This window comes from Mustela lutreola, chromosome 16 (genome assembly GCF_030435805.1).
Source record: "Mustela lutreola isolate mMusLut2 chromosome 16, mMusLut2.pri, whole genome shotgun sequence".
Lineage (NCBI taxonomy): Eukaryota > Metazoa > Chordata > Mammalia > Carnivora > Mustelidae > Mustela > Mustela lutreola.
Window position 1 is genome coordinate 54534360 of NC_081305.1, and position 263154 is coordinate 54797513.

Sequence of the window (263154 nt, forward strand, 5' to 3'; positions counted from 1 at the left end):
CCAGTAAAACCCTCTCCCTCCATTCTCCTCCGGTCCATGCAGATCCTAGGACTGGCCCGGTCAGTTCTGGCCTCTCCCTTGCCTGGGACAGGAACAGGCAAGGGAGATGCTCCCATGAGCCTTTGTGAGGTTTTCCCTACTGAATCCCCCATTGCTTCTCATTTTGGTTTTTGTTTTGTTTTGTTTTGTTTTTAAGATTTTATTTATTTACTTGACAGAGAGAGAGAGTGGGAGAGCACAAGTTGGGGGAGCGGCAGGCAGAGAGAGAGAGAGAGAGGGAGAAGCAGACACACACACACATACACACACACCTCCCCCACTGAGCAAGGATGCATGGCTTTGGATCCTAGGATCAAGACCTGAGCCGAAGGCAGACACTTAACCAATGGAGCCACCCAGGTACTCCTCCCTGTGTGCTCTTTTTTTTTTTAATTAATTTATCTGACAGACAGAGATCACAAGTAGGCAGAGAGGCAGGCAGAGAGAGAGGAGGAAGCAGGCTCCCCTCTGAGCAGAGAGCCCAATGTGGGGCTCAATCCCAGGACCCTGGGATTGATGACCTGAGCCGAAGGCAGAGGCTTTAACCCACTGAGCCACTCAGGTGCCCCTTCTTGTGCTCTTAACAAAGGAGGAAAACACTTCACTTCTCTTCAGGTAATATAATCTGCCCCAATGTAGATTTAGTTATTAATTGAGACAGGGCTTGGGGCCACGTCCCTCTGGGAATAGACAGAAGCAGGCACGAGTAGGAGTGAAGAGGGTCTGGAGAGGGAGAGGGGAGGCGAAACAGGTGACCTGCTAGACCTGAATTATGTTTCTGAGAAGGTGCTGCCTGGGGGGCCTGCAGGTGAGCAGAGAACCAGAGGGGACTCGTGAATGGGGTGCCGCTTATGCAGAATGGGTTCTGGGCCTAGGATGGATCACGCTGGGGGAAATTCACACTCCTTTTTGTCTACTTTTTTTTTTTTAAGGTTTAATTAATTAATTAATTAATTTGTCAGAGAGAGAGAGAGCATAAGCAGGTAGCGTGGCAGGCAGAGGCAGAGAGAGCAGCAGGCTCCCCGCTGAGCAGAGAGTCCGATGCAGAGCTCAATCCCAGGACCCTGGGATCATGACCTGAGCTGAAGGCAGACGCTTAACCGACTGAGTCACCCAGGTATCCCTTGTCTACATTTTTAAAATGACTTCCAGGGGTGCCTGGGTGGCTCAGTGGGTTAAACCTCTGCCTTCAGCTCCGGTCATGATCCCAGAGTCCTGGGATCGAGCCCCACATGGGGCTCTCTGCTCAGCAGGAAGCCTGCTTCCCCCCACCCTCTGCCTGCCTCTCTGCCTACTTGTGATCTCTGTCTGTTAAATAAATAAAATCTTAAAAAAAAAAATGACTTCCAGAATGCGAGATAATTTCTCTGTCTGTGTCCCAATCTGTCTGTCTGTCTCATTTTCGGTCTCCGGCTCTCTTGTCTCTGTCCCTCTCTGCCTTTATCTCTTCGCCCTGATCTCTCTCCTTGTCTCTGTTCCTCTCTCTCTCATCAGCTCTGTGACCATTTCTCTCTCTGTTCATCTCTGTCTCCCCTTGTCTCTATGTCCACCCTCCCCCAACTCCAGCCTGAGTTCTGAGCCAGGGAGCCCGGTTCCCTGGCCCACACTCCAAACCATTCCCACCTGCCAGGCCAGAAGCATCTCCACGGCGTAACTCTCCCACAGCTCTGTCCTGGACCCATAATCTAATAAGAGGATCACTTCTGTTTTACCTCGGACAGTACAGGGCATAGGAGAGACCATGAAACAGGGACAGAGAGGCGTGACGTCTACTTTCTTCTCTTTTCTTTCAGCTGCCCAGCCCTGGGCCCCAGCACTGGCCCCAACCTGCCTCCTGCCGCTGTCCAGACTTAGTCACGTCTGGGCGGCTGGGAGACCTGAGCCCACCCTGAACCCCCGCCCCTCCTCCATGCCTCATCTGTCCTTGTGATTAGAGCTGCTGGTCCCAGGACCAGGGCAGGGTTGGGGGGCGGGTGTCCATGTGTCACCAGGAGACTGAACGCAGGCAGATAAACGGAGACAGAGCTAGAGAACCAGACAGCCACTAAGAGAGCTACAAAGAGAGACAGGGTCAGAAAGAGACGAGGCCAGAGAGAGGCAGAGAGAAGCACAGACATTCATGCTTCATCATCACAGTCATCTGTCGCCCAACCCCTCATCAAGCCATCCACACCTGCTCCTTAGGTGATCTCACCCAACCCCATGGCTCTAAACACCACCTCTCCTCTATGACTCCCCACCACTTCTCAGCAGCACTGACCTCTGTCTGCACCTCTGCTTGCCCATGCGTCCAACCACTTGGCTCCCAACAGGCATCCCCAACTCAGCCCTTGCCCCCACATCTCCTTGCCTGCCTCCACAAAGGGTGCCACAAATGGTCAGGCCAAGCCTTGCCTCCCCCCCCCCCAACTTGCCACCCCTTGGTGAGTATGTTGGCTCTTCTCCCTGGACCACAGCATTGTCTACCTGGGCTGCTCTCCCTCCCACCTCTGTGTTAGTCTCTGCTCCCTTCTCCCCCTCCAGTCATTCTCCACACAAGATTCTCTTAAAAGTAAATAAGATCATATTACTCCCTCTACCCCTATGCTTAAAATCTATTGCACTTAAATAAACCCAAACTTCTTCCCCAGCACAAAACCCTGCACAGTCTGTTTTGTTCCTTCTCCTTATTCTGCCTTGCACTCACCAAGTTCTCGCTTTTTCCTGCAAGGCTCATGGGGCATGGTGGCTGTCAGCCTAAATGTCTCCTCCTCTGACTCCCCAGCCACCACCTTGTCTGCAGAAACCCCACTGTTCCAGTCAATCTACCATCACCTGTGTTCTCTTCACACAGGTGACTATCAGATATTTCCTTTCAGTTTTTCTTTTTTTTAATATTTTATTTGACAGAGGCAGTGACATCACAAGTAGGCAGAGAGGCAGGCAGGGCGGGGTGGGGGACAGGAAGCAGGCTCCCCGCTGAGCAGAGAGCCCCGTGCTATGAAGGGCTCCATCCCTGGACTCTGAGATCATGACCTGAGCAGAAGGCAGAGGTTTAACCCTCTGAGCCACCCAGGCACCCCCTTTCAGTTTTTCTGTTTGTCTGTCTCCCCTACTGGGATGTGAGCTCCATGAGCCCTGGAATTTGCTGGTTTCTTCCTGCATCTCAAGTGCAGACAGCAGAGCTCGGAGCATGGCAGGTGCGTACTTGCTTTTTTCTGAGCAAGGGTTTCATCGTGCTCCCACTTACTGGGCTCCTACTACATGCCTGACACTGCGCCAAGGCTCTTTCCCTGCATTCTCTTTTTGGATAGGTATTTTTGGAGTGAGGAACAATAGTTCCCTGGTTTTACGGATGGGAAAAGGTAGGCTCAGAGAGAGGCAGTCACCCCAAGTTTCCAAAGGTAGGAAACTTGAGAGAGCAGGTACCCCAAAGGTACCCCACTAGGGTAGACCCCTAGTCTCTCTGTTTCTCTGAACGTCTCTGTCCATGACTCTGGCTTTCAGTTTGTCTCTGAACCCAGGAAGGTTTGCTGGGGAAGCATAGTAGGGAGACAGAGGGCAAGAGGGAGAATGAGAAAGATTTAATAGAGAGAAAATAAGAGAACACAAGAGAGAGAAAATGAAAGACAACAAGAGAGAATAAGAACACAAGATGATGAGAGAGGGAGAACCAAAAAACAAGGGGGACCCTGAGTCCAGGATGTCCCCGCTGGGTCACTGCTCCCAGCACCTCTGCGCGCACCCCCCCCCCCCACCGCCAGCTAGTAGCCTGGCACTAGGGCTGAGCTGGAACTGTGCAGCACCTGACCCCAGGAATGTGTCCCCGGGGGTAGGCCGGCCCAGCTGCGAATGCTTATAAGTCCCACAGGGACCCCTGCAGGAAGCATCCAGTAGGAGTGCAGCCCAGCGCAGGATCCCGGAGCCCAGAGGCAGCCAGGTGAGCATCCCTGTGGTCTCCGCACCCCCCCACCCGCCCCTAAGAGCACAGTCTCCCCACAACTCCATACCACTGTGAATTTCAGCCTCAGGACCCTGTGCCTCCCAGTCTCCTCTCCAAGAGGTCTCTATTTAGTTAGGAGTTTCTACCTTTCTCTCTCTGGCTCCCCTGGTCTCTCTGTTTCTCTGAACGTCTCTGTCCATGACTCTGGCTCTCAGTCTGTCTCTGATTATCTCTTGAAAGTGCTGTCTCTGTCCTTTCCATGCTCCTAGAAACAGAAAGACACTTCCTCCTTCCCTTCCTCTCCACCTAATTCTCTCTCCTTCTACTTCTCTCTCCCTCTCCTTTTATCTCTCACTCTCTAAGTCTCTCTAGGTTCTGGGGCTCTGAGCCAAGATCTCAGACCTACCATGTGTGTGTTGGGAGGCAGGGGTGGTGTAGGGGTCCTAGTCTGACCATAATATTCTAGGGGGCAGAAAAAGAGGGAGACAGAGACAGAGGGAGAGATTTGAGCTGTAGGTCTCCCCAGACTCATCAGAAACTGACCGTCTTGTGCAGGTGCCGAAGTCATGACCACAGCAGGAAACCCCTGGGGCTGTTTCCTGGGGTACCTCATCCTTGGTGTCACAGGTATCTGAGTGTGTATGTGTGTGTCTGTCAGTGCCTAGGGGCACAGGGTTTGTCCCTGTGCAGGTATGACTCACTGTCCTCCTCTGTGTGACTAAAGCTGCCTGTGTGACTGCCGCGTGACCATACTCTCTGGTTAAACACGTGTGATTCCTTGTATCATAGGGAGTTTGTGTGTGTGCTGCTGGTGCACTGTGTGTGTGTGGCTTTGCACACCTCTTTGTGCGACACAGAGTGCTGAGCTCTGTGGTCGAACCAGTGAAAGGCGGTACATTAGGGACGGAGGATTCGGAGTGTCTGTGCCTGAGAAGATCCCGTGGAGTAACAAAGGCGGCAGACGATGCCGTGAGGACAGGGGAAGCCCAGGGGGCCGCGAACAGGGAGGTTGTGCTTCTGGATGTGTCACCCATTGCGGGGAATCCGTGCCTACTTTTTTGAGCCTCTGTTCCAGGGATCTCCGGGGACCCACGTCAAGGACGGCGTGATGGGGTTTCTTTGGGAACTGGCTTGTTGCTGGTGCGACTGCGGGGTGGGATTCAGGGTCACAGAGAGCGACACTGCTTGCTTGAGCGTCTGGCTGCGTAGCCTGGCGTGTTTCGTGGGGGGGGGGGGGTGGCGCGCGCGCGGGAAGGGAGGGAGAGAAAGACGGACAAAGGTAGCAAATGGGTCTCGGAGGTGGGCGTGACTCGCTCAAAGCTGCAACACCCCTCTCGACGAGAGACCTCTCTCCTCTGCTCTGATGTCTTCCGGACTCCCAGCCCACCACAAGAAACGTCATCTGGTCCATAAAAGCCCTGCGCCAGGACCCCACCCCCAGGAGGCCTGGTCCCACCTCCTGCTCTTACCCTAGCATTCCTGACTCCGCCCCTAGGAGCCAGACTCTGCCCTCAGGGTCCCTGACTGCACTCATGAGACCCTGATCACGCCTTGGCACCATAGCAGCCCCCGAAGTACTGGTCACGCCCCCTCACCGAGACCTCCCCCACCCCCGCCCTCAGGACCCTAGTCCTGTTTTTTGAGCCTGTCCCTCCCTCCCCAACCTGGCCCACGCCCCTGCAGCGATCCCTGCCCTTAGGAGCCCTGGTTCCATCCTGAGACCTTCCCCAGTCCTGCCCACACCCTCGAAGCCCTAACCACGTCCCTAGCCCATGGTCACGCCCCCAGGAGCCTTGGTCCCACCCTGAGCCCGCCCCTAGCCCTCGTCCGCCCTCAGGATCCTTGGCCTCGGGTGGCGGCGGCCACATCATCAACGGCGAAGACTGCAGCCCACACTCGCAGCCCTGGCAGGCGGCACTGTTCACGGAAGACGAATTCTTCTGCGGGGGTGTTCTGGTGCATCCGCAATGGGTGCTGTCGGCGGCACACTGTTTCCAGGAGTGAGTGCGGGGCGGGGTGGGGGTGGGGGGCGGACCGGACCGGGCCGTACTGTCGCTGAGGGGAGGGTCCTAATATCAGGCTCGGCCTCGGTGCTAAGAGCCGAAACGTCTTCGAAGCGAGGCTCTGCTCGGGAAGTGGGGGAAAGAGTCAACCCAGGGTCGAAATCCCATCTCAGCTGCTGAGTCACTAGTGAATTAAGACAAGTTCTTTTTTTTTTTTTTTTTAAGATTTTATTTATTTATTTGACAGAGAGAGATCACAAGTAGATGGAGAGAGAGGCAGGCAGAGAGAGAGAGAGAGAGGGAAGCAGGCTCCCTGCTGAGCAGAGAGCCTGATGTGGGACTCGATCCCAGGACCCTGAGATCATGACCTGAGCCGAAGGCAGCGGCTTAACCCACTGAGCCCCCCAGGCGCCCTAAGACAAATTCTTATGGCTGGATTATTGATTGTATGAATGAAGGTTTGAGACCATGGCTGGCTATCTCTTAGCATCGTGCTTAACAAGGAGGATGAGGTTGGGGTCGGTGGGTGGAGATCAGGCTGTGCTTGAGCATGGCCATGGAGATAACGGTGTAGTTGCCACAAAACTAACCGGTCGCCCGTGTCCCTCAGCTCCTACACAATCGGGCTGGGACTGCACAGTCTCGAGGCCAACGAAGAGCCAGGCAGCCGGATGGTGGAGGCCAACTTCTCCATACAGCACCCAGAGTACAACAAACCCTTTATCGCCAACGACCTCATGCTCATCAAGTTGAAAGAGTCGGTGTCCGGGTCTGACACCATCCAGAACATCAGCATCGCCTCCCAGTGCCCGACTGCTGGGGATTCTTGCCTCGTTTCTGGCTGGGGTCAGCTGGTGAATGGTGAGCTCCTGAGCGTGTGTTTGCCGCCCTCCCTGAAGGGTTCTTGTCCCAGCCAGAGGGGGCTAACCCAGAGCTCTGCATCGCAGGCAGGCAGCCCCAAGTGCTCCAGTGCGTGAATATCTCGGTGGTGCCCGAGGAGATCTGCAGTGCCTTCTACGCCCCCGTCTACCACCATAGCATGTTCTGCGCTGGCGGAGGACAGGACCGAAAGGACTCCTGCAACGTGAGAGATGGGGGAGGGGAGGAGAGGGAAGGGGGCAATGGAGAAGGGAGGGAGGGGCACGCAGGGAGAAACCCACCCCGGGAGACAGAGGGATGGAGAACAGAGTAATAGACATGAGCTCAGGCGCACACAGAGCTACACTTCAGGGAGAAACAGAGATAGATTCAGAAATGAAATGCAAAGAGAAGTAGGGGGAGGGAAACAGAGTATACCAGAGATGCAGAGAGGCACAGAGACTTTGGGAGTCAGAGACCGAGAAACAAGCCATAGGGGGAGATAAAACAAACAAACAAAAAAGAGTGAGAGACAGAATAACAACAAATGCAGGAGAATCAAGCAGCCGTTGAACCTCAGGGAGCAGAATTCCATGTAGTCAGGGCACTGGAAGGGGCCTTGAAGGTGTACATCACTGTCTTTTATTTCCCTCTTTGTCTCTTCGTGTCTTTGGGTTCCTTTCTGGTTTCAATCTGTCTCCACGTCTCTGTGTTTTGGATTCTCTCTTTCTTCCTCTCTCCAAAACCAGGGTGACTCTGGGGGCCCCTTGGTCTGCAACGGGTCCCTGCAGGGCCTCGTGTCCTTTGGACAAGCCCAGTGTGGCCTACCCTACGTGCCAGGCGTCTACACCAACCTCTGCAAGTTCACTGACTGGATACAGAAAACCATCCAGGACAGTTAACTCCTGGGACTTGGACCCAAGAAACCGAGCCCCCAGTATATGTTGCAGAAGGGATTCAGAACCCTGGGTGTCCAGTGCTTTCCTGCCTGAGACCCAGGAGTCTACACTCCCAACTCCCTACTCCCTTAGCCCCAAGAATCCAGTCCCACCAAGAATCTTTTCCTGTACACAGTGCCCCCTAGTGGCACAATGTTGACCCAGCCTTACCAGTGGCAGAGGGGATTGGTTTTTCATCTTTTTTGTCCTCTTCTCTTAAGCCCAGAAATAAAAATTTAAAAGAATCTCAGGCTCTGTTTGAACTGTACTCCTTGCTTCCAATCCTATTCAAAGGATTCCAACAAATAACTTTTCCTTCTTGGGAACCAGGAGAGCCACTGGATTCCCAAGGGAGGAGATATGCTTGAGAGGTTAAGAGATTCTGTGGATGTCCAATTTCAAAAAAGCCAAGTCAGCAAATGGCCAGTTAATGAGATTTTCTTGCTTAGTTGTTGTTGTTGTTTTTAACTTTGGTTAATCTATTTTGTTTTTGTCTTCTTAAACGCATTCGAAGAACTTTTCATTTGAATCTGCCTCAGAATCCTCCTGCTGTAACTGGGGCATGATGGGAAGGATCACCGAGAGATATAGAAACTGAGGGCAGAGATGGTGGGAGACTGAGGGCCCAGGAATATTTGGAATTAAAAAAAAAAAGAATATTTGGAATTGTTATCATACTCTTCGTTGATATATCCATAAGAATACACTGCTAAGAATGTCTATTCAAGAACGAGTTAATAAATATATTATTTGGGAATCTATTCATCTGGAGATATTCCTCAAAATACATAAAGTAAGGAGTGAAATAACTAAAAGTGAAGTAAACAAATTCCCACTCGTAAAAGAGGATTTAAAGATGGCTCTTAGAAAATAATAGAAGAGGAGCCCCTGGCTGGTGCAGTTGGTAGAACATGTGACTCTTGATCTCAGGGTTGTAAGTTCGAGCCCTGAGTTGGGCATGGAGCCTACAAGGAAGAAAGAAAGAAAGAAAGAAAGAAAGAAAGAAAGAAACAAAGAAAGAAAGAAACAAAGAAAGAAAGAAAGGGAATGAAAAAGATAAAGATGTGTAAGGACATAGATGATCAATAGGATTAATAAACTCTATTTAGGGGCACCTGGGTGGCTCAGTGGGTTAAGCCTCTGCCTTCAGCTCAGGTCATGATCTCAGTGTCCTGGGATTGAGACCCATATCAGCTCCCTGCTTGTGGGGAGCCTGCTCCCCCAACCCTCTCTCTCTGCCTGCCTGCTTGTGATCTCTCTCTCTCTGTCAACTAAATAAATAAAATCTTTTTTAAAAACCCTCTATTTAATGGCTAAACAAGATGGAATCAGGAGGGAGACAATCCATAAGAGAATCTTAATCTCGGGATGACAGATGCTGGTGAAGATGCGGAGAAAGGGGAACCCTCCTACACTGTTGGTGGGAATGCAAGCTGGTGCAACCACTCTGGAAAACAGCATGGAGGTTCCTCAAAATGTTGAAAATAGAACTGCCCTATGACCCAGCAATTGCACTACTGGGTATTTGCCCTAAAGATAACAAATGTAGTGATTCAAAGGGGCACATGCACCCGAATGTTTATAGCAGCAATGTCCACAATAGCCAAACTATGGAAAGAACCTAGATGTCCATCAACAGATGAATGGATCAAGAAGATGTGGTATATAAACACAATGGAATACTATGCAGCCATCAAAAGAAATGAAATCTTGCCATTTGCGACAACATGGATGGAACTAGAGCGTATCATGCTTAGCGAAATAAGTCAAGCAGAGAAAGACAACTATCATATGATCTCCCTGATATGAGGAAGTGGTGATGCAACATGGGAGCTTAAGTGGGTAGAAGAATCAATGAAACAAGATGGGATTGGGAGGGAGACAAACCATAAGTGACTCTTAATCTCACGAAACAAATTGAGGGTTGCTGGGGGGAGGGGGGTTGGGAGAAGGGGGGTGGGGTTATGGGGAGGATATGTGCTTCAGTGAGTGCTGTGAAGTGTGTAAACCTGGCGATTCACAGACCTGTACCCCTGCGGATAAAAATATATGTTTATAAAAAATAAAAAATTTTTTTAAAAATCTGGGGAGAAAAAAAAAAGAGAATCTTAATCTCAGGAAACAAGCTGGGGGGGGAGGGGGGAGGGACAGGATGGCTGGGTTATGGACACTGGGGAGGGTATGGGCTATGGTGAGTGCTGTGAACTGTGTAAGACTGATGATTCACAGACCTGAGCCCCTGAAGCAAATAATATGTTATATGTTAATTTTAAAAACCTCTATTTAATGGTTATATATAGAACCTGTACCCAGTATCTGAAGAATATACCATCCTTCCAAAAGATACATCTACCAGAATGTCTGGAATTAAAAAAGAATCACAACACCAAGTGTTGGTTAACATGTAGAGCGGCTGTAACTCTCATACTTCGCTGAGGGGGCACAAATGGTACAACTGCTTTGGAAAACTGTTTGGCCATGTCTGAAAAAGATGAGCATACCTATACCCCATGACCAGCAGGTTGGCTTCTAGGTATTTATGTAAGAGCAATGAAAAAAAAAAAAACAATAGACTAGTCAAGAATGCTCAGAGAAACATCAAGTTCCTCATAGAAGAATAGAAGTTCCTCATAATAGCCAAATTGGAAACAACCCAAATGTCCATAAAAGGCTGAACGGACAAACTAGGACATAGTCATTCAATGGTATGCTACTCTGTAATGAAAAGAAATGAACTGTTGATAGACCCACCAATGGAGGTGCAGCTCAAAACTCATTATGCTGAGTGAAAGAAGCCAGACACAAAATATGACATCCTGTATGGTTCCTTTTATATATTAAATTCTAGAACAGACAAAACTAATCATGGGGTGGAAAGGAGTAGGTGTAGAAACAATGGGAAGTGATGCAAGAGAACTTTTCTGAAGTGACAGAAATTTTCTAGCCCAGAGATCTCCTGGAAAACAGTGAAAGAATGGGGGGGGGGGGGGTGGACAGGCCTGAGCTAAAGGCCCCGCACTCACCTGAAGACTCGGTGGAGCCTGAGACTCCCCCGTGACTCTTGTATGGTCAGAGAGGACCCGTGTTGCCGAGGGAAAGGGATTGAATGTGAGATGCCATGTGCACCCAGGCAGGTTTTGCAACTGCTGTGTCTGAGGGTGGGGATAGGCGAGGAGTGGGGGGAGAGAGGTGCAGAAGAGGTGTCCTAACGTATGGCTTTCTTGACTGGTGACTGTGTCCAGGCCTCACCTTCCTGAACCTTCCTTGGTCCTGACCCCGCCCGCTGAGCTCTGGCCCCGCCCTGAACCCTGACTCCCACACTTTGTGCTCTGACCCAGCCTCTAGGCGTCCAGGCCAGGGCCCGGCCAAAGCCCCATCACTAACAGCAGCGGCTGCAGACCACACCCAAACATGGCCATGTTGCAAGGAGAGGGACTCCACTGCCCGCCCCGTGTGCGCTCTTGAAGCGGAACGTAGACTTTGGGGGCGGGGCCTGAGTTGGGGGCGGGGCTTCATCTATGGGGTGGTGCCTGAGAAGGGGAGTGCCTTTCTCCGTAAAGGTTTCCAACGGAAGTTGAAGAGGGGGTGAGACTGGATGGATTTGCCGTGGAAATGAGATGCGGCTGACATTCGGGTGGGAGCTCAGATGAGGGGAGCCTTCCGCCGCATGGGCGTACTGAGGCAGGGAGAGATGTGCTCATCTGTGGCAACTCCAACATCCAGCTGGGGACCGAGATTCTCATAGCCAGGACCTCACGCTCACCAAACCGAACTCAGCAACCACGGAGCCGGACTGGGTCGGCACCAGCAGCATCACCACTGGTGTCTGGCTGGCACTTACATCCCACAGTGAGCTCTTCAGTCACTGTTGCTGCCCTTGCGCCCGTGGGGGTGGGGGTCTCTCCCTAACAGCTCTGTCCCTAGTCCACATCTCCGAGTGTGGATCCTGTCCCTAGGCGACGGCCCAAGCTTCCTGCAGTGGTGTCTGAGAAGGATGGCCATGGAGTTCCCTCTTGATTCACTCTCTTTTGAGGGCCTCGTGGGCAGGAGGCGGAGGTAACTGTATTCCTTGGCTCATGCACCGTTGATCCAGCATCCATGACCCATCCTCCCACTGTGTTTATATTCAACTCATTGACTCAGACTCTCAACTATTAACTAATGATTCCTTCTCATCCCCATAACCCACTCCCCTTCCCACAGGCACCCCTTCTGGTGTCTTCCCCTGGCGTCATGACTTGACTGTGCTCTACAGAATGAGTACTGTGGGCGCATAGTGTAATTTACGTAAGGCTGTTAGGCTCCGTGACTTATTGTATGTTCACACGTTTTCACTCATGGCTGTGCTTTCATCCCTGGCATGCATGCATCAGCTTTGTACTTCGGACTCTGCTCAGTGCCGTGTGGCAAGCACCTACCACATGTCACTGTCCACCTACCCAGGGTGGACACCCATCCCTCCTACAAGAGCCTGGCCACCCCCACCTTCAGTGTGTCTGTACAACCTGGGTGAGAAAGTGTTTCCAGACACTGCCTAATGTCTCCTGGAGGTTGGGGGGTCGCCCCCATTTGAAAGACACTGGTCTTCCCCGTCTCTACCCCTGACTCCACACTTTTTTAAGACACAGGCCAGGTGGGTCCCTGACTTCCACATCTAGAAAGGACAAACGATGCCAGAATTTGCTGCGTATTCTATTTGACTAAGGGGAGGGGAAGGTCAGAGGCATTCAGCTGTTGTCCAACATGGTCTCTTTGATCCATTGCAGATAGGGCATTACTTTGATATAGACGGAGGGCATACTGGGGCTGTCACATGGGACATGGCCCCCGGCTGGGATTCCCTGAAGCATACCATCGCAGATCAGAGGGCCCTCCAAGTCACCCTGCAGCACAAAGGGGAGAGGAAAAGGAACATTAACAAGGTCTTCAGTTCTGCATGCAGAGTACCAGCTCCTGGGCCCACAGAGCACAGACAGTGACACCCCAGCTCCAGGGGAAATCAGAGTTGTCTCCAGAGTCCACTGCCAGAGGGCTGGTGGGATTCCAACAGAGAGGACAATAGCTTGAGTCCTGGCCAATGGGGAGAAGACTTCAGGGTCTAGTTTCTGCACAGTGGGGAGGGTCCAGGAGAATAGTCCCAGCAGACAGATCAACGGCAAAAAGAAGTGGGATCCATCTACTGGGCCCTCCGACCTGAGGGCCCATCTCTGATGTCACCTCTCCCCTATAGCTTCCCCAGGTCCCTCAGAGGAGTGGCAGTCACCTCCCTGAGGCCCCAGGTGTGGTCCCACAGGAGGGACCCCTTCCCTCTGGTGTCACCTCCCACCCTCTCCCCTTGCTCACTGGGCTCCATCCACACTGGCCTCGCTGACACCCTCACATACACCAGGCCCACTTGCCCTAGGACCTCTGCACCTGCTCTATCCCCCCCCCCCCCCGTTCCACTGGGCTCACCCTCACCTGCTACAGGTGTCCACTCAATCCCACCACCTCCTTGCCTTCCCCTCAGCTCACTGGCCATCTCCCCCGGCTCCATGATGTCTCCTTCTACCCCATGGCACCAGCATCTCCTGACATGAAAGCAGTGCCTCTCATGAAGCCCCCCACCACCACGTGAGGGACACAGACAGAAACAGTGAACGCGACATAGACAGCAGTGACTGCTGTCTTCCCATGGGCTAGGTTGGTGTCGGGCACGCAGTAGATGCTCAGTAAGTACGTGCTGCCTGGAGGAAGGGATGGACTGTGATGTAGAAGACTGAGGTGCGGGGGTGGTGCCTAGAAGGGGGTGTGGGATAGGGCAGGGGGCATGCAGGCACTGGGGGCGGGGCTACAGCTGGACAGCAGTGGGACCGATGCCTGATTAACCCTTGCACCCCGGTCCTGAATCTGGGCCTCGTGTCCGAGCCCAGGTGGTCGAGGGGGGGAGAGGCTGGCTCACCGGGCAGGTGTCACTGTTGCCCTCCAAAGGGCCAGCGCACAACATGTGATCTGTCACCTTCTGGATATGGGCCTTGGCACACACATCATTGGGCAGGAGTTTGAGGTCCATACACTGGAGATCGCCAGTGTCTGAGACTAGGACCAAGAGAAAAAAGAGCTGTGGCCAGACCCCAAGTGGCTCCTCAGTCCTCCTCCTCCCTCAGATCTTGAGTCCAGGCCCCAGCCCCTCCTCCCTACACCCAGGTGTCTGGGCTCCAGGCTGCCTGGTCCGGCTCTGGTGTACACTTACCTGGTTCAATGCTGCCCCAGCCAGAGGTGTAGCAGGTGCTCCCCGGTTTGGGTTCCTGGGTGGGCAGGTCCAGGACCCTCACTGCATCTGTAATCTGGGCGGGCTCTGCCAGGCGGAGCAGCATGAGGTCATGGCTGTAGTCCTCTCCAGGGAGGCAGGTGTGTTTCTTCAAGAGACTCAGGTTGAATTTAGGGTGTGGGAAGTTTCTAATATCCTCGAATAATTGGGCTGTGTCTTCATGCTGGAACAGGCTGTGGCGACCCAGCCAGAGGTGGTAATTTCTGGGGAGAGAGGGGGCCCCAGGGAATGAGAAGAGAGAAGGGGGAGGGGAGGTGGGGCCAGGGAGGGTCCTGCAGACAGAGAGAGACAAGAGGCAACCATGGAGAAAGAGAGAGAGCCTGCGGTAAAGAATTAGTCACGGAAAAATAGAGACCTGAGGAAAACAAAAGAGGGTGACAGCATGAAAGGCAGATCCAGAGATAAAGAGAAGCAGTGAAAGAGAGAGCTTGAAACTGGAGAAGGAACGAGGCAGAGGGTAGAACAGGGAGCCCGTAGGAGCACAAAGGCAACAGGAGAGGAAGCAAAAAGGTGGCAACCCTGAGGAAAGGTCCCTGGAAAGAAGCAAGACTGAAAGAACAGACAGGAAGGGGCAGCAGGTCCAGTGCAACAGGGACAGGAGCAAGAGGAGAGAGGGAGGAACGCAAGCAGGTGGCGGGTACAACCTGAGAGAGAGCAGGGAGACAGGGAGGCAGAACAGGAGGGGCTGGAAGGGGGCCTGGGACTGGCTCAGCTGCAGCAGGGGCTGGGGGCTGGCTCCCCAGCAGCGGGTGGCCTGGCCCCCAGCCCAAGGTCGGCAGCCACCTCCCTCCCAGGACCTCCTCCATCTTCTACCTCTACATCCCTTCATCACCCCCTCCCACCTGGGACTATCTCCGCTTCTCCTCCCCCCCAACCAGCTCCTCTCACTAACCTTCCTCCCCCTCTTCTTCTCCACCCTCTCCCCCTCTTTGGCCTCCTCTTTCTCCTCCTTCTCCTCCTTCTTCCAGGGCCCCCACCAGACTCCAGCTGAAACCAGCCCTTCCCTGTGTCCCCTGGAGTGCATCATTGTCCTGGAGGGAGGGGCTGGGCACATGAGAAGCCCCCCCAACACACACACACACATCAGGAGAATCCCTTCCTTTTCTCTGGATGTCTCCCTCAGTCCCATCCTGGGGGTGCTCAGCAGCAATCGGGGGAAGGGAGTGAGGCAGAGACCCAGAGAGACAGATGGGGCAGAGGCATGGAGGGTGAGACCTATAGTGACAGGGATGTAGCTGAGGGACCCAGAGGTGGACAGACACAGGGGGACACACAGAGACCCTGAGACAGGAGAGAGAGGGAGACGGATAAATCATAGACAGACAGACACACGACAGAGCAAGTGACTGAGAGACGGAGACACAGGACAGGGAGACAGGAAGATAGTTACAGGGAGAGACAGAGAGACACGGGCTGCCATGGGAGGGCTTCCCTGGGGTGGTCCCTGCCACTCTCCATGGGCCCCAGACCAGTACCATCTTTGTTTCCCTCAGCCCCCCAGCCTCTCCCACCCCAAGAGAGATTTCACAACCAAAGCCCATTGGACCCTCAAATACGTGCACTATGTCCTTGAAAATCTCTGATATCCCCCTGAGCTAAGATGCCTGTCCCCCAACTTCCCACATCCCTGTGGGGTGAACCCAAGGTCTGTGCCCCATTGCTTATTCCTGTGGGAGTACAGACACCCCCTCCCAGACCCCATGCTCAGACTCACTTGTACATGCACTGGGCAGCTGTGAGCACCCACTGTGGGTGCACCAGGGCACCCCCGCACCTGACACTGCTGAAATTGTACACAAGCGACAGCCAGGGTTGGAAATTATTACACTCCGAGCCTCCGCTCATCTGGGACTGGATGGGAGCCACAGCACCTGCAGAAGGATGCTGAGTCAGGGCAGGTGGGAGGAGATGATGGGGCTGGGAGGGTCTAGGTTAGGAGAGGGACACAGCCGCAGAAGAGCAGAGCTGAGGTTCTGGTAAGTGGTGCGGTAAGGGTCTGTGATTTTCCTGCAGTCCCTAAATTGGGTGGGTGACAGATCCTGCCTGAGAAGACATTCTGCTGAGACAGACTGCACCCCAGGAATCAGAAGAAAACAGGAAGCATCTGGAGCAACTTGTGGTGTGCAGGCCAGCTGTTTTGTAGTGATCTGGAGTTCCTGGACTGGGGGACAGCTGGCTTTGGTGGAGGTGTTGGCTCAGAGAAGAGGAAGGGGATTTAGAAGCCAGTGTTAAGCAGGCACCTGGGTGGCTCAGTGGGTTAAAGCCTCTACCTTTGGCTCAGGTCATGATCCCAGGGTCCTGGGATGGAGGCCTGTGTGAGCTCTCTGCTCAGCAGGGAGCCTGCTACCCTTCCTCTCTCTCTGCCTGCCTCTCTGCCTTCTTGTGCTCTCTGTCTGTCAAATAAATAAATAAATAAAATCTTTTAAAAAAAGAAAGAAAAAGAAAATCAGTGTTAAGGACTCCAAAGGAGAGGGTCATGGATCATGGACTGGGAGAGAAGAATTTGAGTGATGCTAAGGGGTCTCAGTCTTAAATATCTTGTATGCCTGTGGTGGGAATTTTGGGTTCTGAGAAGGTTTCAATATTTAGGGGATGAGAACTGAGAGGAAAGGTCACCTGGGGGCTCAGGAGCCAGAGCACCGGACCTTGGAGAACTAGGAAGTAGGACAGGAGGATCAGGGTCCCTGGGTCCAATAAGGAGGAGGTGCTGCTTGGAAGAGTTGGGGAGCACTGAAGAGAAGAGACAGAGATGGCTCCAGACTGCACGTGTCCAGAAGCTGTCTGGGGGTCACTGGGAGGAAGCAGGCACCCAGTGTGGCAGTGAGGACTGTGAAGAAGATGGCTGGCAGGGTGGAGAGCTAAGGAAGGTTCTGGGGTGGGGGTGGGAGAGGCAGGAAGAGACTGGTACCCAGCCTGGGCTGGACTGTGGGTGGGAGAAACAGGCTGCACGGATGGGGAGAGTGCTGGCCTTGTGGGGGTGGCAGGGTGAGAGCACCATGAGAGTCAGGGCCCCTCTCCCTCTTTCAGATCCATTCTACTCACCAGTCCACCCCAGGGACATTGCCAGGCACAGGACCAGGAGCCACATGGTGACAGAGTGTCCAGGAGCTGGCAGACGGTGAGCTAGGAGCTGGGGAGGCTTTAAAGTCTACAACCCCATGGCCACACCCCTGATCTGCTGCCACCAAGAAGCTGGCCAAAGCCTGGCCCTGCTTCTGGGTGTGGACAGCCCCCACCCCCAGGGCTATGGGAGGGATGAAAGAGCAAGCACCTGTTGTTCTTAGGTCCTTAATCACGCTGGATATATGCCGGGCTCTGAGTCCAAATGGGCCAGGGCCTACAGCCCTGTTGCCTTGCTCTTTTCGACACAGGCAGTGAGAGGAAGCCTGAGAAAACAGAATCAGCAGCACTGGAGAATCAGGATTTCTATTACAAAGCCTCCAATGGCTACACTCCAAGAGAGATTTCACAACCCAAAGCCCATTGGACCCTCAAATACATGCACTATGTCCCTGAAGCTCTCTGATATCCCCCTGAGCCAAGATGCCTGTCCCCCAACTTCCCACATTCCTGAAATACGAGCTTGGCTTTCAGAACCCCTGTACTTCCAGATGCAGGAATGAGTTGCCCGACAAATGTTCCCCACAAAATCAATTCTTGGAATGCCAGAGATCCACAATTCCAACACTATTGGACCCAGAGATATGAAATTCCAAAGGTATCCTGGAGCGAATCTCCTAGCATCCCAAAATCCAACGTTCCCGAACAATTCAGAGGTACCAACATAGACCCCCTCCCAACTCCTCATTCCTTAACCTGGACATCTGATGACCCAGGACACCCGGATGAGCTGCATATTCAGGTCAAGAGAACCCTCGAAGAATCCAGTGGCGCTGCTCCAGTGAACATTTAGATTAGAGGGGCCTCGTTAATGCACCTCAGGATGAAGTGGCATTGAACATCGCATTTTGGAGTCTCAGAAGAGACTCAAGAACTAGAGCCTTTCGGGCCTCCAGTGTTATCCTACGTGCTATGGACAGAATGTCTGCATTCCTCCCAAATTCTTACATTGAACTGCTACTCCCCAGTGTGATGGTTTGAGGATATGGGGCCTTTGGGAAGTGATTATGTCACAAAGGTGAAGTCCTCATGAATGGAATGAATACACTTAAAAGGGATCCCTTTCCCCTTCTGCCATGCCAAGACACAGAGAGAAGAAAGTCATCTGTGAGCCAGGAAGGGGGCTCTCACCTACGGAAGACAGGCGGATCCAGCCCCTCCCATGTCAAGCACTTGATCCAATCTTTCCCCCTCTTCTCTGAGCCGCATGAGAAGCTCCCAAGACAGGAAGTGAGAGAAGTGGTCAACGACAGTCACAAGTAAAGACCATAAAGACTGGGGTACAGGAACACATTCAGTCCGTGATCTGACCTCCCCCACACACAGATCAGTGTCACCCTGTGGGAGAAATGGAGACAGTGCCCAATCCCCATCCTAATCCCCATACATGACCTCAACCAAAACCCAGTACAACCCAACGCAACCAACCCCAATCCCACACGTGTCCAACCCAAGGCAAATGAACCCACCCAACTCAACCCAACAGAACACAGCCACCACCTTCTCCACATTCAAAAATCAAACCAAACCCATACCTTCCATCCAACACAACCAATCTTAACCCCCAGGTCTTCTACATCCACAAATATATTGCCCACCATCCCCCTAGAGCCCCCACATCATTCCCATCCAAATCAAACCAAAACCATTCCAAATCCCAACTTTACCCATGCCTTCCTTTCAATTTCTCCAGGTGCTCCTGATGTGTTTTTTCAACATTGTCCCCCTTCTAGCTTTTCAAACTACGGTCTCTTTCCTCTGGAACTCCATTCCTTTTGCCCCCCCCCCCTCTCATTTGCTAGTACCTGAAGGAGGGAGGAGAGGAAAAGGACAGGAGGGCAGGGGTTTCCATGGTTTAGGATGGAGGCAAAGCCAGTGGACACAGATTCAGACATGTGGTCACTTGGACTGAGTCACTCAATGTCACCCATGTACCATACCGCTTAAGTGGATGTAGCCACTGAGAATGGATGACAAAAAGATGTCTCTGTATCACAGATGACTCCAACATCTCAGCCAAACTCAGTGTCACACAAGGTTATGAATGTGGTCATCCTATTTCATGGATGTACACACATGCAAATCACACTTTCAAACTTGGGCACTAAGTGGACAGCACCTCATGCTGAAACTCACTTGACATATGCACATTATTCAAGAACCACAGTAGATGTTCATATGTGCATATGGATGTAGGCAGATAAGTCATGAGTGCCTGTACACACACACACACACACACACACACACACACACTGACACCAAGCTTTGGATGTACCAACTCAGACCTAAATTCACAGTGTCCAATGGAGGTCTGAACACATCCAATATCAGAGATGCACACACTTGTACACGGGGTCTAGACATAGAAGCCGGGTCCTGAATAAGGATACACAGGGGAGACACGTCAGTATGGACTCAGGCCCCTGAAGACATGTTCAGAAACATAGCTCTATAAAATGGTATTATAGCCAGCATTTGACCTCTGTGTGTTTCCATTTCCTCATCTGTTAAATGGAGGTTGTTTTAAGGTTAAAGAGGGGTCTGTGTGTGAGAGAATGCCTCGGACAAGTTGCTGCTTAATAACAGTTATTTTCATCAAGGGCTAAATGTGGATATTAAATGTTGTGGACACAGATATGGTCATGCTCACAGATGCACATAGATGCATGCTCACATAGATGCAGACCCAGGTAAGATAGTCAAGGTCAAAACTGGATTATTCCACAAGCCACTTAGTGGTGGTGATTCAAAGTGGCAGGCACAAACCCAGAGGCTGAGCATTCAGGTGTGGACCCAGTGGATCCGACCCCAGTGCAACACCTAGACACAGGCTGGACATTGAAGATGACAGAGACAGCTGGAGATACAGGCTTCAGGACAGGACACATCGCTACATCAGCCCCCAAGTCAGATGCTTGATGTTCAAGATCTCTCACTGTGTTTCACGTATGATGACAAAGTTCACAAGAGGAAGCAAGTAGGAGACAGGTAAGGCCTTGCACACTTGTCCCCCCACACACACACACAGCTGCGCTGTGCACAAGTACCAGACAGGCAGTTTACGAGCTCAAAGGACTATGAACCTCTATGAACTCCTTGTCTACGATAGAACTCTCTATCTAAGGGAAACATAGAGACATCCCCTCAAGATCAAAGCCACACACACACACACACACACACACACACACACACACACAGAAACAGAAGCCAACACTAGGGCAGGACTGGACATCAATCCCACAGATCAAATGACCACACTCTTCCCCCTGCTGTTGGAAACTAGGGCTGGAACTCCGGTGAGCAGAGGCCATGTAGATGTGGTGGAGAAAGAGCATGAGGAAAGCAGAGTGATACTACCTTCCCCTTCCTTGGAGGAAAGGGAAGGGGTGAGACTGGACTCATGTTCTCAGAAATTCTCCATGGACATGTCACATCTTCATAACAAAGGAATCAATATGTATTTTACTCTGGACTGTCTTCCAAGATTGTTTGTCTATCATGCAGCCTTTCAAGATGGTATCTCCCTCAGAGAAGGTTTGTTTACTGTCCACGATTTAATAAAAGATAATGTCTGTTTATGGCCAAGGACAATAAAAATTATATGTCCCTCCAGAGAAATTTTATTTGCAATCCAGAATTATAAAGATAATATCTCAACAACATTCTGACTTTGGAAAGTTTGCCAGCAGCCCCCTTATAAGATTAAGGATTCCCAAACTCAAATCCTCAGCTATGACACAAATCACTGTGTGCACAGAATCCACCTATGTTCCTTGATCACCCCCATGGGCGTTGGAGAGCCAGGTGAATGGGTGAAAATATAAAGCCCATGTTGCCTCCTGGGCCATGAGTCGTAAAATCCTGCCTCTGACCCAGGATCTGCTGTGTTCTGCCAGTACTCACAAAACTGGCCAGCTAACATTTGCTTGCAAGGCAGTAAAATCTTGGACTTTTCAGAATTCGTGACAAACAGCTAGGCCCTGAGGCAGCAACTGGCCAGATGGAGGTAGAGGTAGGCAGGGGACCTGCTGGGCAGCCACATGGTGGAGGACAGACCAGGACTGAGCTGAACTTTGGGGGAGAGGTGTAAGCAGTGGAGATGCTGGACTCGCCTGCCCCAAGGATGCATCCAAACACAAAGTCATCCCACCAGATTTTTCAGAAACTTCCTTTCATCACTAATGCCCCTCCCCCTGCCCAACACGCTCGTCCTCTTGGCTCTCCCTCTGGGGAAAGTACACTGTTCCCTCAGGCACCAGGACAGACCCCAGGTGCCTCACAGACCTTCAGACACGAACACTCGCTCCCTGGATCTTCTCTATCCCCTACACCCTGGCTGAAACACATCTCTATTTGGACCCTACCCACAGTGTCCTCCCTTTCATCAGGATCTTCCCATATATCTCCTTTTGAACTTCTGAATGCTCTTCTTTCCCATCATGCCTTCATTTGAACAGAAGATACCGGGATGGCTGGCAACTCATTTTACATTGTAATTCAGCCACTCAGAGGGTAAGACTCCAGGTTTGGATTTCAGAAACCTCAGCTCTGCAGCAATAAAAAAATAAATGGTTCTTTCCGGGCAGACATAGAATGGTGAAGACCACCAGAAGCAGTTTGCTTGCAGTTTCCTAAAGCCTGAACTACACCATACACCAGAAATACATCTTATCTCAGGGATATATCAACTCTCCACTTAAAAAAAATTTTTTTTCTTAAGAGAGAGTACACATAAGCAGCGGGGCTTAGAGGGCTTGGGCTAAGAGTTGGAACTGTGCTGTGGAGGTGGAGGGACATGGGGACAGGAACACTGCTCAGGGTCCGGATAGAGAGACAAGGGGAGTGGGAAGGGTGGGAAGGTTCTGAAATTCTGGAGCCATTCCTGGGGTTGTGGGTTGGTGGCAGGGCCTGGGTGGGGAGACTATAGTGAGTGTAGAGCCAACTACAAGAATCAAGCAGGAGACAGAGGGCAGCATCTAGAGTAGCACGTGGTGTGGGGGTCTGGTGATTTGAGGAATCACATGGTGGGGGGCGGGGGAAATGGTTGTGTGGTCTGGGATATTAAGAGTTTCCAGAAACTCCACATAAGGGTCCCAGAGGGGCAGAGGCTGAGAGAGGAAAGTTTTAGTGAGTTCCATGCTGAAAAAACTTTTGAGGCCTGTGGTGAGCTTTTGAGGTTGTAAAACATCACTGATTTAGGTGTTAGTTCTGGTGGGTTGAGAAAAGCATCTTGGATGGATTTAGGGTGTTTGAGAATGGGGGTTCCCAGAACTGTGGCTGGAGGCTTTCAGCTGGGCTGAGAGTTGAGAGAATTGGGTATCTCCCTATCACAGGGTGACTGAAAGGGTGAGGGTCAATGCTAGGAGCTGTTGGCATTCTAAGAGGGAGTGGGAGGTTCAGGAACAATGCTGTGGTCATGGTGGGAATGCAGTCAGGAGGAGAGGGGTGAGTGATAGTCATCCTGGGAGGGGGTGAGAGGTGGCCCTTTCTGTCTGAAGGACATGGAAATCATGGTCTCAAGTACCAAAGGGACTTGGGTTTCTCCTAGCAGTGGTCTCAGAACCAGAATGGAAAAGTAGCAAAGCACTTGATAGCCTAGGGATCCTGGTTCATCTGACAACCCAAGTCAAGAGTATCCTCATGCAAAATCCAGTACTTTGTGCAATGGACTATGTAGTTCTCAGGAGCTAGATTCATGCATCTCAAGGTTCATCTTTGGGGGTCTCAAAGGAGAGACAGAATGGTTTACTAGGCTTCCACCATTTTGATTTCCAAGGCTCTTTGGAAAAATCAGAGCTACTCTTGATGGGTCAGCCTAAGGTATGTGTTTAAAACTTGATAGAAAATCCCCCTCCTCTCCTATTTAAGTACACAAATAAGCTCTTGGGGGCATTGAGGGGCACATGGCTGGGACAGTTGGTAGAGCACTGAACTCTTGATCTCAAGGAGATGGGGTAAGTGAGTTCAAGCCCCAAATTGGAGATAGAGTTTACTTTTTAAAAGTAATGAAATATCCTCCTTTCAAAAATAAAATAAATAAGTGGCCATTGTATAAACTGAAACTAAAATAACACAGCATGCTAACTATACTGGATTTTTTTTTTTTAAATGGGCAGACACAAACCCATTTTAAGATCATAAGAACTGGAGTAGAGGAATATAGTCAATTCAGGGGCCAGAGAACCCACATGCAGATCGGGGTCCCCCGAGTCACCCTGTGGAGAGACCTTATGGGTCCAGCACCCTATCTCCATCCTGACCCTCATCTACAACCCCAACCAAAATAGCACCTGACACACCTAACTGAATCCTGACCCAACCCCATACAACCCCAACTCACTCATTTCAAACCAAACCAATTTCTGGACAATGGCCATTCCACAATGCAGCCTTGGAGCCTATGATTCCTGGAGAGATGATGTCCAGCCTTGATCATCCATCTTCCCAACATGACTCCCTGTGTGGTCTTGGGCTCCTTGTCAGACACGAGGGCTCAGCCAGTTGCCATGCAGGCTCTGGACACAAGGGGGCAGGTGTGGGCAGCACTCTGGGCAGTGCAAGTGGTAGGAGTCACACTGGTTGGGCTAGTTTCAACAACTTGACCTCATGGTGATGACCTTGTGTCTCACAGCACTGCTGGATGAAGCCTGAAACAGCCCACGGTTGCCCTTGAGCATTGCGTTTATGCAAACTGTACGCACCACGAACACCCACGTGCAACTGTGTAGGCAGATGGCTATGCACAGGTTGAGTGTGGGGCAGACAAAAGACCAAAGTGTAAGCAACCTGGGCTCTCTCAACCCTATGGGACATTGGAGTTCCACTCACCTGCTCTTAACATCTTAGAGCCACAGTCTTGCCCTGCCTCTCAGATTCCTTGCAGTCCGGAGGCACACGCACATGCACTCCAGCCCCATGACTCCAGTACCTCTTCCACATAGTATGCGAGCTGGGAAATGCCCCTTCGTGGGAGGCATATTTATTTTCTAAAGAGCAAATAAATCTTTATGAGAGCAGGATGTTGTCTTTATTCGCTAGGATAAGACACGGACTTTTTCTGGAGAGAGATCTCTATTGTCCCGGACTGTAAACCAACTGCTCGGACCGGAATAACCGTCTTGCAAGACGGCTTGGTAGACCAAACTCCAAAAACACGCAGAAACATGGGAGTCCATGGAGAATTCTATCCCAACCACCTTTGTCTTTTGTCCTGCTCTGTCTCTCTCCTCCTCTTCTCCGAGTCACCCTCTCTTTCCTCACCCCACCGGCTTTGATGTTCTGCCTGACTTGGATCTTGCTCGCTTTCCCTCTGTCCCGGAAGCGCGGCGGGAGCCCTCTGGTCTGAGGTGGACGGATACTTGCAGACTTTGTGTCCACGGGAGCACAGGGCTGCGGAAAACCCCAACACCAACCTAATTCCTGCACAAACCTGTGCCCGTTCGCCGAATGGACCCAAGAATTCCTGCAGAACAGCTAAGAACAAATTCCAGGACGAGTCTCCAACCTACCCTCTCGGCCGCCGCCGAGATCCACCTCCTTCAGCGTTCCCGAATTCTGCGTGATTCCCCCAAACCCTCCTCCCTCAAACCCGGGAGCAAACCTCCGTGGACAAGCACACTTGGCGCCACCTAGCGGCGGGAGCCTGCCAGGCCAAGAAGAAAAGACGCCATGTTTTCAGTCTCGGTCCCCCACCCCCAGCCCCGCCCGCGGCTCCTCCCAGCACAGAAAGTGAGACAAAATCTCAGAGATAAACTAGAAATCCTAGTCCGTACCGGAGTACTTCTCCCTGCTGGAGAGAACACTCTCACGCTGGGGCCCCAAACATCTGTTTTTTACCCCCTGGGACTCAGTGTTCCCGTGTGTAAAACGGGAGTCTCTATAAAGGAATTTCAGAGAAAGGTGCCATATCTGAGAGGTGGACAGTCGGATTTCGGATTCTTCAAGTCCTGGAACTGCCGCTGCCCAACTGTGTTATCTAAGACAGACCATACGACCACTCCTCCCCAGGATAAACAGGACTAATCATCATCTGGGATTACTAGGCCCTAAATGCCAGGCATGGCAGCATTTATGGCCCTAAATGCCAAGCAAGCACTCTTGCCTCAAAACATTCCTATGAGGCAGAAGCAATTATTTGCATCTTACAGATGCGGAAACTGAGGCATAGGGAGGCCAAGTGACTTGCCCAAGGTGCACAGTATTATGGGCTGCAGGCAAGATGCCAACCCAGGCCCCTGGCTCTAGAGTTCACATCTGAATCACATCCTGTGTTAACCGGTCTTTTTAAGTGCGAACCTAATGTTATGATTTACACACCTGCTCCATGCATATTACCTCATCCAACCAGAGACCATCCCCACCCTTTTTCCACTCCTATCCCACAACGAGACCCTGATAACCAAAGAAGTGATGCTTTGCACCCAAGGATCCCTTGGATCATTCTCTTGCCCCCTCCCCTCTGCAGCCTAGATGACCTTGAACAACTGGGGCCTTCCCCTCCCCACTGTTTGTTAGTGTGTGAAATGGAGTGAAATTAATAGTGCCCTTAGCTCCTTATAGGTAGTGGCTCTTAGACACTCCTTGGTAAACTCTACAAGGAGACCCTCTGTTTATCTGATTCTAAAGATGAGAATCAGAAGCAGAGAAAGGAAGACACACCAGAATCTCCCAAACTAGCAAGCAGTGAGGTGGAGCTCTCTGACTCCAGAGCCCGTACTCTGAAACACCACCTTCCACTGTCCCACACTGAAGGTGGAGGGGAGGGGTGAAGGGAAGCCTCAGGCACCAGGAGTCCAGTCCCATTCCAGGGCGGGAGGGACACGATGATTGTCTCCATGGGGAAGGGGGTTCAAGATGAGACTCGTTCGGACAAGGGGATCCTAGCCTCAAATGACTCACTGAAGGCAAGTACCTTGTCCAGGGGTGATGCAGTCACCACTGAAGGGCTATGAGAAGGGGAGGAAAGGGGTCAACTCTGAGTGTAGAGAGACCTTCTGAGATCACCTGGTAATGGGTGGGAGGAGACAAAATAGAGGACGGGAGGCTGGAGGTGAGGGTCTAGGAGTAGAGGAGGATGCCTGACTTGCAGCCAGGCCAAGGGAATGGAGAGAAGGGATGGGGCTGGAGACCATTGAGCTGTAGGGGATAAGGAAAAGGAAGGTGTGGGGACAGTGCCTGCGGGACAGGCCGTAGGACAGGGTGAACAGTGGAGCTGTCCCTGAGATGGAAAACATGGGAAAACGAGTTTGGTGAGAGAGAGAAATGATTTAGGACACTGTGAGTGAGAAGGGCCTGAGGACATTGCGGGTGGGAGGATGCCCAGAAGCAGGTGGCTGCCAGAGGCTGGAGTTCGAGGTCAGATGAAGGAGACCTGTGTGGTTGGTGGTTGAACCACATGAGTTGAGACAAGAGAGGTTCAGGCTTCAGGGAGTGTTCTCAGGAGGAGGAGGAGGAGCAAGGCAGACGGCAGGACTCAGGCCGCCTGTGGAGGTGAAGGACAACTGGAAAGAGGCCCAGAAGGACATGGATCGATAGCCCAGGTCTGTCTAGGTCAAAGTGGGTGGGAGGAGGGGCGCTGACGTCACCGTGTCAGGGCGGGGCGGGGTGCCCTCCCCATGAGCCTGTGAGCCTGGGTTGAGCTAGGTCTGAGATCTGTCCGTGTCCCCATCTGTGTCATGGGGATGCTTACAACACCTGCCTGAGTGAAAGGAACACATGCAATCATGATGGAAAGTGCTTGGCCTGACACCAGGGAAGTTCTCATGGTGATTACCCCAGGGGTTCACCTCATTCCCCTCTTCACCACCCAGATCCAACAGAGGGAGGTGGCTCCTGGGATTGAGGCAATGGGCCAACCAGGTGTTCGAAGAGTCAGAATGCTGGATTCCTCTGCATCCTCTGCATGACCATTGCCTATGACACCCCTCTCTGAGCTTCAGTTTTCTCCACATTAAGAAGGAAGCCATGATAACCACCCCCACAGGGCTGTCAGGAGGATAAATGAGATAAGGTACACAGGAACTGCCTAACGGAAGCTGTAGCCCACTGAGTCCTAGAGATCGTCAGCAAGAATTTTTTTGCCAGATGAAGGGACAAAGGAGTTCTAGAATAGCTTCTCAACTGGGAATCCAGAATGTCTAATGTCTGGGGGGATTCCAGAACATCTGAAGATCTAGGGTTCTAGAATATGTGGAGGTTCGTGGTTCTAGACTATTTTAACCTCAGGTTCTAAAGTGTTCGAGGTCCTAGACTTCTAGCTATCTTTAGTTCTAGATACTAGATTCTAGAATCTGGAGATGTAGTAGGCTAGAAATTTTGAGGGTCAATCATTCTAGAATAACTGAGACCCTAAGATTCTGGAATAACTGGGGGTCAGTTGTTCAGGAATATCCCAAAGACATCTGGTGGCTTAGATGCCATCATTCTCACATATTATCTGTAGGGAAATCAAGGGCCAAGGACCCGGAGGCATTGGCCACTGATCCCCTAAACAGTCAGCCCTGTTCATGCAGCCTCTTCCCATATAGGTAATGGCTTTCCAGACACTAAGAGGGACCATGTTTGTAGTAGGTCCCATCCTTCACTGGGTGATCTGTGGTCAGACCCTCCTGCTCTCTGTGCCTTCTCATTAGTTATACAAGCCAGCACAGACTCTAGAAAATTGCTAAGGGCCCTCCTATGGTCCTGAGACATTGGAAGACAACTTGGAATTCCCAAAGCTTTGAGTCATTTTAATAATGATCTCCAGAAAGCAGAATCCAGATTTCAAAATGCAGAATCTCTTGATCCAAATTAAAGGATCCAAATTAAAGACTCCAATCTACCAGTGTCTAAATTCATATTACAGAGAAGATTCTAGGAACTCAGGCCCATATCTCCCAGTTCAGCCCTTTAAATGAACGGTGTAGATTTGAAACTCCAGAATTTACATTCCAAAACTAATCCATGAAATCTTAAAGGTCTAGATCCAGACTCTAGAATCCAGGCCTTAAAACTCAAAATTTAAAATCTACCATTCATGCCCCAGGCTTCACACAGCAGATGTGAGGGATCCTAGGACCTCAAGTCCTAGGTGCTAAACACCAAATTCCAGACTCCTAGTCTGGATTCTAGATTCAAAGGCCCTGGATCTAGAATCCAAGACTAAGACCTATCACTCAAAGACCAGACTGTAGGATCCAGATTCCAGACCCAAACTCCAGAATACAGACTCCAAAATCCATACTCTATACTTCAGATCATAAATGCCTGACTCTAGACCACCAAATTCGGAGTCCAGAGTTGGAGATCCACAACAAAACGTACAAAACCCAAGATCCAGAATACAATGCCCAGGATCCAGAGTTAGGAACCAAAGGCACCCAGATCCAGAATCAGAGATCTGAATCCAAAACCCCAAATCAGGAAGTGGGGATCCAGATCCAAACTCCACTGTTCAAAATCAGAGATCCAAGGTTCAGAATCCCAGAATTGAGGGGTCCAGATCCAGGTCCAGAATCTGAGATTCAGAACCTTACCCCAGGCATAAGAAACATGGCGCTAGAATACAGTTTCTATACTCCAGACCTCAATTCCAGGTTCCAGGTTCCAGATTGCTGGTCCTATCTGTTGATTTCTTCTGATTTGGGGCTCTTGCCCTCCTGCCTCCTCTCCCTTTAGGAACTGTCCCTGGCAGGGAATTCTTCCTTATAGACTCAGACAAAAGCTTCAACCTAATAAATGCTCATTAAGCCTTGTCCCCCACCCCACTAGCCACCTAGGTGTCCCCACCTGTAAACCTGACTCTCAGCCACCTTCCACCCCACCCCACCCCACCCCCTAGAGACTCTAGGTGGGGCCAGAGCCTACAAATTCAGGTATTCAGGTGCCTGCTCCCCTTCTTCTGGCATCCAAGCTGCCCCAGATGAAGCTGGAGGATCTTTGGGGTGAGATCTTTGAGACAAGAGCTAGGGATGGGGGGAATGGGAGATAGCCAGGAAGACACAGGTCTGCCCTGGTCTAGGGGAGACACTGGATGCCCTGGTCCCAGGAAGCAGACATACACTGCCCTGAGGGACTTGAATTTCAAGGGTACCTGTTTAGGTCCATGTGCCCTTTACTGAAGCCTCAAGTTGGACCTGAACAAAGAAACTGTCCTGGAGATGCAAGAAGGAGCTGCAGAGGGGCCAGGGAGGAGGGGGATAGAGTGAATCAGGAGGATGTCCCCCAAAGCTCTTGTATCAGAGCTAAGAAAAGGTCAGGAGTTATCAAGGGTTCAGGTCAGCTCAGCTCAATCTCCCCAGGTGCCAGGCCCCAGGCTGGGGACACTGAGATGACCTTATATGAGCATTCCTGGGGATTTGTGGTGTGATAGAGGTACACCAGGGGCTGTAAGGCCCAGAAAAGACATCTGCTAGGTCTCAGGGCTTCCTGGAAGAGGTGGGAGCTGAGCCTTGGAGGGAAAATATGAAGTTGGAAGATAAGAGGAAGGCTTTAATTCATTCCCAAAGCTTGTTAGGGCCTCCCATGGACTGGACCCTTCACCAGGAATCCAGTGTTCAGTCAGGTCAGGCCTGCCTACAGCAAGTTCTCAGTCTGATGGAGGAGGCAGACACCACTCATTAGAGATGGTCAGAAAATCCCTCAAAGTCAAGTGGATCCTGAAAGGAATGGCATACCTGGGAGGAGGAGGCATGGAGACATGACATCAAGGAAGGAAAATGGGAGAATCAGCTGCATCTAGAAGGGCAAGCTTATGAGAGACCCCCTCAGAGGGCCTGGTAGAAAGAGAGAAACCACTCATATCCTCGAAAGTAAGGCTGGGGAGCTAGGACTTTTTACTGGGTGTGCTGGCAATATCCTGAGGGCTATCAGCAGGAGTGCAACATGGTCAGCTCTGGGTCTAGAAAGACCCTGCAAGGCCATGTAGGCTGGGGAGTGTGAACTTGATTGGAGAGACAGACAGGAGGGGTGGGGGGCAATGGGCACCCAGGAGGCCAGGTAGGAGGCTGGGTTAGGGTCTGGGAGGAGAACGTATTCTGAACCAGAGCCTTAAGCATGGAGAGAGATCCAGGAGCAAGTGGGATGGTGCTGGGGCCTGATAGGCTCTGGGGGCACCTGAGGGTCTGTTTTGGTGCCTGGAGGAACAACACAACCCTCAGAGATGGAGAACCGGGCTAGGCTGGGGTGGGTAGGAACCTGGGAAGGCCGGGGTGGGGGGGGAGAGCAGTCTGGGGTGAGGGGGTGGGCAAAGATGGTAGAAGAAGTTTATCAAGCAGCAGGTGGGATGAGTTTGTGTCTGGAGGGATCCAGGTGAGGGCCCAAGTGTCCAGCCTCAACCGGGTTTACTCTCTCCTCTCCGCAGACTTCAACAGAACCCTTGTCCCTGCTCCACAATGTGGCTTCTCCTCACCTTCTCCTTCCTGCTGATATCTGCAGATGAGGTGGGCCCAGGTCAGGTCTGGGTCTATGGGAATGTCGTCCCCCTCCCCAACATCAAGAACAAATCCAGGCCCTACAGTCGTCTACTTTCCCCCTCCCCACCTCCCAGAGTCCTCACCCTACCTTAAGACTGTCAGAGGCCTGGGGCTGCCCTGGAGTCCCCATGTCAACTGGGGCCTCTTGCGCTTCTGACAACAAGAACAGTCCTTGGGGTGACACAGACCTGAATTCGAGTTCTGGGGCTGCCCTTTCCTTGCTGTGTCACCTTGAGGAAATTACCTCTCTCTACCTAGAGTGCCTTCTCTAGAAGACAGCAGCTACCTAAGACAGTAATGGTGAGGTTTCAGTAGCATAATGTAGATAAAGCTCACCATAAGCCAAAAAAAAAAAAAAAAAAAAAAGCTCACCATAAGACTTAAACAAGTGTTAAGAGGCCACGAACACAGACTTCTGGGCTGGAATTCCAACTCGCTGTGTTCTGGTAACTTAACATCTCTGTGATATGGAGATAACAGCAGACGCCCCCAGAGTTGTAAGGGTTAAATCTGGTCCTGTGGGTGAGGCATGAGAAGATACTTAGTCCAGGGTAGTGTCCTGTAAGTGGGCTGAGTGCTGGGTAGATGCCAGGCAGCCACAAGGATAATATGCCAGAGCTTCCCTAATTCTCAAAACATCTCTGTGGGGTGGTCTCTACTAGCCTCATTTGACAGGGAAAGGGGCTGAGGCTGGGGAGGGGTGACCACTATGTCAAGGTGACCCTGGGTGGCAGGAAAACTCCAGCCCATGTTCAACTACCACCCATGGAGAATTTAACTGTAACCTGATGCCTTTACTCTGGAGAAGTGGAGGGTGGACTTTCACATGACCCTCGCCTCTGGGCTCCCCTTGAAGCTCCCCCCTGCTGCCAGCCTCCCCTCAGGCTTTCTCTGTGCTTTCTCCTCCCTGCCTCCTGCCTGCCTGCTGCACCCAGCTGGGGCCTGCACCCCCCTCCAGCTTGTACTGGCCAGGAGCAGCCTTGACACCCGGCGGTTCAGCCTGCACCCTCTGTCCTTCCTCACAGGACAACAACCCCGCCCTTCCCTTGTTAAGCCCCCTGTCCACCACATCCGCATTCCCCCAACCTTGCCAGGGCCCTTGGCCCAGTTCCTGACCCTGGCAGGCAGAGGATGGGTTTTTGGTCTGGCTCTGCAAATTCCTGCCCCAGGATGGGTGTCTGCGTGAACTTCAGAGGTCATATCCCCATTGCCCAGCAGCATATTATAATCTTGTAACCTTGATATATCCCTGTTTATGTCCTTGTGCATGGTGTAGTGTGTGTGTGTGGGGGGGGGGGTTTCAAAGCTCTGTGTGTCCACACCCTACCCACATGTGTGAACCAGTTTCCCTATGTGAAAACCAGTGACCTTGAACACCAGTGACTTAGTGGGGGGCTCATCTGGAGATGGTAAATTATGTCCTGCCCTGCGTCTCCGGCTACGTCTTTGACCTTAGATATCTAGCCCTGTGTGCACTGTTTCCCTGGGGTCTGATCTAATGGGTCCACATCTGAGTATTGGCCCTCTGGATTCATGTCTCTTACTCTGAATCCCCACACTTGAAGAAGAATCACAATTTTGACCTGACTTTTCATCTGAGCCTGGTCATATGTCTGACTTACTTTGGCTAAATTTCTGTCCAGAACCTAATTATCCACATGTACACCTACATAAGTAAATCTATGTCATTTATTTAAAATAACTAGTCTTTATTAAGCAACTATAATAAGCCAGACATCATAGACACACACATATTTAATCCTTACAATAATCCCATTTTACAGAGGAGGAAACATAGGCCCAGAGAGGTCAAATAATTTGCTCAGAGGCTCACAGATAACACGTTTGGATCTAGGGCCTTTATTCTAACATTCTAGATTTAACCCCTATACGTAGACTCATGTCTGTGAACAAGTCTTTGAGGGTCTGAGTTCATATGTATGTCTCTCCCCATGTACCCTTATTAAGAACCCCACCGTGTTGTCCAGTCCCTGTGCACTAGTGTGCAAGTCTGTGACTGGTATATTCAGATCCACACTGGAAACGGTAAATTTATTTTTTTTAAAGATTTCATTTATTTATTTGTCAGAGAGAGAGAGAATGCCCAAGCCCAGGGGGAGCAGCAAGTAGAGGGAGAGGAAGAAGCAGGTTCCTCGCTGACCAATGAGCCCGATGCCGGGCTTGATCCCAGGACCCTGGGATCACAACCCACACTGAAGGCAGACGCTTAACCAATGAGCCACCCAGCCACCCCTAGAGACTGTAAATTTAGGTGTGAACTTCTACGTGCAAATCAGGGTCTGTGGTGTGTGGGTGTGTGTGCCCACACACGCACATGCACACACGCCACTGCTGTAGCTGTTCATATTCAGCTATGTCTATTAATATGCTGTGATTCTTAAAACTTCAACCCATGGGGGCGCCTGGGTGGCTCAGTGGGTTAAGCCGCTGCCTTCGGCTCAGGTCATGATCTCAGGATCCTGGGATCGAGTCCCGCATCGGGCTCTCTGCTCGGCAGGGAGCCTGCTTCCTCCTCTCTCTCTCTCTGCCTGCCTCTCCATCTACTTGTGATTTCTCTCTGTCAAATAAATAAATAAAATCTTAAAAAAAAAAAAAAAAAACTCTTTGTCCTTTTCCTTTAAAAAAAAAAAAAAAAACTTCAACCCATGTATATGCAAGTGAATTTAAGCTTAAAATGCTCTCTTCCTCAGTTCCTAAGTTTGGGAGACTGGTTGTTCCCAAGTTTGCCCATGACCTTGTGTGGCCATATCTGCATTTGGCTGAGATGTTCAGACTCTGAAGCCAAGACTGCGTGTCATACGTATTGAGTGGCCACATCCATTTGATGTCTGTGACAGCTTGGTGACCTTGAGTGGCTGGTTCCAAGTGGTCATCTTTTGGAACCTGTATCCAATGTTGCTGTCTCTACTAATCTCAGAGGACTTCTTGACTTCTAGTCCTTTCCCACCTCCCTGCTCTCCCAGAATCCTGTAGTAAACAGGTGAGGGCCAAGGGCAGGGGGACAGTTCTGGAGAAAACAAGCAGCAGTGGTAAAAGCCAGAGAGAAGGCAGTGCTGAAAATTCAAGGACAGGGACACCTTAAGAGATTGGGGGAAAGCACAAATGAAAAATGCATGGTATGAATAGGGTCCAGGCAAGGTGTAGGACCCAAGGAAAAGGACTCTGTCCTCAGGGACCCTCCTCTGCCCCCTCTCCCAGCAGCCCAGGATGACACTGACTAGATACTGGGAAGTGAGGAGTGTGAGCCCCACTCCCAGCCATGCCAAGTGGCCCTCTCTGAGCGTGGGCATTTCAGCTATGGCGCTTCCCTCATTTCCGCACTCTGGGCGTGGTCTACAAACCACTACCAAACCTGGTACGAAGGCAGGGCTCCAAGTCCTGAGGGGCATGCAGCAAGGGTCTAGGGATCTGAGCATCTTGGATTCTGCGGAGGAAGGAGCTGAAACCTGGGTTGAGTTCCGGGGCGGGAGCAGGGGAGTAGGGGGGGTACATCTCCTTGGTCTCTGAGTGGCAGGGCCTAAAACTATTGGCTGCAGTGCCTTGGACAGTGTATGGCATCTCCAGATTCTCGGAAGGTGGGGGGACCCCAGCTCGCTCGCTCTTTGATCTTTCTGTGCACTCCTCACTCCTCTTGCGGGTAATCACCTGCCCTCACCCGCCCTCACAGCCTCACGAGAGTGCACTTGGGCAAACACAATCTGCGCAAGCGCGGTGGTCCCAAGCGGCTGTGCACTGTGGCCTGAGTCATCCCACACCCACACTACGAAGCCCGCAGCCATCGCTGTGACATGTTGCTGTTGCTATGTCTGACACGGCCCGCGTCCCTCTCCCTGCACGTATGCCCAGTGGCACTCGCTGCCCACACGTTGCCCCCAACGGGGTGAGGCCTGCCTGGTGTCCGGCAAGGGCCTGGTGTCTGATGACAAGCCTGGGACCAAAGGGAGCACAGAGTCACAAGGTGAGTGAAAGGATGGCCTGAGCCTCCAGGGATCCTATTCTCCAGGGCTCTTGGGTGAAGGAGACTAGGGCCTGAAAATACGGATTCACTCCAAGTCCACTGTCTCCCCCATGAGGGATACCCAGATACCCTGCATTGTGCCAACATCAGTGTTACCCCAGCCACATCTTGTAACAAGGACTACCCAGGGCGCCTGATGGCCTCTATGGTGTGTGTGTGGGGCGGGGGGGGGGGGGGGGGGGGAGTAGGCGGAGGCCCGGACTCTTGTGAGGTCAGAGCCATGGGGTAGAGGGACAGGTTTGGGAGTTGGGATGGGGTCAGGTTGTGCTTGCTTTGGGCCAGAGAAGATGCCAGGGAGAGGTTTGGGGATGGAGAAGGAAGAGCAGTTAGAATGGGGGTGAGGTTGGAGATGGATTAGGTTGTGTTTGGGGTGGATGATGTGGTGATTGGTTTGGAGTGGCCTGGGTTTGAGTTAAGAATAGGAATGGGTTTGGGACACCTGGGTGGCTCAGCCGGTTAAGCGTGGCTCAGGTCATGATCTCAGGGTCCTGGGATCGAGCCCCGCATCCAGCTCCCTTTTCAGCGGGAAGTCTGCTTCTCCTCCCTCTGCCCCTCTGCTCATGCTCTGTCTAAAAGACAAATAAAATCTTTAAAAAAGGAATATGAATGGGCTTGATTTTATTTTTTTTTTCAGAAATATTTATTTATTTTAGGGAGTGAGAGAGAGCACAAGGTGGGGAGGGGCCAGAGGGACAATCTCAAGCAGAATCCCTACTGAGCATGGAGACTGCAGCCTGGCGCCCTGTGCTGGGCTCCATCTCAGGACCCTGAGCTGAAAGCAAGAGTAAGATGCTTAACCGACCAAGCCACCCCAGTGCCCCTGGTTTGATTTAGATGGAAAATATTTAAGGTTGAACTGGGGGATAGGGAAAACTTTGTCTAGGGTGTGAAAGACATGATGATGACCAGGATTGGTTGTGTTGGCAAAGAAGATGGGCGTAGGTCTGGTTTGATTCTGAATGGGGAAGATGTAGGGGTTTAATTGGGTTGGGTGGGGTTACATGAAAAGGATAGAACATGGGTTGGTTGAGTTGTATTGACTTGTGTTAGGCTGCAGTTGGGTTGGACTGGTTTGGGCTAAATTGGGTTATATTGAGTTGAGGTGGGGTGGGATTGCATGGGGTGGGGTTGGATTAGATTTTGATTGAGATTGTGAAGGGTGATTGGGATAGGAATGGGGGCCCTGGATCCAGAAGTTTCCCATTCACACTTTCCCTTATCCCCACAGGGTGACTCTGGGGGACCCCTGGTCTGTGGCAGAGTCTTGCAGGGCATTGTGTCCTGGGGTGATGTCCCCTGTGACACTACTACCAAGCCTGGTGTCTATTCCAAAGTCTGTAGCTACTTGGAGTGGATTAAGGAAAACATGAAGAGGAACTGACAGTTTTGGTCTCCTATCTCGTGTCTCTGAGAAGAAGCTCCCAGAGCTGACCAGCAGCCCCATCCTGACTGGGGACAGAACTGAGCCAACCCTCAAGACCTCATTTGTCCAAGGGACAGATGTTATCCAAGGACTTGTCCCTTGCCAGGGCCGGTGCTCAAGTTCACCCATTTTTTTTTTAAGATTTTATTTATTTATTTGACAGAGAGAGATCACAAATAGGCAGAGAGGCAGGCAGAGAGAGAGAGAGGAGGAAGCAGGCTCCCTGCTGAGCAGAGAGCCCGACGCGGGACTCGATCCCAGGACCCTGAGATCATGACCTGAGCCGAAGGCAGCGGCTTAACCCACTGAGCCACCCAGGCATCCAAGTTCACCCATTTTAAACACCGAGATAACAAGAGTGCTGATGCAAGTTTCTGTGACTTTTTCCTGGGGATGAAAGGAAGTGGGAGCCAGAGACTGTAAGGAGACCCAGAGCCACTGTGCACTGTTCCTTTTCACCCACACCCCAATGCCTAGGTGAAGAGAAACTGCATGAGGTAGGGCTCTCTTCATTTCCATACACATAGGATCACCTGTGTATTCTTTTTTTTTTTTAAGATTTTATTTATTTACTTGACAGCCAGAGATCACAAGTAGGCAGAGAGGCAGGCAAAGAGAGAGAGGAAGAGAAGCAGGCTTCCCTGCTGAGCAGAAAGCCCAATGAAGGACTCGATCCCAGGACCCTGGGATCGTGACCTGAGCCGAAGGCAGAGGCTTTAACCCACTGAGCCACCCAGGCACCCCCACCTGTGTAATCTTGAGGTAAAGACCCAGTGCCCCTCAGCTTCGGTTTTCCCATCTGTAAAACAGAACTTACTGTATTGCTTCCCTCACAGGGCTGTAAGGATTAGATGAGGAAGCTCATATGAACTGATTCAAATAGTGCCTGGCACTGGGCAAATATATCTCCGGACCCCAGTGAGAGGACCCAGCACACTAGATGATCAAGAATGACCTCATTTTCTTCGAGACTTCATTGTGGACTTCTTGGTAGCCAGGCAAAATGGCAAACGCTCTCCTTTCCTTGGGCGGGCTTCCTGACACATAGTGGAGACTGGGTTACCCTGCGATGTACTTTGATTTTACTGAGGAGCCAAGGGAAGGTGTCAGGGGCCTATGAATTTAACACTGAGGCTGCAGGAATCTGGTTCCCAGTTCTCAACAGAGATCCCCCCGAAGTGTGATCTTCAAGGTCACCCGATGTTGAACTACATGAACCTGGCTCCTGAGACCTAAATATTTTACTGGGGGAAGGGGGGTTAGAATTTGTGAAGATGCACTTGACTGTGGAAGGCAGAGAGTTTGGAATTTGCGGGACTTTGGGGGACATAACCTTGAGCATCCAGGGGAACAAGGAGTAGGGGTGAGGTGTAATGGGATCCCAACATTGTTGAAGGGCAGGGGGACACTGGGTTTTGAAATGCTAGGGAACATAATCGGGAAGACCACTGAAACTTCATACTTCTCGATCTGGGGGTACTAGGGTGATGGTGGTAGATACCACCTTGGTGGTAGATCCAAGACTTTATTTGGAGAGAAACAGTAGGGTAGGGCCTAGATCCTAAGTCGGGGAGTGTAAGAATCAGGGTGTTCTTTTTTTTTTTTTTTTAAGATTTTATTTATTTATTTGACAGATAGAGCTCACAAGTAGGCAGAGGGGCACGCAGAGAGAGAGGGGGAAGCAGGCTCCCCGCTGAGCAGAGAGCCCCATGCGGGGCTCCATCCCAGAACCCTGGGATCATGACCTGGGCCAAAGGCGGAGGCTTAACCCACTGAGCCACGCAGGCACCCCAGAATCAGGGTGTTCTGAAAGCCAAAGCTTACGTTTCAGAGACAGCTGAAGCTGAGAAACTGGCATCTTGGCTTCAGGTGGTGCAGGAAGAAGGGAATCAGAGCCCCACCGCTGGTGTTTGAGGTTACACTGGTTCTTCAGGTGTGTGACTTTCCTTGGGGTTCCAATGTATGGGGCTTTGTATTGGTGGTCACTGATTCCTCCACTCTCCTCTTTCTTGTCCCAGTCACCCCCCACACCTCTCCTCACCGGCTCTTGTCTCCAAAAGCAGGGGCCCAGGAGCTCCAAGCCCTGCCCTCTCTGACCTCAGGCCCCAGGAACCATTCTAGCACAATCAGAGCCAGCGTGTAACAGGTGCTCGGTCTCCCGCCCCTTCCACAGCTCTGGGGTGGAAGGAGGTGTCCAGCCCCCAGGCAGCAGGGGCAGGGCCTTGGCCAGTATCTGTTGCCAGCAGGGCAGGGGTGGGGCTAGGGTGGGAGGGGGGACGAGGGCTTTAAAACACTCCTGGGGAGGCTTCCAAGCTCCAAGCTCACCACCAGCCTGCCCGTGGTCACCATGTGGTTCCTGGTTCTCTGCCTTGCCCTGTCCGTGGCGGGGACTGGTGAGACAGCGGGGAAGATGTGGGGTGGGGGAGTGGGTCCGACTTTCATGCTGCCCTCACCCCCCATAACTTCTTTCTCTCCCACACTCCACCCCAGACCCAGGCCCCTAAAGTTCCAGCCCCTCTTCCTGGTTGCAGTCCTCATTCTTGCAATAGGTCCCTGCCCCCTCCCAGGACCCCCAGAACTTTCTCCTCTTCCCGCTCAGACTCCTGCCCCTTACCAAAGGGGCAGAGCCTGGGCCATCTCTGTCTCTTTCTTTGGGGGACTCCAACTCTTCCAAGGAGGGCCCCCAATCCCAGCAGGCCCTGGGATCCTAATCACCCCCACCCACCCCCTAGTTCTCTATGGCTTTGGCTCCTGAGTCCCCAAATTCTTCTATACGCTGGTGATTTTTCCCATCTGGCTGTCCGCTCTCAACTACGTCCTCCTGTCCCTGGCATCTGGCTCCCTTTAAATCTTCCCAGGACCCTCAAATTCCATCAGACACCTATATTTCTCCCCAAACAGACTTTCTGGCTCGTGACTCTGGGGGGGGCCCATCATGGTATAAGAATTCTACAAATATCTCCTCCTTCCCCAATTCCTTGTCTGTGAACCCTGCTCCAGCACCACCCCCTCTTCTCCCTGAGGAAGAACACCCAGAACCCCCAGCTACAGGCTCCTTCCTTTCTGGAATGTCCTTCCTCCCCATGCTCCAGCCCTCCCCAAGTGAATCCCTCCTGTATGGCTCTGGTTTTCCCGACTTCCCTCCAGGATCCCCAAATACCTTCACAGGCCAGCTATCCTGCCCTACCACCCACCAAGTACTCCAGCTTATATTTCTAAAACGCCACATCGAGTGGGTCCTCCCTGCATTCCCATAGCTGTTTGGCCCTAGTAAGTCTCCATCTTCATTCCTATCTGGCACCACCCCCGAGAGACCCCCAGATCCCTCCTGTACCTGCAGACGATGAACCCCATCTCCATGAGAATCACCCAATCCCAGAGGAAATCTCATGGAGCTCTGTATCCCCTAAGCCCCCTCCCAGTCCTGACCCCAACCCCAGTTCCACGGCTTCACCCCTTTTACAAAACCATTTACAAAAACATTAGACGCCCAGGGGACCCTCTCCCAGCCCCAATCAAGGGACCTCAAATCACACCAAGACTCCTCAGCCCAGGTGCTATATACTTGGCCTCTCAGACCTAGTTTCCCTGAAAGTTCCCCTGAATCTTTCCAGACCCCCAAAAGCCCAACCTGGGCCCTAACCAATTGCTCAGCCTGGGATCTCTGTAACCCCCCAAATCCTTCCTCCCCAGCTTTTGAACCACACTCTTGAGGCATATATCCTCTATTTCTAGAATCTTTTTTTTTTTTCCCCTCTCGGAACTTACAATTTTCTGTTCCCCAGGCCAAGATCCCAAATCACCCACATATCACCCGGTCCCCACACATGCTACTCTACACACTGCCTTCTTATCTCCTGCCTGATCCCTGTGGTTGGCTCTGTTCTCAGCATAGTCTCTCCACACAGGACCCATCACCAATCCATAATCCCAGGGATGGCTCTAGAATTCCAGAAATCCCCCACACCCCTTGCTAATCTCCCCAGGCCTCCAGCCCTGCTCCTCTGCCCTCATGTCCCTCCAACCCCACATCACAGCTCCCTCTCCTAGCCCAGTATCCCCAGCCCGAGGGCCACCTCCCACCTGCCCTGACCCAGCACCCCTTCCACAGGTGCCGCGCCCCCAGTCCAGTCCCGGATCATAGGAGGCTGGGACTGTGAGCTGAACTCCCAACCCTGGCAGGCAGCTCTGTACCATTTCAGCAAGTTCCAGTGCGGGGGTGTCCTGGTGCACCCACAGTGGGTGCTCACAGCTGCCCACTGCATAAACGAGTGAGTGGAGACAGGGCATGTGGGGAGGGTGGATGTCTGTGCTCCCACAGGAATAAGCAACTGGGCACAGACCCCGGGTTCACCTAAGGGGAAGCTGGGGGGCTAAGGGAAACAAAGATGGTACTGGTCTGGGGCCCATGGAGAGTGGCAGGGACCACCCAGGAAGCCCTCCCATGGCAGCCTATGTCTCTGTGCTCTCCCTATAACTGTCTTCCTGTGTTTCCCTGCCCTGTGTCTTTGTGTCTCTTAGTAACTGGCTTTGTCCTGTGTCTGTCTGTCTGTGTCTCCCTGCATCTGTCCACCTCTGGGTCCCTCTGCTGCAGACCTCACTCCCTCTCCTGCATCGCTGCTGAGCACCCCCAGAATGGGAATGAGGGGGATCCCCAGAGAAAAGGAAGGGATTCTCTTGACGTGTGCATGGGGTTGGGGGTGGGGGGGAGCGCTTCTCATGTACCCAGACCCTCCCTCCAGGACAGTGATGTCCTCCAGGGGACACAGGGAAGGGCTGGTTTCAGCTGGAGCCCGGTGGGGGCCCTGTAAGGTTGGAGGAGGAGAAAAAAGAGGAGGAGAAAGGGGGAGAAAGTCTGGGGAGGGAGGTGGAGCAGACCTTGGGCTGGCGGCCAGCCCACCCGCTGCTGGGGAGCCAGCCCCACAGTCCCTGCTGCAGCTGAGCCTGTCCCAGGCCCCCTCCCTGCCCCTCCTGTTCTGCCTCCCTGACCTCCCTCCCTGTCTCTCTCAGCCTGCCCTCCACCCCCACCACCTGTGTTCCTCACTCTCTCCCTTTGCTTCCTGTCCCTGTGGCACTGAGCCTGCTGCTCCTTCTCCTCCCTGTGTGGTCCTTCACCCCTGCTCCTTCCCTCCTGCTCCTTCCCTCCTTCTACTGTCTCTGCCTCCTTTGTGCTCTGTCTCTCACTGTTCCCCCTCTGCCTCTCATCCCCTCTCTCCCTTTGTGCTCTCTCTTTTTCACTCTTCCTGTCTTTGTCTCTGGCTTTGACCTTGTCACATCCTTCTGTCTCTCACTCACTGTCTTTTCTTCATAGCCCTTTATCTTCCCAACTGTCTCTCTCTCTCTCCAAGGTTACTCCTTGTTTCTCTGTCTTCAGGACCTTCCCTGGCCCCATCTCCCTTTCTCCCTCCTCTCTCCTCATTCCCTGGGGCCCCCTCTCTCCCCAGCAATTACCAGCTCTGGCTGGGTCGCCACAATCTGTTTGAGCATGAAGACACAGCCCAGTTTGTCCAGGTCAGTGAGAGCTTTCCACACCCTGAATTCAACCTGAGTCTCCTCAAGAACCACACCCGCCTCCCGGGAGAGGACTACAGCCATGACCTCATGCTGCTCCGCCTGGCAGCGCCTGTCCAGATTACAGACGCCGTGAGGGTCCTGGACCTGCCCACTCAGGAACCCAAACTGGGGAGCACCTGCTATGCCTCTGGCTGGGGTAGCACTGAACCAGATGAGTGTACGCTAGAGCCGGGCCAGGCACTTGGGTGTAGGGAGGAGGGAGCTGGGGACTAGACTCAGGGTCTGAGGAGCCACCTGGGGTCTGGTCACAGCCCTTTTTCTGTCTGGTCTGTAGTCACATACCCAGACTATCTCCAGTGTGTGGACCTCAAACTCCTGTCCAATGATGTATGTGCCAAGGCCCACACCCAGAAGGTGACAGAGTTCATGCTGTGCGCTGGACAGCTGGAGGGCGGCAAGGACACCTGTGCGGTGAGTCAGCCTGCCCCACCCCCTGCCCCCAGGCCTCTTGGTGCTGGGGGAGGGGACTCAGGTTCTGGACTTGAGAGCTAATCAGGCATCAACTCCAGCTTCCCCAACCAGCCTCTGTGCCCTCCCCACTGCCCCCCTTCCTTCCCACACCCTCATCCTGGTGTCCCATGGATCTCCCTCCTCCATATCAGAGTTCACCTCTGTTAGCATCCCACCGGCCCTCTGGCAGTGGACTCTGGAGAGAACTGGGTCTTTCCCGGAGCTGGGGAGTCGCTGTCTGCACTCTGTGAGCCCGGGTGTTAGAACTGGTGGTTCACACACAGATCCCGGGGCCTTGCTGACCTTCCTCTTCCTCTCCGCCTTGTGCTGCAGGGTGACTCAGGGGGCCCACTGATCTGCGATGGTGTGCTTCAAGGTATCACATCCTGGGGCCACGTTCCATGTGGCAGCCCCAGTATGCCCGCCATCTACACCAAAGTGATCTTGCACCTGGACTGGATCAAGGAGACCATGACAGCCAATTCCTGAATGCCCCCATATGTTCTCTACCCCAGTAAAATCGCATAAGCATCAAATTCGCATCACGTTTGCTGTCCTCTGGCCTCCCAGACGCTGGGAACCTGGAAATTGGGGATCCCAGCAGCCCAGTCTCAAGCCCTCCCAGGCTCTCGGCAGGAGGTGTGCACGAATGAGCCAAGACAGGTGTAGACAAACCCGCAGAGAGAGGCTCAGACCCCAAAGGGCAAGCAAGGGCAAGGGACTCGATACAGGTTCACACACGTTGAACCCTGGACCCTGCCCTGGGGGAGAGAACGCAATAGAGGGTCGGACTTAAAGGTTATGAGGCTTCCGTTTTATCGTGTCGGAAAAGTCAGTAAGGGGGGGGGGGGGCGGTGTAGGAAGTGTTATCACAAGCCATGCCGTTCTGGGGGAGAAGCTGGTTCCCCAGAAGGGTGCAGCTACATCAAATGGGGGGCAGTGTAGTGTTCCCACTGGGAATGTGACTCGCCCTGGAAGGGGAGGAGTTCCCACGTTGTAGTGCAGCTTCGGGGCGTGGCCTGAGGGGGCTTGTCACCCAGGGGCCGGCCCTAGCTAGGTTGGGGGTGGGGGGCACACCTGGAAGTTGCGCAGAAGACAATTTAGGAATCGAAGGGGGCCGTGTCGCATTGTAGGGGTAGGAGCAGAGATTCAGTGGGCGGGAAAAGAGCTGGAAAGGGTAGCTCAAGGAATGGGGGCACATTCTTCGGGCACGTGGCCACGATTAAGGGGATGGGCCCGGTATCTGACCGTGGTCATCGGTCAGTATCCTGAGAAGCTCCGTGCGACTGATTCGGGAGGCTTGAGGGGGTGAGTGCCTCGGGCAGGTCCACGGTGTGCTTGTGGTCCGAGTCAGGCTGCTGTTGGGACACGCTTCTCAGGGTGTTCTTCAAAGCCCACCGACGATAACTCACCTGCGGCTCCTTAGAGGACGTCCTTTTGCTCCACATGCCCACATGGTTTAAGTAGCTCAGAGTTCCTGCGGGCCGGGGAAGGGGGTGGGGGAGGAGCGGTGCGGGGAGGCCGAGTGAGCGGTTGTACTCCGAGTCCCGCCCTAGGGCCTGTCCAATGCCTCGGGGCCGTCTCCCCTCGGGTCCACCCCTATCCAGCCCCGGGCCCTGCCTCCAGTTCTCCCCCGGGCTCCGGCCCCTGCCCTCCCGAGGCACCGCCCCTTCCTCCCGAGGCACCGCCCTCACCGGCCCACAGCATCAAGGCGCCTGCAGTCCAGCACAGGTAAGTGGTTACCAGGTAGGATATCTGTGGCCTCGGGTGCAACGTCTCGCAGCTGACTACAAAGAGTGTCAGACTGAGAACAATCAGGAACCCTGCACTGGGGTGAGGCCAGAGATGGACACATAGCTGGGCAGGGACCCCAGGACCCCCCCAGAAAGAGAAAAGAGACAGCCTCTCCTCTCCCCCGCCACTTTGTGACCAGCCATTGTGCGTACACGCGCACGCACGCGCGCACACATATGCACACACACTCCCGCGACAGACAGAAAGATACCCAGACAGAAGTGGAAAGAAAGAGGGGAAATAGGAAGGGGAGAGAGACATAACCCCCAACACTCACCCCAACTGCAAAAGGTAAAGTGGAACTGAGATGCACACAGAAAGAGTGTGGCAGAGAACCCTAAATGACATTCAAAGACAGACCGAGAAGGTAGCAGGACAGAACTTTAGAGGTACACCTTCCCAAAGCCAAAAAGAGAGTTGTGGGGAGAAATACTGGTGGTGGGAAAGGCACCTCTTTCCCCAAGCCGGCACTTACCAATGCTGAAGCTGAGAAAACTGAAGACAAGGTCGACCTTAGTAAGGCGTCGGAACACTGGCCGGAAGGAGAGGCCCATGGTGGGGAGGAGGATGAGGCACAGGGTCAGGGCCAGCATCATGAAGCCCATGCTCATATGGATGAGAACTAGAGAGAGAAGAGGAAATGCTCCAGAGTCATCCCCAGACACTCTTCGAGGTCACCTTCCAATCTCATCCCACTGCCATCCCCAGCAGCGGCCCAATGAACACCCCCAAAGTTTGGCAACAGACCTCCTCAGCTTCACCCACAATCCCATCACCTGTGTACCTTCCTAGAAACCCCAAAATGACTCTCATAAAGTCACCCTAGGCACCTGTGTAGTCAAAATCAGCCCCAATTACACCCTCAAAATTGTCACAAATCACCCCCCACCAACCCCAAAGTCAACCCCAGAACCTTCATAATCAACTCCACCAATACTTCCAAGGTGACCCCACAGATGACTCCTAAGTCACTCCCACTCACAGCCTCAAAGTCACCCCACAGAATCATCTCAGTCATTTCTAGAGTCATCCCCACAGACACCCCCAAAGGCATCCCACAGCAACTCACATTAATACCCTCAGTATTGTACCCTGACATCCCCAGTAGCACCCTCAAAATTATTCAAAACACTTTAGTCATCCCTAGTCTCCAAAGTCCCCCTACTACTGCTATAGTCTCTCCCACTTACATCCCCTAGGGATCCTACTACTGCTATAGTCTCTCCCACTTACATCCCCTAGGGATCCCATTTACACTCCCAGAACCTCCCAAATATTATCCCCATTCACATCCCAGAGTCCCCCACAGATATTCTCCAAATCACCTACCTTGACCATTAGAGCATACACAGATATGTACACACAAGAAAAACTTCCAAATACCCTAAAACATAATCTCACTCAGTTTAAGTTGCTATTTATCCAATATACGTTTCAGAACAAAAATTTTGCCCCTTCTGAGAATTGCATCTCCTTTTCACTCTTCCCTACTTTGCCTACTTATGAACAGTGCAAGACTCTTACAGCCAAATAAGCTAAGACTCCATCTGCTTTGCTTCTGGCAAACTGAATATCACATAACCAGAAACCTAACCAGAAAGTAAAAGCTTGGTCATATATACAGAATAGCAAGAGTGCTCTGGGGGTCAATCACAAAATCCTGGTTGAGGACTTCTCATGACATACCTTGCCTTCCCCAGGCCACAGAGATACTCATGACCCTGGCCGAGCCAATCACAGTGCCCTATACCTCAGGCCATGGTGATTGGCCTAAAGATGGGCACATGACCAAAGCCAACCAACCAAGCTCTGCTCTGGGTTGTTTTTTTTTTTTTTTTCTTTGTTTTTTTTAAAGATCTTGTTTATTTATTTGAGAAAGAGAGAGAGAAAGAGCACAACCAGGGGGAATGGCAGGCAGAGGGAGAAGCAGACTCCCCACTGAGCAAGGAGCTCAATGCTGGGCTTGATCCCAGGACCTTAGGATCATGACCTGAGCCAAAGGCAGACCCTTAACCGACTGAGCCACACAGTTATCCCCTGGCACTTTTTCTAATTGAAGCTGTCAAAAACTCTTTCTTTTAGTCAAGAGGATTATAAGCCTGGGGCTGCCTGAGCCTTAGACCCAGTCTCCTGGGTGCTTGAGATATGATAGAGTAAAACTAAGAAAGGGAACCAGACAGGAGGACAGGAGAAAGAGAGTTGAGATGACATTCAAGTCCCTGGCTCTTGTCATCCCAGAGAATGGAGCACCTGTGTTTTGGTCAGAAGTAGACGTTTGTGGTGTAAGCTTCAAGGTCCATTCACCACTCTCAGCCCCACTTATAAGCTGATCAATGCATTGCATTGCTCTGGCTGCTGTATTTGATTTGGGGTGCTCATGTGACACATCACACAAGACTTTTGCAGAAACTTTTTGTGGGTTTTTTTTTTTTCCTGCCAGACTTGAGGCCACATTGTTAGTAGTTCTGCCAGTTTGTCTGTCTGCTCTCAGATCCACTCCCCACCCTTACCTGTTCTTTACTGCAAGGAGTGCATTTCTGAGCTTCCTTTGCTCACTGGCTTAGTATGTTTGGCTAATGCGCAGCACAGTGGAAGACTGGCTCTGGAAGAAGAGGACAGGCCAGTGTATTTATTTCCCTCTCCCCACCTCACCCCCTCAGCTGGTGTCTTTAGCAGTAACTACATTTTCCCCCCTATGATTCTAGTCATCTCTAAGCAAATCCTACCATGAGTCTATGCCTTCCATATGGCTCCAGCTTCCAGGCTCTGGTAATACTACCACCTCCCTTTCTTCTGTCTCTATATTAACTACCCTCTGAAGCATCTAGAATTATCTATTTTTCTAACTAGATCCTGACTTACCACCATGTGGAGCCTTGAGAGTGAAGCCAATTCAAGTAGCCAAGGAACAGACAGGTAGTAATGTCTAATGCTATCACTTGGACACTTGAATTCAGCCATGCCCGAAAGCATTCCTACTCCCACTCTTTTTCATTTAAATGAGACCATAAATTCCTTCACTCAAGCTATTTCAAGTTAGAGTTTCTGTTACTTATGATCTCAAAGACTCCTGACTAATTCAGATTATTTCCATAGGTTGGCAAGGAGCACAGGATTCAATTCTCTCTGCAAACCCCATATTAAAATCACAGACACACACACACACACACACACACACACACACACACACACACACACAACCACTATTGAATTTTCGCCAAAAATCTAGAGGAAGAAGAACTCCCCAAAGCTGAGAAGCAATTGGTAAAATCTCAGAGGCAAAGGTAGGGAAATTAGAACATAAAAATTCTGAGTTTCTGGAGTGCCTGGGTGGCTCAGTGGGTTAAAGCCTCTGCCTTTGGGTCATGCAACTGCCCCTCAGAACAATGTATTACTTAAAATATAACCCATGGGAAATTTTACTAGTTACCAAGCACATTTTAGATATAGCCTTAAGAAAAACACATACTGGCAACAGGCCTCTGGGGGAGAGGACGATATACAGCCTTGAAGCTGAGCGGCTGGGGATGCCCTGGCTCGCTCAGGGTGGAACGCCACCTGCTTCATTTTTCCGTTATCTCCCCTTTCCTCCCGGAGAGCACCTGTGGCTACTTAGATAAGTCCTTTGAATGTGCTTGTTCAACTATAAACTTTATACTGCTTGTACAAACCTATTTTGCCCTCCTTCTTGTTTATCTACAAGGCATATGATTAACGTTTGGCCTTCTTCGGCCCTTCTGTTGGTTACTGTTTCTATCTAATAAAAGCGAGACTGAGGAATTGTTCGGGGCAACAGTCTTTTCTACTGTTGCCCCCTGCTCCCTTTCTCTTGCAGCTGACTTGTTTGTGCCTCATTCTTCTTCCATTCGCCAACAGGAAGCGACAGGGTCAGGTCATGATCCAAGCGTTCTGGAATCAAGCCCCACATCAGGTTCTCTGCTCAGCAGGGAGCCTGCTTCCTCCTCTCTCTCTCTGCCTGCCTGTCTACCTACTTGTGATCTCTCTCTCTCTGTCAAATAAATAAATAATCTTTTAAAAAATTCCAAGTTTCTATACCTTTAAAAAGGCCCTCAGGGCGCCTAGGTGGCTCAGTGGGTTAAGCCGCTGCCTTCAGCTCAGGTCATGATCTCAGGGTCCTGGGATCAAGCCCTGCATCAGGCTCTCTGCTCTATGGAGAGCCTGCTTCCTCCTCTCTCTGCCTGCTTCCCTGCCTGCTTGTGATTTCTCTCTCTGTCAAATAAACAATAAAATCTTAAAAAAAAAAAAAAAGGCCCTCATAACCTATATGTTATGTCTTTATACCAACCATAAAGGATTATACATTCTTAGCATTCAATAAATGATGATTTACTTTTAAAAAGAGATCTGTAGAGGCACCTGGTTGGCTCAGTGGGGTAAAGCTTCTGCCTTAGGCTCAGGTCATGATCCCAGGGTCCTGGGATTGAGCCCCACATTGGGCTCTGTGCTCAGCAGGGAGCTCGCTTCCCCCTGCACCCGCCTCCTCTGCCTGCCTCTCTGCCTACTTGTGATCTCTATCTGATAAATAAATAAAATCTTTTTAAATTTTTTTTAAAAAATAAAAAGAGATCTGTAATACCACCTTGTGTGTTTTTAAGTGATAAATATATGCAATATATAGAGAGACATATGTGTGGGTGTTTATGTGTGTATGTGTAGATGTTTGTTTATACATACTGTATATAAACATAACTATATTCTCATGTGTGCAGAAAACAAGACTAGAAGAACACACAGGATCTTAAAAATGGCTTAGTAGCACAGGTTGCCCCCAGGAAGGGGAATGGGTGGAATGGGGGACAGAAATGTGAGGGAGACTCTTGAACTTGTTAAAATGTTAATCTATGTAAATATATTGCCTGTTCAAATAAAAGTAACTTAAATTTTAGGGAATGTGTATCAAAGTCTTACAAAGTCTTCTCAGCTCTTCTGAAGGACTGCTATTCCGCTCTTGGGAATTTACCCCCAAGGTAATTAAGTTCCAATAAAGTATTATTAATATGGGAGAAATTTGTGAACCTTTTTTTTTTTTTTGCTTGACCAGCATCCATTCCTATTCTTCTGGCAACAGCAACTTGACTTTGTTTTAAGGAACTCTATGTCCACCTTTGGCCCTTGTGCCTCTGACAGAAATGGCCCCTCTATTGACTCGTAAGAAAAGCATCTGATCTAGACCCAGCCATTCACAGCATGACTTCTTCCTGACCACAGCAACTGGTGCAGAGAGGAGTGAGAAATCCCAGAGAAGTAAATATGATCCCCTCAGTGCTAATCCTGAGATCTTTGCTTGAGGGATATGGAAGATAACTTATTCTCTTTCCCCCATGGTCGCTCACAGAAAGGAGAGAATCTGGGTGCTATTCATGGTCCCCACTGCCACTGTCCAGGCAGTGCTTGCCTGAGGCCCAACACAGAGGAAGCCTTCACAGAGGGGTGGCAAGAGATGGATTCCCTAATGACACCCGTTAAGCGCCTGGATCCAGCAGTACCTGAACCTGGGATAGATCTAGGCCTCTGTACTTTTCTATAACTTGAAACCATGTTTGTCTTACTTACACCAACTTGAGTTTGGGGGGTATACAAAAAATAGATATCCAAAATAAATAATATTAATATCGCACAATGTTCTGGAAGTTTCATAAACTTATTTGAGACCTGAAATGAAGGTAGGTGCATTGGCTGAAAAAAAAATCCCTTATAATAAAAATAGCTAATGCTGGTGTAGCACTTAATATGTACCAGGCACTGTTTTAACTTCCTAATTCTTCTAACAATGCATTAATAGGGACTACTACCACTACCATTTTAGAAATGAGGAAACTGAGCCACAGAGAGGCCAAAGAAGTTGCCGAAGATCACCCAGCCAACAAATGGTTGAGCCAGGATCCAAACCCAGGCACTCTGGCTCCAGGTTCTGGGCTGCCTCCTGTTGCAGTGCTCATAAGTGCCGGAAACACACAGAGACCTACAAGGAAGCAAGATGTTTCTGAAGGAGCTGGAAATCATCTTTCTTTAACCATCTTTTTTTTTTAAGATTTTATTTATTTATTTGACAGACAGAGATCACAAGCAGGCAGAGAGAGAGGAAGGGAAGTAGGCTCCCTACTGAGCAGAGAGCCTGATGTGGGGCTCGATCCCAGGTTCCCGGGATCACGACCTGAGCCGAAGGCAGAGGCTTTAACCCACTGAGTCACCCAGGCACCCCTCTTTAACCATCTTTAAAAAAAAAAAACTATTTTAGGGGCACCTGGGTGGCTCAGTGGGTTAAGCCGCTGCCTTCGGCTCAGGTCATGATCTCAGGGTCCTGGGATCGAGTCCCGCATTGGTCTCTCTGCTCTGCAGGGAGCCTGCTTCCTCCTCTCCCTCTCTCTGCCTGCCTGTCTGCCTGCTTGTGATCTCTGTCTGTCAAATAAATAAATAAAATCTTTTTAAAAAATAATAAATAAATAAATAAAAATTAAAAAACACTATTTTAAAAAATGAGGGAAGGGGGTAGCTATTGAACATCTGACTCTCGGTTTTGGCTCAGGTCAGTATCTCCAGGTCCTGAGATCAAGCCCTACCACAGGCTCAATGCAGAGTCTGCTTGGGACTCTCTCTCCTTCCCCATCTCCCTCTGCCCCTACCCCCTGCACTCTCTCTCTCTCAAATAAATAATTTTTTTTAAGTGAGGGAGAAAATGATGGTGTCTTTAGCCATCTAATCATGAGACAGATTGATTTTCTGTCAATTGTGATGCTCTTCCTATCCACTAGGACAGTCTTGTTTCCCTGTTTCCTCAAAAGTCATATACAACTCCAGAAGACTCCTTCACAATGCCTTTAGGGAATCTCCGGAGACCCTCCCAAGAATTCTAAACATTCCCAAGAACATCCAAAGAGATTCCTCAGAGATTCCTGCCCCAAAATAACGTCCTGATACACCCCCTCCCTCAAATATCCCATAGCCTGCCCAGGCGCCTACTGACCGGTGACTTGGCCCAGGTTGGCACACTTGTACCTCCTGCAGTCTGTCCAGATGCCCAGGTAGCCTGTAAAAGAGCCCTGCAAGTAGACCAGACGTCCATCCGCCACACTGAGCACCATCAGGGTTGCAAGGACACTGAAGACAAGAGACCAGCCCCGCAGGATGAATTTGCGGTCCTTGTCCCAGGAAGAGACCACGTCGGCTGGGAAAGAAGAGAGTTCTGGGGGCTAGGATCCACCTGCAAACCACTGCTGCATGCTAGTCTCCATTTCTGACCATGGCCACATCTCCACCCCCACCCAGACCTTGCTTTTTACCTCATTATCAATCCCCTTCCTCCCACAGCCATCTCCCCACCCCCACCCAAACCCCAATTCCCACCTCAGCCCGGTCTCTGATTCTAAATGCATCCTCATTCTCATCTCTAACCCTAATACCCAACTTGGCCCCCATCCACAACCCTGTTTGAAGCCCAAACATACTTGTTTTGTCTCCAACCCCCTCCTCCAGTTCCTGTTCCCCAAACCCCAGCTCCATCTCTGCTCTCAACCTCATCCCCTTATCTAGACCCTGTCACAGATCTCAATCCAGGACACACACAGCTACAACACAGGCTCCAAAGCATGTTCACAAGGCCGAGATCCATGGTGTCATCTATACCCTACATCCACCAAGCCCCTGTGATCCTGTCAACCTTCCCGACTGGCAGGGACTCCTGCCCCACCTCTCTTGCTCACTTATGTCCAGCCACACTAGATTTCACAGGGTCCCTTTCACACTGAGAGCTTCCCTACCTCAGCACCTCCACACACAGTTCAGGCTGCTCCTTCTGCCTGTTGTACTCTACTTCCACCTGTGCCCAAAATGCCCTAACCATGCCACTCCTTCCGCATCTCCTTTCCTGAGCTGTCCAGCCTAGCCAAGCCTCAATTCTTGGACAAAGCCACACACCAAATGCTCCCACCGTGCAACATGCAACTTTTCTTCACTGCTGTCACAGACTTGTGATTCCCCTTATCCCACTACTTTTTTTCCCTACCAGTCTTCTCCAATGGACCTCATTGAGGGTCAGCAACAAAGATCTTCTGTTTCCCACTGACCCCTCATCAGCTGGTATAGACCCTTTGCTATTTGTTTAATGAAAAAGGTAATGATGGAATGTGAGAATAAATGAGCTCGTGGGGACATTCATGGTATCTAGTTCTACTAATTCCTTCCTGTCCTTCTGTGGCACCTCTCAGTGTGGATTTCAGAGGAAGTTGGGTATACGGGTCTAGGACTTGGGAAGGAGCTTGGGGAATGGAGAACATAACTTGGTGAGTCGAAATCAGTATTTGCGAAGTGTAAAAAATCCAACAGGTTTTTATTACGATTGGTTCTAGGCACTTTTACATGTTCTTAATCCACTTCATCCTTTTCTTTTTAAAAATATTTTATTTATTTATGACAGAGAGATAGTGAGAGAGGGAACACAAGCATAGGGAAGCTGGAGAAGGAGAAGCAGGCTCCCTGGGGAGCCTAATATGGGGTTCAATCATCAGGACCTCAGTAGAAGGCAGACGCTTAACGACTGAGCCACCCAGGCGCTCCAACCCATTTTATCCTTAAGACAACTCTCTGAAATACCATTATCTCCTTGGACAAATGAGGAAAACAAGACACAGAGGAGTTTGATATTCATGTAATTAAAGACATAAAAGTCTGTGCATTTTTTTTTCCTTCCTTCCTTCCTCTTTCTTTTTTCCAAAAGGCTACCACAAAAGCCTAAAGGAAGGATAAGGGAAACGGAAGTTTGCAATATCACCACTCCTGACTGGAAAGGTTGCACATACTTGGAGTTCCTACATTTCCACTGTCCACTTTTGAGCCCTTCTCAAGCTGTGGCTGTTCTGCCTCCCCTCCCAAGCCTGGGCTGCAGGTCTCTGAGGGCAGGGAATGGGTCCAACCTTCTCTTGGTCCCCAAGGCCTCAGGAAAAGATGAAGAGAGACAGAGACAGAAGAGAAAGAGAGCTAGGAGGGACACTGAACTGGAAAAGGGAATACAAGGAGGAAATTGGTTCAGACCCCCTGGGAGTGGGGTGGAGTAGGGGCAGATAGGAAGGGGCTTACAAATTCAGATCTCACACCCTCCAGAAACTTAAGAACTGACCTCAGGGGCACCAGGGCTGGCTCAGCCCTGCCCAGCCCTAACCCTACTCTGGCCCCTCTCTGATTCTGCTCTGACTGGTCGCTCCCTCCCCACTGCCACTCCACCCCTGCCCAGTCCTGACATCTCTCAAACTCAGGCATGACCTCTTCTCGACCCAACCCTGACTCTGCCCATACCCCACATGGACCCCACCCTGACCCAGCCCCAGTCCAGTCCCCCTGTCACTCACACAGGTTAGAGTGTGAATCCATGGCCAACGTCCTAACTTCCTGGAATCTCTCCAACTGTCATGGAACCTCCCCCTCCCCCCAGCTGTAGGCCAGACTGAAGGCCTGAGGCCTAACCCCTAAATAGCAGGAGAGACCAGAGAACACAGAAGGAGGGTCAGAGAGATCCAAACCACAAAGGACAGAGCCTGAATCTAGAAAAGAGACCAAGAGACTCCTAGGTGGACATGAAGGTGCCTGGAAGGAGGGGCTGAAGCAGTTGGCAGGCTGTTTAATTCACCTGGGGGACTGGCTTTGCCTTCCATTTCCACATGTCCCAGAGGCCCCAACCTCACGACAAGAGCACGCATCCAGATGTCCTTCCAGCAGCTCCCAGTAATACCCAAAAGGAGACCCCAACCTCTCCATCCATTCTCCACAGTCGCCAGGCCAACACACAAGACTCTCGGCCCATTCCCTACAGGCATCAGGTCAGCATCCAAGAACCCTTGCCCATTATCCACAATCGCCGGGTCAGCACCCAAGAACCTCCATTAGTCAACAGTCTCTGGGCCGGTACCCAAGACACACCATCTGTCACCCACAGTCGTCGTGTCAGTACTGAGGACACACCAGCCACTCTTAGCAGTCACCGGGTCAGTGTCCAAGATGCACCATCAGTTAGCTACAGTCATCACTTCAGCACCCAAGATGTTCCACCCAATTTCCAAACTCACTACTTCAACGTTCAAAATTCTCTGTTAATGACTACCAACTCCCTGACTAATATAGAGTCAGATACCCACAGCAGAAGTCAAGCTAGTAGCAATAGCCACTGGCCAAGACACTGGAGTTCTCACTCAAGTATTCAAGGCCTCACACCGCCAGTCAGGGCTAAAGTCGATGTCCCCCCTTCAATTACTCACAGCCCCACAGTCAGTATCAAAAGCGTTGAATCAGTCATCTGGCCCTCCCAGGAGAGTTTCAAAGGCTCTGTGGACAATACCCAATCCAACCAGAGTACTCTAGAAAATAATATCCAGAGCACACAGGCAAGCAGATCCAAAGAGATCAATGCTGACAGGTGAGAGGCAGGGGTCCAGGCAGGGGGCCAGGTTCTGGGCTAGAATTCTGGGGAAGGGACAGCATGCAAAGGAGAGGAAGCAGAACTAAAACTAGTATACTGGAGGCTGGAGCATGGACCCAGGTGTGGCAGGAGGCTGAATCAGAAGGTTGGCTGTGGGTGGGGCTTGGCATAAAGGCTGGACCTGTGATTGATTCAACCTAGGAATGGAGTGTGGGGGTGGCACGGTTTGGAAGCTAGATCTGGAGGTAAGGAAGCCTAGAGGCTGAACGTGGGTGAGCAGGTTCTAAAGGCAGGACCTGGGGGATACAGGGCATGGAGGATGGACATAGAGAAAAGAAAGTCTGAAGGGTAGACTGGTTGGGACGGGGTCTGGCAGCTGGACCTGGGGTGGCTGGGCTGGGTGGCTGGACTCAGTGCTGACACTGGTGGTGGGCAATCTGCTACAGGTTTCAGAACAGGGGTAGACACAGCCATTCACAGCTGCCCATGGGCTGGCGGCTGCTGCACGGAGCCAAGAAGATCAGCCGTCAACTGAGTCTGGCACTAAGCCTGGTTGGCATGATGATCATCGGTCTCATCTCTCTGGGCCAGCCCTGGATCCACTTCCAGGTGCCACTCAGACCTCCTGAGCACCCTGATGGCTTCTTGACCATCCCCATCAACACTGTCCTCTTTGTGCAGTGCCCTGACATCTCCTGCCTACATGAGTACGACCAGAATGCTTGTAAGGCCTGTTCTATACTCACCATTCTTGGGACTTATCTCTCCTCTTTGTCCCAGGGATCCTTCTCTGCCTTCCCTGGGATGGTCCTCACTGCCCTGGGTTAGTCTTCCCTTCTCTTAATAGTTCTCATTACCCCTTGGATAGTCATCCCTTCTCCTCCCCCAATGGTCCCCACTGCCTCAGGACCATCCCCATTGCCCTGTGCTCATCTTCACCTCCATGATGCCCAACCTCACAGTCCTTATAACCCTAGGATCTTACACATTATCCTGAGGCTTTGCACCCCATGGAATCTGCCCTCATCACAGAGCTGGTTCCTCAATGTTCATCTCCCCTCTCCCTGCCCAAGAACCTATTCTCATTGACCCAGAGGTGTGCCCTCTGTGCTACAGGCATCTGCCTTAGTATCTTTTCTCTAGAGACCAATTTCAATTTTGTTAAAATGAAGATGAAGAATCTGCAAGGGAGAGGGTTCATGAATATTCCCAACTTCACTGGGGACCCTCTGCACCATGCTCAGGGACCGAGTGCCTCTTTCAGTGTTCCTGGTTTTCTTCCTTCCCCAGATTTGCTGGACTTTGCCTGGGCCTTTCTCCTCCTCGCCAGCATCGCCAGCTTCTGCCTCTGCATTTTACTCATAAACATCATCTTCTTCACCAGCTCCAACTTGCCCGTGCTGGACTTCTCCAACGTCATCATCAGCCTCCTGGCAGGCACGGCACTAAGATTTTTCCCTCAGGAACCAAGGCGAGAAGTACCTTGTCTGGTGCCCATCATGATATCCAATCCCCTCCCCACCACATTTCAATCCCATCCCCATCTTCCCTTTCATCACCAATCCCAGTCCTATGTGCCTCCAAATCTCCAATCCATGCCCATAAAAAAATATGAACTTCCAATACAACCCCATCTCTAGCCCCAATACCAGCTTCCACTTTGCCTCCCATCTCTATCACCAACAAATCTCAAACTCACCCATTTCCCCCTTGGGGGTACCGATCCCCATCCCAAACTGCATTCCAATCCTATCTACTTTTCAATCTCTAAACCATCCCCATTCCCATCCCCAATCCCTTTCCAAATCTCAACACCCAACTCAACCCCATACCTAACCCTCCTCGACACTCATTCCAAATTCAACCCAACCCAATCACCCGTGACCCTCACTTTCAAACTCAACCACAACCCATCCCCAACCTCATCCTCCATTCTTATCACGCAAACGTCAACCTCTACCCAATTAGCCATTTATAGTTCCAACTCGCATCCCAAATCCTATCTCCCCACCACCGCCTGCTCTGTAATTGTGTTCAAGCTACTTAATCTTTCTGAGCCACAATTTTCTCATCTGGGGATAAAATTTCCCACCACATGGAGGTATACTGAGGACTGAATTAGAATATGTTGCTACTTGATGGTAGATATTTAACTTTGCCCAAGTCCTTAACCATGACAATCCTCCCACCTGACACAAATAACTCAAAATTGATACTCTGATTAGAATAGTCTAGTTTAAAAAGAAGATAAAAGGAGGAGAAGGGTCTAGTTTCCCACTTTCATGCCAAATACACTTTTTAAAAGGAGGTGGGGCGGCACTTCAATTTGGAAATGAAGGATATTACGTTCCTGTTATTTGTAGTAATTGACCACAACTTTTATTTGTATCAGGAAAACATTCTTGGAGAGTGATAGCAAAGTCAAGAATAAGCAACACTCGAACTTCCTGTTGCCTTGTGTGCAAGAAGTATTTATCCAATTTGTTCAGCAGCTCTTCCCAATTGTTGAAATATGAGGTACAAAGGGTATAAAACACCTTAGTTTTGTGTCATTTATAGAAGACATTTTTCTACAAAAAAATTCTGCCCATTCCTTTTAATTAAATGGAAAACACCTCCTATATTATCTTTCAATAACATAAAGGAAAAAATTACCCAAGCCTTCACTACCCAAATTTTAAAAGTTGAAATATTCAGAATGAATGGGTTTCTTTTTTTTTTTTTTAAAGATTTTATTTATTTATTTGACAGAGAGAAATTACAAGTACACTGAGAGGCAGGCAGAGAGAGAGAGAAGGAAGCAGGCTCCCTGCTGAGCAGAGAGCCCGATGCGGGACTCGATCCCAGGACCCTGAGATCATGACCCGAGCCGAAGGCAGCGGCTTAACCCACTGAGCCACCCAGGCGCCCCAGAATGAATGGGTTTCTTGTCCCCTCCTTCAGAAGCCCAAAATTAAAGACACAATACAATGATAATAATTGAGCTCAATTCTGGGCTCACTGTGTATCAGGAAATGTGCCAATCTCAACAACTCATGATAGTCCAAGGAGATGAGTCCTATGATTATGCCTGCTTTACAGAGGAGGGAAATGAGGCTCAGAGAGATGAAGTGGTGGGAGAGATGAGGTGGGAGGGAGACGCAGGGCAAGAGCTCTGGTCTGTTGGCTCCAAAGTCTGTGGTTTTAGACACCACCATGGCCTGGTTGAAGACTTGCGCTTCCAATGTTCTCTACCATGACAAGGTCAGGAGCCTGGTTTCCCACCTGTGCACAGAGGTACAGGGAGGCAGCAGAAAGTGGGACAATACTGATCAAGTGCTAGGCAGCTGCACAACTATGGGCAGGGTTCTGCACACACCTGATGCCCAGCTTCCTAACACCTCTACTCATGCAGGGACCAGCATCATCTTGGGTGTCCTGTTCTACCTGCTGCAGGCCAGGGAATACTTGCAGGAAGGCATGACTTACAAGCTGGGGCTCAGCTTCTACCTGGCATGGATCGGCGTCTTTGTCTTCCTGATGACTGGTCTGGGTTCCAGTGGGGTTGGGTTTGGGCATGGGTTTTCAGGAAGACAGACAGGGGCTGAGTGGGATAGAGCTTGGGGTGAGGATGGATTGTGGATAGGGCTAGATAAGATGGGACTGTGGTGGGAGACAGGATTGGAGAGATGAGGGTGGGAATGTGTGGGCATAGGGCTGGATGTGGGGATGGGGTTGGGTTTGGATTTGGGAATGGATTTGGGACAGGGTAGGGGTATGACCTGGCTTGGGGAGGGAGTTGGGGTCAGGGGTGGGCTGTGAACTCTGCTTCTCACCCTCTCTGCTCTCTTCCTTCTCCAGGCTTCTTTTCCTATCTCAACTACATGAATTTCTGGTCCATCCTGGCGCTCCAGGCCATCTGGACTTAGGACGTGGGAATGACTCCACCTCTCCAGGCCTGTCTCCATGGCTCTCTGCCAAGTACCTGACAACCGGCTCTCAAGCCCTCCACCCCTCTGAGAGTTTTTGCCCTTTTCAGTCCTCTCTGAATCCCCCCACTCAGATTAATAATTAGTATATCTAAATAATCTGTATTCTTGCCCAGAATATTCTCCTAGCTCAGGAGAATATTGTTAAGTGTCCTGTAGAAATGTCCCTCTCCTTGGGCCCTCTGGGGTAGAGGGACAGGTAAGGGAAGGAACTCAGGAGAAAGAGATGCAAGGCACAAGGTCAACAAAGAGACTGAGCCAACAGTTCCTGGCATACATACAGATGATGCCGATCAATATTTGTTGGATAGCTGAGTCTCTACAGGCTCTCAAGGCTTTATCTTTTACTTTCATGAACGCCAGTAATGTGCCCCTTCTGAAGCCAATTCTCTCTGCACCCACACTTTGTCTCCTGCTTTTCCCAGCATCCCCCATTGCGACCTCCTCTTCTTCCTTAATCGTCCCCCAACACAGAGCTGTTTTTAAAAAAAAAAAAATTGTCTATTTACCTGTATACCTATCTTTAAGGTTGTTCGATGCGACATATTTTTGCTCTCAGAGTCATTTGCTGAGCAGGGGCAGGGTTGAAACTCAAGTACAGATTTTATTTCATTGCCTGGGTCCCTCTGCAGGGTCTCAACCAGGGGGACCCCTCTACTTCCCTTTCACACAGTGGTTAAGCTAGAAGGGTTGAGGGTAGGCTCTGCCACTTATTAGCTCTGTGACCTGTGCCCAGGTATTGAACCATCTGGGTCTGTTTCCTCATCTGTAAAATGGGGGTAATGATAGTACTTCAACTTAGATAGAATTTAACATAACACCTAGTCCATAGTTTGTGTTCTTTAAGGGTTACTAAAATAATCCTGCCACTTCTCTCCCACAAAAGGTTCTCAAATTATCTTCATCTTTAATGTAAATTGAGCTTCAACTATGTGGCAGACACTGGATCGATAGCAGTGATCAAACTAGCCACAAATCCTTATTTTTATGGCTTGACATTTTGGCAGAGAGGCAAAAATATATGCCCACAAAGAGATATGTTAGGGATAAGTGTTATGAGGAAAAATAAAAGAGGGGAAGAGAGACAGGTCTGGGAAGGGGTGGGGTCTCCTTGCCAAGGTGACATCTGAACAGACACATGACTGAAGAGAGGGGAGCCATAGGGATAGACTGAGGGAAATGATTCCCGACAGAGGGAACAACAAGTGCAAAGGTCCTGAGGTACAAATGTCCATCCTTGGCAGGCTCCAAGAAGACTAGGGAAGCCCTGAGCAAGGTAGGGGGGGCAGGGACAGAGGGGGAACAGGAGACAGTTCACTCTGGCCTTTGTGAGCCACAGTGAGGGCTTTGCTCTATTCTGAGTGAGGCAAAATCCAGTGAAGGGAATGTCTCATTTTCTTAACAGGAGGGTGTAAGTCTCTTTTACTTCAGACCATAAACTTCATGGGAAAAAAACAATCCAAATGACAAGGGAGACAATGTGTGTTCCACTCCAGAAGGGAATACTTTGCCTCTGTTTAAGGAATGAGGTCACTCTATATGTACTGATGGGCAGGAGGACTATTTATGGGACAGAGTGGAGGAGGGGCGGGAAACATCATTACCCACAATACTTGTATGCGTGTGTACAGCCATAATGTTAAAAGTCTACACCACATCGACAGTGGCGACTCTAGTGAGTGGGTTGGGTTTGAAGCGGAAAGTTTCATTTTTTATCTTTGAAAAGAAAATAATGTTTACAATCATTGTCAGTTGAAAGACACTCCCTAGAGCTCCAACCCTACGAAGAATCCAAGCCCCCAGGTCTTAGATCATCTAGACTGGGGGTGGGGGGTTGAGGGCAGGGAATCCGGACCTCAGCCCAGGATTCCAGGCCCCCAGCATCCTCCTCCCTCTGATCCAGACGTCCAGGCTTCCAGCCGGGCGTCCAGAGACCAACCCCTCCTTTCGCAGCTCAGGACCAGCCTCTCATTCTGCGCCACGAGAGCACCGCCCCAGAACGTCCTTGTCAATCTCCGCGCTGGCCCCGCCCCGGCCCTGCGCTCGGACTTCGTCGGGGTAGGCCCCGCCCCTTGCGCCCAGGGCTGGCGCCGGTGCCCCGCTGGCAATTCCAGTTGCCTCGCGGTCCTTCTCCGGCCGCATTCGGGGTCCTGCCCCTTTTCAGCCCGCCTTTGTTACTGTCTTCAGAATTGCCTGACTCTCCTGACAGGATAACGGGGCCCGATATCCCACTGCTCCTTTTCTCCGACTCCAGGGACAACATTCTGTTGTCTGTTCAGGAAGATTTTGCGAGAATAGGCATTATTCGCTTTCCCAAGCGCCAAAGTTGGTTTTCCGACACCGGTGCGTGTGCTGGACGCCTCGGGGCGGAGCCCGGGCTGGCGCGCGCGGTGGACCCGGCGAGCGGCGCGCACTATAAAGCGGGACGCGAGGCCACCGGCGCACGCTTTGGAGAGGCTGAGGGACGCGTAAGATGTTCTTGTTCTTATGGCTTCATTCCGTTCGCGCGTTTGGGCTTTGGGATCTGGGTAGCTTCTGTCAGGAGGTGCCCCAGGGCTGCGGCGAGGCGGCCAGGTCGTCGCGTGAAAGGGGTCTGGGCCCTTGTGAGACCCCGGCGCGCATTCCGAGGCGAGCCTAGAGTTCTTTGCGGGGGGTGCACCTTTGCCAAGGGCGGTCAGGGTGGGGAGGACTCTTGCCGCCGGAGCGAATGAAGACTCCCAGAGCTAGCGTGCCTTTGTACCGCAGTCTGGCTGCGCCATCTCTGTTTCCCACGTTGCAGGGCTCCGCCATCTTAACCACTAATCTTGGGCGGGCTAGGAGGGCTGGGGAGCGCGTGTGACTCTTGAGTTTTTCTTAGGTTTTCCACCCCTGTGTTAGCTACATTTGTTTTCCTTAGACAGTCGCTGTTTTTTCGATTGCACATGGCTGGCATTTTGTACAGCCTACCACAAAGTTTATTGGGGGAGGATTTCTAAGGAATGAGGCGGAGCAGAGTCTCGAAATGAATTACTGGTTTGTTTCTGAGAACCATGTAGGTGTGGTTTTAGGAGTAAGCAAGTGGGGCCTTTGTTTACCCTCACGAATCATTCTGACACGGCCCGTCCAGGTATCAGGAGTTTTGTGTTCACTCCAAGCATCATTCTCGTGAGGCGTAACTTTTGGGCTCATTGGTCCTTGGGGTCTTGGACATCCATTGGTTTCCTGATTCCGGAGAAGACCCAGCCCCGTGGCAGGTGGCTGATCATCTGTCTCCCCACCAGGATCCACCAAAAATCCTCTCTGAGTTTTTTCTCCCTTTGGGCAACCACCTGGAAAATCATTGACTTGATCCTAACAGTGGCCGCCCCACAAGTGAAAGGATTTTTCTCCTCACTCACTGGTGCGCCCTCTGTCGCTGTTGTCCGATGTATTTCTGCTTCACTTTTTATCATTAAAATCCTCAGGCTGGTGGGAATGCCACCAAAGTTTAAGTTGTAACGTTTTGCCATGTTTGCTTTCCTTGGGTTTTGAAGGCACGTTTTTAATTTTATCGAAAATAGTTAACACTTTATATTGTATTTGTGGTTTCAAAGTCGTCTCCAAAATGTCTTCCTCAGCGGATTTATTCCAGAATGGTTGCAGTAAAGGGTCTCTGGTCATTGCATATGCTGCTTATATCTTAGGGGTTTTTGGGTTTTTTTGTTTTTTGTTTTTTGTGTTTTTTTCCTAGAATAGCTCCCTCCTTTATCTCCCAATAGGTTCTTCCAAGGGATGGATGTGTACCCTAGCAGCTTTCATTGCTTCAGGTACTAGCAAGTAGAGCCAATGCTGAAAATCTGTAGAACGGGGCAAGGGCTGATAGACACTGGGGTTTCTCCATGTAGTGGGTTTGAGGACAGTCCCCTGTGGACCTATGACACTGGGGAAGTGGGGTATGGCGTGTCTCCATAGGGAGAGTTGAGGGCTTTCAAACCTTCCTGATGGGTTTTGTGTTTCCAGTCTCTTGAGTGCAATTAATCTGGCCTCTGTTCCTGAAGGTGAGTGGCCTTGGGATGTGGTTGCCTTGGGGACCAGGGCTCCCATGATGTCCAGCACTGGGCTCCTATCACCCGTGAGGATGCAGTGCCCCCCAGGACCTTTGACACCTGGGGATCTGAGAGGCCCTGGTTTGGATGTCTCTGGACCACCACCCCTGCCCCAAGACTGTTTCTTCCTCCACCCTCCCTATGTCCTTTCTGTGTTACAGGTGTATCTTCAAGCTGAAGGACCACCCACTACGACCTCATCTTGGTGAGAACCTTTGCTTCCACTCCCTGGCCCACCTGCTCCCCCCCAACCCCAAATCTAAAATACCTTCATTTGGAGTGACTTCACTTCACATCTCTCTGGTGTGTGGACATGTATTTATGGGCCAGCGTTTGTGCTGGGGATGCAAATCCCCATGCAAATCCCTGTTCATTTATAGCCTGGAAGTGTAGCCAGAATGGGCCTGGGTTCAAATCCCAGCTCTGCTGTTCATGAGCTTGGAGAGCTAGACAAGTGATTGGTCTCCTGAGCCTCAGTTTCTAAGTCTGTCAAGTAGGCACCACACTTGAGGAACATATGGGCTTGAGTCCTCTGTGCAGTTGGGGAGAGGGTAGCGGTGATGTTTCCCATCTTCAAAGGTAGGGGTTGAATTAGATGGAGAATACATGGATTATGGAAGAAAACATAAACCTATATATGGGTTTCAAAGAAAGGGGCTAACCAGAAATCTAATTTGCAAAGTCAGCAGAAAAAAAGAAACAAGCTGGCAACATTTATCACTGTTAATACTGAGGGTTTTGTAGATTGAATACCTCGTACTTTGAAGCAGAGCTTAGCTTCCCCAGAATCCTTTACCTATAAGCTGCTACAGTTATTAAAGTTACCCTTGATTTACACAGTAACCATTGTCTAAAGGGACCCTTTATCTGGAGAATGTTGCTCAAGTGTTTCAAGAAGCTAAATCCTAAAATGGGTGTAGAGACCTGTTATCAGAAAAGAAACAAGTGTTCTTGGCTCTAGGACGCTCTTTTCTGTTGGGAACAGAACTGCAAGTATGTTCTGGTGTCCTTGGAGGTTTCCACTCTTCTGACAGCACTTCAGGGAGAAGAAGCTACTTTTTGTGATAAGTGAGCTCAGATTGCAGATCACGAGTATCTGAGGACCAGGGCTCTTCGCCTAGGGTGTCCTTCTGCAGAGCATTCATTGCCGCTGAGAGGGAATTTCTGAGAAAGTGGAGTAGGGAGTTTCCATTTGTTCAGCAAGGACAGGTGAGGGGAGATGAGAGCAGAACTGGAGGCTTTGGAAGAGGTGCAGGGCAGGGTGGGAGGAACGTGAGGTACAGACAGAGCAGACATGGGGTGTTTCCAGTAGGGGCTCCTTGGAGTTGAACACAGGAGGGAGGCCCCCATCCCCCCATGGGTCTGTCAGGCAAATCTGTTTTCCAGGAGGAGAAGCATCCCTGGGTGGGGTGGGGTGGGGTGGGGCGGGGGTGGGGGCATGCTGTAGTCAGTTGAATTGGTGATTGGTGTGGGGGGAAATATGGCATCAAAAGGCATGTGATGGGGGCTTGCTCCTTGGTGCCTCAATGGCCACATATCAGTCATTTGTCCCACCTGGATGAGCTCTTGTCTGTCATCCCCCCTCCCCCCAACCTTAGGACTGGAGGGAGGTGGCTCTGCGACCTGAGTGAGGAGGTGACAAAGGGTACCAGGGCCCCCATGATGCCCAGCACTGGGCTCTGACCTCCCCTGAGGACAAGGTGCCCCCCTGGGACCTTTGACACCCGGCGGGATCTGAGGGGCCCCCACTCTGGAGAGGGAGGGATGGAGGCCCATGGCTGTCCTGTGCCCCACTGACCCGCTCTTCCCTCCCTGACCCCTTCCTGTCTGCAGGTGGTTCCTCCAGGAATCAAACAGCCACACCATCCCTGTGCTTGGTAAGAACAGAAGAGGGTCTCTCTTATTATTAATACCAGGATAACTTATTGTTGTAAGATCTGTAGATGATGCTCATCCTGCAAAAGCAAATGCTGAGTTCTGGAGTCACTTGATCCTCACAGTGTGCCGATGGGGGGAGGTGGCAGGAGGAGGTGGGTACAGGAGAGGTTGCAGTGATGCTGACTGCCAGGGCTTTTTGCAGGGATTGTGCTTGGACCCCCATGATGTTCAGCACTGGGCTCTGACCTCCCCTGAGGACACAGTGCCCCCCGGGACCTTTGACACCTGGGGATCTGAGGGGTCCCACTCCAGGGAGGTGCTGGAGGGTGTGACTAATTTCCCATTGATGACCTCTGTCCTTCCATAAAGGTCCTGCGGCGGCACCCCTCCGGGCTTCCTGCTGTTACCTGCAGGGGACAGCTGTGACCATGGCTGAGAGAGCACTGGCACTCACCCAGATAAGGCGGGGGGACCGTTACTACACGTACACCGAGCTCCTGGCCATCTCACGGCGCTTCAAGCAGAACCCTAATGAGCTCATGATCACCTGGATCCTGCGTGTGTATGACCAGGGGGGCCCGGCCCTGTCCCTGAATTCTGGAGAGCTGGCCCTGCTGGGCGACCTGACCAGCGATGCCATCTTCAACTATCGCTGTAAGACCCTGCGGGGTGGCTGCAAGTCACTGCTCACCTGGCTGCTGCTGGCCTGGCGCCAGCGCTGGGAATCCTTCTTGCACTTCGAGGCTACCGAGCTGCCCTTTAGACCCTGGACCACCATGGAGGAGGGCATCCAGCTGGTACGTGAGCTGGGCATGCTGGACTGGATCTACCGCGAGCCATCCTCACCTCCCGCAGGCGAGCAGGGGCTAAGGCCCGCACCTGAGGACGTGCCCTTCACGCAGGGCCTCCAGCGGCGCCTGCTAACGGCCGCACCGTCGGAGCTGCGGCTCTCGCTCGTCAGCCTGCTGGTCAAGGGCATGACGGTGCTGGAAGCGGTGATGGAGATCCAGACCATCGCCGACGTGGGCCTGCTCTGGCGTCAGAGCCAGCCAGGCCGTGCCAAGCTCATGTTGGGGCCCAACCCGACACGCAAAGACCTCATGGGCTGGCTGCTGAGCCATGGCGTGCCCAAGGAGAGGGTGGACAAGCAGCCCACCAAGGTGCTCCTGGAGCTGTACATCAAAGAGGCCAAGCGTAGCCGCAGCCACCCAGCCTATATGCTGGGGGACGAGCAGCCCCCACCTCCCCCCTATTCAGACCAGGCCTGTGGGGAGGAGCCGCCTGTGCCTGTGCACCATGACTAGGCCTCCCGGCCAGGTTTTCAATGGGACTCCGTGGCAGAGGGAGGCTGGATTCCAGGGGAAACACACTCTGGCTCCACCTACCCACCACAAGCCCGCCCCCCCGCCCCCAACGTCATAGACTGAGGGATGGCCCGTCTGCCTGTTCTCCAGCTTCCCCACAGCAGGCCGCACTGTTACTGTATTTGAGGTTCCCAGAAGAGGGGACTGCCCTTGCCCCCAGCCACCCCACAGGTGTCACCAGCCAGAGCAGTGGAGGCAGGTGAGCCAGCCAGTGGCCCTAGGTGCCTCTTTCCCCTGGGGCATGACCTGTTCCTTTTTATCCGTTACATTTCAGCCCGATTGGCACAGTGGGTGGGCAGGCACCCACCCCTTGGCCACATGGGCCCCCTAAGCACTACAGGCCAAGTGGGGAGACCCCACGGCCCATTGATGTGAAAGCACCTTGAAGTTTGTACCTTTTTTAAGGTATTTTTAAATGCAGTGTTTTTACCTAATGATTTAAAGCATGTACATTTTGATTTTAGGGATGCTCCTTTCTCTTGGAATGTTTTTTCCCCTTAAGACTTTTTTATTACTGTTTTGCAATTCCTTTCCCATTTAAAGTGGACCTCTGCTGTTTGCTCACCTGGAGAAGCAGCTGCCAGTCCCATTAGGCAGATGTATGACCTCTGGCCAGTGTTGGTCACATCTGGATTAAAGATGTTGGGGCCAAGAATCACAGCTTTGTGACGACAGCCAGCCACCCTGGCAGGCCACACTGGGCACATGGGACTCATTAAATAGCGTGAGCATTGCTGTGTGTGGACCTTGGTGTCTGAGCAGGGTTGTGGCATGGTCCTGGTGGGAATCTAGAACTCTCCTGGGGGAGGGTAAGGTCTTGCACTGTGGCCCTAGGAAAGCCCCCCCCCCCCCCATCTCCTTGGGCCATCCCAGTATGCTGAGAAGTCTGGGCCCCTACTGGAGTCACTTAGAACAGGGTAGGGGAACCTGCTAGAACTTTGGTCCAAATCTCTAAGCAAGAAGATGCTTCTCGCCGCCATCACCACCAGCTCTCCCCATAGAAGCTCATGAAGACACTCTGCAGCCCTGTGATGGCTCCATACCTCCAGGGCCAGTGATGGGCAGGGAGGTATGGACATCAGTAGAGCTGAGCCCACACCCAGGGATGGGTGTGAAAGAAGATCTCAAGCTTTCCTAAATTGTACAGACTCCGGGGCTGCTGGCCCCAGTCTGAGGGCCCTGGGCCTTATTCCCCCCCAGGTAGAAGTTTGGGGTCCTCATGGCTAGAAGTAGCTTCTGTCTGTAGGCACCCCATCTCTGACCACCTCTAGCTACCCTAACCGATGGGCACCTGTACACTGGGCTCCCCACGGACAACTCAGGCGTGACCATCGGTGCCACATGCTAGGGGTATGGCTGGGGGGACTGGTGCTGCACATTTGGGGCACTTGGCACGCGGTGGGAGTGTGCACCTCCCCTTGCAGGTTGAGCGGTTAGGTGTGGGAACACGTGAACGAGCCTGCTGTTCACTAGCAGGTGTGCAGGGCAGCTTGAGTCTTAATGCCGTCACAAGCTGTGCTTACAATGAGGGGAGCCCTACCTACTCTGACCAGCCAGGCCTGGCCAGAGACCCCAAGCTGCAGCCAATGCAGCCGGGGCTGGAACGTTACACTATTTCATTTAGCCACGTGGCAGCCAATGGATACTGCTGCAGACCCCCACTCCACACCCCCTGCCCCCCACCATTGCACAGCAGCCCTGAGTGATGTTCCCAGCCCCACCTGCTGTGCTGGTTCCCAGGAGGTTAATGGCCAGGGTTGTGGGGTCTGATGAATTGGGGTTCTGGGCTCTGCCAAGTGAGGTGGGAGCAGAGGCTGGTCACTCAGCTTGCCTCAAGCTTGCCCACGGCTCTGGACCTGGCACTGCCAGAAGGCTCTCCTGCTACACTGCAGGCCTGACCCACCCCGCCCAGAAGTTGGGGGAAAAGATGACCCCAGTCCCTACTGCCCCAAGAGCCTGCAAGGGTCACCAGAGCCAGATTGGGTCCCAGGAGCCCTGTCTCCACAAGGTGTGTGACCTGTGCAGGGGTGCCCAGAGCAGGTGCACACCTACAAACCTGTAGCCCCACGTGTACTGATGTAGCATATACTCCCCAGCTTGTATGGAGACAACAGGAACACACCCATACACAGCAGCCCCACATGCACCAGCACACACGTGTATGCATAGAAATGTGTCACAGGGACACATGCACATAGGCACCAATGTGAGTCTGCTCCTCTGTAGAAGTGCAGAAGCACACGTGAATGTGTAGACACAGGAGCCAAACACGTACACAAATCACCCCGGGCACACATCCATGACACACGCAGGATCACACGCACAACTGCCTGCAGCTTCCTGGCCAGAGAGCCCCGCCGCCCCCATCTCCTGCAGGAACAGGTGCGCACAGTAAGTCACAGAAGCCAAAGCAGTGGGTGAGCAGACATGTTGGGGTGCAATGCCAGCTGTGGAGGAGGGGGTGCCCGGGTTCCCAGGTCACACAGGGCGCCCCCAGGCCCGCAGGCAGCTGGGTCTCCAGGCCAGCAGGCCCAGCCCCACGCTGAGCGCTGCCAGCACTGCCACAGCCCCGGCCAGCAGGGGCACCACAGTGGCTGTGGGGAGAACATGGGAGTGTGAGTCTCGGGACCTGGGCCCCCCCACACTCCCGCCCCAACGCCAGTGGCCATCACCTGCAGGGGTGGCAGGCTCATGGGAGCCGTGACAGGGGACCCCGTGAGCTGGAGGCCGAGCCGGAGCAGTGAGCTGACGGAAGCGGGCTAGCGGGCAGGCGCCTGGGCACCCGGGGAGGCTAAGGGTCAGGGGCAGTCCAGTGGAGTCGTTGCGGTAGAAGAGGGAGATGGTGACATTCCTGGAGGAAGACAGGAGGTGATAGCACCCAGATCCCTCCTTTCCTCCCCCGTCACTGACTTAAATCTGGAGTGGAGACACTGGACTCCTGATTCCTACGTATCAACCTCCTTGAGCCATCCCACACAAATCCCCCTCTGCCTGGGACCCCATCTCTTCTTGAGACAGTCCTGTCCCGCCCATTCCCGGGCACTGCCCTCTCCTTACCCTGCATCTTCATCCGGGTCCCCGAGGCGCCTCCGGAATTCAAAGCCGAGGCAGGCAGCATACGGTGGGGTGTGCCCATCATAGAGACCCAGGGCTCCCTGGAGGGCCAGCAGGGTGCTGTCGTGCTGCAGGTGGATCCCAGGGCTGAGACACGCTCCTCTTTTGATGTCTCCCCTCTCCTGATCTCTAGACTTATGTATCCGGCTTCCTCCCAGATGCCCCCCAGATCTCTTAGAACCAACCCTGCCCCCCCAAATCAGCTCACCCTGGAGGCAGTCCCACCAGATACAGGAAATCATTTAATGAAAATTGGTCAAAAAGATGCAAAAATATGATTGGGCAGCTCAGTTAAACAGCTTGTCTTTGCAGAAGAGCCAGATTCTCTTATAACACCAACACCTCCCTCCTTCTAGACTGTATACCTCTAGTGATACAGTCTGAGAGTACGGTTTGAAGATATGAGTTACCCAAGGCAGTGGGCTGAAGTTCCATTGAGACCACCCCACCAGCTCTTCCTGACCATCCACATTGCCATCTGACATCCCCCATCCCTGTGCCCACGTGGCACTGCCTCCCTCCCCAAAGACTCACAGCTGAGTACATAACCATCTTGAGGGGCAGCCCGAGGTGCTGGGCCCGAGAGAAGTTGGCAAGGATGGCATCCAGCAGGATCCCTGTGAGGACAAGAACAGTGCTAAGAATCCCCCAAAGGAAGGCGCTTAGGCCTCCCAGCCTCCCAGCCCCACACCTCACCCCCTGTCAGCTGGGCCTTCTCCGCTGCCCGGGGTGGACCCACATGGGCCCCAATATCCAAAGCCGAGATCTGGGCTAGGGTCCGTAGGACTTTCGGGGAGGCCCAGGATGGGAGGGGAAGACCATGGGCTTGCTGGAGAGAGACATGGAGAGAAGACAAAGTGACTGGGACATTCTGAGCTTGTTATGCTCTCCTCAGGCCCTTCGAGTACTTGTGCTGTCCCCCTGAGCTGCAGTCCTCTCTCCCACCCCTCCGCCAAACCCCTCATGGGCTGGCTGGTCAGGAAATCATGGCCAATAGCCATCATTAATTAACAATAATAATGACCATCACCCCACAGCCCAGGAGCCCCCACGCAAGGAGCCAGGGGTGTTTCAAACATCAGACGTTTTGGAATCTAGAAGGTTCCCATGGTGGCAATACCATCTCCCTCAGAATACATCCAGTGGGGTCTAGGCAGCCCTCTTAATCACACACGTTGTTACTCCCACCGTGCAACTAGGGTAATTCTTACGGAATGGGCTAAGCAAAGACTATCTATCTAAAGAGCATCACACCGGCGCCAGTCGGTCCCTGCTGCCCAAGTTCTGGGTTTGGGAGCCTTTCCCACAAGAGATATAACAGAGGAGGAACAGCAAACATGTAGCCTCAACCATTCCTGCAGGCCTGCATGCCAGGCATTGTTCTAAGCATATTGCGTGGATTAACCCGTTTTGATCTTCCCAGAAACCCCAAGTGCTGTTGGTATCCCCACTGTGCAGAAGGGCAAACTGAGGCACCAAGAATTAAGTGACTTGCCTGAGAGAACGCAGATAGTGAGCAGCAAAACTGGGATTTGAATCCAGGTGCCCTTAATCACTCAGCTGGTTGGGTGGGGCAGGGGCTCACCTGGCATATCAGTGTGTCTAGAACCTTCCATGCCCTGCGGAGCGGCTCTCCAACCAACAACAGCCCGGTGACGTTCTCCAGGTGAGTCAGGAAGTCCTGGGTGCACGGAACCTGGGTGAGTCCAACCGGCCGCCCCCGGCCCCACCCCTGCCCCACACCCTTCCCAGCGTGCCCCGCCAGCCCAGCTCACTGTCCAGCCCTCCAGGGCAGTCTGGTACTCCGCCGCCTCTGTGGCCTCTCTTAGCAGCTCATGGTATCGGGGACAGCTGCGCATGGGGAACCTCAGCAGCTGGGGGAAACTGAGGCTCAGAGAGGACAGCATGACTGGGACCCCACAGTCGCAGTGCGGGATCTGGGGCTGTGGAGCCCTCGTCCAAATCTCTCTTTTCAAAATATGCGGTCTCTCCCAAATCTGGCCGCACATCATGGGGATGGCGGCTCACGACATCCATGAGCCACCTAGACAGCTCTGTCGCAGGGCGGGTCTCACTGCTCCCAGCCAGCACAGGCTGCCTCTCCCAATCACTGGCTCCCCCCACCTAGGGGTTGAGGTCTCACTCCATCCCTCCCACCCCCCTGCACCTGTCCAGCCCCCTGACCTTGTCCTCGGTGATGGGCACTGTGTGCACCGGGATGGGCCTCCAGGCAGCCTCTGGGCGACCCGGGGCAGCCTCAGGGAACAGCCCTGCGAGGTTGGCCTGAGCACTCTCCAGTGTGCGGTCAAAGTCAGTGCTGCGGACATACACCTGCGGTGGCGGGGAGAAGGCAGGCAAGGGGCTCAATGTCGGGTCAGAGGTTGGCTGCAGCATCAAACTAAAAGCTTCAGATTAAGTTCAGGGTCAAAGGTCAGGTGTTGGAAGTCAAAGCTGAGGGTGAGCGGGAGTGTCTGGTCTTCCATGTTGGAAGATGGGACCAACAGTCAGAGGTCAAGGTCAGGAGCAGTGGGGTTGGAGGTCAGAAGTTGGGCGAACATGTGGGATTAAAGGAGTCAGTTGCATCAGTGAAAGAAAGGAAGATCACAATTGCTGATGGCTGGAAGTTGGAGTTCAAGGTTTAAAGGGGAGGTGGAAGGACATGGGACCAGAATTCAGGACATGTCTCTCAGGGATCAGAGGTCAGAGGTCAGAAGGAATGATCCTAATTGAGAGATATCAAAAGACAAAGGACATAGGAAAGACAAATCAGATTTGACGAAGGGCAGAGATCAAACACTGAACTCTTGAGGGCACATTGAACCACTGAGGGTCAAAGTCAGAATCAGTCAAGTTTTGGAATCAGAAACCAGAGGTCAGAAGGTCTGGTTAGAGTTGGTGGGTGTCTGAAGACAGAGGGGAAGGCCAGGAAATAAAGTCAGTTGATGGAGCCCAGAGATCAGAGGTGAAGCATGGGACACGTGTCGAGATGGGGTCAGAGGTCAGAGGTCAGTGCAAGTTAGCTGATGGATTGGAGGTCAGGGATCAGATATGGGGTGCAGGTCAGGTTATTGGGGGTCAAAGGCCAGAGGTGGAGGCCCAACTTTTGGAGTCAGTGGAGGTCAGAGGTGAGAGATCAGAAGGCCAAGCAAGGGTCATCTCATTGGCAGTACCTCCTCCCGCCGGTACTCCGGGCTCAGAAAGGCCTCATAGCGGCTCCTCAGGAACCGTCCCAACTCCAGCTGCTGGCGGACCCCCTCCTGAGGACAGAGGAAGCCTCAGCAGACCCCTCCCTACCCCACCCACTCCTCCCCCGCACCCCGGCTTCTCACCCCTGTCAGCTGTCCCAGGCCTCTTGGCCACACAGCTGCAATTGCCTCCTTGTGTGGGTCCGTGGGGTAGGAGGCCAGCGGGGCCCGGTCACCATGGCGGAACACCTGGGGACGGGACCAGGTCAGGGCTGGCTGAGGAGAGGGGAGAGGCCAGGCCAGGGCAGGGGACAACCTCACCACAGCCACAAACACCAGGGGTCCTTCGGTCAGGGGCTGGGGCTGCAGCAGCGGCAGGAGCAGGAGAAGTCCAGCGGGGAGGCCCCAAAACCCTGTCCCAGCCATCTCCGCACAGCCCAGACGCTGAGCTCAGCCCACCGTCTGCGCCGCAGCCCCACCTGCTCATTACCCCTGCCTCAGCACCCCCTGGAAAGCAGGTCCTGGCATGCCTCCCCCAGGAGCCGAGGTGGCCTCCTGGGATCTGGCTCCCCTGGGGCCTTTGCCAGCCTTGGATTTGCCAGTGGATCAACCTGTTTAATCTTCACTGCAGCTCTGGCAGGGGCTGATTCTGTTCTCACCATCCCCATTGTGCAGGTGGGGAAACCGAGGCACAGCAGGGTCAGTAATTTGCCTGAGGAACACAGGCAGTGTGTGGCAAAACTGGGATTTGAACCAGAGACCCTTAACCTGGGTGCGAAAGGAGATAGAGAGACCCCCCCCAACCCAGCTCCGCATTCTAGACACATTCTCTGCCTTCTCCTCCCTCCTCACAACCTCAGTCTGTCTTTTCCTATTCTCACCCCTTCAATGTTGGCACCCTTTGAAGCTCTCTTGGGCTTCTTGGAGATGTTACCTTCTTCCGGTGCCACCCACAGCTGGCCACAGCCAGCACAGCCCAGTGGTTGAACACCCAGACCCCAGCTTTGGCTTGGCTGCATTCAAACCCCCTTTACAAGCTGTGCAACTGTGGGCAAGTTACGTACCTCTCTGTGCCTCCTCATTCATCAAATCCATACAATGGGAATGAGTGCCATCTGTGCCTCACAGGGCTGCTTTGAGGATGAATGAGTTCAAAGGGCAGAGTGTCACCTCGTTGGGACCATGTGTGTACCTGGGACCATGTATGTATCCAGCAACTCAAAATTTTGGCCGTTCTGCCCATGTCCACTAATGACCACGAGAAGGCAAAGGGCATGGCATTTTGGGATTACAGAGAATTTAGCGAGGAGAATTCACAGAGATGGGACCTGTGGGTGATGACCTTTGACTGTACTTTTTTCTTTAGCCTCCATATTTCTGGTAACCGGGAAGTTAGTTCTAAGGTGTAACAAACAAAAAGAGTTGGACACCTATAATGCCAGCGGGAAGGTTGGTGGGGTGAAAGTCAGGGAACCCGGGGTTGGGGGGGACACAGTTGGAGTCTCTGGCGCTGTCCCTGTGCCTGTGGTCCACAGGTGGGCAAGTTGCCACCCTGTACCCCCCAGCACTAGTGACAAGACTCATGGGAATGCTCAGTTCAGCTGCTGCTCCTCACAACCTCGGGTCTGGCAGACTGCGGGAGAAAATTTTCCCAAGGGCCACCTCCCAGCTTCCAGCCTCTTCCTTGTTCCTAAGACACTGACAGTCAGAGCTGACTCAGTGCCTCCCCTGTTCACAGCCTCCCATGGCTCCCAGCACTCTAGGGTTGCGGGGCGAGGGGGACAGATTTCTCAGTGTAGTGTTGAAGATCTGGATTCTCTGATTTCAAACGTCCCCATCCCAAATTCACATACTGCATGTAACATTCTGCCTCCAAGTCCCCTCTCCCTCCAGTATCTGTCCCATGTCCCCTCTACCCAGAATGCCCTTCTCTCGTCACCACGGCCACCATTCTGGTCTCCCAGGCAACCCCTCTTACGTTCTAGTGGCTGATCTGCCCTCTCTGCCTCAGAGTCCAGGAAAGGAAGAGGAAGGTCAAGCAAGCACGGAGTTCAAGACCATGGCCATGAACTTTCAGGAAGTGAGGAGGGGTCTCGCAGGGGGAGGGAGGTCAGAGGGAGGGAAGGAAGGGAATAAGCCCTGACCTCTGACTGCTCCCCCCAGAACGTAACCCTGGCTATGGCTGTATTCACCATCCTTGCCTCCATCTACTTCTTCAACAAGGTGAGTGGGAAGAGGGTCAGGGTGGTGAGCTGAATCTCTGTCTCTTTGGCCCCAATTTTTTTTTAAATTTTTTTTTCTTTGGCCCCAATTTTAACCACTTAGCCTCTTCTCCTCTCCCATGCCTCTGTGATTTTCTGTGTCTTCCTCCCTTAGGCTCAGCAATGAGAAGACACGGGATGCCTAATCCAAGAGCATTCGGCCCTGGATCATGACTCTGGCCTCTGAGACCAAATAAATGGACTGAATCAGCACAACCTGTTTCATCCTGGCTGGTCACAGCCTCCCCAGCTCTGTTGGAGGGGCAGGAGGAGGGGGGCCAGGAGGGGGGCCAGTCTCCTGGGCCTGATAAAGGAGGGGCTAGAGGCCCGGAGTCTCTGGTTTGAGACAGGGAACCCAAAATTTGAGCTGAGTTTTGAGAGATGAGTAGGAGTCTTTCGGGAGCAGTTAGGAGGAAGGACATTTGTACTCTGGGTGCAAAGGCACAGAGGGAAGGGGCACCTGGGTGGCTCAGTTAAGTGTCTGCCTTTGGCTCAGGTCATGATCCCAAGGTATTGGGATCAAATCCCACAATGGGCTGCCTGCTCAGCAGGGGAGTCTGCTTCTCCCTCTCCCTGTCCCCCTCCCCTCTGCTCATGCTCTCTCTCTCTCTCAAATAAAATCTTAAAAAAAAAAAAAAAATAGAAGGTACAGAGAGGAGAGAGAGCAGGACTGACTCACCTGGCATCAACACGAACTGCTGCGTACTTCAGCTACATTCCTTCTCTCTGAACCCTGGTTTTCTTCTCAGTCAGACAAAGGTGAAAATTTTTGTTCAGTGGGCTCTGAAGGCCACAGCCAGAAAAACTTGAGACCAAAGACACAAACTGAGTTTGTCAGGTATCATCTTCATTGTTATATTTTGCAACACATCTTTCTCTTTTCTTAGAAAACTTCTACTCAACCTTCAATACCCACTATTAATGCCCCTTCCTATAGAAGTGTCTAGACCTCCAGACAGTCTGTTACTAAGCTCCCTCACTAACCACCTCCTCCCCACTGCCTGCCTTCATCCCCAGCAGATGGAATGCCCTGGGGGACACCCCAGGCTTTGGCTGAGCTTCCTCCACTTTCTTATATGATGAACAATTTTATTTTGATTCAATATCTAAAAGGGCAGCTCCTGAAGAGGGTGACCATTTCGCAGGAAAGGCCTAGCAAATTTCGATTAGGAACGGACTTATAGCCTCACTACAATTTTGCCTCGCGGATTGCAGACACCTTGGGCCAGTTGTTGCAACGTCATTGGTTAATAGCGTCCTCTTTATTTCTTTTTTAAAGATTTTATTTATTTATTTGACAGAGAGAGATCACAAGTAGGCAGAGAGGCAGGCAGAGAGAAAGAGGAGGAAGCAGGCTCCTGCCGAGCAGAGAGCCTGATACGGGACTTGAACCCAGGACCCTGAGATCATGACCTGAGCTGAAGGCAGCGGCTTAACCCACTGAGCCACCCAGGTGCCCCCCCGCCGTCCTCTTTATTTTTCAAAAACGTCCTGATGTAGAGGTTAGTTTTACTTACAGGAAACCCTGGCTGCAAAACTAGGAGCCACCACACGAGGGAGGTGTTGGACCATTTTCCCAGCCAGAAGGTAGTCCGCCTGGCTCCGGGAGGGAACTTGGCTTGGGCAAACCGGAATTCAGAGACCTTCCTGGCGGGCTCCCACCAGGGTTTCTCTCTCCCCGGACCTTCGCCTTACTTCCTGTCTCTAACCTCTAGCTTTCACAGAGGTCCTTTACATCCAGAGCTGACTGTCCCTCCCTGCTAGCAGCCTTCCCATGTCCCCCACCTCAGATGGCCCCCCTCCCCCAAGAGTCCCAGCCCTTCAGCTTGGCCTTGGAGTTGTGTAGGACCTGACGTCCCTCTAGTCTTTTTTCTTTTCTTTTCCTTTCCATCTCACCTACACCCTTCGCACAGCTCCCCCGCACCCCGCCCCAGTATATCCTTAACCACATATAACAGAGATAGTAAAAAATGTTATTCCCTTGTGTCTTTGCACATACAAGCTATGCTTCCCGCCTGGAGTGCCCCTTCCCACCTCTGCTCTGCGTCTGCTTCCTCTAGAAGGCTTCCTAAAACCCCTCCTGCTCCCAGTGTGGCTGCTTGCTCTCCCCTCCCATCCTTGGTGGCCGTGACCAGGGAGCTTGAAAGTGGGGTGCACAGAATAGGATCTGACTCCTAAGGGACCCCCAGCTTGGGTCTTGGCTGTTAATGCTTGTAGAACAACCAAATACAGACAGAGCAGTTGATCTGTGCATGCCCCCCCTCCCCGTCCCTAGGGTTTTCAACCACTTAGTGCTGGGGTTCTGGGTCCCCTGGGAGCTATTAAGGTTGCATTTCTACAACCACAGGCACTTCAGAGGGATGGGGCTCAGCCCGCTGCCCGTGGGGAGCTTTTGAAAGTCCCAGAGACCAGCTCTACCCTGGACCACTTAAACCACAACGCCTGGGGATGGGGCCTGGACATCGATTGGATTTTAAAAGCTCCCCCTGGAGATTGTGATGTGCAGCCAGGGTCAGAGGCGTCTCTGTAATGCATTTTCCCAAGACAAGAAGAGAGGAATTTCCCCGCCCGCCTTGGAGCTCAGTTCACGGCAGCTCCGTGGATACATCAAAAGACTCAGAACGTGAAGCAAAATTTAACCTTTAGTTTAGCAAAATTTGGGAGTTTGAAAACAAGAGAAAGACAAAGTAGTTTGTTCCCAGAGCAGGGCACCGGAAGGGCGATGGGGAGGCCCATTTCCCAGGGCAGTGAGAGAAGACAGGCATGATGATAACCAACGCAGTGCTGAGCCAGAGAAGCCGGTGGCCCAGGGCTGTCCCAGTGTTGCTCTGTTCCATCTGGGGGACCAAGGCGTCCTGGGCTGCATCGAACTTTCCAGTTTGAGCTCCCAGAGCCCTGGATCACAGGAAGCGCTCAGTCCTGGGATAATCAGGCTTGTGGGGGGTCACACTCATTCTAAATTCCTCAGCCATGTCCACAGTCCTGCCTTTACATGCAAGCCCACAGCCCGTGGTCTGTCTCCCTGTCCGTCTGTCTCCCCCGAGCGCTCTTCTTCAGGTTGAGGCTGGTGCTATTTCGGTCTTTCACTGGAGCTCTTCGTGTTCCTGTCTCTCACTGGGTCTTTGTCTCCATATCTTTTTCTGTCTCCTCTTCCACTTGATCCCTCCTGGCAGCCTGACCTGCCTCTCACCTCCCCTCCCTACTTTGGCTGCCATCTGACGCCCATGTCTACGCAGTCTCATCACGTTTGCACCTGCACGCATCCCCTCCCCTCCACCTCTTCCATTTCACCTCATTTCTCAGGGCTTCTGCATCATCTCTGCCCCCCACCAGCGTCTCTATCCCTCTCTCAGGGTCTCTGTCCCACTTTCTCAGGGTCTTCTGTGTCTCCCTCCACCCCGTCTCTGTCTCCCTCCTCCCTGTCCTCTCTGCATCTCTGTCCCTCTCTCTCCTCCTCTCTCTCTGCCTCCCCATTCTCCTATATCCATCTCTTGCTGAACCTGCACACCCCATATTTTCCAGGCTTGGAGGAGATAGGACCTCCGCCACCCTCTGCCTTCCCCCATACTGTCTCCAACCCCCAGGAATTTCCCTTCAGGTCCTCCCAGGATGACTGGACCTCTCACCCATGTCCTCCTCAGACACTCTCCCTCCATTCTGCCAAGGGTCTGGCATAGCCTGGAGGCCTGGTCCCCAGGTGTGTAACGCATAGGGTTGAAGCACCCACTACTCACCCTCCCCTCCCCCACCCAGGGTGAGCTCCAGTGGTCTGAGCAGCACCCACACTTCCACCATGTCTGGCCTGGGATCCCCTATCCCCACCAACCCCAGCAGAAGCAGCAGGGTAGTAAAGACACAGATGAAATTAAGCCTATTTGTCAAAATGGGGAGAGGATCCTGGATTATCTTGGGGGGGCATACAGTCACTAGGAAGTAGGAGAGGGAGGCAGAAGAGCGAGGGACCCAGAGACCAATCCTGCTGGTTCTGAAGATGGACCAAGGTCCATGAGCCACAAAACAGGGCAATTTCAGAAACTAGAGAAGGAAAGGAAATGGACTCTCCTCTTGAACCCAGTGACCCACCCCAATTTAGGGCCCCCAGAACTGCAGGATAGATTCATGTGGTTTTAAGCCTTTAAGTTTATAGATATTGGTTACAGCAGCCATTAGAAATGAATACAACCATTTCATAGACCAGCAAATGGAGGTGCTCTGAAGGTCACACAGTTTGAAAGTAAGTTTGCCTCTGAGGACAGGAGTACGGAGTTGAGGGCAGGCTGCCAGAAGAGGGGGTCTGGACCCAGGATGGTGGCAGGGGAGGCCTGGAGGGTGTGGCAGGCTGTGGGAAATGGAGAGGTTAGTCTCCCATGCTCTGCCAGACTGGAAGGAGATGAGGCGAGGGAGGGTGTCCTGGATTAGAGCCCACTACTAGCCCCTCCCTCCTTCATACTCTCTTCTCCATCTCTATGGCCTGGCCCCCACTCAGGCCTTCTCTTCTCCAGGACCCTCATGCTCACTTTCTCCTGGCCTCTTTCTGTCCCCCAGGAGACCCCAGAGGGACTCCTCTACATTCAGGGTTGACTCTAACCCTTCTCTGCTCACACACCTCCCATGGCTCCCCGGTGCCCCTCAGCCTGGCCTTCCAACAGACCCCATCAAAGCCTTCAACTCCATCTCTCAAGCCCACCCCCTCCACCCCTTACACCTGGTCCCTGCTTTGTCACAGCCATAACCAATTTGATAGCTCACTGACCATATCCATCTCTGTGGCCAGCTTGCAGCCTCTTTCAGATCAGAGTCCTGGGATGATGACTCTGGGGTCCCCAGCATCACCCACCACTGGAGGAGGCACATGGGAAGTCCCCATTTTTCAAAGAAATGAATAATTCATTACACTGGGCAAGGTCTGGGTCAGCACAAGACCCAGAGGGTGGGGCGGGGCATCATTCATGATAGACCGCATCTCAGGAGCGAGGGACACAGAAGCGAATGAAACAGACAAAGGGGTAAGGCTGTCATCTTGCCCCCCTTCTTCATTTGATTCTGCAGGGACAAGAATGGGAACCAGGAGACCCATAGCACAGCTGGTCGTGTGTGTTGGGAAGGGCATGGCCTCTGGACTCCCGCCACAGTGCTGAGTTTGAACCCGGACCCTGACATCCTGACCCTGACTGGGACCCTGAGCAGTTCAGTCTCTCTACCCCAGCAGGGGTGTGTGAGGATTAGGAAGCATTCTGTGCTCAGTCAACAGGAACAGAAACTACGGCTTTGTTGCCGCCGAGGAAGGAGGGCTTCAGGTGCTGGGAAGGGAAAGGTGTCAAGTGTCAGGGGGTGAGGAGTCTCATGACAGCTATTTTCCGACGTTTGATGACAGTCTGTCTGTCTCCCACGGCTAGGAACATCTCAAACCAGGCCAGATTGGGGGCGCCGCCTTCCCTCTCTCCCTGCTGAGAGAAACAGAGGTAGTGATTAAGAGCGAGTAATTGCTTCCCTCCTGCCGGGGAGGTAAATATCTTTCTGCAGGATTTTGCTGTTCAGGACTTTCTTCCCTAGGCTGTGAGCTCTGTGAGGGCAGAGGCCCTGTTCTGGTCAGGGATTCAGAGGATAGCAGAGATTTGTGCCGTGGGCTCCATCAATACTTGAAGGGACAGACTATTGTGAGGAGGAGGCTGTAGGCTCTGAAAGATAGGGGTTGTTGGCCCCTCCCCTTGGGACATAAGCTCCTCCCCCAGAATGTCAGCCCCTCCCCTTGGGGTATCAGTCCCTCCCCTGAGATGTCAACCCCTCCCCTGGGATGTTAGCTCTTCACCCAGAATTTCACGTCTTCCCCAGGACTGTTGACCCCTTTCCCAGAATATCAACCCCTCCTCTTGGGGTGTCAGCCCCTCCCTGTACTATGTAAACCCTCCCTCAAAATGTCAGCCCCTGGGTCGCCTGGGTGGCTCAGCGGGTTGGGCCTCTGCCTTGGGCTTGGGTCATGATCTCAGGGTCCTGGGATCCAGCCCCATATCAGGGTCTCTGCTCCGCGGGGAGCTTGCTTCCCCCTCCCTCTCTGCCTGCCTCTCTGCCTACTTGTGATCTCTCTCTGTGTCAAATAAATAAATAAAATCTTAAAAAAAAAAAAAATGTCAGCTCCTCCCCCTGGGATGTTAGCTCCTTCCCCAGAATGTTAACCCCTCCCACTGGCATGTCAGCTCCTCCTGTTGGAATGTTAGCTCCTCCCCCTCAAATGTCAAGCCCTCTCCCTTGAATGTCCCTCTCCAAAGTAGGGATCCTTGTCTCCTTCACCTCTCTGTCTCTAGAGCCTAGAACCATAACGTTCAGCTCACCGGTTCTCAACAATCATGACTGAATGGATTAGTAGGGTCAGTCTTTTCAAGGCCCAACTACCACTTACTCGCTCTGTGACCATTGGTAAGTGGCTTTACCACTCTGACCCTCCAGCTTCCTCATCTGTAGACTAGTCATAATTGCATTATCACTCTGGTAGGGTCGAGATGCCAATTTGGGGTGTCTGTATGTTTATAGAGCGCTGGACAGGGCCTGGAGCACTGGTCACCATCAGTGCCGATGAACTGCCTTTATCTGAGTGAATGAAGCTGTGATCACCTTCTTGGATTCTCATAGAAATTTTATTAAAGAGAGATTTTCAGTCCCCAAAATCCAAGGCTTAGGGCATCCTCCACAAGCCTCTCCCATGGAGGCTGCCCAAGGAAATGCTATTTCCTTCCCTTGGCCATGCCAAGAAGCAGTGCTCCCTCTGGGTCTCAATCCCACCTTACCAACCATGCGGGGCTCTTCCCAACCAAAGACCACCATCTCCCTGAGGAGGATCCTCAAATGCCTCTAAAACCAGAGTCTCCTGAAAGACTACTTAACCGCATTCATTAGAAAATCAATACAAATTTAAAACTTCACAGGGATCTCACTAGTCTCCTGGAGTGTGTGGGAGGGGAAGGTGGAAGATGGTGACATCCTGGTCATTCTGCTTCCCCCCCACCCACCTGCCTCTGCCTACTTGTGATCTCTCTCTCTCTTTGTCAAATAAATAAATAAAATCTTTTAAAACAAACAAACAAACAAAACAAATAGATTAAGAACTCTTCCAAGTCAGTATCAAAAATACAAATCACACAATTTTTGAATGGGCTAGAGATCTGAATAGACATTTCCCAAAGGAGATACACAAATGGCCAAAAAGCACATGAAAATATCTGCATCATTAGTCATCAGAGAAATGCAAATAAAAATCACAAGGAGGTAGGTACCTCTTCGCATCCATGAGGATGGCTAAAATTAAAAAGTCAGATAATAGCAAGTTTGGGCAAGGATGAGGAGAAACTGAAACCCTCACACACTGCTGGTGGGAGCATAAAATGGGGCAGACTGTGGGAAACAGGCTGGTAGTTCAAAAAAGTCAAACATAGAGTTACCCTGAGATCCAACAATGCCCCCTCCTAGACAGATTTCCAGGAGAAATAAAAACATACAACCACACAGAAACTGGAACATGAATATTTATAGCAGCATTTTTTTTTAAAGATTTTATTTATTTATTTGACAGAGAGAGAGAGAGATCACAAGTAGGCAGAGGCAGGCAGAGAGAGAGGAAGAGAAGCAGGCTCTCCGCTGAGCAGAGAGCCCGATGCGGGACTCGATCCCAGGACCCTGAGACCATGACCCGAGCCGAAGGCAGCAGCTCAACCCACTGAGCCACCCAGGCGCCCTATTTATAGCAGCATTAAAGGTGTTAACAGTCGCCATCAACTGACAATGACAAACAAAATGCAAGATATCCATACAATGAAATGTTATTCAGCCATAAGAAGGAATGAGGGGCTACTCCATGCCACAAACCACACTAAGCTAAAGAAGCCAATCAAAAAGACGACACATTTACACGATTGCGTTCATCTGAAATATCCATAAAGGGAAAATCTGTAAGATCAGAAAACAGATTCTTGGTTTCTTCGGACTGGGAATGGATGGAGAGATAAGATAATTGCTAAAGCTACAGGTTTGGGGCACCTGGGTGTCTCAGTGGGTTAAGCCTCTGCCTTCGGCTCAGGTCATTCTCAGGGTCCTGGGATCGAGCCCCACATTGGGCTCTCTGCTCAGTAGGGAGCCTGCTTCTCCCTCTCTCTCTGTCTGCCTCTCTGCCTACTTGTGATCTCTGTCTATCAAATAAATAAATAAATTCTTTATTTTAAAAAAAAAGCTACAGGTTTGGTGTTTGTTTGTCTGTTTGTGATGGTGAAATGCTCTCAAATTGACCATGATGATGGTTGCTCATATCTGTATGTACCAAGAGCCGATGAATTGTCCACTTTAGTTGTATGGATTATATGGTATGTGAATCTCAATAAAAGTTTAAAATAATCCAAGTAGAAATTTGCTTACAACTATGTTAGATCTATGACTTTTTGGTGAGGTATTAACATCTGTATAATATTTAATCACACAACCAAGAGCATAGAGTGTCTTTATTTATAAAAGATTTTATTTATTTATTTGACAGAGATCACAAGTAGGCAGAGAGGCAGGCAGAGAGAAAGGAGGACACAGGCTCCCTGCGGAGCAGAGAGCCTGATGTGGGGCTCGATCCCAGGACTCTGGGACCATGACCTGAGCCGAAAGCAGAGGCTTTAACCTGCTGAGCCACCCAGGCGCCCCTAGAGTGTCTTTATTTTTATTCCAATCATCTTTGTGTCATTAATTAGAGTTTGTGGCACCTGAGTGGCTCAGTCAGTTAAGCATCTGCCTTCCGCTGGGGCAGGGTCCTGGGATGGAGCCCTGCTTTGGACTCCTTGCTCAGTGGGGACTCTGAACTGCCTCTCCCCCAGTTCATACTCTCTCTCACTCTCTCTCTCTTAAATAAATAAAATCTTTTAAAAAAATTAAGTTTTCTCTCCCCAAATCTTAATTTTTTTAATGTGTTATTTCCCAGATGATTTCAAGGTATTTCAGAGGGATGGTGAATATTTTTTTTTAAAGATTTTATTTATTTATTTGACAGACAGAGATCACAAGCAGGCAGAGAAGCAGGCAGAGAGAGGGGGAAGCAGGCTCCCTGCTGAGCAGAAAGCCCGATGTGGGGCTTGATTCCAGGACCCTGGGATCATGACCTGAGCCAAAGGCAGACACTTTAACCCACTAAGCCACCCAGGCGCCCCGATGAATGGTATTTTTAATTACATTTCATGGTTGTCTATTGTCGGTGTAAAGAAATGGAACTGATTTTTGTAGGTTAATCTTGGGGGGTTTTTTGTTTGACTTTTTAAAGGTTTTTTATTTTTTTTAAGTAATCTCTATACCCAATGTGAGGCTCAAACTCACAGCTCTGAGAGATCAAGAGTTTCACAATCCACGACTAAGCCAGCCAGACACCTCTCTAGGTTAATCTTGTAATTCAGGACCTTGCTGATATCTCTTACTTGTTCCTACAGCTTTTTAAATAAACCATTAATCAGGATTTATATACAGTACTGTGTTAAGCAACAGCCATGATGAGAATATCCTAATATCATTCTTGCTCTTGGAAGGAAGCCATCCAAAATTTTTATGGTGTTTGCTGGAAGCTTTAAAAGGTTAAGAAAATATCCTTTCCCCCCCTAGTTACTGTTTTAATTTTCACTCATAAATAGATATAAAACCTTACCAAATTATTTCTCCATGTTGACTGAAATCATTACATTTTCCTCCTTGGTCTATTAGTGAATTACACTAAAAGAATTTTTTTTTAAATTTTGAACGACCCTTGCTAACTAGCGATAAAGCCTACCCCATCGTGATGAATTACGATACAGTGTTGGATTTCGTAGGCTATTATGAGATATGTAGGATTTTTGCACCAACATTCACAAATTAAATGGACCTATAATTTTCTTTTCTTGTACATGTTCCTTATCTGGTTTTAGAATCAGCGTTGCATTAGCTTCCAAAAATGAACTAGACAGATTCTACATTTCTATTTTCTGGAATAATGTGTATAACATAAAAATTAGCCATTTCTTGAATATTTGATATCAGTCACCTAGAAGACCATCTGTGCCCCTGGAGATTTTTTGAGAGAGAGAGAGAGAGAGAATGGAAATCTTTGACTCTAACTTTGTATATTTTAGTAGTTACTGGTTTACTCAAGTTTTTGATTTTTGCATAATTTGGGGCATTTTATATTTTTCTAATGATTTAACCATTTTATCTACATTTTTAAATGCTGGCCCATAGTTGGTTATAGTACTATCTAATTACATTTTTATTTTTTATTTTTTAAAGATTTTATTTATTTATTTGACAGACAGAGATCACAAGTAGGCAGGGAGGCAGGCAGAGAGAGAGGAGGAAGCAGGTTCCCTACTGAGCAGAGAGCCCGATGTGTGGCTCGATCCCAGGACCCTGGGATCATGACCTGAGCCGAAGGCAGAGTTGAGCCACCCAGGCACCCCTCTAATTACAATTTTTAAAGTTTATTAATTTATTTTTAAGTAAACTCTACACCCACCAAGGGGCTCAAACTGATGACCCCAATACTAAGAGTTGCATGTTCCATGACTGAGCCAGCCAGGTGCCCCTAATTACTTTTTATATCTCAGTCCTAGCTATAATTATCCACTTTTATGGTTTGTATTTTATTTGGAGCCCCTCTCTCTTTTTCTTATTCAGTTTTGCCAAAAGTCAATCGATGTCAGTAACTTTTTCTAAAATCAACATCTTGTTTTGTTAGACTTTTCTCCCCTCTTTCATTCCATTGATTTCTGTGCCCCTTTTTTTGGTCACTTGTTTTGCTCTTGTTCCTGTGGATTTGCTTGCTGATTTTCCCACTGTTTGCTTTAGAGTGTTTGTTCATTATAGAAAAAACTATTTATTGGATCAAGTTTTTATCAAATGCTTTTTTTTCCATCTGTGGTGATAGTCATCTGGTTTTCCTCTGTTAACCCATGAATGTGGAGAATCAATCAATTGATTAAAGCAGATAGTAGTATTTTATTTAGGACTTTTTTGATTCACAAGAGAAATAGACTGTGGTTTTCCTTGTTTATGCTGTGCTTGACCATTTTTTCAGATTCTATTTTTTTAAGATTTATTTATTTATTTGACAGAGATCACAAGTAGGCAGAGAGGCAGGCAGAGAGAGAGAGAGGAGGAAGCAGGCTCCCTGCTGAGCAGAGAGCCCGATGCGGGACTCGATCCCAGGACCCTGAGATCATGACCTGAGCCGAAGGCAGCGGCTTAACCCACTGAGCCACCCAGGCGCCCCAGATTCTATTTTTTTAAATAATCTCTACACTCAGCATGGGACTTGAATCCAAAACCCTGAGATCAAGAGTTGCCCACTCCGCGGACTGAGCCAGCCGGGTGCCCCGTCTTTGACTGTGTGTGTGTGTGTGTGTGTGTTAATATTGTAGTAACCTCATAAAATGAGTTGGGGAGTGTTACTTCTTTTTCTAATTGCTGGGTGGGTTTATGCAAAGTTGTAATGACTTGTTCCATGAAACATCGTATGAAGCAATGGTTACTGAGACAGGATGGTCTTGATGCTGGCTTAAACAGGTGAATCGATGTGCAGAACAGAGAGCCCCATAAAAGACCCACAAGTACTTAAATATAATGAGGCAGGAACCACAGAGAATCGGAAAAGGTTAACTATTTAACAAAGGCTGTTGAAATCATTGTTTATCCTTAGGGGGAAAGTGAAATTGGATTTCTACATCACACCTCACAAAAATCAGCTTCAGGTGGACTGAAGACTTTCGTGTGGAAGGGAAAACTTTAAGAATGCAAGAGAAAGGGCGCCTGGGTGGGTTAAAGTCTCTGCCTTCAGCTCAAGTCATGATCCCAGGGTCCTGGGATGGAGCCCCGCATCGGGCTCTATGCTCAGCAGGGAGCCTGCTTCCCTTCCTCTCTCTCTGCCTGTCTCTCTGCCTACTTGTGATCTCTGTCTGTCAAATAAATAATAAATAAAATCTTAAAAAAAAAAAAAAAGAATGCAAGAGAATCTGGTTCGCCCCTCAGGGCAGGGAAGGCTTTCTTAAGGGACTGCATGATACTATAATGACGGACACATGCCATTATACGTTTGTCCACACTCACTGGAGGCACACCACTGAGAGTGACTCCTTCAGTTAAACCTCGAGGGGTACTGATGTGTAGGTTCAACCATTGTGGCAAATGTACCCATTCTAGTGGAGGATGTTGATGGGAGGAGGTTATGCATGTGTGGGGGTGGGGTATGTGGGAAATCTCCCTACCTTCCTCTCAACCTTTTTAAAAAATATTTATTTATTTATTTATTTATTTATTTGAGAGAGAGCAAGAGAGATCACAGAGGGAGGAGAGTAGACTCCTCACCCGGGCAGGGCTCGATCCCAGGACGCTGAGATCATGACCTGAGCCCAAGGCAGAAGCTTAACCGCTTGAGCCAGCCAGGTGCACACCCCCACCCCGCCCTCACCTTCCTCTCAATTTTGTTGTCAACCTAAAACTGCTCTGAAAGAAAGAAGGAAAGTAAGACTCTTAGTTAGGGGCGCCTGGGTGGCTCAGTGGGTTAAAGCCTCTGCTTTTGGCTCAGGTCATGATCTCAGGGTCTTGGGATCAAACCCCTGCAGTCCTGGGATGGAGCCCAGCATCGAGCCCGAGCCCTGCATCGCATCTGGGTTCTCTGCTCAGGAGGGAGCCTGCTTCCCTTCCTCTCTCTGTCTGCCTCTCTGCCTACCTGTGATCTCTGTCAAATAAATAAATAAAATCTTAAAAAAAAAGAAAAGACTCTTATTTAAAAACAAAAACAAAAACCTTGGGGTGCCTGGCTGGCTCAGTCATGGAACATTCTACTCCTGATCTAGGGGACTGTAAGTATGAACCCCATGCTGAGCCTAGAGATTACTTAAAGAATAAAATCTTAAAGAAAAAAAAAAAAGCTAGCTGCATCTATAGCTGCATATAGTAAAATATGGTAATGGGCTAGATTTTTGCCCCTCACCACAGATTCCTATGTTGAAGCCCAGCACCTTAGAATGTGACTGTATTTTGAAATAAGGTCATTAGAAAGAGAGAGCACAAGCAAGGGGAGTGGGAGAGGGAGAAGCAGGCTTCCGGCTGAGTAGGAAGCCTGATGCCAGGCTCCATCCCAGGACCCTGGGATCATGACCTGAGCCAAAGGCAGACACTTAAGGGAGGTCCCCCAAATTAAGGGCTTTAAAACGAAGCCCTTAGAGTCGGCCCTAATCCAAGCTGATTGGTACCCTTCATAAGAGGACATCTGGACACAGAGAGAGACACCAGAATGCACAGACAGAAGACCGAGTGAGGACACAAAGAAAAGGCAGCCACCTGCCTGCTGACACCTGCATCTTCAACTTCCAGCTTCCAGGATGGTGAGAAATACCATTGCTGTTGTTTGAGCTACCCTGTCTTTGGTACTTCGTTACAGCAGCTCTAGAACACTAATGCAGATATTGTTGCTACAAAGCTCAAAAACAGGCAAAAAGAAATCATATGCTGTTTGGGGACGCGTATATACGCGCCAAAGTAATCATGGAAATTGAGTGAAGTTTAGACGTGATTCAGGATCGTGGTTACAGGTGGGCATGAAGGAAAGAGGAGTAAATAATAATGTCCTAGTATTAAATCGAATGATAAATTAATGGGTGGTCTCCCTGTACCTCAGTCATTACACACAGATTATTTTGCATGTACCCACCATTGCCCAAAAGATTGTTTTGAAGGCAGAGCTGGTGTTCTACTTCCCGCCACCTCTGTCCTCCAAATCCACCCCAGCTCTGGCTTCCTGCCCGGAAGGCTGCCAGGAGCTGTCACGGCTCAGGGTTAGAACCCGAAGTCCAGTTGCGTTTGGAGTAGGTGGAAATAGACTGAGAAGGGAAGGTTACTTGCCTCCTGCAAGAATTTCCAAAACCAGGCTCATGCTGCCATCTGGCCTGGCTCACACAACCACCTGTGCTTTGGAAAAAAAGCGACTTGCTGCTGGAATGACAGAGGCTGGCATTTAAGAGGCGGTGGTAGCTTGGGGCTGGAGCAGAGAAGAGGTTGTTCAAATGAATGAATAAAGAACATGGGGCTGGCATGGAAAAGCCTGTAGAAGCCAGGAGGGGGCCATGTTCAAAGTGAACCACTGAGGACAGAAACAGGACCTAAAACAAAAGCAATCATTCCATGCTCCTCATACTTCCCTCAACTGACCATAAGGAGGAAGGACATACTTCACCTCATATATTGTGGCAGAGAATGAGTACCCTGAGTCGGATCACCATGAGGAAACGTTAGGCAAACTCAAGGGAGGAACTCCTATTTAAAAAAGAAAAAAAAAAAAAAAAAAGGTTGGGTTGTTCTTCCAAAATGTCGATATCATAAATATGGAAATGTTCCAGATTCAAGGAGATGTGGCAACAAAATGCAATCCCTAAGCCCAGACTAGATCCTGAACTGGAAGGGGAAAGTGCTGTGAGAGAGCATTTGAGTCAACTGATGAAACTGATAGCTCAAGACATTAGATAAAAAGAATCAGTAAATGTTATGTTTATTGAGGTTGAGGACTGTGGATAAATAAGAGAGTATCTCTGTTTTTAGGAAATACACACACAAGTATTCGGGGGTAAAGGGCGACAGTGTATGTAACTAAAACATGCTTCAGAAAATAGATGCACATACTGAGAAACTAAAACCAGCTCGGACTGTAAACCTCTGCCTACCATTTATCTACACACACAGATAAGGTTCGGGGCAGAGTTAATGGGCAACATTTTTCCCAGGGATACGCGGCACCTGTGAAGGGTCCTACCACCTGCTTTGTGAGCAAGGACTGCTCTCTTACTCACTGAGGAAGTTTGTTCTCTAAAATCACAGGCTTTTCAAAACTTTGTTGTTTGAAAGTCTATCTGTAGGAATGGAACTTAGCCCACTTTTCCCGGAAGATCTACGTCACTTTGACACAGACAAGAAGCCTCAATTTCCAGCCCCGATGAAGAGCTTTATATAGAGTTTCTGGGCATAGCATGCCACGTTTATCTTAACTTTGTAGTTTCCAAGGAAACAGGATCCTGAGTCCACTTTGCAGTCCATAACTGTTGACTCATTTATACACATCCCTGCTTTGCTCTGAAGCTACCAAACCACAGTTTCACTCAAATTTCACCAAATTCTTCTCTTCCCCCGAATGCCGTAAGTTGATCACAGCTTCTCTTTTGGGATGTGGTCTCCTTCCCTGCAACTGGTCAGTAAACCTGATTTTAATTTGTTCCTGCTAATTGGTTTAGGACGGATGGGTGGGTGTTGGATGGATGGATGGATGGATGAATGAATAAGTAATGATAAATCCAAAGCAATGGGGTAAGCTGTTAACAATAGATAAATCTGGGTAGAAACTATTTGTGTTTGGGCAGGTTATCTGTAAGCTTGAGATTATTTCCAAACAAAAAGTGTGTGTATGTGTGTGTGTGGTTTTTTTTTTTTTAGAGAAACTAAGTTTAGTTTGGACCAGTATTTAGCCATTTTTTTCGAGGCCAAGGAAGAATTTTTGTGTCGTATTTTATGTTGTAATTTAGTACATATTCAAGATACTCACATTTTGAGAAATTTTCTTCCCATTTTCTACGCATTTTCATATTTTCTATGCACTTCTGTTTTAAAAGACGCTTATTACCAATTTACAATTATCCGTGGAAATTCACCTGTATTTTTAAAAACTCTTGGAAAGGTCTGAGCACTGGTTACAATCTAAGCCTAAATGAATGTCAAGGCTTTGACTTTGGGTTTTTCCTCCCCGTTGACGCGTAACGGGACTACATTTCCCAAAATACCTTTGGGGCGAGGCCCGGCGAGGTTGGCGGGGGAAGGGTGTGAGCTGTGATTGGAGACGGTCAAGTTCCTACCTGTCACTTGGGAGGAGGGGGCGGGATTTTTCGAGAGGACTTCCATGAGGCTCCCGATGGCTGCTGGGAAACGTGGTTCTGGGAAGAATGTAAAGGCCTGCCGCTCGGACTCCTGGGACTTGTAGTCTTGGCAAACTGGTGACGACCGGGTTTTTCCTCCGCTGGGTCATCTCAGGGATTGGGCCCTTCCTCCACCACCGCCCTGGAATCTCTTCATGCATCGATCCCAGGCAGCTGCTGAGACCTTCTCTGGTCCGCGTCTCCGAGCTCTCTAACCGCAGGTGCTCCGCAGAGAGTCCGGGGGAGGGCATTGGCAAACGCTGGTCTTTAGCAGGCCTAGGAGGGCTTCTAGGAGGTGAGGGGGGCAGGGTCCCTATGAACAGAACTGAGTCAGGAATCAGTCCAAAATGCATCGTACAGGGGAGCTGATCTGATGCTTAAACAATCCTTGCAAAACGCCCTTCACCACCATCCCACGCTCCCACCTCTGTGTGGATGTAATTTTGTGTCCAGGCTTAGTATGACAATGGCCAAACAGTGACACCTAGAGTAATGGACGGTGTGATAAGGAAAGCCCCCAAGTATGTGGGAGCCCAGGGAAGGCTCCGGACTCAGCCTGGGGGAGGGCAGGGAGATAGAGAAGCAGAGATCGAACTCATCTCAAGGTCCCAAACATGGCACCATATAGGCGTCTTCCTTTCCATAAGGAGCTCCCCTATGCCTGGGGATGGTGGGGGCACAGAGTTGGTCATACCCAGCCCTGTCCAGCGAGGCTCCCTGGTCCGGCTCATCGGGGCTTACTTAGCTCTGAAGAGAACTCAGCATTTATGAACATCACAGGGGCACCATACCCTACTGGGGGAAGGGGAAGCAGGTTGTTCAGGGTGACACACTGGCCAATTCTTGAAAGAAGCTGTACATATGCAAAGGCAGCATCTGGATAGAGCATGCAGAGGGGGAGGTTAAAATTGCCATGTGAGAGTCAGATCTAGTGTTGTAAAGACCCCTCTGTGTCCAGCACTCTTATAAGAGGTAGACACTCTTACCCCCATTGTACAGATGGGGGCACTGAGGCACAGGGGTTATATCTAACTTTATGTGCCTCGTAGGTAAGTGGCCAAGATAGGATTAGAACCCGGGACGTCTGGCTCCAGAGTCCAGGCAGGTAACCACTGACCTACTCCGTATTTACCCACCCACTTTCCAGAATGTCAGGTGTGTAATGGTGGGCCCCTTCCAGGCAGTAGCAGTTACCCATGTCTACCTAATATGCCCTCTGGTCGCCTAGAAGACAACCTGCTGCCTTCCTCGACCCCAGGAAACAAGTTCAGAGGAAGAATAATTTTGAGCTAGGTCTTCAGTCCCCCAATTGAAGCCTTCCTGACTAGAGCCCCCGCCCCCTCACCCCCTCACCATTCCCCATTCTGTTACTTCTATAGGGGCTGTGGGGCTGAGAAATGACAGGGGTGGAGATGACAGGGATGGCTCATTCCTCCCACTGGTGGATCCAGTGGTGACATTTAGGCTGGTGGTACCATGGTGAAGGAGAGGCAGGGATATAAGGACAGACAAGGTCACAATACATTTCCTGGGCTCCATGATGATGTCAGGGTCAGGCCCATGTTGCCACTATGGGGGGGGGGTAGTGAGAGGGGGCTGGGTAATTCCAAAAGAAGAGCTCCTCTTCCAAAGAGTGCTGTCCTAAGTGCTGAGGCCCAGGTTGGCCCACTCCTGAGTTTTCTGACTCAGGGAACGAAGGTATGAAAAAGGTAAAGAAAGGTAGCATGTGATTCACGATCAACCATTTTTAAATGCTCACTTTCCTGGGCTCCCCAAAACTTTCCAAGAGCTAATACAAGGCGGGATGATTATTACCATGTTCAGGTGAGGAAACTGAGGCTCACAGAGGAGGGACTGGCTTATGGCCTCAGAGGCAGGGAGTAGAGAAGGAAACACTGGGAGGGAGCCTAAATTCCCTCTGTATAGGTTAAGCTTGCTTCTCAACACATGCCCTGGGGGTAGGGACCATCTGGTGGAAAGAGTTTGAGATACACCAACTAAAGAAAATTAAAGGGGCTATTTCCTGCAGGACTTGTCAGAACCTTTAGCTCCTTTGTATTTCCCAGATCTCTTTAACTAGTACCAAGGCAAAGGCCTGGACAATGACTGACAGACCCTGTGTCCCAAAAGCCGTGAGTGGGACACAACAGGAGTAGACGCGTCAGCAGCACGTGCACACGTGCACTCCGGGCATCTATGTGCAGGAGCAGATGATGTGTGTACATTTGTACATGTGTTATCCATCACTCTGATTCTGGGGTTCAAACGATACCTGTAAATGCGGAACAGGACAGGCATCCAAAGGCCAGGGTCTTGCCCTTCCAGGCTTGCCCGGAGATGGAATAAAAGACCAAAAGTGCCTCCACCGCCCGCTCAAGTCAGATTCCACAAGGCTTTATTGGCGTGTGACTTAGCCTGGTGCCCGCAGCTCCCAAGACAGACACAGGCGAGGAAGGGCTCTCGGCTCCACAGAAGATCCCCTGGGATCGCCCAGCCAGAGGGAACACGCTTCCATCCGTGGGTAGGGAGAAAAGGAAGGAAGGGCGTACTCGCAGGATGAAACGCCCAGCCAAAGGGCGAGTGGTGGGATGGGCTGGAGACGCGAAGACAGGCCCCGCTAGAAGGGGTACTCGCAGACATAGTAGAGGCGGCGTTCGCAGTCGTGGTCCCACCAGGAGCCGTCATCCGAGGCTTGCGCCACGCAGTTCTCGAGCGTGCCGCCGTTGGGCTGGTTGGGGCTGAGAGGGTGCGGCGCGGGGCTAGGACCAGCTCCGGGCTCCGGACGGGGCGCGCGGTGCCAAGCGAAGAAGGACACGCGCTGGCCGTTCTCGAAGAGATATAGTCCCTCGGAGCGCCGGTCGTGCACGCCCAGCCACACGGGCCAGTTGTAGGGAGCGAGGGCCCCGCGCAAGTAGCGAGTCAGCGCCTCCATCTGCTGGCGGTCGGCGGGCTGTGCCAGGCTCCCGCCCCGTGCCACGCACCGCGCCTGCGCCGCCGCCTGCGCCTCGAAGTCGCGCGACAGCAGGAAGCACTTGTGGCCAAGGCGCAGCCCCTTCAAGCAACCTGGGGGCGAGGAGGGGCGGGGTCAGGGGGCCTGGGGGGGGGGGGTGGAAGGCGGGGTCGGAGCCTCCGGGGCGGGGCTGGGAGGAGGCGGGGTCAGAGCCACCGAGAGTAAGGAGGCGGAGAGTTGGGCCCAATGGGGGTGGAGCCAGACGGCTGGAACCGGACTGTAGGGGGCGTGGCGCGGGCCGAGTCTGGTAAGCTGCACCGCGCGGTCGGAGCGGGCCTCCCCCTCGGCGGCTCTCCGCATTCACCCTCCCGGCTACTCTAAACTCTCCATAAGCCAACACCCTGCACAAGTCTAGAAAACCGCTCGCCCATAACACCCTGGGTCCTCACGTCTCTTCAGATGTTTCTGGGCCCCCTCCCCCCACCGGTCCTCCACTTGACCCGGATCGTCCCACTTTCCCTGCCCCGCGCGGCGCGGACTCACCCTCTAAGCGGCCATGCTCGCGCTCGGCGCGCCTCTGCGTCTCCTGCAGGGCTTCCACGGCGTCGCGGGTGTCGCTTGCCGCCTCCCGCAGCTGCCGCAGCCCCCGAGTCAACTCGACCACGCGGGTGTCCAACGCGTGCAGACGGACGTGCAGCTGGTGCAGGCCTGCGTCCAGGCCGGCCAGGCGGCCCACTGCGGGGAGACAAGGAGCACGTTGGACGGGACCGGGGAAGCGGAGCTGGCGGACCAAAGGGCCTGGGGGGCAGTTAGGGCTTCTGGGGGTAGAGGTGCGGTGGGCGGCATTCGGGATTTCTGGAAGGTAGGGGCTCTTGGGAGTGCAAGACCAGGCACCCGGAGCCCCCAGGGTCGTGAGGGGTGGGGCGCTGGGCGGTGGGCCATTGAAAGGTCCTCAGCAGTGAAAGGACGGTTCGTTTTTTGAGAAAAGGACCACAGAGGCCTGGGGGCAGGGCGGAGCTAATGATTACTCACGGATATAAGTGACGGTGTCCTCAGGGGTGGGAGAGGGGCTAGGGCTAGAGGAGGGCGTTGGCGTTGTTTCCTCCTTTTCCTCCCCCTGACCGTCCTCCTCGGTCCCCCAGGTCTCTTTGTCTTCAGGGGTTCCCTCGGGGTTTTCGTCCCCCCTCCCAGCGGGCAATCCCAGGGCCTCCTGCAAATGCTGAGGCGGGGGAGGGATGGTTAGGGCTAGCCCTGCTGCGTTCAGACGCCCCACACGCTCCAACCACCCCTTTCCAGCAGTGAGCCTTGCCTCTGAGTCCCTTGTCGGAATCCATCATCCCCATCCTTTGAGCCTGCCCCATCACTCTCCCTTGCCTATTTCCCTAACTCCGCAATACCCTCCCTCCAACACCCACAGTTCCCCATCAAAGTCCCAAGCAACTCACCTTCAGCATCAGGGCTTCCCTTTCCCGCTCCTCCTCTTGGGCGCCTCCCCAGACCCCCTCCCACTCCCTGTCCGCTCCTCGAGCCCCGTGGCTAAAGCCCAGGAGCTGAGGGACCACCAGGGCCCCAAGCAGCCAGGCTGCCTGCATCAGGCTGAGCTCTGCAGCTCCCAAGGCGGCAGATGGATGTCTCTGGGCGTTGGGAAGTGCGTGCAAATCACTAGCCCCTGGTTTCTGCCTTTCCCAGCTTCTCTCCGGTCAGCTTCCTCCCAGCTCCTGTCTCTGTCCACGGGTCTGTTCGTCCGTTGGTCTCTGCTCCTCTGTGTGTGTGTCTCTCTCCGCCTCTCTTGGCTCCCTTGAGGCCCTGCCTCTGTGGCCGGAAACCTCCAACGTTCCAAAGCCTGGATCCCGCCTTGGGTCTCCCCACATACCCCCCTCTTCCCGATTTCCAGAGCTCACTTCCGCCCTGCCCTTTCCTTCCACCATGGCCAAAAGCTCAGATGGCCCGAAGATGAAGGAGCTGGTTCTCCAAGGGATCTTGGGGACATGACCTGTGCCCAGGAGCACCCTCAGGGGGTTCTTGGGGCTTGGCCCTGCTCCCCACTCCTCCTCCTGGCCACTCTTCCGGAGCAGGGAGACTGCAGGGTCTCCATAAGGTTTTTATTACCCTGTGACCACCATTGCCCACTCACGCTGCTGGAGGAGGCTTTCCCAGGATTCACAGGCTCTAGGGCGCCTCCTGCCCCCAGATCTCCCATCCTGGCCTCAAGCCCTTGCCCCAAGATGAAAATGAATGTATGTGCCTGTCTGTGGGTACACATATGGAGAGTATGCATGTCACTGTGCAGGCAACTCTAGAAGGTGGGGTTCTGGGATTCATTGGCTGTACTCTCCTGGAAGCCTCTGGCAGGCGCAGGCCCTGGGTGGGGCAATGCTGGGGACTCCAGCCCCCACCTACCAGCAGACAGTAGGGCAAAAGGGAGCAGGGAAGGGGGGGTGGGTGGTGATCAAGGACGCTTCCTCCAGGAGGTGGAGTAGACAGTCGCAGGGCTCACTGTGTGGAGTTCTGAGCATTCAGCCGTGGCTGCCTCGCCTTGGCTGCCTCGCGGTGCCTGCCTCGGTGCCTCGCCTCCAGCCTGGACCACTGCAGTCACCACCTCCTGGCTCTCTCCCTCCTTTCTCCTGAGCCCCTCCAATCCACACTGCTTGCCGCAGCCAGAGCAAAGCTTCCAAACCATAAATCAGATCACGTCACTCCCCACTCCCCTGCTCCCCCAGCTTCCCATCATATGCAGGAGGGAAGCCAAACCCTGTCCTCAGCAGGGGCCTGGATTGCCCAGTGGGAAGCTGGGAAGGATGGGTCCTTGGCACCTAGGCAAGCTCATCACCCACCCTTCCCTTTGTCCCCCAGGCTCCAGCCACACCGCCTCTCCACTGTTTCCTGAATGCCAAGCTCCTTCCTACCTCAAGCTTTTGCACTAGCCTTTTGCTCCTTCTAGATCCTCTTCCCACAGCTTCTTCTCATTATGAAGGTCTCAGCTCAGTGAGGCCTTCTCGATCATATCCAAGGAAGCTGCACTTCTACAACTTAACAGCCCATTTTATCTTGTTGGTCTAATCAAGACTGGATTGTCTTGTTTGTTCATTTCCTCGTTTGTTGTCCGTCTCCTGCCAACCAAGGCAGGCATTCCTGTTCATTGCTGCATCCCCAGAGCAAGGACAAGGCCAACCTAGCACACAGTAGGTGCTCAATCAGTCTGCTCCATGAGGAAAGAAATAGCCATTCCTGGTAGGGTAACAGCTCAGCCAAAGGCTGAAGGCTGGACCACTGTGTTTAGGTGGCATCCCAAGTTCCATGGGGCATGGGCACAGGGGCACGCTGGGGAGGGGCTGGTGGTCACCAGGGTGGAGGTGGTGAGGGCAATAAGAGAGAAGCTGCAGACATAAGGGAAGCAGGAGGCCAGGCCAGGCCCACTCTCTGCCAGACCCGTGAGTCATGCAGGGCTTTCCCGGCTGAGGCCTGGCTGGTTGTGCCAGCCGCCATGGAGCTCAGCAGCCTGGGACTGCAGGGCCCACTCTTCAAGGAATGAAACTGAGGCTCAGAGAAGGGACGATGCAGCCTGCTGGAGGTCACCAGCATGGCAACAACTAGCCAAGGCTTTTAGCTCTAAGCAAGGGCAGGGCATGGGCCGTCAGCTGCTGGGAGCCCCTGGAGGGGGCTTGGAAACCCACTCCTCCAACCTTCCCTTTTCCAAGAAAGCAGAAGGCAGTGTGGCATGAGGGCAGGTTACTCACCCCCTGAGCCTTTCGGGTGCCTCTTAGGGGCCTGGGGACCCCTCGCTAGCAGCTAGAGCCCTCGAGAGAACTCATAGGCTAGGAAAGGCCTCGTAAACTGTAGAGGAACACACAGCCTCTCTCACTGCTGGTGCCAGTGTAGGCAGCTGTTCTCTCCCTGGGCCCAGATGCTCGCCACCTGGGCTGGTGTATGCATGCAGAGCGGGGCCTCCTGGGGCAGGGCTGGCTCATCCCTGGTACCCTGGAGCCCACAGCTGGAGACTTGGCCAGAGGTGTCTCTGAACTGCCCTCTGCAGGTGCCTGTGCTCCAGCTGGCTGCTCTGGAGGCGCTGGTGGAGCTGGAAGAAGGATAGGAGCTTGGGCTCTGGGGACACTCTTACCATTGCCCTATGGGACCTGCCCTGTCTCTCTGAGATGTTCCCAGCACCAGAGACCTGAGCTGTGAGGGGACCTTGGGAGTGTCTGTGTACAATGAAGGAGGACATGCCTTGATGTTGTGCCTAGCCGTGAACGGGAGCATGAACGGCAGCAGTGTAAAGACTGAGCCAGCTGCCCATCCCTGCTCCTTGGTGTCACCTCTTCAGAGCTAGGTGACCTTGGACACCAAGTTACTTAGCTTCTCTGTGCCCCAGTTTCTCCCTCTGGAAAATGGGGATGGTGAAAGTCCCCACAGTCCATAGGACTGGTGACAGTCAGTTGATAGTCAGGAGCAGAACCTGGCACATGTGAAATGCTCAGGAAATGTCAGCTAGGGAGGGGAGCTAAGGCACAGGGCTGTGCATCTAAATGGGCACGTGCACACCTGTGTGATGGATGGTGGGGGGGTGAGATGGGACCTAATGCACACTACCCCTCACAATTGCGAGTGTCCATTTCTGGATTGCACGTGAGTGGGAGATCAGAGCATCCTGCACGCCCCTGAGGGGGTGGGGGGAGAATGCTGTGTGGCGCGTGTGCTCTGGCACGCTGGTGTGATATGTGCATGTTGTAGCTGGGTGTGTTTGTGGTGATGTACACTCAGGTATGTTAGGTCATGCATGCCCAGCAGAGTGTATGTGGGGGGAACGTGCGACCATGCAGGGCCAGCTAGTGACTCTAAGCACCTGTGCCTTGGGGGAAGGGGCGTGTGTGTGTGTGTGTGTGTGTGTGTGTTTGGGGCGACGGGATTCTATAGCTCTCACGATCCAGTTTGGAGGTTTAGAGTCTAGCGACAAATATTTATTGCGCCCTACTGTGTGCAGCCGGGTTTGGAAGCGCTGTGGGAAGGGGTGGTCCTGGGGTGTGTGTGTCTGTCTGTCTGTCTGTTTGTCTGTGGATCGGTACCCTTAAGGGGGGCGGGGCCCCATGGTCCGGGTAGAGGGGCAAGCAAGGGTAGAGCCAGGTTGGGTAATCTGGTGGCGATGGGGCGTGGTGGGGGAGGGCAGGGGGAGGGGGCGGAGCCGGCGGGGGGGGGATGGGCGAGGTTTGGGGGCGCGGGGAGGGGCGATGTCTCCTCCGCCGGCACTGGAGGGAGGGGAGAGGGCGGAGGGAGGGGAGGGAGAGAGAGGGAGGGAGGGAGAGAGAGACAGGGCGAGGGAGAGACAGTGAGAGCTAGAGAGCGAGAAGGGAGGCAGAGGAGGCGCGGAGCGGGCGGCGGCGGCGGCGGCGGCGGCGGCCTGAGGAAGAGGAGGAGGAAGAGCAGGCGGAGACGCCGCGCCCGGAGCCGGCCGGACCGAGTCGGGGGCGGGCTAGCCCGGAGGGGCGCGGCGGCCGCGGCAGAAGGGGGGGCGCTCTGCGGATGGCCAGGCCCGGCCCGCGGGGGGGGTGAGGTCCTCGGCCCCCCCGCCCTCCCCCCCGGCCCCCGCCCGCCCCCTCCCCGGCCCGCTCGCCCTCCGGGGCGGTGGGGCATGGCCTGAGGGTCCCCCGTTTCCGGGGGGGTGGGGGGTGGGGGGAGGGGGGAGGGGCCGCGGGCGCCGCCGACCGGGACTCAGCAGCCCCGCCAGGCAGGTAAGGGGGCCGAAAACCCGGGGGTTTGGGGGAGCTGCGGGGCCGGGGCCGCGGGAGGGGGCGGGGGCGCCCCGGACGTCCTTGGCCGCTCGCCGGGCTCCGGGCCCGGGTGTGCGATGGGGGGTGGGGGTGAGGAGGGGAGCGTTGCCCCGGGCGACGCCAAATTGGGTTACGCCCCAGTCCCCCGTGCCCCGTCCCATATAGCAGACTTGAGGCGAGGATGAGCCCCCCAGCCCCCGCCAGTAAGGCCCCCAGCCCGAGCCCGCTTCCCCGCGCTCCCAGGCCAAGGGCTCGTTCGCTGTACCCACCTCCTGGCCCTGCCTGGCCACTCCCCCGCCTCACCCACCCCAGCTTTCCAGTGCCCACAGACCCCTTCTGCAGCCCCACCGCGCGAGGCCCCTCCCCCAGGTCACCCTGGTTCTCTGCCCCTCCATCGGGGGTCTGGGCCTTGGCCTCCTCCGCCCCCTTCGACCCCCTCTAGCTCTGGCTTCTCCTCCTAGGCTCCTCCAATCCCCTCCCACCCTGTTCACAAGCTCCCCTCATCCCCACCGTCTCCTCTCCCTTCACCACCGGCCGGCGCGCCCCCTCGGCTCCCGCCTCCGAGTCCCGCTCCCGGGTGCCCCCGCCCCCTCTCCCCGGCCCGTGGCTCTCCCCCACCGGTTTTTCGGCCCCAGCCCCGGCTCTTCTCCCCGCCTTTCCCCGCCTCTCTCCGCCTCCATTCATTCTCCCGGCCCCGCTCTCGGCCACACCAGCTGCCCCCTATCCCCCCGCAGCCTCCCAGGGCACCCCCTCTCTCCCCTTCTCCACCCCCCCCCCCCCCCGCCGATTCCTCAGCCCGTCTCAGTACCAGCTGCGTGCCAGCTATTCTTAGCCGCGGAGCGTTTGATTCATGCCGCCCCGGCGGAGTGTGCCCGCTCCCTCCCTCGGGCCTGAGGGGGAGGGGCCGGAGCTGGTCTGGGGGGTTGCGGGCAGCCGCACGCGCGGGGGTGCCCGGGCCAGCTTTGCTTTCATCCCCCAGGCCACCCCATTAGTGCCCGCTTGAGGCTGGGGGTCAGCCAGGGTCAGCCGAGGGGGAGTGGCAGCGGGCTCCGGGTCCGGAGGTGGGATGTGGAATCCGGCGGGTTGGAGGCTGGGGGGCCTCCGCAAGGGCAAGGTGAGGCAGCTCTGCTGGGTGCCTGGGGGGCGGGGGGGGGGCTTCGCAGCCTGGCCACTCATGGGGGAGGGGTTGGCCAGCTCGCGATTAAGCTGCTCGTTCACCCACAGCTCTTGGAACTGTCCTCTTCGCACACTCATTTTGTCTTCCCTCCCCCAACCCCCCAGCCCATCCCCACTCCCCCAAAGTCAGCAGTACCCTCCACTGCTTCCCATCTCCATGGCAACGGTGCAGGAGCTGGGCCTGGTGTGGGGGGGAGGGACCAGACCAGACATTCTGGTTTCCGGTGCTGGGGTGGGAGACTGGGAGAAGAAGAGGGAGGCGGACCCCATTTGGCACCTAGGCTTACAAGGCCGCCTCAGGAGAGAATAGTGGAGATCTGGAGATGACCTCCCACCTCAGTCCCCAAGACCATCACCCCACTTCTTAGCCACCCTCCCAGCCCCCCAGGCCCCCTCCGAGTGGATCCACCAGTACCAAGCAATGCCAATCGCCCTGTCCTGTAGTGTCAGTGCCCAGATGTGCCCTCAGGTTATCCACGCTGACCCAGGCCACTGTACTACCAACACCAGTCAGCCCTCCCAGGCCCTTCTCCCCACCCACCTGCACCCCTCTCAGGATGCCTCTGCAGAGGCCACGTCTTGTGGCTCCCTGAGGGATGCCCCATGTGTGATCCTCTGCCCCATGACACCCGCATCTGAGTGTCCCTGCTCCCCTGGGACACTGATTCCCAGCAGTCCTCTGCACACGTTGTCAGCCACACTTCAGTGAAGTCACCAGTTCCACCCGCTCCCGGGCACCACTCCCGGGCACCACGCGGCCTCCCACTTCTGCCGCCCCAGGCTCACAGTGCCTCTGTCTCCCCAATACTACATCCCAGCCTCCCACCACCAGCTATCCAGGAGGCTGACAGGAGGGACCCGGGTGAGGGGCTAGGCTGGGTGGGGCCAGGAGGCCAGGATACCGGTGGGTCGCCCACCTGTCTGTCCTCAGCTAATTTTAGCTGCATTTTCCGTGGCCTGCCAAAGTGGGCCAGTAGCTCCCGCGGTGATTCTGCGGTTTCTGGGACACTGCCATGCTGGGTCAGCGGCAAAGTGGGGCGCAGGAGGGGTGGGGGGCTGCGAGCAGGGCCAAGGGCAGGGAAGGAGACGCATTGGAAACATGGTAGGGATGGGCGTGTGTGAGCAGAGATGGCAGGAGTATCTGGGGGTGTGTCCAACCTCCTTCCTGGCTGCATGGGGCACGTAGGGTAGCGGCCCTAGACTGCTTGTCCACGACTTGCCTGTGGCCTGGGAAGAGTCCCAGGCTTTCCATCTGACAGCTGCCCTTGGCCCCCCGGCAGCCGCCTGTGATGCTGCTGTCCCCTGTCGCCCCGTGGCCCCACGATGACCCACAGCCCCGCGTCAAGCGAGGACGAGGAACGCCACAGTGCCAGCGAGTGTCCCGAGGGGGGCTCAGAGTCCGACAGCTCCCCAGACGGGCCCAGCAGAGGCCCCCGGGGGACCCGGGGCCAGGGCAGCGGAGCACCTGGTAGTCTGGCCTCCACCCGAGGCCTCCAGGGCCGCTCCATGTCTGTCCCAGACGACGCCCACTTCAGCATGATGGTCTTCAGGATTGGCATCCCGGACCTGCACCAGACAGTGAGTGACCTACCAACTGCCCACTAGCCGGGAGGGCCCCGGGACCCCAACCCACAGGAGGAGGCTTCTGGTGCGGGGCGTTCTCCCACTTGGGCCCCCTCTCCAGACCCCCACAGCATCCCCTCAACCCAGGGTCCCTGTCCTGTCCCCAGAATCACCCCACCCCCTCTCCAAACCAGCTCAGGCTCCTCCCTGTCACCTCCCCAACCAGAAATGTCTGCGCTTCAACCCTGATGCCACCATCTGGACAGCCAAGCAGCAGGTGCTTTGCGCCCTGAGCGAGAGCCTGCAGGACGTGCTTAACTACGGTCTGTTCCAGCCGGCCACCTCAGGCCGCGATGCCAACTTCCTGGAGGAGGAGCGGCTGCTCCGGGAGTACCCTCAGTCTTTTGAGAAGGGGGTGCCCTACCTGGAGGTGAGGCCCACAGTCTGCCCAGCTTGGTCACAGAGGAGAGAAGGCAGGCCCCGTTGTTTTCCCCATCATGCCCTTGCAAGGGAAAAGCCGGTGGGCTCTTCCAGATCTCCTTCTCAGCGGTAGAGACAGAGAGGCCTGAGTTCAAAGGACAACCTATTCTGCCTCTGACCAACAGAGTGGCCTTGGGCAAGTCACTTCCCTGCCCCAAGCTTCTCCTCGCCTTTCAAAGTGGGAAAGGATTCACAATTACATAGGTGTTCCAGAACATTCTGTGCGGGGTCCAGACTCCCACTCCTCCAAGTCAGGGGTTGCAGTCCACATACTTCACAGCAGCCCCGCACTCCTCAGCCTGCCCAGCCGAGGTTCCAGGGTTGTTTCCACCTTGACCCTGAGATGACCAGCCCTCCTCCCCCTAGCTCAAAAAGAGTCCAGCCTCCTCCCCAAGTCCCTGATTCCAAGTCTCTGTGTCTCTCCCCTCATACCCCCCTGGCCACAGTTCCGTTATAAGACCCGGGTTTACAAGCAGACCAACCTGGATGAGAAGCAGCTGGCCAAATTGCACACGAAGGTGAGAGAACCCTGCTGGAGCTTACCCACCAACATCCCCCACAGAGACCGGGACCCCCCCACTTTCCCACTTCCTCTCCCACCTCTTCCCCACAGACTTCCACACTCCCCAGCCCCTTCTGTTCCTCTGCCAGGCTCCCCCATTAGCTCGAGAATGCTGTCTTGCATTTGGGACAGCCCCAAATGACACCCCTTTTTCTCCATCATAGCCCTTCTTCATTCCCCTTTCTGCCTCTCATTGCTCTGGCCAGGTCCCCCTATTTCCCCCTTCCTCTTACTTTCTTCTTCCTTGGACTCTGCTATCTCATATCTGGGTCCCCCATATCCACGCAGAGCCCCTGCTTCCCCCCACTTGGCCTGAACTCCGACACACAGTGTCCCTCTGCCTCAGGGCTGTTTCTGAGATATTCCACAGTTCCCCCACTCCTATAGACTAAACTTTCCCGGGATGTCTCCCACCCCTGGCCACATGGAGCCATGTTGCCCTCCAGGCCTCTGACCATATATATGTCTCTTGTGTCTCCCCTGGTCCCCTAAGACCTGGGAGGAAACCAGGGGGCTGCTTTAGCCAGAGGTGAAGAGAAGGCTTCCTGACACTTGGGAAAAAAGCCTTTGTCCCCTCCTCATGCCCCATCCTGACCCCTTCATGCATTCTTCTCTGTCCTCCCCCAAATATTCATCCCTCTAGACCTGCACCAGCCACTCTGGTAGCCACTGGCCACATATGGCTCCCAAGTACTTATGGTGCGGCAGGTCCAAACTGAGCCTCGCTGCCCGTGTGAAATGCCCACGGATTTTGAAGATTCGGTGCCCAAAAGAGTAAACTCTCTCCTTGATACATTTCCTATGGATTACCTGTTGATGCGGTAGTATGTTGGCTAGATTAGGTTAAAAAGATAGGTCATTAAGATGAATTTTGGTATAATCAACAGTGCGCCTTCCTCTTTTTTTTTTTTTTTTTTTTTTAAAGGTGGCTCCTAGAGACTTTCCAATGCCCCATGCGGCTTGCTGTGTATTTCCACTGGCCAGCTCTGCTTGGGACCCTAGCTTTTTTCCCTTGCTCCCTGACCGGCCTGTCTTCTCTCTCTTGTCCATGGCTCAGACGGGGTTGAAGAAGTTCCTGGAGTACGTGCAGCTCGGGACGTCTGACAAGGTGGCGCGGCTGCTGGACAAGGGGCTGGACCCCAATTATCATGACTCAGATTCAGGAGGTAGGGAGGGAACCAAGTGCTTTGGAAGAGGTTTGATGGGGAGCCCAGAATGAGGCATAAGGGCTGCATATGACTGGCCTTTCCTGCCCCTTAGAGACCCCCCTGACTCTGGCTGCCCAGACGGAAGGCTCCGTGGAAGTGATTCGAACCCTGTGCCTGGGAGGGGCCCACATCGACTTCCGAGCCCGGGATGGCATGACAGCACTGCACAAAGCTGCATGTGCCCGTCATTGCCTCGCTCTCACGGTGAGGTGCCAGACCCCCGGGACCCTCCCCCAGACTGCAGTGGTTCCCTAACAGGTTGAACTGCAGCGAGTTGCCCCAGACGCAGCCTCCTCCTCCCTTTCATCTCCCTTGACCCCACAAGACCATCTGGTCTCCCCTTTGCCTCTCATCTCGCCTCCTGGATGTCCCCTCCCACGTCCCCGTGGGATGCCACTTCTGCTCTTCCCTCAGACTCCTCTCCTTTTCCCGTTTGTTCTCTCTCAAGGCTCAGTTCTTTAGATTAGTTAAAAATAGTCTCTCTTCGTGTCCCAAATACAAAGCCCCTTTCCAGAGCCTGACACACACAACCCCCGTGCTCACTCCTCCAAGGGACTCTGAGACCCTCTGCTGCTCCCCGGGTGCACCCACCCTGCGGGGCACTGTCACACGGAGCTTTCCCCCGGAAGAGCCCAGGGAGATCCTAATATCTATACTCTCCTGCTACCCAGACATTCTGGCTCCCTCTGACCCAGCTCACCCCCAACCTTGCCTCTGTCTCCCTGAAGTGTCGACCCTCCCTCCTCTGTTCCTTAAAGTACACCATGAGCTACCTGCTGGGCCCCCAGATGCAGACACTGCTCCGTGTGCTCACACACATTCCCTGCAAACACAGCCCGTCCACATACCTTCCCCAGGCACTGCCCCCCATACCTCCAGATGCAGCCCCTCACCTACCCTTCCGGCCTGGGGCTCATTCCCCTTCTCTCGGAAGCAGACGCAGCCCTTCCCCATGCTTTGTGACTAAAATGCACTCTCCCAGGTAGATGAACCCGCATCTCCACTTTAAAATCCTCTTCCTCTCCCCTCACCCCCATGGCACTTGATCCCTCTTCGTACACAGGTCAGGATAGACCGCCTCCAGAGATATGTAGCTGTTGATAAAACCCCAGCTCACAGATGCTCCAGTGGAATGGACCCTCCCTTCCCTTTTCCAGCTGCTCTGAAGGCCCTAAATGCAGTCAGACGCCAGCCACAGAGATCTGCTTAGGCCCTCTGGATGCACCCCCAGTCTGCTCCCTTCCCCCCCAGACCGATCCTACTCTTACCACCACCCGGCCTCCAGACGAACTCTGTCCAGTCCTGTAGCCACTGGCCACATGGGGCTGTTTAGATGTAAATTAATTAAAGTGAACTAAGACGAACACTTCTGTTTCTCGGGCTCACTGGCAGATTCGAGCACCCGGGAGCCCACGTGTGGCTGCCGTGTTGGATGGGCGGGGCGGTTGTAGGCTGTTTCCTGCAAACGTCTTGGTGGACAGCGCGGCTGCAGGCTGTCCTCGCACAGCTGCTGCCAACACTTTTCTAATGATGCTCAGCTCCGCCAGCCTCTGTGCCCGGAGCTGTTCCTGGAGCGGGATGCCCCCTGTCCCCCAGCCCCCGGGCCTCAGCGAGGCTGGCTCGACTCCCCTTGGTCCAAGCTTAACCTTTTCCCAGATTTCCTTCTGCATCCCATCTTTGGGATGCTGGTCCCAACTACGTCTCCTGCCTGGCCAGGGGTCCTCCTGCGTCCAGACTATTTTCTCCCATGGTCCCCCAACTGTCTTCCTTCTAGGATGAGGCGCTGAGGCACCAGGCTCCTTCCATGTCTCATTCAAAGTCAGCCACAGGGCAGGGGAAGAGCCAGCCTCAAGGTCGTACAAGGGCATCGTGGCAGAACCCAAAACAGCCTTGGCCAGTATGGGTCACCCAAGACTCTCTGCCCCATTGGTCCCTTCAGGTTGAGCCAGGACTAGTGGGACAGTCTTCTGTCTTGTCTCCCTCCTCAGGCACTCCTGGACCTTGGGGGCTCCCCCAACTACAAGGACCGCCGAGGCCTGACCCCTCTGTTCCATACGGCTATGGTGGGGGGCGACCCCCGCTGCTGTGAGCTGCTCCTTTACAACAGGGCCCAGCTGGGCATAGCTGATGAGAACGGCTGGCAGGAGATTCACCAGGTGCTCCAGACTCGGCCAGGAGGGGTTGGGGGGGGGGGGTATGTGTGGAGGGGGTGTGCCTGGGCCCTGACCAGAGCAAGGATCAGAGACCCTGGTGCAAAGAGCTGGGGATCCAGATGCTGGGGTCCTCACAGAGCGTGGGGGTGGGACGAGCATGGTCTCCAAGGAGAAAAAGATGGGAAAGGCAAGGACAGGGGACATTGGACATCTTGATCCCTGAGATGGCTGACGATGGTCTCTTGAGCCTCTTGCAGGGCCAGACCAGTCACCTGAGTCTTGGAATGACCCGGGAAGCTGATAGTCTGGGCCCCTGGGCAGGAATGGAGGCTGAGAAGAGAGGGAGAAGGAGGGTTTGCTGGCCTCAGGCTAGAGATAGATGCCATGGCTGGGAGACTCTGATGTGGCCTTCTGGATTCCCTGTCCTCCCAGGCCTGCCAGCGGGGTCATTCTCAGCACCTGGAACACCTGCTCTTCTACGGGGCTGAGCCTGGAGCCCAGAACGCCTCGGGGAACACGGCATTGCACATCTGCGCCCTCTACAATAAGGTCTGCTCTGGCAGCGCCTGCCTGGGGCCCTCCTCCTGCCCCCAGCTTCCCAGCCTCCCTGCACCCCCTGTTCCATCACTGTTTCATTCGTTCGTTCATCTGTGCCTTCATTCATTCAACAGATATTTACTGAGCACCTTCCCGGTGCTGAGGACTAGGTAGCGAGCCAGACAGATAGCACCTCCAGCCAGGCAGGACTTCCCATTTGGTATAGGGCAGTGGGAGGAAGGTCCCAGGGGATCTGGGTTCCCATGGGAGCCCGAGCCTGGGCTTGGCCTTGGGGCTGAGGTAGAAGTGGCCCCCCAGAAAATGCAGTACCAGTGCTAGGATGAGCAGGAGTCAGCTGAATCGGAAGGGGAGAAAGGGTGTCCCAGGCTGTGGGCACAGCCTGGGTAGCAAACCAGAAGGGAGAGAGCACATCAGGACCATCCCCAGATGGGAGAGTTGCTCCCCAGGTCCCCTTTCCTGTGTGTCTCCATTCTGCTGCTCGTGGAGGACCTGCTGTGTGCAGTGCCTTTTGGAGGGCGCTGCAGGGGACAGAGGAAAGGCCAAACCACATCCTAGAAGGGAGCAAGAGTGTATTGCAAGTTGTAGCAATTCAGGGTTGGGTGGATGGCCCCCACCTCAGGAGCCATGGGAGGAGGTGAGCCGGAAAGAGCTAGCAGGGGCCTCACCAACCAGAACCAGAACCAGCAAGTTGTAACTTTCAGCCTGCTGACCCCAGCCCTAGGAGATCCTGTGCGAATCAGCCCCTCAGTCTCCTTCCCTGTTATCCAGGCCTTCCTGCCCTCTGCGGGACTCCGCAGAGCGGGGCTTGGCATGCTGGTGCTGGTCTGCCAACCACTTCTCCCCCTCCTCCAGGAAGTCTTCCAAGACAGCCCCATCCCCTTCTGCCTCATCAGAACTTGCAGTGCTGGGAATGTGGCAGGTAGCCAGGTGCTGCCTTGTGGCAGCAAGCAGTCTGCTCTGCCGAGGGAGAACTCTGTGTTTGTCAAACCCAACCAACGCGGTGCTGTCATGTCCCCTCCCCAGTGTTTCTGTCTCTCTTGTCCCCTGATTCCCCCGCTCCATGGCCTCAGCGCATGGCCTGTGGACAGACCGCACCCCCCCCCCCCAGACAAGCCCTCTCTTAGGCTCTGTCCTTTCCGTGCCGTGGGGATGACGTCAGCTGATTGAAGGGGAGGAAAGACCATGTGTGTTGCGCGCTCATCCCCAGAAGGAAGCATTGTTCATCAGGACACGGAAACTATATCATTCAATTCAACAGGGAAAACTTAGTATAAAGAACTAGAGTGTGGGAGCAATTACCCTTGGTTGGAGGAGCCTCCTTGAGCTTCTCCTCTCTCTCGGTGCAACAGGTCAGTAACACCTACGGAGCAAAGGCTCAAATGGATGGAAGGCTTCGCATGGTGCTTAGCTAGTACATGTTGAGACAGAGAGAGTTTGTTTTGTGCTTCTCCCTACCTCGTTTGCCCTCTCAGACCTTAAGCTTCCCAAGGCCGGAGCTAGGTCTGACCGATTTCCTTACTCTCCCCCACGGGCTTCCTGACATGGCGGTCTCTCCCCTGCTGGTGAAGGTCAGGTTCATATTTATGAAAGGCATGAGCTCCTCAAGGGTGGGGGCTGTTTGATCATTCACTCAGCCCCGAGGCTGTAAGTCGTACTCGGCCTCAGTGCCTCTATGTTGAATAAATGAGCAGACGGATGAATTATGAATCGGCTACCTTGAATTTGCCCCAGGACCACACAGAGCCCCCCTCAGAATATTCAACAGGTGTTTTCTTTGCAATAGACTGAATGACTCAGTGAATGAATGACTTGAACAAATGAATTCTGAGTGACTCGGCTCCATGTCCTTCCTCCTCCTACATCCCCGTGCATGTTTCGTGGGCACCTACCAATGGGAGATGAATCGGACTCAGCATGGTGCCTGTCTGGGGAGCTGGGGGGCGTTCACACCTGGCAAAGAGGCAGCTGTGTAGACAAGGAATTGCAGTGCCGTGAGATCAGTGCTAGGACACCAGTAAATTGAGGTTCTCAAGGCATAGGTTGCATTGCTGGTTGGGCTGGAGGAGATGTTCTGGGCCTGGGCTGGGCAAGGCAATGGTGGAGGCGGGCAGACACGCAAAAACACACAAACAGCAGTTAACAGTCTAGTTGGGGGTCAGCATGTACACACTTACTTGGACGCACACACACACTCTCATACCCTCACAAACACACCCAGAAAACTGAGCTAACTTTGCTGTTCAGGGATCGACTTAGGCAATCGGCGTTGTATGCCCATAAGACCTAGATGAGCCCTGGGCTTCAGAGGCCACATTTGAGTTCTAGCTGCTCCACTCCCCGGCTGTGTGACTTTGGGCACAGATTTGCCCTCTCTGAGCCTGTCCTGTAGAACGGGACCATACAAGCATCCTTGGTGTGCTTGTTACGCAAAGAGAGTGAGACCGAAGGGTGCTTTGTGAATGCTGGTTGAATTGCATCAGGGGGAGCTGGAGAGGGGAGTTGATCTGGGGCCAGGCTGGCTTTGGTCAGGCAAGACAAATGGTGGAAGACTCCAGTAACAGTTTATTGGACAGCTCCTGTGGTCTAGGCACTATTCCAAGTGCTGGGTGCCCCTATGTAAAACTCACGAGGTAGTGGGGGAGAGATGCTAATGAGACAAGTGAAAGAGAAATGTCATTTGAGGGAGATAGCGTCATGAAGAAAATGAGCTAATACTGGCTTAGAAGAATGCCTGGCATGTAGTGGGCATCGTATAAATAAAAATAAAACAGGGAACAGGATAGGGAGCTATTTTGACAAGGTAGCCAGAGAAACCCTCTCCAAAGAGGTGGCATTTGAGCAGAAACCTGAATGAAGTGAGAAAATGAGCCATGTGGAAATCTAGGGGCAGACAATTAATTCCAAGCAGAGGGAGCAGCAGGTGCAAAAGCCCTGGGGCAGGAGCATGCCTGTCAGGGGAAGAAAGAGGCCAGTGTGGCTGGAGTAGAGGGCGTGAACAAAGATGGCAGAAGATGAAGTTGATGAGGCTGGAGGTAGGAAAGCAGGCAAACCAGGTGGAGTTGGAGTCTCTAGGGCCATGGTGAGGCCACTGGGATTTATCTAGAGGGAGTGACGTGGCTGACATTAGGAAGGCACCGATCTGGACATGGATAGCATTCCTAACCCCCACTGTTCAACCCTGGCCCCCTCTGTCCACCCCCTTCCTTCTGGGTCTAGCAGAATGCATGATAAGAGGAAAAACTCTGGAGCCTGACAGATCTTCATTCAAATCCAACTGCTGATAGTCACCCCCTGCATGACTGGTGGCTACTTGTGATGCCTTAGCTTCCTCCTCTGTCAAATGGGGGTAGCAATTTCCATTTCGTGGAACTATTGGGCAATACAGTGAGCTTCTCCTCTAAAGTGCTATGCCCCTGACATGGATCATACATAGGAAGCTCTCCATGAAGCCTGGGTTGGTGGCTCTGGACTTCAGCACTCCTGGCCCCAGGGGACATTTAGCCCTGTGTGCAGACATTCTCCTTTTTTTTTTTCACAGCTAGAGAAGGGAGTGCTAGTGGCATCTAGTGGTAGAGCCCAGGGATGCCGCTAAGCGTCCTACCATGCACAGGACAGCTGCCACGACAAAGGTGTATCTGGCCCCTAATGTCAGTAGTGCTGAGGTCGAGAATCCCTGATTCTGATGAGCGCCGTCCAATAGACAGTAACAGGAGTCACACGTGTAATTTTAAGTGTCCCAGGAGCTACATTTTAAAAAAAATTGACAGGTGACGTTAATCTTTGTAGCATATTTCAGTAACCCATGGTTTCCAAAAATATTATCCTGTCAACGTGCAAGCGATATAACAATTATTAGAGATGTGTAATTTTGTTTCATGCTAAGTTCTTAAAGTCTGGTGTATAGTTTACACATATAGCTCAGCTCAGTTCGGACCGGACACATTTAAAAGGCTCTTGAGCCATGTGTGGTAAGTGGCCACTGTCCTGGGCCAGGCAGGTTTAGATCAGGTTGTTCCTGAAGTTCTCAGCCCAGTGCCTCTGTCTGCTCACGATCTTCATGGTTTCCTTTTGTTTCACTCTCTGCCACCGACCATCGCTTTCGTCCTCAGGAGACCTGTGCTCGGATTCTCCTCTATCGAGGAGCCAACAAGGATGTGAAGAATAACAACGGACAGACCCCCTTCCAGGTGTGGGGCTGTGAGGGCTGGCGGGGGTAGGGGGTGATGCACAAAGAAGGCAGGGGGTGAAGAAGGTGGGACAGGTAGGGCTGCTGGCGGAGAGGCTGGTGGTTTGGGAGAGAAGGGGTTGCAGTTGCTGGGGTGAAGGTTTGGGGGGCAGGGGTCCTCACCGTGCTTCCCACCCTCTTCTTCTGCTGCCTGGGCCACCCCACCTCCCTGTGCCCCCTCCCTCCAGGTGGCAGTGATCGCTGGGAATTTTGAACTGGGGGAGTTGATCCGAAACCATCGAGAACAGGATGTGGGTGAGCAAGCAGGGAAGCAGGGGTGGGTAGGGCTGAGGGGAGATCCGATGGGTAGCTGGGGGTGTATGGGGGGACTGGGGAGTCACTGGGCTGTGAGTGAGACTACTATCTGAATAGTAATGAGGGGTAATTAGGGTAATAAGGGGTGCAATTCCCACTCCCCATTCTCTCTCACGGCTGTCTTTCTCCTCTCATGCCTCTCCTCCCTTGCCTGCACACCCCCTCCACCTGCCTGTCTCCCTTGCTCCTTCTGCCCCCTGCTGCTATGCCCTCTCAGTGCCCTTCCAGGAGTCCCCCAAGTATGCAGCCCGGCGACGGGGACCCCCAGGCGCAGGGCTGACGGTGCCCCCAGCGCTGCTTCGGGCCAACAGTGATACCAGCATGGCCCTGCCCGACTGGATGGTGTTTGCCGCCCCGGGGACCTCATCCTCTGGGGCCCCTGGCCCTACTTCAGGGCCCCAGGGCCAGTCACAGCCCTCAGCCCCCAGCACCAAGCTCAGCAGTGGGACCCTCCGAAGTGCCAGCAGCCCCCGGGGTGCACGGGCTCGCTCCCCATCCCGCGGGAGGCACCCTGAAGAGGCCAAGAGGCAGCCCCGTGGACGGCCCAGGTAGGGGAAAGCTCAGCCCTGGTCCCAACCAGATCCTATCCTTGGAGCCGCAACTGCCCCCACCCAGGCTGGTGCCCCATCCACCCCAGGCCCTGGTCCACCCCCTCAGGCCTCCAGATCTTGCTCCTGCTCCTGCCTCCTGAGGAGGGAAGGGCCTTGTAAGCCGCAGTCTTGCACCTGTCCCGGAATGTGCCAGTTTAGCTAAGCACCTGCTCGGTACCAGGAGTCAGGGGTGGGGAGCCCAATGGAAATGTTGGTTCCAGCCCCTGAGGACAGACAGACAGACAGGGCAAGGTGAGAAAAAGCCAAATAAGGTGGGGATAGACAAGGGACTTGGGGAAGGGTATCTGAGTTTAGAGACGAGGCCAGAGGAGGCAGAGCAGAGGAACCACTCAGGGTAGAGGGGAGGATGAGCAGGGGGCATTCTGCGGGGGTAAAGAGGTCAGGCTGGCAAGAGGAGAAGGGGGACTGTGGCTGGCCGGTATGTCCTGAGGACACGGAAGAGCGAAAAATCATGGCGGGCTGGGCACGGCAGGCAGAGGAGTTGGACCTGCACCAGGAGGAAGCTGGGAGTCGCTGAAGGCTCGTGAGGGAGCTGAGAGATGACACAGTCAGAGCTCCACTTCAGGAAGCTGAATCAGGCACAGCGTGCAGGGCCGTGGGAGGGGCAGAGCCGGAAGCCAGGAGGCAGAGGAGGGGGCGGGGGGGGGGGGCGGGGGGGGCAGCAGTGGGCCAGCAGAGGGAGCCCCCAAATGCCTTCTTCCCCTAAGGATGCCAGAGCTGGGAAGCCCACTCAGACCCCCTTCCCACTCTGATGCTCCATCTCCCCCCACCCCACGGACCCCTGTTCTCCCAGAGGTGCCCCCTCCCTCCATTCTCCCCTGCCTCTCACACCCTCTGTGTATGCAGCTCCAGCGGGACGCCCAGGGAAGGGCCGGCAGGGGGCACGGGGGGCTCGGGGGGCCCTGGGGGCTCCCTGGGCAGCCGTGGGAGGCGTAGGAAGCTCTACTCAGCCGTACCTGGACGCTCCTTCATGGCCGTGAAGTCCTACCAGGCCCAAGCGGAGGGGGAGATCTCCCTGAGCAAGGGGGAGAAGATCAAAGGTAACCGGGCAGGGCAGGGCCGGGCCAGACTGGGGGCGAGGGTCGGGCAGGTGAGCTAACCACTTGAGGAAGCAGTCAAGGACAAACAGTTCTCCAGGACCTAGACTGTCCAGGGCATACTCTGGGGACCCCAGAGAGCCCCCTGGACACCCCCTGCCCTGAGCATGAATTGTAGCTGCTGCAATGCCGCCTGTTGGCAGGACGTGTTGAGGCAAAAGAGGGAAAATGAGCATTTGGGGACCCCAACACCATGCCATGCCCTGTAGGAGTGGTCCCCCCCGCAGGATCGGCCTTTCAGGAGGGTGTCGGGACCCCCTCTGACAGTTGAAGGAATGGTCTCCCAGGTCCAGTGACCTGCCCCAGTCCCCAGTCTGAACCCATGGTCTTTCCTGCCACCCGGTGTGGAGCGTGGGGCCAAGCCACCTTGACTTCACCTCCTGCCCCTGCCAGGTGTTCTCCTCTGAGGAACAGCATGGGGCTCGTTTCCTGGGGCTCTGAGACAGGTGCTGGAAGCCAGGGCCAAGCCCAGGGCTCCCTGAGTGGCCGGCGGCTGCCGTTCCTGGAGTTTGCCTCTCTTTGGTTCTTCTGTGTGCTTCTGGAAAACAGTGCCAGTAGCCCTCACGTGCAGACTTCGCAGGGCTGGTGACGTGTGTTCTTGGATAGAATAGGCTTGGAAACGGGAAGCAAGCAGACGTAGCAGTGAATGCGAGACGGGGGAGCAGTTCTTTGCCGACTCTCAGCTGCAGAGGAGCTGAGTAGTGTAGCGCTGGAGGGCCAAGCTTCCTGGGTTCAAATCCCGGCTCTACCGCTTCCTGGCTGGGCACCCTCAGACAAGGGACTTTTCTCTGGGCCTCAGTTTCTTCATCTGTACGACGGGACCCTGATGAGGATTTTAAAAGTTCCCTTAAGGCACCCAGGACAATGCTGAGCACACAGCAAACGCCAATGATCATGGTCCTCAGCAAGCCCCCACGACAGGAGCTCAGAGAGGAGAGAGAGAGACCCCGGCTGTCTGGGAAAGCTGGGGGTTCCTCCCACAGGAGACAGAGGTTGTGTGGGTCATGGGTCATGGAAGGGTGTGCAGGGATCAGAGCATCAGCTGGGTCATGTATTGGATCTGTTCGCGTTCTTTCTTCCCGTAGCCTGAGTTCCTGAAAGCAAGGTCACATGTCATTGATCTCTGGGTGGCCAGGGGCCCGTGTCAGGACCCAGGACCCAGGAAGCCTCAGTGCACATCTGCTGAATGAATGAATGAATGAATGGCCAGACAGAGGAGCAAACTGGAGGCCAGGGGCAGTGCCGCTAGAGGCAGGGTGCCTGGGAAGCGGGTATGCATGCACAGATGCATGCCACTTGGAGGGTGTGGTCTGTGCTTTGAGACTGAGTTTTGAAAGAAGGGGAAGCTAAGGTCCGAGGGTGCGACCTCCCATGTGCAGTATCTTCCAAGTTTCTTTCTGAAATTCAAGCCCAGTACTTCTGTACACTGCCCGGTTTGGATGTCCTTCCCTTACAGTAGGACATGTCATTGCTTCAAAGCGTGCCTCCATCCACCATGCCCTTGAGGTTTGCCCCATCCCAATGAGGCTGCAGGCTCCCTGTGCTCTCAGGCCAAATCCCAGTGCCTGTGCCTGGCTGCCAGCCCCTCCCCTGCCCACCCACCAACCTCATCCCATGGCACTCTCTCCTTCCCTCACAAGGCGCCAGGAATCTCTTTCTCCCATGCTGTTCCTTCTCCCAGAACGTTTCCTCCCTCTCTGCCTCTTCAGCTCCTAGGATCCTTCCAGTCTCAGTCTATATGTCATGTTGTCCGGGACACCGTCCTGGTGCCTCTTTGCTATCCGATTTATAGACCCCCATCTGGCCTTTCTTTGGACACCTGGTCCTTCTCCCCTGAAGGGCTGACCTTAACTTTCATTCGTGCGCTCACCCACAGAGTTACTCCTCCCACGGTGCCTGCGTGGAAGCACCGCGAGGTTAAGAACCACATTGGTTGTGTCCAAGAGCACTCTACCCAGTGTCTAGCCTGGTGCTTGACTCATGACCGACACTAAATAAATACTCATTTGGTGAACGGATGATTGATTCCGTGACCACCCAGCCGGTCACTGGAGGGCTAGCCCAGAGCCCTTTTTACTCCCTCATTTGCTCCTTTTCCCTGACCTTGAGCATCTCCTCAATCTGGTCTCCTCAGATCCTCCCAAGGGTGGCAGTTGAAGCATAGAAAGCCACCAGGGGGCCCCAATTCAAATCCTAGTGTGGCTTGAGTCGTCTCTGGGACCAGGGACTTTTCTGTTTAGCTGTAGCTTCTTCGTCTATAAAATGGGAAACCAGTTGTCACCTACCCCTGTAGATGTGAGGGAAGTATGCGAAGGGCTGGGCGCAGACAGAGCCAGGAGAAATGAAGAAATGGAAGACCGTGCCCTTGTTACTGTTGCTTTGATCGTCGGTATTAGAAGCAGCAGCAACACAGCGCTTGAACAGAGAGGTCACAAAACACTGTGACTCCAAGCATTCACCCTGGAGACGCAGAGAGGTGTTCAAATCCAGACTCTGTGGACGATAAGCTGTATATTCTGAGCAAATGACCTCGGCCCTCTGAGCCTCAGTTTCCCTGTGGGTAAAAGGGGTTTAACGAAAGTGTCCCTTTTTAGGGTTCTGGTTACTGGTGAGAACTGGACATTAGCAGTTCCCGATGTCCGTCTTTGTCCTTGAGCGGTCAGCACACACACAGCACAGCCAGTCAGCAAATGTGTGCTATGTGTGGCTAAGAGATGGGGCCAGCAGGAAATGGCCTCCAGGGACAAGGGGTGGAGAGGAAGAAAGAGGTGATTCTAATCTCTTCCCGTCTAGAGCCAGGGGAAACAAAAGGAGGCAGAGGGCAGGGGCTGGGAGCAAAGGACAGAAATTTGAGTGGCCAGGAGGGAGTGGGAGGGAATGGGGGCTGTGGCGGAACTGCAGAAGGGCTTAGGGAGTCTAAGAGGGCATCGGGAAATTATAGAACAGTCAAGTTGTGCCTGGTTGCTTACCAAGGGAGGTGAGGGTCAGTCCTGGGGGGGACTTAACCTGCGAGGACCATGTCACCAGACACAGCCCTTTCTCCCAGTGCCTCTGATGTCCCCATTGGATTCGGAAAGCAAGAATGCAGGAATGATAGGATTTGGTTCTCCAGCCAACCCCTCATCCCTTCCTTGGACATTTATTAAGGATGCCCTTGGGCCAGGCCCTATGCTAGGTGCTGGGGAATTGTAGCAAGGCTGTGCATCAAGTACGTTGGAGTTGGGGAGGCGACACAGAAACACAGAAGTGTTTCTATGTCCCTGCTCCCCACCCAGTGCTTAGCATCGGGGAAGGAGGCTTCTGGGAAGGCCAGGTCAAAGGTCGTGTTGGCTGGTTTCCCTCGGACTGCCTAGAAGAGGTGGCGAACCGCTCCCAGGAAGGAAAACAAGGTAATGAGGACTCTCCAGTTGTCCCTGATCATCCTGGGGTTCTCCTGACAGGGGTGGGACGCTGGGGGATGAGTAGAGGGGACGACATGGGCCAGGACCCCCGGGAGTGGGGCCCATGGTTTCCAGAGTGAGGGTCTAAGGTCGTCCTTTGTCCTCCTGCAGAAAGCCGCAGTGACAAGGCAAAGAGACTCTTCCGGCATTATACTGTGGGCTCCTACGACAGCTTTGATGCCCCAAGGTAAATGTCCATACACCCCTGGGTGCCCCTTACCCCAACCTCCCTTCATATTCCACCTTTAAATATGTCTACCACCTCCAAGCCTCCTTTCTGCTCCCTCTAAAGTTTAATCCAGAGGTGGGGGAAGGCAGAATTAGCTTCAGACCACAAGCCCAGTCCCAAACCATCCTTGGCAGCCACTGAGACTGACCAGTTTTGGGGTAGCCTAAGACCAATGGGGTGGACAGATAAGTATGGAGCTGTCTGGGGCTGGGGAGCTCGTGTGTGTGGCTGGCTGGAGGCCTTTCTCCTTCGTGTGCCTCATCTCTGTGCGGTCATGTGCAGCAGAAGTGTATGCATCCCATGCCTCGCACGGGTTTGGGGAGAGGGGCAGGCAGAGCTGGGCCAGGAGGGGTGGGGGTGGAGAGACAGGCACACTGACACCTTTCCCCTCCCTGGCTGCTGGCTGACTTGCTTCAGAAGCTTGATGGATGGGATTGGCCCAGGGAGGTGAGAGGGGAGGGGAAGGGAGGGCATGGGGTCAGGAATGGGAAGAAAGGGGTGCCTGGGGATATGTGGACTTGTGTGTGCACGACCAGAGCTGGTTTCCCTGTGCGTGAACATCTTACACTGGCAAGTGTCCTTGTATGGATTCTCTGAGTATGTCCTTGCCCCCGTGTCTCTGTAGGTGAGCATGACACGTGTCTGTATGCATGGGTGACAAGAGGCTCCTAGACCTGTAGCCTTGTGCCTGGAGATGCCCATGACAGCGAGAGGGTCATGGGTGCATTTTTGGCTGTCATTTATGGGCGTGCGATTGAGGCTAATCGTGCGGTTGGCACTGCACATTTGTGTTTCCTTGAATCTGTGTGTCTGAGAATGAGGGCAAGTGTTTCCAGGGATGTCAGTGTGTCTGCTTACCTTGTACGGACAGGTGGGTTTCTGCACACGTCTGTCTCTTTCTGTGCATGCCACTGTCCCTGCGTGTCAGCCCAGAAAATCATGTGCATGCATTTGCATCTGTCCAATTGATCTGGAATTCAGGACCTGGGGCACTGGGGGAGGGGAGGGCAGAAGAGGGAAGGATTCCAGGGCATGGGCCTCCAGAAGGGCAAGACTGTGGGGGAGGGATGGTCATAACTGGTATTTGAAAGATGACACCCTCCCCCACTGTTCCCCCCATCCAGGGAAGGGTCTCCTTGTTTGTAGCATCCTTCCATTAAATGTGTCCAAACCTATGTGTCTGTGTTCTGGCCAGTGGGGATGGGTGAGGGGGTTGGGGAGAGAGAAATAACAAGATGGGGAGAGAGGGTGGGGCTGGGGTGCCACCCTGCCCCCGGAGTGTCTGAGGCGCTTGACCATTGTGCGCGTTCACCTGGCACGTCTCTGGCTCTGGGCACCGGGTGAGTATCAAGGTCCCCCCCACCCCAAATATCCCTATGAGCCTCTGCTTCTTGTCTCTGACAGTGTCTCTCTGGGTCTCTCCTTGGCCTTAGTCTGGGAATCACTTGCCTCACCAGCTGGATTGGGGTGGTCCTTCTTGCCCTCAGCTTCTTCCTTCTCCTCCCCTAGCTCCATCAACTTTATTCCCTCCCCTTCTCCTTCCCTCCTTGTGCCTGCTGGCATGTGCTGCTCTGTGTGGTGCGTCTGAGCCTCTTCACCTCTGGCCTCCCGCCCTGCTCTCCTTGAGGGGGCCTGGTCTGTGGGCCTGCTGGAGCTGTGAGGTTCTGGCCTGTTGCCACCCCCTCTCCTTCCCCTGGGGGGTCTATGCTCTCTCCTCTCTGGAGTGAGCTGCGGTGTGTGTCTGCCCCTCCTCTCGGCTTCTTTGGGCCTGGGGGGAGGGGTGTCTCTCACTGTTCTGGAGCCCAGTCTCAATGTTTCTAGCCTTCCCTTCCTGGCCCTTCCAGACTGTGTCAGGGTGCATTATGTGTCGATCTGCGATGGGGGGGCTGTGCGTCCCCTCCTGAGGCCTCTCTCACCGTGGTATCCCTGCCTGGGAAGTGGGGCTCGGTTCGCGCGTCCCCGCACGCGGTCGCGAGGCATCTTGTATGGTGTTGTGCGTCTCTCTCCGCTCTCCCTCGCTCTGCACCTGCGCGGGAGGGCTCAGGAGGGGGGAGGGGGTTAAGGGGGGGGGGCCCAGACCGGAAGTGCCTCCCCCTTCTCCCCACCCCCCGCGACTCGCCCCTCCCCCTTCTCCCGCCAAGGGGGCCCCCGCGTTCCCCTCCCGGTCCCCTCCCCCCCTGCCCGGCCCCCTCCGCCACACGGCGCAGGACGCCAAGGGGTTAAAGCCTCGCGCCCGCCGCCCGCCTCCGGAGCTGTCCGCGGTGCTGAAGCCGGCGCCGTCCGCGGTCCTCTCGCTCCCGCCGCGGCCCGACCCCGCGCCCCGCGCCCCCGCGCCCCTCGGCATGTGAGCCCCCGGCCCTGCCCTCCCTCCCGCGGGAGGGTGCGCGCCCCCTCCCCCTCCCCCCTCCCGGCGCGGGTCAGCATGAGGCGGGGCCTGGGGGCCCGGACACGGGGGTTCGGCCGAGCGGGGACGGGGACGGGGACGCGGCGGCGGCGGCGGCGGCGGGGGCGGCCGGCACCGGGACCTAGGCCGGGGCCGCGGCGGCGATGGCTTTGTCTGCGGTCGGCGGTGGCGGGGGTCTCGGAGGCGGCCCTGGTGGGGGCTCCCTGCCGCAGCCGCCCCCCGCGCTCTCCTCCAGCTGGCCGGCCCTGGGGCCCCGGCGGCGCAGCGTCTGGTACATCTACAGGTAACGGAGCGCGCCGCCCCTTTTCTCCGCGGCAGGCTGGGAGGCCCCGGCCCGCTGTGACGACCCTCCCCTCGCCGCTAATCCCCCAGCCTTGGGACTCCTCCCCCCTCAAGCCACCCCCACCACTCGCTCTCCCCTCACCTTCCCTCTGTGATAAGCCCTTTAGGACCCCTCTTCTCAACCCTTCTCTCATCCCCGTCCGTGGGCCTCTCTCCCCGAGCCCCCCTCAGCACATACACTCCTCAGCCCCCTTCCTAGGCCCTTTCAGACCCCCCTCATGTCTTCCTCCGAAACCTTGCCCCCAGTCAGACCCTCCAAACGGATCCCACTCCGGCGTTTGGAACCCACTACCCCTTTCTGCCGCCTTCGCCGCCCCCACTCTGTGGAGCCCTCCCTGTGGGGAGCCACCGTGGCTCCCCCTCAGGCACCCTGTTCCACTGATCCTCATCTCCCCACACCCCTTTACAGAGTTGGCAAGTCCCCTCATTCATACCCCTCTCTCCCATTCACAGTCATCCCCCATCACACACATCCCACCCCCGGCCTCCCCTCCCCTCCTCTTTTTCCGCTGCGTGTCACTGTGCGACTGTGCATGTGTCAGTGTGGCTGTGTCGATGTGCGTGTGTGTGACTGCCTGCAGCCGTGCGCGCACGCGCGCGCGCGTGTGTGTGTGTGTGTGTGTGTGAGAGAGAGAGAGACTGACTGACAGAGATGGAGAGATGGTGGGCTCCCAGCCCCCCTCCCCCAGCTGTGTCCATCTGTGTGTCCCTGTTTGGTGGTGTCTCTCTCTGTGTGTGACTTGGAGCCACAGAGAGGCTGTCTGAGGAGTGTGTGTGTGTGTGTGTGTGTGTGTGTGTGTGAGATAGAGTGGGTCTGTCCCAGGGACTGCGGCTGTGTTTCCCATTACCTATCCTCTCATGCCAGGCCTGTCCCCTCCCCCCCACCCCCCCCTCTGCGTGTCTCTGTCCCCATGTGCCCCTCTCCGTGCCTCCAGGGGGTCCGTGCCGGTGTGGGGCATGTGTGCTGAGCTCTGGCTGCGCTTCTGCCGGGGAACTGCTTCTGCCTGTGTGTGCCACTTCTCAGCATGGGAGGGGGCTGGCTTCCCAGTGAGGGGGCCTCTGTGCAGGTCGTGGAGAGACCCATGGAGATGGGTACATGAGGAGGGGCTGAGTACTGGAGGGGGTACCTTTTAGAGCAGCCAGCTCTGGGCTGTGGGATCTCGGGTGTGTAAGAGGCACCTCTGGGGTGGGGGTGGGGGGGAGTGGACGCTGCTGCAGTCTCCGCGTGTGGGATCTGGGGAACAAGAGCTGGCCGCTGAGCTCCGGAGGCCGCTCTGGGGTCGCCAAGGCATGGCCTAGGGGAGAGCATTGTGTGTGCTCCTGCAGGGTAGGTCGTCAGCAATGCCAGCCTGAATGGGGTATGGAGTGGGTAGTGAATGCTGGGGCAGGGGTGGGGTTAGAGGGTCTCAGGAGGAGGGAGGCCGATGAGAATGGAACAGGGGAAAGCGGAGGACACCGACTTGGGGGAAACGGGGGGCTGCTGGAGCATAGAGGGTGCGTGGGGTGTTTGGAGAAATGGGGTGAGGAGGGAATGCAGGAACCGCGAGGAGGATTTGGGGGTGGGGATTCAGGCAGCACAGGGAGAACACAGAGAGGATGCAGGGAATGTAAATGAAATGCAGCTGCAAGTACCAGGAGGCGGAAGGGTGTGTGAGGAAGTGAGTTGAGGATGCAGAAGTAGAAAGCAGCTTCCATGGAGCAGAATGCGGGGGGACTGGGGAGTATGAAAGGAACCTAGGGTGCTGTAGAGCACACAGTGGGGTTGCATGCAGAGGAGGGAGAGGATGTAGGAGGGGTGAGGCGAAGGGAAGGGTGAGGGGGGCATGAGAAGGGTGAGAGGTCACAGAGGTCCATGGAGGACACTTTGGGGAAAGGGATGGGCTGCATGCAGAGGCGAAATAGGAGGTAGAGGGATGGCCCAGTGGGGGTGTGAGGAGGGTTAGGGGAAGTGAAAGCTAATGAGGGTGGGTTGGGCCAACATGGAGCTTTCAGATGGCAGGAGTAGGGAGCAAGGTGCAGAGACACAAGAGCAGAGGATAGGGAGCACAGAGTTTAGGGAAACTGTTGGGGCAAATGTGGTGGGATGGAGGAAAATGTGGTGGGATGAGGGGGATAAGGGAAGCATCCCATGGCCAGGGATTGAGCAAGAAAGTCATAGGAGTGCGGAGAGAAAGGAGCCTGTATGGGATGGGGATGCTTGAGAGGGAGGAACAGAGGCAGTGTTGTGATGATCAAGGGTGTTTGGACGTTATTGGAGCATTGGAGCATATGGGTTGCCTGTGAGGAATTCAGTCTTTGGCTTTGACCCTTTTTTAGCTGCTGTGATCTCGAGCATGTTACTTCTCTGTGCCTCGGTTACCCCTCGCAGGAGTGTTGTGAGAATGTGTGAATAGATAAATGTTAAATGCGTGTAGTGGCGTCTGGCATTCAGCAATGGGTCAGTAAATTTCACTCATTGTGCTGAGGGCGTAACCTGGGATAATTTCAGGCACCGAGGGGTGGGTGCTTCTGGCCAATTCGGGGCAGATATATATGCACTTGAAGTATTTGGGTGCAGTGGAGAGAACACTGTTATAACTGCAGCCATCCAAGTATTTCTTCTGTGTTTCCAAGATTACGTGCTGTGTGACCTTAGGCAAGTTGCCTAACCTTTCTGTGCTTCTGTTTCCTCACCTATAAAGTGGAAATAGTACTACAGCTATGTCAGAGGCTGGCTAGGAGAGACAACCGAGTTACTTCCAAGTGGAGGGTTTCAAATATCGCCTTGCACAAAGCAAGGGCTTCTTCCTGGCGTGCAATGGACATGGGAGTTCTGTTGAATTATATGGGGGGATGGTCTATTTGGGGAAGGCTTGTGTCTGGAGTGTGAAGATAATGTGGGGTAAAAGAGAGATTCCAGGGGTAGGGGAAAGGTGTGGGAAACAGAGGGGTTTGTGGCATGAACAGAAGAAAAAGAAACAGTTGCAAATGAGGGATGAACAAAGTCCCAAGGCCACTCTGCCTGTTGGGAACCTAGAGGTCTGGAGGGGGTATGAGGGTAGCAAGGGCATAAGGGTTCAGTATATGTGATGCCGAAGCAAGCACAAGGGCGTAAGAGTTCAGTGGAAGTGGTCAGGCTGGGACAAAGGTGGGTGTCGCAGAGTGCATGGTCAGGAGCAGGCAGCTCTGAACCAATTTCTGTTGACCTTGTCCTTGCCCTCTTCCTCCTCCTTTCCTCTCCCTTCCTTTACCTCTTTGAACTCCTTCCCTCCTCTCTTCCTATACCCCTACCACCCAGCTACAAAGGTGGCCTCTCTCTGGCTTGAATATAAGATCTAGAAGACATGGTGGGTATAGTGTGGCATGTTGACTGGACCATGGTGAACCTGGAGAGAGAGCGGTTGCTAGGTCTGCCCCAGTATACACATGTGCTGTTGAGCACACTCAGTTACGATAAGAGGGGGGAGGAGGGACGGGGGCAGGGCTGCCATACACGTGCATGTGCAGAACGCTGTCGCTGTGGTGCAAACATATGGATGTGACAGTGACAGTGGAAGTCGTGGGGGGTCACGGGAGTACACAGGGGTGCTTGCGTATCAGGGGAACGGTACTGAAATACAGTAGGAGCACAGTGGGTATTATTGGCGTGTGCTGGGATGTGTTCAGGGGGCGTGTTATGGGAATACACTGAGATCCAAGTGAGGGGGAGTTATTATTGGAGCATACTGGGATGTGTGGGGGTGTTACTGAAATCTACTGGAGTAATCGTGAAGGGTTGTTTTGCCTAATCTGTGGGGGTAGGTAACTGAAGTGGGTGGGGAGCACGCTTGACTATTATTGGAGTGTGTTGGGGCTGGTGGATATTATTGGGATCTGCTAACGGGTCTGCATGTGTGCTGGACGGGTCTCAGACGTGACCACAGGAAGCTCGGGGTGCAGTAGGGTGTGCATTCTAGTGGATGGAGGGTATTCTTGGGGCTCCCAAGGGTAGTGGGATTGGAGTCAAGGTGGATGGGTATTCCTGTTGTATACTGGGCTTCCTGGAATGGAATGGATATATAATCTTGGGGTACATTGTGGTGATGTCAAAGATTTGAAGCTGTTACCTGAGCAACCCCGGGCAGGTGTTGAGATTCGTGGAAAAAATTTGAGTTTCATTGAACTTTCTTGGGTATGTGAACATCACCTAAATGTGCGACAGGCTTTGGTGGCCTGATGGTGGCGACTGTCTGCATATTCGTGGATAGTTTGCATTTTTACTAGAACCTATCCACTGCAGGCCGGAGATACACTGGGGGTATACCAGGGAATAGAAAAGTCTCTGGGGCTCACTAGAACTTTCTGCAGTGATGGAAATGTTCTGTAACTGCACTGTCCGCCCTGATAACCACTAGCCACACATGGCTACGGGGCACTTTGAAACGTGGCTAGTGAGACTGAGAAACTGAACTTCTCAATTTAATTTTAATTAATTTGCGTATAGATAATCACATGAATTGAGTGGCCACCATCTTGCACACTGCTGAGTAAGTGAGGCTACAATCGGCTTGGGTACCTGGGGGGCTGTTACTGTAGTAGATACGTGGTCAAGGAGTTGGGAGGGCTATCATCAAAGTACCCATGTCCTGTTGACTTGGTAATTTGACCCAAGACATTAAAGGAATCCTACCGAGTACATGCTTGTGCCGCGCACGGTGCTCAATACCGTGCATACTGAACTCCCACAGCGACCCCGTCTGGTGGGGCTTGTTATTGTCTCACATTATAGATGAAATTGAGGCCCAAGAAGTTAAAGCCGAGGGCTCAAGGTCACAGATAAGGAAGTGGCGGGGGGGGGGGGGGGGGGCCTCCAGCCAGGCTGTCCAGTAATCTGGCAATTTATCTTCCATCCCTTGCGCTGCGCCCGCACACAGTGGGCTTGGAAACTGCTTGCTGAATGGATGGGTGGATGGATGCACAGATGAATGAATGAGGGAAGATTGAGTGGGAGAGCAAGCACTCTGGGCTCTGAGGGGGAGGCCTGTAAGGGCTGCTGTGAGCAAACACACATGGAATGGGTGAGGAAGATCATAGGAAGTGGGATGAATGGCTCTGGAGCAGGGGGCTCAGGTCACTGGGTTGCTGGTGGAGCTCAGACTCCCGTGTCTCATAATCCCTTCTCCACCTCCCCACCCCCACCCCACCCCCTTGCCAGCGATTACATCATTAAGGAGAAGACAGTCTTGCTGCAGAAGAAGGACAGTGAGGGGTTTGGGTTCGTGCTCCGGGGGGCCAAGGGTGAGTGCCGGCCGGGGAGGAGACGGGAGAAGGGCTCTCTGACCCAGGGGGATGGACAGGGGAAGGGACCCCAGCCCACCCACCACCCCACCCCCAGGGTGCTGGTCCCTCAGCTACAGTGAGGCCTCTGTGACTTGGGTCTGAGCCCCATCCCCTGCTCGGCCTCTCCACCCCCTCCCCTCCGACCCCGCCGGCTCCTCCCATCTGCAGCGCAGACCCCCATCGAGGAGTTCACCCCCACCCCGGCCTTCCCGGCGCTGCAGTATCTGGAGTCTGTGGATGAGGGGGGTGTGGCATGGCGAGCTGGACTGCGGATGGGAGACTTCCTCATCGAGGTGAGTCCTGACCCCCAGCCCCAGGGGCCTTCCCGAGGGCTGACCTCCAGCGCCCCTTCCACAGATACTGCTCTCTTCCTGGGACCCTGGTGACAGAAACCCTAGGCTCCTCCTAATCCACAACAAATCTGCCCAAATCCAGACGCTCTTTCAGCATTAGACCTCCCAGCCCCCCCAGGCCACCCCCTAGCCAGCCTCTGCTTTCTTTAGTGATTCCTTCCAAAAGGCTTCTCTGAACCATCAGAAGAAAATAGAGCTTCTCCCTCTGACCTTCTCCTCGCTCATGCTCTCTCTCACTGTCTCTCTCTCAAATAAATAAATAAAATCTTAAAAAAAAAAAAAAAGAAGAAAATAGAGCTGTTCCCCAGCACAAACACACACACACACACACACACAATGCAGGGGCACGGAGGAGGTGTGGGGGGAGAGGGGAGAATAGGGTAAGCCCAGCCCCTTCCCCGGCCCTGGGGCCAGGAAAGTTACCAAAGGAGAAGTAGGGCCTTGCAAAGAGAAGGGGTGATGGGGAGGGCAAGGCTGGAGGCCACTGTGTTGGCGACTCTGAAGCTGAAAGCATCCCTCCCCTCACCTATTCTGTGTGGTGTGGGGGTATCTGTGCCACAGGTGAACGGGCAGAATGTGGTGAAGGTTGGCCACCGGCAGGTGGTGAACATGATCCGACAAGGGGGCAACACGCTGATGGTCAAGGTGGTGATGGTCACCAGGCACCCGGACATGGATGAGGCTGTCCATAAGAAAGGTGCTTCTCCACTCATTTGTGTGGCCAGACCTGGGCACCCCACTGCCACCAGGCTCAGATACTCAGAGGTCCTAATGGCCTAATGGTCCCCACCACTGGCCTTTCCTTCCCCAAGACTGCTTGTTCATGACCCTTCTGGGGGAGAAACTGAGGAGGGGAGGAGTCAGCATGCTGGTGGCAGTTATTCTCTGGTATCTGGGAGCACTGCAGTGTTGGGGGGGGGGGTTCGTGGGCCTTCTTTCGGGATACTGATGCCTGACCCCCACCATCATCTTTTCAGCACCCCAGCAGGCGAAGCGGCTCCCGCCTCCAGCCATTTCTCTGCGTTCAAAGTCTATGACCTCAGAGCTGGAGGAGATGGGTGAGCCTGTGGGGCTGCTGGGGCACAGGCGCTGGGGAGGGCTGGTAGGGGGGCAGAGGAGGGCTGAACCAGACCTTGAGTTTGTTAGTGTTGTTAGTGACCAGGGGTCCTGTCCTCATCCTGTCCCTAGTCCATGGGTCAGACTCTCTCTGGCCTGCGTGTGTGTCGTTGGGAAGGGGCGTCTGAGAGTCAACTTTCCTTTGTCCTCTTACATCTGTTTCTCTGTCGAGTCTCTCTCTGGGTCTGCACATCCCTCTTACGGGTCCCTGTTTCCTTTCCGGTTTTCTCCATCTGCCCCAACTCACCCCACCCCCAATTCTCTATCTCTTCCTCTACCAGCTTCCCCACCCCCCACTAACAGAAAGGAAGGCCAGCCCCTCCCCCAGACAGGGCCGAGTGGACCTGGGGAGTCCCGTTTCCCCTGACAGGGGGCAGATCAGGCCGCTGACCGCCCCTACCCTGAGGGAGGAGGGTGTTCCAAAGAGGGGACCCCTCACCTCCCCCTGAAGTCCTAACTCTTGGCTCCTCTACTGCCTCTCCCCCGGGCTAGTCTCCCCCTGGAAGAAGAAGAGTGGTGAGTGGGCACAGGACTGGCGGGGGGGCCCTCCCCGTCCCCATCCCGCCGGCGGACTTGCCCCTCTCCCTGACCCGGGCCCTTCACTGCCCCATTCGCGCTTGCGCACGCCCGCTGGCCACGCCTACTGGCCGAGCCCGCTCCGCCCCGCCGCCGGGGGCGCCCCTGGACTTCATCCGCATCCTTTGCCCACAGAGTACGAGCAGCAGCCGGCGCCGGTGCCCAGCATGGAGAAAAAGCGGACAGTGTATCAGATGGCACTCAGTAAGATGGCCCAGCCCTGTTCCCCGGGCTCCCCAGGACCCCTGGCGCCACGCCCCCTGCCCCTGCGCTCAGCCCTTCCAGCCCTCTTCCTGCCTGCACACCCTTTCGCCACCTCAGACCTGATCATCTCCTACCCCAGCCTTGCCCCAGCCATCAAGTGCAAGCTCCCACCTCTGTACTCAGCCTCTCCCCTGACACTTCTGCCTCCCCTCCACCTTCCCTCATGTGCCAATTTGCAGCCCTGACCCCTTCCCACCGCTGGGCCCTGCCTTCTGAGCTGGAGATTCTGTCTCCACAAGGGCCCTCGGTCACGGGAATGGAGGCGGGGGTGCTCTGTCCTGGTTCATACAACATACCGCATGGGCTCCTGGAAGCTCTGTTTCTGCCCGAGGCCAAATCAAGCTTCATTTCACTGCCTCTTTCCACCTCCCCTTAGACAAACTGGATGAAATTTTGGCGGCAGCTCAGCAGACCATCAGTGCAAGCGAGAGTCCTGGACCTGGTGGCCTTGCATCGCTGGGCAAACACCGGCCCAAAGGCTTCTTTGCCACTGAGGTAGGCAGCCTGGATGGGGTGGGGGGTGGGTGGGTAGGGAATGGGAGCAGAGTGGAGAGGAGGCTTGAGGGATGCACACACCATTTTCTCCTTGCATAACCTTCCTGAACCCTTTGTGTTGGATGTTGGCCCTGGAGGGGCACCACCCTTCCTGGGCTCCCTCTTCTCTCCTCACTCTGGGAGCCTTCTTTCCTCTCTGCCCATCCTCTTCCTTATTCTCCTCCTAAGTCTTGTCCCTCATTTCCTCACTCCCTGCTCTCACCTCTTGTCCATCTCCGTCCCACCTCAAGAGTCTCAGGGAAGGCAGAATGATGTCACAGCTGGTGATCCCTGGCATTGGCCCAGCACGTGATAATAGGTGCTCAACAAGTGGGAGTTTTAAAAATATTATTTATTATTGCTGTCTCCACTCTGCCTGCTTTTCCCTATGACAGAGGCTGACCTGTAATGGGTGGTGATCCTATTTTGGACACTACATTTTATGTGGATTATCTCATTCATTTCTAGGATCATCCACACAGCTAGCCCATTTACAGAGGGGAAACCAAGGCTTAGAGAGGGAGGCAATATTTCAGTCCAGGCAAGTCAGGCAACTGGATCCATGGCCCTGGTTTTTCTGGTGGGCCTGATGGTCCTTCCCTAGCTGGTTGTCATTCGGCTGTGCCCCTTTGTGGGAAACAGCCACCAAGCAACCTCCTCTCACCTTCCAGAGTCCCCTGCAGAGATCACACACGCCTTATTTCTCTGCTGAAGCCATGCCCTCTGATCCTGCCCTCAACCCTTTCTTCCCACAGGCCACACCCACCACCCAGTGGCCAACAGGCTGTTTAGTCTAAAACCGGATTCTTTGGCTTTTGAGGAACCTTGGGACCCCTTGGCAGGCTGGCATGCTCCTCCAAATAATGCTTAGAATTGTAAAGTAAATTACTTAAGAAAACGAAGCCAATTACACTGATAATACAGTTATCAAAATATTTTTTAAAGGTTTTTTTTTAAGATTTTATTTATTTATTTGACAGAGAGAGATTACAAGTAGGCAGAGAGGCAGGCAGAGAGAGAGAGGAGGAAGCAGGCTCCCTGCTGAGCAGAGAGCCCCATGCGGGACTTGATCCCAGGACCCTGAGATCATGACCTGAGCCGAAGGCAGCGGCTTAACCCACTGAGCCACCCAGGCGCCCCAGTTATCAAAATATTTTTAAAAAGCAAAATTCGTGGGACACCTGGCTGGCTCAGTCCGTAGGGCAGGTGACTCTTGATCTCGGGGTCATGCGTTCGAGCCCTGTGTTAGGCCTAGGGTTCAGTTAAAAACATACACAAAGTAAACACATAATTTATGATAGTAATATCAGTGCTTTTTCGTTAACACATTAGCCAGCAAGACCTCGTGATGGATCTTAACTCTTAACTAGTCATGAGGCATATAAACACAATTTCAAGAGATCTGCACCTCTGTGAAGGGATATGGGACAATCTGGGATTTCCTTTTTTTTTTTTTTTTTAAAGATTTCATTTATTTATTTGACACAGAGAGAAAGATCACAAGTAGGCAGAGAGGCAGGCGTGGTGGAGGGGGGAAGCAGGTTCCCCGCTGAGTAGAGAGCCAGATGTGGGGCTGGATCCCAGGACCCTGAGATCATGACCCAAGCCGAAGGCAGAGGCTTAACCCACTGAGCCACTCAGGCGCCCCCGATCTGGGATTTCTATTGGGGATACAGGAACAGGACTTGATAAGGCCAGGTTGGTTTGCTGCCTACATCCTTAGTCGAGGAAATACTGTTTTCATTGGAAGATAATGACAATAAAGATGTAATTTTTTTTCTAGTCCAAGTGCATGGCCCCCTTGAAGTCTAGCCATAGACCTACTAAGGGTTAGACTGCCTACTTTAGAATGCCTCAAATGAAGGTGGCAGATTTTGTACTCAGACTCATAGAATTGCTTTCAGATGTAAAAGCGGAGGGTCCTTGGCCACCTTCTCGGGGCTTTGCAGAGTGCCCTGCACGCAGCAGCCCCTCCCGTCTCACCTGTCTTGAGTTTCTCAAGGAATCCGAAATCTCTGAGGCTGTGGGGACCGTGTTCTGTGCCTACTTCCCCCGAAGGTCAGTGTAGACTCAGAAGTGGATGGGCAGTCAAGCCAGACAGACCTGCTTCAAATTCTGACTCCCTCTGACTCCCTGAGTCACTTGAACCATACTGCCTGATTTCTCTGCATCCTCAGTTCCCTGCTCTGTACAATAGGGCTAAAGCCAGTCTTACTGGTCCTGATGAGGATTGAATGAGGTCAATTCCTAGTACAGCAGGCTCGCAACATATGGCGAGCCCTCTTAGGCCATAAAACAGACTGGAGACCCCACAATGACTTGCCAGTGAGACTTGCATGTGCCCCAGAGACCCTACAACAGCATATCACATGCAGAGTCTCTGAGAGTAGATAGGGCAAACTCTTGTTTTCATTTATTCAACAAATAGCAACCAACATGCCAACCCCTTCCTGGGTGAACCATGGTTATAGGACAGATAAGATCCCAGCCCTCATGGAATTCACCATCTGAGCTCCAAAGACACCCCTAGAGGAGCCCAGACATGGGCCAATGATAACATCTAGTGCCCATGTGCCCCTCCCTCCTGGAAATGAGACTCCTAGGTAGTCACCTGAGTTCTTGAATGGCATCTCCCTTCCCTCTGGGCCATAGAGGCCAGTGGTCATTTGCCCTTTTTCTTTTCCCTTCCAGGGTCTAGCCCTGGGCCTTCCCAAAGCCCCACCTCTTGTGTTAGGGGCTCTCTTCACCCCCCATCTCTGTCGCCACCTTTCCATCAGACATCTTGACTTCTCACACTCTGAGTCAACACAGGGGCCCCTTCCTGCTGCTTCTGTATCTCTGTGGCTCTCTCTCTTCCTATGGTCTTGTTTTCTGTTTCTCATTTTCCCATCTGCTTCAGCTGTCTCGATTTGAGCCCTGTGCACTAGACCAGAGGGGGTAAGCAGGCAGTGTGGGGCTCAGTATTGCCACCGAGGCCTCTTTGTAGGTCAAAGTGCTTCTTGGGCTGTCTCCTCCTAACATTCTGCTGTCCATCCCTCTGTCCTCCCCTCTGTGTGGCTTTGTCTCCCTCAGCTACTGTCTCTGTTACCTGGTCTCTGACCCCAAGGGGTACCCTACCTTCCCCCCACTCTTGCACTGTCCTCCCTTCTCCCCATCTCTGTCTGGCTGCCAGTCTCAACCTTTCTCTGAACACAATTTTTCCCTCTGATTATTTGGCCATACTCTCTTGATCGCATTGTCTCTTTCCCTCCTGTTTGCATGCCTAACCCTCCTGGAGCAGCCCTGCCCACCCACCACCCCTTCAAGGCCTCTCAGGACTGCCTCTCTTCCCGCTTTATTGGGGCCCTCTTCCCATCGCTGTCTCATTTCCCCTCCTGTCTCCCCTGCTCTGAACCCCCATCTCTCTCTTTGTCTATCTCTGTCTCTTTGCCTGTTTCCCCCTCCGCTGTCTCCCCCATCACCCCTTTCAGGGGCTGTCTCCCTGGAGCGCATTTCTCAGCCTATCTTCAGCCTCCAGGCTGTGCACAGCACCAGGGCACACACTCTGCCCTTGAGGCATCAGACCCACAACCGGTGCACGAGGTGGCACCGGAGGAGGGCGGACCTCTGGCTGACTTGCTGGGGAGGAGTCTGCCCGCATCCGGTGACGTCACGCGCACCCGGGCACTCTGATTCGCTGCCCCCCTGCGCGGGAGAGGACGCTCCGCTTCCCTGGACGGAGGTCAGCCTGTCCCACCTTGAGTCAGTGTGCCCCTTAGGCAGGCAGTCCAACGCCTCCTCAGACGCTTTTATGGCTTCTCCATCAGCCTGACATCTCCTCTGCCACTCTGACCCCTTTTATATCAAGTTAACCCATCATTTAATCCCTCCTCTTCCACTTAGAATGTCTTCTGGCGCCAATCTGACGCCTCTCCCTTCACTGAGCACTCTCTTCATTCAGAGACACCCCTTCCCTGCCCCTCAACCCCTCCCCTGTCATTCGGAACCCTCCCCCATTACTCTGCTCCCCCACCCATCCTCACTCCCATTCCTCTACCAGATGCTTCCCTCACCTTCCTTCCCACGTCCCTATTATCCCCTTGCTTGCCCTCCTCAGTCTGGACTCCTTCTGCAAATATTTACTGAGCACCTTGATGCGCTGGACCTGCTGGGGTTGGAAGAGCGAACTGAGTAAAGCCACTCCTGTTAGGGAATTTAAATTCCTGGACAAGGGTTGGATTTTGCAGAATTGGGTTCTTCCATACGTGAAAAACCTCCAAATAACAGTGACTTGAACCAGAAGAGTCTTGTTGCTCTGTCATGTTAACGAATTCTGGAGTAGGTGGGTATGGCAGTTGCCATGGTCGTGAAGACCCAGGACCCTTCTCACTTTCTGCTCCACCATCCTAGCCTTCTTTCCAACCATACGGTCACCTCCTAGTCCAAGATGGCTGGAGCTCTAGCTGTGCCACCAGCATTCCAGGTAGCAGGAACAAGGAAGAGTGTCAAGGCGGAAAGGCAAAGGAAGGTGCATTGTTGCTTCTTGGGTTACCTCTGAGGAGACTTCCCCAAAGTAACACACACATGCTTGCACTTATGCATCCCAGCCTACCTACACACGCAGCTGCACGGGATCCTGGGAAATGTAGTTCCAATAGGTGCCAAACGAGATTGTTTTTTTCTTACCAAGGAAGAGTAGAATGGGAACTGTGTGGGATCCATGCCCAGGGAGACAGACAATGAACAAGAAGCAAATAATTATAATAAGTCTACACTAGGTTAATTTGGAGGGAGTTACAGTGCAGAGTATCAGGTGGAAGCCTCTCCAGGGAGGAGATATCTGAAACTAACAGATTCCACCCATTATCACCTTTCTACCAGATGTCTGACCTCATCTCTCACCCCTCAGTGCCCCCACTCACCTGCCCAAGACAGATCGGCCTCCTGAGTGTTCCTTAAGCACACCACACTCACTCCCCCCTCGGGACATAGACAATTGCTGTTCCCTCTGCCTGGCAACTCCCCACTACCACCCTCCTCCCACCCCAGGAATATGCATGGCTCCCTTCTTCTGGAAATTGCTCAGATTAAGTCTTCACAGAAAGGCCTTCCTTGATGGCCCTGTTGAAATCCTCCTCTCCTCCCTCTCTTCCCTCCGCCCGACCCGTTATGTTACTAATTTATTTTGTCTGCCCTCCATGTAGGCAGGGGGACTTTGTCTGTTTTATTGATGGCTGCATTTGCAGCATCTGGAACAGTCCCTGGGATGGCCCGGGTACTCAGTAAATATCTGTGGAATGAGTGAATGAGACAAACGCAGAGATGGGCAGTCTCAATCCAGGGGGGTGAGTGCAGGGAGAGGTTAGGACAGGTGCATCCTATGTGGTCTAGAGCAGCTCTGTCTTGTCCAGTAGAGTTCCTGTGTTGCAGGAATGTATGGCAACTCAACCCTTGAAATGTGACCAGCAAAAACAGAGGAAGGGAATTTTTCATTTTATTTTATCTTAATTTGTTAAAATTTACATCTAAAAGGGTGGTGGTGGTTGTATTGGGCAGCGTAGGTCTAGAGGAAGGGAGAGGCCAGGCCGGAGTGGGGGTAGGAAGACATATCTTCCCAAGCAGAGCAGGGGGAAAGGATGTTCCAGGCAGAGGGAACAGTGGATGTGGAGGCCCTGAGGTGAGAAACAGCACAGGAAATTGAGAGAGTGTGATGGGAGGTGAGGGAAGTAAGGTTGGGACTTCGTCTGAATTAGAGTTTCCTTTCTCTGTACTTCGGGCCCCAAAGACAGAGAAGAGTGACACATGAGGTCACCTGGCAGAAGCACTGGAGTCAGTTGGCTGATGCTGGTTCCTTCCCTTTTAGTTACTCCTTTATTCATCTGACATAAGCTTATAGAATATCGGGTCCTGGTTGGAGACTGGGGACCCAGCAGTGAAAGAGAGCAGCAGCGTCGCTACCATCCAGCTGCTGTTAGGATTCCATGGGCCTTTGGCACTTTTGCCTTCCTAAGCCCCTCCCTCAAAAACAAGTTTAAAAATCTGTATTTTATGGCTGTGTTGGTGCAAAGATGATTATTATCATCCAGACTGGATTCTATTCATGTTCCCCCCTCTGATTTTAAAGGAAATGAGAATATTTTGCCTGCAGGTGTCCTGGACTGGAGATACCATACCTCTGGTGCCGTCCGGGAGCCGGATTCTGGGCAGGTAGTCAGGAAGGAAGCACATAAACAAGGTGTCTCAGATGGAGAGGAGTGTCCTAAGGAAACAGTGCAGGGAAGTGCAGTAGACAGTGACTGGGAGGGACATTTGTGTAGAGGACAGAAAGATGGAAAGGAATGTGTGATGAGGAGGAGAAGACGTTGCAGAAAGCAAATGCAGGACTTATAAGTGCTCTAAAACAGGGATGGACCTTGGGGCACTGGGGCAGGACTGGTGGACACGATGGAGTCAGAGTGAGCAGGTAGGAGATGTAGGCGGGGCTGAACTGTACTGGGCACCTGCGTTTCCCATAGGCAGAGCCTGAGATGGGGATTCCTGCTCTGACGGTATTGTAAGGGGAGAATTATAAGGGAGTGAGGGGGGCAGAATGGGCTGTGAGAGCTCAGCAAACGTGGCCCCCGCTGGAGTCCCTTTCTGCCTGATCCCTGGGAGAGTTTGAATTACACCACGGACTTAATTCTGCCTTGGATCTCCCTGTTAGTTGGTCCTTGGCTGCAGGCTGCTCCCAGAAGTAGGGGGACATGGGGTGCCAGGGTGGCTCAGTCGGTTAAGCATCTGCTTTTGGCTTAGGTCAGGATCCCAGGGTCCTGAGTTGGAGTCCCACATTGGGCTCCCTGCTCAGCCAGGAGCCTGCTTCTCTCTCTACCCCTCTTCCCGATTCATGCACACACACTCACTCTCTTTCTGAAATAAATAAGATCTTAAAAAGAAGAAGAAGAAGTAGTAGGGGACATAACTGCTTGGGCCCATCGTCTCCTTTGGAGGAGGCGGACTCTTTAAACTGGGGGGCAGCCAAGAGCCCAGGCAGGTGACACTCTCAGCAGCTGGGGATGGTCACAGCGTCCTAGCCAAGGGGATGTTGTGTGTACCAGCAGTGTCTACCACAGACCACAACTCCACACCAGAGTTGGGAATTCTAATCCCCTCCTGACTGGTGATGCAGAACGCTCCTGTGGGATTTTAAGCAGGGCAATTGCATGACCTGGACTTCTTTCTGAAAGATCCCTCTGACTCTTACGTGGCAGAGTAAGAAAGGAGTAGGGGAACAGGGGAAGAGGCTAGGGCAGCCAGCAAGCCAGGCAATGCTGGGGACTTGGACCTGGGGGTTGACAGCAAGAATGGAGAAAAGGCCCAGATTAGTGTTCGGTATGGGAAGCAGAGAAAACAGGGCTGCTGAGAATCTGCTTTCTTTTCCTTTTGTTCTCCCCACTGCCCAAACTCAGACACCTTTCCCTCTTCCAGAATTCCCTTTTGCCTCCTCCATGCCTTTCATCCTTTCTGCAGAGGCTTGGAGTAGGCTTGGAGGTTGGCTGTGTGGTGAAGCTATGAATCTTCATGCCCAGACTGATCTTTCTCTGCTGTCTTTTTTCTCTGACTGCCACCCTAAAGTCAAGCTTCGATCCGCACCACCGCTCGCAGCCGAGTTATGAACGTCCTTCTTACCTGCCTCCAGGACCTGGGCTTATGCTCCGGCAAAAATCTATTGGTATGTCACCTGGAAGGGTGGGTATATTGGATGCTAGCAGGGGAGGGGGAGGCTGGGAGGATGACAGTTTACAGGAGGAACAAAGGGACTTTGAAATGTTCTTTTCTACTTCCGTATATGACAACAGTTCCATCCAGCTGAGCAGAGAGCTCAGGCTTTTTTGTTGGGCAAACCTGGATCTGAATTCTGGCTCTTGTCCCTCCTAGCTGTGTGGCCTGTGGCAAGTAGATGCACCTCTCTGGGCCTTGGGTTCTGCATCTAGAAAATGAGCATGTTATTATTCCTGCCTGGATGCAGGAGTCAGAGCCCCCACTACCTACTTTCTTCTTTCTTTCTTCTCTCTTATACTTGACTTCCTTCATGCGTGGATGCATTCTACAAATGTTTACTGGGTATCCACCCTACGTCCTAGACTGCTGGAGATATGTCAGTGAACAAAACAGAGGAAAGGGTCCTGCCCTCATGGAGCTTGCCTTCCAGCAGGGGAAGACAGACAATAGATTACAATGATAAGAAACAAGACAGTTATATAGTATGTTGGCAGTGGTAAGTTCTAGTGGGGTAGGAAGCAGAGTAGAATAAGGGAGATGAGTTCTGGGAGGCAGATATGAGCCAAAACATGGAAATGAAGGGGGAGAGCGATGTGGATATATGGCAGTAAGGTATTACAGGGAGTGAGAACAGCCAACACAAAGGTCCTGAGGTAGGACTGATGCACCGTTTGTTCAGAAGGGGGAGACTGTGGGGTGGGAGGAGATCAGGAGCACAGCTGGGGGCCTGCTAAGTTTCAGATGCCAGTGAGACATCCAATTAAGTGGATATGGCATTTGGATATAGGAGCCTGGAGCTCAGGGGAGAGGACTGAGCCCCAGGACAGATGTGGGCGTCTTCAGCAGAGACCTAGTGAATGAAGCAGCATGTCGCTTGAGATTGCCAAAGGAGAGAGAGTAGACAGAGGAGAGAAGAGGGTTAAAGACTGAGCCCTGACAGTGATAAGTAGGCAAAAGACTTCGTTCTTCCCATCCACTCCAAGTCCTTTTGTGACTGGGTCTAGCTTTTCTCCCACTTCCAGCGTCCAAAGTCTACCAGTGAGTCTTGCATCTGTGAGGTCTACCTGTATCTCCTTTATCTCATCTCAACTACCTGAAAAGCCACCCAGCATTGCTTACCCATAAATTGGATCTCTCTCATAAACGTTAGCCTCATCCTAACCAGCTCCGTCTGTGAAAGCACAGGCTTTATGTGCTAATTACATTTTATTTCCGCGTATGCATGAAGAGAAATCTGTGACTATGCACCTAAACATGGCATCTGTCCCGGGCTCCAGCCACTTTTGCTTCCCCCAAGCCACCACTAGCATAGGCTGTGTCTTTGCGGGAATTAGAAAATGGCGCCCCCTCCTGGCATGAGGAGGAAGTGCAGCTGAATATCGCCCCGCCTCCCCTTGCTCCCCCTGCCGGTTGCTTTGTGCAACGCACAGCCTGTGACATCAAGCCGGTTTACCACAGGTGGGGAACTCTGGACTACTAGTTCGTGTGAGGTTCTTAGCATATGCTCAGTGGCATCATATTATTGTTGTTGTTGTTGTTGTTGCATTAATATTGTAGTACTATGGTATAGGGGAGGAGGGAGACCCCCTCCCCCCCACTCCTGGATCCACTGTATCTTCCCCAGGGGCTGCAGAAGATGATAGACCGTACCTAGCACCCCCAGCCATGAAGTTCAGCCGCAGCCTGTCTGTGCCTGGCTCGGAGGACATCCCCCCACCGCCCACCACGTCCCCACCCGAGCCCCCCTACAGCACACCTCCAGCCCCCTCCTCCTCCGGCCGCCTCACTCCATCCCCCAGGGGAGGGCCCTTCAACCCCAGTTCGGGTGGCCCCCTCCCGTCCTCTTCCCCCGCATCCTTTGATGGACCCTCCCCTCCCGACACGCGTGTAGGGAGCCGTGAGAAAAGCCTGTACCACAGCGGACCCCTGCCTCCCGCCCACCACCACCCGCCCCACCATCACCACCATCACGCCCCGCCCCCCCAGCCTCACCACCACCACGCCCACCCCCCTCATCCCCCGGAGATGGAGACGGGCGGCTCCCCCGACGACCCCCCACCCCGACTGGCTCTGGGGCCCCAGCCCAGCCTGCGCGGCTGGAGAGGCGGCGGGCCCAGCCCCACCCCGGGGGCCCCGTCCCCGTCGCACCACGGCAGCGGGGGCGGAGGCATCAGCTCCTCCCAGGCCCCAGCCCTGCGCTACTTCCAGCTGCCCCCCCGGGCGGCCAGCGCGGCCATGTACGTGCCAGCCCGCTCGGGCCGCGGGCGCAAGGGGCCCCTGGTCAAGCAGACCAAAGTCGAAGGTGAGCCTCAGAAGGGAGGCGGCCTCCCTGCCGCCGCCTCGCCCACGTCTCCGGCGTCCCCGCAGCCCCCGCCCGCCGCGGCCGCCCCCTCGGAAAAGAACTCCATCCCAATCCCTACCATCATCATCAAGGCCCCGTCCACCAGTAGCAGCGGCCGCAGCAGCCAGGGCAGCAGCACCGAGGCCGAGCCCCCAACCCAGCCCGAGGCTGCGGGGGGCGGCGGCGGCGGCGGCGGCGGCGGCGGCGGCGGCGGCGGCGGTAGCAGCGCGGGAGGCTCCTCTGCGCCGAGCCCCGCCCCGGCCATGTCGCCGGTGCCGCCGTCCCCCTCGCCCGTGCCCACCCCCACCTCGCCCAGCGGCCCGGCCACCCTGGATTTCACCAGCCAGTTCGGGGCGGCCCTGGTCGGGGCGGCCCGGAGGGAAGGGGGCTGGCAGAACGAAGCCCGCCGGCGGTCCACGCTCTTCCTCTCCACCGACGCGGGGGACGAGGATGGCGGCGACAGCGGGCTGGGCCCAGGGGCGCCCCCGGGTCCCCGACTGCGCCACTCGAAGTCCATCGATGAAGGCATGTTCTCCGCCGAGCCCTATCTGCGGCTGGAGTCTGCGGGCGCGGGGAGTGGCGGTGGCTACGGGGCTTACGCGGCCGGCAGCCGCGCCTACGGGGGCAGTGGGGGCAGCAGCGCCTTCACCAGCTTCCTGCCGCCCCGGCCCCTGGTCCACCCGCTGACCGGCAAGGCCCTGGACCCCGCCTCCCCTCTCGGACTGGCCCTGGCCGCCCGAGAGCGGGCGCTGAAGGAGTCCTCGGAGGGTGGTGGGCCCCCCCAGCCCCCTCCAAGGCCCCCATCGCCCCGCTATGAGGCCCCGCCGCCCACCCCACACCACCACTCGCCCCACGCCCACCATGAGCCGGTGCTGCGTCTCTGGGGAGCCTCACCGCCGGACCCCGCCCGTCGGGAGCTGGGGTACCGTGCAGGGCTGGGCAGCCAGGAGAAGTCCCTTCCGGCCAGCCCTCCAGCTGCCCGACGCTCCTTGCTGCACCGCTTGCCCCCCACAGCTCCCGGGGTCGGGCCCCTCCTCCTGCAGCTGGGGCCAGAGCCCCCGCCCCCGCTCCCCGGGGTGAACAAGGCGTGGAGGTCGGGAGCCCCTGAGGAGCCCGAGCGGCTGCCCCTGCACGTGCGGTTCCTTGAGAACTGCCAGCCCAGAGCCAGTGGGGCGGGGGGAAGGGGACCCCCCTCGGAAGACGGGCCGGGGGTTCCACCGCCCAGCCCGCGCCGCTCCGTACCGCCCTCGCCGACCTCCCCGCGGGGCACTGAAGAGAACGGGCTTCCCCTGCTAGTCTTGCCGCCCCCTGCTCCCTCGGTGGATGTGGAAGATGGCGAATTCCTCTTTGTGGAACCGCTGCCTCCGCCTCTGGAGTTCTCCAACAGCTTCGAGAAACCAGAGTCGCCCCTCACACCCGGGCCCCCCCATCCGCTGCCGGACCCACCCACCCCAACCACCCCATTGCCCCCAGTGCCACCACCTGCTGTCGCCGCTGCACCTCCCACCCTGGACTCCACGGCATCCAGCCTGACTTCCTATGACAGTGAGGTGGCCACACTGACCCAGGGGGCCCCCGTGGCTCCTGGGGACCCCCCTCCGCCAGGCCCACCGGCCCCGGCTGCCCCTGCTGCCCCGGCGCCACAGCCTGGCCCGGACCCACCGCCCGGCACAGATTCGGGAATCGAGGAGGTAGACAGTCGGAGCAGCAGCGACCACCCGCTGGAGACCATCAGCAGCGCGTCCACACTGAGCAGCCTTTCTGCGGAAGGTGGTGGCCCTGCAGGAGGCGGTGGTGGAGGCGGTGGGGCCAGTGTGGCCAGTGGGCCAGAGCTTCTGGACACATACGTGGCCTACCTGGACGGCCAGGCCTTCGGGGGGAGTGGGACTCCTGGCCCACCCTATCCCCCACAGCTCATGACTCCTTCTAAGCTCCGGGGCCGGGCTCTGGGGACCAGTGGAGGCCTGAGGCCTGGCCCCAGTGGGGGACTCCGGGACCCTGTCACTCCCACCAGCCCCACTGTCTCTGTGACGGGAGCTGGAACAGACGGGCTGCTTGCCCTGAGTGGTTGCACGGGACCCTCGACGGCGGGTATGGCTGGGGGTCCGGTGGCGATAGAGCCGGAAGGCCCACCAGTGCCCTTGCCATCAGCCTCCTCTTTGCCTCGGAAGCTGCTACCCTGGGAGGAGGGCCCGGGCCCACCGCCACCACCCCTGCCCGGGCCCCTGGCCCAGCCTCAGGCCTCAGCCTTGGCCACAGTAAAAGCCAGCATCATCAGTGAACTCAGCTCCAAGCTTCAACAATTTGGGGGCTCCTCGGCAGCTGGTGGCGCTCTGCCCTGGGCCCGGGGAGGCAGCGGGGGAAGCGGGGACAGTCACCACGGGGGATCCAGCTACGTCCCTGAGAGGACCTCTTCCCTGCAGCGGCAGAGGTGAGCCGGGGTGGGTGGTTGGTGACGGAGGCCACAGGGGCCAATGCTGTGGGTACCAGAGTCTACCCACCCCATAGCTGCATCCTTGGAGGGTCCCAGGTGGTAGAAAGAAAACAAACGGGGCTGGCTTGCAGGAGTCCGTCCTCAGAAGCATGCTTTCCCAAATGCTTTAGCTCAGTAGCTTTTGTGGTCTCTTCCCATCACCATGACAACCCACATCCCATGATGAACAAAAAAGTTATCAACAAAGGAGATTGGAGCACAACTTGCTGATGTCTGTTTCCTTGGTGGGTTGTCATTTCTGACAGTCCCTGAAATCAAGTCCCTTGAACCCGGTGTGGCTCAAGATTAAGAAGAGGCTCTAGGGCGTAGTGGTTTGGTGTGTGGGTCTGGAGCCCAGCCTCTTGGGCTTTGGTCTCAGCCCAGGACTTCTAACTAGGAGACCTCAGGCAAAGGAACCCACCTCTCTGTAGAAGGTAGACAGCACTGAACCCACCTAAAGGGTTTTCGAGAGGATTAAATGTGGGCCTCTGTTGTAACAGGAGTTGGGGGAGGGGAGGGACCTCTTACCAAGGCCCAGCAAGTGTAGAAGGAAAAATACAGGATAGTGAAGAAGTTTCCTAAAGCAGCTAGCTTAGCCAGGATCGCCACAAAGTTCGAGCTCATTCAAGACCTTCTAGTCCAGGGCAAGTAGAGTCACATTCCTGATTCAGGCATACGGAGAGAGTGAGGAGAGGTCTCTTAATCCCCTTGCCCTTGGCCTTCTGCAGAGCTCACTCTAACTGAGGGTCTGATGTCCCTCAGAGGACATCAGACCCTCATGGGGTGATGTCTGAATGTGGTTTTCTCAAGCCTTTGAGATCTTAGGGCAACTGGCCATTTCTAAGTATTGTGGGTGGAGGAGGGGATGCTTAATATAGGCGAGATGCACCGCTATTGCTTTAGCACCCACTGTGCACTGGGTGCCCTGCCGAGTGACAGGGACACTATAGGGGACAGGACAGGCAAGGCCCTGCTTTCACAGAGCTCATAGTCTAATGAGGCAGGGATGGGGATGGTCAGAAAATGCCTCACAATAAACCAGCAAGATGAGCAGAAACTGAAGGAAGGGAGGGAGCAGATCTCATGGCTACATGGAGGAAGTGAGCTAGGCCAAGGTAACAGCCTGTTCAAAGGTCCTGAGGCAGGACTGCTCTGAAGGAGCTAAAGGGATGAGGGGAACCTTTTTCTCCCCTTGTTTCTTCTCTCTTTCATCTCCCTCTCCTCATCTCTCTCCCTCTCTCTCTCTCTGTCCCCTATCCCCTTCCATCTCTCTCCCTTGAATGCTCACCCTCTTTTTGTTCCTCTCTCACCGTCTCCCTGTCTTCCACTCTGCTGTGACTGGCCATAACCCGATAGGCAGTATAGAGTAGTGGTTAAGAGCTCAGACTTTGGTGCCATATAACTGGGCTCTGCCACTTCCTGGCTGTGTGTCTTTAGGCAAGTTACTTAACCTCTCTGTGCTGCTGATAATAATAGTAACCTGCATCAGGGCTGTCATGGGGAATACACTGAGATGCGATATGTAAAGCACTTAGAACAATGCCTGGCACACGTGAGCATCAGTAAGTGGTGGCGATTATTATTATTATCACTTAATGTCTCTTTTTCTTTCATCTCTCTTGACTGTCACCCTCTCCCTGTCCTCTCGTTCTTCTCTCCCTTCATTTCTGTCCTGACATCTGTCTCACCCCCTTGCCCCTTCTAACTCTTCCCATCTCTCTCCTCCACTTCTCTACCCCCCACTCCTGTGTCTCTTCTCTCCCTCCGTCTTGACCTCTGCCTCTTTCTCACCCCGCCATTGCCCTCCAAACCCCCTTCCTCCACCCTTGCCCCTTTGTCACCTTCCAGACTCTCTGAAGACTCCCAGTCCTCGCTCCTCTCCAAACCCGTCAGCAGCCTGTTTCAGAACTGGCCCAAACCACCTCTGCCGCCACTCCCCACAGGAAGCGGGGTCCCCCCTTCAGCTGCTGCAGCGTCGGGGGCCACCTCACCCTCAGCCTCCTCCTCCACGTCCACCCGCCACCTCCAGGGCGTGGAGTTCGAGATGCGGCCTCCTCTGCTCCGCCGGGCCCCCAGCCCCTCACTGCTGCCCGCCTCGGAGCACAAGGTCAGCCCTGCGCCCAGGCCCTCGTCCCTGCCCATCCTGCCTTCCGGACCCCTGTATCCGGGCCTCTTTGACATCCGCAGCTCCCCAACCGGAGGGGCAGGAGGTTCAGCTGATCCTTTTGCCCCTGTCTTTGTGCCACCACACCCTGGGATGTCTGGGGGGCTTGGCGGGGCCTTGTCAGGGGCCTCCCGCTCCCTCTCACCAACCCGCCTGCTTTCGCTGCCCCCGGACAAGCCCTTCGGCGCTAAGCCTCTGGGGTTCTGGACCAAGTTCGATGTGGCTGATTGGCTCGAGTGGCTGGGGTTGGCTGAGCACCGGGCACAGTTCCTGGACCACGAGATCGATGGCTCCCATCTGCCTGCCTTGACCAAGGAGGATTACGTCGATCTGGGTGTGACCAGGGTGGGCCACCGCATGAACATCGACCGGGCTCTCAAATTTTTCCTGGAGAGGTGATGGCTGGACTGGACGGACCAGCCCGTCCACAGAACCCCTGGGCCTACTGGCCTCTTGACCTCTGACCCCTGACCGTCATTCTCTCCCCCTGGGCCAGGGACTCTGCTAGAACTGCGCCCTGCCCTCCTCTCCCAAGGCTGGAGGTCACCAGGTGGCCTGATCCCAGCCAGACATTTGCACCTCACAGGAGGGGGCAGCTGACACAAGACTGTGTGTGAAGCAGGGAGCAAAGGAGGGGGGGGGTGATGGAGGAAATCACAGAGGGGTATGGAGGAGGAGGGAAGGGTCGATTCTGGGATTCTGGGGAGGGGGGAAACAGACAGAGCCATAGAGGGTCAGCCCTGAGCCTGATTGGATGCGGGTTGTCCCGGCCACAGGGGAAGGGGGTGCCCTCAGATTCCACCACCTGCCGCCCCTCTAACAACCCTTCCTCGCCCCCTCCAGGCCCCTGGGTTCGCCCCACCTTCCCTTCTCCCCAGCACATACAGCAGCCGCCTCTTCCCCCCCACACACACCTCCCCGGCCTCTTGCACGCTCCTTTGCACGCCTGCTTGCCTCTCCTCTCCCTGGGCTACAATTTTGCACAAATTTGCCCTCTCGCTGACTTGCACACTCCACCTTTGCTTCTGGCTCATGAGGCCCTCTCAGCACTCAAACACCCTGTTCCCCTAGCACACATTGCATTTCTTCTTCCACGTTCCATACCCTTCCTGTCTCAAACTCTTGCCTGCGTACTCTTCCCTTGGTACCTTCCTTTATACACCTCACTCCTGAAAATCTCTAAACCCTTGCTGCAGACACACTTGGGACACCCTTTTCCCTACCCACTCACAAACTCTGTGCACACGTATTTATTCTGTGGAACACACCTGCCTTGACTCGGTTCTTGTGCACTTACTATCTCATGCACGGCTCCTGACACGCTTGTGCCCATCGTCTTAAACATTTCCCCTTCTTGTTGTCAAAGCCCCACGTTCTGACTCCCCACGCCTCTCCCTCTAACAGTGACACTCCCATGCCCTTCCCTGCCCCTCCCCTCACACCATCACTTCTCCCGCATCCCGCACACCTGCCTCCCAGGAACTGCTTCTCTCTCATTCCCTTCCTCTTTGCCAGGTTCCCAGTTCTGTGCACCCTTCTTTTCCAGATCTGTGTCCTGCTTCATTCTCAGTTCTTTTGTGAGCATTCTCACTCACTCAACTCTTGCGCACATGTCCTCCCCAGCTCTTCCACCGCTCTCTTGAGGCTACGTTCCTTCTCTAACGTTTCTGCAGAGCGTGGCTTTGCTGCACACTCATTCTTGAATCTCTCCTTGTTCCTGTTGGCTCCCGGACTGTTTCAGTCTCCCTGGGGGGAACTCAACCGTCTCTCTCCTTTTGCACACTTGTCTCCTTCCACACACTCTTGGGCTGTACTGTCGTTTCTTTTCCTAGCATCCTTGTTTTGTGCCTGTGGAGGAACACCTCTTCCGGACGTTCTTACCCTGCCTGTTTTCTCACCTCTTGGACACTCCTTTCTCCTGGCAAGAGAAGACCCTATGCACACTCCCCTCTTGCTCACCGTGCCTCCACGCTTCCTCTTCTCCCTGCTCCAGTCTGTGACCTCTTGCACATCCTCCCTCCTCTCACTCTTCCTAGACCATCTCTCCATCCATTTTGCACGAAGATCCTTCCCCCTCCAAACCTTTCCTTTTCTCCAACGAACTCCTCCTCCCTCCAGCATGGCTGTTCCCTTCCTGCACGCTTCCCCACTTCCTTTATTCCTGGGGCTTGGGAATTTTAAGCCACCCCTTCCCCTGGGAAGCCCCCTCTACTACTGTGGGTAAAGGGGGGAGGGCATCGCCCTCAGGTCCCCCCCATGTTCAGCTGCCAAAGAAGGGAGCTCCCCCTCCTATCCCCAAGCCCATTCCCTCTCTGCTGCCCCCTACCCCCGAGGGGGGGGCGCTCCGTCCATGGGGGGGGAGGGTGCTTGCAGCCCTCTCCCCTCACCACGTCAGGGATCTGCGGGGAACCTTGTGGGAGGGTCGTGGGAGGGGGGAGGGGTAGCAAGGAGGGGGGCAGAGGTCATGCTGGGCCCCTACCCGCCCCCTCCCCCTTGTCGGATGCCCCCCACCCGCAGGGGGCCTGCGCGGCACCCGTCTATCAAGGGCTTGTTCATTTTGGATGGGTGCCGCGGGGTTGGGGAGGGTGTAGGGGGTGGGGGGGGGGAGGAGATCGGGGTGGGAGGGGCAAGGGACTGGATGGGGGCAGCGCGGGGCGGAGAGGATAAAGCAAAAAGAGGAACAAAAACAAAAGAAAATATTAAAAAAAAAAAAAAACCTAGAACACACACACACAAAAATCCAGAAAAAAAAAAAAAAACCTGAAATAAAAGCCCGAGAATTGTCTTCCAAGGGGGGTGGGAGAAAAGAGAAGGGGGGCTGATGAGTACGTCTGGTTCCCGCTGAGACGGATCAGCATGGGTTGAAAGCCCCGGCGCCGGGGCTTCCCTCTCGCGAGCCTCAGTTCATCATTCAAGGGATGGGGACCCAGGCGTCCATTTGCAGGGACTGGGGGAAGATGAGGGAGGCGGGATTATATTATGGGGGTTCATCCCTACCCCCATCACCTCCCTCCCCCGGACTCCCCACCAAAATTTTGCAGAGAGAAATGGCTTTTGTACCAGGTCATTCTTTATAATTAAACTCACAGTATCCACCCCCTCGAGCCGGTCCCGCCTCCTTCCTGGGGAGGCAACGCCCCCTTCCCTCCGGGGGTTCCGGGTGGGTCGCCCGAGCCCGCGGGGCGGTGGGCTTGCGCAGCCGGGGCCCGCCCTCTAAATGTTAGTCTTCCTCGGTCGGCTCCGCCCCTAGAGCCTCGAGCATGCGCCGCCGGACAAGGGAGCGGCGCAGGTGCAGGCGGTAATCCGCCAACAGCAGCTCGTCGTGGCGCACCAGCGGGTGTGCGTTCCCGCGGAGGCGGATACCGGAGCGCAGCAGACGCGAGCGAGTCTGGAAGTCAGTGACCGTGATGAGCCACCTGCGAGGGGGCAGGGCCAAGAGCACAGGGACGGGGCGGAGACCGAAAGGAATCGCTGGTGGTCCCAGCCCCGCCTTTGATTGTCGGAGAGTCCCTGCCTGGTCCCTCCTCCCCGTTCGTTTACCCACTGCGGTTGCACAGCTCGTCCCGCTGTCCCTAAACCCCTCAGCAGCCCTGCCGTCTCGCCGAAGTCAACCCGTACTTCGATCCTTACGCGGGTCATTCTGGGTCCCGTCTTCTCTCAGCCTGGTCCTATCCCCCAATCGTGGTCTGTCGAGGCTCTATCTCTTCAAACCGCCATTCCAGGGCCGGGCCCCCTTCAGTGTGTCTCTCAGGCCTGTCCCCAGATTTAGGTTTCTCCCGGCCTCGCCCCCAGCTAGACACTACAGGCCTCTGACCCTCTAGATCTCTCCTGGTCCCCACTCCCTCAATGTGATGGGTCCAGGCTTCGACCCCACACCTCGGTGTTACCTGTCCGGGTCACTCAACGTCCATTTCCTCAGTCCAGGTCCCGCCTTCTCTCTGATCTAACCTGGCCCTCCCCCTTCCCTGCTCTCACTCTCGGCTCGAGCCCTTTCCCGCTTCACTTCACTCTCAGCCCCATCGTCCCGCCCTTGCACCCATCAAGCCCTTCTCCAGACTACACAGCCTTCCCTTCTCGGCCCCGCCCACTCAGCGCCTTGGCCCCTCCCCACTGCGCTCAGTAGGCCACACCCCTCACTCCCACTCCTGGCCACGCCTCTCTCGTTCCTTTGGGACCGCGACCTCGCGGCAGGCTTACCTGTCCCGGCGCCCCGCAGTCCCACAGATGACATTCATATTTTCAAAGCGGATGCTGCTCACGCGCCCGCTCTCCATGGCGCCGGGTAACTCGGCCTCCAGAGCCTCCAGCACCTCTAGGTGGGTAAGGTCCTCCTCTGGCTGGAGGAGTCAAGAGAACTTCAGCACGAGACCGTCAGGTTCAGTCCAGGTTCCTAAGCCCCTACCTTAGACCCACTTGCAGGACCTGCCAGAATCTCAGGTGGCATTTGCGAGGCAAGACTCACACTCGACCTCAGGAGCCCGTCGCTGTAGTCAAAGCGGGGAGCACAGGTATCTTTGAGGTAGAAAAGCATCTACCTGTCCTCCTAGGTCATTCTCCAAAAAGCAATTCTCAAGGAGCCGATTTGCCAATGAACAGGTGGATTAAATGATTTACCAATTTGGCCAACTTTACCAAAAACTTCTCCAGCAACCTGCGCTGGATGGCAGGCTTTTAGCAACTCTCGAAGATCCTGCAAGGATTAAGGTTGTACACTTTTCCTTTTATGTTTCTATTAGCATTTTAAGGAATATTCCGTTGTAAAATAATAATAATAATAATAGTGATCATAGGGGTTGTGACTTCTTGCCATTCGAAAACATTGACCACTAACCACATTTTCAGCATGAGATTACTATGTTGAAGGTGATATACTATGGTCATAGCATATAAAATTGCTGATGAACTAGGATGAAATCATGAAACTGGTCATCTCCAGGAAGGCAAGCTGTGGGTGTATGTGTGGTGGAGGCCGGGTCTTCTGTTCAGAGCCACAAGGAAGACAAGGACAACAATCTCTGTTGGGCTAAACTCACATAGATGGACTGAGGGAGTGCGTCTGGGTCCTGTGCCTGGTGCATGGAAGCATCCCATTAAGGTTTTAATTTACCAGTAAGAACCTAGTAGATACCTCCTCTGACTGATGGTAGGGATTACCAACAGATTTGGACACTGACTCTCCAAAAGCAGGGGCTTTATCTTGAGTCTTTGCTACATTTGCAAACTTTACAGAATTTCATGGTAGAAGGATTGAAAGGACTCCCTGTGTCCTCAGTCTCCCTGCTCTCTGTCTTTTGATCTCTGCCCTTCTCTGCCCCTTTTCCTCCCCTTCTCTTTGCCTCTCTGGGATCAGCAGTGATAAATATGATGATTGATCCCTTGACAAATTCATAATCAATTTTTAGCAGCCTAAAACCTGGTGCCAAGCCCACAGCTGGTAAGCCGCGGAGTCTAGATTTAAGCCTTGTCCACCTCATTTCTGAGCCAGTTCTCTTTCTATCCTCCCAGTGAAACTGTGCAGAAACTCGGGGCTGGTGTCCCAGGGGTAGGGGCAGGGGCGAGGAGGCCACTCACTGAGGTCTCCATGCACAGACAGAGAGGCTGGGCAGCGGGTGGTGTGGGGAACTTCCGGATGCACGGGAGCTCTCGGTCCAGCGCCTCGTATTCTGCAATGACCTGGCGCAGGTACTGCTTTCTGGGGAGAGAGCGAGCGGGCAGGACCTCCGAGGTCAGGGGTTGCTGACATTGCACTTGGAGGAGCTGAGATCAGAGGGGCCAGGGGCCACTCACGAGGATTTGACAGGCCTGCCCAGGCTCCGGGTTGGCGTCTCCTCTGGGGTCTCTAGGTCCACATGGAGGGCTCCTGGGGATGAAGAACTCAATGTCAGCAGTCCTGAGCACTCCTCTGACATTTTTTGGCCTAAATGGGCATCACGAAGGGTTGTCCATGCCACCCCGAATAGCTCTTATGCCACCTACTAAGCTATTGCCTCTCAGCTCCAAACAACTCCCTTCTGCACCCACTCTGATCCCAGGGCGGGACTCCATCAACCCCCCCCCCCCGCCACGCCCCGTTTCTGCTGCTGCAACAGCTGGGTTCCTGCTAGGCTCTGCCTGTAGGGGGCGCGCGCGCGCACGAAAGAGAGAGAGAGCGAGAGAGAGAGAGAGATCGCAAGGCTGAAGGAAGAGAAAGGGGCTTGCCATGCATTTTGCGTCCTATTCCAGTCACCCCAGCCCGGCAGCAGCCTTTGAATCCAGTGTGTGGTTTTCCCAGCACTCTCAGAAAAGGCCTCCTGATTGCAACTAGTCTGATAACAGCTGTCAAATCTGAGCCGCTCTAGGCAACTCCTCTATTGACTAAAGGGTCTCTCTTAATGGCCAACAGCTAGTTGTCTCACATAACCCGTTTTGCCCCTCCTCTACAGTCTTAGAGTCTGACCAGCCGTCGGGCTAGATAAAACGGTTCCCAGTATCCCTTGCAGCTGTGTGTGGCCATGTGACGGAGTTCTCACCAACTGTGTTAGGGGAGTGAGGGATGAAACTTTGGAGTCATTTGTTTAAAAGTCGGTTGCTTGTCTTTGACTTGTTTCCCCTTCCCTTGTACTGGAATGGATGTAGCAACAAGCCAGCTTCAGCCGTGCTAGAGCAACAATATGGAGGGAATCTGGGTCCCTGAGTCATCTCATGGGGCTGAGATGTCCCACCAATCCAGACCACCTGCCTCCTGTCACATGAGAGAAATACACTCTCTTCTTCATGCCATCATGTGTGGGGGTGTCTCTTTGTTACAGCAAATGAACAAAGAGGAAAGCAGCCCTCAACAGCCAGGGCTGTTTATGTCGGACATAAACAATCTCACAGAACACCCACGTCAGCCAAGGCCACTCTGTGACCATGATAGACCAAGATAAAAATAAGAGCAGAGTTATGTCTCAGCACCACACAACATGAACACCATCCAAACCACGAAATGACCAAACATCCTCCTCTTGGTTCAGAGCTGATGCTGCTTCTTCCCCACCCACAATGTTCGCTCCATTCATCCCTCCTGCGTCATAGCCTTGCCTCCACTTCCTGCCAGCATCCGATCCAGAGCAAATCCTGCTTCCCTGAATTCTCCCAAAGTCACCTAACCCAGGAGCTCCCATAATAATAAGTCCTCCCTAACACCCTCCTACTAAGACGGTCCATGTGTTACGGACTCCTTCAGTACAAGTCAGTAAACTTAGGGGTGTGCTGGTAAATGTCTAATTAATATCACTCTGTCTCTGTCTCTCTCTTACATGTGCCCACATGCGCTCACACCACACCCACTGTAGCCTTTGCCAGTTTTCATTCTGTCAGTACTCCCACCATGACCAATTCCATGCTCCCACAGTTATAACAACCAGCTTGCAAAATTTAACAATCGACTCACAAGAGCCTGTCTCCAGCACACAGCTATGTCACAGCTATGATCCTGGGGGTCTTTGACTGAGCTTGTACCATAGTAAGTCCCCTGCTCTGGTCCTCATCCTCCGACCTCCCGTCTGTTTCCACAGGGCAGCTGGGGTGATCACTCCATTGCAACACCCCATGCTTGCGAACCACCAGTGGCTTCCTCTTGCCTTCAGGGTACAGTCCTCCCTGAGGTGGGGACTCGCTCCTCAGTGTGTGATCTGGGGAGCAGTACCTTGTTTGAAACACAGCATTTGGATGTGAGGGAACTGGTATAATGGGGATAGTCTATGCTTCACAGTGCTTTGGGTGAGATGAACCTAGGCATGTGTCCAAACGGATTGAAATATATTTAGGATCTCTTTGTTTTATGTATGCAACTTGGAAAACAAATTGAAACAAAAAAGAAAGAAACACAGTATTTCCCAGACCTATGGAATCAGAATCTGCATTTTAACAAGATCTCTGTGTGTGGTCGCGACCCCTGTTGATCTCTCTAATCATTTTCTTCCAGCTATACTGGCTTCCCCTACATCTCTCCAACACAATAACCTCCCCACATCTGTCCATAGAATGATAATAATAACTCTAGGTTTACAATCCCTTTTATTATATTTTTAAAGATTTACTTATTTATTTGACAGAGATCAGAAGCAGGCAAAGGAGCAGGCAGAGAGAGAGGAAGGGAAGCAGACTCCCTGCTGAGCAGAGAGCCCAATGCAGGCTTGAGAGCCCATGCGGAGCTTGATCCATGATCTGAGCCGAGGGAAGAGGCTTTAACCCACTGAGCCACCCAGGCACCCCTAAAATCCCTTTTAAAAAGCCAAACCCTTGGCGCACCTGGCTGGCTTAGTTGGTAGAGCATCCAATTCTTGATCTCGGGATTGTGAGTTCAAGCCTCACACTGAGTGTAGAGCTTACTTTGAAAATAAAATAAAATAAAAAGCCAATCACTTTCTAAAGTGTTTTCCATTGCATCCTCACGACAGCTTGCTGAAATAGTGCAATTTAACAAATGATGAAACAGAAGCATAGAGAGATCATGGGACTTGCCCAAGGTGACACAGGATAAAAATCTAAGCATCTGGATCTAGACTCTGTGTTCTCAATCTCCCCAGTCTGCTGCCTCTTACCCCACTCTGTCTAGACCAACTGCCCTACTTGCCAGGAGCTCCCAGTCTGGTGAGGGAACAGCGGAGATGTCATGAGGTGAAGGCGAAGCCTAATAATCTAGGGGCAATCAGGGAAGGCTCCTTGAAGGAGGTAATGTCTACAGGGAGACCCAGGGAATAAGGAGGAGCTTGCCAAATAAAGAAATGGCAGGGCAGCGCCTGGGTGGCTCAGTCAGTTGAGTGTCCAACTCTTGAACTCAGCTCAGGTCATGGAGCCTACTGAAAGGAAAAAGAGAGAGAGAGAGAAACAAAGAAAGAAGAAAGAAAGAAAGAGAGAGGGAGAAGGAAGGAAGGAAGGAAGAGAAAGAGAGAAAGAAAAGAGGAATGGCAGGGAAAAGGTTGTTTATGCAGAGGGACCACCAGGGACTCAGGTTTTTAAGCAAAAGAATATGGTCATCTGCAATAACTTCTCAGAATTCCCTTCAGCCCCAAGACTAAGGCATGGTTATTGCATTTGTAGGTTATTAATTATTTGTGAGTTGGTGTCCACCCTCTCTGTCTGCCCTCCCTGTGTGGGAACAGGCTGGGTCATTTCACTAATCAGGCACCATAGGCAAAAACACTGGAGACCCATGGGCTTTCTGATATCTGACGTCAAAGTTCTCACCCTAGTAAGTTAAAAATATTTCTGGTTCCGAAGTACCACAAAGCCAGCCACAAAACTGAAATACTGATCTACAAAACTGGCCAACTAGTCAACTCAGTTCCACTCAACTTTTCTGAAGCTCTACATAAACTATATTTATCAGATGGGTGCCTCAGTCTAGGTTAGATATGATGTGGGGCAGTGATCACCAAAAGAGGTCTTCAAAGACCCTAAAAGAGACCTGAGGACAGGGACGCCTGGGTGGCTCAGTTGGTTAAGCATCTGCCTTTGGCTCTGGTAGTGATCCCAGGGTCCTGGGATGGAGCCTCCCTGCTCAGTGGTGAGTCTGCTTCTCTCTCTCTGAAGTAAATAAATAAAGATGAAATCTTTTTTAAAAATAAAAGAGATCTGAGGACAGAAACGGTGTCCATTTTGCCACGAGGTCATTTGCTATGCCTGGCATAGCACCTGGCACAGAGGCTCTTGTAACAGACACCAAGAAAGGATCCCCACTCAGCCAGTCCCATCCTTCTTCCCCCATTTGAGAAGGGTCCATCCCTTGCTCATGCAACTCAAGGGACCCTCACCAATCTCATTTCCTCAAAGGTATCCCATCCAGTTTAAACCAGTGCCTTCCAACCCTTACTGTTCATCGCAATCACTTGGCAAGCATTCAGAAAATATAGATGCAAGGACCCAGAGCCTAGAGATTCTGGTTAAATTGGGTCTGAAGTGAGGGTGGGTATAGATTTTTTTTTTTAATCCTTTCACCTGATGTGAGGACCAGAGTTGAGAACTGCTGACAAAAGTAATGATGATAATCTTTTGCCAGGGGTTGAGTCAAGAGTGAGTGGGTGACTGAGTGCTGGCCAATAAGATGTGAGGAGAGATAATTTGGGAGTTTTTAAGATGAAGACCTCAGCAAGTGATACCTGGGATTTGTGGCAGCCGTTTTGTGGTGAGTAAGCTGGAATGCAAAGGACACACATTTCAGGCCTAAAGGCAGTGAAATAGAATCTGGTCCTCAATGATATCACTGAGCTTCTGACTCAACCAAACCCAAGCCATGCCCCACTTCTGGGCTTCTGGTTGAGTGATAATGGTCCTCCTATTCTTTATACTACACCAAGTCCAATTACTATTGCATGCTAGCCGAATGCATCCTCACCAAGATGCTACTCAATGAATGTTGACTGAGTGCTAAATGAATGACCCTGCTAAAGCAGAGTGCAGGTAGGGAGTCCTGGAACATGAGGCTGAGGTTGAAAGCTGGTGGCTGACCACACGGGGTCTGAGGCTGAAGGGTTGGGACTCTATCCTGGAGGTGATGAAGAAGGAAGGAAAGGTGTGAGCAGAGGAGAGATAGGGTCGGCGATGGTGGTCAGAAGACCCTGCAGGAGCCAAGTGGGGAATGGGCTTAGGGGAAAAAACTGAACCGGGAGTTGGGTAGAGAAAGCATCCATGTGGAAGAGGACAAGACCTGAGTTGGGGCTCTGGGGATGGAGAGACAGGCAGAGGACACAGGAGGTGGGCTGGAAGATGGGGCTGCAGACTGATGGCTGTGGGAGGAAATGAGAAGGGAGGGCCAGTACCAGTGGTCTAGCCCAGTGACCAGGTTGGTAGTGGGACCATTGAGGTTGGGAAAGAGGGAGGAGGAGTGGCTTTGGGGGAAGCTGTTGAGCTCAGTGTGGGAGAAAAGGAGAGTGTGAGGGACCAGGGCAGAGCACCTAGGGAGACAATAGCCTTAGAAGGGTCGTGAAGTCCCCAGAGGCTCATGGGAAATGTAGTTCTGGGTCCAGACCACTGGCCAAGAAACCGCAAAGGCTCATGACAAATGTAGTTTGAAGTCCAAAGGGTGTTGCCCATGAATCTGGTCAACGACGGAGTCTGGGGTGGCTTTCTGGTAGGCCAGTGACTAGCTTAAGGCCACACTGCAATCCAGGGTTACCACATGGGGCACGGGTGAAGACGCCCCCTTCTCCCCAATACACACACACACACACAGTGCTCAGTACCTGCCTCCCTGTGCATGCTGGGGTTGCCCACGGTGGAGGAGCACAGGATCTCCACCTCTTGCTGCATCCTGGGAAGGTGGGTGGGGGGTGTCTCAGGAGGACGGGGAGAAGGGCCCTGACTAGACCACCCACCCCAGCTCCTTCCCCCCACTGCTGTCTCCTCCTCATCTCTAAAGCCCCGGGGGGGAAATAAGGAAGAACTGGAAGGCTGAGGCCACGTAGGAATCTGGGTTCCCCTAACCTCTGGAAACCCAATGAGTTCCAATTCCTGTGTGCCCCGATTCCTTCTTTGCCTTTTTCCTGCTTCTTTCTCCGTCCTTCCCTGTCTCCTCAGCTCTCTGCCTCTCCCTGGCTCTGTCCCTCTTTCATCCTCCTTCTCTCCCCATCTCTCTGTCCCTCTCCACCTCTCTCCCCATCTTTCCCCCCTGATCTCTTTGGATCTTTCCTCTACTCTTTCCCTTGATTTCTCTGCCCTCTTCATGCCCACTGTTCTCCCCCTCCCTCCCTCCATCCCCCCAGTCTCCTTCTCCCCTAGTTTCCCCAACATTTCCCCAGCCCTCCTGCCCTCCTTCTCTTCATAGTGTTCTGCCTCCCTCCAAGCCTACCACCCTTTCTCTGTCTCCCTACTTCTCTCCCTGTCTCTTCCCAGTCTCCTTTTCCCATCTTTCTTCACCTCTCTTCTCTCATAACTGGTTCCCCTGCCCTCTGTCATCCCCTTTCTGGTCCCACTTGCCCTCCGATCATCCCTGTCTCACGCAGGAACTGGTCAGACACAGGCCAGATTCAAACAGAAACTGGATTCTGTATGGGGGAGGGAAAGGAAGACGGGGGGGGGGGCTGGGGGGGGCTGGTCGCCATGGTACCTCCAGAAGGAGGGGGAGGGGCTGGGAACACCAACTCTGGGTCTGAGGAAGGAGGGAGCTGGGATCCTGGACCTCTGGGTCAATGGGAGGAGGGAGTGGGAGACCAGATTCCTGGATCCAGAGGTGGATGTGGACGGTCTGGGGGTTCCTGGGCCCAGGTGCAGGAGTGTGCCACACTGGTGTTCTTTAAGCATGTCTTTCTTTGTGTCTGCAGAGCTCTCAGCAGGAAGTGTGGGAGAAGAGGTAGGACTTTCTTAGTTATTCTGTCCTCCCCTCTCTGTCCCTGTCACTTATATCTCTAGTGCTCTATTCTCCCCTTCAAGATGGTCTCTGCCTTGACTTGATAAGCACAGGCTCTCTGCTTTCTAGGGAATAGTGCCTTGATTTTCCGAGTGATTTCTTCAGGAGTGAGCTTAAAAATCAATATAGGATAGAGTCCAGCCTTGTACTTTTACTGGACCTGTTATAAAAGAGGATCTAAAGTGCTAAGCTTGCTGGGCTGGTCGAGTCTAGGTTGCAGCTGCTGTGGGCTCTCATAACTATATGGGGAGAGAATGAGCCTAAAAGCAAAGACAACATGAGGAGAACAGAGACCAAAGATGCAGATTCCTGATGATGATCGGGATACCTAGATCCAGCCATGCCTGAAGCTTTCATTTACCCAATTAATTCCCTCCTTTGCTTCAGTCATTTGAGTCTCTTGTCATTGGCAATTAAAACAGTGCTCACTTAAATAGATCCAGTTTCATCCTCAGTTCCTCTGTGGCCCTGTCTCCCTTTCAGCACCTTCATGTCTTTCTTTCCTATCAGGCTGTCCTTCTCCATTTCCAGTGGCCAACTCCAACCCTATGAGACAGGGAACATCTTTCATTCCCATGACCACAGGCACACCTACCCCCCACAGCTCCTCAGTCTCCAAGCTCCATCCCTCTTGACTCTCTCTACTGCTTCCTTTCCTCTTCATTCCCACAGTCCTGACACTCAGGCTTCATCCTCTCCTGCCTGGACCCTTGCTACAACCTTCCTCTTGCCCTCCCCTCCTCATTCCTTTCCCTGCAGGGTTCCAGAGGCATCCTTCTGCACCCAGAGCTGACCCTGCCCCTCACCAGCTTGGAGCCCTCCCATGGCTCCTCGGTGCCCCTGGACAATGATGCAGTTTCTCAGCCAGGAATTTGAAATCTGCAATCTGGTCCCACTTTCCTCTCCCACCTCACCCCTTCAAACATTCTCAAATCCCTCCCACCCCACTCCTGTTTTCACTCTTCACGTTCTGTGCCTTCTGCCTAGAATGCTCTTCCTCAATTCCCTAAGCCCAAATGCTCTCACCCCTTAATAAGAAGCCCAAATGCCTCCTCCTCCAGAACCCTTCTTTGACTCCTCCTCCTCCTAGCTGTGTTTTTTGTCTCCTTCCTTTGTTCATTCCTTGTCTCCTTCTTTCCCAGACTAAACATGGTCCACTCTGTCTTGTTCAGGCATTTGGTCCTGTGTCTATCTGCCCTGGCAGGCCAGCAGCTAGATAAAGAGAATATTTCTCTCTATCGCTGTGGCTCATGCTCAGCAGCCCCAACCCCACTGGCCCTCAACAGACCAGCATCAAATGCTATGTCCAGACTGTGCAACCTTGGGCAAATGTCTTCCCCTCTCTGAGCCCAGTTTTAGCCATTTCTTCTGGAGCTCTTTTTCCCCCCTTCGGGTGTTCTCCTCTCACTCTCTTTCCATCTGTGTCTCTCTCATCTTCCCTCTAGAGTCTGGATCTCTATGTTTCCATCTCCCTGTGTCTCCATTTCTCTCCATGTCTTTATTTTTCTTCCTCTCTCAACTCTGGAATCCTGCCTCATCTCGTTCTGTGTCTGAATTTGAATTTCTATGTCATGTGTCTCTTTCTTTGTTCATTTCTTATTCTCTGTGTCTCTATAGCTTTCTGCATCTCTGTTTCCATTGCTCTATTTCTCCATCTCTGTTTCTCTGTGTCTCTCTATCTCTCTGTCTTTTTCTCTGTCTGTCTTAGCCCCATATGCCTCCCTCTACCGTCACCTCATCTCTCTTGGGCCATTCCTGTCCCACTCCCTGGACTGGCTCACAGCCTGGGACACAAATCCCTGAATCGGCATTTTCTTCCTTTTCCAGAAATTATGTCAGTGCCGCAGTGGGGGTGGGGATGGTTCTAGCCCTGGTCAAAGGGTTTGCCTCCCTGCATCTTCATCCACACAGGCCCTAGCCAGCTTGGCCAATTTCTTGGTGTTTGCTTCTCCAGGAGCAGCACCAGAAGAGGTGAATCTTTGTTTACACACATGTGTGTATGTCTCTGGGTGTGTAGTTGCATCTATTTCCAGGAATATTTGTGTGTGAATCTGTAGGTATTTGTGTAAATTCATCCAATCGCTCATCCATCCACCTACCCATCCACCCACTGAACCATTCACCCATCCAACTATCACTTCATCCACCCACCTATCCACCCATACATGCATCCAGTCCTCTAGTCATCCACTCATCTATCCATTCATCCATCCATCCATCCCCCCACCCACCCATCCATCCATCCACCCACCTACCCACCCATCCATCCATCATCCACTCATCCATCCATCCATCCATCCATCCATCCATCCAATCATCCATCTATCCACCCACCCACCCATCCGTCCATTCATCCATCCATCCATCTATCCATCCACCCACCCACCCATTCATCCATCCATCTATCCATCCATTTATCCATCCATCCACCCATCCATCTATCCATCCACCCATCTGTCCACCCATCTGCCCACATCCATCTATCCATCCACCCATCCATCCATACACACATTCATACATTCCTTTATTTATTCATGCACTTGTTCACTCCTTCATTCAACCAATCCATACATATTGGGTCCCTACTGTGTGCCAGGCAATGTGTCAGGCAGCAGGGATAAAGCAATAAACAAAACAAAGTGCTTCCCCCATAGAGCTTATGTGTCTGGCAGTCCTCAGTGAACCAAACTCCCTGCTGCCCCAGGCCTCCAACAGGCTGTTCCTTCTTGCTGGAGCACTTCTCCTCCCCTTACCCCATCTTCACCTGGTTTCTGCCTACTCACCCTTCTGAGTTCAGTTCAGACATTACTCTGTCACTTCCTCAGGGAAGCCCTCCGTGACATCCCCAGACACACAAAGCATTGATTCTAATACATATAGTTTTTTCCTTAAGTTGTATTTATTCAAGTAATCGTTACTTAACCCAATGTGGGGCTCAAACTCATGATCTCAAGATCAAGAGTTGCATGCTCTTCTAACTGAGCCAGCCAGGCACCCCTGTATAGATATTTATTTGATGACTCTCTGTCTCCTCTATCAGACCATGGGCCCTCGCAAGACTTGGATTTCTGTCTGCTTTGTTCCTAGCTGGATCCCTGGTACCTAGAGAGAGCGAGCACACAAGAGGGAAGGGCTGAGGGAGAGGAAGAGAGAATCTCAAGAAAACTCCATGCCAAGCCTGGAGCTCAATGCTGGCTCAATCTCACCATCCTGAGATCACAGACTGAGGTCAAAACCAAGAGTCTGACACTTAACCGACTGCCACCCAGGCATCCCTATGCTTAATAAGTATTTAACAAATGACAGTATGGATGGAATGAAATGAATATGGAAGACTGTCTCCTGGTTCCCTCCCTGTCCAGTACTCTATGCCGTTCTACACTCCCAGAAGCTGTGACAGGCAAGGTCCTCAAACTTCCTGGAGGCAAACAATGTAGAGGCTGAATGCAAGGGTCTAGATTCAGATCCATATGGTTTTGAAATTCACCTCTGACAACTTCCTAGGCGTGTGACCTTAGGCAGGACATTTCCTTTTTCTGAGCCTCAGTTTCCTCATTGTCAAATGCAGTTAAAAAGTATGTGAGCAGGCATCTGGCTGTCTCAGTCAGTAGGGCATATGGTTCTTGATCTCCAGGGATAAGTTCAAGCCCCAGAGTTGGCTGCAGAGTTTACTTTGAAAGAGAGAAAAAGTAGATGAGCAAATGCATATAATTACTAATTACGATAATACTAAATACTAACCAATTTTTCTAAGCACCTCATATGAATTTAATCCTCAAAATAACTTAATGAAGTGGAATCTGGACTTTTAAAAAGCTATCCTCAGGGCACCTGGGTGGCTCAGTTGGTTAAGTGTCTGCCTTCAGCTCAGGGGCCATGAGATGGAGTCCCACGTTGGGCTGTCTGCTCAGTGGGGAGCCTGCTTCTCCCTCTCACTCTGCCTGCTGCTCCCCCTGCTTGTGCCCTCTCTCCCCCATCTCTCTTTTTAAAGATTTAAATGAAATCTTAAAAAAAAAATAAGTTAAATAAATAATACATAAACTATCCTCATTTACAGACAGGGAACTGAGGCATTGAGAATATAAACCATTCACACACAATACTGAAAAGAGACCTGGATTGGAGCCTGGCTCTGTCATTTCCCAAACCACAGGTGCAACCGGTACCCTACAGCTGCCAGCCAATGAGAAGCTTTCTCTTTGGAGATGTGTCATGGAAGTCTGGCAAGCCCACCCATGCACACACATCTCTGAATGTATGCATTGCTGCATACTTCCTTCTGTGTATCTCTCCTGGGGAACGGGTCAGGGGCTGCCTGTGGACTCTGGACGGCCAGCTGGGTGTGCGGGCCTCGTTGTGAGTGGGCTCTGAGCTGCATGGACCTGTGTGCCTCCATCTGGGCATGTGCCCCTCTCCCCCCGTGCAGGCTTCCTTGGGTACAAATGCAGGTCCATCAGGAAGAATGAAAAAGCACTGAGGATAGGATTCAAGGTGAACCTGGGAGGCATTTCTGGGTGATTCTACAGTGTGACAAGGACTGCAAATGTATATATACATAGGTAGCAATATGTGGGGAGGGAGATGGAATTTAGTTAAAGGGAGGGAACTTGCCTTAAAGCTGCCTTGGCAGAAGAAAGTAATTTTTTACTTAGAGAGTATATTTATATGAGTGTCACTGGGGGTGGGGAGGGCAGCACTAAAGAAGACTGAGGGGCCTCCCAGCCACCCCTGCCCGTTGCTGCAGTGACTCTGAGGTTCTGGGTCCTCTCCGAGAGATTTAACCTCTATGGACCTTGGTTTCCTCCTCTGTGAAATGGGAATAGCATAACTGTACCCACCTAATAGGGCCAAAGTGGAGATTAAATGAGCGCTTTCCAAGCACTTAGCTCAGTGCCCAGATCACAGTCAGTGGCAATTATTATTAACTGCTATTAATAGGGCATTAACTCTTACTTGCTGCTTTTGAGAAAGTCATTAAGCACCCACTTGGTGTCAGTGCTTTACCTCTGTTGCCTGGTTTGTCAAACGTCTGGATCCCTTTGGAAACAGATTTATTGTCTGTATTTTTGGAAGAGCACACTGGACCTCAAGAGCAAAGAGCGTGAGGTCACACAGGCAGGAGCCGGCTGGCAGGATCCAAACTCAGGTTCCTGCTAATCCTCGCACCCGGCGGAGAGTCTTCAGACCCCGCTAACTCTGAGGCCCCGCCTCCCATCCCACCTCCAGCCCTCAGAGCTCCCCAGACTGGAGGACTCCTACTCCTGTGGAAGGTCCTGTGAAGGAAAGGCCCCGGGATGAGTGGGCCGCGAGGGGTGGATTCCTGGATGTGAGAATTGAGTGAGTGGGAGCTCAGTACCCTGGGTTCCGGGAGGAGAAGTGACTGGGGTCCCAGACTTTTCCATTTGGCAGAAGAGGGGCTGGGGACCGGGACCCCTGAATCCTGGGGGAGCGGAAGGTCATGATCCTAGACAGCTGGATCTTTCTTCCAATGGGTCAGAGAGCTGGGTCTTGGACGCCTGGGTCCCGGGAAACCTCCCTCCTTCCTTGCTGCGGCCGCGCGATTTCGGCTTTCAAGCCGCAGGTTCAGAGGGGAGGAAAGGAGGGGGTGCAAAGGGAGGAGCCGCGGACCTGCGCCAGGGGCTGGGGGAGGAGCCGAGCGGGCACCGCGGCGGGCGCGCGGGGCTGCTGCGGCGGAGGCGGCGGCGGCGGCGGCTCCGGGTGAGTCCGCTCCTCCCCCCTCCCCCTGCCCCAGCCCCCGCCCCAGGCCGATCCTGGGGGGCGGCCCCAGCGCGTGGGGGCGGGGGTAAGTGCAGAGGCATGCGGATCTCCTGCCAGAGAGTGCGGGTGCTGCAGCGCTCGCTGGCCGCCCCGGGGGAGGGGCACGTGGCCCGAGAAAGGGGGGTCCCGAAACACCTAGGTGTACCCCAGCCTCGCCCACCGATACCCCGGGCGTGGGGATCGTTTACCTACTCCATGGCTCTTGAGGACTTAAGACTCCGCGACCTCTCGAGGTCCAGGGCATCATTCCTCCCCCCTGCAGCGCCTTGGGACCCCGGTATCTCATAACCCCCCCACCTACAAAAAAAATCCCCATCCTCTCTGCAGCCGGGAGAGGCATGAAGGACTTCAACTCCCAGAAGCCCATGCAGCGCCGGCTCTGTGAAGTCTTTGCCGCGCTAGCGCAAGGCCTGCTGGGAATTGTAGTGTCTAAGCTCAGCGGGAGCTGGGGCCCGGGAGGTGGGAGGGGGTGGCTGGACTGCCAGGGGGTCGCCTGGGGTCGAGCAGCCCGTCCGAGTAGGACAAGACGTGAGGCTCGGACTAAGCTTTTTCTCCTGGCCGCGGCCTCCAGATTCAGCTCCTCCTCCCACCACCTGGCGCGTGGGGACGGGTCCGCAGCCCCTTGTCCGCCCTACAACCCCCATGGGCTGCCGCCAGCCGCCACCTCGGCTGCCACCCAGGACACGGCAGGGATAAGCGCAGGTGAGTCTGACCATGCCTGTCTCGGAGTCCTGGCCTTCTGCAGTACCCCCACGACACCTGTCCATCTGTGATCTCTGGTCTGTCCGCCCCTATATTCTCCCTGCACTCTCCTTCCAGTCCATCTCTGATGTCTCGCTCCAAACCATGTGTGGCTAATTCCCCATCTCCCCACATCCACCTCTTTCTCCCCATCCTCTCTCTTTTATGCCCCCACCCCCATCCAACCTTCCTTCTGCACCCATGTCTGTTTGCCCAGCCCTCCTTTGTATCGTTTTGCCCATCTGTGGTCTCTGGCCATTGTCTGTCCATCTGTCTTTTATTTCTGCTCCCCATCCATTCTTCCCACCACTGTTTCGCTTTCAAAGATATTTCTGTCCTGGCACTTACACAGTCCCTCTGTCCGCCTATCTCTCACACTCCCATAAATTACACACTAGTCCATTCTTTATGCTTAGTTCATCCCAAATCTCAATCCTTGACTTTCCCTCTGTCTGTCTGCTCATCTGTCCCTCTGTTCTGGGCTGCAGTTTGCCCTTCCCAGTATCTCTGTCTCCCCTCCCCTTATCTCTCTCTCAACTTGGTCCCTATCTCTGCATCTGCATCTTCCATCCCACCCCACCCACCACCACACTCTTATCTCTCTAACCTCATCCCTCCCTCTCTCCTTGTCCTCATTCTTCCTACCTGGATCTGGCCTCCTTCCCATTCCTTGAACCCGTCAAGCCCTTGTTCATGCTATTCCCGCTGCTTGGGTTGCTTTCCCCACTCTAGCCCCACCACCTACTGGCCTTGGCCAGCTGCATCTGGTCCTTCAGGTCTCAGAGAGCCCTCCTCCCCCAACTGCCCCCCTCCTGTCCCTTTGTGACATATCCAACTATTTCTTTCAGGGCACTTCTCACAGTGTGAGCCTGTCTTGTTTGTTTATGTGTGTTTGTTGACTTGTTTACTCCATGTCTCCTCTTACGGGATTGTAACACCAAGAAGTCGGGAAATGTGTGGGGTTCGTTCTCTGCTGGATCTGCAGCTGCTGGCACTGAGCCTGGCATGAAGTTGGTGCTCAATGAATATTTGTTGAATGCATGAGCCATGAACAGCTGTCCCCTCTTCTGCCCGTGCCTAAATTCCGTCCTTTGTCTGTGCACCCCTAATCTCTGTCTCCTTGTCTGTCTATCCGTTTATCATGCATTCTTAATCTCCAAGGGACTGGCCTTGCTTGTCTCTTTCTCCTTGTCTGTTTGTCCCTATTCTCTGTCCTCTTGTCCATGCATGCTGATCTCCATCCCCTTGTTTGTCCAACCCGATACTGTCTTTTGCCTGCACCCCGAATCAGTCTCCTGTCCATCTGCCCCTAATTTCTTTTTCCTTGTCTATCCCTCCCTAATCTACATCCCCTTGTCCATCTACTCCCAATCTCTGTCTCCTCGCCTATCCTTCCTTTTCTCTTTTTCTCCCTTATCGACCCCTCCCTCAATCCCATTCCCCATTGGCACCCTTGTCTGGCCCCTTCCAAGCACAGAACCCACCGGCTACCATGTCAGGCGACTACGAGGATGACCTCTGCCGGCGGGCACTCATCCTGGTCTCAGACCTCTGTGCACGGGTCCGAGATGCCGACACCAGTGACAGGTGCCAGGAGTTCAACGACCTGCGAATTCGAGGCTATCCCCGGGGCCCAGATGCAGGTCAGCACCTCCCCCCAGGCTATCTCAGCCAGCCCCCATCCCCTACATTCAGTATTTTCAGAGATTCAGAGCAGACCTGCTCAGCTTTCTGTTCCCTAGGTGCCCATGGCCAGTCCCTCTTAGAATCTCCCCTCCATCCTGCCTGCTGCTGGTCTCCCAAACCTCTGATCTAAGGAGAAGGAGCTGGGTGGGCCATTTGACCCGTGATCTTTTGGGTTTTGTCCTGTGAGCCTCCTGCCCAGGCCCCTCCCCCCAGCCATATGCTTATCCCCTTCACACACCTTTTGTGCATCTTGCATAGGGCTTAAAAGCTCAGGCTCTTTTTGTTTTTAAGATTTTATTTATTTATTTGAGAGAAAGATAGAAAGAGAAAGTGAGCACAAGCAGGGGGAGGAACAGAGGGAGAAGAGAGAGGCTCCCAACCAGACTCCATACCGAGCACGGAGTCTGACATGAGGCTCGATCCTATGACCCTGAGATCATGACCTGAGCTGAAAACCAAGAGTTGGATGCTTAACTGACTAAGCCACCAAGGTGCCCCAAAGCTTAGACTCTTAAGTCAGGCTGTCTGACCAGTCTGGGTTCAAATCCCACCACCCCTACTTACTATTGGATGACTTTAGGCAAATAATATTTCTTCTGTGCCTCAGTTTCTTCCCGAAAATGGGAATAATAAAAGTGACTACCTCCTGGGGCAACTGAGAGATTCAAATGATTTAACACATGTGAAGTGCTTAGAACAAGCTGGGCACACAGTGGTCATTCAATAAATGCTGGGATGTACTTATTGAGCACTGACTGTGTACCAGGCAGCATGCAAGGTCCTTGGCATATTTCATCAACCACTTACAACAACCCTCTGTGGTAGCTATAGTCCCTATTTTTGATGGGGTGGGGGGGACTCAGAAGGGTGAAGTGACTTGCCCAAGGTCACCCATCTAGGAAGCAGCAGGGTTCTGAGAGCAAGGAAATATTATGAGTGCCCTTGTCCAGATGAGGAACCCCGAGGAAGCACATGCTGCGAGGTTATAATGACAGTCCTACTTGCTGCGTGCAAGGCAGAGCTCAGCACCTTGTGTGGGGGGTATCCAGGGGGAGGGATGAGAAATGAGGTCCAGAAAACTGCGGTTGCTTGCTCAGAGACTTACAACCTGTAAGCAAAAGAGCCAGATTTGACCCCAGGAAGTCTAACATACTACCACAATTTGAGGGTCCCCAAGCCCACCTGTGGTCTCTGTTTTCAGTTTCAGTGATTCCCTAGAAGGACTCACAGAAAAGCTGTTCTCCTCACAGTTATGTTTTATTACAGCAAAAGGACGGAGGTTAAAAACAGCAAAGGGCAAGTCACATAGAATAGGGTACAGGAGAGACCAGATATGAGCTTCCAGTCTCGGTCATGTACACATGGCTGACCGCCCATGAGGCTAAACTTCACCTCCACCTCCTCCAGAGGCCAAGCTGATACATCCCAGTCTCCCAACATCAATCACATTGTTACATAGACCATCTGACATGGTCCAAGTTTCCTCAGAAAAACAAAAATGCTTGCAGGCAGAATGTTCCAAGGGCTTAGAGGTTCTTTCCAGGAGCCGATCAAGGGCCAAACATTTCTTTGGGCAAGGTTCATCTTTTTCCTGCCCAACTACTCCACCTCACTCCCCAGACCAGGCAGACAGGAACAAGAAATGCAACAGTTTGGAGGATTGATGTTTTGACTTGGAGAGGGTCTGGGTGAGGCTGAAGGTAGGGGAAAGCAGCTGATTTTTCTCTCCTCTTCTCTGCCTTGTCCTCCCAAATGGCCCCCTGATCCCTTTTTCTCAATTCTTCCCATGTTCAAGAGACTGGAAAGCCCTTGCTCTGCTCTTCATCAGGTCCCAGGAACTCCAAGCAGATGTCGGTTACTTGGAAAGGAACACCCTAAGGGGTGGGGGTAGGTAGGAAGCTCAGAGTGCCACTGCCCATTCTGGGCCTCTGCAGGGTCATGGATACATATGGATACACATACAGCAATAGGATTTGTTAGTCTAATAAAAATCCATGTCTGAACTACCATTTATTGGGAAATATTGATGAGTGACAGCATAAGGAAGACCGTGGGCTCTGGAGCCAGGCACTCTAGACCCAAATTCTGAGACCCCACCCCCACCCCAACACACACACACACCCCTGATCTGCTGTGGGACTCTATACAGAAGACTTTGTGTCTATTGCCCTCAGTTTCCTTTTATGGAAGACAGGCATAATAATGTCGGACCTCCTAGGGTGCCTGTCAGGCATAAGTAAGCTAAAGTAAGCTATTGCCAATAAAGCCCTTAGGGATCTGCAACATAGTAACCACTCAGGAATGTGTGCCTCTACATTCCACTGCAATACTGGCTATCCTGGCTGTGCAGCTATTTACATCCTACACTCAATACCATAGTTGAGAGGCAGGACTGATTTTTCCTACTTGGCAAATGGGGAATGTAAGGCTCAGAGTGCTTAAGATATGTTCCCGAGCATAGCACAGCAGAGATGTGAACCCTGACCTGCCTAACTGTGTCATGCAGCCTCCTCTCTCCTTGATCATCTCTGAGCATTTTGGGAGACATTGGTGGTACCTCAGATGGTGTGTCCTCTTACAGAGAGGCAGCATGGGCTAGTGATTAAGCATCACATCTGAAGACAGGTGGCTCTTTCAAATCCCAGATCGTCATTTACTACCTGTGCAGCAAAACACAAGTCACTCAACCTGTCTGTGCCTCAGTTTCCTTATCTTTAAAATGTTATATAGTGATACTGACCTTGTGGGTCATAGTTTAAGTAACATATGTAAAGTGCTTAGGACAATGCATGGCAAATGCTAGAGGCTAGCTCCTTGGGGATGGCAGTGGGAGGATAAACTGTGACCCCACCCTGACCCCTGACCTTTGTCCTCACTCTCTCCAGACATCTCCGTGAGCCTGCTGTCGGTCATCGTGACATTCTGTGGCATTGTCCTTCTGGGCGTCTCCCTCTTCGTGTCCTGGAAATTGTGCTGGGTGCCCTGGCGGGACAAGGGAGGCTCAGCAGTGGGCGGGGGCCCCCTGCGCAAAGACCTAGGCCCTGGGGTGGGGCTGGCAGGCCTGGTAGGCGGCGGTGGGCACCACCTGGGGGCTGGCCTGGGTGGCCATCCTCTGCTGGGGGGTCCACACCACCATGCCCACACCGCCCACCATCCGCCCTTCGCTGAGCTGCTGGAGCCAGGCAGCCTAGGGGGCTCTGACCCCCCTGAGCCCTCCTACTTGGACATGGACTCATACCCAGAGGCTGCGGCAGCTGCAGTGGCCGCTGGGGTCAAACCGAGCCAGACATCTCCTGAACTCCCCTCTGAGGGAGGTGCAGGCTCTGGGCTGCTCCTGCTGCCCCCCAGTGGTGGGGGCTTGCCCAGTGCCCAGTCGCATCAGCAGGTCACAAGCCTGGCACCCACCACCAGGTGAGACAGGCTACTGGGCTGGGGTTCCACTCTGAACTTCTGTTCCTCCTCTGTGTCTCTTTCCCAGATATGGTTCTCCTGAGCCCTGCAAGAGGAGAGGCTTAGAGGTCCAGAGTCCTGAGTCCTGGGGCAGGAAGGGGCTTGGGGTGTGAATTCCTGGGTCCTGGGGACAAAGGAGGCTAGGGCCCCAGACTTCAGGATCTAAGGAGGGAGGACCCTAGAGATCTGGACTCATATTCGGAAGGTATAGGACTCCAGAGGTCAGGAAGGTGGAGGAGAATGAAGATTAGACTCCCGAGGCCCTGAGACACAAACCAATTCATCTGTTTCACCCTAAGCCAGGATTGGCGGCGGGGCCTGGAGTTCATTTGTTCTGTATTCCTCATCCTGCACATGGATATGGAGCACCTAACATGAACCAGACCCGAGATGGGTGTTGGCTGTCCCCTCCCACCCAGGCCAGTACTGCCGGAAAGTGGCTTAGGGGGCCACAGCTGTGGGAGTCTGAGAAGTCGCAGTTCCAGTCTGGGAAGAGGCTGGGGCCTTCCAGAGGTGGAGGTGTTGTGGCCAAGACCTACACAATGAGGAAGATTTGGCCAGGCACAGAGGTAGGGGTGTGAGCTGGGCATTCCAGGAGGAGAGAGCCGCCCATGCAAAAGGGAGAGGGGAAGGAGGCCACAGTGCACTGTGGGAACTGCCAGCAGTCACTATGGCCTGAGAGTAAGTGTGAAAAAAGAAAGGGAGATGTGGCTTAGGATGTAGGCAGGGCCAGACCACTTGGCGCCTTGAATGTGGGGCTGAGGGACTGGGGCTTTGTCCTGGGGGCACTGGGGAGCCATGGAACATTGTGAGCGGGAGGGGCAGGGCCAGTTCTGGGTGCAGAAAGACCTCTCTGTGGCCACATAGGGGAAGGGCTAGAGGAACGGACTGGAAGCCTTTAGTCCAGGCAGGAGAGGATAAGGCTTAGCTGAGGTTATGGGCATGGGGATAAGAGAAGGAGGTAAAGAAAGTCAGGGAGCAGGAGAGGTGAGACTTGGGAGTGATGGCTGGGGGTGGGTAGGAGTGGTGGGAAGAGGAACTGAAGGCCTCCAGCCTGGCTTAGTGATTGGGTGGATGGTGGGGTTGTCAGAGGATCTAGTAAGCGGAGTGAGTTTGAGGGAGTCCCTGAGCGTATCTGGGTCTTGTTGAATGTGAGGAGCCTGGAGCAGCAATCAGGGGAAACTGCCCTTAGAGGGATTGTCTTGGGTCCCAGATGGTCATGGGAGAAGGTAGTCTCATTCCCAAGCCTGACCAGGGGCCCAGGGTCTCATGGGAGTTGTAGTTTGGGGTCTCTGGGGAGGCCTTCCAGAGGCGGATGGATACACGGGTCTCAGCTCTCCCCTCCCCCATTATACAGATGGAGAAACTGAGGCTCAGAGGGTGTTACTGACCTACTCAAAGTCACCCTGGGAGGAAGGAGTGGCTGGGGGATCTGTAGTTCAAGGAGCCTCCCTACCACATCCCTTTCCATAGCTTGAGCCCTCCCCCTCCGCCCAGGCCCATGTGTGCCTCCAGCACACCTGAGGCTGCTGAGCACTGCCCATGGTTAGGGACACCATGTAATGGTTAGTCCATCACATGGACTTCACCCTGGGTGTAATGGTCCTTGCAGGAGAAGGCAAAGGAACCAGAGCCATGGATGGGGAAATTTGGGAGAGGGAAAGGATAGGCTTTGAGGGGACAGGAGGAGGGGATGGCTCTGGTGTCTGATCTGCAGATCTAGGGGGAGCACAGGGGAGAAGGAGCCGGTTGGGGAGAAGGCGTGGAGCCTGGCAGAGAATATGAGGGGTATGTGGGGTATGTGGGGTCTGGTGGATGGCCAAGGCTGGGGGCCTACCGGGCTGGAGCCCAGGAAACAGACTGAGCAGACACCGTGCTGTTGATGGATATGGAGACCCGGGGTGCGGATGAACTTGTCCATGGAAAGCATGTGTATGAGAGGGAAGAAGCAGCCAGGGTGGCTGATGGGTCTGCTCTGGGATTCCAGTGTCCCCCACACACTTGTGGACAGTGGAGAAAGGAGTTGAGAAAGGACAGGCCAGGTGGAGTGATGGTGAGGCAGGAGAGGTGAGACCAGGGTTAAGACAGGTTGGGGGAATTTGAAGAAGGGCAGGTGAAGCTTCAGGAGGCCTGGGTTGTGTGGGGGCCCAGGGGTCTTCAGAGAAGTTATTCTGGGTTATGCACTTGAGGTCAGGAGGAGGCTTCTGGAAGTTGATGCATAAGCAGATCCTAGCTGGAGCTAGCTTAGAGACTGGGATACCCCCCAATAAGGTGGAGAAACTGAGGCTCAGAGAGTGCAAGTGGCTTGCTCAAGGTCACAGTGAGCAGAGGTGGGGGGGTCTGTCGCCATTTGGCTGTGGCTCTTGGGAAGGAGGCAGGGAGGAGTCTCTCAGGTCTTCAGATACTGTCAAGGACCCCAGCCAGTGACCCCACCTTGGTCTTCCCCGCTCTCACAGGTACCCGGCCCTACCCCGGCCCCTCACCCAGCAGACCCTGACCCCCCAGCCGGACCCTGGCAGTGAGGAGCGGCCGCCTGCCCTACCCTTACCCTTGCCGGGTGGGGAGGAAAAAGCCAAACTCATCGGGCAGATCAAGCCAGAGCTGTATCAGGGGACTGGACCAGGCGGCCGGCGCAGCGGCGGGGCCCCGGGCTCGGGAGATGCCGGTGGGGGGGCGCCCTGTGGCCGCATCAGTTTCGCTCTGCGGTACCTCTATGGCTCAGACCAGCTGGTGGTGAGGATCCTGCAGGCCTTGGATCTCCCGGCCAAGGACTCCAACGGTTTCTCAGACCCCTACGTCAAGATCTACCTGCTGCCAGACCGCAAGAAAAAGTTCCAGACCAAGGTCCAGAGGAAGGGTCCCGGACATCCCGGTCCCGCAGAGGAGGGGGCGGGGGTCCGGACTCCTGGATCTGAGGGAGGAGTGGGTTTTGGGTCTGGACTCCTGGGTCCTTCGGAAGCGGAGTTGATGGGAATGGTGCCTGTATCCCTCCCTTGCCCACCCCTCCAGGTCCACAGGAAGACCCTGAACCCTGTGTTCAACGAGACATTCCAGTTCTCTGTGCCACTGGCTGAGCTGGCCCAGCGCAAACTGCACTTCAGCGTCTATGACTTCGACCGCTTCTCGCGGCACGACCTCATCGGCCAAGTGGTGCTGGACAACCTCCTGGAGCTGGCTGAGCAGCCCCCCGACCGCCCACTCTGGAGGGACATCGTGGAGGGCGGCTCGGTCAGTCTTTCTGGGAACCCAGGACCCCTCAGTGTTCACCTCTTTGCCTTTGGACTTCATAACCTTCTAACTTCTTGACCCAGGCTTTTAAAATTTTGTTTTACTGCAAAATATTGCAAACACACAAGCAAAGTGTAGAGATTGCTATAATAGGACCCCCCGCCCCCCACACCCTGTCAAATACTGACATCATGCCTGGACCCCAGATCTCCCAATTTCTGACCTCCTTTCACATCTGATGGTAACAGCCGAGAAATATAACAGACACCCCTGTGCCCACCAGCCACTTTATCATAATTTCATGCTTTGACCCCAGATTCCTGACCCTCCACCTGTCCGACCCTGGAGTTCCCAGCATTTGTTTTTCTGACTCCCTTCACCTTCCGACCTCCTGGTTTTCTAATTCCCTCACTTCCTGAACCCCAACCTTTCTGATCTCTGAACATTTTACGTTTCGAACCCATGACCTCCAGATCTAATCTCATCCTCTGGTCTCCACCTGGCTTCTGAGAGCTGGATCGCTCAGGCCTTAGACATACCTGGATCCTCTATGTCCTGACACCCCTCAGTTCCCCCCAGTACCAGATTGTGCTCAGGAGCGCCCCCCCCCCCCCACTGGCCTCCCTTCCTCTTCCATCTAGTCATTCCCCAAGCTGGGCTCCTGCGTGCTTGTTAGGGGTCCTGACCCTCTCTCTGGCTCCCTCCCGTCTCCTGCTTGTGTGTATCATTTCTCATTCTCTCCCCTGCCCCTCATTATCACTGGAGGTCTTCATTCATTCATTCATTTATTCCTTAAACGACTGGCTTTTTTGTTTCAGGATCAGGACCTGGGGACCCCAGACAGTCCTCGGGAGCTCCAGGTCTAGGTTGTCACAGTTTGCTAACAGGGACAGTGAGTGGAGGGGGTGCAGGGACCTGGGCCTCGGTCACTGTAGTTGGGAGGCCAGGGGCCCAGATAAAGCTGAAGGGCCAGCAGGGGGTGGGTTGGAAGTCCTGGCTAGCTGACCCCCCTTCCAGGTGTCTGTGTGTTTGTGTTGGTGTGGAGGCTATGTGTGTGTGTGTTGATGGGAGGCTCTGTCTCCCTTGCAGCCTCGCTTAAGGTTGGTGTGTCTCCTGCCTTCCCTAAGACTGACTTCTCTTCTCAGTGCCTGTCACACTGTCTGGATCTCTGTTCCTCACCGGCTCTACATAGGTTTCTCTCTCTTTCTCTCCATCTGGGTCTTTGCCCTTCCCTCCACCCCTTCCTAGGTCTCTATCACTCTCTCTGGATCTCCACACCCTCCACCAAGTCTCTGTCCCCAATTTCTCCAGATCTCCTGCACCTGGGGGGCTCTGACACACACACACACCTCCGCCAAACTCTGTCTCTCTCCTCTGGGATTCTGTCCCTCTCTCTTCCTGGCCTCTCTATTCCTCTCTCTGAAGTCTCTGTTCCTCTTATCTCTCTCCTGGACCAGCACTATCTCTGGGTCTCTAGAGTCCTTCTCTGGGTTTTTGTACTTTAGGACTCTGTGGGTCTGCCTTTCTAACTATATCTCTCAGTGTCTTGGTCCCTGTCACAGTATATTTCTCACTGTGTTCTTCTCTCTCTTTCTCTCTGGCTCTTTCTTGCTCTCCCCCCTCCCTCATGCCTCTTTCAATCTTCCCTGCAGAACAAATAGGCTTTGCTGGTGGCGGGCAGCTGTGGCCAGGGAGTTACCAGGTTTGGCAAAGTCAGATTGTTGAGTGGATGGGAAACCCAGTCCTGGATATCAGGGAGGAGACCTGGAGGTTCCAGAAGGGAGAGCAAGTGAGGGAGAGGTTGAGGGGTGGGGAGACCAAGGCAGGGCATTGTTGAACCGTTTTCCCCAACTGCAGGAAAAGGCAGATCTTGGGGAGCTCAACTTCTCACTCTGCTACCTCCCCACGGCTGGGCGCCTTACCGTGACTATCATCAAAGCCTCTAACCTCAAAGCGATGGACCTCACCGGCTTCTCAGGTGGGTTCCAGGAGGCGCTGGGATCTGAGGGAGGAGCATCTGGGGCCCGGACTCCTGGGTCTGAGGGAGGAGGGGGCTGAGGGGCTGGATCCCTGGGTCTGAGGGAGGAGAGCATGGGGACCCAGACCGTTAGGTCGGGGGAGGAGTCTGGGGTCTGGACTCGGGTCTGAGGGAGGAAGTCAAGGTTCAGTGCTCTTGATGCCCTCCCTCAGACCCCTATGTGAAGGCCTCTCTGATCAGTGAGGGGCGGCGTTTGAAGAAGCGGAAAACCTCCATCAAGAAGAACACTCTGAACCCCACATACAACGAGGCGCTGGTGTTCGACGTGGCCCCGGAGAGCGTGGAGAGCGTGGGGCTCAGCATCGCGGTGGTAGACTACGATTGGTGAGGGGCGTGGCCCGGCGGGCGGGGGCGGGCAGAAGGCCAGGGGGTGAGGCGGGGCCAGGCCCTGCCCCCCCGCCGCCCCCGCTGCTCACCGCCGCTCGCTCCCCCAGCATCGGGCACAACGAGGTGATCGGCGTGTGCCGCGTGGGCCCGGACGCCGCCGACCCCCACGGCCGTGAGCACTGGGCGGAGATGCTGGCCAACCCCCGCAAGCCCGTGGAACACTGGCATCAGCTGGTGGAGGTGAGTGGAGAGGCCACCCGAGGCCACTCGCCCTGCCATTCCCGCGCTCATGCAGTAATTCACGCGGAGCTTCCGTCCTTACGGGCTGCGGAGTCAGACCGCCTGGGTCGGAATCCCGGCTCTCGCTGTGTGACTAAGAGCACCTTGCTTAACCTTTCTGTGTCTCAGTTTATTCTACTGGGAAATGGGTTGTTAATAGTAGCTAAAGTTAGGAAGGTTGTGAGGATTCGGTGAGTTAATGCAGGATCAGTGTCTGCTTGTCAGTAGGGGCTCAGCAAGGGGTCAGTTACTATTACTTCCCATGAGCTAAGCCCAAAACAAAAGGGAAAAACTGGGTGATAAGATGGAACAGGGTTGGGATTTTGAGGGGGTTGGGTTGGGTTTGGTTTAAAGAAGGCTGCAATTGAAAAATCACTAGACTGTGGTTTACTGGGTGGGGATCAACAATTTTTTCTTCATAAGAAAATGAAATCAAGATAGAACAGAACAGAAAATTTCACAGGGCAGCACCCGTTGTAAGGATTGTACTGCCAATTTTTTTTTTTCTTGTGGATTGTAGTCCAAAAGCCTTGGAAGTCTGGGAGGTAGAGGACATCTGGACAAGGGATGGGGGGTGCCCTTTGGCTTAGGGTATTCTGAAGGGCCTCTCTGTGGACGTGACATTTGAGCAGAAGCCTGAAGATTGAGAAGGAAGGGGCTTAGGTGAAGGTTTTGAGGTTAGGAGAAGCTCCCTCGGAAGAGCTTGGCTGGGGGCTGGGTGTTCCTCTTAAGCTGGAAGAGGCAGGGGCAGGCCCATGAGCTGGAAGAGGCAGAGGCAGGCCCTCTGGAGCAGAGAGAGAAGGGGGAAAGGGGCAAATAAACAGAGCCCGGTAGGTCATGTAAGAATGAGCTTGCTAATTTTTTAAAATCGAAAATCATTTATGATTATCACATGGTCAAGAGAAATTTTCAAATATGGCCATTATCTCATTTGAAACAAACAAACAAACAAAAAAGTGCAGAAGTAGATTTTGAAAATATTACCCACGAATTTGCTGTCATTAAAGCCAAGACAGTAAAATCATACTAAATTCTGTTTAGAGTGTAAATAAACATTTAAACTTAATGTACTGTGAATTGTACTACACATACTCTTCATTGTTTTCAATATTTTAAAAATTATTTTAAATTTCCAGGAAAAAATACCCATAAAAATACACAAAAATAAAGCTGCTGATTTTTCCTTTTGTCTGGGGCTCTGCTATGACATGGGACTGGCCTCCATTTAAAATTTGATATTTTTCTGATCATGGATTTTTTTGGATTAATTTTGATTTTTAAAAATATTGCATTGCAATAGTATTTATTTCGAGTGCTGATTTGGGGCACACCTGAAATTTTGCACCCAGGGTGAAATCCTCCTGGTCCTGACTGTAGCTCGGCCTTGCTTTGGACTTGGCTTCCACGGGTGGGGAGGGATTTTAAGCAGCAGAGCACAGAGCTCAAGTGTGATTTTTGAAAAGACTGTGGCTCTATTTAGAGAGACAGATGGCAGCTACTCCCTCCTTCCACCACTCATTCTTCTCCTAATTTACTCACTCATTCCACAAACTTCTCCAGAGCTCCTGTGTGCTATGCTCGTGCTGGGCAATGCTGGGAGCGCAGAGAGGAGTGGAACCCTGCCTGAGTGGGGTCCTGACCTTGGCTTTCAGCCAGTAGTGCCGTAGTGCCTGGCCCCAGAGGGTCTTTCTACCCCCAGCACTGACCCTGCCCCTTTGCTTACTGCCCTCCCTGGCTCCCTAGAGCCTCCAAAACATAGCCTCAGCTTCTCTGAGCCCCCTCCCCCTGCGAGGGTCTCCTGCATCACCCCTGTAGCCTCATCTCGCCTCACATTTCCAGTGACTTTTTCTTTGTACCTCAGTTTCCCCCTCTATAGAATAGGACTGTAATACCACTTGGCCCATCACTTCAGAGCTGAGTGAAAAAAGAAAATTGCAAATGATGAAAACAGGTCTGATGTCTTACTATGTTGATTATTAGCGGTTGTCTTACCTCTGTTCCCTATATCTTAACCTTCTGGATTTCCTTATTCAGGAAAAGACTTTGTCCAGTTTCACGAAAGGCAGCAAAGGATTGTCAGAGAAAGAGAACTCAGAGTGAAGGGTAAGGAACCCAGACCAGGGGAGGAAGGAGGTTGGGGCCCTGGACTCCCAGCTACAAGGGAGGAGGGGCTGGGGGCCTGGATTCCTGGGTCAGAGGGTGGAGTGACAAGGGACCAGGTCCCTGCGGTACTGATGAAGCTACAGCAGGCCATGGGCCTGCTCTCTGCCATCACTGACATCTCCTCCCTGCCCCATCCTGTAGGTCTGGCCTAGGCCCAGGATTGGACCAGGCCCCCTCAGGACCCCATCCCTTCCTGCCCGGACTGGAAATTCATTTCCTTGAAGCCATAACGTCCGAGCTGCGTGGTGCAGGGCAGCCCTGGGCCTGCCCGTCCTTCTACCCCACTGGACGTGAGGGTGGGAGGCTGGTGGGCCCGGCTCCCTGTTTCAGGGTGGGGGGGCATTCAGTCTCCACTGTGTCTGTCTTCCCTTCCCCAGGGCTCCCCTTCCAGGCAAGGGGCCATGCATGTCTGGGGGACCCCAGCCCCCCAAACCCTTCGTCTTTCTGTCTATCTCTTTGCTGTTTGTCCAAAAGAGTGTCCTGACCCTCGTTCTCGCCGTGGTTGTCAACAGACTAATCCTCTGTATTCCTCCAGACACACACACACACACACACACACACACACACACACCCCTACCTGTGTCTGCCCTTTCTGTTCAACACACCCTGTGTCTGGCCGATTCCCCCACTGCTGCTGCTACCAACACCAGAATAAACACACACCATGGGTCTCACTCCACCCGGGCCTCCTGTTCTCTCTGGGACTGGGCAGCTGGGTTGGAGCATCAAATGTTTCATTTACTGGCTGGGCGACCTCTAGCAAGGAAACTGATCTTTCGGAGCCTGAGTTTATAAACGTCACATTTGCCGGGACTGCTATGATAATAGGATGCAAAGTGCACCCCAAACTAGTTTAACCCACAAACAGAACTGAAAGACCTTTGTACGTGGTGAGTCTGAGCATAGAGAGGACTTCATCGAGCTGTTCAAGAGACTCTGCCTGGCCCCTCAGGACTTCAGTCTCAGGCGAGTCTTTGCAGTATTTGCGAGTCCAAATACAGTGGCCATTTGGAGCTCCAAGCTGACCCTGCTGTATCTTTTATGATGGTTTCAGCTGCATAAAACAATTCCGGCAGAAAAGGCTGAGATGATAGCAATTTCTTTCGCTCACATAAGAAATCTTTCAAAGACACAGAGTCCCAATGTCAGTTCAGCTGTTTAACAGCGTCAGGCACTGGGTTGGCATCCCTGAGAATCGTCTTGCCTTCCCCTCATGAGTACAAACTGCAGCAACACCACGCATTTTGTTCTTACACGGTGGCATCTAAAGCAGGAAATGTAGACGGGGCGGCTCCTTATGTGTTTCTCCCCAGAAATGTTCTCCTTATTATCTCGTTTACCAGAACTGGATTCAGTGGTCACCCTGAGTTGCAGAGCACTCTGGGAAAGGGACCATCTTTGTGGGTTTTGCCAGTGAGGCAGCACAGAGAGGGGAATGAGCTCTGGGTAGGAAATTTACAGGACCTACTGGAATCATCCTCAGGGAAGATAATTTCAGAGGAAACAAAATCCGGGGTTCCCTCTCTTTCTGCCCCCATATCATTCAGGAAAAGGATTCTGAATGGTGCTGTAAGGGCCTTGGATGACCATTGTAGATCGATCATGTATCCAGTTGGCAAGCTTACTCTTGGCACCGTGATGGAGTCCTCCTCCTCTGCCCATCTTGCCTGGGGTAGCCTCTATTCTTGCCTGGTGTCCTGTGTGTCTCTGGGTCTCAAATCTCTCTTTGCCTTTCTCTCTCTTTTTTATAGGCTTTATTTATTTATTTGAAAAACAGAGATCACAAGTAGGCAGAGAGGCAGGCAGAGAGAGAGGGAGGAAGCAGGTTTACTGCTGAGCAGAGAGCCCGATGCTGAGCTCTATCCCAGGACCCTGAGATCATGACCTGAGCCAAATGCAGAGGCATTAACCCACTGAACCACCCGCCCCCCCCTTTTTTTAGAGCACATATAGCTTTGATTTTTTGTTTTTATTGAACTCCAACTAGGGGTATCTTTACTCTCTTTTCCCAAGGAGTAGAGGAACACTTTTCAAACCCCAATAAATTTCAAGGTTATAAAGATACAATCCCATTTGTAAAGTTCTTCTGAAGATAAATAGGGCAGCCAGTTAGCAGCCACAAGAATTGCAAGTTAATTTTAACCTAATAAATATCCTGAAAATTCCCATAAGGAGACAGTCCATCATGCCAAAGAAACTTTTGCTTTAAATTAATGTCACACTCTACTAGTTTCTTGGGCATGCTGTTAGCTTACTTTTTTTGCAATCTGTGATGATGCCTCTACCTTCTGCCAGAATTCGTCTGGTACTCAAGTGAGCTCCGAAGTCAGACAGCCGCGTTTCATATTCCTCCCCCACACGTATTAGTTCTGTGACTTTGTGCAAAGTGTATAGCCTCTCAATGCCTCAGTTTCTTCAACTGTAAGATGAGAATGATAATGCTCACTTCACAAGAATGTTACACAGATTAAACGAAAGAATGCACAAGAATGCACACGAAACACTTAGCACACACTTGGTGCATAGTAACATGACTCAAATGGTAGTTATTAATATTGACAATAATAATGATTATAATTGCTAATAATTATATCAGAATATATTTGTGCATTAGGAATCTTCATGATAATTTGAATATTGATTGACTTAATATATGTGTCAGCTGCTCCGGAAGGCAGCAAGATGTTTCAGTGCAGGAAAATGTGAACGAGACAAATTTTTTCACCAGTTCACTTTGAACAGGCATAACTTGGTTTTAATTGTTCCTGCTTTTTTTTTTCTACCTTTTTTTATAAGGACACCGATCATTGGGGTTAGGGAATCACTCTTAATTCAGGGTGATCTCATCTGGAGATCCTTGACTTAATCTGATCTGCAAAGATCCTTTTTCCAAATAAGGTCATTTTCACAGGTTTAGGGGATTAGGACATGGACATTGTCTTTTGGGGGTCCCCTCATTCCGTTCACTACAACCATAATTTATCAGTTTCTTACAAAGCCAACACAAACTTACTATGTGACTCAGAAATCCCACTCCTGGGATTATTGAGAAATAAAAGCATATGTCCCTGCAAATATTCACAGCCCCCTTATTCATAAGGGCCCCAATTTAGAAAACTGAATATAACTGAAATGTCCATTTTTGGGAATGGATAAACAAATTGTGTGTCCACAAGATAGATGACCACTCAGCAACAGAAAGAACTACCTACTGATATGTGATAATCTTAAAAACAGTATGTCTTGTGAAAAAAGCCAGACACAAAAGAGTACAAACAATATGATTCCATATCTGTGAAATTGTAGACAATAAAATACTAATCTGTAGGGACAGAAATCGACTGGGGTTGCCTGGGGCTGAGGGAGTGGGGATCTGGGATTGATTACATGTAGACACAAGGGAACATTTTGGGATCATGGAACTTTTCCGTTTCTTGACTGTGGATGCGGTCACATGGTACATGTTCATCAAAACTCATTGAACATTACGTTTAAAATTGATGCATTAAACACAACTGAAGTGTGGCAAGATACGCATATTATAAACTCTTTATAAGTGGACAGTTCAGTAGCATTAAGTAAATTCACATTGTTGTGCAACCAATCTCCAGAATTCTTTCTATCTCGCAGAATGGAAGCTTTATACCCATTAAACAATAACTTCCTGTTCCCCCTCCTCCCAGCCCCTGGCACCAAAGATTCTACTTTCTCTATAAATCTGATTACTCTAGATACTTCACAACAGTGGAATCATACAGTACAGTCCTTCAGTTGTAACAAATGTACCACATTAATGCAAGATGTTAATAATGGGAATTAGGGGTAGGTCTATGAGGGTGTAGGGAATTAGGTTACAGGGTTCCCATATGGTTTATGGTTCCCCCCACAATGGTAAATGCGAACTCTGTACTTTTTGTTCAACTTTTTCTATAAACCTAAAACTGCTCTTAAAAAGTGATTTTTTAAAAAGATTTTATTTATTTATTTATTCGACACACAGAGAGAGAGCGAGCATGAGCAGGGGGAGCAGAAGAGGGAGAGGAAGAAGCGGGCTTCCTGCCAGCAGGAAGCCCAACGTGGGGCTCTATCCCAGAGCGGAAGGCAGACGCTTAGCAGACTGAGCCACCCAGGCATCCCAAAAGTCTATTAATTTTTAAAATCATAGATAACACATGCCAGTTGGGCAAAAACAACAGGTGTCCTTTATACGGGTCCTTAGCTGCAGTAGGTGTCCACTCTAATAATCGTCTGCATGTCTGGATTGCTTATGGAGACTAGAAGACATAGAAAAGATGAATTTCCTTTGCATATTTAAGTATTTGAGACCAAGGTCATTCATTATTCCTGGGCACACCGTTTCTTTTCTCCTCTGATAGCGTTCTATAGGCCTGCCCTTCGACTTTGCCGGTGAAAAGAGATGTAGCCAATCAGGAAGGGCTCTTCGGTGACGTCACCAGTCACCAGTGCCTCCAAGTATCCTGCGCACCGTGTCGCCCTCTGGCGGGGAAAGGGAGACTGTGTCTGAGACAGCCACTCTGGTTCGCCGACTCCAGCAGGGATGCTGGCTGGGTCCTACACACTTCCCACCCCCTGGTGACTCAAGTCACTTTCTGTCTCCACGTTGCTTAGTGGGAGAAAGCCCGGCCAGGGAAGAGATATGCTGAGGGGAAAGAAAGATAAAAATTCCCTGGCATCCAATGAAATACAGGCGTCCAATCAGATTAGCGGCTCCAACGAAATGGTGCAGGTGTCCACTTAGAACCGGCAGAGTTGCTATGACGACACGCGTCTCCGTGGGTTTGCAGGGTCGGTGGGCTCAGGCGCTGAGCGCCACCTGGCGCCGGGTGACACTTGGCCGCTTACTCCAGAGAGCGCGTGCTGGTTGAAGACAGCCAACAAAGCGGGGCAGAGCCACCGTGACGACATCCGTTGCTGAGCGGGTCCCCGCAGCGAGTGCTGCGCGAGTTCGCGTGAGCTCCCGCGAGCCCGCAGGCAGATCGCGCGCACTTTCGCCTGTGCGTCGGTTGGTGCGCATGCGCTCATTCTTCTTTTCTACCCCCCTCCCACCCCCCCCTCCACCCAACCCCCCCCCCCAGCGCGCAGTGATAAAGGGCGGGAAGGGGCGGGAGGCGGGGCGCGAGGCGCGAGGCTGACGGTCAGGCTGACGGCCAGGTTGACAGCCAGGCTGGGGTCCCGGGGGGCTCCTCTGCACCAGGAAAGGCCTGTGAGAGGATGTGAGCCCCCTAACTCCTGCTGAGTGACAGAGCCCCGAAGAGCTAGACATGCAGAGACAGACCAAAAGAGCTGCAGCTCCACAGGGACAGAAACCTGCCACACCTGCAAACCCACAGGAGCAGAAGGCGATTCACAGACATTAGAAAGGGAAGGAGAAGACAGCTGTGGCAGGGCAGGTAGTGAAGCAGCGAGAGGAAGGGCCCAGAGGCCAGACAGACATGACCAGGGCAGGGACCCTGGAGCGGGCCTGACAGATATGGAAGTAGAGACCGTGGCCTTGCGTGGAGGCCCGAGGACAGCAGCACAGAAGGACAGACTTCGAGAAGACGACAGAGAGGACCACGTCAGCCATGTCGAAGGGGACTGGGGGCCAAGGGGAAGGTCGCAGAGACAAAGAAGACAGTGAACCAGACAGGGGTGAAAGTTGTCGAGGACATGGAGAGGGAGACAGAGCTACCAGAGGCTGAAGGGACCTGAGACAAGGTCTCCCTGAGGGTCTGACCTGAGACCGGGAAGCCTGAGAAGAAGAGAGCGAGAGCAAGAGGACAGTGATAGAGACAGAGAACAGTGTCAGGGAGAGCAGGAGGACAGTGACAGAAGGGACAAAGACCAAGGGGCCAGTGACAGAGAGGAAAGAGATAAGGGGGACCGTGCCAGATAGAAGGTGACAATCATAGAGACAGGGAAGACATACTCAGAGGCGACAAAGATAGAGAGGACAGTGACAGAGAGAAAAAACAGAGATAACAGAAGTAATATAGCGAAAAGTGACAAAAATAGAGAAGGTGCCAGAGACAAAGTTCAAGGCAACATTGACAGGGCAAAGACAATAACCACAGGCAGAGAGGGTAGAGATCAAGATAACAATGTTAGAGATACAGAAAGCAATATTAGATAAGGAGCATGCCGATACAAAGAGGGGACAAAGAAAATGGAAGTGGCAGGATGACAGAGGGAACAGAAACAAAGCTAGAAGTGTCAAAGGCAGAAAGGGGCCCATAACAGCAATAGAGGAAATGGAAGCAGAGTTGGGGGGAGACAGGCTCAAGGAGTCAGAGAGAAAAGACAATCCAGAGGGAATAGCAACAATGCACAAACTCAGAGCAGAGAGCCATAGTGGTGACAGGACCAGAGTGCGAGTGACAAAGCACACTCAGTGACACTGTGACAGGTGAAGAAACACAGAGGCAGAAAGGATGGTGATGGAAGGGACAGTGACAAAGGTGATGGAGACAGAAACAGTGTAGAAACATAAAAGAGACAAGAAAGGGGTGTGGGACAGAGACAGGGATTGGTGGCCAAGACAGAGGGTGGCTTAGCATATATCCTGGAGATACAGCTAAAGAGTAGGGGTGCAGGCAGAGTCAGAAAAAATTGAAATTGCATTTTCTAGAGGAAGGTAGAGACAGGCGAATATGACCAAGGCACAACAGAGAAAGACAGGGACAGAAAGAGACCAAGTCATAGAGATGAACAGAGAGACAAGAGCAAAGAGAAAGAACATGACGGGTCAGTCACCTGAGACTAGGTGAGTGGTCGGGATGACAGGTGAAAGCAAAGATCGGGGAGAAGTGAACAAAATACCAGGGAAAGGAAAAAGGACACACCAACAGGTGGATACCAACTAAGACTCACTATGCAACCTCATACCTCATCCTGGGAAGTACTGAAAACCGTGGAGCCTTGAGCTTTCTTCTTTATGCCACTTGGTAAGTTGTGACCTTGATTTGGGATTGTGTTCTGAAAGGTTTCCACACAGATTCTAGATTTGTGATCAAGTTTCTGAAGCCCCTCTTTATCTTGCTTTGGTCCACTGTAGCCACAGCACAAAGAAGTGGCAAAATCTCCCTTTTTTCATTCATTCATTCATTCAACAAACATTGAGTACTCACCATATGCCAGCACTATTCTGGATGCTGGGGACATAGCAGCGAACAAAACAAATGCACGAATGCACCCAATGGAGCTTTCAGCCTAGTTAGTAGACACACACACATATATGTATATTATTTATTTAATGTCAAGTAGTGTTAAGTGCTGAGAAGAAAAATTAAGCAAAGCTAAGAGGACAGAGTAATTGAAGTTGTCGATAATAGCAAGCTAGGTTATTCAGATCAACCCTCCCACTGCAACAACTAAACACACCGGATTTAAAAAAAAAAAAAAATGATAAGTCTCATAAGCACGGAAGGTGTCACAAGATTTATCAGGTCATAACTGAAGGGAAATCAAGAACCCAGAGAAGTAATCAGAGTACTTCTGCCCTGAAGGAATTTTATAATCCTGGCAAATTTGAACTTTTATTTGGATGGCTTATAGATGAGGGGAATAAGAGAAGCTCAGGCCTACCCAAGGTAGGGAGTCGACATTAAAATGTGAAAGCAATGGCTATACCTTCAGGAAGGGTAGGGAAACTAGAAGTAAATTGGCCCCCATTTGTGAAGGTGCAGTCATGACCTTAGATTGTGAATTTAACTTGGCCTCAGACTAGTAGTGTTTCTAAACTCTTGACAATTGCACACAAAAACATTTTCTCCAGTGATAAGAACCTTCATGAAAGACCTCAGATCATTCTGACTAGCGTAAGTCAGATATAACCAAGTAGAAAAAGTGCCAAGAGCAAAAACCAGCAGAAGTAAAGGGCACTAGAAACAAACTCACTAAATACTTGTGATATTGGAATTATCAGACAGTGTGATTTGTTCACAGAAAAATCTAAGATTGCCATTGTTGTTACAGGGACCAGAAAACTATAAAATATTACCTAGATGCTTTGAAAATGACAAAACTAGTAGCGACTTAAAACTTACTGAACAGGTTTAAAATTAAAAGCAACAACTGAATAGAGAAATTGTGAACTGGAACTTAAGTCAAACAAAATTATGCACAAGGCACCGTGAAGAGACAGGGCAGAAAACATAGAAGTTGACACATGGAGAATGAGTGAGAAGGTCATATCTATGTATTTATTCTGAGTCTCCAAAAGAGTGAAAATGTGGCAAAAGGAATATTTGAAGACATAATGGTAGACTTTTCAAGTTTTCCAAAATTGATGAGAAACTCTAACTGAAAGATTCCAGAAGCCCCTTGAACAAGCAAGATAAATATCAAGATATCCACGCTTAGAAACATTATTACATATTTGAAGAATACCAAAGGCAAAGGGATCACAATAGCAGTTGGAGAAAACAGCTGCCCTTCAAAAGATCAATACGTAACAACTGACTTCTTAAAAATTACAATGGAAACCAGAATAGGCTCAGTGTGTGATAGGAAATAACTGCCAATTTTATACCCAGTGAAAAATAAATTCCAAGAATGAGATCAAAATACATTTTGGGATTTTAAAAAGTGAAGAGAGTTTACCACTAGCAGCAGATCCTTAGTAAAAAATATTCTAAGGATCTAATTTAGGCAGGAAAAAAAAAAGATCCCAGATGGAATATCTGAGATGCAAGGAGAAATAAAAAGCAAAGAAAGTGACAAATATGTGAATAAATCTGAATAATAAAATCTTGTACATTAAAGAAAGAGAATAGAAACACATAATAAAAACATGTTAGGAGAGGTTATAAGGTGTTAAAGTATTCTAAAAGTCCTTGTATTGTAAAGGTGTTGATTAATTTTTGTTATTGAAATATAATTGACATGCAATATCAGTTTCAGGTATATATCCTAGTGATTCAGTATTTAGTATATATTATGAGATGATCCTCATGATAAGTCTAGTTATTATCTGTCACTATACAGTTTTTACAATATTCTTGACTATTTCCTATCATATTCATTAATTTTAAGCCGTTTAAGTTAGTTTGTGAGTTTTGCTTTCTAGGATAATCACTAAAAGAAATAGATAAAAAGAGAAAAATTATAAATAGCCAATATCAGGAATTTATAAAGAGGACAATGCTACAAGTGCTATAGATATCAATAAGGTAAAAATTGGATATTATTGGTGACTTAATATTAATACATCTCAAAATATAGATGAAATGGAAAAATCCCTAGAAAACTATCACCTACCAAAAATTACTCAGGAAGAAATATAGCATTTGATTAGTTCTAAAACAATTTAAGCAAATCAAATCAGTAATTAAAAAAAAAAATTAACCATAAAGAAAAGTCTGGGTCCAGACACTGTCACTAGCAAGTTCTGCTAAACATTTAAAGAAGAAATAATTTTAATATGCACACTCTTCCAGAAACTAGAAGAGTGATCGCTCCAGCTCATTTTGTGAGTCTGGCCTAACTTTGATACCAAAATCTAAGTATGGGAAAAGAAAATTATAGGCCAATATTCATTTTTAAAAATACTAAATAATAAAAATCAATGTAAGGGAATCCATGTTCTGATTTTTCCCATAATGATGATTTCATTGCAATATTTAATTCTCCCCCCTCCCCAAATTTGGAAAACCCATACTTAGCTGGTACTTGAACTTGTATTTGATTTGCCTCTTGGGTAATCCAGTATTGGTTCCAGGCAGAAAGAAGAGGTAAGGACACATTTGGCATGTTTGAGAGACAGAAAGAAAGTCAGAATGACTGAAGGGAGTGTAATGAATGAAAGGAAGGGGGGTTCAAAATAAGGGCATGGAGGCAGGGGCCAAATTGTGGCCACAGGGAAATATTTTTTGTCGTTTTTGTTTTTGTTTTTGTTTTTTATTGTAAAGAGAAAGGGAAGCCTTGGCAGGGGTCTTTATATGTAAAAGCTCTAACTAGGCCAGAATTCAAAAACTTCTTCACTTGTTTGCTGTGTATCTTGGACAATTCACTGCACCTCTCTGATCTTTAGTTGTCCCAAGTTTGGGAAGATAGAGACATAATCCAGGAAGGAGATCCAAGAGATGCTGAATTACCCCCCATTTTATATCCTCCCTCCAGTAGATCCCAAAAGAGAGGCAGAGATTTTTCTCAAGGAAACAGAGTGAAGTGATCCCAGAGAGCCTTTTGCACCTTCCACAGAGAGCTCCCATTTTATTTCTTGATCCAATCATTTGTCTTTGACCCATATCAAAGCTCCTCTACAGGAACAGAAGGAGGGATCCTGGACTCCCTGAAGACTTTCTCTCTTCTTTCCTTCTCTTTGATGCCTGCTGGCAGTGATATGTTTAGAACAGAGCAGGACTTCATAACCTGGGGCCTGACTTCAGGGGGTCAAAAGTTTCCCTGGAATTGTATACAAAGGTTTGTCTGCATGTATTTTTCTCTGGGGAATGAGTTTCTAGCTCATCAGATTCTCAAGATTATTTCATTTGCAAAGAACAAAACTCCAATTCAAATTGGCTGAAAAAAGAGGGGTGGTTATTGCCTCATATACAGTTGACTCTTGAACAATGGGTTTGAACTGTGGATCCATTTATACACAGTTTTTAAAAATAAATACAGTATAGTACTGTAAATATATTTTCTCTTCTGATTTTCTTTTCTTTTCTTTTTTTTAATTTATTTGAGAGGGGGCACCTGGGTGGCCCAGTGGGTTAAGCCTCTGCCTTCGACTCAGGTCATGATCTCAGGGTCCTGGGGTTGATCCCTGCATTAGGCTCTCTGCTCAGCAGAGAGCCTGCTTCCCCCACCTCCCGCCTGCCTCTCTGCTTACTTGTGATCTCTATCTGTCAAATAAATAAATAAAATCTTTAAAAAAATTTATTTGAGAGGGAGAGAGCATGTGAGCATGAGAGGGGATGGAGGGGCAGCAGGAGAGAGAAAGACCCGAGCCTTAGGCAGACACTCAACTGACTGAGCTACCCAGGCGCCCCTCTTGTGATTTTCTTAATAGCAGTTTCTTTCTCTAGCTTTATTATAAGAATACAGTGTATAATACATATACAGTGTATAATACATAATAATATACAGTGTATAATACATAGAATACAAACAAAATATGAGTTAACTGACTTTATGCTATTGGTTAAGTTTTCTTGTCCACAGTAGGGCATTAGTGGTTAAGGTTTTGGGGAGTCAAAAGCTATACTGAGATTTTCAACTATGCGGGGGAGGGGGTCAGCACCCCTAACTCCCTCTCTGTTCAAGGGTCAACTGTAAGTGAAAAGTTATGACTAGCCCAAAACTTCCTGCATGGATCCAGGCCCTCACAGGATGTCACCAGGAATGTGTCTCTTTGAATTTCTGAGCCCTCTGATTTCCTCTAATTGGCTTCATCTTCAGGCAGGCTAGCCCCTCCTGGTGGAAATATGACCTTGTGCTTCTATTGGGCCTATGAAGATAATCTAGGCTACCCTCTTTATTTTAAAGTCAGTGATGAGCAACATTAATTCCCCTTTACCATCAAACCTGACATAGTCAGGTTCTGGGGATTAGGATAGTTTTGGGGAGCCATTATCCTAGCTAACATGAGATAAATTCTGATGAGGTACCCACAAAGCCATCACCAAAATCTGACTCCTGGGTTAGAAGCAAGGTCAGAATTAGGAGGGACTGGAAAATGGAAGGGAATGAACATCTAATTGAACATGTCCTGTCAGACACTATTCTTGGGACTTTACATACATTATTATTTACTTCTTGTGACAACCCTATTAAATACAAATTAGTATCCCAATGTTATGTATGGGAAAATAGAAGTTCAGAGTGGTGGAGTTACTTATGTAATCTGGTGGCAGAGACAGGACTTGAATTCAAGTTTTTCTGCCTCTAAAGGACATTTGAAACAAAATCTTAGGTTTGTATTTGTAGTATGCATGTACATATACTCACATATACTTCTTTCCTTGTAAAAAATTATTTTTCAGTTGTACAAGTAATATGTGGATAGATTGGCTTTGCTTCTTAAAAGCAGTGTTACAGATAAATCTCAAGTCCCCTTTGGTCACCTCTCTCCAAACTAGGTGTCTTTTCTGGAAGTAACCACTATGATCATTGTTACGGTGGGTCCTTCCAGATTTTTGTCTAAAAGTACGTATATATATCTAGTAATATAGTGTATGCATAGTATTGTATAGTAAATGACTAGTATTGTTTTGAGCAAGCATGTGAGTGTGTTTTAACATAAATGGGATCATACTGTACATATTGTTCTGCAGTTTGCTTTTTTAACTCAACAATATGTCTTGGAAATCTATCCAGATTTACTTAAATAGCTCTGTACCATTTCTTTTAAGAACTGCAGTGGTATTCCAGAAAACTCATGTTTATTTATCTATTCTCCTATTGCTGGACATTTGGGCTATTTTTTGTTTCTCTGCTCTTAAAAACGATGTTGCTGTGAACATCTTTATACAGGTTCCCTTGGGTAAAGGTATGTTTCTTCAGGGTCAATAAGAATAGGTGGAATCATCAGGTCACACAGGTATGTTCATTTTAATTTAATAAAGTTACACTTCCTGTAACCTTAAACTATTACTATATAATGGATACTCAGCAACTTCAAATAATAATCATGGTATTGTTTATGTGCTGGCTCATCTAGCTTGGTTTGTCTAGGACTGCTCCTGCCATAGGATGCAGGTCTGGCTGGCTCAACTCTGCTCCAGGTATTTCATACTGGGGCTCAGGCAGAGGGAGCTTCAGCTATTATGGAAAGCTTTAGGTGGCCAGAGTAGAGATTCAGGGGACTAATGAGCACGTGCTAGGCGGCTAAAGTCCTAGACTCAGAATTGACACACTGTTGGTTTTACCCACATGCCATTGGCCAAAGCAAGTCATGTGACCATGCACAGAGTTAAAAGACCGGCAAGTACCCTCCTGCACACACAAAGCCATGGCAAAGTGGTGGATGCAGTGTAGGCATACCAATTTTTGTTTCGGCAAGCCATGTGACAGAAGGTCTGTTCTCCCACATCCTCAACACATAATATATCTGTCAATTTAGTTTTCCCAGTCCTATGGGGATATATATATTGATGTTTTTCCAAAATGCTTTTATGGCTACTATCGGCCAAGAGGTAGCACAATGCAGAGGAAAAAGCACCAGGTGGAAATCAGAAGAGCCTGCCACTAATTGCCATTATTCCATTCCCTGTGAATTTAAAGTCACTTTCTCTGTACAGATCACAGCCTCCCCATCTGTCAGTGGAGCACAGGACTTGGAGCTAGACAGCTCAAGGCCCAAATTCCAGCAGCTCTGTGTACTTGTTTTATGTAACTTTGAACAAATCACTTAATTGCTCCCAACTGCCATTATCCCAGCTGTAGAATGGGGCCAATAAACTCAACCTTCCCTACTTCATGTACCAAGATTCCTCTAAAGTCATGTGTGTGTGTGTATATATATATATATATATATATATATACACACACACACACACACACACACACATATGTAAAATCAGCATTGAAATAAGAAGCACTGCTGATTCAACTCCTTTATTTTAGAGTTAAGTAAACTACAGCCCATAGAGGAGGAGTGAGAGAGTGTTGTGCAGTAAGAGAAGATAGAATAGCAGGCAGTTCCTCACAGTATTGGTCAGTTCTGTTCAACTTACAGGTAATAGAACCCCAGCTTTTTAAACCCCTGCTGGTTTAAGCAAAAAGAAGAAAGGGAAGAAGGAAAAGAGAGAAAGAAAGAAAGGGAGGAAGGAAGGAAGGTAGGTAGGTAGGTAGGAGGGAGGGAGGAAGGAAGTGGGGGAGAGTGTACATTTCTTCGTTCATGTAACTACAAAGTTCAGGATTAGAGTTAGCATCAGGAATGGCTGGATCAGGCACCAAAATATTGCTAGCTGGAACATGTCTCTCTGTTTCTCCCCTTTTCTTTCCTCTGTGTTGCTTTATTCTCAGGCAGCCTCTTCTATATTATAGCAGGGTCACTATGTTCCTTAAGGGAAAATTACAAAAACAACAAAAAAGAAGGCCCCTGGACTGGACAAGTTATAGAAACTTTGGGTGGATAAATTCTAAAAGGCATCCCTTCCATCTATCTAGCACAGTCTTATATCCAGGACATATGGTTTGGCAAGAGAAGCACTGGCTGAATTTGTGCAGGGTACAAACTGCCCAAACACGTGCAGCAGCCCTGAGTCTAGCAAATGGTCACTGGCAGCTCCAGGTTTCATTTCTACCAGCTAACCAACCCAGGATCAAGCCAACACCTTTTCCCTGGTAACCCCAGAAGAGGTCCTGAGATGGGAGGACCTATTCTCCTTGGTTGGGAGATGCCAGGCCTGGCACCTTCTCCTGACACCTAGGGTGGGTTAGCTTCACCGAAGTCACATAGAGGCACAGTGGGACAGGAGAGCTCCTGGACGAAAGTGATAGTGCCATTACCTGAAAGAGGCCCCTCCTTGGCTGACAGGAGAACAGATCCTCCACTATCCTCCCTTATGGAGATTTCAGTCTAACAAAGGAAATAAGAAGTAGATTAACTGAAGTCCTAGAAATTGGATTTGGAAGTGCCCAGACGTTATCTATTCCAACTCCTTCCAACTCACCCCCCCCACACACTTTTTAATTTATTTTTCAGAAAGAGAGAGAGAGCATAAGCAGGTGGAACTCCAGGCAGAGGGAGAAGCAGGCTCTCTGGTGAGCAAGGACCACGACAAGGGACTCAATCCTAGGACCCCGGGATCACGACCTGAGCCAAAAGCAGATGCTTAATCAACTGAACCACCCAGGCATCCGCAACTTGCCTCCTTTTGAAAGATGGGAAAACAGGCAAAGAGACCCTCCAGTAAGGTAGGTCAGTCTACTAGCCAACACTGTAAGGTTCCCGAGTGCAGCATTTTTGTTTCCCACTATTTTGTTCATCACTCTATCTTCAGCTCCCAACACAGAGTTCAGTACATATATGAGATGAATGAATGAACAATCAATAAATAGGGCAAGGTGATTAGAAATACAAACTATAGGACACAGGTACAGTGACTTCCCCAAGGTCACATATGCTCCATTTTAAACATATAAGTTGTTTTCAAATTTGGCTATCACAAATAACACACATCTATGAGTGTATTTTTTGGTCTACCTCTCTGGCTATTTCTTTAATATAAGTTCCTATGAGTTGAATTATTGGGTCATTAACAAAACTTTGCGGTAAACTGTTTCATTTTGTTCCTTTTGATAAAGCCCAAGGGCATAGCACTAAAAGAACTCAGTGATTCTTTCTTCTGCCCATCAAATGAGCAACAAATATTTTAAGGTTCCACCGAACACTGGTGAGAGTGCAGCAAAACAGACACCCATGCCCGTATGCAGTGTTGGAATGGAAATTGCTGCTACCCTTCTAGAAAGCAATTTGGCAGTAGGTGTCAAGTGCAGGAAAAATGGTCATGCTCCTAAGGCCTGAGAATCCACCTGCAAGTCAAACAGACTTATAAACAAAGAGGTTCATCATGATGTTATTTATAATAGTTTTTTCTTAATGAAATTGCCAAGGTATCCAACTAGAATGGGATGGTTAAGTTAGCTATGCTGTGTCCACTCAATAGAGTATTACACAGCCATTTTAAATGACGTTTTGAAAAATACATACTAGCTTGGAAATGTTGGTGAGGTAATGTTCAGTGAACAAAAGCAGAATGCACACATTTTATATGAAATATGAATATAACTGTGCTTTTAGAGACTAAGTGGAAATGTACCAAACTGTTAGAAAGCAATTGTATTTGGAAGGCGAGTGCATAAAAATTTCTTTTCTACTTTTCTCTCTTTGACACCTGTTCTTTCATAATCATTATGGCAGACAGAATAAAATGCCCACAGCCTCATTCCTGGAACCTGTGAATATGTTGATTTACATAGCAGAAAGGACTTTGCAGATGTGACCAGGTTAAGGATCTTGAAATAGGGAGGTTATCCTGGTGGGCCCAATGTCTTCACAAGAGGGAGACAGGAAGATCAGAGTCTGAGAAGGCGATGTGGCAGTGGTAGCAGAGGTTGGAGTGATATAGCTGTGAGTTGAGCAGAGCAGGTTCCTCAGGCTAGGGAACAGATTCTCTCCTGGATCCTCCTGAAGAATACAGCTTTTTAGCCCAGTGAGACTGATTTGGGACTTCTGGCCTCCAACATTATAAGATAATAAATCTGTGTTGTTTTAAGCCACTGAATTTATGGTAATTTGTTATAGCAGCAATAGAAAAACTAATACAACCACGAATTACTTTACTCTACAAAAATAAAACTTTTTAAAAATATATAATATACACAGGGGAAAATATACAAATTGTAAGTGTCCAGCTCCATAAATTTCTATAAAAGGAGAAGCCCATGTAATCAGCAACCAGATCAAGAAAGAAAGCACACCCAGCCTCCCAGAAGCCCTTTCATGTTCCCTTCCAAGCACCATGCTCCATCCATCCAAGAGGACTCACTATCCTAACTTCACATCCCGTGGATTAGTTTTTACTCTTTGGGGATTAGCTTCTTTTTTCAGTCCATCTAATCATGAGACCCATCCATGTTGTTGCATGTGACTGTAGGTCATTCATTCTCATTGCTGTGGGGACGGTTCCCATTTTGTGACTATGTCACAGTTGACTCATCCATTCTGCCATCAGCGCACATTTGGACTGCTCTCAGACTTCGGCTGTTATGAGCAGTCCTACTGAGAAAGTCACTGCATGTATCTTCATGTGAACACACGTATGCAGTTCTGGTGGACAAATGTCCTAGGGCATGTGGATGCTCAGCTCCCGAGGATCCTGCCCAACTGTTTTCCAGAGTGTTACACCAATTTATGCTCCCACAAGCAGGGTAAGAGTTTGCCCGGTTTTTTCTGTTGGTTTGTCTGACTTTTCCTTATAAATTAGAAGGAATTCTTTACATATTCCAGATAAGAATTCACCCTTGTCTATAGCTTGCCTTTTCACTTTCTTTTGATGAACAGAAGATCTTTATATAGTCCAGTTTACCACTTTTTCCCTCCATGGTTAACTTTGGTCTTGTTTAAGACATCTTTTCTGCACATGTACATGAAAATGTTCTCTTATGCTTTCTTTAAAAAGTTGTATTGTTGGGGCGCCTGCGTGGCTCAGTGGGTTAAAGCCTTTGCCTTCAGCTCAGGTCATGATCCCAGGGTCCTGGGATCAAGCCCCGCATCAGGCTCTCTGCTCAGCAGGGAGCCTGCTTCCCTTCCTCTCTCTATGTCTGCCTCTCTGCCTACTTGTGATCTCTGTCTGTCAAATAAATAAAATCTTTTTAAAAAGTTGTATTTTTTTACCCCTTAGATTTAGATATATAAAACATATAGAATTTACTTTTATAAGTTATATGAAATAGAGGCCAATGAATTATTTTTAGGAACAATTAATATACAGTCAAATGTGGAGATATTGAGGTTACAATTCGGTGAGTTTTGACAAATCTGTAGACACATGTATAGTACTTCAAATCTATAGACACATGTATAGTACCTCATTCAAGATAACAGAATATTTCAATTAACCCAGAAAGTTCTCTTGTGCCCCCTTCCAATTAATCGCCAACCCCACAGTCAATCACTATTCTGATTTCTATTACTGAAGATTAATTCTGCCTTCTTGAACTTTACACAAATAGAATCATACTATATGTATTCTTCTGTGTCTTTTTTTATTGCTCAACAAAATGTCTATGAGACTTACCCATGTTGTTGAATATATAAACAGTTTTTTTCTTTTTTGTTGCTAAATAGTATTCCATTTTATGAATACACAACAATGGGTTTGGTGAAAGGTGGAGTTGTTTCCAGTTTTATGTTATTATTCATAAAGATGCTCCAGTCTTCCCTAAGTCTTTGTATAGACTGTGTGGAGACTTGTTTTCATTTCTCTTGAGTAAATACCAAGAGTGAAGTTACTGGATGATAGCACAGGTTTTAGGATCATAGTCCTCTTCTTTCTTATTTATTCAGTGTCTGAAAACAGTGGCCTCATACATTTTGTCCGCTTTAATAGTTGTTTATCACAGGAGGGCAAATCTGGCACCAATTACTTCATCATGGCCCTAGGCGGGAATTCCCAATGTAGTATAATGAATAGAAATTGTGATTCAACTATGTCTCAAATAGTATGGCAGAGTAGAACATGTGATTTGGAGTCAAGTAGAGCAGATTTGGAATCCAATCTAAACATCCTCCCTGTGTGGTCTTGTATAAGTACTTGCCTCTTCAAACTTGAGTTTTTTCTGTAAAATAGGGAGAATAAGAACATCTTCCTCATGGAATTGTTGGGAGGGGTTAGAGATAACGCAGGTGTCTCTCTGATGCACAGTAGGAGCAGCAAACACAGGTAGTGTTTTGTTATGCTGAGAGATGGTTTTGTTTCAAGAAGAACATTTAAAGTACGGGGAAGACTGGATGGATTATTGTATTCAACAAATTTAATGAAAATACTGAATTTTTCTGACACTTTCTATATACTGGAGATTTAGTAATCACTGAGGATAGACCAGGTGTCTGTTCTCAAGGAGTTTGCCATCTAGAGAAGAAAAACAGTCAGTGAAAAGTAGGTAAACAAACAAATAAGAAAGTTTCACTTATGAATGAATGCTATAAAGAAAACAGAACAGAGCCATGTTGTAAAAAGTGGCTAGGAGTAGGTAAGAGGGTTCCTTTGAATCAGTTGGACAAAGAAGTTCTCTCTGAGGAGGTGATATTTGAGCTGAGACCTGAAAATCAGAAGGAGCCAACCATGTGAAGATCTGGGAGAAGAGTACTGCAGGCACAGGGTAGCTGGTGCAAAGGCCCTGAGGTAGAAATGATCTCACTGTAGTAGAAGAAACTGGAGTGAAGGGCAGAGTGGTAGGAGATGAATTGGAGTGCTATCAGGGCTCAGACCATACAGGGCCCTAGGGGCCATGTTCAGGGGGGCAGATTTAATTTGAAGCAGGGTGGGAAGCCCTTAGAATGTCTTAAGTTGGGGGATAATATGATCTGATTTACATTTTAACAAGATCACTCTAGCTACTATGTGGAGAATGGATTGTAGGGAGGCAGGAGTGGCTGTAAGGCCAGTGAGGAGGTCTTCAGCTGGCCATGGGAGAGAGGATGCTGACTGGGGCTACTGTGGTGGCAGAAGAGATGGAAAGAGGGGACTTTTTGCAATATATTTTAGAAGTAGAGCCACAAGACTGGATGATTGGTGCGATGAAGGTGAGGAAAGAGCACCACTGAGAACAACGTCTACATTCTTTCCTCAACTAAATAGAAGGTGGTACAATTTTCTGAGATAAAGAAGACTAGAAGCAAACATGTGTGTATGAGGGGGGAGTGGAAGTCTAGAGCTCTGTTTTGGACATGTTGCATCTGAGAAGTGGAAATGTCAAGTAGCCCTTTGTGTGCATGCAGGGAGGGAGAGCTCAGTGCAAAGACCCACATTCATCAACTGACTGGGGGATTCAAAGCTGTGGAACTGGGTGAGTTCTCTAGGGAGAGAGAAGCACGAGAGAGGGCTTGGCCCCTGCAGCCTCCTCTCACACTGGGAGGCCATTTGAAGGTAGAGAAGCCAGCAAAGGAGTCTGGTGAGGGAGGAGGAAATTGAGGAGGGTTTGGAGTCACTAAAGCCAAGAGAAGGCATGGTTTCAAGGAGGTACTGTGTCAAGTGCTGCCAAGTGGATGAGTAGGTTTAGGAATGGAGAAGTGGCCCTGACTTTGCAATATGGAGGTCTTGGTGACCTAGACAAGGGCGGGTTAGTGGAGTAGGGGGAGCAAATTCCCAGCTGGCAATTGAAGAGAGAATAGGACATGAGGAAGTAGAGATAGTTTTCCCAACTGTTGTAGAGGTTTTGCAGAAAAGGATAAAGAATAGGGTGCCCTGCAGGGAAATGTGGTTTCAAAAGAGGGGATTTGAAGAATTATTACTTCTTAAGATGAGAGATGCTAGGCCCATCTTAAGTGCTAATGCAAAGAGGGAATAATTGTTTATGCAAGAAGGGGAGGGATTAATTGCAAGCGGCAAACTGCCCTAAGTGTTACTTCTCTCAGCCAAATCCCCACCAAATATTTTATGAAAAATGACAAACATAGAAAAAAAAACTGAAAAAACATGGAGCATCTATCTACCTACCATTTAGACTCAATAATTATTCACATTCAAATACTGAATTACCTGAAAGTAAGTTGCAGACATAAATACTTCAGCATGAACATCCTAAGAATATACTGTTACATAATCATAGTATCATATTATCACACATAAGAAAATTAATACTAACTCCTTAATGTTTCTGAGATCAAGACCAAATTCACATTTTCCCAGCTGCCCAGAGACTGTCTTTTAGGGCTTATAAAAAAAATGTTTCAAATCAGGACCCAAGCAAGTTTCATGCATTACATTTGGTTATTATATCTCTTTAATCTCTTTTAATCAAGAGCAACTAATCCAACCTTGTTTACCTTCTCTGTGATACTGACTTTTTAAGTGACTGGGCTGCTAATTGTATAAATACCCCATAATGTGGATTTGTCTCATTGTTTCTCTGTGGTGTCCTTTAACTTGTTCCTCTATCCTATTTTCTTTATTTTTTTATTAAAGATTTTATTTATTTATTTATTTGACAGACAGAGATCACAAGTAGGCAGAGAGGCAGGCAGAGAGAGAGTGGGATGGGGGAAGCAGGGTCCCCACTGAGCAGAGAGCCTGATGCTGGGCTCCATCCCAGGACCCCAAGATCATGAACGGAGCTGAAGGCAGAAGCTTAACCTACTGAACCACCCAGGCACCCCTATCCTATTTTATAATTAGATGGAAATCAGGTCTGGAACAGAAGTTCCCAAACATCCTCACTTCACGGGGCTTGTAGTATCTCGGTAATTCTTTCACAATGCACATAAGCTCAAAAGAAATACCTAACTAAAATTCCCATTTATTAAGTAGTTATACACATACAACCCAAGAAATTTTTCTGTCCTAACAACTTAGCACCAGTTGAAAAAGCAATGCACATAAATTGAAAGGGAAAATACCTTATTTCATTCTTAAGCAACACTAATTATTTCCTAACAGGATGGCAGTATACACTGTCTCAAACTTCAGCATCACTCTGGTCACCGCCACCTTCATATCCTGTTCCACAACAATTTTCAGGGCAGTATTTGCTTTCAATGACAGAATTACCAAAAACCCAGCGTCGCCCAGACCTGCTGTCCAAAAAAATGTAGCACAAATCTAATGCTGAAACCGTGAACCACCTCAGGGTTAGTAGGTCAGGTGGCGTCTGATAGATACCAAGTACCACTGTTTCACTTGAAAATTTTAAATACCCTATAACCAGAAGGCAGCTAGTACTGGCTTTCCAAGAAAGAAGGCGGCTCAGGGCATCTCCTTCCAACTGAAGGCTGATGTCAAAGTGTTCAGTGACCACTTTTTTCCCAGAGAACTTTTTTTTTTAAGATTTTATTTATTTGAGAGAGAGAGAGAGAGAGAGAGAGAGAGTGTGTGTGTGTGTGTGTGTGTGCACGCTTGAGCGTTGGGGTCCCGGGGAGAGGGAGAAGCAGACTCCCGGCTAAGCAGGGAGCCCAATATGGGGCTTGATCCCAGGACCCTGAGACCATGACCTGAGTGAAAGGCAGAGGCTTAACCCACTGAGCCACCCAGGCTCCCCTCCCAGAGAACTTTTTCAATAGTGTACCAGCACAGCGTTCCTGTGCATTTGCTTCAGCCCCCCTCTGGCTGCCTCAGCATACAGTTTGGGAACTAGGCAGCTTGAGGTTTAATTAGAGTCCGTTTAAACATTTTTTGGTAAAGAAGCATCATAAATGATGCTGTTCTTCTTTGTGCATTACTTCAGGAGGCACATATGCCAGGTTGTCCCATGATTAATGCTGCTTTTGTAGCTTTGTGAAGGTGGCAACCATTATTTCTCTCCATTAGAAAGGTATGAGTAATCTGTAGGGTGAGACTTTAGCAACATGTAAGTATCCTGATGATCCTTGCAGAAATGAATTTGGGGCTTCAAGCTAGTGATTATCATTCTGTCACGCATATGTATCATCATATCTCCCATATCTATACATGATATGTGTGTACATTTACACACACATTTCTGTGTCTGTGTGACATACACACACAAAACATGTTACTGTCATAGTCATTCCTTGTGGTGCTCGATTCATCCCAATTTTTGCCAGTAGAATCCTTTCAAGCTGGCCCCAGTGTCCTTTTAATGTGAAGCCATTAGACTTGGAGCACTTTCTTGTCTTTTTGGTGCAAAAGATGTCCCAGGCTTACTTTGTACTTGCCCTACCCTAAACCTGAAAGCAGTTGCTTTTTCAAGGAGTCTGGGTCTTTTGGGGGGAATAATATCTAGAAACTAAGACCAGGGTGGGATACATGCTTATTTCCACCAAACTTTCGACCACTGGTGGAAGCAGATGGCTTGAGACTTCCCTGTCTGACAAAAAACTATGGTGCTTGTGGTCTGTGTTGCTGACTGTCGTAGTTATCTATTGCTGTGTAACAAATGACTCTCTCTTTTTTTAATTAAGAGGTTTTATTTATTTATTTAATATATAAAGAAATTGAGCACAAGCAAGGGGAGAGGCAGGCAGAAGGAGAAGGAGAAGCAGGCTCCCTGCTGAACAAGGAACCTGATGTGGGGCTCGATCCCAGGATTGCGGGATCATAACCCAAGCCAAAGGCTGTTGCTTAACTAACTGAGCCACCCAGGTGACTCACAAATCACTCTCAATACTTAGTGGAGACACATCAGACTGTTGGCTCAGAGGGGAGTCTGTTTCTCCCTCTCCCTCTGTGCTCATGTGCTCTCTCTCTCTCGCTCTCTCTCAAATAAATAAATAAATCTTTAAAAAAAAAAAAAACTTAGTGGCTTAAAACAACAAAATCATTCTATTATGTCTTAAGGTTTCTGTGAATCAAGAATTTGGGAAGGACTCCTCTGGGCAGTTCTGGCTCTAGATCTCTAAAGTGGACATAGGGAGATGGTGGTGAGCACTGTGACAAGAGAGCTAAAGCAGCTGTGTGTTGGCCAGGACTCAGTTCCACCTCTGGTAGTGTCAGACCTCTCTCTGTTTTCCTTTCTCTGGCTTCCTATGAACTGCCTCCCTCAGGGTGGGATCAGTTGATATAGCCACCAAAGGCTGAAGAGTGAATATTCCAGCATAAAGCAGAAGCTTCATCTCTTTTATGACCTAGCCTTGAAAGTCACATGGCATTACTGCTGCCACATCCCATTGGCCTAAAAAGTCACCAGGGCCCTCTGGGTCCAACGGGCAACACAAGTACAGCACACAGAGGAGTGTCAGAGCATGTGGGGAGGAGTTCATTGTTGTCTTTGGGAAATGCGATCTGAGGAGCGGGCAACAGGAGGTTCCACTGTGTAAAAGTCGAGCATCTAACCCTGTGTTCATTTTCTGGTGGTCACCATCTCTCCTCAGAATTAAGGTTAAGGTTTGAGTTAGAGATACAGTGAAGCACAGAATTGGGGGTAAGGCCTAGGGTCTCAGTTAGCACCCACCATGATGTTTCCCCCTTCCTAGAACTCTCCACCACTGGTGACGATCATGATTATGTACCAGTGGAGGTGAAGGCCCATGGCAGTTGCTCAGTGTAGTATACTGGACAAAATACATAAATACTGGGGGTGGAAAGGGGGAGATACCTCTCCTCTGTTTCCCATGGATCCCACTTTGAAAGTGTTTTCTAAGCAAACCAAACTACATTGAGGGAAAATTTCCTTTGCCCACACTCTATCAAAGGTACACCTAACTACCCATCAGAACTTCTGATCAGGGTGAGACAAGCTGTTAATACTGAGTAGATTAAAAAAAAATTGTGTGTGTTTTTTTTAAGATGTTATTATTTGAGACAGAGAGAGAGAGAGAGAAAGAGCACAGGGATGGGAGCAGAGGGAGAGAGAGAAGCCGACTCCCCATCCCCGCAGAGGCAGGGAGCTGGCGGAGAGGCAGAGCTCCATCCCAGGACCCTGGGATCATGACCTGGGTCAAAAGCAGATGCTTAACCAACTGAGCCACCCAGGTGCCTCTAGAAAATTATTTTTTTTAAAAAAGAAAGAAAAGAAAGAAAATGTTTTTTCTTAACAGCCTGAAGCAGAGAAATTTGATGTTTGGGTTAACCTCTGAAATGCCCTCCCAAAGGACACACGCAATTTACATTTAGTTTTTTGAAATAATAAACATACTTTTGAGTCTCCAGTGTTACAGGGGCTCCTGGGTCACTGCCACCCCTTCTTAGGTGATATGGTTTGCATCCTAAGCCCCAGTCAGTGTTGAAAACACAAAAGAAAAATGCAGGTCAGGGTTTTTGGTTACTCAGGACTGCCACCTGAGTTAAGCTTTAGGGCAAAACTTAGGGTCCAAAGGAATGTTGTCAACATTTGGTACTATGTTTGAGCCAAAGCCGGCACTCTGCCATCCTCTTCTCCCACTCCCCTGTCTCTCACCATCTTCCACCACACCCATCTCCTCTCTCAAATAGCCCAAGCTTGCTGTTCCTGCAGGGCCTCGGCTCCCCATGTGCCTTCTTCCAGGGACCCCTTCTCTGTGCCCCCTCATAGCTGCCTCTTTCTCATCATGTAGGCCTTGGCTCGGAAGCTGCTTCCTCTGGCCATCTCAAGTCTGTCCTCCCAATGCCTGACCAGCCCCTCTCCTCCATAGTACTCCCTTTTATTTATCTGAAGTAGGTCCTTGGGTTACCTCCCTTCTGGAAGTTGAGCCCCACGAGTACAGGGATGGTGCTCTGTCCTGTTCTCCAGCTGATTCTCAGGGCCCCCAAGACCAGCACCAGGCACTGAGCCGGTCTTCAGTGAACACTGGTGCTTGATGGTAACCTGTTTCTCCTTCCCTCCCACAGGGTCATCACTCCCTACAGGCAGAGCTTCAGACCAGGGACCGGAAGCTCACAGGTGGGTAAGATATTGAAGTTCTTCCCTACTTCCCCACACTGGCCTCTCCCAGGGACCCTCTAGTAATGAAAGAGTTAATGCTGGCCTGTGTCTGCCAGCGCCCATATCCCCAGGAGTCAAGTTCAGGGTAGTTGCATGGAGCCAACAAGATGCTCATGAAGCGCTCAGTGCTCAGCGGAGCCTCTGACTGTGGTGGTATAATAGTATGCCTTTGGGACGCACTGGCTGCCATGATCACTGCATTTTTGCCACCGCCACCACTTACCTTGGCCTGTGCTGTGTCGCACTTCGGGGGTGCGCACACATTCACTCCTCCAATCTCCTAAACCAGACTTGAGTGGCATCCAGGTGGGAACCCAAAGCTTCACAACCCACCTGTTGCTCTGTGGCCCTTGCCTGTCTCTCTTCTCATGGCCTCCCCTCTTTGTAGCTCTCCTGTCCCCACCCACAGCTGCTGCTTCTGCACCCAAATGTGACCTCACTTGTCGCTCAAGAACTCCAGGTCTGTCTCCCGCTCTGGCTCATTACGTCTGTCTGGGGCACTTTCCTTCCCATCTCCCGGTCCCCTCCTTTCCCAGAACAGCCACCACCGCTTCTCTTTTCTGCCTGTGGGGGTGGAGGGACCACACTTTCCCCTCCCTGAGGCTCTCAGAAGGAGAAGGACAAAGAGAAGGAGGCGGTCTCTCTGGGACTCTGGGACCGAGGAAAAGAATTTTTACCTTTTCTCTCTACCCCAAGTCCCAAGTTTGTTGCCTGACTTCTTGCTGGGGGAGGGGGGACAAGGAAGAGGTGAGATTTCTGCCCTAATTTCAGCACTTGGAAGGAAATTAAGTGTCCTGAAAAGGCTGCCTCCTTTCACCCCCCTTCTAGGTTTCTTTACCCTTAATTTACAGTCTTTCAGCAGAGTGGACAGGGGGAGTTGGTGGGGCAGAGAGAAGGCAAGGTGACCTCTGGGGTTCTGCATCCTCCCTCCCCCACTCCCTGAACCCGAGGTTCAGTGTCACTTCACAGCTCTAAATGTGTCCCCAGCACCCGCTGCCAACACCTGGGGGAGGTGAGAGGATGAGGGTGGGGAGTCCATGGGGCTTTGTTCTCTGCCCCCTTCCCAGCGCCTCCACCTGACAGGTCTGGGCCAGGGAGGGGCCCCTTCAAAATAACCTTTCCAAAGCCCGGGACTCTGGATTTGGATCCTGCCCTTGATCCTTTAAGAGCCCAATAGCCCAGTGTCCTTGTATAGAAAATGGATCCTTCTCTCTTGGTGCTGCATTTGGGGGTGCAGGGAGGCACACAGGGGGTTGGAGGAATGAGGAATGCCCCGCATATCTGTCCTCACGCTCCCCCTACCTAGTGCCTTCAAAGTTCCAGCTCCCAGTCTTCTGACTCCCTGGCCCTGGCTCTTTCCTCTCCTCTACCCCACTATGGGTCTTCCTCCACCCTCTGTCCTCTCCGTTCTGTCTAGCTGAGTTCCTCCCTGCCCTCTTCCCCCGTTCTGCAAGCTTCCCTTGGCTCTTAGCTCTAACAGAGAGCACCTAGACCCCTCTCCCCACATTGTCTGCAGAGGAGGCCTTCTTTCCTTCCTCCTCTTCTCTGCAGGAGGGCCTTTTCCTGTCCCTGTCCCCTAGCCACTTCCCTCTGGGGCCTCTTTCCTTCTCCTCTGTCCATCCCCTCTTCCCTGTATCATCTCTCTCTCCCTTCCCTCCCACATTCATTCTGCAAATATTTACCTGTGGTGTACTAGGGCTTTCTCCACCCCTTGCTTCCCCTCAGTCCAGGACACTGTCCCTCCCTCTCCCGTCTCTCCATTTCTCCCCTCCACTCCTCCTTCTCTTCCTTCTCTTTCCTCCCCCTCTTACCTCCCCTTTCCCTCTCCCTATCGATTTCCTTCGTTCTCTTCTCCTTCCCTCCTCTCCTTTCCTTCCCTTTTCCTTCTTCCCTCTGTTTCTTCCACCCTCCACCCTTACCCCTTCCACCCTCTCGTCCCTCCCCCTTTCTCGCCCTTAACCATCCTCTGCTTTTTTTCCTCCCTCCTCTCTCTTCCCCCTCTTCTTCTCCCTCTCCTCTCTGCCCTCCCTCCCCTCTCTCCTCTCCCCCCTCCTTTCCTTCCCGGGCAGCCTCTCCCCCCCCACCCTCCCGGCACTCTCCCTCCCCTCCCTCTCGCTCCCCCTCCATCATCAGTATTCCGCTCCCGTCTCCGCCGCTCTCGGCTGCTCGCGGTCGCTGCCGCACCGTCCGAGGCGGGGGCCGGGGCCGGGGCCGGGGCCTGGGGGGGTGGGGTGGGGGGAGAGCGGCGCCGGCGGCCCGAGGAGGGAGGAAAGAAGGAAGGAAGGCTGGAAGGAAGGAAGCAAGGAAAGAAAGAAGGAAAGAAAGGAAGGCAAGAAGGAAGGCGGGCGGAGGGCCGGCAGGCGAGGGCGCCGGGCCGGGCGGCAGGCAGGCGGGCGGGCGAGCGAGGAGGCAGAGCGGCCCCCCGAATCTCATTGCTGCCACTGCGGAAACCCCCTCCCCATCCAGGAGCCGGGGAGGGGGGAGAACTCCAGAGACCCGGGCCCGGCCGCAGCCCCGCCCCCCGCGCCTCCCCGCAGCGGGCCTCGCACCCCGAATCCCTGTGCCTCATTGGGGGGGTCCTCCCCCCATGGGCCGGGCATGCTGCCCCCCAGAAGGAGCCCCTTTCCTCGCTGTGAGTAGCCGCGGAGGGGCGCCGGGTGGGGGCGGGAGGCAGAACCGCGGAGGGTGGATGGGGGGCATTCTCTTAATTAGGGGACCGTGGTCTAAGGCCTCCTCCGGGATGGGGGGGGGGGTCGGTGGCAGAGGACAGTGGGCGGGGCCTGATGGAGAGCCTAAGCGGGTGGGGGAGGCAGTCGGGTGGGGGTTCTCCCGGCCAAGCGAGTTCTGTGTTGGGGGTCGCCACTGCCTTGGGGACAGGCAGGGTGATGGTGGTGGTGTACGTCCGGCAGTCGCTATGCCTATCGAGCTGTGGGGCTGAAGATGTAGGCTTGGGGGGGGGGGTGCTTGACGGGTGTAGATGTGGGCCCCCCTTTCTGGGGTGGGAGCCCGAGTTCTTCCCCCACCATTGCCCCTCCCACCCTCCACACCGCTGCTGCTTGGGGTGGGGGGGCAAGCCAGTGATGGGGAAGGGGGGAGAGGCGGGCACGGGGTTTCCTTGGTGACCGCGCCTGGCAGGAGCGGTTGCCTTGGCAACCAGGGAGAACCGGGGAGTTTGGGAAGTGAGAATGGGAAAGACGGAGGGGGTGACTGGGGAGCGAGACTACCCCCTCCCCAATCTTCAGCCCTTCTCCCTCTGGGGTCCCCCAACCCCTGCCGGTGGGCAGCAAAACCCCTGTCCTTCCCTCTTCCCAAGACCCGCTTCCTTGACCCCATTCTGCTTGGGGGGGCCTTCTATCCTTGGGCATGTGTCTCCGCGGAACCACTACCTCGCTCCCTCTACCCTCCTTGGCCCTCTCCTCTTGGGGACCTACCCCCCCCCCCATTTGTTGGCTTTCCACTCTCACACCTGCTCTTCTAAGACCTTCTAACTGTACCTCATCTTCCCTTCAGGGTACTCTGCCCCCAGAGACCCCTTCCCTTGACCTTCTCTCCAGAAGACCCCCACTTTAGCCCCTCTCTCCTCTAGCTTCACTCCCTACCCTCCCTACCTTGTTCTTCTCAGGAACCCTTGTCTTCTCCCCTCTCTGCTTAGGATCCTTGTGGGGGCTCTCCCTAGCACTACCACCAGCGTGTCTCTCTCACATACCCATCCGTGTCTGGGGTTGCCTTTTATAACCTCTCCTCACTCAGAGACCCTGGCCCTGTCTCCCTGTCTGCCCGCCGCATGGAATCCCCCAACCCCAGATCCCCCATTCTGAAAGCCCTCCTCTCTGAAGCCTCTCTTTCCTGCCGCTGCCTCCTTCCAACTCATCAGTCCAGGAGTCCATGGCCCAGGCTCTGTCCAGGGTTCCACCCAAGTTTGCGGGCCCCCACTTCCACGAGCTCCTCCCTTCTCTCCTGCCAGGCTCCCAGCCAATCTCTCTCCGGGGTCTAACTTACCATGCCCACGATGCCCCCTTGCCCACCTCCCCATCCCTTTCTTTCTGCCACTCCCATCTTGACCCTTCTCTCCCCACCCCCACCTCTGCTGCTCTTCTGGAGCACCCTCTCCTTCTCCCTGCCCTGCTCCCCGAAGCCTCAGGCCCCGCTCTAGTTCACTTTCTCAGGGTGGGGAAATCCCCTGGGGAGAGCCCAGCTGGGAAGGGGGAGGGGCAAGGGAGCCTCAGGGCTGCCCCACAGCCCCCTCCCCATCCCCCTCCCCAGCTGGGAGCTGCAGTCGAGCCTCCGCAGCGCCCCATTGCTATGCGCCTCACATCCTGAGTCCCGCCGCGCAGCCGCCAGACAGGAACTCGGGCTCCAACGGCAGCTGGGAGTAGCCGGAGTCGCTTCCCTCCTGGTCCAGGCAGCCAGCAGCATCCTCTCCCCCCTAAAACCTCCCCACTCCCCAGGACCGTGGCCAGGATGGGCCCCTCCCTCTTCCGGTAGCATCTTCTGTCTCCTAGCTCCTCCTAACCCGCATATTGCGGCCCCCTCTTCCCCTTCCCGCCTTCCTCCCGCTCTTTCCTGAGTCTCCTCTAATCCTGGCCACCCAGTTGTCCACACACGCACTCAGGAGGGGCAGAGAATGAAGCAGCAGAGAGGCATTGAAAAAGACCCTTAGACAAGGCAGGGAAGGGTGGGAGCCTGAGAGAGAGGCACAGCTGGTGTGAGAGAGGGGACCTGACTCCCAAACACACACACACACACACACACACACACACACACACACACAAAATCAGGGTGCATCACCACGGAGCCAGACATACACAGAGTTACTCACTTAATTTCTGAAGAAAGCGAGAGTCAGCCAGGGAAACACACACCATCCACATACACAGAGGAGGAAGAGCAAGAGGGCCAGGCAGAGACACAGGGAGCCACAGACTCAGGGAGGGTGCCTAGCTACCCACAGTGCTGGCAAGAAGGAGCCAGGGAACACTTCAGCACCAGAGGGGCAGGGGCGTTAGGGGCACAGTGTCTCACTGTGAGAGACCCAAATCAGCCCTAGGCAGAGGGTGAGAGCGTGTGAGAAAGACACAGAGGCATGTGTGGGCAGAGGTGCGCGCACACGCACACACATACACACATGCTGGCAGCCAGAGACCCAGTTACAAACAGGGCTGCGGTACCCAGAGTCAGCCAGAGGCCAGGAGAAAGACCTGGAGTCATGTGCACATACAGACACACTCTGTCCTTCCTACACAGAGACCCAGAGGGATAGACAAAGACAGTACTCCACAGAGAAGCATGATGGCCAGAGAGGCCTCGAACACAGTCACTTCATGAACTCACACGCACAAAGAGACACAACGGTGAGAGGCATGGGGTGGCCTTGGAACCCTGGGGATGCAGCCCCGCAGGCCTCTGATGCAGCTGCAGAGCTGCACTTTCACCCAAGCTCATCCACCCCCTCACCCCAGGCCAGCTCGAGGGGCACGGGCATGTGCTGACTGCACATCTCCCGCTGGACCCCTGCCATCACCCTTAATCCCACCCAGAAGCAGTTAACAGAATGCACCCCGAGTCAGAGGGCTCCCAGGGGTCTCATCACTGAGGGGACAGCAGAATTAAGACATAGGGTAGGAGAGGCCAGGGACAGTCTGAAAGGTGCGGGCAGAGGGAGGCGTTGAACTCTCTCGACTTCTTCCAGTGCCCTGGCTCCTGCCATAGTCTGCATGCATCTTTGTCTCCTCTCCTCCCCACGCCTGTGCTCACCTGATTTGCCTGCTGGGGTGGCAGCCTTCTCTCCACTATCGCACCCCATCTTTCACCCTTCCCCACCTCTGGTCTGGCATTTCTCTTAAGGTGTCACGGGGACCTCCTGTCTTTATCCAGCCCCTCCCATCACCTCTCCCCCAGGCTGCCCTTCTTCCCCTGCAGCCCAGTGCCTTCCTGCCCCTGCCTAACCAGCTACACCTTGAATTTTTTTTTTTTTTTAAAGATTTTATTTATTTATTTGTCAGAGAGCGCGAGCGAAAGCGAGCACAGGCAGACAGAGTGGAAGGCAGAGTCAGAGGGAGAAGCAGGCTCCCCGTGGAGCAAGGAGCCCAATGTGGGACTTGATCCCAGGACGCTGGGATCATGACCTGAGCCGAAGGCAGCTGCTTAACCAACTGAGCCACCCAGGCGTCCCTACACCTTGAATTTATGCATCAGTCTTTCCTTCTCAGGGCCCATCTGCTGTGAAATCTGCCTCAGTTTCCAGTCTGGGCTCAGCACCGCCCTCCGCTCCTCTGGGTCACTCTCCCTCACCTACACCAGCCCCTCCGTCCTCCCTGCCTCCTGCTGCTTCTTCCCTGTGCTCACTTTCCCATATTCCTGAGCACTTACCCTGCTGTCCTGTGGGCTGGGAGTGTTCTTTACCCCCAGTGCTTCCAAAGTGTTTTATGTGTTGTCAACTTTAAAAAAAAAAAAAAAAAGTGATTTCACAGAAAAATTCATTCTCATCACAGGAAAAAAATTGTAACTGTGTGTGGTGATGAATGTTAACTAGATTTGTTGTAGTGATCATTTCACAAATATCGAATCATTATGTTGTACACTTGAAACTCATGCAATGTGCTATGTCGGTTCCATCAGGAAACATTCAGATTATCAACTTCTTTTGAAAAATTCTCCTTCCGGGTTAGCCATGGGCCGTGCTCAGGGGCCTGCTGGCCACCATTCCCCACTCTCCTCCATCTGTCTTACCTGCCTGGCTCTGTAGGCGGCTGAGTTTTCAATCCTGGCTTTTTCCTCTCCTCATGGCTCTTTTTTTGCCCTGTCACTCTCCCCATGCTGCTTCTTTGGGTTTCTTTCCAAAATCTGGGCTCCTCGGCCAGGGGCTTTACCTGCCTGCTCCTCTTGCCCCATCCTCCTCCCTGGCACTGCCCTCGCTCTGCGGCCTGCTGGAACTGGGCCCTGCTTCAGCTAACCTGCCCCTGCAGGGCCAAAGCAGGAACTCACGAGACCACCAGGGTGCAGGGCACCCACAAGCTCTCTCCGGTCAGGGTCAGCTGTGAAACCGCAGGCCCCTTGCAGTGTTCTAGACTCCGTGCTGCATTGAAGCCACCATGTTGCAGCCTGTCCTGGGCTGTGGGTGGCCTGGGAGGACCACAGACCCCACACTTGTCCCCTAGTGTGGGATTGCCTCCCAGGCAGGGTAGGTTTCCCTGTGTTTTGGGGGACGCATGCATATTTGGAAGTTCATCCGGTCCAAGTGTAGGTCTTAGAGGACGGGGGCATGGTGGTGGGCCTGGGGCTCTATTCTTGGAGAGACTTCATTAGGTCCTACCTCCAGGTCGGGGAGCAGGTCCCATTACAGAGCTCAGACCCAGGATTAGGTCCTCCATCATCACCTTTTCGGGGTGTAAGGAGCACATCTTTCTTTCCTCTCTGGTGGTGTGCAGGAAACCTCCTCATCTCTGAGTTTAGGACCCTTCCATCCTCACTGAGCCGAAGCCCCTTTCCCCTCCCTTCCAGATTCCGGAGAGTAAGGTGGCTCTGGCAGACAGGGGAGTGGCAGAAGAGTAAGAACAGTGGCAAAATGCCCCCTTGTTGCCTGGAAACCCACACGCCCAACTGTTGTCATGGCAGGTGGAGGTGGGGGGCGGGAGGGCTGCATTAGAGACCTGGGAGAATGGCTGCTAAGGGACCCTGCAGTTGGGGGTCAGGCAGAAGTCCATTCCAGGGGACCACTGGGTCCCCTAGAGGGCTGCCAAGAGTGAGAATGCTGGGTCCAGTGGGGAACCCTGTATATGACCCAGAAGGGGAGGAGGGAGGGAGTGAGGAGGAGCTGGGCCAGCAGCCCAGGCCACTCCCTTCTGTCTCAGCCAGGACCCAACCCTCCAAACCCCCTAGCCCTCTCTCCTGCCCAGGGAGTTGAGCTTAGGCTTCGGAGCTCTTGTTCAAATGCTGAGACAAGGGTCAGAGAGCAGTGCCAGGCCCAGTTCTCCCTGGGGGACAAATCCCAAGCAGTAAATGCTGAAATACGCCCTCCTCTTGCCCAGAAGCCTCAGACACAGGGCCCGAGGTAATAATAACCATAAGCCAGGCTCTGCGCTAGCATTCTGTGTGGATCTGTTCCATTTACTTCTCATGGTAGACCTCCAGGGGAAGCACAATCATCATCCCGTTAGACGTACAGGGAAACTGAGGTTCAGAGAAACTGAGGTTCTTGCCCAACGCCAACAGCCGGAAGTGGCTCGGCTGGGACTGCAAACCCAGGAGTGGGTGGCCCTGCAGATTGCTTCCCCAAGCTGAGCCCCAGAGAGCGGACCTGTGGGTCCAGAAGGCCCTCCAAGTAGAAATTAGGGTTGCTAATAATAACAATAATCAGACTGTTAGTAGGAGTAGACTCATAGAAGGTTAGACTTTAAAAGAGACATTAGGAGTCCTGTAACTTAAGGGCTCTCTGTCCCTCAGTCTTTTTTATGCCCTTGTTATGCCCCCTAGGGGAAAGGACCTACCCACCCCGATTCTCACAGGGGGCTTTCCTCATGAGGCGTGGGGTGTCCAATCCATGTATAGCTGGTGGGGCAGAGACAGAGATTCCCCAGGTGATTCAGTGGGCCCCCCACTCCCTGATATGATCCAGCCAGAAATGCTGGATTTACATATGGGAAGGGGGAGACTGAGTCACAGAATGAGGAAGAGATTTGTTCTTCTGACCCAGTGAGAATAAATAACTTTAAATGCCCCTGTCTTTAAATGCCCAGCACTGGACATGTCACCATGAATTCCCACCAAGCTGGGTGTCATTATCTTCACAGACAAAGCCAGACAGTGACATGAGGTGGGGGAACACAGTGAGCAAGTGGCGAGTCAGAGTTTGAACCCAAGTTTCCAGGACACCAGCGCACTCTCCAGCTCCCCGTCGTCCTAGAGTGATGGTGTGATTGCGCAGAGGAGGAAGGTGTTCACAGTGAGAGAATCATTCCAGGGAAAGCTTCCTGTGTGCCATGCACTGCGCCTGGCCCATCACGGATATCGGACCGCTGAATCTCCACCACCGCCACACGTAGATTAGCCATTTTCCCCATTTCACAGATGAGCAAACTGAGGCCCCAAGAAGATATATCCCTTTCCCAGGCTACATGGCTGGTAATTGTGACGGCTGAGGTTCTAACTAGGGTCTAGCCCACCCTTGAGCACACTCTTCCCCAGAGCAGGGAGAGGGAGGAGGAGAGTTCCTGATTCGTCCTGAAATGGAGTGCAGGGTGCTCCAGGCCCAGCAGCCCCAGGAAGGGAGGTCCCTCTGCCTCACCCTGACAGTCCTCCCTCACCCTGGTCAGAATTTACACTTCAATACTGCTCCAGTTCAAGTGGTTTTCAACTTTTTATTACTTTTAGTAGTATACATTCCACCATCCCCCACTTTTTAAAGTTAGTTATACACATCCTGAGTAAAGACAAATTGCAAAATTGCCCTTCCAAGGGACAGCAAGAGGAGAAGGAGCCAGGGAGGCAACAGTCAAGGTGGCTGGCCCTGCATCCCTCCCACCTGCAAACTCACCTCACACACCCTGCTGAAGCCTTGGCAGTGACATCTGTTTTGAAAACCTCACACACCAGGCCAGGCCCTAGCTTTTCCTCCAAGCAGAGTCAATTCAGTGGTGTTACACAGTCCCCACATCCCAGAGCCACACAGAACCGCTGAGTGTACACAGAATACAGGGGCCTAGAGGTCAAGCTTCTACCTTGGAGCCTGCTGGTCTGGGTGTTCACAGGTATGGCAAGGATGTCACCAGGCCTCAGTATGCCCATCCGTAAAGTGGACTTGCTGTAGTTCCTTTCCTGCAGGCCTAGGATGACACAGGCAGAGCATTTTAACCCTCAGTAAAGTTCAGTTCCCCAGGGTTGATCTCCGTGGCTCCTGGAGAGTCCCGTAAGAGCCCCATGAGGTGGCCTGGCAGGGCATCGGAGCAGAAGGAGCCCAAGTGTTGGGGACTCAGACAGAATGAGTTCCAGGCAGGACTGGAGTCCAGCTGGACACACCAGGACAGCCACAGCAGCAATTAGAACCATGCTGTCCAATACAGAGACCACTGCAGCCACAGCCACGTGTGGCCATTGACATTTAGATTAATTTAAATTAAATTAACTCAATTCCTCAGTCACACACCACTCAGCAAGTGCTCACTAGCCACACATGCTCATGGCTACCATACTGGCCAGCACAAAAAAGAGCGTTTGCAGAGTCGCAGAGAGTACCACCGGACAGCAACACATGAGGTCCTGGAACAGTTCTCTCCCGGCTGGTAGACAGCTGCTGCAGTGTCCCCTAGCCCCTTGCCCTCCCAGCTCTTTGTCATGTGGTATCTTATTAATTCCCATTTCTCAGAGGAGGAAATGAAGTGACAGCAAGGCTGCTAGCAGAAGACTGGCAGCCACACAGGCCTGGAGCCACATAGCAGCCAAACCTTGTATCCTAGCTCACCCTTGCCTGTCACTTGTAAAGTGCCAGACTCTGTCCTGGGCCCTCTGGCCGCGGGAGAGTGTTCCCGATGCCCTGTGTTACAGAGAGGAAACAGGAGCAGAGAGACTGAGGGGCTGGCCCACAACCTCACAGCCAGGGACAGACTGGGGCCCTCCGCCACGGCTCCCGGAACATCTGGGAACATGCAGGCTGCCAGTGTAAGCGGGCCCACCCCCTACCGGCAAAGGCTGAGTTTGGTGGTCCTGTGTCCAGGGACCTGTCTCTTCTCTTCCCCCACCCCCAGCCTCCTCTCCCGCCCTCTCCCATCTCCTAGCTTTTAGAATCTGACCCTAGATCTTTAAGGAGGACTTGGCTTCTCCCTCTCCCTCACCTCCTACATCTCCTCTAAGTTCCACCGCTTTTGCCATTTTGCTGTGTCTTTTCATTGTCTCCTTCCTCTCCATCCCTAAAGCCCCAGCCATGGCCTCAGCTTCTTCCCCTGGACTCTTGGCCCAACTCCTCCCCAGACTTCAGCCTCGGCCCAGTTCACTTAGAGGGGTCTTTCCCTACACCTCCCCTGCCTCAACATGCCCCCCCCCCAGCACCCCTGCCTCTCAGCTTCCTGTGGAGGTAGGACATCTTTGTGACTGAGCTGGATTCCACACAGCTCTCTGACTCCCACCTGCTTCTCTGGCCCCCAGGCCTTTGCACCCCGGGGGATTCTTTGGTCCCCAGCCCACCACATCCTTCAGGTTCAGCTTTGACATCACCTCCTCCAGACTCCCCTCCACTGGCCAAGGGCGGTACTTCTCCTAGACGTTCTGGACCCCTACCCTGCACTCACCGTCTCACTTAGCCTTTGTCCAGCTCTGTCCAGCTCCCCTCTGGACCACTAACTCCCTACAGAAGAGCAGGGGTCTTCTTGACCCCACCTACCCAGTGCCGGCAGGGGACCTGGCGGTAGGGGACGCTCGCGCACTTGTTCTCATTTGTGCTAGTGTCCACTGAGGCTTTGTGGGGGGCCCCGCATGTCCTAGGCACTGGAGACAGCAGTGAACAAGCCGGACAAACTCCCTGCCTGGGGAGCTCACCTTCTGGCGGAAACAGACAACAGACAGAACAAATCGCTGTCTATAGGGTACCTTCTGGCCATCCGAGGGCTAGGAAGGGAAGAAGTGTGAATGTAAGAGGTGGGGGCGGGGCAAGAAACCTTCTTGCTGGAACCGAGACTTGGGGGAGGCAGCCAGTGAACAGCAGTGAACAGCAGAGCCAGACCTCCGGAGAGGTTGGGATGTGCCTGGTGTGGGGGAGCCTCCTGAGGCCAGCATGGCTGGAGCAGAGAGGGTGGGAAGTGAGGGCCATTCAGTAAATATTTGTGAAATGAGCGTATGGAAGGCAGTGTCTCAGTGTGAGGAGTTGGGACAATGGAGAGGACAACCCCGCCTCCTCCCAGCCAGTCATCCCCCTGTGATGTCTGGTTCTGCTGACCAGTGACATCCCCGGGGTGGCAGCTAGGACAAGTCAAGAGCTGAGCCCCCAGCCTGTTTCCTCAGCAGCAGCTACAAGGAGACTGGGCAACCCTTTTCCCAGGGTTACCCCATCTCAAAAGTTAGAGGACTGTCAATTCTCCGGGCTGTGGGCCTGCTTCCATTTGAAAAGCATTCAGGACAGGGACTGGCTCAGAGGAACACACGTGTGAAGTTGTTTCATCCAGCCCTGAAGCTGGCTCTGCCCATACCCTCCCCCAACCAACTTAACAGCTCCCAGCCTTGCTCACATGACAGGCACCCAGAGAGAGAAGTGTTCAGCTCTCTCTGGCTTTGATGTCTCTCCACCCTCCAGGCTCCAGGCTCCACTTCCGCCCCAGTCCCTCACAGTCGGGAAGTTCTTCTTTAGATCTAACCTCCATCTCTCTTGCTGCGATGGCAGTCAATTTCCTATCTTTTCTCTCACCTTCTGAACTTCCCCCAGAAAAATGAGTATGCCTGACAGGAATGTTCCCTGCTTCCCTTTTCTCCTCACCCCACCTCCCCTGGGCCCCCGAGTTTCCGATCTGCCATCTGCCTGAATCCTCTCAGGCACAGTGCCTGAAATCTCTCGGAGCTTGGGCTGGGAAGGATGGAGAAGTTCTTGAAGCCCCGGCCGCGTACCTTCCCCTGGTCCTCAGTTCCCTCTTAGGCTTTCTGTGCTCTCCTACCCTGGTCATGGTTGTGTGTGGTGTGTCGGTCTCCAGCTTCTGTCTTTGTTCCCATCTCACTGTGTCTCTGCCCCTTTCTGCCTTGCACACCTCTTCGCTCTTATGAGCCTCTTGCATCTCCGGCTTTACTTTGTTCCTTGCACCAGTGGGGGAGAACAGGCAAGAGGCCTCTCCCAGGACTCAGGGGGTGCGAGAGGTCCTGGGCCTTGGCTTCTGGCCACAGCCATCCCCCATACAGGGTGTGTCCCCCATACAGCAGTGTCCTCAGCCCTCTGGATCTGCTTCCTGCTCTGTTAACTAGACACGAGACCAGGCCACGGGGAGAAGCCAGAGGCTGGAGGTGTGGGCAGTGTTCGGCACGGCACTGGGCGCAGAGTGGGTGCTCAGTGAATACCACTGAGCATCACTGTTACGGATGCGAGGTGGCAAGCAGGGGATTGTTGCCGGCAGGTCAGGCGACCTCTACCGGCAGGGTGTGGAACAGAGTAGGGTTGTCCCATCCTGTGCAGGGGGCAGGAGGCAGGACCTGCAGGAAGACGGCCATTGTTCAACATGGCTCCCAAGAGACTTCTGTGGGCTTGTGGTTGCTGTCCTGACAAGCTTGGGGGACTCTGGGGTCTTTCTGCTCTGGTGAGGCTGAGCAGGGAGGGACCATTTCCTAGGTGTGCATAGCCCTGGACAAGTGATTTTGCCTTGCTGTGCCTTGACTTTCCTATCTGCCAAATGGGAGTAACACCAACCCCTCTCAGAGGGCCAAGGGGAAAACTACAGTTATTGCAAGTAGAACACCTAGAATGGTTTCCAGGCAATGCCGGGTATGTGGCAGACATCACCAATAATGGTGGTGGTGTTATTCAAGGAGTTGATATCACTCAGACATGTACCACATGCTCAGAAGAAGAAAGGTTAGCTAGCACTCCTGCCATCTGTTGGAGGAATGGATCTGGGGACAGCTGGGGACAGGTATCTTCTTGGCACAAAGCAATATTCAGGAATGTAGCTCACACAGGTTGTGTCCTAGGTGCAGCTCTCCTCAAGGTATGACATTTAGTGGGGCGCAAGAGCTGCTTTGGGGACCTGCTGTTTGGGACTCCAGCCTATAGTATCTGGGACCTGGCCACCCAGGTAGCACCATGGCGTGGGCACGGGCATTAAGCTGAAGGCAGTTGTGTTTGTGGCATATGGAGGTGCTGATTCCTCCAAGCAGGCCTCCTGCGATGGGAGAGGAGGCCTCAGGATCAGGGACAGCTGAGGTATGAACATGCAGCTGTTGGAGTGTGTCCTGGGCTGGGAGCGCAGAGTGAGGGATGTGGGTGGACAAGTGTGTCTCTGTGTGACTGTATGAGGGAACGTGGTTTGTCTGTGGGGAATACAGACGAATAGCAATGATAACTTTACTCATTCATTCCTTTGCCCAATGTTTACTGAGCACCTACCATGTGCTAGGCACCACCATAGATGCTGGGAATCAAACTGTTCACAAAACAGGCAGTGCCTGCCCTTGAGGAGCTTAGGCTCAAGTGTGGGCTTGTAAGAGGCCATATGGTGACAAATGTTATATAGAAAAGTAAAGGAGAAAATGTTCTGGAGAGGGGCAGGATGCAGTGTGATTTGAGGTGGTCAGGATGGCCTCACTGAGAAGGTAACATCTGAGCAGAGACCTGAGAGAAGGGAGGCACACACTGGGGACCCTCTGACATCTAGACAGAAGAAAGAGCAAGAGCAAAGGCCCTGAGGCAGAAGTGTCTGTTCTGGAAACCACGAAGAGGCCAGTGTGGCCTGAGGTCAGTGAGTGAGCAGGGGAGGGAGTTAGTGCTGAAGTTAGAGAGGAAGCCCAGCCTGGGGAGGGAGGCCTGTAAACAAAGGTGATGTCTCTGCCCTTGTACCTCATGAGACTTGTCCGGCTGAGCAGCTGTGGAGCTGGGGAGGGGAAGGGTCTGGTTCCTGGCTTGGATGGTGACAGGACGCCTCTGGCTGCCTATGGGAACAGACTGGGAGGGAGCCTGGGGAAGAAGGAAGTGGGAGACCAGTGAGGAAGGACTCTGATCTCAGGGGGACATGGAGGGATGAAAAGTGGTCAGATCTGCTTGAGTTGCTGAGCATTTAGCTAGTTGGCCCCAAACAGTCCTAGGAGGCCAGTGCTATTATTACCCCTTCTCATAGCATCTATAGCATCTATAGCTACTTGTCTCCTGTGGGCTGTGCATGTGCAATGTGCATTGAGTATAGAGGCAGCATTTGTCAGCATCTACACCAGTGCCTGCACGTAGTAGGGACTCAGAAAATTGTAAGCTAGATGGGCCGACAGACGAATCCAACAAATGAACACACTGCCCTGCCCTTTTCGCAGAAGTGTCTGGGGAGGTGGCTCTCCGGATCTGGCTAAGGTCCAGGGGAGAGGGCTGTATCTGGGGCTGGGTTTCTTTGTGCCATGAATGGGGGCTGGCCCTTGGCTGAGGACTGGGTGACAGTGCTGTTGGCCCGGGTTCGCTGGTATATCAGCAGTGGGGGTAGGAGTAAAGGGTTGTGTGGTGTGGTGAGGGGCTTTGGGGAGTTCCTGGGGTCTGGGGGTGGCTCCTGCAGGGTGACTCTCCTAGGTTGTCTGCCCTTTCGCTGGGGGACAGGTTCAGGGGGGTGGTTGTGGCCAGTGGTGTGAGGTGGGGTCAGCAGTAGCCCAGCCTGGTTATGCAGCGGAGTCTGTGTCGGAGTCTGTGCCACGAGGCAGGGCTTGGCACAGCCCACACCCCCCCCCCAGGGCAGTCCAGCCGTCAACCTTCCTCCCCCGCTTCCCCCGACCTTCCCCTGCCACCCAGAACCAATGGGTTAATTAGATAACGGAGCCTTTGATTAGCGGGGGAGGGGGAGGCCTCCCGGTGCAGGGAAGGGGGGCCAAAGAGGAGGGAGGAGAGGCGCCCTCCCCGTCCAGAAGGAGAGAAAGAAGGAGGGAGGGGGTGGGGAGGGAGGGAGCTGAGGCACAGCTTGGCTCTGCACTGCCGTGTGACTAGAAATTGTAATCGCGGAGAAAGAGACAGAGCCTGGCTGAGAGAAAGACCAAGACAGACGGACAGACAGACAGAAAATCTGACCAAGACAGGCTCCCCAACCTACAAGAGGGTGATGGGGACAGAGTCAGAGTGAGGAGGAGATGGAGGAGAAGGAGAGAGGGGGCCTGGTCATCCAGAGGGGGGCGAGAGAGTGAGGGGGAGCCTGAAGAGGGGGCTGGAGCCCAGGAGGTAGACAGGGACTAGGCCAGGGGACCGGCAGAGAGGAGAAGGAGGCTGGGGCACTGAGGGGAGAGAAAAGAGGCTGGCAGTGGGGGGAGAGTGGAGGTAGAGGTGGGGGTAGGAGACAGGAGGAGGCCAGCAGGGAGAGGAGGAGGAGACCACTGCAGTGGCCTAGACGCACCTTCCTGGGGTGGGAAGGGCGACTGGCGAGGGGGGGGCGCGGGGAGACCCAAGAAGCCCCTGCGCCCCCCCCAGCACGACCTCGAAGGAAGCCCTGGAGAACTGGGGAGGCAGAGCCCCCCTGCCAGCTGGAGGCATGTGGAGGGGGGGACCTGGGGCCCAGGGAGAGGCCCAGCAGAAGCGGAGCCACAGGGGTGAGTGTCCCTCACTGTGGTGGGGGGGGGACAAGGACAGAGATGGCTGAGGGCAAGGAGGGAAGGGGCGGGAGGCCCAGTCTCTGCAGAAGCTGTGATGCGGGGGGGTGTTGCAGGCTAGCTGCAGGAGAGATGGGGACAGATGCGGAAGGAGAGACAAGGCAGCAGGCCTGGACTGGCTGCTGCGGGCATTCTGGCCTGTGGGTTCTCCAGCTGCAATTTCTGGCCCCTTTGTCCACGCCGGCCCCTGGGCTGGGTCATTGCCTATCTTAGGCTGTGGAAGGGGAATGACGGGTGCAGGTGCAGGAGGAGAACCAGCATAGACCCCCGTCATGCTCAAGAATCAGAGCCCCCGGGGGGGGGGGGGTGTCTTCATGAGCGTTCACATGACTCAGGGACAGAGGCACACACAGCCCCCAGGCCCCCAGGTGGAAAAATGAGTCCAGGATACAGACTCAAACCAACCCCTTACCCCTCTCTGTCTCTCCGTCTCTCTGTCTCCCCAGCTCGGGCTCTCATACATGCATTCAGGCACACAGACTACGCACATGCATTTTTATCTGAGTTAAAATGATCTTGAAAACTGCAGAAGGAGGAAGTGAATGTGTGTGCGTGTGCGCGTGCGTACACATGCACTGAGCTGGGGGGGGGGGGTGGCCCCGTGTCCGTGGGTCTGAGAGTCCGTCTGAGGATGTGCATGTTTGGGCAGACTGCTTCCCTCTGCCCCTCACCCATGGGGAACTCGGGTCTGTGCTGGAGCCGAGCCTGCTGATATGGGTGCACTTGTGTGTGTACTTAAGACGCTGCGTGGAGGGGAGGGTGAACCCAGGGCCACAGTCCCCCTCTGCCACCCACTGGCCAGCTCTGGGCTGGGACAAGCTACTCCCCCTCCTAGCACCTCAGTGTCCTCATCTGTCCATTAGGCGTCCTAACAGCTTCCTCCTCTGGTTTCTGTGAAGCTTAAATGAGAACACCATGTGTGCAGAGTCTGGGCTGTAGAAAGGGCTCCCTGGAACGCTGAAGCTATTATTGTTGTAGTTCTTGCTATTGTTGTTATGATCAGCCCATCCCCTTCTGTCTGGTCCTGGCTGCACCCCCCACTCTGCAACCAGAGCCGCCCTGCCCCCAATCCCACCACTGACTTCCCCACCTGGGAGGCCACCTGCTGCCTTGCCTTGAGCACCCGCAACCTCTGGGCCAATGGGGGTGGGGGGCAGATGGGGTGGCGGCCTTCCCAAGACCCCCTTGGCCACCTCCTCCCCCTTTGTCTTCTCCAGTCTGCTCCCTCTCTCCCAACCCCCACCCCCACCCCATACTGCCTCCCAGCCTCTCCTGCCCACACTTCACCTCCACAGTTGCCTTGTCTGGCACCTCACCTTCTTTGAGTTCCTCCTTTGAGTCTAACTCAACTCTGTGGTTGCTGCGAGGCCCACGGCCCCGGACCAATGTGACAGGAGTCTGACAAGCAGCCTGCGGCTGGGCCCTGTGCAGAGGGTGTTTTGTGCTGGGAAACTTGTCTCTTGGCAAACACTCCTGGACAGGAGTAGGATGAAGGGACAGGAGGTCCTGCAGGCAGTGAGAACACATGGATGGAGCCTGTGAGGGAAACCAGACTCTGGACACCCTCCCCGCCCCGCCCATAGACTTCTGGACATGGCATGTCACCCTCTCTCTCTCCCTTCATCTGTTTCTCTCTCTTACTCTCCCTCCATCTCTACCTCTTTATCTACCTTTCTGAAACCATGCAGAGAACTAAGTTTGAATTGGACTGAGTTCATTACTGGCCAAGTGTCTTGGGCAGACTTTCTCTCCCCACCCCACCCCTGCCTTGGTTGTCAGTTCTGTGAAATGGGTATAATCTTCTGGTCAGGAATGACTTGAGACAGTGCAGGGAGGGCAGGACTAGTCTTCATCTCTGCGGCCCTCAGCAGGTGGGTCAAACTCCCTTCAAGTCCTGAGTGGAGCAGGGATGGTGGCAACAGCAGCAGAGAGCCACTGTGGGGGTTGGGAAGTAGGCAGGCCACATGGGGTTCCTGTCCCTCACTGATCCTCTTCCCTTTCTCTCGCCCCCACAGCCCCCCGGCGCCCACGCGGAGCATGAACATTGAGGATGGCGTGTGCCCGCAGCTCCCCGTGCCTCCCACTGCTGCCCGGTAGGATGTCCTGGCCCCATGGGGCCCTGCTCTTCCTCTGGCTCTTCTCCCCACCCCTGGGGGCCGGCGGGGGCGGCGTGGCCATGACATTGGCGGCCGGAGGGGGCTCCCCACCGGCCACCTCCTGCCCCGCGGCCTGCTCCTGCAGCAACCAGGCCAGCCGGGTGATCTGCACACGGAGAGAGCTGGCTGAGGTCCCGGCCAGCATCCCTGTCAACACGCGGTACCTGAACCTGCAGGAGAATGGCATCCAGGTGAGCTGAGAGAGCAGCTGGTGGAGGTTGCGGGGGGGGGGGGGGGCGCTGCCAGGGGAGGCACAGGTGTGGCCGGCTCCTCCTGCTCGAGCTGGCAGAGCCTTCTGGGTGTCCCCTTGGCACTTAGGAGATCTTATTTGCATACTGGGTTTTCTCATGCGAGGTTCCCTGTCTTTGTGCCAGGGTATTGGGGCTCAGGGGTTGGACGACCTGTCTGCCTCCCACAGTGTAGGACAGGCAAGCCCTTGGCCCGGCCCTGGAGTCATGAGTGTAGAGAGCGACCTTTGCACGAGGCCTCTGTGCTGTCCACACTTCTCCACCCACCATGTGGCCCTGGGATCCTGAGGGCATGACCCTGCGCCTCAGTTTCTTCATCTGAAAAATGGGGATGATGGAGCCCCTGCCCCAAGGGGCTGGGTGAGGGCTGATGGGTTTTATACTGGTCAAGGACTTAGAATCTTCTGGCACCTGGCGAAGTGTACAGTGCAGTGTGGAGCTCATGTGCCTGCTTCCCAGAGAGTGTGACATTCAGAGATCTAAGCCTCCCATGTGCCTAGTCCCATGTCGGCACATGGCTGGTGCTCCGATGGGGCACCTGCCATCTGATTCACTGTGACCGTGACTAAGGTGGGCTATAAATGATGCTTGGAGGGCAGAGCCGTGTGTTTTAAAGCAGGGTCTCTCCTCTACTCTACTGGCATCTGGGGCCCGGTGGGCTCCGGTTGTGGGGGCCGAGCTGTGTGCTCTAAGATGCTGAGCTGCACCCCTGGCTACTAGATGCCAGCAGCCACCCCATCCCTCCGCCACTTCCCCAGATAGCTCCAGATGTGGCCAGATATTCAGGGAGGGGGGCTTGCCCTATCTGAGAACAACTGTCTTAAAGACCTGTGGTCAGTACCCCACATGCAAGCCTGCCCCAACCCCGGCCCATAAAGCCAAGAGAGAAGAGGGCTCCTGTGTGATGTCCAGATCTGGCCTGGAAGCTAACATTCCCTTCTCCCGTGGCACACCCTGGTCTGTCCCTGGGAGGGAAAGGGGTTGGTGCCCCCATCTCACTGTCCCGGAGAGTCTGGGGTCAGGGCTCCTCTCTGCAGAAGAGAGGGGTCTTTTAGGGGCATGGTACCAAAGGGGCTGCCTGCATCAAGAAGGCTGTCCTACATGGCCATGGGGCTAGCACCAGTGAGGACAGGGTTGAGGTCCAGAAACAGTAGGGGTCTCTTCCTGTAGTCCCAGCCCTGCTCCTGCATGATGGTGGCCTCTGGCTCCAGGCCCACCTCCATGGCAGCGTCCCTGCCCTCCTGGTGTGCTTCCAGTCCACTCTGCATTCCCAAGCTCTAGTCTCAGCCAACCTGCCCCTGACACCTGCAGGGGGTCGACACCCTTGCTTCGTTCTCCCCATCCATGCCCTTGTTCTCTGGACTGTTTCCGTCTTTCATTTGTTCATGTGACATCAACACGGGTGCCAGCACCAGCTCGGGGCCAGGCCCTGTTTTTATCCGGGAGCGGGATGCGCAGGGCCCTTTCCTGCTCTGGGCAGCTCACCTTGCAGAAGGGAAGAAACAGGGAACAAATGGGATGGCACGTTTCCGGAAGAGGAGATGCTAGCGCATCAGAAGTACCTCTGTGTGCTGAGTTCTCCCCAGCAGCCCAAGGCCACCGCAGCATCCCTTCAGCAGAACTGTGCTCTGCTGTGCTTTTCTCTTTGGAGAGCTCAGTGAATGATTCAGGGCAGCGAACGTTCGCTGAGCACCCACAGGGGCCCTGCATGAGGCTCCACCCACAGACTCGTCCTAGCAACCTGAGATGCCCTCCCCCACTCCCACCCGCTCCTACCCTGGTGCCCAGTCCAGTCCCACAGTGGCCACCAAGGGGTCCTGGCCTCAGCCTAAAACCCTCTGCAGGCTCCTGGACTCCAGAATGAGGTCCAAGCTCTCTGTTGTGATGGCCAAGCCCAGTGCCGCTGGGCACGGCCTGTCAGCCCAGCCCTGGAGTTGACACCAGTTGTCCTCCTGGGGCTGGAAGTCACTCAGCTCACCACTCTGCCTGAATATGCCTATTTGGCCCTTGGGTCCCAGAGGCAAGCCTCCCTTCGTTGCCTTCCAATCTGAGCCTACAGACTCTCCCTCCAGCCATCTGTGCCCTTGCCCTTGATGCCTGTATTTGTTAAATACAGTCTTCTGGGTGGGGGCAGTAGTCTAGGACAACCAGGCCTGAACAGCCCCAGACACGGACATGACAAGGAAGTAAATGGTGTGTGTTCAGGATGCTGACGGCTGTGGGAAAAGGAAAGACACACAGGACAGGGGTGGTGGGTGCAGGAGGAAGGGTGGTTGGCTGCAGCTTTAAAGATATGAGGTCAGGGTGGCCTCATGGAGAAGGTGACACTTGAGCAAGAGTTGAAGGTGGAGCCTTATAGAAGGGCCTTCCAGGCAGAGAGGCCTGCAAGTGCAAAGGCCTTGGGGTGGGAGGCTGCCTGGTGTGTGAGAGGAACAGCGACAAGGCTGGTGTGGCTGCAACAGAGTGAGACAGGGCGAGGATGGTAGGTGAGGCCAAAGTGCCAGATCCTACAGGACCTCATGCTTATGGTGAGGACTTGCACTCTTTGAATGAGACGGGAGCCAGGGGAAACTCTGAGCAGAGGAGGGGGGCTGCTGACTTGGGTCTCTTCGGCTGAGGTGCAGGAGGCCTGTAAGTCACATGGATCAAGTGCCAGGGGCCCTGGGTTTGAATCCTGGATCTGCTGTTTTCTTGCTGGTGCAGAATTTGGGAGAGAAATGCCTGGAGCTTGGCTGGGACCAGGCTGGTTGCGGTGGAGGTGGTGAGAAGTGGGCAGATTCTGGGTCTGTTTTGAAGGTGGAGACAACAGGATTTTCCAGCAGAGTGGGTGTGGGAAGAGGGAAGAAAGGATGACTCCCAGGTTTTAGGTCTGAGCTGGTCCTTTTGCTTGGGCCTGTTTGTGTGTGTGTCTGTCACCCGTCTCCCAGGCCTCTGGCTTCCAGACTTTCGATCCACATCCTTGTCAGAATGTCCACGTGGGTGAACTTATTTGTAAGTCAAGCATAGTTCTGCTGTAGGCATGCGTCATATGCCCCCAAACTGCCTGCTCCCCCAGGGAGGAGAGCGTCCTGTCCCCAAGAATGGACACTTGTGAACATTCAGTGGAACGGGCCTCCCCTCGGGGACACCTTGCTGGTGGGGGACGGGAATGAGCCTGCCAAGGGAACCATCAGAGGAACTTAAGGAAATAACTTTTTAATTATCCAAATAAAAAAATGAAAAAAAAAATCACCCCCTAATCCCACCACCTAGATATAAATAGCTACTGTTTATATTTTGCTTTAAAGCCTTCCTGGCTCTTTCCTGTGCCCATGTCAATGGATTTTTAAATTATTTATTACAGAATGAATGCAAATTAATTTAGAAAAACTAGAAAATACACCTAAGTAAAAACACAGGGACAAAAGCCAAGCGGAATTCTACAAACAGGTAATTCGCATTAGCACCTAGTGTCCTTCCGCTCAGATTCTCTCTGCGCATGCTCCCGGTGTGTGCCTGGTGGGCAGCCCTGGCCAACAGATTCCTGGCTTTTTTTTTTTTTTTCCACTTTTGGAGAAAGAAATGAAATCACACCATTTGATACTGGTTTGCAGCTGACTTTAGACCCTGAGTGGGTAACAAGAGCAGCTTTCTCCCTGACACTGACATCGTCTAAAACGTCAGTGCTAATGGCTGCATGGGATCCCAGTGCATGGCCTTCCCATTACTGCACCTGTCCCTTCTTTCCATCGTTTGAAGTGATAGAAACAGCACTGTGGGGGCGCCTGGGTGGCTCAGTGGGTTGAGCCTCTGCCTTCGGCTCAAGTCATGATGCCAAGGTCCTGGGATTGAGCCCCACATCAGGCCCTCTGCTCAGCAGGGAGACTGCTTCCTCCTGTCTCTCTGTCTACTTGTGATCTGTCTGTTAAATAGATAAAATCTTTAAAAGAAAGAAAGAAAGAAAGAAAGAAAGAAAGAAAGAAAGAAAGAAAGAAAGAAAGAAAGAAGAAAGAAACAGCACTGTGGTCAACATCCCCCAGTGCGTGTTCTTGGAACTTTCTGGAATCTGCCCTTGGAATAAATTCCTAGAAGTAGAATCTCAGGGTCAAAGGGAATATCACAGAGGCGCTGCCCCAGAAGTCCTGTGTGTCCTGCTCCTGAGTGCTGTCCTCCCCACAGTGGCTGGTACTTCTCCACACCTGCGTGGGAGTGTGTGCATGCACACACACATACACTTACATGCACACATATACAGAGCCTGACACCAAAGCCCCATAGAAATGGCCAGAGTTCTGGGGATCAAAGAGCCCACCCTGTCCTGTCCATGGTCACTTGCTTGACATCTGGCTCCACATCAATGGTCAGTCCCGTGAGGGTAGGGGCTACACTGCATTCCCTCCCGTATGCCCAGCCCGGGAACAGAGCCTGGTGCACAGGAGGTGCTCAGCAGACCTGTGTCTATGGAAGGAAGGTTGGCTCCTGAGCTCCTGGCTTGAGAACTTAGCAGTGTGTGTGTGTGTGTGTGTGTGTGCGCGCGCGCGCGCACGCACATGCACGCACGGAAGTGGGGGTTCTCTGTGGTGCCTGCAAGACCCACTGGCCTCTCTAGAATAGTGGCATCCACTCTCGGGGAGGGTTCAATCACTGTTCTGAGACAGGACAGGGACAACACGTGGTGGCTGTGGCTTTTCTACTGCCCCTAAGGAGCGAAATAATTTTTAACTATTTGCAGTCTTCCATGGGCCCTTTAACTGTTTCTGAAATGGGACAGCGCTCCTCCATGAGGCTGAGGTCCTCTCTGGGCACAGAGGCCTCATGCCTTCTCTTTCCTCCTCCACTGCTTTGTATCCTTGTCCCTGCTCTGTTCCCCTCCTCCCCAGAGCCAACCGTCCTAATGTGTTTACTGTGGATCTTTCTGCTTGTGTGTGTTCTTGCAAAATGCTTATTGTTGCTTTGTGTGCATGTATTTTTAATTTATGTAAATGAAGCTGCATTATAGATGGCTTTCTTTGTCTCATGTTTTCACCCAGCCTGGGTTTTTAAGAGCCATCCACATCGGGGTGTGTGTGTGTGTGTGTGTGTGTGTGTGTACTCTGTTGCTTTAACTGCCACAGAATTCTCCTTGATGGGTGCCCCCTCACTTCCTGCCTTCCACCTCCCAAGTCAGGACAGACACCCAAGAGGCATGGAGTTGCCACCCCAAATTCTTCCTCAATACCCCTTTGGGAGCTGCATGATAGCATCTCTGGCATACACAGAGGTCATGAACCTACTTAACCTAACACAGTACTCAGAGCCATGGAGCGTTCAGGGAGCTGCCTGGGGTCCCTCAGGGGTCCACCATGAGGTCATGCGGGCAGCGTGTGACAGCACTTGACAAGGAAGGGTGCCTCTGTCTCAAGAAACCAACCAACCCACCCGAAAGAGGGGCTCAGAGGGGCTTCTGAGAGTGAGGTCGAAGGATAGCGAGAGGGTAGCAGCTCAGTTCTTGGTCATCTCCTGCGGCTATTCAAAACAGTTTCGAAGAATATCCAATGACACAGGGAAATGCTTAGATTAGGATCCTGAGCTTTCAAAAGATTCAAGTAGGATGTCCCATGTGTTTTAAACACTGCGCGGAAAGCAAAAATAAAACGCAAGGACCACTCAGAACTGCTCAGACTGCCTTTCTCTTCGCACCACTGTTCTGATGGATGCTGCGTTTCTTCTCGTTCCTTTTAGTATCTAAATTTTCTTTAGTGAGGGCACTGAGTACTTTTTGTAATCAAGGAAAAGTTATACCTAAAAATAATACGGACAGAAGACTGTACAAGCTGAAGATGGATTTGCTCACCAGTCCCCAGAAAAGGGAAGAGAAACCTGAGCACTGACCCTGGGGGTGTGGGTTGAGAGTGCTTTTCCATCAGGGACCTCTGCATTTGCATGAGGATAGGATTACTTCCCCCATTTCACGGAAGTCAAGTCAGACAGCCCCTCCCCTGACTTCTCACTTCTGAGCCTCACGCACAGAATCCTGTGTCTACACTCTTGCTTGTCTGGCTTCTGTTTGCTCCCCATGGCTGCTGGGGCTCCTCCTTGTCCTACCCCATAGCCATGGTGCTTCCTCTCTTACCCCTTTATCGTTGGATGATATTCTGTCTGATGAAGTTACCAGGCTCTCTTCCATTTCCTAGTGATGGGCATTTGGCTGGTTTCTGGTGTGGGGTTCCCCCTCAGCCTGACTCTAGATTTAGAGCCAGCACAGGCACAGGGGAACTCCTTGAGTGCCTTGGGCTTGGGGGGACCGCACATCCCTGGCACTGTCAGCGAGCCACACAGCTGCTGGAGTCCAACGCCAGCAGAGCTCAGTCCCCCAGGTGTCCCACCTGTCACCTTCCCCAACTGAGCCTGCCCAAGACAGAACCCTTTAGGACTCGGCCCTGCTGGCCCCCTGCCCCTCCCACTCAGCTCAGGCCTTTATGCTTGGTGTTCCCTCTTTCTGGAATGCTCTCCCACTCTTCTTCCTAGGGCACATTATCGAACCCGTCTCTGTTTCAGTTTCATCATCAGGGAAATGGGGATAATAACAGAGCTGCTGAGAAATTCAGTGCCTTTGCTCTTTAGACAAGCATGTACTGAGTGCCACTGTGTCCTAGTAGGAGATGCTGGTCACATGAGGGTGCAGCGTCACACGAGGCAGCGTATATATATTTACTTAGGAGGACCGAACAGGGGCCCCTGGCAAGTGGTCTGCTGCTGAGCAGCTCTAGCAAGTGTTGATGGTGACACCTTTGTCACGGTCGCGTTGGTCTTTCCTGACTCAGGGAAATGTCTCAACCTCAGAGGTGCCTTCCCTGAACTCCCAGTCAGATCAAGGCCCCCTGGTCCCCATGGCACCCCGAATGTACTAATCACACGTGTGCACACTTGTCATGTCACCACTGGCACAAAACGCAACCATGAAATTTAACAAATCAGAGAAAGTCTTGCCATCTTGCAGAGCCGTGTGGCCTTCCAGGAGAGGGACAGGTGGAGGTCCCCATGTTTTAGCTGAGTAGCTGAGGCCTGAGAGACAGAAGAGCCATGTCTCTGCCTCCATTAATTACATCACTTCTCTGAGCCCGCCTCTCGCCTGGTGGGGGTGGAGGTGGGGGGGAAAGAGGGGTGTGTGTGTGTGGCCCCCAGCCATGCTCCAGGCTCCATCCACAACAGCCCTGTAAGTCCTGTTCTTACACCATTTCATAGGCTGGGGGGACTGTGGTGTAGGAGAGGAAGGCCATTGTGCCGGAGACCACAGTTCGGAGAGGAACTGGGACTTAGCCCAGGCAGTCTAGCTGGAGAGCTGGACTTTTTCACACTATTCCAGACGTTGCTTAATTCACAGTGATCTGGACTCTCTGTATCCTTGGTGATACAATCACAACAGAGTATTAGAGTCCTGGCTCTGTCCACACAGCCAGCCCCGGCTCTGGCCTTATCCTTGCACATCAGGACACTCACCCCAGCTTCTTCCAGGCCTCCCGTCCGCAGTCAGGGTCACTGCATTATCCTTGGACTCTAAACTGGCCCATGCTCCCTTTGCCGCAAAGACCCTTCCCAGGCTGGCCTGTCCCTGTCCCAGCCACACCACACTCGGGGCTGCCCTCTGCGGGGCCCAGACACTGCCCAGCCCTGCCCTTCCAGCCTGGGGGGAAACAGACCTTGACCTTGAAGGGCCACAGCCAAGTTCCCTTCCTCGTGGGTTCCAGATATTTAGTGTAATCCTCAGAACTATGACACCATGAAGGGAATCTCCTCCCCCACACGGAAGCAGGCTCCATGCTGGAAGCTACCCTGAGACCATGAGTCCCTCTCCCTGCATGGTCTGCCCCTCCTGTGTCTGCCTGGCCCTGGCTTGTCAGTCTGCGGCCCCTTGTTCCTGTCCCTCATTCCTTTATTGAGCAACTACTGTGTGCCAGGCTCTGCTGTAGGTGCAGTGAAGGGGACCTGTGCTATGTGCTCCTGATGGAGGTGGGAGCTGAGCAAAGAGTGGGGGCGGGCAGAGGCAGGGAGCCTCCCTGGGAAAGAGGTGTTTGACCACCCCCCAGCCTTCTCTTAACCCCCCCACTCACTGCCTTAGGCAAAGCTGGGGTGCACTTAGCTCCTGATATAGGTCTTACCTCCCCTCCCCAGGCATTATCTGCACCCAGGCTCACATGACTGTCCGGGCTGGGGGTAGGGATGCAGAGGTGGGGAACAGGCCAGACTCCACCAACAGGGCAGGGCTTGGCCCAGGAGGCCTCCTACATGGATGAATGGGAGGAGATGACGGGAGGGCAGGGGAGAGGGGAATAGGCCGGGGTGAGTGGACATACTCTTGTGTGAATGGGGCCGGCATCTGAGAGGAAGAGGCACGCACGGGGCAAGGACATCTAGGAGGCCTTAGCAAGAAGGCTTTTTCTTTTCTTTTTTTTTAAGAGAGCCTTGGGTGACTAGTGCCCTGAGCAGGTGCAGAGGCTGGGATGGTGTTCCAGGAGGGGAGAGCATGAGCCCAAGTGTGGAGGAGGAGGAGGAGGAGAAGGAAAGTGACAGGAGCTCTCAGGCACTAAGCTCCTAATGTGTAAAAAGGCATTTCATCCTCTCACCGATCCTAGGAAGTAGATTTTATAATCCCCATTGCACAGATGGGGGAGCAGGCCTAAACTTGACCCCGAGTCGTAGAGGTAGTAAATGGTCAGCCATCAGGACTCCAGCGGTGTGCCAACAAAAAGGGTCGGCAGGGCTGGGGCAGGCATAAAACAAGTCTAAGTCTGCCCGGGGTACTAAGGAAGAGAGCAGTTCGGGCTCTCTCCTCTTGGGTTGATAGTGGGGGCCGCTGAGCTCTGGCCAGAGCCCTTCCCCACCCACCGCTTGTGCAGCAGTGGAAGGCCATCCTGTGGGGGCTGGAGAGGTTGGCTCCAGCCACCCTCACCCAGCATGGTTCCTGGAAGGTGGAGCACAGAGCCTCTGGGCACCTGCCAGTAGAGCTCAATGCCAGCATGACCTGGAAACTTCTAGCAGGTTTAGAACTTATTTTGGGGCAGCAAAGGTATAAGGTTGACAGAAACAATTATGGATTTCACTAAAGGAGGAGATGCTGTGTTCTAAATGGCCACCGTACCCCTGGGCTGTGCTGGGTTACTGTGATGCAGGCTTGTTCTCACCTAGTCCTCAGGACCCCTGTGCCCATGTTATGGAGGAGGACACTGAGGTCCCAAGAGGCTGAGTCTAGGCCCACATGGCTCAGTGCAGGAGCACCCAAGCTTGCCAGATTCCCTCAAGGGGATCCCAATTGAAAAGAGAGGCACAAGGCCCCTGCCGCAGGGAAGGAGGAACTACAAGAAGTCATCACAAAAGCACTTGGTACAGAAAAACTACAATGTTTTTTAAATTGTGCATGCAAAGAACTAACACTCACAAGAAAAGACAGTTAGCTACTAAACTTTGTTATCAGTTCATACATTCAAAATGTAGAAAAACTATCTTCATAGCGTTAAGGTGAACAATTCACTTAATCATTTCCTACCACAGTTAAGTTTTTAATAAAGGATTTCTTGATGGTTTATTTTCTTAAAAACCCCAACAGAATGCAGTGGGGCTTTTCAGTGTTAGTTATGTTTACCTACCATAGCTGAAGCGGAAAGTCCCCTAAAGAACAGGCCAACTTCCAGGATGACAGGAGAGGAAAGGCTCCCCCTCAGGGTTGGGAGTGGTTGTCAATGGATCACCCTCCCTTGCCTAACTGGCATCCATACCCTTGTCACTAAGCACAGAGTCAGGCCCATGTGGAGGAGGACTCAGCTGAAGGAGTGAGGGGCTTTGGGTACTTGGCTATTAGGTGCCTGTCAGAAGCGACACCCCAGGACTACCTCCTCTGCAACATCACAGAACATCAGTGTCCTTCCAGGCCCAGCATCAGGCCGGGAGGACCAGGGGAATTGCCCTCTCCAAGAACCAGTCCCCACTGCGTCCATCCTCCTCTGGGCCAGTGGTCACAAGAGTGCCCGGGTTTAAGATTATCTGCTGGGGTTGGGGGGATGTCAAACTGTGCCCTGGAGCGGCCCACACCTGCCTCTCCCTCTGCAGGCAGGGCAGCACCTGTGAGCTGTTTACACCATGGCCACTCAAATGATCATTTGCATAATTATTATGTTTAGTGTCCTCCCCACTTGAGGTCAGGCTCTGGGAAGTCAGGGCTGTGTCTTTCTTGTCCACAGCTGGATCCCCAGAGCCCAGCAAGATACTTGACACATAGCAGACACTCAAAGAATATCTGTCAAATGAGCAAATCAACACATGGGTAATGGCTGAATCATGAACAGGCACCACAGCTCAAAGAATACATCAAAAACAACAGAGAGCCCAGCCCTCTTGGCTCAGGGTGGGTGGACACGACAGAGACTTCATATTTATTCAGACTGAGGAGAAGCAGACTTCAAGTCTTGGTTCTACTACTTCAGAGCTATGAGACTGAAGGCAGATTAACTTTTCCTCTCTGCAGTAAACTATCAAATATGAGGGGAGACAGAGACATGTGGCCAACAACCCCCACGTGACAGGATTTCCACAAGAACTAAGATCACCACCTTGGAGCATTTAGTACAGGGTCTGGTACACAACAGTCACTATCAAGTAATGGCTTTGCCCTTCTGCCTCATTGGGAACCTGCCCAGGATGACACTATTTCAGAGTAGGGATGGATCAGCCTTGTACTGTTTGGGAGGAGAGGAGAGGAACTGGCCAACAGTGGTCTTCAGGTATGCATGTTAAATTTTAAGGGTGACCACTAAAAGAAGAGAAAGGGAAAATGCATAAATTCTAAACTAGAGGGGTGCCTGGGTGCCTTAGTCAGTTAACTGTCTGCATTGGCTCAGGTCATGATCCCAGGAGCCCTACCTTGGGCTCAGCATGGAATCTGCTTCTCCCTCTGCCTGCCATTCCCCCTGCTTGTGCTCTCTCTCACTTGCTCACTCTCAAATAAAATCTTTTATTAAAAATTATAAAATAGTAGATAAGGGAAATGGAATAAGGAAATCAATGAAAAAGATGACAGGGAAGAGAAAGAATAGGCTGCAAAAAGTCAGGCAAAGAAAAAGCACAAAATAACAGAATAATTCCCAACATACTTGTAATTATAATAAATGTAAGTGGACTAAACTTCCAGTTAAAAGACAGAGATTTTTAAGACTATATTAAAAACGAAATCCAAAAGACACACCTAAGACAGCAGGTCAGTATGGATGAAAACAATTAAGATGGCAAATGTTAACAAAAAAACAAAAACAAAAACAAACAGTTAGTTGGAACCAGTTCTATCACTGAGGGTTTCAACACTTTGGCATTGTCACCCAGGCCAAAAGGTGTGCAGGCGCACATCAACTAACACAACTGGGGTGCTCTCCAAATCAGACCCTTGTCCATTCTGGCCCATCCACTCAACACACTTGGCCGAAGGTGGCCAGGAACTAGGGGACAGGGAATGTGGAAACCATCCAGATGGTGTCCACTCATAAAGACTCAAAGCCTAGCCAAGGAGAAAGATGCATTAAGCCAGTATGGTAAGAGAATGTGCATGACACATTAGTGATCAGGGAAACACAGGGGGCTTACTGGGGGAAGGCAACTGAAATTTCTCAGAGAACAAGGATGAGGATGGCATCCCAGGCAGAGGGCATAGCCTATGCAAAGGCAGAGATGTTGGGCACAGCACAGCAAGCGTGTGGAACTCACACATCTCCCTATGGCTGGAGTAGAGGAGAGGCACTGGGACAGTCAGTCCTACAGGGCCTTTGACCCCAGGCTGAGAGTGATAGGGAGCCATGGGAGGACTGAGCAAGGATGTGGTGGTGTCTGAATGACATGTTAGCCAATGTAGAAGAAAGATGCTGAGGAAGAAACTGGATGCCCAGACTTGGACAAATGGTCATGATCACTATGAGCTGAATCAAAATTTTTAAATATATATATTTCTGCATGCTTGTCCAAATCTCACGGTGATCCTGCAGTATCTGTGAGGAAAGTGGGCTCAGAGATATTAGGACACTCGCCACAGGTCACACAGCTGGTCAGCAGCGAAGTCAGAATTCAAACCCAGACCCAGCAACTCCCCACTAGGCTGTTCCCCAGGCATCCTGCAGAGGAGGGAGAACTGACTGGAATCCTGGTAAAAATAAAAGCCCTCACTATTTAAAGCAACCCAACAGCACATCTTCAATAAAACCAGGCTTCCCTTTGCAGCAACACCCCCGTCCTGCTTAGCTCTCAAGTACATTAGTAAAGTGATTGGAGGGACCCCACCCCCCTTGGAAATGCCCCTCATCTCCCTTCACACATGCCCTTCCCATCACTTCTGAGACAAAGCTCACAGAGCAGGAATAGCCTCTGCCAGCAAGCACCTTAAGGACATACGGACATAACGGTAGTTGTGGTCTCTCCATCCAGAGGACCAGGAAGATGTGGGCTGGAATCCCAGCTGTGTACTTCCCAGTGGGCACGGTGGGATTCCCTACTGAGTCACTGGACCTCACTGAGCCTCGGCCTCCAGGTACACACCCCAAGTCTGCGGCATCCTCATTGTGTGACTTCACTGAGCCGCTTCCCTCTCTGAAAAGTAAGCTTGACAATAGTCTGCCTTGCAGGGCTGGTGGGGGACAGCTGAGGTGACAAACGAATGCCCAGCCCAGAGCCTGGCATTTGTCACCTCGTCTCAGTGAACACCTGCAGTGCCAAGTCCTGTGCTGAGCAAATGTCAGCCATTCCCTTGAGTCTCAGGGACAACTGTAAGGTCGACATCATGATGCCCTTTCATGAGTGCCCCCCCCACACACATTTGCACCTTCAGAACTGCTTTATCCCCATGCAATAAAAAGCAGTGGATGAATGAATGAATAAGGGACATTTGGGTTGGCTCCAAGGGAGTGAGCAGGAATTTTCCAGGCAGACAAAAAGGGAAGGACATCCTGAGAAGAGAGCAGCATAAGCAAAGATAGTTCTAGGAGTGGTTATTGACTGAAATGTCACCAGAGTGAGGGTTGCCAAGGGCAGGGGGCTGTGCAGAGGGGAGGGGAGAGGCGAGCAGAAGTCAGCCAAGCAGGGCTGAATTTCCTCTGAGAGCACTGGGGAGCCAAGGAGGGCTGCAGGCCTGCCTTCCACCAGGAAACTGGGCTGGGGGGCTGCACCATGAACAGGGACCCTGGAAAGGGGGAGGAGCAAACTGGCACACAGTGCTTTCCTGCTCAGCTTGCAAATGGGTTCCCTGGGAACTGGGAAGGCCCCAGAGCTAAGTGTCATGGAGACTAGGTGAGGGCGAGTTGTCTCTGGCCCCTGAACCAGCAGCCCTTTTGTTCTGGATTTCTAGGTCCAAACTCTCAAGTCTAACCTTTTAAGAGCCCACCGCATTCTCCCCCTGGTGATTAGTGATGATGGGATCCTCCTGCTGCCGCAGTTGTCCTTACTATTATTTTAATAGAGCCTGCCAGCGAGTGAGGGCCTGCTTTGTGCCTTGCCAGCATTTCCCAGGGCGATGATAAAAGGCACCCTACGAGGAGGGTTCTGTGCTTGTGATGTTTGGGAAACCCAGAGTGGAGCAAAGTCGAACCGTCCTTCCCCATAGGACTTCTCGGACTTTCAGCTCACAGCAGTGGCGCCTCCAGGAGGAAATGTGCGGCTCCAGATGCATTTGATCAGGGAAGCTTTTTGTTGCTACTGTCAGATATCACCTCATGGGATTAGCCCGGTCTCCCCCGTGCTCCTCCTAGGAGGGAACCGAGGCTGCAGCCATCCACGGGACCACAGGAGCCAGGTCCCAGGGCCTCTCAGGGTCCTGGGGCTGTGGCCCCAGTCTTGGGTACACACCCTGTTGCCTGGAGAGACCCCAGGCCAGCCCTCCTCGAGGCCATCCGGCCAGCGTGTTCTGCTCCTCCCCCTGAATCCCCCCACCTCCATCCCAGATCCTGCAGGTGCCACCAGAGAGCTTTAGACCAGATTCCTTTATCTGATAGCATTTACTGGGGTTTAGTCCCACTCTAAAAGTTAGCCACTGCAGGAAATTAGAGAAGGCAGAAGCGTATTAAGGAAAATAAGTAATTGACCCTGGCAATTCCATCTCAATGTCCCAAAGGAGGTATCACCCTGGAAAATAATTCTAGATAGCCATGAAATTTGTTTTTGAAGCATGTATCATGAAATGGGAAAATACATTGTAATACTATTTTTTTTAAAGATTTTATTTATTTATTTGACAGAGAGAAATCACAAGTAGATGGAGAGGCAGGCAGAGAGAGAGAGGAAGGGAAGCAGGCTCCCTGCTGAGCAGAGAGCCCGACGAGGGACTCGATCCCAGGATCCCGAGATCATGACCTGAGCCGAAGGCAGCGGCTTAACCCACTGAGCCACCCAGGCGCCCTGTAATACTATTTTTTTAAGTTTCATTTTTATTTAAGTAATCTCTACTCCCAAAACGGGGCTCGAACTCATGACCCCAAGATCAAAGAGTCAGACACTCTACTGACTGAGCCAGCCAATCGCCCCTACAGTGTAATACTACTACTAAGGGAAATTCAGGGCCAAGGAGGAAATATCACATCACCAAAATTTTGTGAAATATAAAAAAGGTGAAAAAGAGATATATCCCTGCATTATATGCAGGAAGAAAAGATTAGAAGGATGTATACCAAATTGTTAACATAAGTTAATATAAGTAGAGGCTCATTTTTCTTTTCCTCTCAAGACTTTTTCCTGAAATTAGTATATACTACTTTTTTAAAAGATTTTATTTATTTGACAGAGATCACAAGTAGGCAGAGAAGCAGGTAGAGAGAGAGGAGGAAGCAGGCTCCCCACTGAGCAGAGAGCCTGATGGATCTTATTATGGGATGGCACTGTCGGAGTCATTCCTGGTCTGCATCAGTATGGAGTGGGAGAAACCTGCACTGGGAATAATGGGGTTCCTGGAGGGACCGGGGGTGTGGGCGTAAACAGGAGTCTGGGGCCGGATGTCCAGCGGGGAGAGGAGGAGGCTGAGTGGGGCTGGGCCATGGGATGAAGAGGAAGGGATGGGACACTGAGTCAGCGAACAGAGGGGTGGTGGGGGACTGCTGGGCCCCAGCGTGTCAGGCTCACGTCTCTGATTTTCAGTTAGATGGAGCAGTAAGGGGTTTTCTGCCCCAAGAGCTACCCTCCTCAGGCTCTGATCCCAATGGCACACAAGTTACGGAACATCAACAACAAGAGCCCCCCCCCATCCCCCCGCGCGCACACTCTCTAGTGATCACACTGTGGCCTCCAAAGTGGCTCTCATTCTCCTTTCACAGCCAGCCCTGGATGGGAGGCCCAGAGAGTCCAACCAGCAGGCCCCATAGCCAGGAGAGAGGGGAACGGGACAAGAACTGGGCTCTGTCTTCACGGCGCATCTGATGTCCCAGCCACTGGCTACCTCTGTGGGCCTCCATTCTTGCCTTTTGGAAACAGGCAAAGTTCCTAGTTCAAAAAGCTGCTGGAGGGGCGCCTGGGTGGCTCAGTGGGTTAAAGCCTCTGCCTTCAGCTCAGGTCATAGTCCCAGGGTCTCTGCTCAGCAGGGAGCCTGCTTCCCTTCCTCTCTCTCTGCCAGCCTCTCAGCCCACTTGTGATCTCTGTCAAATAAATAAATAAAATCTTTAAAAAAAAAAAAAAAGCTGCTGGAGGATAAAATGCAGCTGCATTCACAAAGCCTCCAAGACGCAAGGAAGCACCTGGTAACCTTCTCGTCCTAACACAGTGGCCACACTGGCCACACAGGGCCACTGAGCGCACAGGCCGTAAACCACGTGTGCAAAGACTGCAAAAAGAGGATAAAATAGTTCCTTCATAGTTCTCATCTTGATTACACGTTGAAATCATAATATTCTAGATATATTGGGTTAAATATATTATTAAAATTGATTTCACCTGTTTTGGTTTTCTTTTTTTTAATGTGGCTTCTAGGAAATATAAAAGTAATATGTAGTTCACATTGTATTTCTGCTGAATAGCCCTGACGTAAGGTGGCTGTTGTTAGTCTGTGATTATGACAGTGTCAGGAATATTATTGTTCCTTAAGCTGGGTGCCTCTCAGCTAGTGTTTTTAAAAAATAAATTTTTACTTGTCTTTTTTTAAGTAGGCTCCATGCCCAGCATGGAGCCCAACACAGGACTTGAATTCACGACCCTGAGATCAAAACCTGAGCTAAGATCAAGAGTCAGATGCTTAGCCACTGAACCACCCTGTCGCCCCTAAAAAAGCTTTTAAAAATGCTTTTCTACTTAGGATAAAAGTAATTTGGGTTCATTAAAGAAATAAGTAAATAGGGGTTGCTCAGTGGGTTAAGCCTCTGCCTTCAGCTCAGGTCATGATCTCAGGGTCCTGGGATCGAGCCCCACATCAGGCTCTCTGCTCAGTGGGGAGCCTGCTTCCCCCTCTCTTTCTGCCTGCCTCTCTGCCTACTTGTGATCTCTGTCAAATAAATAAATAAAATCTTAAAAAAAAAAAAAAGAAAGAAGTAAATAAAAAATTGCCCATAGTCCCCGACAGCTGGACTTCACTGCCAAGAAGAGCCTGGAGTACGTACTTATGGTCTTTTCTTGGTGCGTATATGAGTACAGCTAATTCCTCAGCTTCTTTTTAAAATCCTACAAAGTCACAGGCACCTGGCTGGCTCAGTCAGTGGAGCGCGCAACTCTTGATCTCAAGGTTGTGAGTTCGAGCCCCACACTAGGTGTAGGGATTATGTAAAAATTCAAACTTTAAAGAAAATAAAATCCACATAGTGTATACTCTGGAGTTTTCTATTCCCCCCCCCCCAATATTATAACGCAAGCACTCCCCAGGGCATTAAGTAGCCTTCAGAAAAGCCATCTGAATGGTCACACATTCATGGTCGGTCACACCTCAGTGCGCCCTGCACTGGGACTACTAAGAATCTGGTAAGATTCTGCCTCCCATGCCCATCCCAGCACCGACCCTCCTGCGGCCCCTCAAGCCCTACCTGGAGAGGCTGCAGCCAAGCTCAGGGGTTAAGAGCGGGGTCTCTGAAGTCCCCACAGACTATGGTCATTCCCCTGAGATGACCTCAGCCGGATAGCAAGTCTGTCATCTCTTTCTGTGTGACCTTGGGCAAGTCACTGCACCTCTCTCTGCCTCCCGCTAAGATGCAGATAATTCATAATCCCTCCTGTGAAATCCTTGAGGCCAGATGTTCTGACATCTGCTGGTAAAAGGTGAGGCCCTAACATCCAGCACATATTTTATACCCCCCCCAACCTCTACCTCTTAGCAAGTGTGGGACTATTTAAAGTGTTTTAACAGTCACATGAGTGGGCTCAATAAAAAGCTCTAAATTAGCTTCACGTGAGTTCTGATCAGGCTGTACCACCGTATGGCATTTGGTGCCAAAGTTAGGGAAAATCTTCTGGTTTTTGGAGCTTTATGGATTTCATAGTCCCAAATATTGAGTAAGTACCTACCTCATAGGGGAGTTTGGTGGATTAAATGGGCTGTTGCCCATAAGGCATTTAGAATGGTGTCTGGTGCCAAAGAGGGGCTCAGTGCCTGTTAGCTGTTGGTGTGAGTGTTTTTAATCTTTTTTTCCTGAGGTGTAATTTACATATAGCAAAATGCCCCTGTTTTCCGTACAGTTTGGGAGCTTTGGCAGTCTTACTCATCCAGACAGCCACCACCCCAGCTGAAAACCTTTCCATCACCCCAGAAGGTTCCCTCGTGCCCCTTGCCAGCCTGGCCTCCACCCCTGACCCCGCCACACTCAAAGATGACCGCTTAGCACAGGTCAGACGCGGGACGGACACGACCCTACCGCTGGTGCGCCTTCGTGTCAGGCTTCTCTAGCTCGACAGGACGCCCGCTGCTGAGAGCGGCCGTGTGTAGGGACAGTTGCTTCCTCCTCGGCTGCCACAGTGTTCCCCGGAGCGCTCACACAGTGTGGGTCCCTGAGCGGTGGACAGACCTTCGGGTCGCATCTGGTAATGCCGCAGTGAACACAGGGTCTGTGAGCGCCTGCCGCAAACCGGAGAAGGACTACGGCCCTCCTCTCCCGCGGGGGAAACACGCGAGAAGAGGCACGCCCAGGGGTGCATCACGTGCGTCAAGTGTGTTGCATCTGCCTCGGGGAGAAACAAAGGGTTTCCCAAGGTAGTCTTCGGGGTTACAGGCCCCGGGGTGGGGGGGGCTCGGCTCTGCACTTGCGTGGGGGCGGGGGGGGGCGTGGTGTGCTGGGCGCAAGGGACTCCGACGTGATTAGCCGCGGCAGGGGCCGCGCTGAGGGTGTCTCCTCTCCCCCACCGCAGGTGATCCGCACCGACACGTTCAAGCACCTGAGGCACCTGGAGATCCTGCAGCTGAGCAAGAACCTGGTGCGCAAGATCGAGGTGGGCGCCTTCAACGGGCTGCCCAGCCTCAACACGCTGGAGCTGTTCGACAACCGGCTCACGACGGTGCCCACGCAGGCCTTCGAGTACCTGTCCAAGCTGCGGGAGCTCTGGCTGCGCAACAACCCCATTGAGAGCATCCCTTCCTACGCCTTCAACCGTGTGCCGTCCCTGCGGCGCCTGGACCTGGGCGAACTCAAGCGGCTGGAGTACATCTCGGAGGCGGCCTTTGAGGGCCTGGTCAACCTGCGCTACCTCAACCTGGGCATGTGCAACCTCAAGGACATCCCCAACCTGACGGCCCTGGTGCGCCTGGAGGAGCTGGAGCTGTCGGGTAACCGGCTGGACCTGATCCGCCCGGGCTCCTTCCAGGGCCTCACCAGCCTGCGCAAGCTGTGGCTCATGCACGCCCAGGTGGCCACTATCGAGCGCAACGCCTTCGACGACCTCAAGTCGCTGGAGGAGCTCAACCTGTCCCACAACAACCTGATGTCGCTGCCCCACGACCTCTTCACGCCCCTGCACCGCCTGGAGCGCGTCCACCTCAACCATAACCCCTGGCACTGCAACTGCGACGTACTCTGGCTGAGCTGGTGGCTCAAGGAGACGGTGCCCAGCAACACGACGTGCTGCGCCCGCTGCCACGCACCCGCCGGCCTCAAAGGCCGCTATATCGGCGAGCTGGACCAGTCGCACTTCACCTGCTACGCGCCGGTCATCGTGGAGCCGCCCACGGACCTGAACGTCACCGAGGGCATGGCAGCCGAGCTCAAGTGCCGCACAGGCACCTCCATGACCTCCGTCAACTGGCTGACGCCCAACGGCACCCTCATGACCCACGGCTCCTACCGCGTGCGCATCTCCGTCCTGCACGACGGCACGCTCAACTTCACCAACGTCACCGTGCAGGACACGGGCCAGTACACGTGCATGGTGACGAACTCGGCCGGCAACACCACCGCCTCCGCCACGCTCAACGTCTCGGCTGTGGACCCCGTGGCGGCCGGCGGTGCCGGCGGTGGGGTCGGCCCGGGCGGCCCGGGCGGCGGCGGCGGCGGGGGCGGCAGCGGCGGCTACACCTACTTCACCACCGTGACCGTGGAGACCCTGGAGACGCAGCCGGGAGAGGAGACCCTGCAGCCGCGGGGGACGGAGAAGGAGCCGCCGGGGCCCACGACGGACGGTGTCTGGGGCGGGGGCCGGCCCGGGGACGCTGCCGGCCCTGCCTCGTCATCCACCACGGCGCCAGCCCCGCGCTCCTCGCGGCCCACGGAGAAGGCGTTCACGGTGCCCATCACGGACGTGACGGAGAACGCCCTCAAGGACCTGGACGACGTCATGAAGACCACCAAGATTATCATCGGCTGCTTTGTGGCCATCACGTTCATGGCCGCCGTGATGCTCGTGGCCTTCTACAAGCTGCGCAAGCAGCACCAGCTCCACAAGCACCACGGGCCCACGCGCACTGTGGAGATCATCAACGTGGAGGACGAGCTGCCTGCCGCCTCGGCCGTGTCCGTGGCCGCCGCCGCCGCCGTGGCCGGCGGTGGGGGCGTCGGCGGGGACAGCCACCTGGCCCTGCCCGCCCTGGAGCGAGACCATCTCAACCACCACCACTACGTGGCGGCCGCCTTCAAGGCGCACTACAGCGGCAACCCCAGCGGCGGGGGCTGTGGGGGCAAGGGCCCCCCAGGGCTCAACTCCATCCACGAACCTCTGCTCTTCAAGAGTGGCTCCAAGGAGAACGTGCAAGAGACGCAGATCTGAAGCCGCCAGGCGGGGGGGGGTGGGGGGGTGGGAGGGGCCGCCCCGGGGCTCGGGCCACACCAGGACCCTCCCCGCAGCCCCGGCCCCCCCGCGCTGGCGCCCGGACCTCGCAGGGAAGGTCGGGGAAGGAGGGGTCGCAGCCCCGCCCGCGTTCGGACCCCAGGTGGCTCACCCCCGCGCAAGGACAGGGCGGGGCTCCGGGAACCGGGCCCCCAGCGGTTCTGGCCGCACCCTCCCAACCCAGGCGAAGGGAGGGGCTGCGGGATTCCGGAGAAGTGGCTGGAACCCTCCGCTTTTCCTCCTCGAGCTCTCGACCGACCCATCCCGGCCCTCCGCCTTCCAGGGGAGAGCGGAGCTTTTTGGGGGGTGTCCTTTCCCCTCATCCCCAACGACCTTCCTTTTACGGTTCATTTTTTGCAGTTTGACGCCTGTCCCCGCTCCCGCCCCTATGCCCTCGAAACTGAAGAGACAGACGCGCGCGCGGTCAGAGCCTCCAGACACCCTGCCCTGCCCCCTTCACCCCCAGCCCTCACCTGGCCCACAGACTCTTTTGATACTGAAGGGAGGTTTGCGTCAACGACTACCTGCTCTGTAATTACTTTAAAAAAAAAAACACGGAAAAAGTAAAAAAAAAAAAAAAAATTCTTTTTGGGTCATGAAAGCATGGAGGACAGAGAAAACATGAATGCGGACGGGGGTGCAATGAGGATGGAAAAGTCAAGTGTCACAGGCCCGCCCAGAGGGTCGCAGGTGTCAGCTCCTCTGGGGGCTCTCCCCTCACCCTTGACCCCAGGAGCCCCAGACAGGGCTCAGGCACCCAGCACCTCCCGATGTTCTGAGGCCCTTGTCCCCACCCCACCCTCACTCATGCGGGGGCCAGGGTGGGGGGGCGTGGGTAGTGTGGTCCACAGGTTGGGGCTGGGCAGCTCTTAGAATCAAGGTGCGGGCAGGGCCCTGCTCCCTCTGGAGCCTGTGGGGAAGATCCTTCCCTGCCTCCTCCCGCTCAGCTACCGTCCAGTCTCCCCTCTTCCATCCACCCATGCTCTATCTCTCTGTCCAAATTTCCTCTTTTTTATAAGGACACCGGGCAAACGGAATTAGGGCCCACCCAACGCCAGCAGGGGCTCATCTTAATTCTATCATCTGCAAAGACCCTGTTTCCATATTAGGTCACATTCACGGGTCCTGGAGGTCAGGACTTCAGCATATCTTTTTAGGGGAAACAGTTCCACTCAGAACAGAGCCAAACCAGATGTATCCATCCCCTCTGCAAACCCCAAGCCACTGCCTGGAGCCAGAGAGTCAGGCCGAAAGGGGGAAGGCGGGCCGGCCCAGGGAGCTGCTCTGCCTTCGGGCTTACACAGAGCTATGGGGGGAAGGGAGCTGGATGGAGCTGTGCAGTAACTCAGAAGCTCAGGGTCTCACACACCGCCCAGGGAGGGAACAGGAGTCAGCAGGTGAGAGCGAACCCCAGGGGTCGGCCAGGCAACCCCGCCAGGGCTACCATCTTACACTGTCGAGGCCCGCAGAGGGTCCACTTGGGACAGACGTGGCCCATGGACACACAAGGCTGGGCCCTCAGCTGGGCCCCCACACTTGGCAGGCCCGGGTCCTGTGTGCTATGTGCCCTCTTTGGTGGCTGCGTGCACCCACATGTCCTGTCTCCCCGACCTGGGACTCCTACTAAAGCACCTTCTTCCCTCAGGGGCCGGACAGTGCCCACCTCTGTGATGGCCATCTGGGGTCTCTGCTCCTGCCTGTCGACCTGGGACTCTTGGAGCCCAGCGCCCTGTCACTCCCTTTCATGCTCTCTTTCTCTCCGGGCCTCTTTCAGTGCGATCCTGGTTGCCATGGCAATACTGCAGCGGGTACCAGGTGGTGGCTGGGGGCAGGAATCTGCACTGCCGTTGCAGCCTCCGCCATCTCCGAGGCCAGGCACCTGCAGGGCGCCTTGGCTAGGCCTCATTTTGGGGGACCTCAGGGCCTTCGCAGGTCTCGCAGACTTCTCCGTGGACAATGGGAGGTGGGGGATGGGGCGCAGGTGGGAGCAAGAGCGTGGTATTGGGGGTGCTGGCGGTGTTGTGACTGGGAGAGGAGTGGATGAAAGGTGAGAAGTCAAGGTGAACTAAGGAGACCAGGTAGGAGCCGGGCTAGGAGACTCCAGCTCCTGCTGCCTGCAGGAGACCAGGCACCACCAGGCCAGGCCTCCCTGGGAACTTGGGGTGGGGAGGAGATGCAGGCCTGGCCCAGCTGGGGACAGAATGGCAGCCAGCCCAGAGAAGGCAGGGCGGGGCTGGAGGGCTGGAGGTCCAGGGAGAGGCCCGGAGACAGCGACAGGATGGAGGGAGAGAGTCGGGGACAGAGCCAAAGGAGGAAAAGATGGAGGAGGAATGTTGACAAGAAACACAGGTGCTAAGACATGGGGTTGGGGGGTGGGTTACAGGCCCGAGGGCGGGACCGGAAACTCGGGAGCAAGGGACAGACTGGGAGCCCAGAGTCCCCAACAGCTTCCCTTCTCCCTGGCTCCCAACCCTCTCTACCCCCACCCCAAGCAGGATGCAGTTTCCATGACAACTTGGCTGGCCAGAAAGGGGGGCTGGGGACTGCAGAGGAAATTTTCCACATCAGCAGGAAGGGAGGAGGGTAGAAAACAGAGAAGGAAGAGGCTGGGTATAGTGGGGGCAATGTGGGGTTCTGGAACCCCAAGTCGTTGTCTCCACTGCCCCAGGATCCTCACCCCCAACCCCCAACCCCAGCAAACCTACACCCTCTCCACTGGGCCACTGTGGGGAAGGGAGAAGGTTCTGGAGAGGATCAAGGGTCAAATGTCCAAAGATCAGCCACTGCCCAGTCCTCAAGGGGAGGGAGCAGCGAGCCGCTGACCAAGCTCAGGCCTCACGCAGACCACCAGATTCAAGGGCATGGCTCTCGACCGGGTCCCAAGGAGGGTAGGAGTGGTGGGCTACGGCCGCCTTGGTGAGTCACTGACCCTCTGGGGCCTCTTCTGCAGGTCCCGTCCTGAACCCCCCCAAAGCCCTTTGCCCTTACAAACACACCTTCATGTATGTCTTCATCTGCACCTGGCTCTGCTTCTGTGTCTGCCTGAGCACCATCCACTTCCCACCACGGGCCCCATCGCCCCCTCCCTCTGGGTCCCTGCCACCCTCCTCCTGGGTCCCTGTCCCCTCCCTCTGGGTCTCTGTCCCCCTCCGTCTGGTCACTAACCTCCTCCCTCTAGGTCTTTCCCCCTCCCTGTGGTCCCTGTCCCCCTCCCTGTGGTCCCTGTCCCTCTCTCACTGAACCTCCCTCTCCCCAGGCCAGTCCCTTGTTTCTCACCTGCTGACTCAGGGACCAGAACTGGGCCTAGAACTTGTTTTTGTCTGGAATCGTGACCCAGGGCGAATGAAAGGGAGTGTGCCCCCTTCCCTGCAGCTCCAGAACCTCGCTGCTCTTGGGGAGAGGTCAGTGATCTCACCATGAAAGACTTAGACTCCCTGAAGCTCCTGTTCCGACCTCCCTTAGGCACTGTGACCTCTGGCAAGTCTCTTACCCTCTCTGGGCCAACTGTGAAACAGAACAAGCCATCCTGCTTCCCCTCTTAGGCCAGGGTGAAGAATGACGGGCCTCTAGAGACACTGAGGGAATTGGAGGAGGGGAAGTCCAATACCTCTCCGAGGCCCTCCCCCATCTCTCCCCTCTCCCAGGCACCCTGACCTTGTGGTGGAAGTGGCCCATCCAAAAATAATTCAAGAATCTGGAGCACAAATCCTGCGCTGTGCCAATCTCCTGGTAAGCCCTGCCCAGCCTGCCTCAGCTCCACCCCACCCTACAGTGGGGTTCGTCCCCTGACCTCAGACCCTCCCCACCTTCATCCACCCCAGGTGGGATCCCCTTCAGCCCTGGCTGACCAGGCCACAGAGCACCAACTCCTGGAGGCCTCGCACCACTGGAACCACGCTGTGTTTGTGGCCCGGGGGGCCCTGTGGGGCACTGAGGACATCACCAGATTGGATGCAGCTGGGGGCCTCCAGGTGAGGGCCCGCTGGGCTCCCAGTCGAACCAGAGCGGGCCTACAGAGACCCCTGGTCCTGTCACCCTGGCTGTCACTTCCAGAGTCTTCGTGTCACCATGGCCACGCACCCCGATGGCTTACGGCTAGAGGGACCACTGGCTGCAGTACCCAGCACTGGGTGTCGCACTGTGCTCTATGAAGGCCCCATCCGTGGACTCTGCCCCTTTGCCCCCCGCAACTCCAACACCATGGCGGCTGCCGCACTGGCTGCCCCCAGCCTGGGCTTTGACGGCGTGGTTGGGGTGCTTGTGGCAGATCTCAGGTAAGCAAATGCTTGTGGGGGTTGGTGCTGGGGCTGGGCCAGCCAGACTGACCACCCTGCTTGCCCCAGCCTCACAGACATGCACGTGGTGGACGTGGAGCTGAGTGGACCCCCAGGCCCCACAGGGCGAAGGTTTGCTGTGCACACCCACAGAGAGAATCCTGCTGAGCCCGGCGCTGTCACGGGCTCTGCCACTGTTACCACCTTCTGGCGCAGCCTCCTGGGTGCGGCCCCTCTCCCCAAGCCCTGGGCCCCATGCTCTGCAGAGCTTGGGTCTCGGGCTGTCTGGCTCTGCAGTTCTGTTTCTGTCTCAGTTGATTGATCTTTATTTCTATGTCTCCTTCACCTTCTACTCCACGTTTCTGAATCTTGATAGATCTATCTCTGTCCAAGGCTCCTTTCCCTAAGTTTCTGTATCCTCCTCTCGCTGGGAGCCTATAACCTCTCTCACTGTGTGTCTCGGTCCCCCTCCGGGTCTCAGTCCTTCTCTGTCTTCCTCCACCCCCACCGTGGTCTGTCCCTCCCATCATGCGTCTGTCTCTCATCTCTCGGACCCAGCATTTCACTCCCTGTATCTCCCCTGCAGGCTGCTGCCAGCTCCCCTCCAGGCCGGGGATCCATCTCTGCTGAGAAGCCGCCTCTTTCCCTAGCGGACACCTTCGTCCCATTTACGTCCCCCCACCACCGCCCTGGCCTCGGTTACCCCCAACCTCCCTGCTGTCTCAGTAAATATTGGAGGCTCTTCTCCCTGCATGGCCTGATGTCTCTCGTCCCTTGCTTTCCTTCTGTGACGTCACGCTGCGACTTCACACCCGGCTTGGTGCCACCACAGAGGAAGAGCACAACACACGAGGGAGCAACACTCCCGGAAGTTATCGCGAGAGCCTATCCACTACATTTCCCAGAATCCTCTGAGCACCAGGGGGCGTGGCCGCCCGGGAAGGCGGAGAGGGGCCGTGGGGGAGGGCCGCCGTAGGGCATATTTCCGGGATTCACCGCAGCGGCGGAACTGCAGTTTCGAGTTCTCGGGGCGACAGTGTACTTCAGAGCCAAGCCGCCCGGAAGTTCTGTACGGAGCAGCGGGCCCTCGCGGGGGCTGCCGGAAGACGTAGTCCGGCACGCGGGGGCCGCCGGGAACTGTGTGCTTCCGGCCTGGCCAGTCAGCGCGGTGCTGCCTGCTCCGCACTCGGAACCCACAGCCGCCGCCCAGGGGGATGCGGGAGCCCCTGGTCTCGGGGAGCAGAGAGGCAGGCGGGGTGAGGGGCGTTGCCAGGCAACGGGGGAGCGCCGCGGTTGGGGTACGGGTCGGGGAAAGGGCTCTGTTCCTTGGTGTCCGGGGAGGGGGCCCTGTTGCTGAGTTACAGGAGCTGAGAACCCTGTTGTTTGTGATAGGGGAGGGGAGTCTTCTGTTGCTAGGCGACCAGAGGAGACCCCGTTACCTAGAAACAGGGGAGGAGCATTTCTCTATTGCTAAATAACCAGAGAGGCTTGTTACCTAGTTAGGGAGAGGGTCCTCTGTTGCTAGGTAACCAGAGAGGGAGCCTGTTACCTAGAGACAGGGGAGGGGGGGTTGCTAGGTGACCACCATAGGGACCCTTTCACTTAGGGATAGGGGGATTCTCTGTTGCTAGGTGAGGAGAGCCTTTTCAAAACTAGCAGTAAGGGATGGAGGTACCCCACTGCCAGGAGAGCGCCTAGGGAGCAGGCTCAGTGACCCAGTGTCCCCTCGGGCTGCCCTGAGCCCCCACCTCAATGGCAGTGCCCCCAGGGCCTGCTGGCAGGTTGGGCTTCCAGATCCCAAGCCGAGTACCTTCTTCCGTCACCCCCAAGCAGGAGCCGAGGACGGCATGTCCCAGGCCCCAGGAGCACAGCCGAACGCGCCTTCCGTTTATCACGAACGGCAACGCCTGGAGCTGTGTGCCGTCCACGCCCTCAACAACGTCCTGCAGCAGCAGCTCTTTAGCCAGGAGGCTGCCGATGAGATCTGCAAGAGGTGACTGTCACCCATCCTAACCCCTGGAGAAGCGGGGCTCGTGGGCAGAACCACCAACTAGGTCTCACAGCGAGGCAGCGACAGAGCTGCTTCATGACCTGCCTGGGGAACCCTGGGACCCAGAGATGGAGATGTGGCCTCTCACACCTGCCCTTTGCCACAGCCACAGCCCCGGCTCAGGCCTCATCTTCCCTTATCTGGACCCTCATCCCCACATCCCCTCTAGCCTCTCAGCTTCTCGGTTTTCTCCATCAGTATAAGCTCTGCATAGCCCCAGCGCGGAGCCTGCCCTCCACTGCTCACAGCCCTCCCGTGGCTCCCCAGCAGCCCTGGGAGAAGCCCCAGGTCCTGCAGCCTAATATCCAAGGCCCTGCATGCTCTGGTCCCCGTCTTCCTCTTCAGCATCATGTCTCACTGCACCCCCAAACCACAGTTCTCCCCAGTCCCTGAGTGAGCCCTGCTATGATGCTTCTGGGCCTTTGCATGAGCTATTCTTCCTGTCTGGAACAGCTTCCTTCTCTTGGCAGCCTGGAATGTTTCTTCTCACTATGCAAGATTTCAAACATCACTTCTTTATTCCTGCTCTCCCTTGTCTCCTCCTCTCCGTCCCCACAGCCCCAGCTCTAGCCCAAGCCTGTCATCTCCTGGATCCTTCCTCCTGTCAGTAACCACCCACATGATGCTACACCCAGAGATGACCGTGTCTTCTCCATTCTTGCTTACAGCCCTCTCGTGGACCCCTGGCATCCTCAAGCAAAGTCCCAGCCCCTCAGATCGATTATTACAGAATTTATTCATCTCTGGCATTCACAGCAGTGGTCCATCAACTCTTTTACACCGAGGCTATGCTGGAGACCCAGAGATGAGCCCAGTAGGAACCCTCCCCTGAAGGAGGCCAGGCAGACAGATACACAGGAAAATAATACACAGACTTTTCCTCTCCAACTCCTCCCCCTGCCCTGCCCACCAAGGGCCTGGAGAAAGAACAAAGGTGCCACTGTTTGGAGAAGGCAGGATCCAGAGACAAGTGGTGGCAGGGCGGGCCTCCGGAGCTTGAGGATAGCTGCAGGAGAGAGGTGGGGAGGCAGGAGCACAGGACAGGTGGCTGGGGTGGAACTGAGGCTAGGAGGCCTAGCCTCCGAGGGGCTGAGGGGCTGAGACTTTATCCTGGGGCGACAGGGAACCAGGGAAGGCTGGGAGCAGGGGAAATGCAGGGTCAGTGTTGGGTGTGAAAAGAGCCCCTGAGATTGGAGGCTGGAGGCCAGATGAGGGTCTGAAGGGTCTGAAGATGAGGGACGAAGACAAGGTCTGAGCTGGGAAATGTGGCTCCAGGACAGAGCAGAGAGAGGTGGGGACAGAAGGAATCAGGCTTGGGGCTGATAAGCCATCGGGTTGAACAAAGGAAAGAGTCCAAAGATTGGGTGATTCAAGGACCCTGGGCCTCTCCTGCTCTGTGGGGAGGGTGCAACCTTTTCAGGGGCCCCCAACTCAAGCTCTGACTATCCCCCAACCAGGTTGGCCCCAGACTCCAGGCTGAATCCCCATCGCAGCCTCCTGGGCACCGGCAACTATGACGTCAACGTGATCATGGCCGCCCTGCAAGGGCTGGGCCTGGCTACCGTGTGGTGGGATAGAAGGAGGTGGGACCCCAAGCACTGTGTCATGTGTGCTAAGCCTGGGACAGTGGATACAGCATGACAGCACCCATGTGGGACAAAGTAGGAGAGGGATGGGTGGACAGGAGGCGAGAAAGAAGGGGTCGATGGGTGGATGGTAGGCATGGCTGAATGATGGGTGGATGGTAGACCAATGGGTTGGGAGATGGTGGAAAGAAGAGTGGGTGACTGGATGGACAACAGGATGGGCCGAGGGGTGGATGACAAAGACAGATGGTCATCTGGTGATGAAATGGGACAGTAAATTGGTAGTTGGATGTGTTGAGTAGGTGGTGGTTGGCTGATGGGGTGGGTGAGTGGTTGGGTGAATGAATAAAGGATGGATGATTGGTAGACAGTGAACAGGTGGGTTGGGTAGACAGTGACAGGACAGTGAACAGGTGGTTGGGTAGTTAGATGGTTGGACAGACGGATGGATTGGTAAAGAGTGGTTGAGGACTGGAGGATGGTGGGTAAGTTGCTGAGTTGGTGGCTGGCTGGCTGGTCAGTTGCGTCAGTAGGTGGATGATGTTTGGGTGGATGACAGATGGGTAGTTCGTCAGGAGTGGTCACTAGATGGCTGGGAGGTTTGGGTGCACGCATGATCGGGTGAGTGGAAGGAGACAAAGGTTGCACTGAGGAAGGAGCATCCTTGGGCAGGCTCGGAGGGCCACTGCTGCCACGGCAGCTGGGGTCCCACAAGCTCAGTAGTACCCTTGAGCCAGCGGGTGAGCCCAGGACCCTGACGGCAGGGTCTGCACTCTTCCCACACAGGCCCCTGTCCCAGCTGGCCCTGCCCCAGGTGCTGGGACTGATCCTGAACTTGCCATCACCCATGTCTCTGGGGCTGCTGTCCCTGCCCCTACGCCGACGGCACTGGGTGGCCCTCCGCCAGGTGGATGGCATCTACTACAACCTGGACTCTAAGCTGCGGGCGCCCGAGGTCCTGGGGGACGAGGACGGTGTCAGGTGAGGGTGAGGTGACTCTGGGGCTGGGGCAGGGCGCTAGGACACCCCCCTTCCCCTGGAGGCAACACCCAGGCTCCTGGGCCTCAGTCTCTTCATTTCTCTGCCCAGGGCCTTCCTGGCGGCCGCGCTGGCTCAGGGCCTGTGCGAGGTGCTGTTGGTGGTGACCAAGGAGGTGGAGGAAAAGGGCTGCTGGCTGCAGACAGACTGACCCCGCAGAGGAGGGAACCAGGCTGCCTGGGCAGTCCCTGTGTGTCCACGGCTGGCCCGAGTGCCGGGGAAGGACTAGGCCCTGCTCCTCCTGGACCCCGCAGAGGCCCCAACCCCTCTCCCATAACCCTGCTCAACGCCACTGCTGCCTCAATAAATCTGCTCGTTTGCTCCCAACCTGGCCTGCATCTGCCTGGGGGACCCTTTCCCTCTGGGGCTCCCGCGGAGCAGAGAGGCTGGTAGCCACGCAGGCATTGTGGGGAGCGCGGGAGCCCAAATGCTCCTCCACCTTCCCGCTTCACCAGCTCGGGTGAGTCACCCACCTTTCTCGGCCTCCCTTTCCTCGTCGGGGCACAGCTGGAAACAGCACAAATCCCTGCTCTTGTGGGTCAGCGGAGAGACCAGGAGCCGATAGGCACAATCTAGAGTGTTCAGTGGGCTAAGTGCTGAGGAGAAAGCAAGTTTCTTCCTGGAGTCTCAGTTCTTCTCCATCAGTGGCTCCAAGAGGGGGCCACGCCGCTATCCCCGTGTTCGGCTACCTGGCAGAGGGGAACGAAGGTTGCTAACCCACTGACCTTAAGACAGGAAAACAACCCCGCGTTATCCGGGCGGGCCTGCAGTCCTGACGGCGGAGGAGGCAGGAGAGGAGAAGCCAAAAGAGACCTGGTGAAGGAAGCGGGTCAGAGATGCTATGTGGTGGACAGCTTTGGAGATGAGAAGGGGCCAGAGCGGGGAAGTGGAGCCAGCCCAGACCAGGGCCAGGGCCCCAGGAGGAGCCAGCCCTGCCCACACCCTGACTCAGCCCAGTGAGGCACATTAGACTTCCAGCCTCCCGCAAGTGTGAGAGAAGAAACAGCCTTAGGAGCTTGCACAGCATGGGGGGATTCATTTAGGGCAGCAGAGCCCTTGGAGCAGCAACTGGAAGAAGAGGAAGGAGGGAGCTGTGGGGGGTGCAGAGGAAAGTCGGTTCAGGCTGAGGGAGCAGCCAGCACAAAGGCCCTGGGAAGGCCCCGAGCCAGGCAGGGGGGAGGTGTGTGTGAGGGAGGTTGAGGTGACAAAAGGGGACAATGGGGGCCCTCAGAGATTTGAGCAGGAGGAGTACAGGCTCCCACCAGGTGTCTTCTTTCCACATTCCCACTGGAGCAGGACCCCCTCCTGTTCTGTGTCCTTCCCCAGGGGCTGCTGTCTCTTGCTGTAGCTTCCCTGTCCTGTTGGCATTGACACTTCTCCCCCACCTCCCACCCCCCACTCCCAGTCCGGTGGTGGCGGCACCTCGGGGGCACCTCCGCAGATGAAGCCAGGAGCTCACTCTCAGGCTGGGAGGCAGACAGGAGGGGACAAGAGCCCCCTCCCCAGTCCTAGTCAGGGTGGGAGGCTTTAAGAGGGACCCCCAGGGGGCTGGAGGAAGTTGAGGGGACCTGGGGGGAGGACCTGGCCCTCTGCAAAGGGCCAGTGGGAGGAAGGTGGCTCTGTTTCAGACTGGGAGACAACTCTGCAGGAGCCCCGCAATACATCGCTACTTGTCACTGACCGACCAGGGGCTGACTGACGAGAGTGGGTCCCCACCAGGCCCAGTCCACAGGGCCTCCACGGGGACGCTGAGAGCTGGACCTTGTCCAGGACAGCGAGCGAGGGCCACAAGGGGCACAGCAGGTCAATCCCGGGCTCCAAAAGTGCCCTCGTGGGGCGGGTGGCGGGGACAGCCTGGGAGGCCTGGAAGGAGGCTGAGGATCCAGAGGGAAGAGAATGGAGGCCTGAGCCGGGACCCTGGGGAGGGAGAGGAGGGACACAGTCCGGCAGCTCGGCTCTGGGGGCAAACCTGAGAAGGAATGAAGAAGGCACCCAGGCATCTGGCCCTAGGATTCTGGGACAGTGCGGCCACCCCCAACAGATGAAGAGTGGTTTGGGGATTGGTGGACATGCCACACAGCGGGGATGTAAGGGATGTGACAAATGGTGGGGGGGGAGGGGAAGCCAGGTCAGGGGCTCTGGAGATGGCTTTGGGGGTCTCTGGCCTATTCCAGGAGGCATAAGTGTGTGTGAGCCCAGGGAGGGAATCAGGTAGAGTAGGGCTTGGGCAAAAGCAGGGTCCCCTTTTAGGAGTGGGCAAAAACGGGGGACCCAGGGGCAGGGAGAGGCAGGTAGGGCCCTTAGAAGATGGGGTGCGGGCACAGCTGGAGGCTTGTCAGACCCAAGGGTGCTGCTGGGACTGGGGCTTGGCAGGTTCGGGTTCCCAAGACTTCTGGAGGTCAAAGGGCAACTTGTAAAGTAAAAAGTCAAAACAGCACATTAGAAACTGCTGGGGTCCCGGGGCACCCCAACTTTGGAGATGGTCCCCACACCCAGCCTGCCCCCTCTGTGCCTCTCCAGCTTGCTCACTCTCCCACACCTGGGTCTCTGACTCCTTCATCCCTTGCTTTGTGTCCTTCTCTTTGTCTCCCTTTTTGGATGTTTCCATGTCTTTCTCAGCTTCTGTCTCCCTGGGCCCTCTGGGGCCCCCTCCTGACCTCTGTGCCTGTCGCCGGTCCCCTGCGGTCCTAGACAGCCTGGCGGGACTCCCTGATTGTTTCTATTCTTGGGCCTGAGTGACCTCCCCAGGTGCCTTCTCAGCTGTGGCCTAATATGGTCTGAGCGAGCGCCAGGGTGGGACCCGGGGGGGGGGGGGGGGGATAGGGGGGGATGGCAGGGTCGGTCCCTCCCTCCCCTGCTGCTCTCAGCCCCCCTGGGGCACTAACCCCTCCTGCTCTCCAAGGCCCCTGGGGCCTGAGGGCTGAGGGAGCGCTTACGCTTACCTTTGGCCCCTCACCGTGCAGAGCGTCCCCTGCCCCCTCGCCAGCCCTGGGCACCAGGCTCCCCGCTGGGGCGGCCTCAGTCATGTGGCAGGTGGCAGGTGCAGGGCAGGGTGACAGCTGTCCCACGCACCCGGGTGCTGACAGCTGAGGCCCAATTTAGCTCTCGGAGCCCAGGGCTGACCAGATAAGGCAGTGAGGGAAGGTGGTCCCGCCCCCAGGGTGCCCCTTAAATTGCTCAGTTGGGCCTGGGGGGCGGCCGCCGCTGATGTCAGGTGAGAGGGACTGCGCTCCTTCCTCCACTTCTCCGCTGTCCACCCAGCAGCTGGGCCCCCTCTCTCTCTCCTTCTCTCTCTCCCTCTGTCCCTGTCTCTTGCCTGTCCCCTTCTCTCTGCATCTCTGTCTCCCTTGCTCCATCTCCTCCTCCCCTTTGTCTCTCTCCATCTGTCCTGTTTCTTCCCATTTCTGTCCCTCTCGCTCTCCTCCCTGCTCTCCTCCCTCCTCTCCCATTTCTAGATCTCCGCCCCGCCCTCTCTCCCGCCCTCCCTCGTCTTTCCTGCTCCCTGGTCTTCCTCTTTGTGTCTCCCCTCCTTCTCTCTTTCTCTCTCTCTCCATCTCTGACTCTTTTTCCCACCCACATCTCTCCTCCTCCCATCTCTCCATCCCTCCCCCTGCTTCTCCTAGCCTCAGTTTCTCTCTCCCTTTCTCTTTCTGTGTCTCAGTCCCTCTGTCTCGAGTCCCTGTTGTTGCCCCTTGCCACCCCCCACCTCTGCCCCCAAGCTCCTGAGGGAGGCCACCAGGCCCTCTGCTGCGGTTTCTGCTCAATAAAGCGGTTCTGTCCTCACTCTCTCGCTCCCCTGTCTCCTCCTTTCCTTGCTCACTCCTCCCCTCTGACCTCCCTGGGTCCAGCCTGCTCCTCCCTCCCAAAAACAGAGCCTGAACGGCAGACTGAGCAACTGGGGAGACAGAAAGACAGATGGGCAGGGGGGACCCAGAAACAGTGAAACAGAGACCAAAATAGGAGGCCATGGACTTAGAGAGGGGAGACAGTGGGATAGCAGGACAGTGGGATGGCAGGACACAGAGATGCAGAGAGATGCACACGGTGAGATGGGCAGATGCAGAGACAGAGTGACTCAGAGACCAGGCAGCGCCCCACCCCCCAGACACAGCAGCCCCTTCCTTGTCCCCAGGCCGAGCCAGGCTGGGGACAATGCGCCCTTGTCCCAGTCTGGCAGCTGGAGGGTGGGCTGGGCCCCAGGGGAGGGAAAGCCACCAGGAGGCCTGCCTTTGGCCTCTACCCTCAGACTCCCCCTTCTTCCTCATCCTCCTCCTGAGCTCCCAGCCTGCTTTCTGCTTTGCCAGGGAAGGAGACAAGCATTTATGCAGCACCTGCTGTATGCACCTGAAATGCCTCCTTGCCTCCTCTGGCACCCCTTCCTCTCCGCCCACTGCTGTTCTTCCTAAGCTTCTGGCTCCCATTCTTGGAGGAAAGGGGCATTTTTAAAGTTCCTAATGTTTACCAGGCAATTTCTGCACGGCCTCTGCACCTTCTACTCTTTTGCTCTCCTGTCCCTTCCACCCAGATGCCCTGCACTTCTTCCTGATCTGCCTGGTCTCCTGGGAAGAGAATGCACACTGGTGCGGCACCTACTGTGTGCTCGGAAATTTACACTGTTTCCTCTCCTTCCACACTTTTTTCTCCCTCAATTCCTTTCTTCTCTCTCTCCTGATTTCCTATCCTTTCTGACATTCTGCTCCCTCGGGGGGGTGGGGAGGCAGGGAGGGAATGAACACATACTGAGCACCTACTGTGTGCCAGGTAGTTTACACATCTTTTCTTCCTTCCTCATACCTTCTTCCTTCCTCTTCTCTCCTCTGTCCCCTTGTCTTTCTGGGCTCTCTGCTCTCTTCCAAGGCAAAGAACAGACATTTACTGAGCACCTGTGGTATGACAACCAATTGCCTGTGCCTTCTCTACTCTCCTCTCACCCTCCCATTTCACTGACCTGTGGTCTCTGCTATCTTTGCCAGGGAAGGAAACTGGCATTTATTGAGCACCTATCCTTTGCCAGACAATCTCCTTATGCCCCCTCCGCTCTCAATTCTCCCTGTTTCTTCATTTCTGCCCCATCTGCTCTTTCTGGGGGAAGAGAACAAGCAAGGATGGGCCACCTACTGTATATCAGGCAATTAATGTCTCATCTCATCTCCTCTTGCCTTTATCTCCCTGCCCCTCTCCCTCTGCCGGCTTCTCCCTTCCCCGCATTCTCTAGGCCCTCTTTTAAGGAAGACAACAAGCATTTACTGAGCACCTCCTGTGTGCCCCATGATTTGCTGGTACTGTCTCCTCTGTGTGCATCCTCTCCTTTGCCAGTTCTTGAAGTTACCTTCAACTTCTGGTCTGCCAGCTTTACGGGTTCCTATGCAATCAGCCTCCTTAGCCAATTTTCCTTTCCCCTTGCCTGTGCCTTCACCTTCCTTTCCTTTTGCTCTCTCCACCCCCTTAGGAAATCAATGTGCATTTATTGAATGCTTCCTGGGTGCCCACAGCCTAACATATACACACTCTCTTCTCATTTCCTCTCCTGGGCCCCTTCTCTCCTCCAGCTTCTCCACTCTTCTCCGCCCTGTCTGCGCTCCTGGAAGAGGAAATAGGCATGCATTAAGCGCCTACTGTGTGCTGCTCCTTCATATACCCTGTCACTGCCTCACAGGCTCTGTTCTTCCTTCTCTCTTCCTCCTCTCTGCTTTCTTCACTCCTCCTGGCTGCTGCTTCTGTGCTCACTACCATGGAGGGTTATGGGTATGTATTAAGCACCTACTGTGTGTCCAGTCCCTTCCCTCACAGCTTCTCCTACTCATTCTTTCTGCTGGAGCTTCCCCTCCCTATCTTTCTTGTTTCTCCTGGGAAAAGAACACTTAATAAACACCTACTGTATGCCCAGCAATTTGCATCACTGACTCTCTCCTTAGGCTGCTTTTCCTCTCTGGTGGTTTCTTCACTTTCTTTCTGACTTGTCTCCTCTCTCTGGAAGACTGGAATGGACATTTATTGAGCACTGACTATGTGCTGGGCTCTAAATAAGCACAGCCTCCCACCCCTCACAATCTCCTTCCTCCTTTCCCTTCCTCTCTGCTGCCTCTTCTGTTCCTTCCTGCTGTCAGTGCTCTCCAACAGAAAAGGGCGGGGGCACTAATTAAGCACCAACTGTGTGCTAGGTAATTTACACACACTGACCCCTCTCATTAAACCTTTTATTCTGCCCTGCCCCTTCCACTCCACTGGCTTCCTCTTTTTTTTGTTGTTCCTTCTCCCGTAGTGGAAGTTCTGAATTTTCTAGGCAGAAGGGATGTAGGGCTACTCTAGAGTCTCAGTCACCACCACTGGAGAAGCAGATCGTCTTCCCCTCACAGTGATGGTGACAACAGATTTCAGCTCCAATTTGATTTCTTCATTAGAAAAAAAAAAATGTGGATAATAGCCACTCTCTGGTGTAGGGGAGGGGCAAGGGGACTGAGTTAAGACCAAGAGAGAAAGTAAGATAGAAAATAATAGAACAGAACATGGGAAGTAGCTAGTGCCCAATGGAGGAGGTGCTGGTTCTTCTGGCCACGAAGCCGTAAGTTACTCTCTCCCTGCCCTGCGGCCTGCTGCCAGGCTCCCACCGCCTGGAGCAGCAGATAAGGACTGGCAGTCAGGAGGGAAAGGGAACTTTCCTGCCAGTCTCCCCGCCTCTGAGTGTCTGTCCCACTGCAGTTCTCTTGTCTGTTTCCTCTCTCTCTCTTTCAGACTTCCTCAGACTCTCTCTCTCCCTCTCTGAATTTCTCAAAAACTCTCTCACTCCCTCTCTCTGATTCTTAGACTCTCTCAGACTTCTCCAGACTCTCCTTCTCTGACTACCTGAGTCTCCCATGCTCTCACTCTCTCTCTCTCACTTGTTCTTTTCCCTCTCTCTCTCAGACTTTCTCAAACTCTCTCTCCCTATTTATTTTTTTTTCTTTTTTTAAGATTTTATTTATTTGACAGAGAGAGAGATCACAAGTAGGAAGAGAGGCAGGCAGAGAGAGGGGAGGAAGCAGGCTCCCTGCGGAGCAGAGAGCCCGATGCTGGGCTTGATCCCAGGACGCTGGGATCATGACCTGAGCCGAAGGCAGAGGCTTTAACCCACTGAGCCACCCAGGCACCTATTTCTCTTAGACTCTCTCTTTTTTCTCTGTCTCTCAGACTTCCTCAAACTCTCTCAAACTCCCTCTTTTTCTCTTTGACTCAGACTTTCTCAGATTCTCTCAGACTTTAAGACTCTCTCTGACTCTGACTCTTCCTCTCTCAGACTTTCTCACTGATTCTCTCACTTTCTTTGAGCCTGTCTCAAACTCTCCCTCTGACTGACTCTCTGATTCTCAGACTCTTTTAGACTTTTCCTCTCAAACTTTCTTACTCTCTAATTCTTTCCCTCAGCCTCTCCCTCTCAGATTTTCTGACACACGCTCTATCTCTTAAGACTCTCCTCCTCTGAGATTCTCTTTCTCTGACTTTCTCAGACTCTCACTCCCAAACTCTCCCTCTCTCAGACTTTCACAAACTCTCTCCCTGATTCTCTTAAGACTCTCTCTGACTTTTTCTCTTTCAGATTCTTTCTCAGACTCTATTTCTCTCACTCACACTATACTTTCTGAGACTCTCAAACTCTTTCAGACTCTCCTTCTCTCAGACTCTCTCTCCCAATCTCGGAGTGTCTCAAACTCCCCCTCTCTCAAACTTTCTCTTTCTCTCAGACTCTCTCTTTCTCTTTTTGACATTCTCAGACTCTATTTCTCTCTGTCTCAGACTCTCTCAGACTCTGTCTCTCTTAGGCCCTCTATCCCTCTCTCATTCTCTCAGACTTTCTCTCCCTGACTTTCTCAGACTCTCTTTCTCTCTCAGACTGTCTCAAACTCCCCCTATCAGACTCTCTCTGACTTTCTCAAACTCATTCTCTCTCTTTCAGACTCTCCCTTTCTGATTCTGACTTTCCCTCTCAGACATCTTTCTCCCTCTTTCTCACACTATCTCACACTCGCCCTCTCTTTCTCTCCCCCTCAGACTCTTTCTCAGACCCTCCCTCTCTCATTCTTTCTCGAGTTCTCAGACTTTTTCACTCTCTCCCAGACTCTCAAAGTTTCCTTCTCTCAGATTGTCTCAAATTCCCCCAACTCTTTCACTCTCTGACTTCCTCAGACTCTCTCAAACTCTTTCTCTCAGACTTTCTGAGACTCTCTCTTTCTCTCTGACTCAAACTCTGATTCTCTCACTCTCTCTGACTCAAACTCTCTCTCGGACTTTCTTAGACTGTCTTTCTCTCTCAGACTTTGACTCTCAGACTCTCCTTCTCTCTCTCAGTCTGTCTCACACTCTCCCTCAGACTCTCTCTCCCTCTCTCAGACTGTCTCTCTCTGACTCAGATTCTGTCTCTCTCTCTCCCACTCAGACTCTCCCTCAACTCTGTGTCTCATTCGGACTCTCAGACGGACTCTCTGACAAACTCTCTTTTTCAGACCCTATCAGACTCTCTCTCTGACACTCTGTGACTCTCAGGCTCTTTCACTCAGATAGTCTCTCTCTCTCTCTTTTTTAAAGATTTTATTTATTTGACCCAGAGAGAGAGATCACAAGTAGGCAGAGAAGCAGGCAGGAAAGGGAGGAATAAGCAGGCTTCCCGCAGAGCAGAGAGCCTGATGCGGGGCTTGACCCCAGGACCCTGGGACCATGACCTGAGCTGAAGGCAGAGGCTTAACCCACTGAGCCACCCAGGCACCCCTCACTCAGATTCTTACACACACACACACACACACACACACACACACACACACACACTCAGATTCTTTTTCAAACTCTCCCTCACTCAGACTTTCTCAGACTCTCTCAAACTCTCTCTCCCTCTGACTTCCTTGACTATTTCTCTCTCTCAGACTCACCCAGACTTTCTGAGACTCTCTCTGACTCTTCCTGATTCTCTCAGGCTCTTTCTCCCTCTATTCTCAGAATCTCACACTCTCCCTCTCTCAGACTCTCTCAGATTTTATCTCCCTCTCAGACTCTCTCTCTCTCATTCTCTCTCCCTCTCAGACTTCTTCACTCTCCCAGACTCAAACTTTCCTTCTCTCAGATTCTCTCAGACTCTTTCTCTCTCAGATTGTCTCAAACTGCCCCCACTCTCTCACTCTCTGACCACTTCAGACTCTCTCAAACTCTTTCTCTCAGACTTTCTCAGACTCTCTATTTCTCTCTCAGACTTTGAGACTCTCTCTCTGACTCTCCCTCTTTCTGACTCAAACTCTCAGACTTTCTCAGACTGTCTTTCTCTCTCAGACTCTCCTTCTCTCTCTGTCTCACACTCTCCCTCAGACTCTCTCCCTCTCTCAGACTCTCTGACTCAGATTCTGTCTCTCTCTCCCTCCCACTCAGATTCTCCCTCAGACTGACTCTCTGACAAACTCTTTTTCAGACTCTCTCTCTCTCTCTCTGTGACTCTCAGACTCTCTTTCACTTCAATTTTCTCTCTCTCACACACACACACACACACACTCTCTCTCAGTCTTTCACTCAGACTTTCTCCTCAGACCCTCTCATTCTCTTAGACTCTCAGTTTCAGATTCTCTATAACTATGTGTGTGTGAGTCTCTCTTTCACTCAGATTCTCTCTCTCTGACTCTCTCCCAGATACTCTCAGTCTCTTTCTCTGACTCAGGTTCTGGCTCTCTCTGGCTCTCTCTCTGATTCTGTCTCCCTCTCTCAGTCTCTCTCTGTGTGACTGTCTGTCCCTCTGACTCTGCCTCTCTCTCAGATTCTCTCAGACTCTCTCCCTCTCAAACTCTTAGATTCTCTCTCTCTATCTCTCTTCCAGACTCTTTCCCTCTCTCAGATTCTCTCTCTCTATCAGATTCTCTCCCTCTCTCCCTCTCTGATTCTGTCTCCCTCTCTCAGACTGTCTCTCTGTGTGACTGTCCCTCCAACTCTGCCTCTCTCTCAGACTCTCTCTTCCTCTCAAACTCTGTCTCTCTCCCAGACTCTTTCCCTCTCTGTTTCTTTCTCTCTCTCTCTGACTCTCTCTCCCTCTCTCAGACTCTCTGATTCTGTCTCCCTCATCTCAGACTGTCTCTCTCTGTGTGACTGTCTGTCCCTCCGACTCTGCCTCTCTCAAATTCTCTCAGAGTCTCCCTCTCAAACTCTCTGTCTCTCTTTCCCAGACTCTTTCCCTCTCAGATTCTCTCAGTCTCTCTGACATTCTCTCCCTCTTTCTCCCTCTCTCAGACTCTGTCTGTGATTCTGTCTGACTCTCAGGTTCTCTCCCTCTCTTAGACTCTCTCTCTCTCAGATTCCCTCTCAGACTCTCATTCCCTCTGTCTCTCTTCATCTTTTTCCTTTCTCACCTCTTTTCCTCTGTCCCCCACACAGTTTGTCTCTGCCCTGTCTATGACACACACACACTTTCCTCCTCACACTACTTTCTGATTTCCTTTGCTCACACTTTTTTGATTGTGCCTTGCTTCTCCTCCTCCTCCTCTCTTCTCTGTCCTGATCTACGTCTCTCCCTACACAGGTCTTCTCTATTCCTCTCATTATGCTCCTCAGAACTACCCTTTATTTCACACACACACACACACACACACACTTCTCCTGTTTCTCCCAGAAACCATGCGCTTGTCGTTCTTCACCTTCATCCACCCCAACCCCACCTGTCTGGCTTCCGGTCCTGCGGCTCTCACCCTCTCTGGAAGCTTATCTCCTTTCCTCAGGACCCCACCTCACATTCTCCTCCCCCTGCGCTTCACTCTGCCGGGTTGCCAACTCGGTCCCTTCCCTCCCCAGTAGGTATGGGAGGGGCATCCCGGAGCCTAGAGCTTCCTGCTCCGTCCAGTTGCCACAGCAGCTCTGACCCGAGGGCCGCTCTGGGGCACCGTGTGGCGCCCTCCCCACCCCCCACACGCTGGTTGACACCCCGCACCCTCTTCCCTCCCTCGGCTTCTCTGCGCCTCTCCTCCTGCCCCCTTCGCCTCCAGCTTCTTTTCCTTATATCTGGTTCACACACACACACACACACACACACACACACACACACACCCGCGTCCGTCTGGTTGTAGTCAGGGAGCGCCTCTTTTCCTTCTGCTTTCCGCTTCCCATCCCCTTCTCCCCTCTGTCCTCCTGTCTCTCACACAGACACGGGGTCCATGGGGTCTCCTATCTGCCCCCGCCCCCAGTCTAACCACACTCCGATTCCGCTTTTCCTGTACCTTCTTTTCATCGATTCTTTTACTCTTCTCTCCTCCGTCTCTCCTCTCTTCTCTCCTCCGTCTTCTCCCCAACTCGCCTTCACCCGCCAGGGCCCTTCCCGCCATTCCATCTCTAACCCACTTTCCTGGACAGTCCCCCCCACCAACTTTCCTTGACCATTTTTCTGCCTCTTCACGCCCCCCGAGCGCCTCGCCCACACTCTCCGGTCTCCCCGTCTCTCTTCCTTCCACATCTGCTCCTCCCCCCGTGGGCTGCACCCCCCGCCACCTCCAACGGCCGGGAGGCCCCTCTGGCACCTACGGAGCGGGCCGGACGTCCCGGCGAGCTGGTGACACGCGTCTCCTGCCTCGGAACAAACGGCCCCGCGATTTGCGTTTGACACGACGCGAAACTCGTGTCACGACCTGCCCGCTCCGGGGACCAGGAGCCCGCCGGTATCTGCAGCTTCTCGCGCCCCGGGACGGGGCCCGCGCCCAGGACCGCGGGAGGCGGACGCCTTCCCTTCCCTCCCCTCTTCTCCAGTTCTGGCTCCGTGCACCCGCGGTCCCCTTCCCCGCCCGCTCTCGCCCGGCACCGCGGGCTCGGCACGCTCTCCGTTTCCCCAGCCGTCGCGCCTGTCTCTCCCTGGGCGGCGGCCGGGCGCGCAGGAGCGAGCGGGCTCTTGGCTGCCGGGTGTGAGCCCCGCGTGCGCGCCTCCCGCCGCCTCTCCCCGGCTTCCCCGCTCCGCCACCTCTGGCCCGGGCCTCGGGGCGCGCGCGCGCATCACTGTGCGCGTGCGCGCTCTGGCCGCTCTTCGCGCCCTGGTTTCCCTCCGCCCCTTCTCTTCCTAGCACTCTCCCGCGTTGCGATCCCGCCACCCGCACTACACACCTCACTCCTCTCAGTTCGGGCTTCGACGTTTTCCTCTCAATTTTCTTCCACTTCTCTCTCACCTCCTCTCCCCGCGCCCGGCTCCTCGCCCTTCCCTCACACCCCTTCTTTCTCGGCCTCTTCCCTGCCGGCCGCTCGCACGCTCGCTGTCTCTCCACACTCCCGTATTCATTTTTCTCCTTTTCTCTCTTACCCGCCTGCTGTGTTCCCTTCCTCCGCTTTCCTTCCTTCTGCCTGCTCTGCTCTACTCCCGTCCCGCTCGGCTTTGGCCTTTGCATCCGGGCCGCCAGCAAGCTCTCCGCTCCTTGCTTCCCTTTCTCTCCCTTTCCTTCCCCTCTCCCCTCCCGCCGTCTGGGCCTTCTTACCCCGTCTGCCTTGGCTGCTCGAGGGCCGCTCTTCCGCCAGGCCTTCCATTTCCGACTCTGTCCCATGGTCTCTCTCCCTCCTTCTCCTTCCCCCAGCCTCGCTCTCCCCGCCACGGTCTCCTTTCCTCACCCCTCTCTGCCTGCTTCGCTCGGGACCGCCCCCCACCCCAGCGTGTCTCTCGCTTCCTTTTCCCCTCTCCTCATTCGTTTTTTCCCCCTACACTTTCTCTTCATCTTTCCTCTTTGCTCCCCTCTCTTGCTCATCTCCATCCCTTCTCTCCCCCCCACTTTTCTCTCTCCCCACCCTTACAATCTCTCTCGCTCTTTCCTTTCTCTCCTTTTTGAATCTGTCACCTCTTCTCTCCTGCCACACTTCTCCCCTCCACTGGCCGCCTTTCCTCTGCACCTTGTCTCCCAGTGTCAGGGAGGCCCCTCCAGGCTCTGCCAGCCACATCCTCTCCCTTTGCCTCCCCTCCTTCCCTCTCCCTTCCTGAAGTTCGGAGCTGACATCCTCCCAGGGATCTGCGCAGCCTGGAACAGGGCTGCCAAGCCAGGCCTTCCCATCCCCACCCCACCCCCGAGGGTGGAAGGGCCTCTGTGACACCCATTTTCTCTCTTTTCTGTCTGTCCCGGATGCTGCCCACTGCCTGGAGGAAGGACGCCTGCCCCCGGCCTAGGAAGGAGGAACCGAGGAGTTGGCTCAGAGATAAAGACACTTGCATGTAAGTGCCAGGGCTGGGAAGGGCTGAACCACCCTGCAGTTGGCCAGGAAGTGGCTCCTTCTCCACTCTCCTGATCCCTCAATTTCTCTCTGAGTTTGCTGAGAAGGAGGCTGCCTCCTTTCTGCCCCAATTCTCCCCAACCTGCCACCATCTTCTCTTCCTCAGGAAGCATGGAGCATGGGAGGACTTCATTTTGCAGTTGGGAACACAGGAACCCGTGTTCCTGAAGACCAGCACCTGCTAAGACAGAGGCTTCATGGAACCCCAACCTTCTCAAGGGCCAAGAGCACCCCCTGAAAAGCTCTTTTCTTCAGAGAGAGGGTCCACATGGGCCTGACCTCCCCAGAGTATCCAGCCGAGCATGCTATGGGCCTGAGGGGCATTCTCAAGCAGGGTGAACTCTTTTATCGCCACCTACTGATAGAGGACAGAACTGTTACCAAGCTGTATTAGATACCAGAAATGGTCTCAAGCAAAACTCTGCAAAAATGACAATTTTTACTCCTGGTCAATATGGTACGGTACCCAGCAAGCTTCATAGCGTGCCAACGTACACCTCCAGACTGACTTCGTGTTTTCAAGTCATCCTACGGCTGGCTTCTCCTCTGCACTGCCACAGAAATACATACATGACCACTGTGGGAAACTAAGGAAGGTGGGATTTGCTTTACAGTTTGCTTGGGAGCCTATTTCTAGAAATCAGGCCAAATCGAGTTTTTCTTTGTAATGACACCATTATGCCTTGCTGACTGGGAGGTGGGTGCAGGCAAAGATGAATGACTGACAGCTAAAGAGGCCTCAGGGACAGGTCCCCGATTCTCACCATGGCATCTCTCTGATGGGTTAAATAAAGGCGCCTATTGAACTCCTTCCAAAAGCCACCTGCTACAATGCTCAATTTGGGACAGTAAAGTCTTCAAATACTAAAGTTAGCCTTATATATTTTAAAAGATTGCCTGTCCTATAACTGCACTAAGTATACCTAAATGCTGGGCTGGGGAAAAGGGTTTCCTAAATACCAGAGAGCAGGTAACATTTTGTGGGGCAAAGAAGTGCATCCAAAAGGGCAAGGCAGGAAACGAGAGGGAGGCTGTCCTTTCACTGAGCATTTACCTTGCAGGTGCTCTCACATCTTGGACCACAGGTTAGGAGGCTGGGGGAAAGGCACAGGAGGGAGACACTGGGCACTGAGCTCCGTGGAGATGGAGAGACAGAGACAGAGGGGGCATAGAGGGTGGTATCTGAGGGACTCATTAAGGCTGGGAGGTGCTCCTCAGTGAGGCTGAAAAAGAGGAACAGACTGGAAACTTAAGACACTTCCAAAGCCAGGCTGAAGGGCTGGGACTTTGCCCTGAGGGCACTGGGCAGCCATGGGAGGGCTAGGAACAGAGGAGTGAGGGGGGCAGCTTTGGTGTCAGAAGTCCCCCCACGAGGCCAGGGAGGAAGCTGGGCTGAAAGGTCCAGGTAGGGAAGGATGAGGCCAGGGTTGGGGCCATGGGGGACAGGACAAGGGGTGAGGCAGGAAGGGGTGAAGCAGAGTCGGGCAATGCAGTGATCCAGCCAATGAGGCCAAGCAGACGGTGGCACCACTTATTGGGTAGGATTCCTGCAGGACCTCCGACTGCGGGCGGATGGGTGGCAGAGACTCTATGGGTGGCAGAGACTGCCTGGGGAAGGAGCCGGGGGTCTGGAGACCAGGAGGGGAGTCTCAGCGGGAGACGGGTTTGAGGATAGTCAGTAAGAGGGGCTCCAGTGTGGATGGGAGGTGCCCGACGCTGCCCCAGCAAGTCCTCCTCTGGCAGCATGTCCTGCAGACATACGTGCATGTGTGCACACGGAGATCCCTACAGCTCTGCTTGCAACAACCTGAGGGTCCCTCCACGGGGACCAATATTGTCACCTCCGAGCCAGCCACATCACAGGAGGAGGATGCACTTTAAAGCCAAGGTGGAAACCTCTCCAACTCAGAGAGAGAAAGAGGAAAAAAAACCAACAACCTAGAACTACAGGGCACCTGGGCGTATGAGTTTGTTAAGCATCTGCCTTTGGCTCAGGTGATGATCCTGGGATCGAGTCCCACAACAGGATCCCTGTTCAGGAGGAAGTCTGCTTCTCCCTCTGCCTCTCCCCACACCACCCTGTTGTGCACTCTAGTAAATTAATCTTTAAAAACAAAAAGAAAAAAAAACTAGAGCTACACATTTTTGTAAAAATGATTTACATAGACGTTTGCTTGTTTATGTAAAGAGTATCTCCAGAGCTATGAGCAGGAGACTGGCCAGTCAGGCCGCCCTCAGTGAGGGGAACAGGTACCAGGCTGCGCTGAGCAGAAGGCTCTTGGCTTTGGATCCTACAGTATCTTTTGAGTTTCGTGCTATATCCCCAGACACCCTGGTCAAGAAAACGAAATAGTAAGTGAGCTCTCCATGAAGAGGCAAGTATTAGAAAAGATGCACGAGGACAGAGCCTCATGGAGACTGTGCCAACTCAGACAGTGGCTGAGGTACACTGCAGAGGAACTCTGCCCACTTTAGAGGGATCTAGAGAGTTGTAGAGGAAAAGGAGGTAATCAGATGGGTAAAGAGCTCAATCTCAATCCATGACAGAATTAGAAAATGGTCCAACCAATGCCTGGGGCAAGAATGCCACTGTCTATGAGGCAAAGGGTTAGGAACTCTGAGTCTGAACCTTGTCCAAGAAAGCGGCAGTGAACACCATGGGGGCAATTCACATGGAGCGCAGATGGGAAAGAAAGGCCAAGTTAGAGCACCCCTTGGACACTGTTTTATGTATTGAAGCCACAAAGAAACGGGCCGAATGATAACCCCCATTGCTGGTGGGTGTGTAACACAACACAGTCGAAGAAAATACTGCGGAACTGCAAATCAGTGGGACTATTTGGAACTCTCAGGCCACTTGTCGCAGCGCAGCGGGGAGTGGCTGGCCCCTGGGAGCGAGGTCAGAGAGAAGAGAAGGTCCAAAGAAAGGGCTGCAGCA

General features: G+C 53.1%; 15 protein-coding genes, 3 long non-coding RNA genes and 3 other non-coding genes across 43 annotated transcripts; 15 read left to right on the top strand and 6 right to left on the bottom strand.

The window, feature by feature from the left end:
- Nucleotides 1-3211: 3211 nt before the first annotated feature.
- On the top strand, nt 3212-8552 carry KLK4 (kallikrein related peptidase 4). The gene is made up of 6 exons (XM_059151241.1): nt 3212-3218; nt 3333-3383; nt 5682-5961; nt 6575-6825; nt 6912-7048; nt 7572-8552. Exons 1-6 carry the CDS (start codon nt 3212-3214, stop codon nt 7722-7724), a joined length of 879 nt encoding a protein of 292 aa, XP_059007224.1. The 3' UTR covers nt 7725-8552.
- A 3887-nt stretch (nt 8553-12439) lies between these two features.
- Nucleotides 12440-24776, bottom strand: LOC131817591 (kallikrein-1-like). The gene is made up of 6 exons (XM_059151137.1): nt 24699-24776; nt 17342-17456; nt 15785-15941; nt 13993-14273; nt 13702-13838; nt 12440-12643 (listed from the first exon to the last, which is right to left on the bottom strand). The coding sequence occupies exons 3-6, from the start codon at nt 15913-15915 to the stop codon at nt 12488-12490; spliced, it is 705 nt and encodes a 234-aa protein (XP_059007120.1). The 5' UTR covers nt 15916-15941; nt 17342-17456; nt 24699-24776; the 3' UTR covers nt 12440-12487.
- Nucleotides 24777-26643: 1867 nt separating this feature from the next.
- KLK15 (kallikrein related peptidase 15) lies at nt 26644-36064 on the top strand. The gene is given in 5 exon segments (XM_059151160.1): nt 26644-26729; nt 30533-30611; nt 33872-34020; nt 34333-34501; nt 35912-36064. Coding segments are annotated over 4 exon segments (519 nt in total). The 5' UTR covers nt 26644-26729; nt 30533-30563.
- A 2325-nt stretch (nt 36065-38389) lies between these two features.
- KLK1 (kallikrein 1) lies at nt 38390-42666 on the top strand. Its single transcript, XM_059151125.1, has 5 exons — nt 38390-38499; nt 40218-40377; nt 41551-41837; nt 41955-42091; nt 42464-42666. Exons 1-5 carry the CDS (start codon nt 38454-38456, stop codon nt 42617-42619), a joined length of 786 nt encoding a protein of 261 aa, XP_059007108.1. The 5' UTR covers nt 38390-38453; the 3' UTR covers nt 42620-42666.
- An 81-nt stretch (nt 42667-42747) lies between these two features.
- Nucleotides 42748-53322, bottom strand: LOC131817592 (uncharacterized). The gene is made up of 5 exons (XM_059151138.1): nt 53287-53322; nt 50910-51110; nt 44400-44546; nt 43825-43917; nt 42748-43607 (listed from the first exon to the last, which is right to left on the bottom strand). The coding sequence occupies exons 1-5, from the start codon at nt 53306-53308 to the stop codon at nt 43384-43386; spliced, it is 687 nt and encodes a 228-aa protein (XP_059007121.1). The 5' UTR covers nt 53309-53322; the 3' UTR covers nt 42748-43383.
- A 50-nt stretch (nt 53323-53372) lies between these two features.
- Nucleotides 53373-58821, top strand: LOC131817558 (outer dense fiber protein 4-like). Of its 2 annotated transcripts, none has more exons than XM_059151063.1 (5): nt 53373-54347; nt 54797-55074; nt 55641-55787; nt 57745-57876; nt 58191-58821. In XM_059151063.1, exons 1-5 carry the CDS (start codon nt 53596-53598, stop codon nt 58256-58258), a joined length of 1377 nt encoding a protein of 458 aa, XP_059007046.1. In that variant the 5' UTR covers nt 53373-53595; the 3' UTR covers nt 58259-58821. The 2 variants fall into 2 exon arrangements, with proteins under 2 accessions (XP_059007046.1, XP_059007047.1); XM_059151064.1 differs by having other exon boundaries at nt 53373-53754.
- Nucleotides 58822-60417: 1596 nt separating this feature from the next.
- On the top strand, nt 60418-66357 carry LOC131817578 (Friend virus susceptibility protein 1-like). Of its 2 annotated transcripts, none has more exons than XM_059151114.1 (4): nt 60418-60786; nt 62544-62587; nt 64216-64259; nt 64630-66357. In XM_059151114.1, the coding sequence occupies exon 4, from the start codon at nt 64689-64691 to the stop codon at nt 65562-65564; it is 876 nt and encodes a 291-aa protein (XP_059007097.1). In that variant the 5' UTR covers nt 60418-60786; nt 62544-62587; nt 64216-64259; nt 64630-64688; the 3' UTR covers nt 65565-66357. The 2 variants fall into 2 exon arrangements, with proteins under 2 accessions (XP_059007097.1, XP_059007098.1); XM_059151115.1 differs by lacking the exon at nt 60418-60786 and adding an exon at nt 60831-62103.
- LOC131819030 (small nucleolar RNA SNORD88) lies at nt 62371-62461 on the top strand. The gene has a single exon (XR_009349033.1). It is a non-coding gene; the product is annotated as a small nucleolar RNA SNORD88 (small nucleolar RNA).
- LOC131819029 (small nucleolar RNA SNORD88) lies at nt 64034-64127 on the top strand. The gene has a single exon (XR_009349032.1). It is a non-coding gene; the product is annotated as a small nucleolar RNA SNORD88 (small nucleolar RNA).
- Nucleotides 64474-64564, top strand: LOC131819028 (small nucleolar RNA SNORD88). The gene has a single exon (XR_009349031.1). It is a non-coding gene; the product is annotated as a small nucleolar RNA SNORD88 (small nucleolar RNA).
- A 1685-nt stretch (nt 66358-68042) lies between the features above and the next one.
- Nucleotides 68043-73834, bottom strand: ACP4 (acid phosphatase 4). Its single transcript, XM_059151086.1, has 12 exons — nt 73777-73834; nt 72988-73056; nt 72068-72172; nt 71909-71995; nt 70923-71069; nt 70514-70612; nt 70324-70419; nt 69435-69567; nt 69273-69355; nt 68682-68806; nt 68297-68475; nt 68043-68218 (listed from the first exon to the last, which is right to left on the bottom strand). Exons 2-12 carry the CDS (start codon nt 73003-73005, stop codon nt 68103-68105), a joined length of 1188 nt encoding a protein of 395 aa, XP_059007069.1. The 5' UTR covers nt 73006-73056; nt 73777-73834; the 3' UTR covers nt 68043-68102.
- A 58-nt stretch (nt 73835-73892) lies between these two features.
- On the top strand, nt 73893-74400 carry LOC131817606 (uncharacterized). Its single transcript, XR_009348555.1, has 3 exons — nt 73893-74003; nt 74087-74146; nt 74300-74400. It is a non-coding gene; the product is annotated as an uncharacterized LOC131817606 (long non-coding RNA).
- Nucleotides 74401-78306: 3906 nt separating this feature from the next.
- Nucleotides 78307-92386, bottom strand: LOC131817609 (uncharacterized). Of its 3 annotated transcripts, none has more exons than XR_009348558.1 (4): nt 91479-92386; nt 90820-90920; nt 90066-90438; nt 78307-79631 (listed from the first exon to the last, which is right to left on the bottom strand). It is a non-coding gene; the product is annotated as an uncharacterized LOC131817609 (long non-coding RNA). The 3 variants fall into 3 exon arrangements; XR_009348557.1 differs by having other exon boundaries at nt 90820-91001; XR_009348559.1 differs by lacking the exon at nt 90820-90920.
- A 112-nt stretch (nt 92387-92498) lies between these two features.
- CLEC11A (C-type lectin domain containing 11A) lies at nt 92499-94900 on the bottom strand. The gene is made up of 4 exons (XM_059151108.1): nt 94521-94900; nt 94108-94294; nt 93619-93810; nt 92499-93188 (listed from the first exon to the last, which is right to left on the bottom strand). Exons 1-4 carry the CDS (start codon nt 94665-94667, stop codon nt 92743-92745), a joined length of 972 nt encoding a protein of 323 aa, XP_059007091.1. The 5' UTR covers nt 94668-94900; the 3' UTR covers nt 92499-92742.
- Nucleotides 94901-98388: 3488 nt separating this feature from the next.
- On the top strand, nt 98389-145160 carry SHANK1 (SH3 and multiple ankyrin repeat domains 1). Of its 5 annotated transcripts, none has more exons than XM_059151017.1 (25): nt 98389-98798; nt 101294-101591; nt 101803-102006; nt 102503-102574; nt 103676-103784; nt 103879-104030; nt 105815-105982; nt 106412-106528; nt 110647-110724; nt 110951-111017; nt 111295-111625; nt 112535-112728; nt 116061-116174; nt 116337-116412; nt 116872-116901; nt 124374-124456; nt 124667-124791; nt 125413-125548; nt 125829-125909; nt 126460-126483; nt 126679-126747; nt 127184-127302; nt 134932-135028; nt 136703-139850; nt 141249-141400. In XM_059151017.1, the coding sequence occupies exons 2-25, from the start codon at nt 101337-101339 to the stop codon at nt 141292-141294; spliced, it is 5895 nt and encodes a 1964-aa protein (XP_059007000.1). In that variant the 5' UTR covers nt 98389-98798; nt 101294-101336; the 3' UTR covers nt 141295-141400. The 5 variants fall into 5 exon arrangements, with proteins under 5 accessions (XP_059007000.1, XP_059006996.1, XP_059006998.1 ...); XM_059151013.1 differs by lacking the exon at nt 141249-141400 and adding an exon at nt 141741-145160 and having other exon boundaries at nt 98392-98798; XM_059151014.1 differs by lacking the exons at nt 98389-98798; nt 141249-141400 and adding exons at nt 99861-99951; nt 141741-145160.
- A 42-nt stretch (nt 145161-145202) lies between these two features.
- Nucleotides 145203-154061, bottom strand: C16H19orf81 (chromosome 16 C19orf81 homolog). 2 transcript variants are annotated; one of them, XM_059151101.1, is made up of 6 exons: nt 153937-154061; nt 153264-153331; nt 147844-147916; nt 147628-147748; nt 146254-146393; nt 145203-145472 (listed from the first exon to the last, which is right to left on the bottom strand). In XM_059151101.1, exons 1-6 carry the CDS (start codon nt 153948-153950, stop codon nt 145277-145279), a joined length of 612 nt encoding a protein of 203 aa, XP_059007084.1. In that variant the 5' UTR covers nt 153951-154061; the 3' UTR covers nt 145203-145276. The 2 variants fall into 2 exon arrangements, with proteins under 2 accessions (XP_059007084.1, XP_059007083.1); XM_059151100.1 differs by having other exon boundaries at nt 153264-154061.
- Nucleotides 154062-159662: 5601 nt separating this feature from the next.
- On the top strand, nt 159663-174795 carry SYT3 (synaptotagmin 3). 7 transcript variants are annotated; one of them, XM_059151045.1, is made up of 11 exons: nt 159663-159763; nt 160776-160906; nt 162423-162588; nt 165517-166042; nt 168538-168925; nt 169091-169309; nt 171167-171287; nt 171500-171671; nt 171782-171914; nt 173988-174056; nt 174258-174795. In XM_059151045.1, exons 3-10 carry the CDS (start codon nt 162438-162440, stop codon nt 174051-174053), a joined length of 1776 nt encoding a protein of 591 aa, XP_059007028.1. In that variant the 5' UTR covers nt 159663-159763; nt 160776-160906; nt 162423-162437; the 3' UTR covers nt 174054-174056; nt 174258-174795. The 7 variants fall into 7 exon arrangements, with proteins under 7 accessions (XP_059007028.1, XP_059007033.1, XP_059007029.1 ...); XM_059151050.1 differs by having other exon boundaries at nt 159664-159763; nt 162418-162588; XM_059151046.1 differs by lacking the exon at nt 159663-159763 and adding an exon at nt 160080-160144.
- Nucleotides 174796-201351: 26556 nt separating this feature from the next.
- Nucleotides 201352-238608, top strand: LRRC4B (leucine rich repeat containing 4B). 2 transcript variants are annotated; one of them, XM_059151036.1, is made up of 3 exons: nt 201352-201777; nt 217451-217782; nt 236131-238608. In XM_059151036.1, the coding sequence occupies exons 2-3, from the start codon at nt 217486-217488 to the stop codon at nt 237976-237978; spliced, it is 2145 nt and encodes a 714-aa protein (XP_059007019.1). In that variant the 5' UTR covers nt 201352-201777; nt 217451-217485; the 3' UTR covers nt 237979-238608. The 2 variants fall into 2 exon arrangements, with proteins under 2 accessions (XP_059007019.1, XP_059007020.1); XM_059151037.1 differs by lacking the exon at nt 201352-201777 and adding an exon at nt 214766-215375.
- A 2196-nt stretch (nt 238609-240804) lies between these two features.
- ASPDH (aspartate dehydrogenase domain containing) lies at nt 240805-243063 on the top strand. Of its 2 annotated transcripts, XM_059151116.1 has the most exons (7): nt 240805-240954; nt 241295-241439; nt 241683-241767; nt 241860-242009; nt 242092-242312; nt 242382-242536; nt 242899-243063. In XM_059151116.1, exons 1-7 carry the CDS (start codon nt 240900-240902, stop codon nt 242940-242942), a joined length of 855 nt encoding a protein of 284 aa, XP_059007099.1. In that variant the 5' UTR covers nt 240805-240899; the 3' UTR covers nt 242943-243063. The 2 variants fall into 2 exon arrangements, with proteins under 2 accessions (XP_059007099.1, XP_059007100.1); XM_059151117.1 differs by lacking the exon at nt 242382-242536.
- A 250-nt stretch (nt 243064-243313) lies between these two features.
- Nucleotides 243314-247313, top strand: JOSD2 (Josephin domain containing 2). Of its 6 annotated transcripts, none has more exons than XM_059151153.1 (5): nt 243314-243610; nt 244143-244305; nt 245820-245945; nt 246735-246929; nt 247038-247313. In XM_059151153.1, the coding sequence occupies exons 2-5, from the start codon at nt 244160-244162 to the stop codon at nt 247135-247137; spliced, it is 567 nt and encodes a 188-aa protein (XP_059007136.1). In that variant the 5' UTR covers nt 243314-243610; nt 244143-244159; the 3' UTR covers nt 247138-247313. The 6 variants fall into 6 exon arrangements, with proteins under 6 accessions (XP_059007136.1, XP_059007137.1, XP_059007135.1 ...); XM_059151154.1 differs by having other exon boundaries at nt 243315-243568; nt 244146-244305; XM_059151150.1 differs by having other exon boundaries at nt 243441-243568.
- An 11880-nt stretch (nt 247314-259193) lies between these two features.
- On the top strand, nt 259194-261038 carry LOC131817607 (uncharacterized). Its single transcript, XR_009348556.1, has 2 exons — nt 259194-260157; nt 260323-261038. It is a non-coding gene; the product is annotated as an uncharacterized LOC131817607 (long non-coding RNA).
- The last annotated feature ends 2116 nt before the right edge of the window (nt 261039-263154 follow it).

Excerpts from the sequence above, each read along its gene's own strand:
- KLK4 (XM_059151241.1), top strand. Across the intron at positions 6,826-6,911 it reads CTGGGGTCAGCTGGTGAATG|GCAGGCAGCCCCAAGTGCTC; the intron begins GTGAGCTCCTGA and ends TCTGCATCGCAG. Across the intron at positions 7,049-7,571 it reads ACCGAAAGGACTCCTGCAAC|GGTGACTCTGGGGGCCCCTT; the intron begins GTGAGAGATGGG and ends CTCCAAAACCAG.
- LOC131817591 (XM_059151137.1), bottom strand. The coding sequence starts at position 15,915 with ATGAGCGGAGGCTCGGAGTGTAATAATTTCCAACCCTGGCTGTCGCTT. Across the intron at positions 14,274-15,784 it reads GCTGCCCAGTGCATGTACAA|AAATTACCACCTCTGGCTGG; the intron begins GTGAGTCTGAGC and ends CTCTCTCCCCAG. Across the intron at positions 13,839-13,992 it reads CTGGGGCAGCATTGAACCAG|TCTCAGACACTGGCGATCTC; the intron begins GTAAGTGTACAC and ends TCTTGGTCCTAG.
- KLK1 (XM_059151125.1), top strand. The coding sequence starts at position 38,454 with ATGTGGTTCCTGGTTCTCTGCCTTGCCCTGTCCGTGGCGGGGACTG. Across the intron at positions 41,838-41,954 it reads TAGCACTGAACCAGATGAGT|TCACATACCCAGACTATCTC; the intron begins GTACGCTAGAGC and ends TCTGGTCTGTAG. Across the intron at positions 42,092-42,463 it reads GCGGCAAGGACACCTGTGCG|GGTGACTCAGGGGGCCCACT; the intron begins GTGAGTCAGCCT and ends CTTGTGCTGCAG.
- LOC131817592 (XM_059151138.1), bottom strand. The coding sequence starts at position 53,308 with ATGGATTCACACTCTAACCTGT. Across the intron at positions 51,111-53,286 it reads GGATTCACACTCTAACCTGT|CCGACGTGGTCTCTTCCTGG; the intron begins GTGAGTGACAGG and ends CTTCTTTCCCAG. Across the intron at positions 43,918-44,399 it reads TTTTCTCAGCTTCAGCATTG|TCAGCTGCGAGACGTTGCAC; the intron begins GTAAGTGCCGGC and ends CACTCTTTGTAG.
- LOC131817558 (XM_059151063.1), top strand. The coding sequence starts at position 53,596 with ATGTCCCAGAGGCCCCAACCTCACGACAAGAGCACGCATCCAGATGTC. Across the intron at positions 54,348-54,796 it reads AAAGAGATCAATGCTGACAG|GTTTCAGAACAGGGGTAGAC; the intron begins GTGAGAGGCAGG and ends AATCTGCTACAG. Across the intron at positions 57,877-58,190 it reads CTTTGTCTTCCTGATGACTG|GCTTCTTTTCCTATCTCAAC; the intron begins GTCTGGGTTCCA and ends TTCCTTCTCCAG.
- LOC131817578 (XM_059151114.1), top strand. The coding sequence starts at position 64,689 with ATGGCTGAGAGAGCACTGGCACTCACCCAGATAAGGCGGGGGGACCGT.
- ACP4 (XM_059151086.1), bottom strand. Across the intron at positions 71,070-71,908 it reads CGGAGTACCGGCGGGAGGAG|GTGTATGTCCGCAGCACTGA; the intron begins GTACTGCCAATG and ends CCGCCACCGCAG. Across the intron at positions 70,613-70,922 it reads TGCCCATCACCGAGGACAAG|CTGCTGAGGTTCCCCATGCG; the intron begins GTCAGGGGGCTG and ends AGTTTCCCCCAG.
- CLEC11A (XM_059151108.1), bottom strand. The coding sequence starts at position 94,667 with ATGCAGGCAGCCTGGCTGCTTGGGGCCCTGGTGGTCCCTCAGCTCCTG. Across the intron at positions 94,295-94,520 it reads GGGAAGCCCTGATGCTGAAG|CATTTGCAGGAGGCCCTGGG; the intron begins GTGAGTTGCTTG and ends CCCCCGCCTCAG. Across the intron at positions 93,811-94,107 it reads GGACACCGTCACTTATATCC|TGGGCCGCCTGGCCGGCCTG; the intron begins GTGAGTAATCAT and ends GTCTCCCCGCAG.
- SHANK1 (XM_059151013.1), top strand. The coding sequence starts at position 101,337 with ATGACCCACAGCCCCGCGTCAAGCGAGGACGAGGAACGCCACAGTGCC. Across the intron at positions 110,725-110,950 it reads ACGGACAGACCCCCTTCCAG|GTGGCAGTGATCGCTGGGAA; the intron begins GTGTGGGGCTGT and ends CCCTCCCTCCAG. Across the intron at positions 125,549-125,828 it reads TGAGGCTGTCCATAAGAAAG|CACCCCAGCAGGCGAAGCGG; the intron begins GTGCTTCTCCAC and ends TCATCTTTTCAG.
- C16H19orf81 (XM_059151100.1), bottom strand. The coding sequence starts at position 153,810 with ATGTTGGGGAAACTAGGGGAGAAGGAGACTGGGGGGATGGAGGGAGGG. Across the intron at positions 147,917-153,263 it reads CAGCATGCACAGGGAGGCAG|GAGCCCTCCATGTGGACCTA; the intron begins GTACTGAGCACT and ends CTTCATCCCCAG. Across the intron at positions 146,394-147,627 it reads GTCTGTGCATGGAGACCTCA|CCAGAGGAGGACCTTACCCA; the intron begins GTGAGTGGCCTC and ends TGACTCCTCCAG.
- SYT3 (XM_059151045.1), top strand. The coding sequence starts at position 162,438 with ATGTCAGGCGACTACGAGGATGACCTCTGCCGGCGGGCACTCATCCTG. Across the intron at positions 166,043-168,537 it reads AGCCTGGCACCCACCACCAG|GTACCCGGCCCTACCCCGGC; the intron begins GTGAGACAGGCT and ends CCGCTCTCACAG. Across the intron at positions 171,288-171,499 it reads GGACCTCACCGGCTTCTCAG|ACCCCTATGTGAAGGCCTCT; the intron begins GTGGGTTCCAGG and ends GCCCTCCCTCAG.
- LRRC4B (XM_059151036.1), top strand. The coding sequence starts at position 217,486 with ATGGCGTGTGCCCGCAGCTCCCCGTGCCTCCCACTGCTGCCCGGTAGG. Across the intron at positions 217,783-236,130 it reads TGCAGGAGAATGGCATCCAG|GTGATCCGCACCGACACGTT; the intron begins GTGAGCTGAGAG and ends CCCCCACCGCAG.
- ASPDH (XM_059151116.1), top strand. The coding sequence starts at position 240,900 with ATGGCTCTCGACCGGGTCCCAAGGAGGGTAGGAGTGGTGGGCTACGGC. Across the intron at positions 241,440-241,682 it reads CTCGCTGCTCTTGGGGAGAG|GCACCCTGACCTTGTGGTGG; the intron begins GTCAGTGATCTC and ends CCCCTCTCCCAG. Across the intron at positions 241,768-241,859 it reads TGCGCTGTGCCAATCTCCTG|GTGGGATCCCCTTCAGCCCT; the intron begins GTAAGCCCTGCC and ends CATCCACCCCAG.
- JOSD2 (XM_059151153.1), top strand. The coding sequence starts at position 244,160 with ATGTCCCAGGCCCCAGGAGCACAGCCGAACGCGCCTTCCGTTTATCAC. Across the intron at positions 244,306-245,819 it reads GCCGATGAGATCTGCAAGAG|GTTGGCCCCAGACTCCAGGC; the intron begins GTGACTGTCACC and ends TCCCCCAACCAG. Across the intron at positions 245,946-246,734 it reads GTGTGGTGGGATAGAAGGAG|GCCCCTGTCCCAGCTGGCCC; the intron begins GTGGGACCCCAA and ends CTTCCCACACAG.